General features: G+C 41.6%; 2 protein-coding genes and 2 long non-coding RNA genes across 9 annotated transcripts; 2 read left to right on the top strand and 2 right to left on the bottom strand.

The window, feature by feature from the left end:
- Positions 1 to 13,362: 13,362 nt before the first annotated feature.
- On the bottom strand, positions 13,363 to 62,944 carry LOC105480037 (uncharacterized). 3 transcript variants are annotated; one of them, XR_011608207.1, is made up of 4 exons: positions 62,795 to 62,944; positions 62,358 to 62,465; positions 57,997 to 58,298; positions 13,363 to 13,428 (listed from the first exon to the last, which is right to left on the bottom strand). It is a non-coding gene; the product is annotated as an uncharacterized lncRNA (long non-coding RNA). The 3 variants fall into 3 exon arrangements; XR_986251.2 differs by lacking the exon at positions 13,363 to 13,428 and adding an exon at positions 49,887 to 49,916; XR_986250.2 differs by lacking the exon at positions 13,363 to 13,428 and adding an exon at positions 50,233 to 53,905.
- A 421-nt stretch (positions 62,945 to 63,365) lies between these two features.
- LOC105480038 (phosphatidylinositol-5-phosphate 4-kinase type 2 alpha) lies at positions 63,366 to 240,527 on the top strand. Of its 3 annotated transcripts, none has more exons than XM_011738476.3 (10): positions 63,369 to 63,609; positions 168,513 to 168,610; positions 170,359 to 170,455; positions 186,697 to 186,849; positions 204,194 to 204,340; positions 210,096 to 210,134; positions 225,735 to 225,848; positions 234,045 to 234,288; positions 235,976 to 236,079; positions 238,330 to 240,527. In XM_011738476.3, exons 1-10 carry the CDS (start codon positions 63,466 to 63,468, stop codon positions 238,408 to 238,410), a joined length of 1,221 nt encoding a protein of 406 aa, XP_011736778.1. In that variant the 5' UTR covers positions 63,369 to 63,465; the 3' UTR covers positions 238,411 to 240,527. The 3 variants fall into 3 exon arrangements, with proteins under 3 accessions (XP_011736780.1, XP_011736778.1, XP_070926493.1); XM_071070392.1 differs by lacking the exon at positions 63,369 to 63,609 and adding an exon at positions 155,810 to 155,953; XM_011738478.2 differs by lacking the exon at positions 186,697 to 186,849 and having other exon boundaries at positions 63,366 to 63,609.
- LOC105480040 (uncharacterized) lies at positions 114,005 to 124,081 on the bottom strand. 2 transcript variants are annotated; one of them, XR_011608208.1, is made up of 4 exons: positions 120,940 to 124,081; positions 118,133 to 120,308; positions 117,026 to 117,149; positions 114,005 to 115,841 (listed from the first exon to the last, which is right to left on the bottom strand). It is a non-coding gene; the product is annotated as an uncharacterized lncRNA (long non-coding RNA). The 2 variants fall into 2 exon arrangements; XR_003017681.2 differs by having other exon boundaries at positions 118,133 to 124,081.
- LOC139356279 (uncharacterized) lies at positions 216,601 to 225,728 on the top strand. The gene is given in 4 exon segments (XM_071069780.1): positions 216,601 to 216,690; positions 220,655 to 220,750; positions 221,275 to 221,482; positions 221,485 to 225,728. Coding segments are annotated over 4 exon segments (885 nt in total). The 3' UTR covers positions 221,976 to 225,728.
- Positions 240,528 to 288,358: the final 47,831 nt, after the last annotated feature.

Raw genomic sequence — 288,358 nt, forward strand, 5'->3', positions numbered from 1 at the left:
TGATAGATATGCTGATTACCCTGATTTGATCATTACACAATGTATACATGTATCAAAATACCACACCATACCCCACAAATATGTATAATTATTATGTGTACACAATACCCTATAAATATGTACAATTATTATGTATCAATCACAAATGTTAAAAAAATTTCTGTTCCTCAAAATCATCCGGGTGTGGTGGCTCACACCAGTATTCCTAGCACTTTGGGAGGCCGAGGTAGGCTGATCACCTGAGGTCAGGATTTCAAGACCAGCTTGACCAGGATGGCAAAACCCCATCTCCATCAAAGATACAAAAATTAGCCGGGTATGTTGGCGCATGCTACATGTAATCCCAGCTACTCAGAAGGCTGAGGCGTGAGAATCGCTTGAACCTGGGAGACAGAGGTTACAGCGAGCTGAGATTAGGCTACTGCACTCCAGTCTGAGCAACAGAGAGAGACTCTGTCTAAAAAAAAAAAAAATACAGTTAAGAAAGTAAAAAGGCAAAACACAGATTAGAAAAAAAACTTGCAAAATATATATCTAAATAAAGGACTTATATCCAGAATTTGTAAAGAATATCAAGCTTCAATAATGAGGCACATTACTTGATTTTTTTAATTGGTAAAAGACTTGAATAGACATTTCCCCAAAGAAGATATACTAATGGCAAGAAAAGCACATCTAAAAAATACTCAACATTATTAATCAGTAGGGAAATGCAAATAAGGACACAACGGGCTACCGCTACACACCCTCTACAATGGCTAAAATTGTTTGAATTGGCAATATCAAATGTTGACAAGATTGTGAAGCACCTGGGACTCTCATACACTGCTAATAGGAATGCAAAATGGTCCAGCCACTTTGGAAAAGTGTGTCAGTTTCTTATGAAGTGAAATATGTATTTACCATATCATTCTGCAATTCTATTCCTAGATATTAACCCAAGAGAAACGAAAATGTATGTTCACTTGAAGACATAAATGTTCATAACAGCTTTCTTCATAATAATCCCAAACTGGAAGCCCATCAAAGGTCATCAGCAAGTGTATGGAAAAGCAAATTGTAGCACACCAGCTGGCAATATAAAGTAACAAACTGATACATGCAACAACATACCACAATACACCACAATACATTATATTTTGCTTGTTATTGTTTTTACTTCCCCTCCCACCACACTTCTACCATTGTAAACTCCTTGAAATCAGGAATCATTTCCTCTTTTCCATCATATTTCCAGTGCCTAGCACAGGACATGATACATAGTAGGGGCCCAGTAAATATTTGTTGCCCATGAAGTTCTTATTTATGCCAGGTCTGCCTGTATAGTCTCAGGCAATGGGTTCTTTTCTCATGCACTCTGTCTTGGGGAAGACAACTAATTCATTTTCCTATAAAAGTACACTAACTCGGGCTGGGCGCAGTGGCTCTCAGCTGTAATCCCAGCACTTTGGGAGGCCGAGGCAGGTGGATCACCTGAGGTCAGGAGTTTGAGACTAGCCAGACCAACATGGTGAAACCTATCTCTACTAAAAATACAAAAATTAGCCAGGCATAGCAGCAGACGCCTGTAATCCTAGCTACTCGGGAGGCTGAGTCAGAAGAATCACTTGGACCGGGAGGCAGAGGTTGCAGTGAGCAAAGACGGTACCATTAACTCCAGCCTGGGCGACAGAGTGAGACTCTGTCTCAAAAAAAAAAAAAAAAAAATACACTTTTTTTTTGATTACATTAACTCCTTGTTTGATTACATTAACGTGTGTGTGTGTGTGTGTAAATTAAAGCTCCAGAAGTGAACTCTTTTTTGTGGCACATTTCAGGGACTTCCAGCCTTCTGATTTCGGGATGACTGCTTGGCAGAGTGTGCAGGGATGGTAATCAAAGCCCCTGGACTCCCACTTCCTCCTCCTTTCCTCTTGATCCACAAGAGGTTTGAGCCAAGGTTCTCTTGGCCTTCCTTTTTAGGCTCAGGCTCTGTGCCAGCTCCAGCCCAGTCCTAGCGCTCAAATTATTTGCTCCTTTGCCCAAGCTTTGGGAGCCAACTTGCAATTTGGATTTTACAATATGTTCTTACTCTTTCGAGTGTGGTTGGACTCATCGATATTCATGAGCTTGCAAAGAAGAGGTTCTAGTCCCCAGGGAGGCTGGGTGGTGGTAGAAGGACCCTGTCCTCAGTCTCACTGTGGCACCGGCCAGGCTACCATCTGCACAGAGAATAGCTGTACAGATGCTTCTTGAAGAAATCCTTAGGCTTCTTCCAGATGGGACACCTTGAGTTTGGGTATTTTGGCCTCCAGAAATGAGTACTCAGAAGTCCATGTCACCGTAGAAGATACAATTTTTTATCTCTTGGGGACTCTGATGTGTTTTTCATTCAGTTTTTTAAAATGTGTTCCCAGGTCCCACATCCCACAGCAGCTAAGAAGATATGCCAGGGCAGAGAGCAGTGTCCTCAGTGACAGAGGCTGTTGCAGTTCAGCGGGCCGGCAGCCAAGGAGATTGCTTTTTTGTGGGGGGTGGAATAGATTACTATTTCTGCTTGTGTGGGATTTTATGTCTGGTTAGGTCATGAACTTCTGATGCACACATGTCTTTGCTTCTTTTAATTCAACTAATTCATTTTCCAATAGTATGCTAACTCCTTGTTTGATGACATTAACATGTGTGTGTGTGCACGTGTGAGTGTGTGTGTGTGTGTGTGTAAAAGCTCCAGAAGTGAGCCCTTTTGGTGGCACATTTCAGGGGCTTCCAGCATATGAGGGCCTCCTTCTAGCTACAGTAAGATTATAATGCTAGAATGATTCTTCACATTTTAGTACACACTGTGCTAGGCACTGCGTTAGATGTTTTGCCAGATTTATCTGCTTTAATCCTTACAACACCCATGTGTGGTAGACTAGTATAGACCCACTTCACAGACAAAGAAACTGAGGTTTATCAAGACAAATCAATTTGCCCAAAGTCACCTCCAGGAATGATGGAGCTGGCTTTCAACCTCAACGACCTGATGCCAGAACCATTCCTTTTTTCTCTATGTTTTGAGATTGATGATTCAGCTCTCGGAATAAGACTATCCAATAGAGAGGAAGGACAGCAGCCACCTCTAATTCCATGTTATTGGCTGCAGATGAGCCACACACTGCTCTAAGGTAAGGGTCAAAGTGTCTGGACTCTGACTTAGGGTATTGGTTAATTTTTTGCAGGAGTTACTGCTTTCTTTCTCAAACATCCTCTAACCTAGACCCACAGGAACTTGACAAAGGTTCCCATGATATGAAGTGCCTGTGTGGTTTTCTAGGAGCCTGTGAAGAACTGCAGCTCTGGTGGGAGGACAGCCCTCTGCCCTTCTGAAAAAGCACTGGCAAGAGCTATTCCTTCCTTGATTCATCAAATATGGTTAAGCAGCTGGGCATGGTGCCTCACACTTGTAATCCCAGCTACTCGGGAGGCTGAGACAGGAGGATCACTTAAGGCCAGGAGTTGGAGACCAGCCTGGGCAACATAGCAAGACCTTATCTCCACAGAAAAAGTATGATTAAATACCTCTTTCTGGGTGTGAGAAAGACAGCAACAGATCCTACTTTCGTATATCTTACAGTCTGGAAGAGAAAACAGACAATTAAATTAACAAATACTAGAGGGAACCATAAGAGTAATGCCAGGGGAACTGCTGGGTGCAAAAGGAGTGTAGCACCCTAGGAGGATGCTTCTGCTAAAGAGATGTAACAGACAACAGGGTAGGGGCAATGGAGAGTCATCTCCAGTACACAGGGGCAAACCCTAGGGTCTGCCCCAGCCATGAAAAGAAGCAGAGTAAGACCACTGGGGGCTGAGGAGGGCATTCTCTGGAGCTGTCTCAGGACATTTTAAATCACCATCAAAGACATTGTGTGAGCTCTCTTGGATACTGCAAGAGAAAAAGGCATCCGGGAGTTGCAGGATGCTGGTACTTCTGGCTGGTAGGCACCCAGAGCCCAACATTTTAAATTCTCATTGTGCTTGTCAACCACACTGCTAACTGGCTTTGATCTGTAGAAGCTTGATTACATCTAGCCATTGCTAAAAGAAGTTTCTTTTTCTAAATATAATTTTTTTCATATATGGGAACTGCTATCCTCCTAGGGAGAGTAATTCCTTTTCCAAGGTTGATTTTTCTTTTTTTTTCTTTTTCTTTCTTTTTTTTTTTTTTTTTTTGGACAGAATCTCGCTTTGTCACCCAGACTGGAATGCAGTGGCACCATCTCAGCTCATTGCAACCTCCGCCTTCCTGGTTCAAGTAATTCTCATGCCTCAGCCTCCTGAGAAGCTAGGATTACAGGCATGCACCACCACACCCAGCTAATTTTTGTATTTTTAGTTGAGACGGGGTTTCACCATGTTAGTCAGGCTGGTCTCAAACTCCTGACCTCAAGTGATCCACCTGCCTTGGCCTCCCAAAGTGCTGAGATTATAGGCGTGAACCGCCAGGCCTGGCTCCAAATTTGATTTTTCTGAGAAGTAAATTCTCACCGACTTTGAAAGACTAGCTGGAAGTGACTTGACAAGCCAGAGACTGCTGCAATAATTAAAGACCTCAGGGTTCTCCAGCTTTTCATCAAGTACCCCAACAACAGACGAGAGTAAAACTCTAGAAAGTTTGGAATATCGCTACAAGCTCTCAGAAATTTCTTTGAATTTCTTATTTTATTTAAAAATATTATGTAAATTTTGTGTTGATTGTGTAATATATCAGAGATTACTTTAAAGGAAAACAGTACATTGCCATAAAATCTCTGAGTAGTTAATGCTCCCATAAAATGAGCAGGCTGCATGCCCCAGGGCGAGAAAACCCTTTTCACTCTGTCATTATAATTTGCACTTTTTAACAGTGAAAACCATCACTAAGTATACGAAATGCAGAGTAAAATTTGAAAATATTCCACAATGCTTAACATTTTTTTCTTCTGGGAAAATGATCCCAAATCTAAATTAAAAACCTGGGGTTCATCCTAAATCTCTTTGAATTTCTGTTTTTGTTTCCCTCCTCCCACCCCCAACAATTAGATGTATTTCAGTGTAATTTAGACAAAGTGCAAAGAAAAACAATATCCTTCTAAATCAAGACAGAATTCTTTACAGAATTATCTGAAAGTCAAAATACTTAAAGTTTCAAATAGGTGATTAAGGTTCTGGAGATTTAACTTCTATTTTCAACTCCCCTGTTGACTTTAGGAAAGCATCCATACTTTTAGAAAAGCATGTATTCTGTAGTTTTTCTGACCAGTAGTTAGAAGAATAATCCTGACTTGTATGAAAATAGCAATAAAAATAACAGACGTTAGAATAATTTTTAACTTTTATTCTAAGTTAAACATTATTCTAATTCTAAAAATTCCAATTCTTTAAACATACATCAGTGACTACTCTGTATGCCATTCTTGACCGTACTTTAAACATACATCAGTGACTACTCCGTATGCCATTCTTGACCATGTTTTTCTAAGTGTATTTGAGAAGTTTGATAAGCACCTGATGTGGTTTCTCTCTGTGTCCCTACCCAAATCTCACGTTGAATTGTAAATCCAGTGTTGGAGGAGGGGCGTGGTGGGAGTTGATGGAATCATGGTGCACACTTTCCTCTTGTTGTTCTAGTGATAGATTTTCATGAGGTCTGGTTGCTTAAAAGTGTGTGGCACCTCCTCCTTCTTTTTCTCTCTCTCTCTCTCCCCTTCCCCCCTGCTGGCCATGTGAAGATATGCCTGCTTCCCCTTTGCATTCTGCCATGATTGTAAGTTTCCTGAGGCCTCCCCAGCCATGCCTCCTGTACAGCCTGCAGAACTGTGAGTCGACCTCTTTTCTTTATAAATTAGAAGGCTCTTTTCTTTACAAATTACCCAGTCTCAGGTAGTTCTTTATAGCAGTGTGAGACAGGACTAATATAGCACAATTCTGATGGGACAGGACTTCCTATTCTCCTGGGAACAGATGAAAAATGTAAGGGAAAGGGATGAGCAGTCCTGCCCAAGGTGACTTTGTAGCCACTGAACTGGCCAACATATGACTATTAATGTCTCTGATGTCCACTCATGGCAGACAACAGCACATCCAAAAAGTCAGCAAAAAGTTTGGCTGACAATTTCGAACATATGATCAAAGACTCCCTGAATTTCATCCTTTTAATTATTGCTCTAGAAGACTGACAAAATAAAAGGAAGGCTCGGTGCGATGGCTCATGCCTGTAATCCCAACTCTTTGGGAGGCCAAAGCGGGTGGATCCGTTGAGCCCAGGAGTTCGAGGCCAGCCTGGCTAACATGGAGAAACCCTGTCTCTACTAAAAATACAAAAATTCACTGGGCCTGGGGGCACATGCCTGTAATCCTAGCTACTTGGGACTGAGGCATGAGGATCACTTGAACCCGGGAAGCAGAGGTTGCAGTGAGCTGAGATTGTGCCAATGCACTCCTCAAATCTATAACTTATTTTTCTTCAATCACAATGCAGAAATTGGTATCAACAAATGAACTTTAAATAGAGGGTATTTGGTCATGTGCTATTAAAATAGATAAATATTATATTTTTAAAACAGCGCAAGAGCTAAAATAAGCCATGTAATGTAAATAAATGAATTCATTAGGAATATGAATAAATTCAACCTTCAAATCAAATTGTTTGCATAGTAAAATTGTCTTTTTTGTAAACACAACAAAAGAACTGTTAAATATTTAGTTATAGGTACTAAGAATTATTTTTATAGCCATATTCCTTTAAGTAAATTTGTTAACTTTAACTGTCTTAAATTTAGGAATCATTCAAAAGATTTCTTAGACAGTATTGAAGAAAATAAAACCCTATTACTCATGCAAAAAGTGTTCCCTCTTGCCTTCGTAAAAATAGTATAAAATATTACATAAATTATTATAGTACCCTGAAAGGTTATTATATTTCATTGATAAATATCATAGATAGAAATGGTACAGGAAACAAGCTAGATATACAAACTGACATTTTATTGTGCACATAAGATTCTCATTAGTCAGGTGTTAGATGTGTTTATATCATACGACATACCTATTGACATTTTCCTTAATCTCATTTATTTATTTATTGCCTTCATAATAACCCTGGTGCCCTGAAAGTAGAGTCTCACAAATTTAATCTTTTACTATTGGATTGCATTTTCATATTTACTGGGCTATTTAGTAAAAAGACCAGGGGAAATCTTTGTGCCAGATTGTCACATGAAATTAAATCTATGTCCTTAAAAATGAAATGGGACACTCAGCACATGGCTATGCTCGTACAGAATTAGATCTAGCATTGTTTCTGGTTTTCGATGTTGCTAAGAACTATTTCTTGCTGTCTGGAAAATTCCTGTCTGAAATTATCTATGCATTATTTCATTCAAATTGCAAGATGGAATAATCTTTTACATTTCGCTTCTAGAACTTCTATGTAAATAGGCCCATTAGCCTAAAGACAGAACACTAGCTTATATATGTAGTAAGAGACACAAATAGAAAAAGCACTATATTTCTGTTTAGCCGTCTACTGTTGATGCTAATCGTCAAGTGTAATCTTTTGCCTGATTTAAATTGTTAATGCTTGAAAATCTATTTCCTGAAATTGGCTCCTTGTCATGAATATCAAGGCATGTGAATTTCAAATAACCTGAAGGAAGCAGGATCATTTTAATTACCCAGCAGTTATAATAGGATTTTTTCATATATGTGTGTTTTTATGTCACGATTATTAATACTAACATAAAATAATGTTAATAACAATGAGGACATGAATTTCTTGAGTGCTTCTATGTGCCAGGTATTGTGCTCAGTAATTTACATGACTTATCTCCTTTAATCCTCACAAAACTCTGAAGTAAAAACTGCTATCCCCATTTTACAGATGAAACTGAGGCTTCACGACATTAAGTAACTTGCCCAATGTTGTACAGCCAGCAAGTAGTCAAACATGAATTTGGAGGGAGACATTTTGACTTCAGATCTCATGCTTTTAAACTAGTATTCTACCTCAGGAAGAATTTAAGGTAGCTTTAGAAGACACCTACAGTATATCAAAAGAACATTGATTAGGAGCACATGAGAAAAAGAACAAAGAATAGGAATATAAATGGCACCAGAATTAGCCCAGTACATGAAATTTACAGTACTTGCTTAGGCTGAACTACAAATGTACTCTAAGTTTTCTAACCGTCTTCACAAAGACCAAATAGAATATGGTGCCTACATTACAAAATCAAACCATTTGTCAACGGAAACACATCTATTATTTATATTAAGACTGTGAAGACAGTCTTCTAAGCATCCTCATAAACCGAATACTATGCAAGGTAATGAAGCCCCATTTTCAACAATATCCTTATGGTAAATATGATGACGAATTTCACTGGGCTATTTCTTACTGATCTGCTTAATTCAGTTAAATCACACCAAATAGCTTAATTCAGTTAAGTCACACCAAAGCACAATTCAGTTAAAGCAATTCTTCAGGAGGCCACTGCGACATATCCAGATATATACAAGGGCTGTAAGCAAGAATGACAGCATTAATGAAGCCAAGCAAACTGCTCTGAAAATAGAAAGCTAAACCACAATAATAACAATAATGATAATAATAAATTTACTATGTAGTTTTCCGTCATAAAGACAATGACAGATCTTTGTCTTTTTATCTTAGTAATAGATCTTTCGAAATTCTTGGTGTGGTTGTTGACCAAATTCACCCTGTAATTTCACATTTACTTGTTTTGTTTATATAATTTGTACTCATTTCTCAAATATGCTTTTTGATTTTTTCTCCATTTAAAAAAAAATTCCCTTTTATGATCGGTATCCGTGACGCCTCTATAAATTTTTCTCTCACTCTGCTCACCTAACAGAATCAATCAAGTCTTATGCTGTATTTCCATAGCACTTTGGAAAGAGTAATAAAAGCTAGAACGGATTGAGCATTTACTATGCACCAGGAACTTCCCTTTAATTTTTACAACTCAGTAAAGAAGATACTAGTACTATCCCCATTTTACAATTGAAGGAATTGAGGCATTGAAGGTGAAATAATTTGCCCAAAGTCACACAGAGAGTAAGCAGCAGATTCAGCTTTCAAAGCCAAGGCAGTCTGGCTCCAGAGCCTCCACAGGTAGCTGGTGCACCATCCTGCCTGTAATATATACCACCAGTTATCACTTGGCACATGGTACTTAGTGTTTCTGTTTTTACTTCTCTTCCTTCTTCTAGTTGCCCATTCTAGCTTTCTCCATTTCTTCATATCCTAATCATTCCTCTACCAGTTTGGATCTGGCCTCTGATTCCCCCACTCCTTTGAAACTATGTCCAGAAAATATTTGCAAACTATGCATCCAACAAAGGTCTAATATCCAGAAGCTATAAGGTACTTAAACAAATCAACAGGGAAAAAAAAAAAAAAAAACCTCATTAAAAAGTGGGCAAAGGACATGAAGAATTACTTCTGAAAAAGAAGACATGTAAGTGGCCAACAAGCATATGAAAAATGCTCATTATCACTAATAACCAGAGAAATGCAAATCAAAACCACAGCGAAATACCATCTCACACCAGTCAGAATGGCTATTATAAAAAGTCAAAAAATAACATGTTGGTAAGGCTGTGAAGAAAAGGGAAAGCTCATACACTGTTGGTGGATTGTAAGTTAGTTCAACCACTCTGGAAAGAAGTTTGGAGATTTCTCAAAAAACTAAAAATAGAATTATCATTCAATCCATTAATCCCATTACTGGGTATATATCCAAAAGAAAATAAATCATTCTACCAAAAAGATACATGCACTCGTATGTTCGTTGCATCACTATTCACAATAGCAAAGACATGGAATCAAACTGGGTCCCCATTAATGGTGGAATGGATTTTTTAAAATGTACATATACCCCATGGAATACTACACAGCCATAAAAAAGAATGAAATCATGTCCTTTGCAGCAACATGGATGGAGCTGGAGGCCATTATCCTAAGTGAATTCATGTGGAAACTGAAAACCAAATACCATGTGTTCTTACTTGTAAGTGGGAGCTGGCTGGGCAAGGTGGCTCACACTGCAATCTCAGCACCTTGGGAGGCCACGGCGAAGAGAATTGTTTGAGGCCAGGAGTTTGAGACTAGCTTGAGCAACACAGCAAGACAAATCTCCCTCCTCCCCGCAAAAAAAAAAAAAAAAAAAAAAAAAAAATTATCCAGGCATGGTGTTGAACGCCTGTGATCCCAGCTACTTGGGAGGCTAAGGCAGGAGGATTGCTTGTGCTCAGGAGGTTGCATTGAGCTATGATGGAGCCATCTTGCTCTAATCTGGGTGGCACAGTAAGATCCCGTCTCTAAAAGATAAAATAAAGCAAGTACGTGGGAGCTAAAGACTGGGTACAAAAGGACATAAAGATGGGAATGGTAGACATTGGAGACTCCAAAAGGGTAGCAGAACGGGTGAGGACAAGGGCTTAAAAGCTACCTGTTGGGTATTATGTTCACTATGTGATTGACGGGTTCATTTGAAGCCAAAACTTCACATTACACAATATGTCCACATAACAAATCTGCATATGTATTCCATGAATGTAAATTTTTTTTAATTTTTATTTTTAGTTCTGGGGCACATGTGGAGGATGGGCAGGTTTGTTACATAGACAGACCTGTGCCATAGTGATTTGCTGCACCTATTAACCTGTCAACTAGGTATTAAGCCCAATATGCATTATCTATTTTTTCTAATACTCTTCCTCCCCCCACCCCATCCCCCAACAGGCCCCAGTGTGTGTTGTTCCCCTCCCTGTGACCATGTGATCTTTTTGTTCAGCTCCATAAGTGAGAACGTGCAGTGTTTGGTTTTCTGTTCTTGCATAAGTTTGCTGAGGATAATGGCTTCCAGCTTTATCCATGTCCCCGCAAAGAACAAGATCTCATTCCTTTTTACGGCTGCATAGTATTCCATGGTGTATATTTACCACATTTTCTTTATCCAGTCTATCACTGATGGGCATTTGGGTTGATTCCATGTCCTTGTTATTGTGAATAGTGCTGCAATGAACATACACATGCATGTATCTTTGTAATAGAATGATTTATATTCCTTATATACCCAGTAATGGGATTGCTGGGTCAAACGGTATTTCTGGTTCTAGATCTTTGATGAATCACCACATCATTTTCCACAATGGCTTAACTAATTTACACTCCCACCAACAGTGTAAAAGCGTTCCTATTTCTACACAACCTTGCCAGCATCTGCTGTTTCTTGACTTTTTAATAATGGCCATTCTAACTGGGGTGAGATGGTATCTCATTGTGGTTTTGATTTTTATTTCTCTAATGATCAGTGATGTTGAGCTTTTTTTCATGTTTGTTGGCTGCATAAATGTCTTCTTTTGAGAAATGTCTGTTCATGTCCTTTGCCCACTTTTTCATGGGATTGTTTGTTTTTTTTTTTTTCTTGTAAATTTGTTTGAGTTCCTCGTAGTGAATCTAAATATTTTTAAAGGAAATTTTTAATAACTCCCCAACCCCCACCAAGAAAAAGAAACTATGTCTATATGGTCACCAAGGACATCGAGGTTCTCAATCAAACACTTCTCTGTCTTCATTTAATTTCTCAGTTGTGATAGAAATTTCTGACCCCTCTTTCCCTCTGAAAATCATTCTCTGCCTCGGCTTTCCTGTCCTGCTTTCTGTGTCTCTTTCTATACTGCAGGTTGCTTCCTCTCAGTCTCCTTGATTCTTCTTTTTCTGCCTACCCTTAAATTTTCCTTCTGCCCCACTCTCTGACTCCCAGTCCAATCCTTACCATTCTTTTCTTTTCTCTTTCTACAGTTTTCCCAGGGAGACTCATTCACCCACAATTATTGTTTTTCCAGCACAGATCTTTCTGTTGAGTTCAACATTCATATAATCATGTTCCCTGACAACCCCGGGTTTTAGATGTAGACCTGTATTATAGCACTTCTCTTTCATCTTTCTATTCTTAGCACTTGGCACAGAGTAAGTGCTCAATAAATATTTTTATAAGAGAATCTAGGTAAACCAGACTAGAGGATGTTTTGGCAAGTCAGGCCAAACAGATGATGCTATAAACTATAAAACCTTCTACAGATGGAACTGGACTAAAAAAACAGAATAGGTTAGCCTTGAAGACCGATAAGATACGGTTCTGGGAGCAAGACTCTAATATAACCCTTAGGCATCTGTCCCACGCCACTGGGTATCATGTGTGCAAAGAGAAAAGGCTGGCCTTTTCCTTTGGTTAATTTACCAGGTAATTGCCAATATTTTCTTTTCTTTTGTTTTGTGCTGCATGGAAACATTCTGCCATGCAAAATAGAACCAAGGGAGGAGGATGTTCTCCATATGCCATTATTTAACTCTGCCATTTTACCAGCCTATAAGATCCATGGGAACAGAAGCCCTGTTTCTTTTGTCCTAGTTCCTAGCCTATATCTTGGGCACACAACAAATAAGGATTATCTTTAATTGAATACCTTCTATATACCAAGTACTGTACCATATGCTTTGTGTATATTTTCTCCTTTAATACTCACCAAAAAAGAGGGTCATTTTAGGGCTGAGGATGCCAGTGCTTAGAAAGGTTAAGTGGCTTGCTCAAGTTTAGGGTGCAAATAGCTAAGTCAATAGTTAAACCTAGATTGCCCTGATCCAAAGACTTCCCTTTAATAAAACACCATATGATCTTCCTATATGTGGTTAAAATTTCCAGGAAAGGGGGCTGCTGTAGCACATGCCTGCGGTCCCAGCTACTCAGGAGACTGAGCTGGGAGGATTGCTTGGCTCAGGATTTCTAGGCTAGACTGGGCAACACAGCAAGACCCTATCTCTAATATATATATATATATATATATATATATATATACATATATATATATATTTTTAAATTCTGATGATAGAATGAAAGAACACAGTATTCACATTTGGGGATATATTTTGATGTGTTTCATTGAAAGGTTTTCTTCCTTCATGAACTGTTATATGTATAAGTATGACCATTGAAAATGAAATGCTTTTATGTCTAAGGTCTTTCAGCTCTTGATCAAATTCTTGAAGTGTTATTTGACATTTTTAAAAATACATAGATGGAGCAGATTCTCCATAATTTTGTGTGTGTTACTGTTTCCTATGGTTTGAATATTTTCCCCAAATTTCATGTGCTGGAAACTTAGTCCTCAAATTCATATGTTGGTGGTATTTGGAGGTAAGGCCTTTGGGAGATAATTAGGATTAGATAAGGTCACCATGAGTCCCTCATGATGGGATTGATGTCTTTATGAGGAGACGAAGAGAGACCTGAGCTAACATGCTTGCTCTGACTCACCATATGATGCCCTCTGCCACATTATGATGCAGCAGGAAGGCCCTCACCAGATGCAGCTGCTTGATCTTAGACTTCCCAGCCTCCAGAACTGTAAGAAATACATTAAAAAAAATAAATTACACAGTCTGTGGTATTCTATTACAGCAATGCAAAATGGACTAAGACACAATTGTTATTGTTACTGTTGCTTCTTAGGGAAAAGAGATTGTTAGTTATGAACAAAACTGCTACTTCCTTTCTTGGTGAGACTCTAAAAGTAAAAGTACTTTCTATATGTGTCCTAAATCAGGAGGCCTCAGAGTAGAGAAAATTTGGAGGGGCTTTCTGCAACTGAAGAGGAAAGAGAAATGAAGATAGGTACCCTGGTAGAAAATTTTAAAATTCTCAGAACACAAGAGGAGAAAGTTGAGGATAGGGAAGAAGAGGTGAGACCAAGAGATGCCATACAGCAAAAGTGTAGCTAGCTGTGACCGAGAAGGAGCTGAGAAGGGACTATTCATTCTCCAGGACCGTGTTCTCAGAAGCAGTGCTGCCTTCTTGGCAAACCTTAAGTTAATGAATTGTCTTGACAGTTAAGAATATAATGAGAAGGTATTAAAAGCTGAGGTGAAACAGCAAGCCTGACCATGAGAAGAGGGTCCAAAAGTTCAAACTCTTTGCATGCTTGTTTCTCTGTCAACCAATGGCCCAGATTCTGCTCCCAGTCCAAGGTGGACCAGCCCAGACTTGACTTCATCTTATACACATACACACAGCCCAAGGCATTGCTGAGTGAAACCCCAGCCACAGCAGCCACATCAGTCCCCCAGATAATGGCCAAGAAGCCAAGGGAAATATCCAGTGCCCTCCTATTGGCTCTTTATATTTCTTACATATGCTGAGAGACAAACTAGAAACATGAGAAGAATAATATCTAAGAATGAGGGCATGAGAGAAAAAAATTTTATCCTAATAGAGTGAAATTGGACAGCCTTCTAGGCTGTTTCCTTTTTAAACAATCTCCTCTTCTTTAAAAAAAAAAAAAGTTGTTTAATGTCCCAGAAAGCTTTTTGAGAAAAGCAGTTTGTCCCCTTTTTCTAAGCCAAAGGCCAAAAATAGGAACTATTTGGCGATCTCTTCTGAGGCAGATCTGGGTATGCCTAGCCTGAGAAAATCCTCCTTGACCATTAACTCAGGGAACTGTCATGAAGGAATTCTGGGAATCACGGTATGCATTTATACACAGAATGTCTAAATGGGAAACAAAGCTTGACCTGGTTTTCTCAGAGCCAGACCACTCTTCTTTTTTCTCTTTTCCCTTAATAGATGAGAGAGAGGAAACCGCTTCAAACCACCACTACCTTCCAAATTCCCCATCAACTTGGGTCACCAAAAGGAAGATGGCCAGGTACCTGATATAATCTGATTTTACAGTATTTTACCTCTGATAGAATAGAAACACCTTCCTTATCCCAATGACACATTAATTAATAATAGCTGACATTTACTGTCTGCTTCCAATGTGCCTGGCACATCTACTAAGCACTTTACATGCTATCTTCTTTATCTTCACAATAACTCTACAAGGAAGTACTATGATGATTCTCATTTTACGAATGGCTAAGTTGAGGTTTAGAAAAGTTGGATAATGTGGTTACAGTTAGTAGAAGAAAAAGCTCAATATTAAACCCAGGCAATGGGACTGGAGCCAACACTCTTGACCACCTGGCTCTAAAGTTACAACTCAGTTATGGAGACAGAACAGGAGCCTACAAATATTTAACAACACTTTAACTTTTCTCCCCTCTGTATGCAAATAAAAGTAATATTTAACAATACAATTAGCATATCCTTTATGCTGAATAAATGGAATGAACCACCACTTCTATGGAACACAGGAAAAGGATGCTTTCGCACAGCAGAGCCTAGGATGCAGGACCCAGGGAGCACTGGCTCTTCAAACAGCAGATTTTATTGGTATTTCCACCGTTGGCCTCTGCTGAAAAACAGCATGAAAAACATCTTTGGAAGATTAAAAAGGAAGTAACTTTTTACAAACACTTTAAGTTGTGATCTACTTGTAAAGCCAGCTATATCAACAAGCGATTGATCCCCAGAAACATATGCAAAGGAGCCCCTCAGTTTGTCTCTGATCCCCTTCCTTCCTACCCCCTAGAGGGACAGGTTCTTTGATTTTAAAGCAACTTCCACTGAGGCCAGGCGTTAGCTGCCTGGGCTGTCAGTTTCTAGCAAAGGGCAGCCCAGAATAAATTTGACTTTTTATGTATTCTACTCCGGAACAGAAAGAGGCAAAGGTCTCCCTGTCTCCTCCCAACTTCACACACACTTAAAATTGGCATGCCCCTTCTGCAGTTTTTAGCAGACCTTTCAGGAAATATTAAGTTAGACTGAAAATTCAGAGGTCCTTGTGACTGTCTGGGCTACTTTAAAATCCAGCATATTATGAATACAACCTAAAAAATGTTAAACATTAATTCTATTTATTTTAGCAAGATAGTGACTACCTAGAATCAGAATTGAGAATTATAAGCTTTTAAAAAATAATAAATTTTTACAGGACCTAAAATGTCTTACTCGATAGATATATTTAATAGCTACAAAACACCTCACTCCACACTCATATTGACTTCAAAGAAGGGTCAAAGTATTAAAATACGTTATTACCTCTTTCTTGGCCTCCCACACAGAACGTGGGACTTGCCTACAGCACTGTTGGCCAAGACAAAAAACTTCTGTACCACCTAACATGGCAACTGCAATGGTCTAGGCTGCAAATATGTTCTTCCTCTTTGGGTGCACATTTAGCCTGTCTTCAGAGGTCAGATTTGGAACAAAAGAAAAGGAAGTGAGAGAACAATTTCATCTTTAGATGTAGCAAACAGTGTGTAACCGAAATGGGAATTTCAGGGGAGGTCTCATTTGACACGATATATTGCCTTTTTCTTTTTTGGCCCTCAGTTACCTTCATGCAAATGTTCTAAGATGTCAGAATTGCAGATATTTTACATGTTAGGAGAATTCTCTCATACCTAAATTCCCATGCAGATTGTACAATTCTCCTTAATCTCATCACTGATGGTACTCTTTCCAAACCACTAAAGTGTGACAAAATGTGTACCTTACTGAAACAACATGTAAGCATTTCATGGATGAGTCCCAAAAATTGATGAACTATTTTCAGACACGGTATTTATGAAACTACCAAAAACTCATTAGTCTCGTCATTTCTTTTATAAGTTGAAAAGTAAGCACATGTTATTTATATCATTGCTCTAGAGACACTAGTAATTTTGGTCTGGAAGACATTTGCATTTAAGATACACCATGCAACTGGCATCAGTTTATTTTTTAATATTATATTTATACAGTAATCTATTACTAGCAATGGAAATATGGAAATTTATCACGTGTTTTGTTTTTTTTTTTTTTTTTTTTTTGAAACAATCTTAATCTGTTGCCCAGGCTGGAGTGCAGTGGCTCCATCTCTGCTCACTGCAACCTCTGCCTCCCAGGCTCAAGCGATTCTCCTGCCTCAGCCTCCCAAGTAGCTGGGATTATAGGCACACACCACCACACCTGGCTAATTTTTGTATTTTTAGTAGAGATGGGGTTTCACCACGTTGACCAGGCTGGTCTCGAACACCTGACCTCACGTGATCTGCCCACGTTGGCCTTCCAAAGCGGTGGGATTACAGGTGTGAGCCACTGCGCCCAGCCTCATGTCTTCATTTGATAAATACATTTGGAGAATCTTATGCTTTGAAGTGAGAGCAGCACGTCTAAGTGGACATTTATAATACATTAGTCTCTCCACTAAACTAAACCAAAAGGAAAACAGGACCTCAGAACAAAAATTACCCTGAATTCTTTCTCTTCTGTAAAAAGTATTGGACTTCCCTTTCCATGTGGAATAGATAGAGAACTTGTTAGAGCTGACATATACTGTACATGCCAAAGAGACAAAAGATGCCATGCATCAGTGACCCCTGGATGTGAGAACATCAATGCCTAGTATAAAGTGATGGACACATTTTATTTCCTAGCAGTGAACTTCAAATGAACACACTCTCACAGTATGTGTGTGTGCGCTTGTGTATGTGTATGTGTGTTACATGTACGCAGCTTGTCATTTACGGGGACTGTATAATGCTGGCTTCCTTCTCCATGGGACTACCACCAATTTCATGTCATACTTCAGAAGCTTTTGCCGGAGATGAAGTTTTGAAGCATCCTGAAGTCTTAACCACTGATAAGTGTGTAGCCATCTTCAACAGTCCTGGGTGAATTAGATAGTGTTTGGCAGGATTGTCAGATTTTTCCTGTCTTGGAAGCCTGAGTTTCTGTTCCTGGCACCCTAGTTGTTTTGCTTGATTCTTGATCCTTAAATCGGGCTCCTCCCTCCTGGATCATTGAACCCTTTCTCAGGCTTATTTATCTGTGTTGTTATTTTGATATACTCTGTGGGTCATTACTGGGAATAACAGAGCGAGTCATAAATGCCAAAACTTAATTAAACAAAGGACCCTAGGTCCTTTCCTTTCCCTGCCTATCACATCCAGTTTATCACCATGTCCTCTCAATTCTACCTCCTAAGTTCATCTTGCCCTCTGGGCTCCACCCACACCATCCCCTCACCTTAGGACCTAATGGCCTCTTCTGGGAATAGCTGCAATAGGGTCTTTTCTAGCCTTCTTCAAGTTTGCTTCCAAAATGGGAAACCCTCTTCCCAGATCGAGGGTATCACACTAAAACAAAACTATGATCATAGCTATCACACTGCATAGGGTATGGACCCCTTCTCTGGTTCCCCATGGCATTCAGAATGAAGTGAAGGCAGCTTGCTATGCACAAAAGGCCTTTCCCCAGTCAGCTTCTTCCCAGTGTCCCAGCACCACCCCAACCTGCCCCACTGCACAACTGCAGCACACCCCACCCCCAGTGCCATCCCACAGGAACCCTTCACTTCCTAGTCACCCCGCCCAATCATTTATGGAATTGTTAGTCTCCTTCAACGCTCATTCTTTTTCTTTTTCTTTTTTTTTTAATGGAGTCTCACTCTGTTGCCCAAGCTAGAGTGCAGTGGGGAGCTCTGGGCTCACTGCAACCTCTGCCTCCCAGGTTCAAGTGATTCTCCTGCCTCAGCCTCCCGAGTAGCTGGGATTACAGGTGTGCGCCACCTTGCCTGGCTAATTTTTGTATTTTTAATAGAGACAGGGTCTCACTATGTTGGCCAGGCTGGTCTTGAACTCCTGACCTCAAGCGATCCACCTGCCTCAGCCTCCCAAAGTGCTGGGATTATAGGTGTGAGCCACTGCCCGTGGCCAACACTCATTCTTTTTCTAAAATATATTTTTATTGAGACATAATAGTATGTATTTATGGGAGATGTGGTATTTTGATACAAGCATACAGTGTGTAATGATCAAATCAGGGTTATTGATCACCTCAAATTGATCACTGCATTTTCTCAATTCTACTTCCTAAGTGCATGTGCCATCTGCCCTCTGGGCTCCATCCTCATTATCTTCTTCCTCTTGGTGCCATGGGAAGCCAAATCACCTCAAACATTTATCATTTCTTTGTGTTTGGGAACGTTTCCAATCTCTTCTAGCTATTTTGAAATTTGCAATAAATACTAGTTAACTAGAGTCACCCTACTGTCTTACAGAATGCTGGAACTTACTCCTTCTGTCTAACTGTATTTTTGTACCCGTTAACCTCCCTGTGCCTTGGGACCCTCCTCCCCTTCATCCAGTTATGCTTCATCAGGGGAGCCCACCAGGCCTCCCCAGGATACAAACCCCAGAGCATGGACCACATTGTGAAACTATTGAAAACTGTACAAACTTGGGTTATGTGCATAGCTGATAAAACCATTAGAAATTCTGAGGTAAGCAAAGATATCACCATCAAAATCTAATCTGAAAGAGATGACATTATTTAAATCCAGTAAAACAATCTAAGGAAGACTTTTAAAGAACAAGAACTTTTTTTTTTTTTTTTTTTTTTTTTTTAAAGACACAGGGTCTTGCTCTGTTGCTCAGGCTGGAGTACAGTGGTACAATCATGGCTCACTGCAGCCTCCATTTCCTGGGCTCAAGTGATCCTCCCTTCCTCAGCCTCTTGAGTAGTTGGCACTACAGGTGTGCACCACCACACCCAGCTAACTTTTTCTTTTCTTTTCTTTCTTTTTATTTATTTATTTATTTTTTTTGAGATGGAGTCTCACTCTGTCACCAGGCTGGAGTGCAGTGGCACAATCTTGACTCACTGCAACCTTTGCCTCCCGAGTTCAAGCAATTCTCCTGCCTCAGCCTCCCAAGTAGCTGGGACTACAGGTGGACACCACCTACATCCAGCTAATTTTTGTATTTTTAGTAGAGATGGAGTTTCACCATGTTGGCCAGGATGGTCTCGATCTCTTGACCTCGTGATCCGCCCACCTCGGCCTCCCAAAGTGCTTGATTACAGGTGTGAGCCACCACGTCTGGCCCCAGATAATTTTTTAATTTTTTGTAGAGATAGGGTACTGCTATGTTGCTCAGACTTGTCTCAAGCTCCTGAGCTCAAGCAATCCTCCCACCTTGGCCTCCCAAAGCATTGGAATTACAAGCATGAGCCACTGCACTCAGTCAGACTTTTGACTGGAATTCTAGTCTCAAAAATACTTTTATGCTCAAGTGGATGGCTCCTATAATATCTTTCCAGCTGCTTCTTTTTCCCAAAAGCGTCTCTCTATTCCCCTAATGACCACAAGATAACTATGTGTAAGAATTTTTTTTTAATTTTGTCCTCAATTAAAACCTGGGTTTTATGTGCAGAGTTAGGCAACAATCACAGTGTTATGTGGCCAAAATGAATTCTGAATGGACAGCCCTGCTCCCTCAGATACCCACACAATCAATCAGATTAAAGGGCACAAGAAGAGAAAAAGTGTGAATTTCAGTTAGGAGGCGTTCTGAGGAAATGTGCGTTTGACAAGCATTGGATGGCATTTTGGTCTCTCCCCCTCCGAAGGGTGTGATTGCAATTCCTCCTCTGTTCTCATCTCTGTCTCTCTATTTAGAGAGAAACAATGAGGAAATGGAAAGATCAAACAAACAGATCTTTGTGAAACAACAAAGCGGTACAGTGGGGTCCTGGGGCTGATGGAGGGATGGAGACTGCCTCTGGTTTGCATTCCTGGCTCAGGGGGTGAAAGAGAGAGGGGACCAGATGTGGCAGCTCACAGGAGTTGGAGGGGGCTTGCCCACCTCCCCCTCTTCATCCCCTAACTCCAGCTGTGGTGGTGAGCTGCTCTTTGAACACAAGAGCGTTCCACTTAATGTATCTTCTGCTGATGTTGCAGTTGGTGCTGACATATGGGGAAGGAGGGAATGATAGGGAGATGAGTCACACAAAGATCTTGTCCTTTAGTTTTCTTTTACAGATTTGGGGTGAGGTCATGCTTGGTGGCTCGCATCTCTAATCCCGGGACTTTGGGAGGCCAAGGCAGGCAGATTGCTTGAGCTCAGGAGTTTGAGATCAGCCTGGGCAACATGGAGAAACCCCATCTGTAAAAAAATTACAAAAAATAGCTGGGTATGGTTGGGGCACAGCTGTAGCCCCCACTACTTGGGACGCTGAGATGGAAGGGTCAATTGAGCCCAGGAAGTCGAGGCTGCATTGAGCCGTGTTCACATCACTGCACTCAAGCTTAGGCAATAGAGTGAGACCCTGTCTCAAACAATAAAAAATGGGGGTGAGAGAGAGAGAGATACCAATGAAGAAATACTACCACAACCAAGGAAAAGATACCTCGATAAATGAGACACTAGAGCCCAACCCTTATCTGAGTCATTCATGCTAAACATCCCATGAGAAGTCACATTTAGAGGGATTAAGAACACACACTCTAAAGCCAGATGGCCCAGCATGGATCCTGACACTCACACCTACCAGCTTTATGATCCTGGGCAAGTTTCTTAACCTCCCTGCGCCTCAGTTTCGTTGTCTTTAGAGTGAGAGTGAAATCACACCAACCTCCCAGTATTGCTCTGAGGGTCATATGAGAAAAGATTAACATAAAGCAGTCAGAAGGTTAAGTCTCAATGCATGTTAGCTATTATTATGGTTAAACAAGTTGTAGAATTATTTTGTGCCTTGGTTTTTCTTTTCTCTCTCTTTTTTTTTTTTTTTTTTTGGAGATGGAGTCTCGCTGTGTTGCCCAGGCTGGAGTGCAGTGGCGCAATCTCGGTTCGCTGCAAGCTCCGCCTCCCGGGTTCACGCCATTCTCCTGCCTCAGCCTCCCAAGTAGCTGGGACTACAGGTCCCTGCCATTACACCTGGCTAATTTATTTGTATTTTTAGTAGAGACGGGGTTGCACTGTGTTAGCCAGGGTGGTCTCGATCTCCTGACCTCGTGATCCACCCGCCTTGGCCTCTCACAGTGCTGAGATTACAGGCTTGAGCCACCTACCCTGGCCGGTTTTTCAATCTACAACATTGAATTTGTTTTTTAAATCAACTCTACAGTCCTTAGAAAAATTAGGAGAGAATTATGGAAAAGCTTAGAAAATATGACTAGCATGTCAACTTGGAAGACTTACTTAGAAAGGCTTTGCTACTTAGTCACCAAAGTATGTAACAAACAAGAAAGAAAGAACCTTGTCAACACTTTCACGCTCTTCTTTTCAAATACATCCCCCTAGAGCTATCATTAATTCTAACTGCTCTACACATGAGTAGGCTGACAGAAAACAATCATCTGACTTGAGAAGATAAAAATGGTGTTTCCCTACCAACCTTCCAAGTTCCTATGAAAACCAAGTCCAGAAGAGGGGCTGGGTTTCTTTATGTTATTTGGGCATGCTGTCTGAATATTCAGAAGTTAGTAATCAGCTAGAACTTGTTAAGTACATACTATGTGTGCCAAATAATGTGTTAGATATTTTACATTCCTATTGGTAGGACTCTTAGGAGTAAGAACTATTATTATCCTATTTGACAGAAGAGAAGACTCAGGTATTAAAAGGTCAAGTAAGTGGTCAGGTCTGTCTGACTCCAGATCCTGTTAGTGCAATCACTGCATTATGCAGCTACTTTGGATGCTAAGTATACTGAATAATGTTTTTCACCATATACTTGCAACATTTGATGTTAATAATTTTTTTTTGTTTCAGACAGGGTCTCACTCTGTTACCCCAGCTGGAGTGCAGTGGTACCATCACCGCTCACTGCGGCCTCTACCTCCCAGGCTCAAGTGATCCTCCCACCTCAGCCTCTCGAGTAGCTGGGACTACAGGCACATGCCACCACGCCCACCTAGTCTTTTGTATTTTTTGGAGAGAGAAGATCTCGCCATGTTGCCCAGGCTGGTCATGAACTCCTGGGCTCAAGTGATTAGTCTGCCTTGGCCTCCCAAAGTCCTGGGACTGCAGGTATGAGCCACTGTGCCCAGCCCCAACATTAATAATTTTGAAATATTTTTTAATTGCCAAATCCATATTCTAAGAAACATTTCCAGATATACTAAATGTCCTTTCCTGGAAGACCTGTCATTGTGAAATGAAGTTTTCCTACTTTCGGGGATTAAAATGCCTTTCTGAAAAATGAAATAAAAGTGTTGGCAGATTATATATTTTCCCTCTTTTTTTTTTGAGACAGAGTTTTGCTCTTGTTGTCCAGGCTGGAGTGCAATGGCACGATCCCGGCTCACTGCAACCTCCGCCTCCTGGGTTCAAATGATCCTCCTGCCTCAGCCTCCTGAGTAGCTGGGATTAGAGGCATGTGCCACCATGCCTGGCTAATTTTGTATTTTTAGTAGAGGCAGGGTTTCTCCATGTTGGCCAGGCTGGTCTTGAACTCCCGACCTCAGGTGATCCGCCCCCCTCAGCCTCCCAAGGTGCTGGGATTACAGGCGTGAGCCACTGTACCCGGTCCTATAGTCCCTCTTTTTAAAGAACAAAACAAAACTAAAAAAAAAAAAAAAAAAAAAAAAAAGTATGGATCTTGCCAGTTTTTTCTTTTAATTGATGGACTATGAAATTCACACATCTAAGCACGTTACATCATACTTTGCATAATGGTTTAATGTTTGCAAACAGCCATTAGTTGTTGAGACTGGAGATCTCATCTCTGTATCATTGCTGTTTTCTGGAATCACAGGAACACAGTCAGTCATCTTATTAAAATACATGCTTATAATATGATGTGAAAAAACAGCATGAAGAAAAGGTATTTTGAAAGCAATTAGGGAAATTAATTATGGACTGACTCTTACATGATGCCAAGGAATTATTGTGAATTGATTAGGTATGATGATGGTATTGTTGTTACTTTTTAAAGCCCACATTTTTTAGAGATGGAAATTAAGTCAAAGTAAAATTATACATCTGGCACTTGCTTAAAAAATCTTCAGCAAACTGAAAAAAGTAAAAGAAAAGAGAGATGAAGCAAATGTGTCAGTCTTAATAATTTTTTAATCTGAGTGATGGGAAGAATGAATTACAGTCATCCCTCAGTATTCTCAGGGGATTGGTTCCAGGATCAACCCTTGCCGCCACCCCCTCCCCACGGCCCACTCCCCCATGCCAAAATTCACAGATTCTCAAGTCCCTAACATAAAATGGGATAGTATTTGTATATAACCTGAACATATCTTCCCATATAGTTTTAATCATGTGTAGATTACTTATAATACCTAGAACAATGTAAGTGCTATGTAAATAGTTATTATACTGTATTGTTGAGGGAACAGTGACAAGAAAAAAGTCTGTATGTGCTCAGTTCAGATGCAACCATCCTTTTAGTTTTCTCAAGTATCTTCAACCAGTGGTTGGTTGGATACAGAGGGCCAACTCTACCACATTTGAAATTATAGTACATGAAATTCTTCTTAATAAAGATATATATAATCATATGTAATATTCGAGTCTTGTCATCAACATTTTTTTCCATTATTAACTCTGTGGACTTGAGCAGTTTTCTCTTCTGTAAATGGGGTGAGGATATCTAATTTGCATATTGTTGGGAGATCATACGAGATGCCTGCCCCAAAAGGTGTTCAATCATTGTTGCTACCTTTCTCCCCAACTTTGCTTCTTTTCTCACATGTTGTAAACAAATTCAGAGTTACAAAATGATATTTAGGCAGTAGCTATTCACATTTTTCCAAATGAGTTACCATAGACTTTTTTTTTTTGAGATGGAGTCTCGCTCTGTCGCCCAGGCTGAAGTGCAGTGGCGAGATCTCGGCTCACTGCAAGCTCCGCCTCCCGGGTTCACGCCATTCTCCTGCCTCAGCCTCCTGAGTGGCTGGGATTACAGGTGCCCAACACCACGCCCGGCTAATTTTTTGTACTTTTAGTAGAGACAGGGTTTCGATGGTTAGCCAGGATGGTCTCGATCTCCTGACCTCGTGATCTGCCCGACTTGGCCCATAGACTCTTTAAAAGAACAAATTTCTCTAGTGCACCTAGATGATTCAGTTTATAACCATAAAACACAAAGGCAACTTTTCAGACACAGAATTTGTGTGAAGTGAGATGTAGTTGGAAGAGGAAATGATAGTCATCAGACACAGTGGTTATAAAAGTGTTGCATGGCAATTAAACTTTTAGAAAATTCTGCATCCTTTCAATGTTCTATTTTAAGTTTTCGATAAGAAGTATATTTCACTAATTACCATGTTTATGCAACTAGAATACAGCTTATATAGCATTAGCAAAGTCCTTCGATTTACATCACGATTCAATTGCTTACATTTCTCAACTTCATACAATTTTACAGAAATCTTTTGAAATTTTGATGCTGAAAAGTCAGCAACTTTTTGTTAGCCAACAAAAAAAATAGATTTCTCTATTAGTATAAATAATTATGTAGTAATTTTCATGGGCATATTCACTCTTTTTATTGGTATAATGTGGTACAGTTCTTAATGAATAAGAATGAATTATTTCTAAATTATGGAAAGAATCTTTGAAGAGTTTGATGAATCACAGCTGCAAAGAACACTTTTATAAAAATACTAGTCCAGAAGGCAGATTATTCTAGTTCATTCCTCAGATCACCCTAGTCTTGCTTATTGAGTATCAATGTGGTGCTACACAAGGCACTCATTTTTGAAACTTTTGCAGAAGAGCAAATGCATTCACTATGCTTTGCCACATGGTTGTTTCAAAATTTCAATTAAGAACAAACATTCATCATTTTCCCTAGCATGTTCCTATGCCCAGACCGTTTGAAAGGGCAGGAGAACAATTTAATAAGTTAAATTCTGTCAAAAATAACCTATCAAGCAGATGACAAAAGGAACCCTTGCTTTGAAGCTTGAAAAAAAAAATTGCATTTCACTATGAAAAATCACCTGTCTTTAGGATCTGTTTCATGTTTCTTCAAACGATTCATGTCAGCCTTCCCCCAGAGCAAGATTTGAGATGAAGTTGTGTAATTTATTGTCATGCTTTAAACATATTATATTTATTTGTCCCTTTGATACCCTTTTTTCTCTTAGGTCCTTGGAAGCAGTGAGATGACTGTGAATTGACTCTTCCTGTGGTTAATGGAAAAAGTGGCAGGATTTGCTGAAGGTGAGGAAGGTAATGAGTACAAAAGAGGAGATGGAATGAAGAAAAAAAAAGGTAATGTTGCAGAATGAAAGTTTTGTTAGTGTAAGAGTTGAAGGATTTTCATTCTGGACCTAAAAGTAGAAGATCAACCCATAGGTAAATATCACAAATACCAATGGGGTGGAGTCTTTGCGTCTAGTGTAACTTCACCACCAAGTCCAACATTCTGTATTGTGCAAGAGAAGGGAGGAGGTTGGGCAAGGTGGCTCACGCCTGTAATCCCAGCACTTTGGGAGGCTGAGGTGGGAGGATCACCTGAGGTCAAAAGTTTGAGACCAGCCTGGCCAACATGGCGAAACCCCGTCTCTACTAAAAATATAAAAATTAGCTGGGTGTGGTGCTGCACACCTGTAATCCCGGCTACTCAAGAGGCTGAGGCAGGAGAATTGCTTGAACCCAGGAGGCGGAGGTTGCAATGAGCCAAAATCATGCCACTGTACTCCAGCCTGGGCAACAGCAAGACTCTGTCAAAAAAAGAAAAAAAAAAGAGAGAGAGAGAGAAGGCAGGAGAAGTTCTTGGATGTCTCTGAGGTGCCATGAACTGCAGTGGGTAGGTCCTTTACATATTTATCTTGTGTCATCCTCATGACAGCTCCATGAAGTAGATGCCCTTTCCCAATATACAGATCAGGAAACTGAGACTCAATGAAATTACAAAATAGATTGCAAGTAACCTTTGCCACAGAGCTGAACTCTAGTCTGTTAATTCTAAAGCTCACAATTCTGCAACGGAAGTCATCATGTGTTAATATGAAAATCCTGTTCTGTCTGTGGCCAGCCTTTTACTCAGTTATGGTCCCAAATCCATCAACAGCGTATCATGGAATGTGATGTGAGAAGGTCCTGTCAATGGAAGTCTTTTAAGCCATAAATGAAAGAAAATCAATGAGGAAATGCATCCGAAATAGGACACAGACAAATATCAACAACTTCGGTGAGAGAGTTTAAATGACACATTGATCATCCAAATTAATGGTTCAAACTTTGTTTGAATTATGGGACCCTTAGAGCTTCTGATGACAGCTATGAGACTAAACATTTATACAACCTTTCAGAGGGCTGAAGAACCACCACTTCAGTTTATTCAAAAATAATATTATTTAAACTCAATATTATTCTTTTTTTTTTTTTTTTTTTTTTGAGACGGAGTCTCGCTCTCTCGCTCTCTCGCCCAGGCTGGAGTGCAGTGGCCGGATCTCAGCTCACTGCAAGCTCCACCTCCCAGGTTTACGCCATTCTCCTGCCTCAGCCTCCCAAGTAGCTGGGGCTACAGGTGCCCGCCACCTCGCCTGGCTAGTTTTTTGTATTTTTTAGCAGAGACGGGGTTTCACCGTATTAGCCAGGATAGTCTCGATCTTCTGACCTCGTGATCCGCCCGTCTCGGCCTCCCAAAGTGCTGGGACTACAGGCTTGAGCCACCGCGCCCGGCCTAAACTCAATATTATTCAAAGTGCGAAATGTATTTAAACATGAAAATGTTTAGGTAGGGTGGGCACCTGTAATCCCAGCACTTTGGGAGACCAAGGTGGGGAGATCACTTGAGGCCAGGAGTTTGAGACCAGCTTGAGTAACATAGTGAGATCCCATCTTTACAAAAATTACTGAAATTAGCCAGATGTGGTGGAGTTCCAACTACTCAGGAGGCTGAGGCAGGAGGATTTCTTGAGACCAGGAATTCAAGGTTACAGTGAGCTATGATCATACCACTGCACTTCAGCCTGGGTGACAGAGCAAGACACTGACTGTTTATTTTTAAAAACAAGTTATGCATATAAATGAGGACTTTTTAGATACCTTTATATACTCTGCAAACATAAATTATCTGAAGCTTGACCACTGTGATGACACAACTTTTTAAATTTTTATTTAATTCATAATGTTTTTAGAGATGAGGTCTTTCTACATTCCCCAGGCTGCCCTCAAGCTCCTGGGATCAAGCCATCCTCCACCTCAGCCTCCCAAGAACCTTAGTCTACAGGTATGCACCACCACACCTGGCTTATGATGACTTAACGTTTGAATGAACTGCTCAATGTCAAGGGTTACTACTAGGGGCCTTGGATCAGAAATCCATTAAACTTCAAGAAACCACATTAGAAGGGAATCATTTAAGAAGGATGATGCTGGCACGTAAAACCAATAGCAGTAGTCTACTCCTCACAGTTCTAGAGGAATAGAACTGAGCGTGAATGCTAATTCAGTCGTTAATTTCATTTTCACCCATTATATAAAGTTACATCCTATTATTTCATGTAAATTGGTGCATGATGGGGCAGGGCAGGCCCAAGGGCCAGAGCCTGAGAGACCCCACGGCCTGGATGCCCCAGCCAGCCTCCTCCTAAAGGGGAAGGAAGTTGTAAGAGGAATAGGATGGTCTCTCACCACCACTTCCCTTCCCCAAAAAAGTGAGAAGCATGGAGAAAGGCACAGGAGAAAAGTGAGGCAGCAGAGGGAGACAACAACACAGCCCGCACAAGAATGAAGGATGAAGGTGGTGGCGAAGCAGGTAAAGCACTTTAACCAGCTTCCCAAGCATGGCGCACTCTTAGGTTAGAAATGCTCTGCAAGACATAGCATGAAAACACACTCCGGGGAAAATGAAACTGATAAGTTACATTCCTTTACTTGCCTGCCTCCTTATTACTTAGTTTTCCACATTTTTATACAAAATGTTTATTAGTTAATGTTACAGACTCAGCAAGGGGTTTCTATGGTTGGCTCTGCTGCCAGTTTGCTCTGAAAACTCAAGAACTTCTCTCTGGCCCGTGGTTGAGTCCAGAGGAGTGGACTGATGAGACTCTTCCAGTTTTCCTAATGTTCTGAGAGTCTGTAATGCAAATACAGATGGAAAACTGTCTATTGGTACGACACAGGAAATAGGAAACTTCTGCACCCAGTTAAGACGAAGGGTATTCCTCGTCCTCCCTGCCTGAAGTAAAGGGATAAATAGAAGTTTGTCTTCCTGGGAAAAACAAACGGGACGTTTGAATGGATCATTTTTTCCCCTTCTAAACTAGAAACTAAAACCTTGAAACATGGTGAAATATAGACAATTTATCAAAGTAAGCGGTTTATGCCTTGCACTGCCCTAACTCTCTTGCTGCCCCTCTGTGCCAACTTGGGAGCCTCATGTGATATATCCTTTTCTCCAGTTCTCTCTGCCCCCCACAAAAGCGTGGCTACTACTTGGCAAAGCTCAGCATTCCTTGGCTTTTGAATTGCTTCACATCTCAAAATTCTTCCACAACCCAAGCAAACTTGGCAGCTTTTATTTCTTTTAGGTGCTTTAAGAAAAGCAACTTTATTGAGCCTTACACTAAGATACAAATGACTAATAATTCTTGAACATCCCAAAGACATTTGCACTTTTAATAACACCAACAGAGAGAGCGAGATTTTTAATTGGTAGGAAGTTGAGGAAAATAAAATGAAATTTTAAAAGAAAAAAAAATTCTTTTAGTTTGAGAGAGATCTGAATGCATGGACAGACCAGGTCTCCTGAAGTCAGATTCTTACACTGTTTTTGCACAATTTCTTTCCTTCCTCCTGTTCTGAATCCTGGGAAACTAAATGTTCCTTCCTGACCCCTTCCCACTGGCATGACAGCTTTTATGGAAATGACTGAGACTCTAGCAGTTGAGAGAAGGGATAAACATTTGTAATTGTATCGGTTATTTATAAGTCTGTTATTTATAAGTCAAGAATTGTTTATATTGATAAAATTTTTAAAATCCCACAACTAAAATGTGACAAATAAACTGCTTTCTCAAATATCAAGTGAATGTTTAAAAATCAAATCAGGAAATGGAAAACATCTTTCTTTGAACCATTTTGTTCTTACATTGTTTCTGATCTTCTGAAAAGGCCAAAGGGGGAGGGAAAGAAAATACAAAAAGTAAAAGAGACTCTTAATAGCCATTTACTTAAGAACTGACAAGCACATGATTTGGGAGATTACCACAAACTGCAATGTTTTCATGTTCCTTTGAGCTTTTTAAAATGTGATTTTGAAGAAACTAAAACAAGAACTGAAATTTTCCAAAAATTGCTCAATATTGGAGAAATATATATATACACACATATATATACATGCACATACATACACACATAAATATGGAAATTATGTGTATATGAATTTATGTATATACACATGTGTATATGCATGTATACATATGTCTATGTGTGTACATAGGTACACATGTACACATAGTTGGATTTTTTCTAAATTCATATAGTTTATCATCCAACTTACTCACTCATGATAATTGAGAAGATCATTTTGTAGTCCTTTGCATTAGAATATTAGCATTTTTATACTGCTGGTCACAGAAGATCAAAAACAGCAAATATGGTTAGCAATGGCCTGAAACTGAAAGTTACAGCTTTCATCCTGTACCATGCAGTTCTGTTAACACCAAAACTTTTAAACTATTGTATAAATAACTGCCAAAAGAAATAAAACATGCAATTACTCTCTCTCATGGCTGAATTTGAGATCTGGATTAACAAAGGTCATTTCTATCATACACCATGGCAACAATAACCAAAATACCAAACACGTATTCTTCCAAATATCTAAAATCATCCTAATCTAAACTATAGTTTAGATTAAAAGTTTAGATTAATAGTTTAGATTTAAAGACTCCTTTAGGGTCTTCCTTTACTGGCTCAGCAAAAGGTCACCTAGACAGGATACTGTTTAGGTGGTAGAGACTCCATCAAAGACTTGAAAGAAGACTATATAATCTTTCCTTAATAGTCCATTTTTCTTGCAGGGCCTCCTCCTCACTGTTGGAAGCTACCTTAAGGAGATTTAGGAAATTATTAATAGTAGGCAAAAATCAACAAAAGGGGAAAGGGAAATAGAAACATCCCAATGCTTCCCTTTGCCTAGGAAAAGCTATACTTCTCCAGTGATGTGACCTTCCCCCTGGCATTGGGCCAGATCACCATTTAGTGAATATGCAGTCTTTTCTCTAACAGAGTCATGTGCTCTGAAACTCTGTCTGTCAGTACCAAGAAGATGTATGTTTTCTCTGTACAATTCAGCCACAGGTTGAATCAAGGGAAGAAGGGTTGGGTAGTAGAAAGAGTCTGGAGTCAGATATCACTTCCAATCCTACTTTTGCCACTCATTAGGTGTGTGGCCAAGGGTACATTTCTGAGCCTCAGTTTTCTCATCTGTGTAATGGGAATAATAGAGCCTGTCTCATAGGTTGTTGGTGTGTTATTTATGTGATGCACCTAGCACGCAGCAGTAAGGGTGGCTGTGGACCTTACTGGCATGGCCGTAATATAATGACCTGAGAGCTCCAATCTACCCTAGCCTGCTCTTTATAATCTGGAAGGATTTTATGGTTTTGTGCATTAAGACTGTTCTTCTGGGTAACGTGTCATATGACAGAATAACTGAGATGCCTTTAATAGGCTCTTCAGACAAGTAGGATTCTAGAATAGAAATGGGACAATGTAATAATTGAGTTTGAACTTTTACCTAATAAGTTAACATTTTTAAACATTAGCAGAACGATTTGGTGGAAAGAGTATGGAATTTGTTCCCTCTTTATTGTCTCCCATTAAGAGCCCCCGGATTAAGCCCAGTTCCTCCACTTATTAACTACGTGGCCTTGACACAAGTTCACTTACATCTTGAAATTTCAGTTTCCTCATACGTAAAAATATCTTAGTCATCTCTCAGGGCTGTTGTGGGCATTAAAATAAGATAATGCACACAAAAGAGCTGTGTAAGCTCTACAGTTCTAGACAAATATGATCGTATTTGTTATGAAGATTAAAGTCATTCAGCAACAATATTCAAACCTTGCTATAGAATGACTAAACACAGTATTTAAGGCAGATCTTTCTCAGAGCTCAAAGATAATTTACATAATGAAATCTCTCACTGGCTTCACTTTAAGGGAACATGGATATGGATAAAGACTAAAGATTATTATATTATATTATATTATATTATATTATATTATATCAGAAGGCTCCAAGCTTTCATGTTTTCCATGCCTTGGGACAGAAGTCTTTTTCATATTTGTACTTTTAAAACAATTAATACAAGCCCAATAATGAACACACTGAATATGACTGTTAGTTAAAATGATTACCTTTTAAAAAATGCTTGCTTTCTTATTTCAAAAAACCTGCATTTATGTTATGTGTGTGACTCTCACTACGAACCTAAAATGTGAAAGTCCTTTTCATGAGTGACATGGTATTTTAGGTTACAACTTATCTTTTTAATATACTGTATATCAATTTATAGAGAAAAATATCAGCTACAGAACTTATAAGTGTTATCTAAACTATGTTTCATATCTTTTTCCTTCAATAATATGCCACAAATATTTCCATGTCTTCAAAATGACATTTTAAGAGCTTTCTAATATTCTGTTGAGGACATATCCTATTATTTATTCAACCTAGCCTTTATGTGAGATGGTTTTGTCTCCATTTCTTTCTGTTTTGAACAGACATGTCAAGAACATTTTTGCAGCTGTATCTTTCTACATATCCCTGATTATTTCCTTGAATAAACTGCTAAAAGGGAAATTACTCATTCAAGTGGTAAATGAAATAATAAGAATTCTGATAAGTATTGCTAAATTTCCCTTCATATGATGTGCCAACTGATGCTTACACCAGTATTTTGTTAGTACCTATTTCTTCCTATTATTATCTATTAAATATTTATCTAAGGATGCTTTAGAAACATAAACAAAAAAATTAAAGCCTCCATAATCTCACCATGTGATCAACCATTGTTAACATTTTGTTACGTTTTTCAGAATATTTATAAATATTTATTTTATAATGTGTATTTTTAAAAATTCTTTGGTGAATTATCTTATTACTTTGTAAAAGTACTTACATGAAACATATGTTGCAATTTTTTTTCCTTTTATTATCCTTTAATTTTTGTTCCTGGGATAATTTGGTGTATGTTATGTTTTTATGTTCATTACTCAAATCTATCCTTTTAAGATTTTTGAAGGGAGGGATAAAAGAGATTTGTTAATGGATACAAAATTGCAGCTAGACAGGAGGAATCAGTTCTTGTGGTCTTGCAGCACGTTAGGGTTACTGTAGTTAACAATAGCATATTGCAGTTTCAGAGAGCTAGAAGGACGTTGAATGGTCCCAGTGTAAAGAAATGATAAATATTTGAGATGATGGGTATGTGAATTACCCTGATGTGATCACTATACATTAGATGTAGTGAAATTTCACTGTGTATTCCATAGATATGTACAATGATTATCTGTCAATTAAAAAATAAAATTTTAAAAAGACCTTCACCTGTTGTGTCATGCATGAAAAGGCCTTTCACATTTAATAAAATTTTCATTTTTGCTAATCTCTTTTTACATTTAACTCCTTAATCTTTAGGGCAGTGTTATGATCAGACTGACATTTTAGAAAAAGCGCTCTGGCAGCTGTCTAAAGAATATATTGTGGCTGGGCATGGTAGCTATACTTCCAATACTTTTAGGGGCTGAGTTGGCAGGATCGCTGAGGTCAGGAGTTTGAGACCAGCCTGGGCAATATAGCAAACTCCCATCTCTACAAAAATAAAAAATAAAAAATTAGCCACATGTGATAGGACATATCTGTAGTCCCAGCTACTCAGGAGGCTAAGATGGAAGGAACTCTTGCCCCAAGAATTCTAGGTTGCAGTGAGCTATGATTGCAACACTATACTCCAGCTTGGGTGACAGAGCAAGATTCTGTCTCAAAGAAAAAAAAGTATTGGGGTAAAATAAAACTAGAAGCACAACAAATAAGCAAATGAGGAGACTTTAGAAATAAAATAAGAAAGCTATGATGAGGGAATGGGAGGTATCCAATGAGGTGCAATTGTTAAGATTTATTGCCTGTGGATTGGATATATAAACTGAAGAAGAGGTGATTCCTGAGTTTTGATGTATATCATTGTAAAGGAAAGCACAAAAAAGATTGTTTGGATGTATGCCAGAATTCCACTTAAATGAATGACATTCGATCAGGAGATTACAAAGACCAGCACCCATGTTTATTGTTTCTTTAGGATCAAATAACATGCAAAGAAAAGAGCAGTCTGACATTTTTATTTTTATTTTTTGAAATAGGGTCTTACTCTGTTGCCTAGGCTGGAGCTCAGTGGTTCAATCATGGCTAACTGCAGCTTGGATGTTCTGGGCTCAAGTGATCCTTCTGCCTCAGCCTCCCAAGTAGCTAGAACTACAGGTGTGCACCACCACGCTTGGCTAACTTACTTTTTTTTTTTTCCATAGAGACAGAGTCTCCCTATGTTTCCCAGGCTGGTCTCAAACTCCTAGGCTCAAGGGATCCTCCTGCCTCAGCTTCCCAAAGTGCTGGGATTACAAGCGTGAACCACCATACCCAGCCCAGACCACCATTTGTCAGAAAGAAGTGATGATGTATGTGCCTCACATTTGGAAATAATTGCTAGGAAGAAAAGAATCAAAATCTCAGTAACCATCTCTAAAGGCATTAGGGACTTTGAACCAATAACCTAAACCCTGGTGAGATTCTCTCTTGAAGATATTGCTTCTGAGCCTTTGGACTCCACATACACAGATGACACAAAAATGTATGTTTCCAATCAGACCTCTTCTCTAAGCTCCAGCCCTATCTAACCAACTGTTCATGTGGATATCTTCTTGGGAATCTCAAAGGTATCTCAATGTCAACACTTTTAAATCCAAACTTCTGATTACTCTCCCCAAACTTGATCTTCTTCCATTGTTCTCTAGCTCAATGCCTGGTATCATCCACAAAGAAAGAAACCCAACAGTGACCCTTGAAATTTCCCTTGAAACCTGTTGTTCCCAATATCCCATCAATCACAAAAAAATTGCAATCTTACTTCCTAACTATCTGTTGAATCTGTCCAATTCCCTCCACGCCCAGCAACCAAGGGATGCACCATATCACTCCCCAGATCAGCATTCTCATAAGTGATCACAGAGTGACCCTTATAGAGTTGGGCAAGGTTGTGATCCTGTCACCATCCCCATCCTAGTGACATGATTATTGTTTCTTGCCTGGCTACCGTGAGGGACCCTCAACACTCTCCTTGTTTCTCATCTGGCCCCATTGAATCTGTGCTTCATACTTCAAATGAATTTGCAAACCCAAATGTACCTGTACATGCTTCCTGACTGAGACCCTTGTGAGATATCCCATTGCCCTTAGAATAAAGACTCAAGTCTTTAACATGTTCCATAAAGACTCAAGTCTTTAACATGTTCCATCAGGCTCTGCAATGTCCTGTCCTTATCTACGTAGACCCAGTGCACATCATTTCCCCAAGATGTTTATGATCCATCTACAGGTGTCTTTTGTCAGTCCCAGAAACCTGCCATGCTCCCTGTTCACACAAAGATTCACACATGCAGACCTCTGTCCATAAAGTCTCTGTCTGGTTAATACCTACTCATTTGTATCAGTTACCTATTGCTACTAATAAACACTTCAAAACTCAGTCTCTTCAAACAACAGACACTGATGGTAGCTCACAGATCTGTGGGTCAACTAGATGGGTCAGTGGCTCTGGGCCAGGCTTGGCTGATAGCTGGGCTTGATCATGGGACTGTACTCACCTAGCAGGGCAGCTGCAGCCTGGCTTGTCTTGGATGGCCTGTCTCACATGTCTGGCAGTTAGGTAGCTGTTAGTGAAGATGTCAGGGGCAACTAGACCAACCATGTGTCTCTTTTTATCCAGCAGACTAGACCAGCTTATTCCCACGGATGGCAGTGTTGGGCTTTTTAAGGAGTGAATGGCCTCACACAAAGCTTCTTAAGGTCTACATTCAGAACTGACTGAACATCACTTCTCCTGCATTTTATTGGCTAAAGTAAGTCACGAAGTCAGCCCAAATGAAAAAGGTCATGAAAAAGATTCTCCTGATGGGAAGAGTTACAGACTCACCTTGTAAAGGGACAGAAAGAGTCAGGACAAGTTTTGCAATAAGTCTACCACATTATCTTTCAGATATTGGCTCAAGATAAGATTCCTCAGGGAAGCCTCTCACAAGCTACTTGCCTAGACTGCATTGCCTCATTATGCCCCTTATGGACTCACTCTATGAACCACTTCTTCATGGCACTTGGCACAGTTGGAATGTCATATGTGTTTCTGTGATTATTTGCTTAAGGTCAAATCCTACCTTCCATACACCTCTTCCCCTAAGACTTAGAGGTCAACTAAAGGCCAATGTCCTCTTTTCCAGTACCTGGTACAGAGTAGGTAGTAATCCACGAATATTTGTTAAAGAATGATTTCACTTCCCATTGTGTTATTTTGATAATATACTTTCTGTTCCCTGATACAATGCTTTAATTAAAAAAAAAAAAAAAAAAAAAAAAAAAAAAAAAAAAGACCTTTTGCTTTTTGGGAGGAGGCAGTGAGAGGATATTGAGTCCTGTGCACAGCAGAAACCCCAAGGGATGAAGTGATTATCATTGCCTCTTTGGGACCTATGGCAAGGGAAAAACTGCATGGGTTGGCCATTGGGGGCTAGAAAGTAGCTTTAGAACTTAAAATACAGAGACTCATGTGGGGTCTTTTCATGAATTGAGACCCATGAAAGCAAAAAAAAAAAAAAAAAAAAAAAAAAAAGCAGGTTATTGGAAAAAGATAATGGGTTTCACTGTAGATTTGTTGAGTTTGAGGAACATTCATGAATCTAACACTTGGAAAAGAGCTGGAGATTGGACAAGGTATTAGTCTGTTCTCACATTGCTATAAAGAAATACTTGAGACTGGGTAATTTATAAAGAAAAGAGACTTCATTAGTTCACAGTTCCTCAGGCTGTATAGGAAGCATGGTGGCATCTGCTTGGCTTCTGGGGAGGCTTCAGGAAACTTACAATCATGGGAGAAGGCAAAGGGGTAGTTGGCATGTCTCGTGGCTGGAGCAGGAGAAAGCGGGGTGGTGGGAGCTGCTACATAGTACACAACTAGATGTCATGAGAACTCACCCCGTGATCCAATCACTTTTCACCAGGTCGTACTTCCAACATTAGGGATCACAATTCGACATGAGATTTGGATGGCGACACAGATCCAAACCCTATGAAATATCTAGAGTTGGGAGTTCACAGTGTATATACTTAAGAGCAATCTCAACCGTAGAAGTAGATGAGAGTGGGCAGAGTAAGAAAAGAAGGCTAAGGACGGAACCTGAAAGAGAATCACATTTAAGAGGCAAGAGGAGCAAGTAGGTCAAGGGGGCAATGAGGAATACTCAGAGAAAAGAAAGCAGAAGTAAGAAAGAGCCAGTCTCAGAATTAGAGGAGGGAAGAATTTCAAGAAGGAGGAAGTGACCCCTAACACCAAAAGTAGCTAACAGATCAAAAGATAAGACACAAGAAACACTCAATTCAAAATGACATACGCTGTGAGTGTTATGAATTACTTTTCCTCAAAGGATTATTTGTAATGATGTGCATATCTTAAAATTCTTAAATTTAATATGGCGTAAGTTTCAGGAAGGCAATTTATAAGGCTAAAAATCCAGACACAGTGTCCATTTTGTATCTGAATTTCTACTTTGAACGATTTTTAAGCCCCATTCAGATTCCTATCCTCTTCCCACAATGCCATTTGGCCTCTCATTTCTATGCATATGTGGAATTAGTTATTTTGGTAATTTTTACTGCCACTAATATCAATAAAGAATACCAGTATAGATTAAGTCTAATTAATTCCCATATTCTACTTAACTTAAATGAAATGTTAACCCCAATTTTTTTAAAGGCTAGAATGCTAAATAAATGCTCACTATTGAGCTGATCAACTAAAACATGTTTAGAATTAGCTCTGGGTTCTGTCTTTCAGAGAATTATACGTAAAAGCAATCAAAAGGGAGGAAAAATTAAGCAAGAAAATACTGAATGTACCAAATGTTAAGGATGCCTTTATCTTCCTTTATAGTTTTTTTCTTTTTTTTTTTTTTTGTTTGTTTTTTGAGATAGAGTCTTGCTCTGTTGCCCAGGCTGGAGTGCAGTGGCACAATCCACTAGGCCATAGCCAGTTGCACTGTGAAGGAGTCAAAGGGAATACTCCCTTAGTTGAGGGAAGATGTTACTACATCTAGAGTTATGAAACTTTAGTTTTCATTGTTCTAAAATTACAATGGGAATATGGACATTTCTCCTTATGGATATTTTGAATATTTTAGAATCTATATATTCCATTTATCTTTTTATGGAGCTTAATTCTGAGAGACACGTGAAAACCTGAATGTTACTGATTTTCAGGGTTTTTTTTTTCCCTTTTTTTCTTTTTTATTATACTTTAAGTTCTAGGGTACATGTGTACAACATGCAGGTTTGTTACATATGTATACATGTGCCATGTTGTTGTGCTGCACCCATTAACTTGTCATTTTCATTAGGTATATCTCCTAATGCTATCCCTCCCCATTCCTCCCACCCCACAACAGGCCCCGGTGTGTGATGTTCCCTTTCCTGTGTCCAAGTGTTCTCATTGTTCAGTTTCCACACCATCATTCTTAGCAAACTGTCGCAAGAACAGAAAACCAAACACCTCAGATTTTCAGTTATTTTAAAGAAAATAAGCATTATCAAGAAAGTTTAAAATGTAAAGTAACAAGAATGTAATTGCAGGGTATCTATCTGTAGCAATCATACATTCTACTTTGAATGCTTTTGCATGTTGAACTCTCATCCTCATCCTCTATTGACCACTGAGGGCCATGCAACTGTTAAGTAACAATGCGAAATTCCTGGCTATCTCTGCAATTTAGTTGAACAATCATCTAATATTTATGCAGAATCATTAACTTAACTGGACAAGCAGGTTTCACAATGTTACACACTCCGAGTTGAAGAAAATTGTCCACCTTTGCAATCCTAAAACATTCAACATAGCAATGTATAAGTGTAGGCAAACAGCACTGGGTGAATATAAACTTTGAGGATGGACTAATTTTTTTCCCCATTGGGTACTATATTAACAAACAAGGTGCAATATAGTAGCCACTGAATGAGAAGTCAGATTTAGGGTGAGAGGTCACATTGTATTATGTGGGAGTGATTCCAGAAGTGCATGGAACTCAGAGAAAATGAAAACAAAGAGCAAATGCGTAGGTGTCCTGAGTCAGCCATGAGGGTGATTAATAGGGAGCTGCATTAGGAATAGTCCTCACAACCAAACTCCTTTCTTGTCCTCTTGTTTTGTTTAGCACTGGGCAACACTGTCTTTATTTTATTTATTTATTTATTTGAGATGGAGTCTCACTCTGTCACCCAGGCTGGAGTACAGTGGCACCATCTCAGCTCACTGCAACCTCTGCCTTCCGGGTTCAAGCGATTCTCCTCCCTCAGCCTCCCGAGTAGCTGAGATTACAGTTGCCCACCACCACTCCCAGCTAATTTTCCTATTTTTGGTAGAGACGGGGTTTCACCATGTTGGCCAGGCTGGTCTCAAACTCCTGACCTCAAGTTACCTGCCTGCCTCAGCCTCCCAAAGTGCTGGGATTACAGGAGTGAGCTACCATGCCTGGCCGCCTGGCCAACATTGTCTTTTTTTTTTTTTTTTTTTTTTTTTTTGAGACAGAGTCTCACTGTGTCACCCAGGTTGGAGTGCCGTGGTGCAATCTCGGCTCACTGCAACCTCTACCTCCTGGGTTCAAGCTATTCCTGCCTCAGCCTCCCAAGTAGCTGGGATTACAGGCATGTGCCACCACACCTGGCTAATTTTTGTATTTTTAGTAGAGATGGAGTTTCGCCATGTTGGCCAGGATGGTCTCTAACTCCTGACCTCAAGTGATGCACCAGCCTCGCTCTCCCAAAGTGCTGGGGTTACAGACATGAGTCACCGCACCTGGCCGCTTTGCAGATATTCTTATCACCCTCTTAGAGCATTTATGTAGGTGAAGAGGCCCAGGCTAGCCTCCTTTAAGATGAGAGACAATGTGGAGAGAGAAGCCCAGCTAAGAGTCGGCTCTAATAGCCAGACACATGGTGAGGTTCCAGTCAAGCTGCCATGTGACTGCACCTGAATGAGTGGTCCCAGCAGGACCAGTGGAAGAAACCCTCAGCTGGGCCCAGCCCAAAGAGCTGACTCACTGAAATATTATGCAATAATATGGTGGCTGTTTTAAGCCACTGGGGTTTGGAACAATTTCTTATGTAGCAGTATATAACTAGTGAATACAACTAAAGTACATTTGAATGGCAAACAGAAAACAAATCCAGTGTTGCTGTTTGCAAGAGTTCCAAAAAAAATAATAATACAGGTAATTTGAAAATAAAGGGACAACAACATGCTAGCCAGAAAGCAATATTAAAACAGAAAATAAATTGAAAAGGTAAACATTTCGAAAATAAAGAAAGATATTTTATATTGGTGAAATGTACATCTTACCAGAAAGGTACAAAAGTCATAGACCTTTATACACGTAATGATGTAGTTTCAAAACATGTTAAGTAAAAATTGTTTTAATATAGAAGGAAATATGATAAAACAACTTGGAAGTAAATAAATTTAAAAACAAGTAAAAAATATAGAGGGTTACAGTTACACAATTAATAAACCTAATTGGAGAGTTATGTTTTAAGAAAATCTGTGCCAAACATGTAGGAAAATGCATTAAGTATTCTTATTTATCTTCATTTTTATGTATTATTCCCAACATAAAAAATACGGAGAATCATATCACAACATATACCTGCCAATGAGATCTTTTTTAAAGGTTAACTTTTTTGCATGTTTATTTAGATCTTTTGGCTTTTAGAGAATAAAATGCTACAGATACAATAATCTCTACTATCACATTTACCTCTGTCACTCTCTGAAGGGCACAACTATTCTTATTAAAATGATGAATTTCCCACCCTGTTTTTATTTATTTTTTTACATATATGTGTTTCTGTAATTAATACATAGGTTGATTTTTGTTGTTGTTTTTTGGAGACAGGATCTCTGTCACCCAGGCTGGGGTATAGTGGTGTCATCTTCGCTGCAGCCTTGAGCTCCTGGGCTCAAGGGATCCTCCTGCTTCAGCCTCCCTAGTAGCTGGGACTAGAGGCCCTCACTCCCATGCCTGGCTAATTTTTAAATTTTTTGTAGAGACTGGGTCTCACTCTGTTTCCCACGCTGATCTCAAACTCCTGGCCTTGTGTGATCCTCATGCTTTGACCTCCCCAAGTACTGGGATTATAGGTATGGGCCATGATGCTTGGCCTTATTATGTGCATTTTTAGGATTTACATTGTGTAGGGGAAGGAGGAAAGAAACCTTTTTCTCTACCCTCTTAGTTTCAGCATCTGGGGCCCAGAAAATGAAACTAACATAGAGCATCTTAACAAAGAACAATAAATTTGTAGAGAAGTGAAAAGACAAAAGGAAAAAGGGTTTAGGTTCTTAGGAGTGGCAAGCTACAGGAAGATAAGTATATAGGGGAAATTAATGAAGGATGAGGACTGTTTTATAAGGTTTGTCATGCAGATTCCTGTCTGGGCTGATACTTAGAGTCTAGAGTCATCTCTGGTGACTAAGACTCCTGGGGATTAAGAGTGGTTCTCTTCCTGATAAGGGAGAGGGAGACACCTTAACAAATGGGAATTTATGTTCTGCTTTAAGTCAGATAGGGGAGGGCAGAGAGCTTTATTTTCTTATGTCTACTGTCTCTTCACTACCTTTGGCTCAAAATAATTCTTATGCCACAATGGCATATTTTCAGCTGGCATATCCTGATCCCCTACAACATAAAATTTTAAATTTACATAAATATGTATCTTTCTGCAATGTTTTTAAAATTCAAAATAAAATAGCCATGCTGTATTCACTTGCAAGCATATGATGAAGTTCATTCATTTTTTTAGCTGCTGTAAAGTATTTAATTCAGTGGTCCCATCTCCTACTACTGACGGCTTAGGTTGCTTCTAATTTTTTGCCATTATGTAAGTCTGCAGTGTGTACCTTTGTATACACTTTTGTGGATGTATGTAAAAGCATTCCCAGAAAACTGGAATTGCTAGGTCATAGGTAATACAAACCTTGAGCTTTGCTAGATATTGCCAAACTGTGCTAAGAAGTGGCACCAATGTTATCGCCCTACAATGTAATTACCAATGTATACTCCAATAGTGGCTGAGAGTTCTGATTTCCCTATATCATGACCACCACTTTGTATTGTTAAACTTTTTAAATCTGCGCCAATTTGTGGAAAGTGAAATGGTATGGTTTAGTTTAGAACTGGCCAGGTGAGTAGCTCATGCCTGTAATCCCAGCACTTCCAGAAGCCAAGGCAGAAAGATGGCTTGAGGCCAGGAGTTTGGGACCACCCTGAGTAGCAGTGAGACTCTCTGTAGAAAAACACTTTTTAAAATAAGCCAAGTGTGGTGGCATGCACCTGTAGTCCCAGCTACTTAGGAGGCTGAGGCGGGAGGATCACTTGAGCCCAGGAGTCTGAGACTGCGATGAGCCATGACTATGCTACTGCACTCCAGTCTGGGTGACAGAGTGAAATTCTCACTCAAAAATATAAATAAATACAATAATAGAAACCTAAGTAATAATGGCATTCCCATTGTCATCTGGCATCTAATATTGCAAATGATAAATACACTATCAGTTTACCTGTCATTCTTTTTTGGCACCTTATTATTCTGTTTTAATATTTTGTTTTTGTCTTTGTCATTGTGCAGCTTACAGTAACATCATTTTGTGTTTGTTGTTGTTGTTTTTGAGACAGGGTCTCCATCTGTCACCCAGTCTGGAGTGCAGGAGTGTGATCATAGCTCACTGTAGTCTTGAACTCCTGGTCTCAAGTGGTGTCCCGATTCAGCCTCCTGTGTAGCTGGGACTATAGTCATGTAACACCACACCCAGCTAACTCTTTAAAAAATTATTTTTGTAGAAACAAGGTCTTGTTATATTGTCCAGGTTAGTCTTGCACTCCTGGTCTCAAGCAGTCCTTCTATCTCAGCCTCCCAAAGTGCTGGGATTATAGGTGGTATTGGTTTTTAAATTAATTCTGTTGCAGACTAAGTATCCTTCCTAAATTATATTCTAAATCATTATCTTTTTAAATGCTGTCTCCTGACTTCTGTTTCCAGCAATTTGGTAAACTTGGTGTGCCCATTCAAGTATAGAACCATTTTTAAATGACAGATAAAAATAGGAAAAACATATATACTTCAAAAAATGTTTTGCAGCTTTCTGGAAAGTAAAGGAAAATAACTACAGGCTGAAAAGCACTAGAAATCATGATTTCATAAGCACTCAAGCCAGCATGTAACCTGAGGGCATCTGCAGATCCCTGATGGCCCAGCATCTGAGAGTCAAGTGGAGGAAAGGGTCAGAACGAGCTGCCCACAAAAGCCAGGATCTTCCACTGACAATGACATCAGAAGTAGGTGAATAGAAAAGATACCCACTGAAAAAGACTCTGCCCGTTTTGACCTTGGCTTTGGGTAAATGGAGAGGGGCAAAAAGTCTCTTAATCATTTGTAGCCACAAGTCTGCACTCACCCAGCTTGGGAGACAAATCCACAATATTTGTGAGGCACAAAAAGGCCCAAGCTAAAAATCCTCCCTAGAGGAACTTCCTTTAACCATAGGCCTCAAACAACTCCAACATATAACGTTCCAAAGAACATATTCTCACAATCAAAAATCTCTACACGCAGGAGGAAACAAGCCACAACGAATGAGAGTTATAAAGAAAGATAAAATGTAAATTCAGACACACAAGGAGTACAGAAATCAAATATAGTGCAGAGGAGAATCCTGAAGAGAAGGTAACATTTGGGTAAAGACATGAAGAAGGTGAGAGAGTGAGCCATCCAAGTATCTCAGAAGAGGTGACCTTAGTGGAGAAATCAGAATTCAAAGGGTCTGAAGCAGGAACATGACTGAATGTTCCAGAAACAGCAAGCAATTTGACCTACACTTCTAAAAATATCTTTCTGGATTCTATGTTGAGAATATAGAGGTGAAGGACAAGAGTAAAACCAGGTAAGCCAGATAGATTATGAATTCATGTGAGATATGATGGGTGAATTAGACCAAGGATGTAAGGGATAAAACTGAAATGTAGACAGATTCTTGAAGGTAGGGTAGACAGGATCCAATGATGGATTGAACGTGGTTGAGAAACAGAGAGAGAAATCAAAATCACTTTTCACCTACAATGGGAAAGAAGAAAGATGAAGCATGATTGGGAGAAGGGTAGGGGCTTTTTTTCTGAACAGGTTGTGCTCAGATCACTAAATTGGGAAGTTAAATAGACAGTTGGATATATGAATATGGACTTCAGAAGAGAGGACTTAACTGAAAGTTTCATTTAGGGGCTGACATAAAGATGAAGCTAATGAAAAAAAAATCTCACATTCAAGAAGACCAATGCATCTCTAGAAGAATTAAAAATAGGATCTGGGACATCAGGTTTCAGCTCCAGTACGTACATGGATTGGAACTCATCACTGCCATATACACAATAAGATAAAAAGGTGAAGAAATGGAAAATCAATGACTTTTTTTTTTTTTTTTAACTCTTCAGAGAATTGACGTTGCAGAGCAAATGGGCACCCTGAAATCCGGAGAGAAAGACAAAGACAAATAATCACAGCCAAGATCAGTTTGCTGGGTTTTTGAAAAGGTAAATAAGATTGACAAATCTTTAGCTAGACTAACTAAAAAAGAAAAAGAGAGAAGACTCAAATAAAAAAAATTACAAATGAAAGAGGAGACATTCCAACTAATATCACAAAAATACAAAGTATCATAAAGAAGAACCATAAACAGTTATACAGCAATAAATTGGATCACCTACAAAAAATGGATAAATTTCTAGACACATACAACTTACCAATCATGAAGAAATACAAAATTTGAACAGCCCGGGCGCGGTGGCTCACACCTGTAATCCCAGCACTTTCAGAGGCCAAGGTGGGCATATCACGAGGTCGGGAGGTCGAGACCATCCTAGCTAACACGGTGAAACCCCATCTCTACTAAAAATACAAAAAATTAGCCGGGCATGGTGGCGGGTGCCTGTAGTCCCAGCTACTCAGGAGGCTGAGGCAGGAGAAGGGCGTGAACCCGGAAGGCAGAGCTTGCAGTGAGCAGAGATTGTGCCACTGCACTCCAGCCAGCGTGCCTGGGTGACAGAACAACACTCCGTCTCACAAAACAAACAAACAAACAACAAAAAAAAACCTGAACAGACCAGTAATGAGTAAGGAGATTGAATCGGTGATTAAAAACCTTCCAACGAGTAAAAGCCCAGGAACCATTAGCTTCACTGGTTATTCTACCAAGCATTTACAGGATTAATGCCAATCCTTCTCAAATTCTTCCAAAAAATTCAAGAGGAGGTAATTCTTCCAAACACATTCCATGAGGTCAGCATTACCCTGATATCAAAGCCAGAAAAATACATGACCAAAAAAAAAACAAAACAAAACAGAGCAATATTCCTAAATGAACATAGATGCAAAAATCTTCAACAAAATACCAGCAAACCAAACTCAATAACACATTAAGAGGATCACACACCATGATCAAGTGGGATTTATCACTGAGATGAAAGGATGGCTCAAAATACATAAATCAATAAATGTGATAAACTGTATTAATAGAATGAAGGATAAAAATAATATCATCTCAATAGATGCAGAAAAAGCATTTGACAAAATTCAACATCATTTCATGATAAAAAAAAAAAAAGCTTTCAATAAATTAGGTGTAGAAAGAAGGAACCTCAATACCATAAAGGTAATATATATCAAGCCCACAGCTAACACCATATTTAATGATGAAAAGCTGAAAGCTTTTCTTCTAAGATCAAGAACAAGACAAGAGTACTTCTATTCAATGTAGTATTGGAAATCCTAGTCAGAGCAATTAGGCAAGAAAAAGATATAAAAAGCATCCCTATTGAAAAGGAAGAAGTATAATTATCTCTGTTTGCAGATGGCATGATCTTATATACAGAAACTGCTAAAGATTCTACCAAAAAGTTGTTAGAATAAGCCAATTCAGCAAAGTTGTAGGATAAAAAAATCAGCATACAAAAATCAATTGTTTCTGTATACTAACAAATAAATAAATAATAAAAAATAAAATAAATAAAAATAAAAAGAGATTTGTAGAGCTAATTAAAAAAAAAACCCAATTATACACTGCCTTCAAGAAACACAGTTAAGATAGAAAGACATAGATAGGTTAAAAGTAAAGCAAAGGAGAAGGATATTCCATGCTAACATTAAGCAAAGAATGTTGGAGCAGCTATATTAATTTCAGACAAAACAGATTGCAGAACAAGGAAAATTATTAGATAAATACATTCACATAATCTGAATAGGCCTATATCTATTAAAGGAATTGAATCAATAATTAACAACCTAGCATTAAAAAAAAAGCAACAGACTCAGATAGTTTCACTGGTGAGTTCTACCCAGCATTTAAGGAAGAAATGATACTAATTCTCTACAAGCTTTTCCAGATAATAGAAGAGAGGATACTTCTTAACTCATTCTATGAGACCAACTGTATCCTAATATCAAAATCATGTAAACACCACAAGAAAGAAAATTTATACACTAACATCTCTCATTAATATGGTTGCAAAATTCTCAAAAAATGTTAGAAAATTGAATTCAACAAAGCATAAAAATAATCATACACCATGACTAAGTGAGTTATTTCAGATATAGGATGGTTCAGCATTCAAAACTCAGTTAACCTAAAGCACCACATCATCAGGCTAAAGAAAAAAACCATACAATTGTATCAACTGATATAGCAAAAGCATTTGACAAAGTCCAACACCCTTTCACGTCAAAAACTCTCAACAAACTATGAATAGAGGGGAACTTCCTCAATTCCAAAGAAAGCATTTACCAAAAAACCTACAGCTAACATGATACTTACAGCAAAGAGTTTGCCTCTTATTACTCCCATTCAACATCATACTGGAAGTTGTGGCTGGTGCAATTAAAATAATAGTAATAAAAGGAAACACAAGACATATGATTAGGAAGGAAGAAACCAAACAATCTTTGTTCAAGGCTGGGATCTATTTAGGTAGAAAATTCCAAATACAGAACACTATTAATATGTATAAAAGATATTAATTTACAGGAGAATACAATGTAGAAATTTATATCAATAAAATATGAAAAAGTGGTTACTTTCCTAGAAAAATATATTATCAAAATTGACTCAAGAAGGTGGAAAACTGAACCAATAAATAACCATACCCAGACCCCTGAAATAGACACTATACCTTTAATGAACAGATGACTAATGTTTTATTTAAATAATTCCACAAAGAGAAAAAACATATGTTTTCCAACTTATCTGTTACCGAAACTGTGTAAGAGTTACTGATAAGAATATCACTATAAACCAGTCTCACTGGTGAACATAGCTACAATAAAATGCTAGCAATGAAACCCAGCAGATTCATAATATATTTTCTCATTGGAAGAAAAGACATAGTCTATTGACAAAAGTGGGAGGGAGAAGCAAAATACTTGAAACTTAACAAGAAATGTGTATTACCTATGTGAAGAGAACTATAAAGCTTTACTGAAGGTCATAAAAGGAAACTTTAAAAAAAAGACAAATGTATTATGTTCAGAGATAAAAAGTTTGAGTGTAGAAATATCTTAATTTAGTCTGTAAATCTAATGCAATCTCAATAAGACAAGTTCATTCTCATGTTCATAAGAACGGAAACATGCTTCTTAAGTACAATTTTAAAAATTTGAAAAAATTGTGCAGGAAATTTCACCAACCAGAGAGCAAAATATGAAAATACGGTGATTTTTGCATGAGGTATTAAAAAAAGAATAGGCCGGCTGTGGTGGCTCAGGCCTGTAATCCCAGCACTCTGGGAGGCCGAAGCGGGCAGATCACCTGAGGTCAGGAGTTTGAGACCAGTGTGGCCAACATAGTGAAATCCTATCTCTACTAAAAATACAAAAAAAAAACCAAAATTAGCTGGCTGTGGTGGCACATGCCTGTGATCCCAGCTACTCTGGAGGCTGAGGCAGGAGAATCGCTTGAACCCAGGAAGCAGAGGTTGCAGTGAGCCGAGATCGCCACTGCACTCTAGCCTGGAGGAAGAGCAAGACTCCGTCTCCAAAATAGATCACTGGAATTGGAGAGTCAATAAATATTCCATCTAAATTAAAATTTAAAGTATCTTAAGTATGATCTTTTACATCAGTCTATAGAGAATAGTCTATTAAATATATGGTGCTGTGATATTACCTCATACCAGGAACGAAAATTAACTCCAGAGCAATTAAAGAGCTACACATAAAAAAGATAAAAGCATAGAAATAGTCAAAGAAAGCAAAATATTTTTATAATCTTGGAAAAGGGAGATGGACAATTTTGACCATATAGTAACAGATCTTTAAAATAAATGACCCTTTAACAAAAAAGGCCAGCAGTAGACTGAGATACAACACAGTATATTTTGCAACATATATAACATACAAAGGATTAATATCCAGAACAAAGTCCCACTACATATCAATAAGGAAACAGAAAGACTATAAACAGGCAATTCACAAATTAATAAATACGGTCAATGTAATACATGCTGTGCTGTGCTCCAGTCCTGAAGGATTTATTCCCCCAGCTGCTGAGGGTGTCCATCCTCTCTGGGAATTGCCGTCAGTACAAGGGACTCACCTTGCCCAAAGGCATGCCTCCTAGGGCTGCCCTCATTCAATGACTGGGGATGCAGGGCTACGCTGGCCTCACCACCATGTTCTAAGTTGGACAACTGGAAAGCACCATTCTAGCTTCAAAGATCACCAAGAAGACAGCTGAGGCCTTAGTTGTGACCGAATGGAAGCCCAATTTCTTCCTCTGCCCAGTCCTGCTTCTTTCCCTCCCAACTTGAGTGTTAATCAAGAGAGCACTTCCTCATAACTTCCTGTACCCTAATTTCCATCTCTCTGCCCCCTTTCCGGGACCTGACCTGCAACAGTCAGTGGACATTAAAAGATACCTTGCTGGCCAGGGGTGGTGGCTCACACCTGTAATCCTAGCACTTTGGGAGGCCGAGGTGGGCGGATCACGAGGTCAGCAGTTCAAGACCAGCCTGGTCAACATAGTAAAACCCTATCTCTACTAAAAATACAAAAATTAGCCAGGTGTGGTGGCACACTCCTGTAGTCCCAGCTACTCGGGAGACTAAGGTAGGAGAATCGCTTGAACCTGGGAGGCAGAGGTTGTGGTGAGCCGAGATCATGCCACTGCACTTCAGCCTGGGCAACAGAGCCAGACTCCATTTCAAAAAAAAAAAAAAGATACTCTGCCCCAGTCCTAATAAAATCAAAGGTTCTATTTTGCTTATTAGATTGGCAACATTTTCAAAGGCTGATAATATCCACAGTTAGTGAGGGTGAGAGTAAATGATCATTTTCATACACGGTTAGAAAGTAAATTGGTAAATCATTTTGGAAAGCAATTTTCCATAGCCTCTCAGTTCCACCTTTCAGTACCTATCTACAAGAATTACTGATGCATCTGCATAAAAAGATATATATAAAGCAGTTCATTGAAACTTAATTTTTAATAGAGAAAAACTGCAAACAGTACGCGTGCTGTTTTATCATCTGCTCAACATTTCCTGCTTTGGGGAACCACCTCTTTCCATCTTATTATGAAACGGTGGGACTGTTCATCCCAATAGCTCCTTCCTCCATCTGGGTACAATGGTGAGCACAGAACCCAGCCCTGGCAAATCACAGCATCTCATTTCCCTGGACACAGTGATAGGGCCATGGGTGGGCACCTGATCCCAATAGGGCCAATCTTAGAACTGCTGTAGAACTGACAGACGGATACCGGTGCAGAGAAACTTCCTTTGCAGAGTGCATAGAAACTTCCTCCAAACTTCCTTCTGCAAACTTCTCCTTTGCAGAAGCCAGGGACTCTCAGTGACTGTCTTCCCTGGAATGTGAAGAAAACGTGTGTGTGATGTGGAAGCAATGCACACAGTGAGACTGATCAAGAGCTGGGAACATTGATCTTTAAAGCAATCGTCCAGTCTCTAGATCCAGCAATGTCTGACTCTTCCATTTCAATAAGCCAGCAATTTCCCCAATATTACAAAAACTAGTTTAAAACAAATTTCTAAACCTTGCAACCAAAAGAATATTAATGTGATTTGTTGAACATTAGGGGATTAGTTAAATAACTAATATTACCTGTATACTAGAAGTTGGCTTTTTTTTTTTTCTTCAAGAAAGAGCCAAAGAGTAGTTATTTTAGGGTTTGCAGATCATGTGGTCTATCTCAGCTACTCAGCTCTGCTGCTGAGGTGTGAAAGCAGCTATAGACAATACATAAATGAATGAACGTAACTGCGTTTCTATAAAACTTTATTTACAAAAGCAGACAGGATTTAACCCTCAGGAAATAGTTTGCTGACATGTCCTAGACAATGAAATCATGAAGAAGCTTAAACATCATGTTCTTTATAAATAAAAATGTAATGAAGTAATATTTTGCAACATAAACCCATGGTTTTTGTTTTGCTTTGTTTGAGAAAGGGTCTTGCTCTGTCACCCAGGTTGGAGTACAGTGGTGTTATCATGGCTCACTGCTCACTGCACAGCTCACTGCTCACTGCACAGCTCACTGCTCACTGCACGGCTCACTGCACAGGGTCATCAGGGCTCACTACAGCCTCAACTTCCTGGGCTCAAGTGATCCTTTTGAGTGGCTGGGGCTACAGGTATGTGCCACCATATCTGGCTAATTATTTTATTTTTTCTAGAAACAGGGTCTCTATATGTTGCCCAGGCTGGTCTTGAACTCTTGGCCTCAAGCAGTCTTCCCACCTCACCCTCCCAAAATGTTAGGATTACAGGTGTGAGCCACCAGACACAGTCAACCCATGGGTTTTCATTCTTAGTGACTCCTTTTAAGCTTTCTGCATCAGAACCTCTGCACTTACAGGTACTTTGCCTGGAATATTCTTCCCACAGGTATCTGCATGACCTGCTGCCTTCCAACTTCATGCCATTACCCAAATGTCTCCTCCTCAAGACTTTTACTGGTCGTGCTATCTAAACACCTTCCTTACTTTATGTTTCTCCGTATTTCCCCCATCAAATATACTACACATTTTTTTACTTTGAAAGTTCCATGAGGACAGGTATTTTAATCTGTTTTATTCACTATCACAGTCCTTAAAACAGAGCCTGGCACATAGCAGATGCTCAATAAACATTTGCTAAATGAATGAGTAAAAAGGGTTACATTTATTGGGCACTTACTATGTGCCAGGCACCATTGAAAGTGCTTTCTGTTAATCATAATCCTCACAACACCGTTTATAGCAGCTGCCACTATTATTTCTATTATTTGATGTGTCCCTAGGTAGTGACAATCCCAAGGCCTAATGCCACACAGAAAGGCCAAAGAGCAGAAAATATGAACCCAGAATCCTTGGCTTTTCCATCCAGAATGGGTTCTTGAAACTCACAGTGAAGATAATAGTCTTGGAAGACAAGGTTTTTCCTTGCAAGATCTGACCTTTTAAAAATAAAAATGAACAAAAGCTTTCTGATGAATACTTGCATGGTCAGTGGTGCCTTTTAGAAGGAGAGGTGGGGAACACTCTGGGTGCAGTGGGGAGAGTTTCTGAGAGTTGGACAGTGGCAGAACTGGCCCTGGTGTGGGCCAGGAGGTGTCCCACATCAGAGCAGACCTAGGCCTTGATTACTAGGTATGTCCCAGGAGGCTGAGCTCCGCTGAGAAGAACCAGAGCAGGACCAGAGCATGCAATGTTACTGGCTGATTGGGGTTCCAGAGGAAGGGCTGAGGGCAGCCCAAAGTCCTCATGATCTCTCAGGGAGGCAGAGGCGGCTGAGAGGGGAGGGTAGACCCACAGGGAACTGAAGTCAAGCTGAGAAGTTTCCAGAGCACAGGGACCTCGAGAGAAGAGACCATGGTGTGATGGAGGTTACCTGGGGGAATCTGAGGCAATCAACAGGCCAACGACACATCCACAAAGCCACAACACATAAGCCTCCTACCCGCATCTCAGATTGCTCCTAGTGAGAGGGGACTTGACTTTCATTAAGTATTTCCCTAATAGCGGCTTAGGAAAACTCAGAATTTGACCAAGTTTATCTAGAAGATAGTTGATCAAGTCCTCTACTGTTCAGCTAGCAACTGAGCTAATAGTGAAATGAAGTACAGGATGGATGAAGAAAATTATAATTTCGTATAGATGAGATTTGTGATAATGAGATTTGTCACTGATATGGAATATCTCGAAGGCACAGTGTTGAGTAAAAAGGCAGCAAGTTGTAGAACAATATGTATGGTATATTTCTGTTTATACAAAAAGCTAACATGGCGAGGGGTGATTCAGCCTGTCGTCCTTGCACCTTGGGAGGCTGAAGTGGGAGGATCCCTTGAGCCAGCCTGGACAAAATAGTGAAACGCTGTCTCTATAAAAAATGAAAATTAGCCAGATGTGGTGGTACATACCAGCTATTCAGGAGGCTGATGTGGGAGAATCACAACCCAGGGGAAAAAATAGTAAACAAAACAAAAAAAGTAAGCATATATTAGTGTACATATATGTGTAAATACATAGAAATGACGTGACCCACTCAGATATAAACAGAGGGGAAGGGACTGGAGGCAAAGTGAAGGGATCTGGGAAATGGAAAGCAGGAGTGGAGGAGAGGGAAGAGAGACTTTCCCTTTTTAGTCTATGATGCCATTCTGTGCTGTTTGAGCATTCTTTTCTTTCTTTTTTTTTTTTTTTTTAGACAGGGTCTTGCTCTGTCATATAGGCTGGAGTGGCAGTGGCGTGATCACAGCTAACAGCTCACTGCAGCCTCCAACTCCTGGCTCCAGTGATTCTCCCACCTCAGCCTCCTTAGTAGCTGGAACTATAGGCGCATGCCAGCACACCCAGCTAATTTTTAAATTTTTTTGTAGAGATGGGGTCTCATGATGTTGTCCAGGCTGGTCTCCAATTCTTGGCCATAAGTGATCTTCCAAACTCTACCTTTCAAAGTGTTGAGATTACAGGTGTGATCACCGCACCACATGCTACTCGTATGCTTCTTCCTCCCTCTAAGCACTTACAGCCCTATCTCTATTGTCTTGCTATAGAAGGTACCATATTGCATTAAAGATGGTTGGTTTATGGCTTTATCTTCGCTACTTAATTATGCACCCCTTGAGGGCAAGGGACGAGTCTTACTCATCTTTATGCTCAGAATCTTCTAGGACCTCAACACATATGTGATGAATGAATGAGCAAAAATGGTAATAAACTTACCTCTGATTTCAAGTTAGTCCCTGAGTTCTAGTTTATCAAATTTGTAAATACCAGTACTATGACCTACTTAAAATTTGAATTTGAACACTAAAACGGAAAAAGCCTGAGTTAGTAAAGGAAAAACAGGACTCTTCATTGAAAGTTAGTTGTGAAATCAACTCTCTAAGGAGAAGCCATCCCATAGTTAGGTGACAGCACAAACCAGGGGCATGAATATTGTGAATAATCAAGAGTCCCCTATCTTTAAAATTCAGACCTAGAATTTTATGTAACAAGGATTTCATCTGTAACTTCCTTTTATTGCAACACTCAAATGTTAGCTAGTGCTAAAAGTATGGAAGGGTGTTTTTTTGAAAAGGTGTTTTTCAGAGTCTAAAAATCCCTCAAGCCCAACTCCATCTCTTCTGAGATTTTATGAGACTTGCGAAACTGACTAGGGCCATGTCTGAGGGTGACAAGATGAGCATCAGATTATTAATTGAAAGTAACCGGCACTTTATATCAGGTACTCAAATCCAAAACTATGAGAACTCAGGAGGCTGAAGCAGGAGAATCGCTTGAATCCAGGAGGCAGAGGTTGCAGTAAGCCAAGATTGCACCATTGTACTCCAACCAGGGCGACAGAGCGAGACTGTCTCAAAAAAAAAAGAAAAAAGAAAACTCATGGGGTAGAATTTCATGATGTTTGCACAGGTGACAGGAGAGAGGGTTCCATGGGTTTGCAGACTTCTACGTAACTGGGGTAAAACTGGATAGGCTCCCCAAGTTTGGGAGCACGGGTGTGGGTGACAGATGGATCTAGGAATGCCTTTGCAGTGAGGACCTCCTGAGTGATTGTTCTGGGGCTGCTTCTGCAGGCTACAACCACAAATTTTAGGAACTGAGAATGGTGAGGAGGAAGTGGAAACAGCCTGGGTAGCACCAGGAATCTCTCTGGGACCTCTTGTTCCTCTCACCTACCTCAATTCTTCCTCCTGGGTTGACGAACAGGAACCCCACAGGGTTCACCAGCTCATACCCTCAGCGCTCTGGGAAAGCAAGGCCTTAGTCCCTGGCTAACTCTCAAAACTGTTGTTATGTGTCTTCCATTTGGTTCTCGAGGGCAGTGGAGACCCTGGGAACTGCCCCATCCCTGACCACTGGACACAGCAGCGTGAAGAAGACTGTGATCCTTTTCTTACGTTGATCTCCAGTTACATTTTTTTAGATGCTTTTCAAATATGCACATCAATTATTTTTCTAGGTTTTCTTCAGTGTAGCATCAGTACAGTGTATACTATATTTTAGAATTAAAAACTCCATGAAAGCAGACTTCAGGTGAGATTTCCCTCTAGGTGCCTTCCCATTAAGAGCAGTAGGCACATAAATCAAGAGTGCCCCTTGATTGCAGGAACGTGGAAAGCACAAATAAGGCCAGGTGCGGTGGCTCATCCCTGGAGCGCCAACACTTTGGGAGGCTGAGACAAGAGCATCGCTTGAACCCAGGAGTTCAAGGCTGCAGTGAGCTAAAAAAGGCATAAATGAAGGCATGGCTGAGATCTTCCACTATACACTGCTTTAGGCAGAGAAGCTAGTTTGCATTTTCTCCTTGCTTCCTGCTTCTGGACTTTTCCTTTGCCCAGGACAAAAGCCTCAAGCTAAAATCTTCTGATTCCATTGCTTCTTGGCCTTTTGGCTAAAATCAAGTGTAAAATCTTCGAATTCCTCTGGTCTTGGCATTCAGTGTTGGCTTCAGATCTGAAGGTCACACTAATTTGTCTGGACCTTGCTGATCAACAAAGAATAGAACCTTTCCTCGCCTTAGCCATTTAAAAAACTCTCCTATGGGCTGGGAATTCTTATATTTGGAGGCTGCAACCCTTCAGTGTATCAAACATATGAAAATGCATTCACAGTCCACATTTAATTAAACATTTTTGCTGTAAAATACATTAGAAAAGATTTTTATAATTTTGCTCTAAAAATGTTTAGCTGTGACTTTTTTTTTTTTATAGATTCAGAATCTTAATCCACCCAGACTAGAGTGCTACTGATCACAGTTCACTGCAGCCTCAATCTCCCAGGCTCAAGTGATCTTCCCACCTCAGCCTCTCAAGTAGTTGGGACCACAGGCACACACCACCATGCCTGGATTTTATATATATATACTATATATATATATATATATATATATAAAATATATATAATATAAATATATATCTTATATATATAATATAAATATATATAATATAAATATATATATATATATATATATTTTTTTTTTGTAGAGGCAGGGTCTCCCTATGTTGCCCAGGCTGGTCTCTAACTCCAAGGCTCAAGCAATCCTACCACCTCAGCCTCTTAAAGTGCGGGGATTACAGGCATGAGCCACCATGTCCAGCAAAACATTTAATTTTTGATTGACTGTATACTATCTTTTTTATCAATAATTATGCACACTTGTAACATAAGAAAAGCTAACTCACAAATTGTTTATATATGTAATGACTTTTTAAATACTAAATTCAAATTTAATAAACTTGGCAGTATTATGTTTTGGCAACATTTAGTCAAATGTTATTATTGCTATCACTTTGGTAGTTTTCTTTTGGAATCAAAACTTTTGTTTTCACATCTCAAATTTTTTCTAGGTCCCCGAAAAACTCATAGGGTCTATGCATTGGGAAGACGATGCCCAATAGATAAACAATTTGTAAACTTCCATTTGCATAAGGACTGTTTGTGAACACCGGAGGTTCCCTTTTACCTACATATAGGAAAATGGTCTGTTTACTATAGGCTTAGTTTGCCATTGCCTCAATCATACAGCGACTATTATAAATGGCAAGGAACAAGTGAAAATGCTTGTCTCTTATTGGAATTGGGTTAGTATGTTAAATGACATTATTGTGTTACTTATTTAACTAGGAAAGACAGTTGCATTAAAAACATTATTAAAAAAGTAACACATATGCATCTTACAACATTTGGAAAATGCAGAAATACATTTAAAAAATCGTCCATAACCCTAACTGCACCCCTGATATAGCACTGTCAAAAGTATGCTGTGTTTTCTTTCAGTGTTTTACATGCACACACATTTTATAATATAATTTTTACTTTTTCAAAATTTTTAATCTTTATTTTGTAAAGATAGGGCCTCACTATGTTGCCCAGGCTGGTCTTGAACTCCTGGCCTCAAGAGATCCTTCCACCATGGCCCCCTAAAGTGCGGAGATTATAGGTGTGAGCCACCGTGCCTGGCCTATTGTGTAATATTAAAACCATAGCATATATACAATGTGTATCCTATTTTTTCACTTATATTAATATCATGATTATTTTATGTCATTACACTTTCTGTGAAAATATGTTTATTGGATGCATTATATTCCACCATGTGCTCTCCCAATGTTGAAATTTCCATTTCTATAATAAAGAAACCTTTCATATATATGAAGGTATATATGATCAAGATATAATGTCCTTCACACAGCTTCCTGTCTTCCAGTGGGGGAGGCTAGCTCAAGTTCTCATGCTGCTGCTTGGGGAGTGGAGAAGGTGGGGTGGTCTGGGGAATGGTTAGTCTGTGCATTACCCACTTTTTACTCCATATTCTCCCAGTCCAATCTCCCCAAGTCTGGCTAACCAGATAGGTGCCAACTAACTGGTAGATTCCTGGAGTGGCTGCCACTGTGCAGGAAGTCCCAGCCAGCTACAGAAGCCAGAAGAATCATCATCAATATTTAAATTGGAGTGGAAAACCCCAACTGGCCGGCGCCAAACCACAGCCAGTCCAGGAAGGGTTTGGATAGGTTAGCCAGACCCCTGGAACTCCCAGACAGCAAGCTGTGCTGCATCATGTCAAAAACTTCTCCCCCCAAAAGTAACTCACATGTCACAGTTGAATTTTTGGAGCCCATTGATTGCATTTGTGGCTTACTTATTGCCTTTTGGTGAGATTTGACAGTTTATGCACTTTCAGAATGGTCTTTCAACATAATAATTTTGCAAGGCAAAGCTCAGGGTGACATTGTAGAAGACTGAATGGAATTGTCTCACATCTTGCTCTGATCTCTTCATGAAGCAAAGAAAGGCACAAAGCTTCCAAATAGCACTAAGTCAAAAAAGCTACCAGTTTCCTTTTCTCAAGGAAGAACTGGAATTGGAATTATTCAATCGATAGTATTTTTTTTTTTATTAAAAAGGGTAATATAAAAAAATCAGAGCATCTACCCTATTCAACCTCTACTTTTGGTCTTGTATAACTTAGACAACATAATATTTACACCATACAGTTTTATGATACTAAATAAGGTTGATTACAGTAAATGTAAGCAAAAACAAAACCACAACAGTAAAAAGCATAAACAAGTCAGTATTGGGGGCTGTGCACAGTGGTTCACGCCTGTAATCCCATCACTTTGGGAGGCCAAGGGCAGGGATCACTTGAGACCAAGAGTTCCAGACCAGCCTGGGCAACATAGCGAGACCTTGTCTCTACAAAAAATACAAACATTATCTGGGCATGTGGTGTGCACCTGTAGTTCCAGCTATTAGGGAGGCTGGAGGCAAGAGGATCGCTTGAGCCCAGGAGATTGAGGTTGCCACGAGCCATGATTATGCCACTGTACTCCAGCCTGGGGCACAGAGTGAGACCCTATCTCAAAAATAAATAAATAAATAAATAAATAAATAAATAAATAAATAAATAAATAATAAATCCAAGTCAGTATTGTGAACCTTTTAAATCCTCTTGATATGTCCTTCTTTCTTCTTAGTGAACTTGGCTGCCGGAGCCTTTCTTCCCTTTGTGATGGGTTTGCTGTCTGGATGAGTAACATCCCATCAGGCCAAATGCAAAAGGGTATGGCTGTTGAGGAGGGCATGGCATTCTTCTTGACTGACACAACCGCATGCTCTTCTTGAAGTCACACTCCCTTGATCTTCCTTCTCCAGCTATGCCTCTCTTCCAGACCTTTGGCAAATGTGGATGGTTTGGGTTCTTCAACCCTCGATAAGGTAAGCAGCTTGAACCAGGTGGGCTGAACCAAGAGCAAGCAGGACATAACTTTGTCTCATTAGCATGCAAACTCCAAAGGAAAACAGTGATTAAACTGCTAGGTGGCTAAATCTACATGTAGTATCTAGCCCTGGAGTTTAAATATTATGTCCAACCTAATTTCCTAACAAAGTATTTCTGAATGGAACCTTGCACAAAACATTTTCTGGCTATGCAAACTTTTCATGTAACTTTGTTATGAGAGATAAAAAATTCGGTTTTCTTTATTCACCAAAATTTCACCACAGGTGCTATGGGAAAGGGAGTATTCAGGGTTCACTGAGAGGCCCTAGAAGCAGGTACACCACGGTCCTTGCCTTCAAAGTTTCTTATTGCCCAAGAAATTACTTATTACATTTCTCTAGATCTCAATTGCCTATCTAATGCATACAATTTGAGAATTGGATTACACATTTTGAGGTCACTTCGTTCTTCTTTCTTTTTCTTTTTTATTTTTAGACAGTCTCACTCTGTTGCTCAGGCTGGAGTGCAGTGGCACAATCATAGCTCACTGTAACCTCAAACTCCTGGGCTCAAGCAATCCTCCTGCCTTGGCCTGCCAAAGCTCTGGGATGACAGGCATGACCTAAGGTCATTTCTGTGACTCTAGAACTCTTGCATCACACACACCCTCCACAGACCACAAAGCCAATGTGAAAGGTTATTGGCAAAATCATTTAATGAGGTAGGAGATGGCTTGAGGCCAGGAGTTCAAGGCTGCAATGAGCTGTGATCTTGCCACTGCACTCCAGCCTGGGTGTCAGAGTGAAACCCTGTCTCAAAAAATTAAATTAAATAAACAAACAAATAAATCATTTAATGATGTATTTGTGAATGGCATTGTGTTAGATGCCATTCAAAACATGTGAAATCACCAGAAATTCTGTCCTTTGAAAGGACAAGTCTCCTTATAACTATCTGCAAGTCTCCTCATAACTACCTAAAAATACCACACCACGCCGCTATCTGTCCCTCACACGGTGCTATTGGCCTCTGCACCCACCCACAGATTGCTGCTTTCCTAAGGAGGAGCCTCTCCTGACAACAGGTATCCATCTCTTCTTCCTCTAGGCTCATTCAGCACTCCGTCATCACTAAATTCAGTTTTTTGGCAGGTGCAGCAAGCCTGTTGTCTTGCATTATTAATATAAAATTAAGTATAATATAGCCATTATGAAACAAATAAATGCTATGGAAGCACTGAGGTGGAAGGATTAATTTGAATTAGGAGGATCAGGAAAGCATCAGGGAAGAGAGAATTTCTGAGTCTAATTGTTTTCAAGGGCAGGATCCAGTAAAGGAGTTTAGGTTGGGTGGTGGTGAAAAGCAATAATTGATGATGATGGCAAGCCTTCAAGCCTGGTCAATGAAAATTTGTTAAATAAAAGAACTTCCAGCTCGGGTAACTGAGTGATATGAATGCCATTTCCAACATAATACAAGAAATAAAGTAACTTGTGGGATGGGGAAAGATGTCAAACTTGGTTTTAAATTTTTTTTTTTTTTTGAGATAGGGTCTTGCTCTGTTGCCCAAGCTGGAGTGCAGTGGTGCAGTCACAGCTCACTGCAGCCTCAGTGATCCTCCTGCCTCAGCCTCCCAAGTAGCTGGAACCACAGGGTGCATACCACCACGTGCAGCTAATTTAAATTTTTTTTTTTTTTTGTAGAGATTAGATCTCACTATTATATCAAGGCTGCTCTTGAACTCCTAGGCTCAAGTGATTCTCCCACCTTGGTGTCCCAAAAGTGCTGGGATTACAGCCATCAGCCACCACGCCCAGATGGTTTTAGACACTTTTAAAAGATGCCTGTGGACAAATAATGTACAAATGTGCAACCAGGCACTTCTCTGAGGTCAGGGGAGAGTTTATGAGTTACTTGCAAGCACGCTACGTTTTCTATTGTGTTGTCTGGTTTACAAAGGGCTTTCATGGCCATTATCTACCGTTGGTTTTGATTCTAACAAACATCCTATAAAGTAGGTAGGGCAGGATTATATTACCAGGTTCAAAATAGTTCCTAAAGTGACATTTGTGTCTGATGATACCTATTGTTAACATAAAGAACCCGAGGCTGGGAGAGGGTAAGTGATGTGCTCAAGTAAGTGGGAGAGCTACAGCTCAGTCCCGTGTTGTCTCACTAAAAATTTAGGTTTTGGGTTTTTTTTTTAAACCACTAAGAGTAGTGATGGTTGATGCTGGAGAAGCAGATATCATTTTGGATGAAAGCAAGCAGGAAATTACTATGAGGGGACTTTGGGGGTAAACTTGTGTTTAAAAAACAGTCAAAGAAAGAATAGGAGCAAATGAAGGTGACTACATGACCTCCCCTTAACCCCTGAGGAGACTCAAGATTCTCAAGGGATAATGGCCTGTCATCCTTCATCTCCCTGATAGGACCAAGCAGTCTGCCAAGGGCACAGAAGGTATCTACTATATTTGAGTGGAGTGATAACGACAAGAGACAACATACAGCAGGTCCTCAAATAATGTCATTTTGTTCAACGTTGTTTTGTTATAATGTTGACGAGAAAAGAAATGGATTTCGGGCCAGGACCACTGTTTGTATTTACAGGTTCTCCCCGTGTCTGCAAGAGTTTTCTTTGGGTACCCTAGTTTCCTCTCACATCTTAAAGACATTCATGTTCAGTTCATAGGCTTGTCTACATGGTATCAGTAGTTTTCTTTCTTTCTTTCTTTCTTTCTTTTTTTAAGAGATGGGGTCTCCATCTATCACCCAAGCTAGAGTGTAGTGGCATGATCCCAGCTCACTACACCTCCACTGTAGGTGGACTGCCTGGACTCAAGCAATCCACCTACCTCAGCCTCCTGAATAGCTGAGACTACGAGTGTGTACCACCATGTCTGGTTAATTTTTGTATTTATGGTAGAGATGGGATTTCACCATATTGCTCAGGCTGGTCTCCAACTCCTGGGTTCAAGCAGTCCACCTGCCTCATGCCTCCCAAAGTGCTGGGACTACAGGCATGAACCACTGCCCCTTTCCTAAATGGTCCCAGTTTAAGTGAGAATAGGGGTATGTGTGTGGGGGTGGGTGTGTCTTGCAATAGAATGGCATTCTATCCAGGGATGGTTCCCACCTTTTGCCCACGCTGAGCTGCTGGGATAGGCTCCCAGTGTCTGTGACCTTGAACTGGAATAAATGAGTTGGAAAAATGAATAAATTCATGAAACAAATGACTCTAAAATAAAAATATGTAAGTGTACATTAATCATAAAAATTCATGACAATAAACAAGATAGGAGAGCACTCAGCTACCATATTTGTGATTGTTTTTGAATCTGATGGTAGCAGCAGGTCCTCCTGACAACTTTTGCTCTGCAAACACTTATTCCTTGATTTAACCCAGCACCACAGCAACCATCGCTCACTGACTCACCAGAAATTTGGCAAACCATTATCTTGTTTTTATCAATCTTTTAAAAATGTAGGTGGGCCGGGTGCAGTGGCTGGTGCCTGTATTCCCAGCACTTTAGGCTGAGGTGGGCAGATCCCTGAAGCCCAGGAGTTCAAGACCAGCCTGGGCAGCACAGTGAAAACCCATCTCTACCAAAAATACAAAGAGTTTATCCAGGCTCGGTGGTGCACACCTGTAGTCCCAACTACTGGGGAGTCTGAGGTGGCAGAATCACCTGAGTCCGGGGAAGTGGAGCCTGCAGTGAGCTGTGATTGCACCACTGCACCCCCAGCCTGGGTGACACAGCGAGACCCTATCTCAAGGGAAAAAATAAAAATAAAAAAGAGGTATAGCTCACATTTATTTTAATGTTTAATATTAGAAGTGTTTTGAGTCTTTACTTCGAAGTTCGGTGATGTTTTTGTGACCAGAAAGAAAGCTCTAGGAAGCTTTCTTTTTTATGTCAGCCTATGGCAAATTTGGTTTTGTTATATGGTGTTTTGCTTAAGGTGACAGTTTCCAAGAACCTATTCAGTGAGGACTGGAGGCCTGTGTCAGAGTAAATACATAGTACAGAATGACGACTGCAGGGACGATATGGGGGCAGCAGGGTTTTAGACATACTTGGAATGGCAGCTTCCTGAGGTAGGCCAGGTATTCTCAGCATAATAAGGGCTACATTTAGGTGTATCTGGAGGAAGGCGGTGAAGATTTCCATGGACGGTCAGTGCACTGGAAAACAGGCAGGGATGGCAAGGACCATAGTGATGGATCGGAAGAAGGTGCACTTTAGGGCATGATTCTCCTGGTTAAGCCAATGGCTCTCAATGAGGGTCCCAGGGTCCTGCCCCGGGCACGGAGTGGGTTGGCAGTGACAGCCCAGCCTATTAGGTGGGAGTCTCCCTCTTGAATGATTCCAGGAGGCCCATATCGAGGGTCTGAAAGGCCAGACCGTTAATGGCACAAAGGTATTAAGTTCATTTCAGGGACTGACCCAGCAACGTGCCCCGGTCCTTCCCCTCGGTGCTGGGAAGCCCTAGTCTCCCTGTAGCATTTCACACCTGGCTGGGTCTCCTGACTCGTGGCGTGGGTGAGCGCGTGAGCCTCCCTCCTTCAGCTGATCGACACCTGGGGGCTCCTCTGCCCAACCTCCTCACTCTGTCCACCCTGTCCTCTCCCTCCTCGGGGAGCGGCAGGGGACGCCCGGCCGGGGTCCCCTGGTTCCCCGCTCGTAACCCGCGGCCTCCTCCGCGGGCCGGGAGCGAACGCCCGGAGCTCGCCCGCGCACAGGCGGCGGTCCGGCTGCAGCGAAGCCGGGGCGGGAGGGCACAGCCTAACGGTCCAGCTGCCGCGCCCCGCGCCCCGCGCCCCGCACCCAGTGCCCCGCCCGCGGCGCCGCAGCCACCTCCCGCCCGCCCGCCCCCTGCGTCATGACGCCGGCGCCCAACGCGGAAGCCGCTCGCGGCGCGCCGGGTCCAGCCGCGGGCTGAGCGCGGAGCCGCGGCGGGCGCGGGATACGGGCCGGGGCGCGAGCTGAGCGCAGCCTGCCGGGCCGAGCGGGCGGAGCGAGCCGAGCGGGGCCGAGCGCGCCGGCAGCGGCGGCGGGCGGAGCGGAGCGCGGCGCGCCGGGGCCGCCGCCGGGGGGATGCGGCTGCCTCCCCGGGCCGGGGTGTAGAGAGGGCGGGTCCCCGGCCTCGGGAGCGCGGCGGTGGAGGGGACATAGGAGGCGGCCATGGCGACCCCTGGCAACCTAGGGTCCTCCGTCCTGGCGAGCAAGACCAAGACCAAGAAGAAGCACTTCGTAGCGCAGAAAGTGAAGCTGTTTCGGGCCAGCGACCCGCTGCTCAGCGTCCTGATGTGGGGAGTAAACCACTCGGTAAGGGCTCGGCTGCGGCGCGCGGTCCCCTTCCTCCTCCTCCTCCTCTTCCTCCTCGTTCCCCTCCTCCTCCGGCTGCAGCTGCTGCGGGGCGGGGAGCCGGAGCCAGCCCCGGCCCTCCGGCTGTTCGCCTGCCTCGGAGCCCCCAGCCCCGCGGCGTCTGCCCCCAGCCCTCCGGGCCGCCCAGGCACCACTTGCGTCCCCTTTAGATCTAGGGCCAGGTGCGGGACGGGGGTCCCGTGTGCATGTGGATCTCACGGTGGGTGCCAGTGCCGCCCCCAGTCCGCCCGCCTGCGGGTCGGTCCCCGCTGCCTGGGAGGTGGGAAGTTTGTGCGGGGCATGGCGACGCCTCGGCTGTCAGCCCGGGCGGGAGCTGCTGGGGGCCGGGTCCCGGCGACCGCTGCCCGGTGTGGGGGCGGCGCGGCGCCCGCGTCCTCCGCCGGCGGGCAGGTGTACCTGTCCCGGGCTGGGCGCGTGCGAACCTCCCACTGGGACACTGGGGCGAGGATACCGGAGCGCGAGCAGATTTGGGGCAGCAGCTTTAGTGCTTAGGTCCTTTCTTTTTCCTTTAAAGGCAATATTACTGGGCACAAGTCGGCCTTTTGGCAAAGCAGCAGCCGATGTAAATATGGCTCTGGCGTCGGGCGGCATCCCTGCGCTTCTCCCGCATCGCCCTGCCGCTGTGCGGGCTGGAGAGCCCTTGGCGGGGAGTCTTCCTCCCTTCGTCGCCTCCCCCCACTTTGAGGAGTCGGGCAGAAGTCGCCTACTGCAGAAGGGCGGCCGGGGCAGGGACAGCAGGCGGGGGTCCCGGAGGGCGCGGGCGGAGGGGGTCCCGAGTTGGGCGCAGCCGCTGTGGGGGGTGTGGGAAAGGCTAGAGAAGAACGCGTGGAAAGGTTAGCGTCACGCACAGTCGGGGTTGGAGGATGCGCCGCTGCGGGCTATGCGGACTGCGGTTTGAGGGTCTGAAATAGCCTCCTGCTGATCTGACAGCGAGAAACTCCTGCAGTTTTAATCCACTTAGATAGGATCAGGAAACATGATCGGAGCTGTTGGCTCAGCCAGGAAAGTTTAAATGAGCTGTGAATTTTGACCATGACCTTAGTCACTGCAGTCACTTAGCATCTGGGGAAAAGTGTAAGTCCGCTTTCCCTGCTTTTAATTTCGATGGATGTCTATATGTCCTTTTCAGCGTAGTGGAAATGACAGAAAACCATGCTGGCTTTTTGAAAAAAACACACTCTCAATGTAGTGAAGTTGTTTAAAATGCCTAAAAGCATCGTTTTTGTATTTTTCTTCCCCAAGCTGCGTAGGGGGAAGGGCGAAACAGTATCAGGATCGATCGTGTTTGCATGGTGTGAGTGTTTTTGAAGAAGTTGAGAAATGATTATTTTTATCCTGCTTAATGACTGATTCACTGAAGTTCATTGTAACTTCCTGACAACTTCTTTAGCTATTTGGGACTGTAAGTTGTTACAAGAGCATGCATTACTGCACCAAAAACTCCTCTCTCAAGTTTTATTACAGAAAATGAAATGCAGTTTTTCCTAGGTAATACGTTTACAATGTAGAGTTACGTATAATTTTGTTAAGCTTTTTTATTCTTTACGTTATTAGTTTTTGGGTCCCTTATTACTAGAATAGAAACTTATAATTTAAAAAAGGACGAATACTGTAGTGCTTACTCATATCATATTACTCATGTGCCTTTATCTCCTTTGGAGTTCTGGTGTTTTGGTCAGGAGAATGTTTCTGTCTCGGGGTTTAATTTAGTAAGGTGGTGTCAACAATATGCTGCCGAAAGAGAGTGTGCTTTCTGGGAACTCGTCTGAATTCCAGTTTGCCTTTAAAAATATTGTAATTGTGTATGTTTTACTGTAAAAACTTATGTTGCTACCTTACATTTATGAATTGCTACATTTGTTTTAGAGTTTCTTGCTAATTGGAAATATTTAACTAAAGTGCTTCGTAGTGTATGACTTGTAAATAGTACATTTGGTGTTATTTTTCTTTTGCTCTCAAGAGAAGTTAGCGATTCTAAGTATCCACAACCAGAGGAGTGAAGTTTCCATTTCATATAAATGTAAGCATGTTACTCACTCAACAGATACATATTGGGCACATACAGTGTTAGCTACTATGGGAAGGATTGCTAAAACACCTCTAATATTTTTGTCCAAATATCTTTATTTTGAGGGCTCTGAGTTGACATAAGAAAGGTCTGTTTCACAGCCTTCTTTTTCAAAATGTCTATTTTCTTTAGTATATTATTTTTGAAAAAAGAATGGAGGTGTAATATAAACATGAAATCTAAGCACTTAGATGCTGTGTATTTCTGGTTTGATTTCATTTTAGGTGACAGTGTCTGATATTAGGTAAATGTGTTACTAAGCTTTTATATGACCTTCTGTGCACCAAAGTTTATAGTATAATGTGAGAATAAATAACGTCAGCAGTCTTAAGAACAAACAAGCATGGTGTTGTATATGAGCATCTTCCGCGTCCTGTGGTAAAACGTTCATTGGATCTGCGCTTTAAATTTTTCTTAAACTCTAACTGTTGACCTTGGGCATGTTAAGGTCAGGTTTTGGCATCAGTGTTTGCACCTGTGAACTGAGATTGTTTGGATGATTTCCAAGTCTAACTCAAGAGTCTGTGTTTTCAGTCTACTAGGTGCACAGTGTTATACTAGGATTTGTAGAATACTATATATAAAAGTTGTCTTACTATTATAACCTTCCAAATGCAGCAGCATTCAGGGAATTTTCAAGACCTTGACTAGAGGAGAAGGAAATCTATGGTGATTTTTAAGAGACTGTGAACTAAGAGTTTGTTATATTGAATGTAGCTGAACTGCACTGCAGTCTATTAAGCCAAAGTCGATTTGATTGAAACATAACAACTTGCAATTAAGGTGAAAATGTTCAAGTCCATTGAGGTGGTAATGAAAATCTTGATTTGGGCAATGTTCATCGTCGGGAGTAAGCCTGCCATTGTGTGGTTAATTTGATATGTTACTGCTTTCTAACTTAAAATACCCATCAGTGAATGGATCAGTGCCAATTTTTAAGTATTTTAAGCAGAGAATATAACTGAATACATAAAGGAAAAGACTGAAGGCAGTTTTGTCTTGTTACATTTAGAATTAAACTAAAAATGATCAAGCAGTAAGCGTCTTAAGATGATATTTTAATAGTATGGGGAGCATGTTGAATGATATGAGCCAAGACTTATTTCAAATAGATATTCTAAAAGATTTTTATCCACAGTGAAATGTGAGCCTTTTAGAAATTAGTATTTTAAAACCTATTTAAATATCCAAAGGAAAACATTATCCATATAGAAAAATCTTAAAGCACATAAAACTTGTTTAAAATATATACTATTTAGAAGTAGCTAAGTATTGATGTTAGAGGCTTTTGGTTTAAAGCTGTAGAAGTTCAAATGAGCTTTGGCAAAAATGTCAGGTATTGAGGGGTTTGGGGGGCCTATCACAGTAGAAGGAAAGGCTGGTTATGGAACCATGTGAAGAGCTGGGTGCTTGAGTGTGTGGGTGTGTGAGTGCGTGGGACTTTTCTGTACCCTTTGGCTCAGTTCTCCTTCATAGCTGGCTGGTTCCTCCACAGAGCAGGGAATGAACGGTTCCTGTATTTCATATTTTGTCATTTCTGCTCTCCAAAAAGGGCTTCCTGTCTCTAATTCAGTTATAAAAATACCATGGAAGGATTCCATTTGGGATTGGTCTGGCTTTGGTCATTTGTGGCTATCCCTTGGACTAAACAGTTATAAAAACATGGCAGCGCTTGCCTGTTGGCGTTGGGGAAAGAACAGTCCCAGAGAGGGGAAAGGGCCTGCCAGGCAGTGTCAGGCAGGTCTCTGTCCTAGTAATAGAGCTGGATGGTTCTGGACATCCGTGGGTCCTTACTGTGGGGATCTGTGAGGGCCAGCCTGAGGAACACCGTGTGCTGTGTTGTGTGTGGACTGGAGAATGCATGGTGTCTTTGGTGGAGCATCAGTGGCTTTGATTGTATTCTCCGCAGGCTCCGGTTTTTGGAATAAAGACCATATTATTGGATGCATCATAATTTTTTTTTTTTTTTTAGGTTCATGGGTTTTTATTTGGGCACTGAAAGAAGATAAGGAAACTAAGTTTTAAAGTGATGTGAGTGACTGTGAAATGACTTTGACTGAATAGGACATAATAAGGCAATTACATTAAAATTAAAATTAGACATTAGATGAAATTCTTGAGTGGAACTCAGCTACCATTCATTCAAGAACTAGTCTCCTTAGACTATTTTTTTGTTCTTTTTAATCTTCAGAGGAAAGAAACACACCAAGCAGACATACAGAAAGTTTATTAGAGAAGTCATTTTATACTCCCTAAAACTTGGGATTATGACCAGAGAACAGAATACATTTTCCTCTCCATTTGTCAGATACTTTAGAGTGAACTCTAAGTATTTATAGTTAGTACTTAGTGTCACTTAGTACTTAGAGTTACTAAACTTCAGTACTCAGAATGATGCCCATGTCAGGTCAATAATTTCTATTTCCAGGGTATCCTGATCTGCTGTGCCTTTAGAAAGGTTGCCGGCAATAATTATAATAAACCACCAAAATCTTCTTTAAGTTGATTAGAAAATGCAGTCAACCAGAGTAATTAATTCTGCGAGCATAGCCTTCGAAATACAAATTTTGGAATTGAAGGGAATTGGTACAATTTGGCAAAAGTGGTTTGTGGTTGGACAGATGAGGTTCAAATGCTAACTTTGGCATTGATGGGCTTGAGCAGGTGATTTAGTCACTTGAGCCTCAATTTTTACATTCTTAAAATGGAGATAATGATTATGATTCACAGGGTTGAGGGTTAAATGAGATACTGTATTTAAGGCTTAGCACTGTAATTAGCACATCATAAGGATTCGGTAAATGATGCCTAAAAGTAATAAAGTTCAAATGCAGTTTGGATGGTGATATATTAAAAGAACCAGATCCCTGTTCCTCAAAATTTACGGTGCATATCAATCACTTGGGGACTTTAAAAAAAAAAAAAAGTCTGCTAAATTAGACTCTGCTGCTGGGCAAGTGGCTCATGCCTGTAATCCTAGCCGTGCATTGGGAGGCTGAGGCAGGAGGATCACTTGAGGCCAAGATTTTGAGACCAGCCTGGGCAGCATAGCAAGACCCTGTCTCTACAAAAAAATGTAAAAACTTAGATGGGCATGGTGGCACACACCTGTAGCCCGAATTCCTCAGGAGGCTGAGGTGGGAGGATCATCTGAGTCCAGGAGGTCCAGGCTGCAGGGAGCCATGTTTGTACAGTGTACTCTAGCTTGGGTGACAGATGGAGGCTCCAACTAAATAAACAATACAAATTAAAATGCAGAGTCTAATTCAGCAGATCCAGTGAGGGTGCTGCCTGAGACTGCATTTATCATACTCTCTGGTGGTGCCGATGCTGCAGGTCCATAGGCTACGTAGCAGTGGAAGGAAGAACTTTGCCACTAAGGATCCCTCCCCCCAGCCCCAACTGTATGTGATGAGCCCTTAGAAGAATGGTGGCCCCATGATAGATTAGAAAATTTGGGAGAAGAAATTGTAGGTTGGAAAGGGAGACAAGCAATTTAGATTCAAGAATGTGGAATTGCAGGTGGTGGTGGGTGGATCCTGACACTACCATGTGCGATGCTGGAAAGGTGTGATTGGAGCTTGGGAGCCACTAGGACTGGGATAGACCATTGAGACCTGCGTGTGCAGAATTGGTAAGTCACATCTCCACCAGAGGAGCGGGGACACTGGGGACACTTGGCTTTGAGGGAAGGACCGAGGAAGAAGAAACAGGAAGAGGAAACAGAGGTGGGCAGAATTAGATGCTCCCAAGTGCTTGAGAGTCATGGCTGTGCTTGTGCTAAAGTGATTGGGGTTGGGGGCGGGTGTGAAAGCTTAAAGACTTAAGGAGCGAATGAGTGGAAGTAGAGGCAACTCCTCTTTTTTGGAAAGTAAGTAGAAGGAAGGTGAAAGATGCCATTTTGTTAGGAATACCTGGGTAGTTTCCTTGACTCCTCTCTTCGTTTCCTTCTCACTTCTGTCACTCCTAACCAGATTTGTTTCCCTCTTTCCTCGACTGATATTGAAACCCCCTAGCTTATTTCCCTGTATCTGCCTTTATCCGTATTTCTTTTCGTTTTTGTACCAGGGACTCCTATGGCAGTCCAGTGAAGGCCATAGACTCCTTTTCAGAATGAGGCTTTTAAAGGAATAAATGAAAATACAAAGGATATGTCCTACCAAGTTCAAGGATCCCTTTAATTCTATCCATGGACCACTTGGGAGTTCATGGGACCCCATTAAGAACCCTTCCAAGAATAAGATGGGGATAGTGTGGGGTGAGAAAGTTGGGGGAGCACACAGCAGCCAGGAAGAATACTCTGGGGGGAACACGCATGGGCTGAATTGATTACCGCCTTGGTCGAGATTCCTAGTACTTGAGATTCACAGCTGTTCCCTTAGCCACTGAGCTGTGCTGCCTGGGCCAAGCTCAGGAGTCATTCATTGCTTTGAGTTCTTTTATTTTCTTAATTTTAAGAGCTGTTCTTGGATGGACAGAGTATTAGCTGTTAACACGGGAGAAAACTACTTGAAAAACTATATTTCCCTTTATAGAAAGAAACTCATTGTTAATGTTCAGAGCATGTAGGGTGAGAACCAATACATAAATTGTTTATGAAAAATGTTGTAGGGAGTTTTAAAACAGTAACTTACCTGCAGCTAAGCTTTGCAATTCTAAATGTTTATCGTTTTTCAGCTTCCTGGGCACAGTGATTAAGAGCTGTGGAGTCAGTGTTCGGTTGGCTATGTGACCTTGAACAAGTTATTTTGCCTCTCAGTTCCTTGTTTATAAAAGAAGGTAATAACAGTACCTACTTTGGAAGTTTGTTATATGGATTAAATAAATTTATACCTGTAAGATGCCTAAATAGTGCTGGCACATGGTAAGTTCTTAATATGCTAGCTGTCATTATTACTATTCTTTAAAATAGAGACAGGGTCTTGTTATGTTGGCCAGGCTGGTCTCAAACTTCTGGCCTCAAGCAATCCTCTCACCTCGGCCTCCCGAAGTGCTGGGATTAGAGGCTTGAGCTACCATGCCTATGCTATTTTTTTTTAATGTTTTAAATGCTAAGATGTAGCAAATTATCAGATTGTATGCTAAATCAGTGGTTACTTTATCCTGTTTCGTAGAACATCACCATTGTACTTGGCATCCTTGTGTATTTTTGAGTTATGAATTATCATTTTAGAGTTATCCTTGTGCCCTTGCTTTACTTTATCTATTTTGTTATGTTCTTTCTTGTATTTTTCACACTTCCACTAGCGATTAGGTTCTTTGAAGTGTCAGAAATCTAATTCACATTCATTAGTTGCAAGTTGTGTCAGCTATTGGCTTGATATTTCACCTTGTCTTTAAATATGGAGACACTGCAAGATGCTTCAGATGCAAAATGAATATATTGTGGACCTTGCCCTCAAATTGTGCATAACTACAGGGGACACAGACATAAAGTAAATATATGTATAAATAACTACAGTGTCTAGAATGCTGGGGGTGGAGGGTATTGAATAGACTGTGCCGAACATTGAGCAAAGGCATGAAGTTGGTGAAGGGTTTAGACAGGAGGCAATTTGGGAGAAGAGCATTTCAGGCAGAGGGGTCAGCTGGTGCAAAGGCCCTGAGGCTGGTGCTTGCTTGGCCTGTTACAGCAACTGCAGGAAAGCTGGCATGGCTGGAGCACAGCAAGAGGCGGGGATATAGTGGTTGGAGATGGGGCCAAGGTGCTAACCAGGACTGGATCATGATTACTTCTGCCTGGGGGACTTGGAGAAGCCTTGAGAGGAGGTAACAATGCGGAGGACCTTGAAGATTAAATAGAATCTCCCAGCTGCAGAAGATGGGTGATATGGTTCAGCTGTGTCCCCACTCAAATCTAATCTTGAATTGTACCCATAACCCCCAGGTGTTGTAGGTGGATCAGCTGGAGATAATTGAATCATGGGACCGGTTTTCCCCATCCTATTCTCGTGATAGTGAGTTCTCACGAGACCTGGTGGCTTTAAATAAGGGGCTTCCCCTTCTGCCATGATTGTAAGTTTCTTGAGGTCTCCCCAGCCCTGCAGAACTGAGTCAGTTAAATCTCTTTCCTTTGTAAAGTACCCAGTCTTAGGAATGTCTTCATAGCAGCGTGAGAACAGACTAATACAGTGGGGAAAGGCGTATGCAGCCGAGGGTCTGACAGCCGGCAAAACCAAGCAGCGTGGAGAATGTAAGTAGTTGGCTTTGGCTGTGGCCACAGTGGCAGTACCCAGGAACATGTTACAGATGCAGAGCTTGGGCCTCTGCAGACCTAGTGGAGCAGAATGTGCATTTTAACAAGACACAGTGATTGTCAGCATATTTAAGTCTGAGAAACACCCATCAGGGTTAATCTTTGGTTTCAAGCCCTGAGGTTCCTTAGATGTGCCTCAGGGGCTGGTGGGAGGGGACTGAGCAGGTGAAGGAATTTAGTCCTACCTCAGTTTCCTCCAGAACAGCCTTGTTTTTGTCCTCTCCTTTTTTTTTTTTTTTTTTTTTTTTTAACTGGGGCACAGAATATAATATGTAAAGGGGTTAAAAAAGGTCCTGCAGCCAAGAAAATTGAAAACCACAGAGGAACATAATGGGAATGTCAGGAGATGGTTGAAAGAGTAGTTTGTTTGAAGCCACCTTTGAAGGACCAAGTGGTTGATGTTTGCCAGAGAAAAGTCAGCAGTTCTGACCAGGGTTACTTTAAAATTTGCCACAAATCTCAAATGACACTCGACCCGGAAGAGTTACTGCCTCCTTTAATATGTTCTGTACTCTCTGAAGTCATTTCTTCCTTGTCCCCTCTCCTTCAACTTCCACCTAGTGTCCTGTCCACCCGTCCTCCCTTCAGCATATAACCTCATTTAGAAAGCATTGATTGAACAAATAGAAGCCATCAGCTTTTGCTCTTCCCACCATCCCATTTAAATTTTGGACAGCTGGGTCTGTCAGTCTACAGCCATGCTGGAGGGGCTGCCCTGCCTGGTTTGGTAGCTGCTAGCCACATATGGCAATTTAAATTTCAGCTAATAAAACTTAAAATTCAGTTTCTCATATCAAGTGCTCACTAGCCACATGTGGTTAGTAGTTGCTGGATTGAATAGTGCAGAGAGAGACGATTCCCACCATTGCAGTACCTTCCACTGACATGGCTCACCGCTCTGGGGCCTCCCATCTTGAAAGCAGAATAAACTACAAACAACAGAAGCTCTCCTTCACCCTTAGTCTCGCATTGTAGTGTCTTCTCAGGTTTTCTGTTCCTTTTTTTTTTTTTTCCTTGATGAGGTCTTGCTTTTTGGCCTGGGCTGGAGTGCATGGTGCGGTCACAGCTCACTGCTGCCTCAAACTCCTGGTCTCAAGCCGTCCTGCTTCAGATTACCTAAGTGCTGGGATTACAGGTGTTAGCAACCACACCTGCCCTGTTCCTTTTCATAGCAGGAGTGAAAGGCCTTGTGTACAGGTGAGGTCTCCTGTTTCTGTGCAGACACCCTACCCGCCAACCCTCAACTTACCTGCCATGGTCTCCTTAACTTACTCCAATCCAGCTTTCACCTGCAGCACACCAAGGAAACTGCTCAACTCAGCATCGCTGGCGGTGCTCACGTTTTTAAATGCAGGGGGCTCCTTTTTTCTGCTGCTTGTCGTCCTTCTGCTTCACTAGCCACTCCTTAGGCACAGGCTCCTCCTCTTTTGCTCTGTCTGGAAACGCTGGAATGCCCCAGGCCTCTGTCCAGGATCATCTTCTACAATTACATTTACTTTACCTACATGGCTTTTTTTTTTTTTTTTTTTTTTTTTTTTAACCGTTTTACAGTGATGATTGAGAAATGTTTAACTTCAGCTCTAACTTTCCTCTCGGGCTCTGTATTCAGTTTCTCACCGGGTATCTTCACATGAATACCTAATAGACATCTCAGATGTCCCAGGCAGGCCTCTTGATTTCCTCCCTGCACTCTGCCTCATCCCCCGTCATAACCTAAACTGGCCTCTTCCCATCTCAGAAAATGGACCACCAGGAGCTCCAGCTTAAACGTAGGGACTAACCTTGATTATGCTTTTTCTCCCCACTCCTTCCCCACATCCCATTTTCAAGTCCTGAATCTGCATGCTTGTGTCTGTTTGAATCCTCTTCTCAGGAGCACTGTGGTAGCCTCGTGTTTGGTCTCCTGGCATTCAGTTTTGCCGTTTCAGTCCGCCTTCTCTGCAGCAGTGGCAGAGGAATCTTGCTGAACTGTAGATAAGTTCATGTCATGTCCTTAGTTAAACCTTCCAAAGGCTTTACATTGCATTTAGAATAAAATCCAAACCTTTTCTGACCTGCATGATCTTACTGGCCTGGGCCCCATTTTCCTCCTTGCCCTCATCCCATGACACCCTCTTCATGATTCCTATGTTCCAGCCACCCTGCGCTTTTTCTGTTCCTAAAGGCAAGCTCAGAGCGGCCACAGTTCTTCAGTCTTCATTTTTCTCTTTGTTGGAATGTTTTTCCTTCTTTTATTTATTTTATTTTTTTGAGACAGGGTCTCGCTCTGTTACCCAGGCTGGAGTGCAGTGGCGCGGCCATAGCTCACTGCAGCCTTGAACTACTGGGCTCCAGCGATCCTCTTGCCTCAGCCTCCGGTATAGCTGGGACTACAGGTGTGCACCACCATGCCTGGATAATTTTTAAAAATTTTTCTAAGAGATGGGGGTCTCGCTATGTTGCCCAGACTGGTCCTGAACTCCTGGCCTCAAGTAATCCTCCTGCCTCAGCCTCCCAAGGTGCTGAGATTACAGGCATGAATCACCATGCCTAGCCTTCCCTCAGATCTTTGGAAGGTTAGCTACTATTAGTTATTTTAGTCTCTTAGCTAAGGGGCTGCCTTCTCAGGTGGCCTCTCTGACCTGAGCTAAGGGAGCCCCTCCACTATCATACTGTTATTTTCTCTGTGACACTTAACACTATTTGAAACTGAGTTGTGTACATTTTTATTGCTTATCTCCTTCAACTACAACAGGAAATTTCCTGGCAACTGAGACTTTTCTTATTTACTAGCTGTATCCCTACATCTGAAACAGTGTGTTTAGGTAGTAGGCGCTCAGTACATATTGTTGAATGAATGAGGGGGGCTGGGATTCTAAACCATAGACCATTAGTTCTCAGGTGGTGTACCACGAGGCCTCCCATATTCAATTTTCATCAACGTGTAGAGTACTTTTGTTATAATCAAGCGTAGAGCATTTTGCTGAGCGGGTTGTGCAATGCATTAGAGTGGGGGAAAACTTGCTGCAAATTGGTGATAAGAGGTATGGGGTAACTGCAAGCCAGTGCCAAAGAAAGAGGTTATGTTTACAGCAGCATGCAAGAACTGTGTCTTGTGAACATGACAGAGAAGGTTCAGAAAGTAAACAGCTCCTCTCAAACAGTGTCAGATGTTGAAGGGGCGCCAAGTGAATTGCGTGAAGACTATGAATGCATTTCTAAGTAATCTAAGATATTATTATGTAGAAGTGTGCTGCAGTGCTGTTACTGACTTGTTCTTTTAATGGCTTCAGACATGCTTCTCAAAATACTAGTATGCAGAAGTGTGCCATAAGTTAAAGATTCCATAAACATTGTAAGAATAGTGATAATGTCAATATCTCAGGCCTTTGTGGGTCTTTTTCTATTGTGTATTGTTTCTGCTGGTTCTTCTTCATGGTGCCTTGTTGCCGTTTATCTTTGGTTCATTTTGGCTCTTAGCTGCTCACTTCCCTTGGATAGTTATTCAGGGAGCATTCTTCAAGTCTTAGGATAAAGACGTATCCTTCCAGAGGAATAGTTTGTTTTTGCCACATGTCTAGGGGTACTGGAGACCAAGACCATTTGAAACTAAATTCACAGCTTGGAATTTTTTGGAACTCATGATGATATAAAATTGAGCTGCAGTCCCTGGGGTGGAATGATTTTATTTTTGGTAGACCCATTGTAGCCTTATGGAGAAAAGGTTTCCTATTAGACTTCATACCTTGGGTGGGCCCTAGGCTTTGTCTTCTGTTCCTGTCAACCCATGAGACCATCAAAGCCTTTAGAGCCAAAGTGGCTTCCATGACTAATTACTCTTCCTGCTTCCAGTTTTCACTAAGATCTTGGCAGGCCAACTTCTCTCCTCCCTCTTCCAACTCTTTGATGCCTTCAAGAAGATGTTTAAGAAAATGTTTTATTCAAGATGTTTACTTATTTTCAGTGCAGAGCTGACCTGAATAACCCTATCAGCAGAAATGCAAATCGACCTCAAAGTTTCAAAAGAGGGAAGCCAACAGTAAGTGAGACAGTGAGAAGCCAAAGCATGGTGGCGCTTCTGCGGCCTTCCAGGGATGGATCCGTGAAGGGAGTCAGTGGGACAGGAGGTGGGACTGCAAGAAGGAAGGATGCCATTGCTGTCTTCCAGAGGTGATGGGAACCTGAGCTTGGGCAGGGGTAACAGACAACCAATAGACATTGTTGCCTTTTTTGTTTCTAAGGATAACCAGGTATAGATGTGGTAGAAGCTGTGGTGTCTAAGTGGCCCATAGCCTAAAAGGTTTGAAGATACTGCTCTAAACAAGCAGACAAAGGATGTGCTTAGAGATATTTCAGGTAGAATCAGCTGGATTTGGTGACTGTGTTAGGTAACAGATAGGAAGGAATCGACAGTGACTCACGTAGGTCAGTTTCTTACCATTCACGCTCTCCATTACATTACTGTTATTTGGGGGCTGTTAGCTCCTGGCGAGGTACCCCGTCCCCCTTGCCACGACTGGGATTGTACACACAGATACTGTGAGACAGCAGAGGATTAATGAACTGCTCTGGGAGAGTTAGTGGTGGGTTCTTGAAATTCTTCAGGAATTGAGTTAGAGTTAGCGTGATGGATGGAGAAGCTGGAGAAAACACGTTACAGGCAGAGTAATGCATACGGAAGCGTAAAGGGTATGTGGCATTTCCAGGGGACTGCCAAACCCTTCTTCAGGTGCCACTGTACTTCTCTCCTTCTGATTTTATGGTTTTATTCGTGTCCATTCTTATGGAGGTGTTCTTATTTACCTTACTTTTGTTTGCGTTAGTTTCTCTAGGCTTGGTCATTTAGGCTTAGAAACATATTTGCAAGTTGCTAGACACACTAATTCAGAGCTTAGTTTATTTGTAGTTGTAATAAATAAGCCTTGCTTTTGTTTTTTCAACTTGGACTTTGAGGAAGGTGTTTGGTATTAGTCAACCCGAGAGTGACCTCTATAGCATTCCACATGACCTGCGCAAAGGCTGCAGGTGGTGGGAGCAGGTGGGGGCTGACATCAGTATTGCCACCTGCACACCATAGCAAGGGGCTGCATTAGCGGGAGACAGGCACCCTTTTTGTGAGCCGTCCGCAGAGGAGGCTCATTTTCTGATGTGCACAGAGGTGCCTGTGTGCTAGCAGCTGCCCCGCTTTGCCCTGCTTTTCTTGGATCATGCATCCAAAATTTCTCATGTCATATTCCCAAGCACTGGTGTCTTTGGAGGAGCTTTCAGGTGGTGTTGAGGCTGGACAGAAGACAAGACAGTGGGGTTTAAAAAGTCCCCTTACACATTTGAATCTGCTTTAGAAAATGTACCACTGTGCAGTCTTTGCTGCTGCTACATACGTGCTTCTATAATGCAGATTCACTTGTATGAGATTGGCGTATCGGGAATGTGGCATAGGATGTAGGAATTGGTCCATATGCAGTTTTCCTTGAGTACGCCACTGCCTCCAAGTATCAGCAGCTAGGTGCAAAGTACACTAATACAGTCCAAGGCAGCAAGCCAGACTGGGAAACAGGACTGTATACCTTGCTGTTGCATCCGTTTTCTTCCTCCTGACTCCAGCAGCCAGCTGCTCGATCTTGGAAGTACTCATTTCAGGGTTCTCTCCCATCTTTGGACATTTTCTCCTAGTCTGTGTGACTTAGAAGCCTGGTTACTCCTTATATTCCTTCCCTAGTGATCCTCACCTTTCTATTTCTAAAGTCCATTATATATCTATTAGAAATTACACTAAAATATTGTTTATTTTTCTATTTTTAGGATTTTTATTTTTAAGCATTCTGGTGATAGTTTCATAGTCTTTATGTGGTCTGCCTAAAATCTGGATTTTAGTGTGTATGCAGAACTTAGAAATTTTTCAGAAATACATATATTGCATTACAATAAAAGTGTTTGTATTTACAATGTATTTTGAACAACTATATGCCCAGGCTGGAAGTTCCCCAAAGAAAGGTGTAATCATTGTTGTTTTTTGGTTGGTTGGTTGTTTCCAAGGGTAACCAGGTATAGATATGGAAGAAGCTGTGTTGTCTAAGTGGCCCATAGCCTAAAAGTTTTGAAGATACTGCTCTAAACAAGCAGAACATTAATTTCTTTGTCGGCTCTTTGAGTTTTCTTACTAATCCTCCTCTGGCCTGACCATATGTCCCTCCTAAGTTGCGCACGTTCCCAGGTATCTAGTGTGTTAGGATGTCTCCCTGCGCTACTCAGCAGCTACCTTTTTCAGCATTGGCCTTAGCTTGCTTCTGTGTCCAGGAACAGGAACAGAAGTTTTCTTCTCAGCTGTCCCCTGTCTCTCTCAGACCAAGTCCACAGGCTCTTACTACATTAGGCCTTGGAGTACATTTCCTGTAGAATCAAAGGGCCAACTTACAAATGAATGTTTGGAACACAACCCATTCATAAATTAGGTTCTGCCTGCACCCAGATGGAAAGTTAAATGCTTTGGCATCAGAAGAACTGTTGGGAAACAGATATTGTTTCTGGAAGTATGATAAATCCATAAGGCACTTGCTTTTTTGGCACATTGCGCCAAAGTAGGAGGACAGGAGCAAATTTTAGGGACATTAAAAAAAAAATAGGTTAGGAGAAGCTAATCTTTTTGTCTAATTCACTTTCTCTTGCAGTTCTGGCATCAGATACTCACAAATTTAACACATGCCAATGAATATTTGAGCCAGGAAATAGCCAATAGTGAATATTTTTATTATGTGTTATATAAAGTTTCTTCTTATGCTTATTTAGGTGAATTCGAAATATGATTTCAGTGGAATTTAAGTTCTAATAAGTACAGATATATAGCATATTTTCTGAAAAACTTGAAACACACACACAAATATAAAAAATTACCATAGCCATTCTATGAAGAAGCAACCAGTGTTAATGTTTTAATGTGTTTCTTTCCAATATCTTTTAAAAAAATCTCATTGAGACTATTCTGTCTATATATTTCATCTTATTATGTATTCACAGTGATTTTAACTTTTTGATCACTGCTTAATAATTAGGTTGATACAAAAGTATGGTTCTTGCCATTACCACTTTCAGTGGCAAAAATTGCTATTACTTTTGCACCAACCTAAATAGTTTAATGAAGTTTAATAGTCCAAACATTGGTCCCAGTATTTTGCCACCATAAATAATGTTGCTGTCAGCATCTCCCTGTATGAAACTTTCTTATTTGGGATGATTTCCTTAGAACAGATTCTCTTTTTGGGGAATTTACTTGGTCAAAGGGTATGAATATTTTAAGGCTCTTAGTACGTGTTGCCAATTTGCTTTCAAAAAGGGTTATACCAGATTATAACCCTAGCAGTGTGGCTAAGAGCTGCTTTCCCACATCTTCTGCTTTCAGGCTTCTAAGTTGAACAGCAAAGATTAGAACAAAAAGATATCCTTTTTTTCCATATCCTTTTAACCCACTGAAATCTCTTTGTAGGGATTTTCAGCAGTTTGACCAAAGATGTACGCACACGGGCAGTGTGGGAGTATCAGGTCTGAGGTTGGAGGATGGCTCCCACATAGGCTGCCTGGCCCAAGTCTGCCCTCTCAAAAGAGCTGCTTTCAACTGACCCACTTCTCCCAGCTTTTCTTCATCGAACTCTAGGCAGAGAGTGCCTGGATCCCGGAAGCAGGTCACCGTCCACTGTCTATGGTTGGTTAATTTCTGCTGGCCACAGCCCACATGATTTATATTAAACCCAATCCAATAGCATTTAATGGCAGGCAGAGTTCTCCCCATGTGAGTAGACTAGTCAGGAATTTGCAGTTCGTTATTCAGTCTGCCTGCTTAACGTTAGACTCGACCTATGGATGATTCACATGAACCACTTCAGAAAATGTAATGTGACATCTTCTAGAGTTCATAATTACAGTATATGGACAGTATATGTGTGTGTGTTTTTAATTAAAAATTTTTTTGAGATGCAGTTTGCTCTGTTACCCAGGCTGGAGTACAGTGGTGTGAATCATAGCTCACTGCAACCTCGAACTCCTGCGTACAAGTGATTCTCCTGCCTCAGCCTCCTGGAATAGCTGGGACTATAGTTGTGTGCCACCGTGCCCAGCTAATTTTTAAAAACAAATTTTCGTAGAGGTGGGGGTCTTGCTGTGTTCCCTAGGATAGTCTCAAACTCCTGGGCTCAAGTGATCTTTCTGCCTTGGCCTCCCAAAGTGTTGGGATTTCAGGCATGAGCCACCACACCCAGCCTTGCTTTTTAAATGTTGGATGTTACCATCCCTCTACTGTGGTCCTGTAGTTTGGCTTGAAGCTTGATTCTGTGTGCTGACCACTCTGTCCAGCATTATGTAGTAGAAATAATGCCGGTCACTTGTGCTGACCTCACAAACATTCTGAAGCCTGGCAAGAAAGGTATGGAAGCTCAAAGCTTTGCTGCATAACTGTAAGTACTCAGGCTTCTTTCCGTTTAGATAGCAAGACACTCAGAAAGGAAAAGAAATGCAATTTTAATTTTTAACTCTTTTACTTAACATACAAAGTAGACTTTCTTTTTTTTTTTTTTTTTTAAGCTGAAGGAAATGAACTCCAGAGAACACTGAAGAAAAGTGAAGGAAAAAAGCAGGGCTCTTAGAAAGGAAAGGTCATGCTTATAAACTGTAGCCATCTAGATACACTGTTATTTCCACTTTATGTGGATGTATTTTATTGTGACAGTGCTAACTACAGTTGCCAATTTTCAGGAGGCCTAAATTACTGACTATTTTAGATGAATTCAGGCTTTAAAATTAGCCTTGGGATAATATATTTCTTTTAAAATGGAACCTTAATTGATCCTTATTTTTTAAAGCTTGAATTAAGTAGAAAATTAAGGGTCTTTTGTAAAAGATAATATATATTTAACTTGGATGATTACCTAATAGAGAATTATTCCTTGTTCTAGTATTTTAAAATATTAAATGTTTGACACAAAAACAGACCATTCTGAATAGGCTTTGGGAAGTAGGTGACTTTTCAGTATGAATAAACTATATGTAATTTTTCATTAACTTCAAAATAAGAACTTTACAAATTATGGATATAAATTTTTATGCCCTATTTTAAGAAACTACCCTTTTTTTCTTATGTGAAAAATGTCTGCAAGATTGAAAAAAGCTTCCATATAGAGGAATATATTGAATGAAATAAATTGTGTTCCACTTAACCAGAGTGGCCAAAGGCTATTTCAAAACAAATTTATTCCCATTTCTGAACCTTCAGAACAAGAGACCACTTAAGGATTCATTTCAATTTGGTAATTTATAAGAAGATAAGACTCTTCTGATGGCATGTAGAATGGTCCTAAAGTAATTGGCTCAGCTAGAAACACACTTATAACTGTTGGGCATGTCAGCTGAGGAGAGACCCTTATAACCTGTGTTTCATACAAAAATCAAACAAACAAACAAAAAAAAAACAGTTCTTTTGTGAAAGTAAAGAAGTTGATGGGCTAAATAAAATATGTTACCATATGTTGAAATATTCCCTAGTTGTTACATACGTTGGCTGAGATTGTTGTGCTGATCTGGCCACATGACTGATAATGTTGAGTGGGAACATAGCCAGTGTGCCTTTAAAATATTATGTCCCTCTGAGGAGGGATTACAGATGATTTTTTGCTTTCTACTTACACCTTTTTATAGGTTTCTTACAAAAATATTGAGCATGCAGTCTTCTTATAATTAGGGAAAAAACTCAAGACATGTTCTAAGGTGAGATGGGTGGTGGGAAGAAATCTGTATACAGTCAGCCCTCTATATCCAAGGCTTCTGAATCTTCAGATTCAACCAACCACAGGTCGAAAATATTAAAGGAAAAAAATAAAAAATATATAAGTAAAAGCACCAATACAGTAAAACAGCTACTTACTGTGACCATTACATTGTATTAGTACTTACACATGGACTAGAGATGATATAGAGTATATGGGAGGATGCATGCAGGTTTTACACAAATAATATTTTGTATTAGGGACTTGAGCATCTACGGAGTTGGTATCCTGGGGGGTCCTGGAACCAATACCCCAAAGATACCAAGAGAAGACTGTATATTCAGTGAGGCAGAAATGACTTGTACATTTTGGTTTGTGAAATAAAATATTCTCTTGATATAGGGGATTTTTTTTCCTCTGTGTAGCCATCCTAGGAAATCCCTTGATTAAAAGAAATATTGATTGTACTGGGAGAAACAAATAATAAATAATTCTAAAAGTTGTCACTTTTGTGAGTTTGGGAAAAACAAGGATAAACTGCAGTGATTACCACTAATTTACCTACAGGTATCCCAGTTTTTGCATCTTAGCAGTGAAAAAATCTGAGCATGTGCTCTCAATATACAAATTTTTTTTTTTATAAGTTTTCCTCTGTGTACTACTGAATTATTTTGTCTTATATGCAGAAATTTTAACAGGATGCACTGAAAGTAAATATTAATAACTAAAACTTGTTAAAAATTATTGGTGTCATTAAAAATTATCATTAGTGTGTAGTGGATTTTATTTTTTCAAATGAAGTTTGTGTGGATGAGTTTGTATCACTGGTTTTAAAAATGATGAATATTTTATGATAAAGCAGTTTGAAAGTCTGGTCCTATATTCATTCTGCTATTTGGTTTTAATAGCTCAAAAAATTACCTACAAAGGTATACTAATCCAGTGCATTGTTGGCTGTGCTTATTAACTGGTGATTCTCATTTTCACATTGTCCGCCAGTTAGATAAAAATTTTGATTAAAATTTTTCTGGCAAATTTCTATTTTTGTGGATAGCACTAAGTTCTCATAAAATGTGTTCCAGTTTATATTAAGGATAAAGAGGGTTGAAAATAAAAAACGTTTTACATTTATTGAAAATTTTAAAACAGATGAGAAGTATTTTCTAAGTTGTTTGTACAAAAGATACAAAAGCACATCTCTTTTCAAAATACTTTCTCTGTAGTCTGAGTTTCTCTTCAAAAAAGCGGTTATTTTCTAGCACTTCTTAAAACCTCATTTTTACCTTGAAGGGACTGATTAAGGTCATTGAAAAAACATCTGCCAGGTCTTACTGACAGCCACTTGCGATCAGAGTAGGTCAGGAAATTTGGAGCAAATTGTATTTATGTAAGGGAAAAATGTGTTAATCATTCTTAAAACAATTCTTCTATGTGTTTTGCCCACGAGAGAACTGTAACACCTCTGTATGTTACAAAACATTTTGGGGTCATGCCCCACCTCACTACTGAAAGGTTTTGTTTTTTATACTGCATAGATAGTATCCCTACGTGAATAAATTGAACAGATGACAGAGGGGCCCACTGCCACATCCTGAGTTATTTAAGTGGCATGTGACATCTAACCTATGGACCTAAATAAGGGCTGTCAGTGTTGGTAAAAGCTGCATTTCTTAGCTTTTAAGGTAAAATTAAGTGTAAGTAGACATTCTGACAGTTTCTTCTTGCACTCAGTGGATTGTCTTGCTTACCCCTCCCCCATACACATCACTTAGATTTTCAGGTACAGTAACCCTTCAGTATCCCTGGGGCATTGGTACTAGGATCCTGCAGACACCAAAATCCTCAGATTCTCAAGGCCTGCAGTCACCCCTGTGGCACCCGGGGATATGAAAAGGTAGTCCTCCGTATCCACGGGCTCTGCATCCAGCCAGTACTGTATTTTTGAATCGCCTTTGCTTGAATCCGAGGGCTCCGCATAATCAGATAAAGGGTGTAAATGAAGGAGAGAGTGACTCTGGACTTAACACCTTTTTTATCAGGCTCCCTTCATTTCTTGGCTTCCATTAAAAAAAAATCATAAAACATCAGAACCAGATGGTAGTTGTGATTTTTTTTTTTTCCCTAATCCGTTCATGTTGTAGATGAGAAAGCTGAGACAGTGAAAGAAACAGTGCTCAGTGATAGAGCGAGGACCAGAATTATGTCTCCCCACTCAGCACCAGGCTGGGTGTGTGTGTTAAGGTCATCTGTGGGTAGTGTGTTCATGACTAAGCTCCCCAGATGGGAACTAGTGGAGATCTGTTGATATCTAACTTCCTAAAAACTAATTTCTCTCTCAGATCTCTCGACTCTGTTCTTTTGTTTCCCAAACATATGGCCTTGAAATCATCTTCAGTTTTTGTCTTTTTGCTTTCTACTTCTAGACACATGCTTTGTCTAGCTATTACTGAAACGTGAAGAATACTCATAAATAGATTCTCATTTCCTGAGAAATTGCCTTCTAAGTGAATCAAGATGCCATGTAGAATCACTCTCGGACTGTTTTGTTTTTTTTTTTTTTTTTTGAGACGGAGTCTCGCTCTGTCGCCCAGGCTGGAGTGCAGTGGCCAGATCTCAGCTCACTGCAAGCTCCGCCTCCCGGGTTTACGCCATTCTCCTGCCTCAGCCTCCCGAGTAGCTGGGACTACAGGCGCCCGCCACCTCGCCCGGCTAGTTTTTTGTATTTTTAGTAGAGACGGGGTTTCACCATTTTAGCCAGGATGGTCTCGATCTCCTGACCTTGTGATCCGCCCGTCTCGGCCTCCCAAAGTGCTGGGATTACAGGCTTGAGCCACCGCACCCGGCCTCTCGGACTGTTTTTAGTGATGAAGGTGAAATCCTTGTATGTGTTACTCTCCAAAAGCCTTAAAAGTTTAAACAAGAATGCATAGGTAAAATAAAGCAAAATGCAGTCAGTTAAAAAAAATAATAATCAAGTTGTAAAGACGAGGAGAGAAAAACACATTTAACCATACAATTTTTCACGGTCCTGGTTAAGGAAACTGACATTGGAACTTGAAACTTAGGTCTGAATTTCTTAGTAACCATGACAAATCTGTGATCTAACTATCCTGGTCTAATGAGAGGACAAATACTGGTTTATTTTCACTCCCTGATTCTAAGGAAAACTTATGACCCCAATCAATTAAAATAGGACTAAAATTAATGGATATGCAGAACTATTTGTTATTGAGTCTCATGAAAGCCATGGCAAAATGGGACACACACCCAGAGTGAGGTAGCCCAGAGGTACGGCTTTCTCCCAGCCCGGCTGTAAACAGAGATCAGCCGTGAATAGATGATTCCTTCAAGAACATTTTCCAGTCCAACTCGGTGAAAAATTGAGATCTCTACTGAGTGCCTAAAGGACATGTTCTCTGCATTGTTGACTGAAAGCAGATTCGTATACCATGGTTACCTTTGCATGTAGGTAGTAAAGACCTTGTACCATAGGGTCAAATGAGAACCTGACTTGTGGTCTTGTAGGAAGGGTTGCTCCATCTCTAAGGGAAGGCCATAGGTGGGGCCTAGATATTTCTGAGAAAACATTTGATGGTAGTACTCTATTGAAGCCCTGAATTCTAAGCTACAGAGCAGAAAAGATGATGTCTAGGAAAAGAGACACCAAGTGCCTACCCCTTTCACGGAAGAATCTAGATGCAGCTACTGTAATATATTTATTTAGAATCACATCCCACCCTGCCCTGGTTCTCAAATAATCTAGTGTGGATTTTAGACAATGTTCTATTATCTAAGACAGGGATCCCCAACTCCTGCTCCACGGATGGACCATTAGTGGTCCGTGGCCTGTTAGGAACTGGGCCACACAGCAGGAGGTGAGCAGCGGGCAAAAAATCAAAGCTTCATCTGTATTTACAGCCGCTCCATTACTCACATTACCGCCTGAGCTCTGCCTCCTGTCAAATCAGTGGCAGCATTAGATTCTCATAGGAGCACAAACCCTATTGTGAACTGCATGCGAACGATCTAGGTTACTCACTCCTTATGAGAATCTAATACCTGATGATCTGTCACTGTCTCCCGTCACCCCCAGGTGGGACCATCTAGTTGCAGGAAAACAAGCTCAGGGCTCCCACTGATTCTATATATTATTGAGTTGTATAATTATCTCATTATATATTACAATGTAATAATAGAAATAAACTGCACAATAAGTGTAATAGTCTTGAATCGTCCCAAAACCATCCCCACACCACCCCAGTCCCTGGAAAAATTGTCTTCTACAAAACCAGTCCCTGGTGCCTGAAAGGTTGGAGACTGATGGTCTATAGGATGGTTTTCTATTACACAGTCCAGACTAACAATGTCAAGAAATTTAGAATCTCAACTATTGTTCTGTTTCCAGCAGTTCTTCCTATTCGGTAACGATGAGAAACATATTTTTAAGAAGGCTTATTTTTGGGAAGTTAGAACTGTGTTGTTTAAGGTGTGCTCCTGAGAGCTGTTTACTCAAACCCTCATGGGTCAAGCTTTACGCTGAGAGCAGGGTTTCCCTTGTAGTCAGGAGTTTATACCTGGAAACAGCAAATGACACAGTGGGAGAACCACCTCACTGTGGAATCGGGTAGGGTGTACATACAGAAATGAATTTTAAATGTTAAAGTATTTCTATTTTACACAAATGATTGTGTGAGGACTTAGATTTTTATGATAAAAAGTAAGGAATAAAATTTGAAAATGCTTAATAAGAACTTCTGGAAAACAAAAGCAAAAACAAGTCTCCTCTGGTATAAAGATGCATATGCAGTGGAAGGAAAGGTACTAGGGTGGCAGTCGAGCATCCTGGGAAGAGAAGGGGCAAGAGTCAGAATAAACATAGGGCTCTATCATGTGTAGGTCTGAAGAAAAGAGGGCTGGCATATGGATGAGCATTTCAGGCCTTTTAACTACAGAGCTGGAGGATAATGCAGGTTCCCAGGAGGTAGGATGACGAGGACAAAGGAGGGCAGGCCTGATCTCTTCAAGGGATGAGCTGTGGGCTGTTCTGAATCGCAGATGCCATCCTGAATTGCATTTGGATAAAATAGGCTGCAGTGGTTCATGCACACAGTTGCTTCCATTTGGCACACATTGTTTGAACCTCAGGCATTTCTTAAGACTACCAAAACCACTCAGTTTTCTTATGTGTAAAATCAGGATACCACCACCTCTTCTGTCTCCCTTAGGGTGTTACATGGGGGACCAAATCCTTTTTTCTACCCTGGAGCAAGTGCCGGGACAAGGGAGGTGGTAGAAATGTTTGCTCAGGTGCCCACAGCCAGTTGATGCCCCACTGCTCTTGTGTTTGTATTGAATCCCTTTGTTAATTTTTTTCTTGTTTTGAGGAAATACATAGGGTGATTTTGCAATCAATGCAGCATTGCATAATAATTAAAGGGCCAGCCTTGGGGCCAGACTATTTCAGATTCTAACCCTCCCATTTGCCTTGCATGATTACTTATCTCAAGCTCAGTTTTCTCCTCTGTAAAATGGTTATTTCTTGCCATGTTATTAAGAGGACAGAATGAGGTAAGCACTGCCCAAGTGTTCTGAGTTCACTCAGTGAATCTTAGGGTTTTTCCTCCTCTTGTTTGGTATTTGAGCTCTTTGAAGAAAAATCCTCTTGAAAGAGGAGATATGTTGGGTTTTTGTCACTCTCTCCCACAAGAGGAGATATAAAAACCTTTCAAAATTTTAGTATTTCAGCTTGTGGAAAACACATTAAGATGGCAAATAATCTTAAATTAGTGGAGTTAATGATTTCCAAGTAGGAGGAACCCTAATAATTTAAATATGCCCCGATGCTGTGTTAACTTACAGAGCGTAGCATAGTGCCTCAGATTTAGGAGCCTACTGACTGGACTCAGCACTTACTAGCTCTGTTACCTTGGGCAAGCACATTAATCTCTCTGTACCTCAGTTTCATTATTTATACAACAGGGCTAGTATTAGCACCTAGATTGTGGGATTGTTCCCCCAACCCCTACTCCAAAATAGAGTAGTTTTGAGATTTAAATGAGTTAATATACATTAACCCTTAGAACCATGCCTGGCTCTGTTTGCTGTTATTTATTATTGTTATGATGCTGCTGCTGTAGTGCGAATAAGGCCAAGAGTAATTTAAGTTTTGAGAAATATTTAATTATAATAAAATGTCTTTGGAAAAGCAGTTATAAGGACTTTTTTTTCCCCACCCCTTCAGGGCTCAAGTGTTTGAAAAGAGTAAGTACATTCCAGCCTTACTCAGTGATGTCCTCACAGGGATTCTGCTTTTGTGCATCAGGCTTTTGTGACATGAAAATGTTGCTAAAGAAAAACTTGAGCAGTTAGTAGAGACATCGCAAGGTGTTACAGCAACAACCATCAATTTGCAGTGATTATGCTATGGTTGGTTGTTCTCATATGCGTCCACTTTCTTTGCAGTAATACCTGTATGCATTATTTACAATTCCAAATTGAAGCCATCCATTCCTTTACTGCCATGCATCTTGAAATCTGTGTGCAGTCATCCCTCAGTATCTGTGAGGGATTGGTTTCAGGACCACTCCCCATACCAAAACCCTGAAGATGCTCAAGTCCCTGATACAAAATGGCATGATGTTTGCATTTAGATTGTGCACATCCTCCTGCATGCTTTGAATTCCGTCTCCAGATTACTTACAGTACTTAATACAATGTAAATGCTATGTACGTAGTTGCCGTACTGTATTGTTTAGGGAATAATCACATGAAAAAAGTCTGTCCGTGTTCAGTATAGCTGTAACCATCATAGGCCTAGTTACATTTTCCATCGGATGCGGAACCTGTGAATATGGAGGACCTACTGTATGGGCTTCATCTAGGGGATTAATGACATTTCAGAGCAGTGTTTTTCTGTTTTTTAAAAATATTTTTTGATGTACATGCCTTTATTGAGTGCTCAGGAGTAAGCTCAGTGTGTGTCACAAGCGTGGAGAAGGGGAATTGCTCCCAAGAAGAGACGGGGTGAGGGGCAGTGTGGGGAATGAGGAGGAGAGGAAGGACAGGGGCACCAGGGCTAGCCCCCCACCCCAGACACCCTAGCTCCTGAAGGGTTCCACCAGGCCACCCTTGTGCTCCTCGAAGAAAAATCTGCTAAGGAAGAAGAAAAAGATGGGTTAGTGTTTTTAATGTGACAGACAAATGAATCTTTAAGTGATTCCTTGCATGAATCTAATTCTTGATGATAGTCAATTATTTGAGATGTGTGCTAAATTATAACAAGCCCAGACCTTTTACCCTTGGCTGTGGGTATGCATATATGTAAGGAACTTAGTGGTAATAGGAACACCCCGTTATCCAGTCTACTAACAAACCACTAATTGTACCAGATAAAAAATACTATGAAATGAAGACCTAAGATTGAAATGTCACAACTTCTATGAGTAAAACATTTCAGCTGGGCACGGTGGCTCATGCCTATAATCTCAGCACTTTGGGAGGCTGAGGTAGCAGGATCACTTTAGCCCAGGAGTTCAAGACCAGCCTAGGCAACATAGCAAGACCCCCGTCTCTACAAAAAATAAAAAAATTAACCAGGCATGGTGGTGAGTGCCTGTAGTCTCAGCTACTCAGGAGGCTGAGGTGGGAGGATCACTTGAGCCCAGGAGGTCAAGGCTGCAGTGAGCCGAGATGGTATCAGTGTACTCCAGCCTGCAGAGCAAGACCCTGTCTTAAGCAGTTAATCAGTATTTCATGCTTGTAGATACTCTGTGGCTTTCCCACCAGATACTGTCACTACTACCAAAGAACCACATAAGCAAATTCTGTAAATCGTTCTTTGTGCCGGACACTTGAGAACGTGCACAGGTTTATTAGCTATAGTGCTTCATCTTGAGTCTGTATAGAATCCTGTCCTCTACTGATACTGTACATAAGTTACTCAGTGTTGCCAGTTTTCTTTTTTCTTCATGCTGCTTTCTTACTGTATTCAGAAAAATTTCTTCTTTAAAAACGTTTCAGATTATTGTCACTTTTGGCCCTTTACTCGTCTCTAGTAAAATGTGAACTGAATACATTTTCAAGTAAGATGTTTCAGTTCATGCTACGGGGTCTCCTGTCTGTGTGAAGATCTGACCTGTGGTGTACTTACTCTTCATTTTTTCCCGTATTTCTTTTTCTGAAATTATTTTTATTCTATATATGTGAGGTTTACAACATGATGCTTTGGGATTCACAGAGATAACAGTGACTATAGTGAAGCAAATTCACCTGTCAATGATCTCGCACAAAGTAGGCCCTTTGTATCTGCATGTTCTGCATTTGCAGATCCCACCAACCACAGATCGAAAATACTTGGGAGAAAAAACAAATAATATAACAATGAGAATAATACAGATTTTTAAAAAATGCAGTGTAACTATTCACATAGCGTTTACATTATATTTGGGATTACAGAAATGATTTAGAGTATCCAGAAGGATGTGTGCAGATTGTATGCAAAGCTGCGTCATTTTATATCCGGGCCTTGATCATTGTGGATTTTGGTATCCTGAGGGATTCCTGCAATCAGTTGCCCGCTGATCTCGAAGGACGACGGTAGTTAATTTGTGTGTGTGTTTGCATGTGTATGCGTTTGTGTGTGTGTGTCTGTGTTTGTAACAAGTAACTAAAACCTACTTATTTAACAAAAATTCCCAATACAGTTTTATGAACTCTAGCCCTCATGTTAATACATGAGGTCTACATTAGACCTCTAAACTTGTTCATCCTCTGTGTCTGCTATTTTGTATCTTTTGACCTCTGTCTCTTCATTTCGTCCGTCCTCCCTCCACCTCAGCCCTGATAACCATTGTTTGATTAAATGCATACCTGACCTTTTTTAAAAAAGAGTTCACATATAAAATCATGCAACATTTTTCTCTCTGTGCCTGGCATATTTCACTTAGCTTAATGTCCTCCAGGTCCCTTCATGTTGTGGCAAATGGCAGGATCTCAGGAACGGTTTCTCTTTCATCCGAGGTCGACATTTCCTTCATCCTTTTTTTTTTTTTTTTTTTTTTTTAAATTTGACTTATTCTTGCCTACTTGAATTGCAGATTAGTAGAGTGTCACATAGCATGCAGCATCAGGATATCAGAATATCACATTTAATGTATAAGAACTTAAACCAGTAAAACAAATAAGGTCTCATCTGCTATTTATGAGTGAGCATGTATGTGCTAAGTAACCGGCGCGGGAGACAGAATGCGTACATTCTTCAGCTGCGGAACACCGCTCATAACAGACGGCCCTAAATGCGCTTCTGGCGTCTCCAGACATGAAAAATTCAAATGGTCTAATTTAGCTGCGTCAACATGAGAAATTTAAAATGTTGAAATGTTACCTACTTTGTACCATACTCTGTTCCTAGATTAAAGAAAAAAATAGAGGCTGGGCACGGTGGCTCACACCCGTAATCCCATTCCTTTGGGAGACGGAGGTGGGAGGGTTGCTAGAAGCCAGGAGTTTGAGACCAGCCTGGGCAACAAAAAAGCAAGACATTGTTTCTACAAAAAATTTTTTAAAAAAATAATCAGTTGGTGTATGTCTGTGGTACCAGTACTCAGGAAGCTGAGGTGGAAGGATAACTTAAACCCAGGAGTTCAAGGCTACAGTGAGCTATGATTGCAACACTGCAATCCAGTTTGAGCGACAGAGTAAAACCCCATCTCTTAATTAAAAAATGAAAATCCAGTAAGAAGAAAATAGAACTTACTTTCTTCAGTTATTGAGTGACTCCTCAACCTAGTGTAACTAACGGGAAGAAAAGTCTTTTTGATGCCTACTGATGTCACTTATCAGAACCCTGAAAGGAATCCAGGGGTTTCAAGTCCCCTCTCTCAAATGATTTGTGGGGTTTAGTTAAGAGGTAATTTGTGGAATTTATTGGGAGATTAGATTTCCTTTAGGAGAGAAGAACAACTATCTAGGAGTTCAAGTTGTCCAAGGATTTAGCCAACTGCCTTTGGGAATAATGAGTTTCCTCTTCCTGAAATTATACGAAATGTGCCGGTTCAGCATGTTTCCAAGTTGTTTTCCACAGTGATAGACAAGATGGATGAACACTCACAAGCAGCGCAGACTCCCGTGGGCACTGTCAGAAGTTTGTAGCAATCTTGACACACCCTCTATTACTCTATCCCTGCCTCACTTACGGTGAATATTGGAATGAGAGGGAAAGGATGGCATGGCATTGAATCTACTCACATTTATATATAAAAAGTAAATTAGAGAACTGTAATTCTTATTAAATTACAAAGAACAAAATAGATAACTGAGTATTGCAATCACCAGTGTGAGTGACTGGAGGTGTTGTCTGCTGACCTCAGGGCCTGCCATTGCTGAGGGGTATGGCACCAGCCAAGTGATAGGACTAGGTAGCTCCCCCCGCCGCCCTCCGTTTCTTCTCTTCTGTTGTCTCTTCTTTTCTTCCTTTTTTTCTAAGACAGTGTCTGTCACCCAGGCTGGAATGCAGTGGTGGGATCATAGCTTACTGCAGCCTCAATCTCTTGGGCTGAAGGGATCCTCCTGCATCAGCCTCAGCCCTGCCGGGTAGCTGAGACTAAAGGCACATGCCACCACGCCCAGCGAATTTTTGAAGTTTTTTTTTTTTTTTTTTTTTTTACTGATGGGGTGTCGCTTTGTTGATCAAGCCTGTCTTGAACTCCTGGCATCAAGTGATCCTCCTGCCTCAGCCTCCTTAAGAGCTGGGATCACAGGTGCAAGCCACCATGCCTAACCCTTTTCACTTTCTTAACCCTGAGATTTTGATTCTGTCATGACCAAAATTTCATAAGGAAAATTTTCTTAATGATTTGCCTTCTGCAATTTATTAGTATTCTGGTTCATTAGTAGTATGACTTGATGCTAAACATCAAAAACATTGTTTAAGAAAAAGAAAATTAGTTGAAGAGTATACACTGGGACTGTTAAACTCTTAAAAATTATCTGGATACAATCTCATGCTGTGTAATTATAAGTTGTACTTTTTATCTCATAACTTTACCCTCCAATTCAAGCAGAACCATTTTCAGAATCAAAGTCCTGTTGAAAATGTAAACGTTAGACTTCTTGAAAAAATGTACACATGGCAGATCTGCTATGGTTGAAATTAAATAACGAGTGTCACCAGTAATGAGGTTTCTGTCATTGCACAGGTTCCACAGGTGTAAAAATAACCCTTACTAGCCCCCTGTTTTACTAGCTGGACACTTGCCGAAGTGGCCAAGAACACAAAAGTGAAGCGGCTGTGGATGGGACAGCTGTGGACAAGATGTCCATGAGCAGTGCCATAAGGACACACCAAAGCACAACTTCAGATGACTTGGCAGGGCGGTGACATGCTGGGAAGCAGCAGTCATTGGCTGGGCATTTTCCCAGAAGTATTCAAGGAACTCCTGGGTAATTTACAAATGGCCACTTTGCCATATGCCTGAGACATTGGAAAGATTTTTAGTGGGTGGCATCCTGTAGACCAGGGATCTATAGGAGCTTGAGCTGATACTGGACATTGGAGGGTGTGTTAGGCTTTCTGATAGACAAATTATGTTTCACTAATAAAATGTTTTGTTTGAGGTAGGGAATATTTTTAAGAGGACAAGGCAAGCCAATAGGTATATTTTTTAAAATTATGAACATATATTTATAAGAAACAGTATAATGAAACAAACAAGTGCATTACAAAGAATAATGGTAAAACACGTTGAGTGTTAGCTTTTGGCGGAAGGAATATAAGCTTAAAAGTTTTTTAAACAACTTTCTTTGGCAAAAGAAGTAGAGGGAGTAGCTATCAAAGGGAAAAATAAGGGATTGAGACAAAGCGTACCTAGTATTAACTGTTAGTACCACAGATACTAATGCTGGCTTTTAATTAAAAAGACCCAATCACTAACGTCTTTGAGATTGCTTAAATTTACATTTTGCTCTCAAGTATTTTTAAGTCATAAAACAGCAAACCAGTGGGGAAAATAAACTGAAAGATGGTTTGCCACAGGCCTGAAACTGAGAGTGAGGAAGTTGTCATACTAGATTGTAATACAAATAAATGTGAGGTAATGCATTTAAGGGAGAAAAAAAAAAGACTACATTATACACACAAAGTAATGGTCTGCAGACTTCTTGTGAGTATTTCAGATAGGAATCATTCAGTTTCTAATGGGTATTTGGCCGTTGTGGTGCTTATTGTAGCCAGGAACGTTCCGGGCAAGGAAGTGCTGGGCGGTTCCAGGAGAGATATAAAGAAAATATTTCAAGATCTTACTTTGAATCGTGTGTGTGTGTGTGTGTGTGTGTGTGTGTGTATGTGTGTGAACTGCTTGTTAGGAAAGCTACAAGAGAGACTGGGAAAAGCTAAGGGAGGGGCGACCAAAAGAGATACCAAACCATGAGAAGAAATTACAGTCACGAGGGACCCTTCTGTCTCGAAAGATGAAGCTGTGATTAAAAACCATAACAGACATGGGCTCAACAGACTTCTTTATCAAACCCTGCAGAACGGAACACAAGAGAGCAGTTGCTGCTTAAGGGGGAAAGTTAATGGAAGAAGAAAATAACTTACTTTCAACAGTGGAGAAGCAGTTTCACCTTTGTCATCTCACCTGACCTGTACCCAGCACTGAGGAGAAGGGTGGGGACAAGTCATTATTCACATTTGACAGATGAGCAAACACATCAGACTAAGTGACTCGGCCAAGCCCATATTGTCAGCTCTGCGGTCAGGATCAAACTTGGCTTGCGCTCAGGTCCGCTTGCGCTTGTCCCGCCTCTGGGTTGCGAAAACTTGGGGTCCATACCACAGCATGGAAGACTTAGGATCACTGTGAAAAACGGCAAGTGCAAATACTGGTAAAGTCTTAGAGAAAAGCCTTGACTCTGTGGCATGAGCAGAACTCGGGAGAGTTGAGTCAGGTGTCTTCAACTCAGAGAGCTGCCCTTGTTAGAGGCTGCTGGTTGAACAGTAATTTATCAATTTGATCCAACATCAAGTTTCTTCATTTTTATTTATACTGTACTATCATGTGTCAGCTGTTTTTTTTGTTGTTGTTCTTTTTTTTGGCTTCAGAGATGGCCTCAGCTACGCAAAAATAAAGAAGGATCTGAAAGATCAGTCTTGTTGTAAAGAAGATGGCAGGTGACATGGTAGATGGCCGCACATGGTTCATTCCCAAGGTCATGGGTAGTGCCAGGATTTTCAGACGCAAATGATGCGTGTGTAAAGATAACTGGACCATCTGTGTCTCTTCAGATGCCTGTTGAGATTACCAAGTGTTCCCAGCAAGGGTTAATGTGGTGTGTGAACCTGACTAACCTCGGGTTCTAGTTCTCCCTGCCTGAATAGAGAGTCTGGGAGCCAAGTTCAGACTGGCTCAGTCTGGAGGAATTCACAAGTGAGGCAGGTTTCATGGAAGAACAGATACTCTGAGGTTTTGGAGGTCCTGTGATGTGCTTGTCAACAGGTTCCTGCTTCTGCCACCCCCACCACCCAGCACCAACCATATGGTTTGTGCTTTGTGTACTTTGTTAGCTAAACTCTCGAATGTCAAATTGATGGCACTTTTTTTGAGGTTCATGGACAGTGTTATTGTCCAATAATTTGTTAGTCACCAATACTTTGTTTTATCAGTAAAATATAGCACTATATTAGCAATAGCATGATCAGAACAGGGTTGTTTCCTAATTTTTAGATTGCTGGCCTTTTCTAGAAAATAAAGGCAAGGTATGCATACTTGAGGTTTGAGGGCTACAGTTGCCTCCTGGCAGAGGAAATGAGTAGGCCCAACAGTTGCTAGGTTAAAAAGAAACAATAGTTGAAGTACTGAGAAAAGTTTAATGAAAAGTAACATTGGCTCTTAAGTAGAGCAGTTTGAGGACCTTGAAAAATTCAGTAGCTAAGGGTTGTATGCTGTCTTTACAGGGATGGTGTATGGATTTGTGGATAAGGTATGCAACAGAGTACTCCTCGTTGGGCATTTTTATATCTTGACTTAACTATAGTACAGGAGTTGGCAGACTATGGCTTGTGGGCCGGATCTGGCCCGCTGTTTGTTTTTGTGTGGCCAAAGGATAGTTTTTATGTATGTACAAAAAAATGGTTTTTAAAAAAAGTATTTTATAACGTGAAAATTCTATGAAATTCAAATTTCAGTGTCCGTAGATAAGTTTAATTGGAACACAGCCACACTCATTTGTTTGCCAGTTTATAGCTGCTTTTGCACAAACAGCAGAAGTGAGTTGTGCCAGAGACTGTGACCCACAAAGCCTAGAATAATTTACTGTGTAACCCTTTACAGGGAAAGTGTGTCAGTTCCTGCTACAGTAAAATATTACTGGTAGCTGAGATTAGGAGTTTTCACCCTTTTTCCTGTGGTTTTTTTTTTTTAATTTAATTTTTTTTTATTTTTAGAAATAGGGTCTTGGTCTGTCACCCACACTAGAGTGCAGTGGTGCCATCATGGCTCAATGCAGCCTCTACCCCCAGGCTCAAGGCATCCTCCTACCTCAGCCTCTTGAGTAGGTGGGACCACAGGTGCATGCCACCACTCCTGGCTAATTTTTAAAATTTTTTGAAGAGACAAGGTCTCACTATGTTGCCAAGGCTGTCTCAAACTCCTGAACTTAAGCAGTCCTCCTGCCTGGGCCTCTCAAGGTGGTGGGATTACAGGCATGAGCCACTGTGCCTGGCTGAGAAGCCAAGTCTTAAGAAGCCAGGTGGCCCAGAAGGCCTAGCTGACAGTGTAGGGGAGACAGAGCTCCCCTCTAAGCCCCCTTTAGCTCTTAGTGGGCTCTTCAGCTGGATCTAGAAGCCAAATTGACATCAGGCAGATTAACAAGAGAAAAGTATACAAATTTTCTTAGCATTACATGTACCTGGGAATCTCTAAAAGAAAGGGAAATCCGAAGGAATTGGCCAAAGCAAGACACTTTTATGCTGAGAGGAATACATTTGAGAAGAAATGACAAGACAAAATCTGTCTGGGGCAGTACATTTCTAAGGGAGTCACTGGGAGGATACGTGAGGAGTATAAAACAGGTGGAAGATAAGGGTTCCTTCCAAAAATTTCCTTATTCAGGTCAGTTGCAGCTTCTAAACCCCAGTCTCTGGGATAAGGGCTATTTTCTCAATTGAATAGGTAAGGGACCCCTCCCAAAGGAATCTTGGTGGCTTGCTACATGCAGGAAGAGCCAGGTCACCTGGCTTGTTGGGGTCAAGTTGGAATCTACAACTCCTTCAGTGTTTTCAGCTCACACTAATCAATATAAAAATCTGGCGTATTTTGGGATGGCATGTCCTTTACTCTTTCAACAGCATCACCACGACCTCAATACATGTGTAGGGTGACCTTGGATCACCAGCCCTCGCCGAGCTGTTGCAGGAACACAATGTTGAGCCTCCTTGAGTTCTTGACCCATGTCATTATGAGCCAATAAAATGTCAGTGGTTTTAAGCCATGAAGTTTTGGGGTGTTTTTTTACGCAGTGTTAACCTAACCGAAAAGGACTAGGGATGTATGCTAGCCTTTTTATTGTCATTCATGACAGAGGGAAAATATCCTCTTATCCAGGATGTTAGTAAAGACTGTAGTTAAATCCTTCTGCCACTGGATGCTTGAGTTCCTGGTACGTGTGGCTCATCTAAAACATTAAATAGCTGTTTTTATGATTGTAAAAACAATGCATGCCTATTGGAGAAGATTTAGAAAAGGATAGAAAATTCTAAAGCACAATATTTAAATTACTCATAATTCTATCTAAAGATAATCACGATTAGTACCAGCCTTTTCTTTAAAAATATATTCTTGTTTTATAAAATTTATTTATAGTTTTGTACTCTGCTTTATTCATGGAATAAGCAATTAAATGTATTTCAAAAACATAATTTTTAATGACCACAGCGGCCCTTTTAAGTGGATTTAAAAACCCACATAATTCAAAAGTAGTACATGGTCTTCATTTTCTGTTTCCAGGTTTGCTAGAGTATTTTTTTAAAGGAATCCTTTTTTAAGACAGCTGTATTGAGATGTAATTCACATATGATATAAAGTGTACAATTCAAATACCATTTAGAATATGCAATTCATTGCTTTTTAGTATATTTACTAAAATATACATTTTTATATACTATTTAAATATGGGGGTTGTATAACCATTCTCACAATCTAATCTTAGAACATTTTCATCCTCTCTAAAAGAAACCCAAACCTTATTTCTCCCCAACCCCTACCCCCAGCCCTAGGCAACCACTAATCTACTTCCTGTCTCTGTAGATTTGTATGTGGGCTTTTGTGACTGGCTTTGTTCACTTAGCATAAGGTTTCTAGGGTTCATCCACGTTGTATCTTGTAACAATACTTAATTCCTTTTTATGGGGGTCAAGTAATACATATTCTGTTGTGTGGATAGACCACATTGTGTTTATCTTTTCACCCATTAATGGACCTTTGGATTGTGTCCATGTTTTGGCTGTTACGAATAATGCTACTATGAACATTTGTGTAGAAGTTTTTGTGTGGATCCATGTTTTTATTTTTCCTGGGTACATACCTAGTAGTGAAATTGTTGTGTTATATGGTAACTCTGTGTTTAATTTTCTGAGGAACTGCCAAAGCAACTGTATAATTTTACATTCTTACTAGCAATGTATGAAGTTTCTAGTTTCACTACATCCATGTCAATACTTGATATTGTCTGTCCTTCTTACAGCCATCCTAGTAGGTATGAAAGAGTGGTATCTCATTGTGGTTTTGATTCACATGTTCCAAAGGACTGATGATACTGAGTATCTTTTCATATGCTTATTGGCCATTTTTATATCTTTTTTTGAGAAATAGCTGTTCAAATATTTTGCCCATTTTTAAATTAGGTTGTCTTTTTATTGAATTGTAAGAGTTCTTTATATATTTTGAATAAAAATTACTTGTCAGATTTGCAAATATTTTCTCTCATTTTATTAGTTTTCTTTTCACTTTGATAGTGTTTGTTTGCAGCATTAGGTGTAAAGTTTGATGTAGTTCAATTCCTCTGTTTTGTTGCTTCTGTCATTGGTGTCACATCCAAGAAATCATTGCCTAACACAAGTCACAAAGATTTTAGAGGATTTTTTAAAATATTACTTTATTCATTTATTGTACTCTTTATAGCTCATTCTGCCGTATTTTTAAAAGGCAGATCCTTCAAGGACAATACATATGGAACACATTCTTTTTCATAGGTGTCTAATACTCTAGGTATAAATAGACCTTAATGTATTCAACCATTTCCTATTGATGGACTTAACCTATTTCCAGTTTTTTGGGTTTTGCCGCAAATAAGACTGCAAAACTGTGTACATTTATTATGTTGTCTTTATTCCTACAGGATACATTACCTAGGGCGGAATGGGAAGCTTCCTTCAGAATCTAAGTATCAAGATTTATCTGACATTAGAACTTGAGCTCTCTAGTTAGCTGGCTAGGCAAAAAAGAATAGGAATCTGCTGGAGAAGAGTTTTCATCACAGCAAACTCATTTCATAAAGCTGGGTTGCCTTCACATTCTGTTGCTCTTTCAACAGCTTATTTTTATTTATTTATTTATTTTTATTTTTTACTGTCTTTAAGGAAGTAAAACAGACTTTTTTCCCATAGAACAACAAAGGAAAGAAATGCAGAAAGGTTTGGGAAATAGCTATTAAGAAAAGTATGCCAGTGTTCATTCTCAGTCTTGTATTTGGAGTGTGTGTGTGTGTGTGTGTATGTGTGTTCTTTTTATCATGCACTGCTAAGAAGAATTCAGGGACTACCTGAAGACACGCACCCGTGTGGAGCTGTATCTGCTGATGTATGAACCTAATGGGATCACTGAGAAAGTAGAACCCTGCTGGCTCTGCTCTGGTCCCTGGTATCTCATTTCTCTTGTTGAAAGGGGGATTGGCAGGGGTAACACCGAGAAGGCAATTGTGACAAAATAAAGATTTTTTTTTTTAAAGTCCAGCAGTTAAAATTGAACATAATTTTTATATCATTCATTCCTCATGGTTTAAAAGTGAAAAATGTACAGGAGCTTTAACTGATGTCTGCCCTGTAAAATCTGTGTTACTGTGATTAATGGTCAGCTATTCATTTAGAGGAGCCAAAGTAGCGGATGAGTGTTTTCGTATTTTTAGATTCTTTTTAAGAGCCCTTAGTGGCCTATGATATCGACTCTTCCTTAGACCACACGCAGCCTCCTTTTAGCAAACCTCTGAATTGTTACCGTCATTTAAACTTTGGCTAGAAGCCCACTTTAGGACCTTACTGACTGATTGCGATGCTAAATTATATTTTGGCTGCATCTTAGAAACATTTTCTGATGGTTTGAAGGATCTGTTATTGCTTGCCGTGAACTGAGTAAGCTAAGTGAGTAGTTTGTAGGAAACTGACAAGTAGAAGTGGTTTTGAGGACTTTTTTTTTTCTTTTACCTTTTTATTGAGGGAAACTTAAAACATTCCAAAAGTACAGGGAATATGCATGAACCCGTCACTCAACTTCCACATTCATCCTCTCAGAGCTCATTATATTTCATCATTCTGCAGGATCCCGCATGCAGCCACGAGCCACGAGCCACGAACCACGAACCACGTGTGGCTGCTGAATACTTGCCTTGTGGCTCTCTGAAGGGAGATGTGCCCCAGTGTAAAATGCAACCTGAGACCGTGTTCCCGCAGCCTACTCTCCCTCTGGGGGGCGCCTCATAACTAAACAGACTCTCGCCCCAGCCCTATCTCTGTGTAAGCCCCTCCTTTCCTTCCTTTAAAACACTTTTGTAACTTGTCACATTAAGTCTCAGTCTGATTCCCTGTGATAATACAGTCTCCAGGAGGGGTCAGGCCTGTTGTGGAATTGGTGCCCAGAGCCCACCCAGTGAATGAACACACCCCAGTAGGAATTCTCAACCCCAGCTGGACCCAACACCTCCTTTGCCATGTGATGCAAACATGTACATGCAAAACATGTACATTGTAACCTCCTTTAATATCTTGATGTGAAATTCACAGATGATAGCTTTTAAAAAATGAATAGAATGCCCTAGGTATAACTGGAAAGAGAAATATAAGGAAAGTAATTTGCAATAAAATCATGCTTTTTCATCTCCTATGTCTAGTATTGGTGGCATAGATAATGCCAGACTAACCTACCAGCAGGTAACAAATAGTTGTAAGCATCTTAGGCAAACAGCATCTCCCAGTATTCAGCTCTTCCCATCCCTCTGAACTAAACCTTTCTCCCCTGTAGCACTTAGTACCGAGCGACATTCTGTTTTTTAATTGTCAACTTCCTCCTCTGCTAAGAAGCTCCATGAGGGAAAGGAATGTTTTCTCTTTCATTCAGCACTGTATCTCTAGCACCCAGAACAGTGCCTGGACTATAGCAGTTGCCCAGTTAAACAAATGTAACTTTTATTTCTTGTTCTTTGATTCATCAGCAGGAAGAGCCTAGGAAAGGTCTCCCTTATCAGCCCATCACTGAGCCAGATGTTCCCCCTGGTTAGTCTCTTGCCCTTGTTCCTCTCTGCTGGATGAGATGATGTAACAGATGAAGACTCTCCACCTATAACTCTGTCGTGCCACATTCGGATTTTTAGAATGCCCCTCTTGATCTGGCCTCTACATTACATGCTGTTTTCTTCAAGTAGTGAGACAAAGCCGAGAGATGATAGGTTTAAAGATTGGTTACAAATTCTGATGAAGACTGGTCCTTGAAGTCTTCGCGCTGTTACATGGCCCTTTGGGAGCAATAGGTCATCACTGTGAACAGCTTCTGTAGGTACTGGTTTCCATCTGAAGGGAATACATTTTGATGACTTTAGATGAAGTCTTAACTTTATTTGCTGTTTAATGCAAGTCGGTCAAGGGTCTTATTGAGCAGAAGAAACTCAGGAAATGAAAGTACTGTTACTGGGACCACAGTTTTTGAGCCTCTGCTGTCAGTGGAAACAGACGCTTCAAAAACGCTCTCCACTGAGGCTGAGGAAGAGATGAAAAGACAGGAAAGAAGAGACAAAAGACAGGAAAAGGAGCTCCATGTGCCATTATGGAGCACGGGGACAAACAAGTGGCCAGGAAATGGCAACAGTGTGTGTGTTTCCCTGTTAATGGTTGGTGAGAAGTACTAGCCACAGTTTCCAAAGTATTTAAGGAATAGAAAATGTACAAAAAATTATTTGATTTTTTTGTAGATCGGTTTCCTTCTTCCAAGTCGGGAAATGTCAGAAACACTGTGTTGTTCAAGGATGACAGCCAGGAACTAGTCAGGCTTCAGCACCTCCTGGCGTTGCCCCTCTTCTCTGAGCGTTATGTAGAGTGGACATGAGGGCTCATTCATGGAACGTGTCGGGAGAATTATACTACACTGATCATTTAAGGGAACGATTCTGCTTGTTCAGGAGAGTCTTTTCATTACTTATAATGGCTTGTTTATTGACATTTCTTATTTACTGTTTCTCCTCAACAGTTTTTTTTTTGTTTTGTTTTGTTTTGTTTTCCTGAGACAGAGCCTTGTTCTGTCGCCCAGGCTGGAGTGCAGTGGTGCAATCCTGGCTCACTGTAACCTCCGCCTCCCAGGTTCAAGGGATTCTCCTGCCTCAGCCTCCTGAGTAGCTGGGATTACAGGCACGCACCACATGCTCGGCTAATTTTTGTATTTTTAGTAGAGATGGCGTTTCACCATGTTGGTCAGTCTGGTCTCGGACTCCTAACCTCGTGATCCACCTGCGTCAGCCTCCCAAAGTGCTGGGATTACAGGCGTGAGCCACCACGCCCGGATTCTCCTCAACAGTGTTCTAAGAGGTAAAGCAAAGGTATCAGGTAATACTTCATTGTAATGGTACCTAGGATAGAAGAATTTCATTTGCTTGCTGCTATCTCCACTCTTACGTGAATACAAATATTCCCAATTTTTAGTCAATGTAGTAATCAACATTGAATGAATCATATGTAAATTATAAGAATGAAGGGTCAGAAAGATGTCACATATCAGTGATGACCGTTCTGAGCTATGTTCTCTTAAAGCAATAAAGTAAGTTCTCTTTAATATTTACGTTGCGTATCTTTTAACTGCCCATGAAAAATATACTTGGACTTTTGTTTTTTTTAAGACAAGATCCTAGAGTCTTGTTTTGTTGCCCAAGCTGGAGTACAATGGCGTGATGATAGCTCAGTGCAGCCTCAAACTCCAGAGCTTAAGCGATCTTCCTGCCTCAGCCTGCTGAGTAGCTGCGATCGTAGGCACACCACCACTCCTGGCTGTTAATTTTTTTTTTGGTAGAGACTGAGTCTTGCAATGTTGCCCAGACTGGTCCTGAAATCTTGGCCTCAAGCATCCTCCCACGTTGGCCTCCCAAAGTGCTGGGATTACAGGCATGAATCACTGTGCCTGGCTGGAAATTTCTTAGTATGACAAAACTCGTTAGTGGTTCAAATATATTTTCGATGCTATAAAGAATATAAAATTCCATTTTCAGAAAACATTTCTACCTATTGTCAGCTAAAGCTAAGAGTTAAAGAACTACACCTAACATAGTGACTGGCATAAAGTAGACATACAATAAGTATTTGCTGAATGTGTAACTGGATGACTGAAATGAACTTGGAGTAGGAGAAACAGCTGGTCTGGTCTTCCGTTTTTTTTTTAATTCCGAAGTCTCTTCTTGCGTTTCTGTGATCACCACAGCATGGTTCTTAGGAGTCAAAGTGTCTGGTCTGTATGGAAACAGTGTTTTTGGAGGCAGAATTCACCAAAAGAAGATGATATAAGCCTGAAGGGGTTATTAGAGGAGAACAGTGTTGATATGAAGGCTAATTAATGCTTTGTGAATATCCGCCATGCACAAGACAGTGTCCGCTGGTTGCTGGAAGTCCAGGATGATCAGTCTGTGTCCCTGTGGCTAAACGTTTGGTTGTTAGTTTGCATGAAATAGATATGACACCAAATTAGAAATAGGAGAAAGCAGCAGAAGAAAAGCAAAGGTTCTGTGTATAACCAAAACAATGGGGTTAAAAAAAAGAAAAAACCTCACATTTCTGAAGAAAGTAAGTTAAGTAAGTTGAGCTTTCATTTGGCGAAATGACTTTTTATTTGGCTATAATATTCCTCTGGAATGACTCTGTGAATTCAGTAAAACAAAGCTAAAGAAAAACCTATTCTGTTTGAGGGACCGTATAATTACCCATAGAAATTAGTGCCATCCAGTATATTACCAAAGAAAAAGGATTAAATAGTGTTATGAATAAAAATAGTATCCCTTCTTATTCTCCCTGGGCTAAAATTATAAGGACTGTCAGTCATTTTGTTAGGGTCATATTATTGGCTGTGTTGGGAACAGTGCCTTCTATCTTCCTATTACGTAATAGTCCACAATTACATGAATCTTGGAATTTTTTTTTTCCCCTCTGGTGTTGAGGGGCTGCAGGAGGAGAACAGGGAAGTTATGGTTGTTTTGGAATTGTGTTTGGTGTATGTTTAAATTGTATTAGAATAATTTTTATTCCTTTTAAACTTTCTGGTTATCTCATGCTACTTTGAGTTTAATATACCCTCAGCTTGATGCAAGACCCCTGGGCCAGGGCCAGGGAACCTGGTTCTAGTTCTAGGTCTAGCTTTGACTGCTGTGGTCATTTTAATTAATTTGTGCATACATATTTATTGCATTTTCCTGCACTGAGTCCTGGGCATACAAAAATGAATAAAACCCAATTCCTTCCTGTAAGGAATCAGTTCGTTTAGTTGGAGGATCACAGAGATAAGCATAATTATAATAAAGCTTAGATAGAGATGTGTATGGAGTATTTTGTGACGTAAGGGAAGGAACCCAAACCATCCTTGGCGGGAAGTAATGGGAAAGACTTCCTGGAGGAGGTGATGTCTAAATTAGGTAGAAGTCATCACTGTGGGGATCGGGGCTTGGTAGGGCATTCTGGCTAGAGGCAATCAAATAGCAAGGCAGATAGACCCCAGGTGTGTTCAGATCACTCACCAGTTCAGGAGGCGGCCCTGGACAGGGAGACAGGAAATGAGGCTGCAGGAATGAGAGAGATCACTGGATCTCCGTTTCCTTAGCTGGAAGTGAAGCTCTGTTAATACTAGAAGGCTTCGCAGGAACTCATTTTCTGGAAAGCTTTCATATTGCTGCTTGTTGGAGAATGACATGTTAACCTGCTGCTCACCTTTTTAGGATGTTGAGGGCTGGGTGTTAACTGTCTTGAGTTTGGCAATATTTTGAATAAGGACATCCTAAATTAAGGTTGGTGTGACTTGCGTGAGTTATCAGATTTGTATCCGTTGGTCTTTTTCTTTGCATCTGTCTGGTTGTCTAGGCCTTTGTGCTTCTCTACCCCTTCTTAATAGGCCCTTCTGGAATTGATCTCCACATCCATCTCCTCTGGACGTAAATGTTCATTTCTGTTTTCTCTGACCCTTTCCCAGCTCCCATGCCCCTTGTGTGCAGATGCGTCACAGATGTGACTGGATTTTCCCTATCCCTGTATGTATTCACAGGTACACCTGTGACATTCAAGTATTGTAATTACAAAAATCGGCATTAGCAAGAAATATGCACATATCAGAAACTGAAGTGGGCGTGTTCTCCAGATTAAATCACTATAGACAAATTTCTTTATCCATTTTTGTAATTCTTTGGAAGTGGTTATGAAGGTGTGAATAGTTCACTGTTCAAGGACAGTGCATTGGATTCTGTTTTTTAATCTCGTCCACCCCCGACAACACCCTCCCCCCGCCCCTGTCCCCCGATTCAGAGCTGTCAGGGCAGCCAGGGGGAACCTTGTTTTCAGAATGCTGATGCTGATATATTATTCATGATGTAGCGGCATTAAATGTGTTAGATGACTGGCCTCGTTTTATTCCTTTAACAATAACTGCATATTGTACTTTGTAATTCTTATTCTATTACAGAAAAAGACCAAAGAGTCTTTGGAGGAAGAACAGTGCTTCAGATTGTGATATACCTTATATTGTTTTTGTAGTTAGAGGCTATATGTAAAATATAGCTGCATATTTTTCTAATAGCTTTGACTTACACTGAAACATTGGTTGCCAAAAACAAATTATTTCACATTAGCAGATATTATATTATTAGTTATTTTAATAATTTATTCCTCTCAGTGGGTGCTAGTCCAGACATTTTTTGTGTTTCTTGGTGGTGATGGGCCTGTCTGCTTCATGAAAGAACCACAAGCTAGAAAAATATTCTTGGAGGAGAGTCCTAGACCACCTGTGTGTGTGTGTGTGTGTGTGTGTGTGTGTGTGTTGTGTGTGCATGTGTGTGTATGTATGTATTTTCCAAGTAAATCAGAAAATTCAGGCAATTAATAGTGAAAACTGCCTTCTCAGTAACCTTTTCTTCAAGTCTTAACATAAATGACATTTCTTCGAGAGGACCCCCTAGATCTGGTTGTACCCCTCTGCCTCCCAGCATCCTGTGTCCTCTTACGATGCCCGTAATGATTCGCACAGCCTCGGAGCTCCATGTGGCCCATGTGGCAGGACCCAGGTGGGCAGTCTTGTTTATCACGGTGCCAGGCATCAGGCTGCTGCCTTCCAGCGGCCCACCCTAGGAGTGTGGTTCTGAGGATGCAGTGAGACGGTTTAGGCAAACTCCTCAGAGCAATGGCTGACCAGAGCAAGTCATTAATAAGTGCCAGCTCTTAGTAAAAATTCATCAGGTGTACTGTCTCCACCCAGAAGAGACTAGTAGTTAAGGTTTACCAGGTCTTTCTTCCCCCTTCTTTCTCTGCGTTGTTATTTACTCATATTTCTTTCTATAATGGTTTATTGCCAAAGGCATTCAATAGTATGTTGAATTAACCATTTCTATAATATTTTAGACTAATATTAGTGTGTGCGTATATATAAATATGTGTAAAGGTATATATATGTGTGCACATGGGTGTGTGAATTATATGTATATAATATATGTTTGCTTTCCCTGGCTTTGCACTAAGAAACATGAGGATTTACCACAGTGTCTCTTGGGTACTCAGTGAAGGGAAAGGCATTCACATCATAGCCAGTAGTTACTGGATGCCCGATGGGATGATGCCAATATGATGACTGCTTCTCTGCTCTGCTCTTCTCTGAGCCAATTTATTCCAGGAACTTTGTGCTCACTGCAGCTGTGACTATACTTGCAAGCAAATTATAGTTTCTAGTGTCACATTTATATTTGCTGTTTCTTAAAAAAAGCTAGAATTATGTTACTGTCCTTAGCAGGAATTTTTAGTGGAAGGAGATAATCAAGTGTTTGTATTGATTAATATCAATTGGTTGTAATACGTGAAAAGTCCACAGTATTTTTAAATATTTCTAGGGTGTGTGGTGAACTGTTTTTGAATACTATGGAGAAATATAAAAGTGAGTTTTTACTAAATTAGCTTTAAAATTATGTAAACAACATATTATGGAAAATGCAGAAGATATGGGTGAGAAAAAATTTTTGAAATTACTGTTAATTGCACTGTTAGTCCCTGGAATATATTTTGATACTCTGTACATATGCAATAAATAATTGCCGAGTAAGAGGACAAATAAATGAACCCATGTCTTTGTAGTGAACACCCCATAGAAGTAAGGTCACAGCTGTTTACATATGGAAGAAGTTTGTCAGTCAGGTAGACCTTAAAGAGTGTGTTTGCTGTCATACTGTTTTGTTTTTGTTTTTTGCCCAGGCTGGAGTACAGTGATGCCATAACAGCTCACTGCAGCCTCAACTTCCTGGCTCAAGCAATCCTCCTCCCTCAGCCTCGCGGATAGCTGGGACTACAGGGGTGCACCCCCACGCCTGACTAATTTTTTTAGTTTTTATAGAGATGGGATTTCACCATGTTGCCCAGGCAGGTCTCAAACTTCTGGGTTCAAGTGATCCTCCTGCATTGGCCTCCCAAAGTTCTGGGATTACAGGCTTGAGCCACAACACCTGGCCTGTCATACTTAGTTGTCAGAGTGAGTTGTAAATTACATGTGGTATGATTAAGACTGCAGTTAACGGAAGCAGTAAGAAACACAATAGGTCATGGTAGCCCGGGACTCTAATTTATGTATGGATCATGCTGAGGTCCCATAATGTCTAGATGAAGTGCTCTGCTTCTAGTGACTGGCCCAGCCTGGCTTTCTGTATTCATGGTCAGCTTGTGAACTGACAGGTCATAGTCATTCATTTTCACTGAGATTCTGCAAATAAACAAATATGCAGACTAGAAATCAGAAAGCCATTCATATTTTTTGCTAGCAAAAAATGTTTGATAAAAAAGTGATTGCACAAAGTCTTCCAAGCTCTACTGCCCCAGTGACTGCACGTGGAACTTGGCAAGTTGCAGACCATCTGTATCCTGCATCCATGGTGTCCTCTGAGTGTGCATGGCCTCTCCAGTGGGCACGTCCACAATAAACCCAGTGTCCATAGCCTCGACTGCTTTACCTACAGGGTTTGTTGTCTTGACTCAGTGGAGAGGACTTAGTGGGGACGAGTGCTGCTTTTCCTTCCTTCTTTCATAGCTTGGTTTTTGCTTCTGACAGTTGTGTTGTTTTTTTTGTGTGTGTGTGTGTGTTTGTTTTTGTTTTTGTTTTCATTTATACATAGTCATGTGTTGCTTAATGATAGGGATGTGTTCTGAGAAATGTGTTGTTAGGCGATTATGTCATTGCGTGAACATCACAGAGTATATTCACATGAACCTAGGTGGTGTTGCCTGCCACACACCTATAATCTTATCGCACCACTGTCGTGTGTAGGTGGTGTCCTTGACTGCAGTGTCGTTATGCGGCTCATAACTCTACATACCTTTCCTTCTTTCCTTTTTTGATCTTCAGTCTCTCCTAATTTCCTTTTTACTCATTCTCTTTGTGAGCCAAAAATCTCCCCTCATTATAGTTGCAAAGCATATGGCTAGTACTGTCACACTTCCCCATCAAAGGATTTCAGAGCCACATTATTTTTGAAGCAAAGTGAAACTTGAATGTAGTGTTCTTAGTCCCCAGAGCTCTTGAAAGCTCCACAGACATGTTCAAATTATCAACTAGCAACAAAGAGTGTTAAAACCAGGAGTGTTTTATTAAAAATGAAATGTATTAAAACAGAAAATTGAGCCAACAGAAGCAAAACATGAAGAAACATTCCCAAAGTTTACTGTTAAAATATCTTATTTGGTACTTTTTCTTTACAAAAACAGCCCAAACCGTGTTTTGCTTGAAGCATCAGGCTTCAAGAGAAGTTAATGTTTCTTACATGAATTCCCATTTGTGTTTAATGTCTACTGTTGCTAGTAGACTGTGTATTGCAAAGGAACTTATTTTCTAGTATTTTCTGCATTGATCCACATGCATAGTATTTCATTTACATGGTGGGTCATATAGAATTTTGCAGACTAGTTCAGAAAACCAACTTCTATTTATAGCATTGAATTTTCAGGAAAATGCATTCTGAGTTCCAAATAATGAGCTTAGAACTTCACTTTTGAAACACAGCCCAATTGTATGTTGGGAGCTGCCTACCCTGTAAGCCAATGAAGGGTTTTTACTTTGTATGGTATTTAAATATGATCCAGAAGCATCTAGTTCATCTAGCATACCATTAAAAACAAAAACAAAAAAACACTGTGCTACTTAGCCAAGAGAGGTCTTAGTTTTGCTTTGACTTCAGCCCATTGTCTATTTAGTTGGTGATAGTCTGTGATGAAAAGGCCTACTGGGAAACATTGAGAGAATCTTTTAAAATTTTAATGCAGGGAATTTTAAAGACCAATTTTAAAAATACTACTTAGGGTTGGGCGCGGTGGCTCACGCCTGTAATCCTAGCACTTTGGGAGGCCGAGGCAGGCGGATCACGAGGTCAGGAGTTCAAGACCAGCCTGGTCAACATAGTGAAACCCCGTCTCTACTAAAAATACAAAAATTAGCGGGAAGTGGTAGCATGCACCTGTTGTCCCAGCTACTTGGGAGGCTGAGGCAGGTGAATTGCTTGAACCTGGGAGGCGGAGGTTACAGTGAGCCAAGACCATGCCATTGCAGTCCAGCCTGGGTGACAGAGTGAGACTCTGTCTCTGTCTCCCTCTCTGTCTCCCTCTCCCTCTCTCCCCCTCCCTCTCTCTCCCTCCCTCTCACCCCCTCCCCCTCCGTCTCTCCCCCCTCCCCCTCCGTCTCTCCCCCCTCCCCCTCCCTCTCTCCCCCCTCTCTCCTTCCCTCTCCCTACACACACACACACACACACACACACACACACACAATTACTTAGAAGTTCACTGAAAACTTCAGGATTTTCTGTGGCTAAGAGTCATTTCAATCATGAAAGTATGATTTCTAAAAATTTTTGGAGGAGTTTTAAAATTGTTACAAAGTTTTTTTTCAAAATCCTCTTTTTACAAATATTAGTTTCTGGGAAAAGCTGGAAGACACATTTTCTAGTTAAAAAATAAAGGCGAAGGATTCATTTTCTAAGATAATTTTAATTTTATAACCTCCCAGATTACTGTCTTGGTGTATAAATGTGTATCTCACGGAATGTGACTTGAGAGGCACGTCATTTGTTAGGTGCTAAATTTGTTTTTAGGATTATCAATTTTATAAGTGATCTTCAGTTTGTTGAAGAATGAGTAAAACCACATAGATGTTACTTTCCCACTTTAATCTTTTGGATGAAAACAACACATTCAAAGCCAAAGGACTCAGAGTAAAATCTTAAGGTATTTGCTACCATAATTCTAATTTGGTATTCATAAAAATTATGTAATATTTCAAAACTAACATGCTCTGTTTGAATATACACATCAAAACTCTGTGGTTGCTTTCTTTTTTCCACTTGAGAAACTAAATTAATTTAAGGCTAGTTAGTGGAATGTAATCGAACACTAGTTATTTTAATTTCCTTGCGACTTGATCAAGGTCTTGCTCGTTTAAGCATCATGTGAAACCATTAGTGCCCACTTTCACCTGGCAAAATAAGGGGTTTTACATGATCATGGCAAATATTCTGAATCTGATGAAGAACTTCTGTGCCAGTCAACACATTATTATTTTTACAAAGTTATAGTCTGAGTTGGAAATGTGGGTATTTTTTTCTTTCCATGTTATTTGGTATAGTTATTAATATTAATTGGAAAGTAATTGTTATTAAGCAAGTAGTGAATAGATTCACCTGCCCTTTTTACATGCGCCTCATAGAATGACACTGTCAATGATTAACTTTCTTGCAGAGATGCGGATGTTGGTTGTTCTGATGCTGTATTGGCATATTATTCCTATCAGTATAGGACTATTAAAAACTTTCTACAAATGTAATGGATGGGAAAATGTACGTTTGGGGAGCAAAGGGGTAGTAGGGCTTATCAAATGCAAGTGACTACTTGGTGAACCCTGTTTCAGATGAGGCCTGCAGGGAAAAAAAAAAAAAATGTAGGTGCCGGAAACAGTGCAGGGAGAACTTAAGAAGAACGGCACTTGGGGTTTGTGCAGGCTGAAGAAAGCATTTGATGATAAGCCAGCTGCAGGATGTTGACACAGGGGCTGTGTTAGCCTGGGTGTTTGGAATTGCCTTCTGAGTAGAATTTTAGAGCTGTTCCTTGGTTCTACTTAAGGATTTGATAATATCTTTTGGGATTGATAATTTTTCAAAGCAGGCTTCCTAAATTAATGCCTTCCTGCTGCATAAAAAGCTGTTCCTTTGGGAAGTTGGGAAAAGAGCATTGAAAGGTCATGGTTTCTCCCGTGACTTTTATATGAAGGTATGTTTTTCTCCCCCTGTGGTTTAGATGGCCAACATAAAAACTGGTTGATAATCAGTAAGTTATACAATATATTTTAAAGTCATCATAACTCTCAACACTTCTCAGATCTTATTTTGAAATTCATGGTGGAAGAATTTGTGTAATGTATTCTTTTCTGTTTCCCTATGTAATATTGGTAAAAGTGTTTTTGGGAAATAAGGAGAGTAATGAAAGTAGCATCAAAACTTATTGGAGTTAGAGGAGAATAATCAAAATGTGTTGTATTAGATTTTTTTCCTCAAGATAGGTGGCAAGGCAACCTTTCCTTGGTCAAGTTTATTAGAAACCTATCTCAGACATTGTAGAAAATGTTTTATGTTTATATAGCATTCCTGGAAAGCCATCTGAAAATAGTAATCAAAATTAATATATATGGCCTTTGATCTACAGTCCCACTTCTGATAATCTATCCCATAGAACTAAAAGCACTGGTTGGTAAACTTGTGTGTGTGTACACGTATATATGTATATGTATGTGTCTGTGTGTGTGTGTATATATGTATATGTCTATGTATATAAATATATTTATAGCATCATTGTGTATTGCATCTAAACATTGGAAACAGGCCAGGTGCAGTGGTCTCACACCTGTAATCCCAGCACTTTGGGAGGCCGAGGTGGGAGGATTGCTTGAGCCCAGGAGTTTGAGACCAGTGTGGGTGACATAGTGAGACCCCATTACTTTGTTCTAAAAAAGAAAAAAAAGAGCCAGTGGTGGTGGTGCACCTCTGGAGTCTCAACTACTTGGGAGGCTGAGGCAGGAGGATCTCTTGAGCCCAGGAGGTTGAGGCTGCAGTGAGCCATGATGGTGCCACTGTACTCCAGCACAGGTGACAGAGTGAGACCGTGTCTCAAAAGAAACACTGGAAACAAAGTGAATGACAGTCAGTAGTGGAACAGCTGGATAAATTATAGTGCATTCACTCTCTGAAGTAATATAATTAAAAGCGAGCTAGACCAGTTGTGTAGGAGGGATCTGTATGACATAGTTTAGGAAAAGGCAAGTTCAGAGAAATACATGTAATGGGATTTCATATTTTTAAAATGCAAAGCATTTCTCTTGTTGCCTTGGTTGTCACACATACGAACCAAGCTGCCCACCTTGGCTTGCGAAAGTTTGAAAGTCACAGGATGGTTAGAGGGAAGAAAGTAAAGTGCTGAAGACAGATATCATAAAGCCAATTTTTCGTTTATGTAAAAATGTATGTGTGTGCGTGTATATGAATGTATTAAATATATGCATAAACATACGTATACAGAAATCAAAATATTGTGGTTATCTTGGGTATTGCTATTAAAATATGTTTTTTTCCTTATTTTTCTCTACTTGAATTTTTTTCAAGGACCGTATGTTTATGTAATGTAAAAGAAAAATAAAACTTTTCATGGAGTGGGGGACAAAAGAACAATGATGTCCAGTTTTCCATTTTGTGTTATTAGTATTCTAATATAAACCCCAAAGTTTTAATGAAATCTGCAAATTCACCCAAATAGAATTCTCACTTTCAAATGTAATATATTTTAAGACCTAGAAGATATTTGTGGCTCTGTGGTAGTACTTCATACCGAAACCATACAGCTAAATGTTTATTTTGTGTTGAAACTCTAAGACATTATTTATTAGCATTAAAAAACAAAAGTAAAACATTTTGAATTGTAGAATTTTTGTTTAAAAGCATGTACATACCAAATAGAAAACAAAGGGCTTAAAGACTAATAGATTTAACCACATAAGAGTGAAAACGTCTTTTATCAATGCTTATCATAAGTAAAATCAAAAGAAAAAATGGAGAAAAATTGGCAAGCATGAAGGCATACTATTGTGTGCGATCAACAAGAAAAAGTAATTCTGTAGAAAATGGAATTTAAAAAAACCATGAAGAGGAAAAACCACAGATAAAAAATATAAATAGCCAGGAAACATGAAAATATGTTCAGTCACAGTAGTAATCCATGTAAATTAAAACAACAGTTACACATTGCTGATGAGAATATAATTTAATAGTCTTTCTGAATAATAGCTTTGTGTGTGTGTGTGTGTGTGTATATATATATATATATAGAGAGAGAGAGAGAGAGAGAGAGAGAGAGAGAGAGCTTTAGGCATACCCCTGACCTTAGTAATTCTTCCTCTAGGAATTTATTTTGATTTAGCTAATCAGGAACATCATTTTAGAAGAATGTATATACAGTAATATTTATCATGCAACTCTGTTTATAATGGCCAAAATGAGGGGAAAATTGTAAATGCACAACAGTGAGATTAAATGGTGGTGTAGTTACACAGTTGAGTCCTATGTCATTACAAATCATGTGACTGTGTATTTATGTGGAACATAAATGAAGAATTAATTTGCAAAATTGTATAGTATACTTTCCACTTTTATAAAAAATATTTATAGAACATTGTAGAGAAAAATGTCTAGAAGAATATATATCAAAAACATTTATAGTCAGTGATTTTTATTTTTTTCTCTTCATATTCTTTTAGATTTCTGATATAAGCCCTAAACTTTTAATGAAATATGCTACCTACATACATTTCTCAGTTTACAAATATAATATATAATTTGTTCTTTCTACAATGAACATGTGTTACTTTTATAATTAGAAAAAAAGTTGAATTGGCTTTGTTCATTTATTAAGAAAAAGCCAAACAACCAACCATGTGGAAATTATACCCAAAAGATTTCTCCAAAGTTAGAGAGGAAGAGGAGGATCAAGGTAGTGAACGTTTATTTAGTCTCTAATTGTGTGCCAGTTCTTCGCTTACATTATTTCAACTAAGCCTTGATTTACCACCTTAGCAAATATATATCAGATACCTCTTCCTATGTTACAGTCACAACAAAGAGTCCTTCATGCAGAAAAAGAAATAGTCTCAGAGACGTGACCTTTGAGATCACACAGCTAGTTAAGTGGAAAGCCAAGAATTTAAATACAGCTGGAATTGTCAGGATCCTCTCAATTTACTGCTGACACTAAGCTCAAATGACTGATGTACCAGAGGTCACCATACTGTCACTAGGAGTGGCAGAACCCAAAAGAATGTGCATCTAATTCCAGATTTTTTGATTCATTAATTGCCGCCTCTCTCTCCTCACCCTGGGGCAGCGTAGGCCAGACCTTGCAGAGCTGCGTGGGGGCTGCGTTGCTGCATTACCCCATGTAGATGTGTGCTTATCTCTCTCAGCCCAGGCTTAGAGTTTGAGTTAGAGTTTTCTAACTTTCCTCTAGCTTGGCCAGGTGATCAGATTTTGTGGGAAGGGACAATTTATATCATAGTCTTTGGGTGTCTTCACCATTGTGGCGGGGGAGTTTTAATTCCTCGCCCCTGTGGTGTCTCTAAATAAACTGTGCTAGTATGATTTCTCCATTTTCAGGTGAGTGCCCGTGAGTTTTTTCAACCATTCAAGCGGTCATCGGGCTAAAGTTTTCTTTTATATTACTTGACTCAGCAAATAAGCTTTTAAGCTAGCTGAAGAGTATCTTTTTTCTCCCAGATAAACAGTGATGTACCCTGCATATTAAAGGGCAAAGCTGAACACTGAAGGCAAGAACCCTTAATTATGTGCAAAGTGTTTTTAATCGAATCTATTTGGCATACACATAAATACCAAATTTTGATGTTGTCCTTTGGAAACCTCACAGCACAACATTTCAGAAATCTTCAGCGTTCAGCAGAATCTCCCTGAAGTGTTACACCCAAACCAGAGAGAAAACTCTTGTAATCTTACAAAAGTTTCTTGATTCTATGAATTATATTTGGGATAAGGGAAAAGGAGTTGGAGTGTGGGAAGATAGGTGTAAGTGATGGAAGAATGCAGTCTGGTGGAAGAATGGGGATGCCTAGATTAAACAAATGACGTTTGTAAAAATGAAAATGAAGTGGAATAGGAGTGTACAGAATCTGGCAAATAGTAAGTGATGCAAAATCCTATATCAAAAATAAAGACAGCTTTTCCCCCTCTACTTCCTGCAGTATAAATGGTGGGTATATTTTTGTTTTCTTCTTGTCATTCATTCCTTGCACCCAACTTCTCAGAGTTGGATTTATAATAAATGATCAAGGGTGTTGTTTTGACTGTTAAGAAATTTTAATTTCACAAATTGTGAGATCCATTTTGGTATCCAACTAAATTTTACAGAATTCCTTTCATGTCACAGTCTTGTTCCTCATGTTTCACAGTGTTTGTCTTTGCCTTCCCTACTGAGACTTGTTTTCTAATTTTCAGCCTCTTCTCTCTGGTCCTTCATCCTAGAATTTGCATCCAGTGTTAGTAACTTCTGGCTCAGAAACTGTGAAAATAATATATTCATTTACTGATTGATTCATCCAAACAATAATTGGGTACTCACTACATACCAGGTATCAGGGGAATAAAGAGCAATGAAAAGCAAGTCCCTTGTCCTCAAGGAGCTTAGTTTAACTTAAAAGTGTTCTCCTATTTAAGGCGGGTGAGTGATTCACACCTGTAATCCCAGCACTTTAGGAGGCTGAGGCAGGAGAATCATTTGAGGCCAGGAATTTGAGACCAGCCTGGGCAACAAAGTGAGACAGTGTCTCTACAAAAAAAATTTTTTTTAAACTTAGCCTGGCACAGTGGTGCGTGCCTATAGTCCAGCTACCCAGAAGACTGAGGCAGGAGGATCGCTTGAGCCCAGGAGTTCGAGGCTACAGTGAGCTATGACTGTGCCACTGCACTCCAGCCCGAGCGACAGAACAAGACCTAATCTCTTTAAAAAAAAAAAAAAAAAAAAAAAAAAAAAAAAGCAGCATCCTCACAGATAGGTATAGACTAGTATATCCAAGTCTGAATTGAAAACAAGATGAATTTGGAGGATAAATGTTGCTTTCATGGGAAAACTCCATCTGATCAATTTTGAGGCACTTGGAGTTAAGTGATTTTTGTCACATTGTGCTTTGCGACTGCAAAGATGAATACATGGTCTAAGTTGAAACATTTGACTCTTTAACAATGTGGATTAACTGAAGGGGTGCTCACTTTTTAAAAATCAGCTTTATTTTTATAACCATTTTAATTTCACAGCAAAACTGAGTGGAAAATATGGAGAGGTTCTGTATAAACTCCCTGTCCCCACAAACACACAACTGCCCTCCTGTTGTCCCACACCAGAGTGACTTGTTTGTTACAATTGATGAACCTACATTGACATGTCGTTATCACCAAGCCTGTAAGTGACCTTAGGGTTTGCTCTTGGTGTTATATGTTCTGCGGGTTTTGACAAATGTTTAATGACAGGTATCCACCATTGTAGTTTCATACACACTTTTTTTTTTGCTTTAAAGTACTGTACATATTCTTGCGTTCTAGAAGTACAATGTATTTAATTGTTGATGTCATGAGTTAGGAGGCTGTACAGATTATTAAAGAAAAATGTAAGGAAAGGCTATATTTGAAGTTAAGGTTAGGTTCTTGGAAAATATTAGCAAGCTGAATCAAGGTATAAATCTCTCTTACCTTTCAGGAACACATCTCATCTTTTGTGCAAAGTGAGATAGGGCTGTGCTTGGTATTTGTTTAACGGGATCCTGTGAGTCATAAAGCACATGGATCACCTAGATTCTTGCATCTCCTTTCCTGCCTGCCTTTCAGGGAAAAAAAAAAAAAAATTAGGATTAAGTAAGCGTTTATTTATTTTTTATTTTTTTGAGATGGAGTCTTTGTCACCCAGGCTGGAGTTCAGTGGCATGACCTCAGCTCACTGCAACCTCTGCCTCCTGGGTTCAAGCAATTCTCCTGCCTCAGCCTCCCAAGTAGCTGGGATTACAGGTGCACACTGCCACACCTGGCTGATTTTTTATATTTTAGTAGAAACAGAGTTTGACCATGATGCCCAGGCTGGTCTCGAACTCCTGAGCTCAGGCAGTCCGCCCACCTTGGTCTCCCAAAGTGCTAGGATTACAGGTGTGAGCAACCATGTCCAGCCTCAGTAAGCATTTATAAACACTGACTATGCTCCAGGCACGGTAGCAAGGAGTAGGCGCTGGGGATATAGGGGCAAATGAGATGGTTTCCATGTCTGCCAGAGGCTCACATCTATCTAGCAAGGCAGAAAGTCCTGGAAACAATCATCAAAGTGTGTGGGGGAGGTTAAGGACACAATGTCTGTACCTTGCAGCCAGGAGGGACCCAGAGCTCTGCTTTGCAAGACAAGTGATAAATGATGTTTAAGCTAAATTAAAGGTAGCCAGCCCTGCCTCAGTCTGAAAACAGCCCTAGGAAGAGATCAGTAATAGACCTGCCCTTTAGGCTATTAAATCAAAGCATTTTTTTGTTTTGTTTTGTTTGTTTGTTTGTTTGTTTGTTTGGTGGGGAGGAGGCAGGGATGGATAGGGGATGGAGTCTTGCTCTGTCGCCCAGGTTAGAGTGCAGTGGCACAATCTTGGCTCACTGCAACTTCCACCTCCCAGGTTCAAGCGAGTCTCCTGCCTCAGCCTCCGGAGTAGCTGGCATTACAGGGGCCCACCACCATGCCCTGCTAATGTTTTTGTATTTTTAGTAGAGACGGGGTTTCGCCATATTGGCCAGGCTGGTCTCAAACTCCTGCTCAGGTGATCCACCCACCTTGGCCTCCCAAAGTGTTAGGATTACAGGCATGAGCCACTGCGCCCGGCCAAATCAAAGCCTTTTGTCTGTAGTCCTCATGGTGCTTGAATCCTTTTGTGGCCAAAAAGACATGTAGTGGTATGTGCTTAGGAAAAGAAAAAAATCACTGTAGACTGGGTAAAGCTAGTTTTTTCCTATGGAATCCAAATGTTAGCCAGAAGGAACCAGGGCTCATTCAGTCCAGCCTCTTCACATTAGGCAGAGGGACCTGAGGCCAGAGGAGTGGTGGTTTGACAAACCAAGGTTACCAGTCCCAGCCTCGGAGCCAAAGCAGACACAAGTTTCTTGGATTCTGGTGGGGGTACGTTCTGCAGCCTTGAGCTGCCCCAAGGGGCCTGGAGATTTGCTTAGGAACCTATGGAGCCCTTATCAGATGTGAAAAGCTCCAGGCTTTGTCATCTGATAGTCATGGAATTAAATATGACCTTGTGACCTCAGGGGAGTTATGTAACTTTTCTCAACTCAGTTTTTTCTTCTATAAAATGGAGACAAAAATTCATATCCACCAGTGGAATTGCTCTGCAGACTTTTTGAGGTCATATATGTAAAACGCCTGTGACATTCCTGGGCTTAGGATAGCTGCTGGAGAGAGGTTCTCATTCTCATTCCTATGGGATCTTTTGCTACATAACGACCATATGATCCCAGTGGATTGATGAAATAGATTCGATAAAGATCTAGTCTAAGAAGCTTTACATTTTTTAAAAAAGCAGGTATAGAATAGCTTCTGATTGCAGTTCTTGAATTCACTGTCACCCTGTATTTTGTATGTTTGGTAGTTAAGCCTGTTATCCTTCCCGCTTTACTTCTTAATTTATTTGTATCAGTTTAACAGGTAGTATTTTAAGTTCTCAGATTCTTAAAGGTATATAAAACATTAATATACCATGGTCCCTTTCTCCTCCAATACATGTACCTCAAGTGTTAGAGATGGTGGTATTTTGCAAAGTATTTCAATTCTTTCCGGTAATAGCCTTGCTTGTTATCCAAGTATTTCTTCCGTTTCAGTTTATGTCATATTCAACACTTTTACTCTCCTTTTGTAACTGTTAACATTTTCTAGTCAACGGTATTTTTCCAAAATGATTTGTATTGTATGACATTTTGATGCCACATATTCAAAGTAGAGCAAACCTTCAAATGTCTAATTCTGAGAAGATCAACAAAGGAAGTTTTTAGGAAACATTTTCCGTGTGGGGTGAGTAAAGTATTCTTGCATTTTATTCATAGCTGATTGCTTAGAAAAAAATTACACGTTTCTTTTCCTGTCTGTACTTCTGGCGCCACATATTTCTGTAGTAGTGATCTCAGTAGGGTTTCGAGCCTGAAAAAAATAGGTCCTACTTTCTGCATCAAGCTAAAAAATGATTTCACAATAGCATTAGTTTATATCCAGAAAAAGAACTACTAGATTTGAAATTTAGCAGTGGCACCCATATTAAAAATTGATGGGGTGTTTAATAACAATGTTCTTAACTACTGTCTCTCATTCCATGCCTGGGCAAAATGGGTTTTAGTTTTTCAAGTGGGCAGGCCAGCTATACTTCCTGCCTTTCCAAGTAGTCACATGGATAAGGACATATTTCCAAAATTCAAGCTATGACATCAAGTCTTTGTTTTATTTGGTGAAGTATGTTCTTTTAGAAGACATTTATATCAAGGCTAAAGACTCTTTGGATTACCATTGTAAAATCTAAATTGGTTTTAGCCTATTTTTTTTCTTGTCAAAGCAGTCTGTCTTTCTTTGCTTTGGAATAGGGAGTTGAAAGGCATCCTTTTGGAGATCCTTCAGGTGAAGAGAAAAATCCCAGATTGCTCTAGGAAGACCTGTTACTGACCCACAACAGTCAAAAATAAAATTGAAGTTCCTTGAAAAGACAAATATTAGTCCCTTGAATATGGAGTCCCTTTTGATAAGGGCTGATGGAAGACTGGTGTTTTGTTCCAAAACATCATTCATTGTCTTAAGTGCTTTGAGGTGATTCCCAGCTGTCTCCCGTGGATGTCTGGAGGTGAAGGCATCCCATTGCAGAGGGAGGAAGAAGTCCTGCATTGCCAACAGAGTTGTCTTCACCAGCTGTCTGGGGCGGTTGTTACTTCTGAGAATGTTTTGTTCCAATTGGAGGCCTGAGTTCTACAAAGTAAGACACAGATATTTGATGTGTCAATCACATTATTAGATGTTGGAGCAGATACAAAGCAAAATAAAATATGGCCCTAGAGCCAAAGTGTACATTAAATACTGAACACTGCTCTTGGCCCTGTTGGGAACCGGGAGAGGCTTCTTCAAGCTCAGGGAGTTTAGAATCTAATTGGCAAATCATTTAGGACTCTATTTTGAAAGTCAGTTTTGAAAGTGACATAGAATAACTCAAACTGACATGATCAGAAAGAGAACTTCAAGTATAAAAAAATCCAGGTGTAGTTCTACCTAGAGTCTCATATAGTTTACCATGGCCTGACTCTTTCTTTTTTCTTTGCTTTTGCTTTTTTTTTTGAGTTGGAGTCTGGCTCTTGTTACCCAGGCTGGAGTGCAGTGGCACGATCTGTGCTCACTGCAACCTCTGCCTCCCGGGTTTAAGCTATTCTCCTGCCTCAGCCTCCTGAGTAGCTGGGATTACAGGTACCCGCCACCACACCCAGCAAATTTGTTTACTTTTAGTAGAGATGGGGTTTTGCCATGTTGGCCTCGAACTCCTGACTTCAGGTGATCCACCCGCCTCAGCCTCCCAAAGTGCCGGGATTCCAGGTGTGACTCACCGCACCTTTATTTGCACCCTTGTAGCAGCAAGATGGTCTCGGCATCTCCAGCCTTATTGTGTTCACCACTGCGTCCAGCAAGACAGTGTCTCTTCCCTTAACAGTGGAATGAAAGTCTTAGGCCTGACTGTCCCTGCCCCAAATTGGGTCCTATGTCTGTCCCTGAAGCAGTTGCCATGTCCAGGGAAATGGAAAGTGCTTATTTTTTAGGCACAGTTCCCCTCTCCCACTTCTGGAGCTGGACTGGGAATTCGAGAGGGGCCGGTGCCCCAGGTGGGGACACAGGACCCTAACCAGAAGGAGCCGAGTAGATGCAGAGGAGCGGGAACAGCCAGTGTCCCTCACATGGAGACAGAACTCATCCACAAGGAAACAACATGAGATGAAACACTTAGGAGTAATTCTGTATTATTTCATTAAATGTGCCACAGGCGTTGAGAGGAGGATGGCAGCAAGGTCTGGGGTCTTTGAGGCCTTAATGCTCCATGGAGCAGATTGATAGGAACTTTCCCCTTAAGGGTTGGTGGATTCTTGGTTTGATTCCCCCGGGATGCTAATGGGGGAATGCCTGGAGTCAGAATTGATGCCCACTCCAGCGCTTTGCGCCCGTCCAGTGGAACGATGCAACACTACAGAACACACCCAGCTCTTAAGGCTGACACAGGAACCCAGAAACTCCATTCTTGCACAAATCACAGATGTACTAAAAAGCCAGGGTATGCTTCAGCAGCAGTCAATAAGTGAATAAGCAAGCGAATTGCGGTACAGATGCACGTCGGAATGTTTTCTAGCCATCCAGTCATATTTACACTTTAATAAATAGTCGTTGAACACCTACTGATTAAAATATTTGGAAGAAGTTTTAAATGAGAAAAGCTGAGCTGCAGAATTGTTTATAGGATGAGTTCAGCCATCTGCAAACAACTTAGAACACAAAAGCCTAGAAGGAAATACATCAAAAAGATATGTGGTTGTCTCTGTTCTTCATACTTACCTGTAATTTTAAGACAAATGAAAAAGACCACACAGCGGCGAACTGGCTAAATCAAGAGACAGCATTTGAAACATGGGGCGTCAGGCTTGTGCAGAGAAGAAACATAAATTATCATGGTTCTGGAAGGCAGGGCAGCAGTCACAAACAGACCTCCACCTCCTGCCGAGGGCTCCAGCTCTGAAGATCTCATCTCATGCACGGCTACATAGACTGGGATCAGTGCCTGTTACACTGGGCTAAGAGCTTCAGCTTTTCTTAAAAATCTTCAGACCTCTGCCTTAGAGATGGTATTTTACAAAGTGTTTCAGTTGAGTTAAATTGTTATTTTTCCACCCGGTGGTATCCCAGGGCTTCTATTAGTTTACTTTGTGTATGTCCTGTGTCCCCCCTCTTGAGGCACCATTTCCTTTTTACATTTTTGTTTTTAAATTTTAAATTTTCTTTTTTAGAGACAGAGTCTCACTTTGTTGCCCGGGCTGGTCTCAAACTCCTGGCCCCAAGTGGTCCTCCCTCCTTCGCCTTTGAAGGTAGGGATTACAGGTGTGAGCCATCCTCCTGGTGCACCGTTTTTTCAGTCCGCTCATTTCTGCCCCCTGCTTTTTCCTTGAGTAAAGCCCCAGGCCCACTTTTGCCATAGTCTTTTTTGATTTGCTTTAATTTGAACTTTCACAGGTAAAACCTTTCATAGGTTTCAAAGCAGTCTCACACATCTCATTTACTGCTTTGCAATTTAGCTGAATGATGCCATCATCCCTATTAAAATGTGTGAGGGGAGGGCTCAGAGGTGTTAACTGCCCAGAATTACACAACCCCAGTCTCGCGACTCCAGCTTGCAGGGCTTCCCCACCGTGGCCAGCAGCTGGACCAGACCCTTCCTTGGGAATGTACACTTGACTCCCCGTGAATCACTGTCAGACTCACCTGGCTCTGAAGACATTGTTTCTCAGAGACAGCTTCACTAGCACTGTTCGGTCTTGTTAACCCCTTTCCCTCCTGTTGCCCTTTTGATCCTGAAATCTTAGTCCATATGAAGAATGCCTTTCGCAGATGTCGTTGTTACTAAGATTCTCTGATTTTTAGCTTTGTGTACTTAAGATTTGGGTCATTTGCCCATTCTAAGTATCTATTTTTACACATCTTTTTTTTTCTCCATACATGGTAAATTCTTGGAAAGTGAGAGCCGTGTTTTCCATTTCCTTAATAGTGGATATTTCTGCTAGGGGGGAGTTTAATCTGAGTGAGTGTCCAGCCGACCTTGAGGAAATAAAATAATTCAACCTTGAACATTTTCATAGCATTTTTAAAAATTGAGATTAGGTTTTCCTAATCTCAAATTTTACGGAAACATCTGTTTTTCAAAATTAAGTTGGAAATATTAATGGCCTTGGGCATCTGTGGCCAGCAAAGTCATTTCCATTCCAGAACCCCTCACTGCAGGGTTTCCTTTTGTCCATTTATTAAATCTAAGCCCCATAGCGAGGAGAGACACTGCGGCACTCACCAAAAAACCACTGTTTATAAAACGCTCGGGCACTTCAGAGACAGCAGCTGTTTTCTCTCGGCATTAACACTGATCTGCAGATTGCCAGTTGTTGAGAATACAGACCTTTCCCAAATCTCCACTAACTTTATTTATTTATTTATTTTGAGATGGAGTCTCACTCTGTCGCCCAGGCTGGAGTGCAGTGGTGCAATCTCGGCTCACTGCAACCTCCGCCTTTTGGATTCCGGCGATTGTCCTGCTTCAGCCTCCAAGTAGTTGGGATTACAGTAGAGACAGGATTTTGCCTTGTCGGCCAGGCTGGTCTCGAACTCCTGGCCTCAAGTGATCTACCCACCTCAGCCTCCGGAAGTGCTGGTATTACAGGGGTGAGCCACCATGCCTAATCCCAAATCTCCACTAACTTTAGGCGTGTAGGATGGACTGAGCAATTATGGAAATCCCAAAGCACCAGGGCCTACCTCCTTTCTTCTGTCTGCTTCCCCGGTCTTCCCAGCATGCATCTGCTGAATTGAATCATTAAGAGAAAGATTAAGATGGGGGGAAGGTGAACCTTTTGTTGCTGACAGTTCACTTTCCCCAGTGAAACTGTCATGAAGACAAAGGGATGTTGAAGTTTTAGAGTAAGTGGCCCAGTGTCTTAGGGGATCCTGCAGTGTGACGCTGGGTAGAAAGAGGCGGAGGAGAAGGAAGGAAGTGGCCTGGCTTGGCTGTCATGCACTGACTTCCTTCATTTCCTTACCTCCCACGTACTGCCCTCTATCTGAGGCAAGAGGGGAGGAGTTTTCCCCTTTCCGTATATTCTTCTTTATTCTTTGAAACTATTCTTCTTAGAGTTGTCTTTGGTGGAGTGGCCCTTAACTTCACGTACAGTATGATTCATACTCCCGGGGATGATCCTTTCTCAAAACTTCTTTCTTTTTTTTTTGAGACATTCTGTTGCCCAGACTAGAGTGCACTGGCACCATCACAGCTCACTGCAACCTCAAACTTATGGGCTCGACCCATCCTCCCACCTCAGCCCCCTGCATAGCTGAGACTGAAGGTGTGTACCACCACTCCCCGCTTATTTTTGTGGTTTTGTAGATATGGGGGTCTCATTATGTTGCTCAGCCTGGTCTCAAACTACTGGGCTCAAGACATCCTCAAGCCTCAGCCTCCCAAAGCTCTGGGCTTATAGGCGTGAGCCACTGTGACAGATCCCTCATAAACATTTCAAGCAGCATTGAATCAGAACAAGGAGCAGCGTTTTCAATTGGGAATTCATTGTGTATTTTTCATTGAGAACATACCATTTTTTAACTTATATGTTTATGTAACCTGAGTTGCAAGATGAATTTATCACACAGTGACAGACTTTTAATTTTTGGTTTTAATACACATTTGCGTATTTTAAAAGCAAATGTACCTTCAGCCCGTGAAATAATACGCTAGATAATTACAGGTACTTAAACTTTGACTTCAGTTATGTCTTAGATTTATTATAACTACAGTGTTGATTACTTTGAAGACATTGCTTTGCAGACGGAGATGTCTCTCGAAATGTCACAGTTCAGTGGTTTATTATCAGACAGTTGCTAAAGTGGATAGTTAAAAATTGAGGCCTGACATGGTGGCACACACTTGTAATCCCTGCACTTTGGGAGGCTGAAGCAGGCAGATCACTTGAGGTCAGGAGTTCAAGACCAGCCTGGGCAACATAGTGAAACCCCATCTCTATTAAAAATACAAAAAAAAAAAAAAAAAAAAAAAAAAAAGGCATGGTGGTGTGCACCTGTAGTCCCAGCTACTCAGGAGACTGAGGCAGGAGAATCACTTGGCTTGAACCTAGAAGGCGGAGGTTGCAGTGAGCCAAGACCACGCCACTGCACTCCAGTCTGGGTGACAGAGCAAGTGTCTGTCTCAAAAAAAAAAAAAAAAAAAAAAAAATGTGCAGTATGTCAGTTATTTCATGACTATTAGTGGTTATTCAACACAAATTAAGCACTGTATCAGTTATAGGGTTCAGTTAGATAATACAGAATCTACAGGAGCTGATTTAGATAGCAAGGCATGTACTAGTGAGTATTAATAGTGGCTCAGTCTCTGCAAATGCTGAAAAAGCAGCTCTGGATAGTGCTAGCAGGTGGGGAATCATGATTTTATATCCAGATCACTAGTAGCAAGGAAATCTGAGAAATTAATTTTTAGTTCCCCAGACAAAGCAGTGCAGGAAGTCGTACAAGCAGTGAGCGGTGGCCCATGCATCTGCCCTTGGCACCCTGCAGCCACAACACAGACCTTAGTAGTTATGGCCCTGCTCTCACCGGTTCCACTGCCGGGGAGACAGATGTCAGATACATCATACAAATACCAGTGATGACAACTGCATGAGGCTAAAAGACAGGTCCACAATGCTTAGAAGTAAATAATAAGGGGACAGAGTCTAAACTGGAGGTGGGGTGGACGCCTAGGAAGTCTGGAGGAAGATGCATCTAAGCTGAGAGCTGGCCAGGAGAAGCAGAGTGAGGGAGTGAGAGAATTCCAGGCAGGAGAGCCGCGTGGGAGGCCCCAGGCTTGCTGGGAGAACAGAGCAAAGACCGGGCTGATCGGAGTGAAAGGCCACAGGGCATAGAGTTGGGGACAGGGTGGGTCAGGTAGGGCTTTGAGGTCACCAAAAGGATTTTTCCTAAGAATAATTGGAAGTCATCTTTTGAGGCTGGGAATAGTGGCAGATGAGTGCTTTTAAACAATCACAGCTGCTGCAATTTGGAGAAAGTCTTGGAGGAGGGACAGAGTGAAAGGCAGGAGACCAGTTAAGGGTCTGCTTGGTGGACAGACTTAGTGAGTCCAGATAGCTGGTGGGGCTTAGGAGGTGGAGAGAAACTAGATAGAGATCCACTCACCCAGACTCAGAGCATGGTTTTCTGGCATAATTAACTTTGTGGTAAGACTGCCTTTTTAGCCCTCTGAGTGGAGATGTTAAGAAAGCCATTGGTTGTGGAAGTCTGGAGCTCAGAGGGTGGGTAGGAGCTAGAGCTACAAATCTGGGAACTGTGACCTCCAGATGAGATTTAAAGCTGGGTGGTGAACCAGGTAGGCTTGAGAGAGGCTGTGGCCTGAGGTGGCTCAAGCCAGACCACTTGGACGTGTAGAAGCAGGCTAGAGCAGGAACAGCCAGCCAGTGAACGGTAGGCGGGAAAAAAAAAAAAAAAAAAAAAACCCAAAAAACAGTAGATTTCCAAAAAGAAGAAACTCTCCATCTAGTTTAGGAAGGAATCTTTTTATGTTTGGAGATAGACCATTTCTACAAAGTTTAGAAGTTGATTCAAGTATCCCATTCTGCTAGCAGCTAGGCTGTGCCTGGAGAAGTTAATTTAAAATGAATGAGTTTCTCTCTGTTGAGAACATTAACTGTCTTGCTATACCATGAATGACACCTAAATGAGACTATATATTGAAGCCAGAAGTCCAGCTTGTTTACAATATCACAGTAAAATTGAGCCCAAATATGTCCTCTTGTTTATAGAGTGCTATGTAGAGTGCTCTGATATTTCATGGTGAACTACATAGGGCAGATACTCCTGTTTCCATTTTATAGTTATGAAAACTGAGGCAGCCTGGGCAACATGGCAACAAAAATTAGCTGGGTGTGGTGGTGTGCCCCTGTAGTCCCAGCTACTCCGGAGGCTGAGGCTGGAGGATCCCTTGAGCCCGGGAAGTCGAGGTTGCTGTGAGCTGTGGCCATGCCACTGTATACTGCAGTCTGGGTGACAAAGTGAGACCCAGTCTCAGAAAAAAAGAAAACTGAGTCTAAAGAGTAAGTGATATGACTGTAAAACCTTCATACCTGCTTGTAAATACCTCTGATAGATCAGAGCCAGGTCACCTGGGAAGTCCCTAAGGGAGTGGCCCACAAGGGAGGCCACTTTTGAATCTGGAATAGCCTAGAAGATTTTTGGACACACACTTAGTTTTATTGGTCAAATGTTTGAGCCAAATCCCATGGATGGGTTCTGGGGAGATACACAGCCCCTGTCCCCAAGGAGTTGATGGACTAATGAGGAAGGCAGATAGAACCATGAACTCTGGGTGTTCCTGCCATTCTCTTGCAGGGATACAGGGGACCTTTTGTGACCCGGTGGGGCAGGAGGGTGATTGATATGAATAACCATAAAGGAAATACTGGTGGTGTCGTTTGCTGAAGAATGAATCTACTTATAAAGTATTTTTCCTGGGGCAGGTCCTTCCACCTGCGTGTGCTGTATAATTTAGTGAGGAGGCTGATGTGGGTATAGCCATCCCTCTTACCGAGTAAATCTGTCCCGTTATGTAGCTGTCCACCCCGTTCCTGGTCGTGCCCCTGAGGGAGCATGCCCTGCCTTGGAGGTGACCTAAGTCAGGATGTTCAGGTTAACCATGAGCCTGCGTTTGCTAATGCTTTCAGACTTCTTCCTTCCTTGTGTGTGCAATGTCACCCGCTAGTTACTTTATTAACTCCTGAAGGACAGGGAGCATGTTTTCTTATCCTGCTCTTGGCCCCTTGCACTGTGCCGGGTGCAACATGGCACTTAGGTGGAAAAGAAACAGCCATTTGACGCATGTTTTGGCTCAGGGGTTTTTCTCAAGTTCAACAGTAACTCTACTCACTCAGCCCTTTTATATGGAAGATGATTCATTTGACAGCCAAGTTAATATTTTAAAAGTGTGAACTTAAAACAATTAAGAAACTTTTTGGGAGCTGGAAAATCTATAGTCAAAGGAGAAAGAAACAGATATCATAGACCCATCTGATTGTGGAATACAGGAACATGTTAAATTATTCATAAGTTGCTTGATAACTGGTGAATAAATGTATGATGAAACATTTAGAATTTGGCAAAGCCTTCTAGAGAATCCATTAAATGCATGCAATAGCAAGAAGTTTTGGATACATTTTTATTTTTACAAAGTGGATGACATATAGCTAAACTCAAATTAGAACTATCAGTGAAAATATTCCAGTGCCCAGATTAGTAAATTATTTTTACTAGTGCTTTCTGGCTCTAAAAACTGGTATTTTATGGGAAATCAGAGGGTTAATTCTTGAAAGTATGATATTGATGTCCTAGAATTTGCTTTCTGCCCTCAAGCAAATGGTATGGCTTTGGGCTATGTTTTGATGATCACAAGTATCTCTGAATTGCTTTCTGTTTCAGGAATGTGTATCCTCTCTCGTCTTCATTGGCCAGATTGATCTCTCAAAGACATTGTGGTCTGGCAAAGCCGCTTCTTGCTCATTAAGCTTGGGAGTATGTTTTAAATAGTTACATTCAATTGTTTCCTTGAAGCGTGTGAAGGAAATGTGCCTGTTTCAGACCACAAGAGCCAGGGAATTTTTTGAATGTTTGATTGTGGTTAATCAGTTTTCTGTTCTTCCTGGAGATAAACTGCGTAAGAAAAGGTCACAAGTTTCAGGCCCCCTCCCGCAAAATCAGAGATAGTATAAAATGACAGGAAGAGTGTTTTCCAGTCTGAGGAAAATACTTGGAAAACGCAGAATGTTCATTATCTGTAACAAGTGTTTAAAGATTTCAAAGACACTCATAAAAATTGAAGAATAATAATGAAAAGAAGCTGTCCCATGGAAGAAATATTCTTCAGATTACTTTTCCTCGTCTTTGATACTGTAATAACTAGAGGGCTATTTAATGTCAGCTAATAAAGGATTCACAGAATAACTACTAAGCTGACTTAAGGAATTAACTCTCCCCACACCACCCTTAACTGAGTTTTTTCGTTGTCTGAATATTTTCTGTATATATTCTCACTTATTATTTGGCACTTTTTTTTTCTTTTTACTTAGTAGATTTTAAGATACAACCTTTGCAGGAAAGAAGAGAGAAAACTGTATATTTAAACAGACTGAATTGTGTGTTAACTCTGAAAAGACAGAGACTGGAAGGAAGGTAAGTCAGGGCTTGAATATTCCAGGAAGGCTTTGAGGAGGAAGGAAATAAAGTCTGAACAGCCTTGAAGAATGGGTAGACATATAGACATAGAAAGGATTCAGGAAGGTCTTTAGATAACAAAAGTAGAGATCCACTGCCTGAGATGTTGTCGATATTTTATTTTTACCTCCTTTTTTTGGAAGATCTTGTTTCTTTTCACACATTGTTTTTCTTTTATTTTCCCCAGCTGTCTGCTTCCAGGACTAATGGTGAGTTTTCCTGCAACTCACTGGAGATTTTGCTGTGTGAAATCCCAAAAGGTCGCTTGCATGTACTTGTTGCCAGTAGCCTGTTTTCATTGGGTCATTTACTGTGGTTTAATATGCCACTTCCTCAGTGGACCTGATGTGAAGAAAGTCCCCACAATCCCGTCTTCTGTGACCTTTCCGAGGCCTTTCCCTTGTTACTTGGAACAAAGATGTGATAGCTGATTGGGAGGAGGGTGTTCCCTGTCACCTATCACACCCATCACTTTGTTTTTCTATGTTGTTGAATGCAGATTGAGTTACTGTTGTGGCCTATGTTATTGTTTTCCACGTTGTGTAGATCCCGACTCTCCGATGGTGTTTGAGATGGGATGCCTCTGCTGTGAAATCCCAGGAGAGCTTGTTTTTCTCCACCTCGGTCCTTTCACTTTCTTATCTGCTTCCCTGCCTCCTCTGTCCCAAAAGCCTTTCACAAAATAGTAACACATGTGCTTTAAGACAAAGCTTGAAAACACACGCACGTGTGTGCGCGCGCGCACACACACACACACACAAAGTATTTAGAGACGATATTGAATTACCTGACAAGACTTAGAATTTGTTTCTTCTACCCTGTACCGTGCTACCAAAAATGGCACGTGGGCACACATATACACTTTTAATAGGCGACTTAGAGCCCATGAAATAATGAGCAGAGTAATAATAATAGTAGTTACGAAGCCTTGCATTTCCTATTCTGCTTTGGCCAGAGAGCAATAAAGCCTCATTTAAAAAGCAGCTTTTCATCTTTCTTTGAAAAAACTTTGTAGTAGAAGTAAACAATTCTTTTTTTTTCAATGAGAGAAAACACCCATGGGTCAGCCAGGTTGACAGCCTAGTCAGCTTGCATCCTGTTTTTGTTTTTGTTTTTGTTTTTGTTTTTTTGTCTTGCAGAGTTTTTGCTGAAGGAAGTCTTGGAGTTCTACTTAATATGCATACAATAGAAAGCAGTAATTAAGGAAAAAGATATATCAGGCAACCTATCTTAAGAAGGATCTAACTAAATAACCTTTGTCTTTAAGACAGTCCTAACTCTCAGACTCCACAGGTGGGTGCAAACAACAGTGCTCCCCACTGGAGCTCCTGGGGCCCACTTTGACTTGCCTTGGAAAAGGGAAGACAAAGTGTCCCTCCCAAGTTACAAATGCAGGTTGTGTACTGTGGCTTTTACTCTCTGATAACCAGGTTAGCCGCCTAAACAGCTGTTCTCAGCAGAAGTAAGGGTGGTCTTGATATTTTTTTTTTCCATTTGTACTAGTCTGCTTCCTGTCTCTCAGAGCACAAGGCTGTTTGTAAGAAAAATGTGTGAACTGAAAACCACCACTACCGCCTATTAGATGAGTACAAGATAACCAGAAACAAAATACAAAATGAGTCGTCAGAGCTGTTGATAAGCTCCTTGTATGAAAGGAAAGAATAAAAATGCAGCAAAAGGCCAGATAATTATTTTTAAAAGTAAAACTGTAGACAAAAGTCCAAGGAAATCTCAGTCTCCCTTTCTCTATTCCTCTTGTGTCATTCTCCAGCCAACTTTAGGGACAAGCAATGTCTTCATCGAGAGGCACACCTCGTCCCCCAAAGGTGGGTTCTTGGTGACCAAAGTACCTGCCTACAGAAAGCAGAGAAGCCTGTTTTCTTCCTTGTGTCTGTAGGAAAGTTGTCTTTCAGATATAGTCCTCTTTGTTCATCTGTTACTGTGCACTGCCAGGCTGACCCCTTTTCTCAGGCAGGTTGATCATGAAATTAAAAGTGGTTTACCTGAGTTAATTATATTATTAGGCCAGGCACGGTGGCACTCACCTATAATCCCAGCACTTTGGGAGGCCACAATCAGTGGATCTCTTGAGCTCAGGAGTTCCAGACCAGCCTGGGCAACATAGGGAGACCCCATCTCTACAAAAAAAAAAAAAAGAAAAAAAAGTTAGCCGGTGTGGTGGCTCATACCTGTAGTCCCAACTACTCAGGAGGCTGAGGTGGGAGGATCAACTGAGCCCAAGAGGTCCAGGCTGCAACGAGCCCTGAGGTGAGATCTCACCAGCTTGGAGTGCAGACCCTGTCTGAGTCCCTGAGTGAGACCCTGTCTCAGAAAAAGAAGAAAAAAGTACTATCTTCATTTTTTTTTCCAAGACATTTTCCACTTGTTGCTTAACAAAGTTTACAGTGTTCTACTTGTTTTCATTCCTTCAAAACTAATCTTTTTTTTCCTTTTTTATTTTTAATTTTTATTTTAAAGAAACAGAGTCTTTCTCTGTTACCCAGAAAAGGAGCACAATGGTGCAATCATATCTCATTGCAACCTGAAACTCCCAGACTCAAGTGATGCTTCCATCTCAGCCTCCCGAGTAGCAAGGACTACAGGTGCCACCACCATGCCTGGCTAATTTTTAAAATTTTTTGTAGAGGCAGGATCTCCCTATGTTGCTCAAGCTGGTCTTAAACTCCTGGGCTCAGGTAATCCCCTCACCTCTGCCTCCCAGAGTGCTGGGATTATGGGCGTGAGCCATCACGACTGGCCCTAATTCATTTTTAATAACTAACCAGATATACTACTGGTGTTATACATAAGCATTAATTTTTTTTGTTATCGTCACCCATTTAAAAAAAAATTATGTTTTCAAAATGAGTTGCTTCAACCTAGTGTGGATAATCAAAATTTTAAAAGATCAAAAGTTTGGTGTTTTAAATGTCAATTCTGACCAGTTATAGTGATTTGGTTCCACCTGATAGTTTAATATTTCTTTGCCCTCTTAGTAAGTCCCCAGGTGACCAAAGTACCTGCCTACAGAAAGCAGAGAAGCCTGTTTTCTTCCTTGTGTCTGTAGGGGGAAGGGGGTAGGTAGTAAGTCTTAGAAACCAGCGTCTTGTGACTTTACTGATTCTGATGGATTAGGAATTTCTCGGGATATCTGGAAATTAACCGAAGCAGTTCTTTTTTTTCTCCAGTTAAGGGAAGTTGCCATGAGATAAATAATGGTGACTTGGTTGGTTCATTGAATTCATTTATTTATTGAATATTTATGGCCTGCCCACTAATTATCTGGCACAAGTGTAGGTCCTAGAAGATACACACTAGGGAAAAAATAGACACACAGACTAGATCTCTACTCTCCTGTCTTACATTCTAGGAGGGGAGAGAAAATGTTAAAAATGAACACACTAAGTTGTCATGTCAGGTGCTACCAAGTGCTAGGGAAGGAGATTAGTGTGGTGGGTGTCATCTGGATAGGGTGGTCAGGGGAGCCCCGTCTGCTAAGGTGGCATTTGAGCAGAGACTTGAGGTAAGAGACTGGGAAGTGAGGTGGGGACTGAAACCTGACCAACTAGCCGTGGGCAGACCAGACAGGAGCTTAGCCAAGGTGAGGACTTACAGAAGAGTTGGGCAGGGATGTGAAATAATTAGATTGATGTTCTGCATAGGATGCCCTGGGCTGCAAGGTGTGGAACTGATAAGCCAAGACCTCCCAGGAGGCTTTGCCACCATCTGCAGAATCATGCTGATGGCTTTGAAGAGAGAGGCAGTGGTGGTGAGAAGTGGCTGATTTGGGGCATGTTTTGAATAAAGAACCCACAGATTTGCTGAAGACTTGACTGCAGGGTGAGAGGGGAGTGGAGGTCGACTCCGGGAGTTTGGGCCCAAGCTACTCTGTGCATGGAGGTGCTGCTCTGCGCATGGTGGTCCCACTGGCTGAGAGAGGGAGGGGTGAGCAGGAGCTGGCTGCAGGCCAGGGGAGAATAGGACTTCACATTTGGATGAGTTGTTTGGTTTTGGGGATGTTTGTTAGAGATCCAACTGGGGATGGTGATTAGCGGGAGTTTAGAATTCAGTGGAGAGATGAGGGCTAGAAATGTTTTAAAAAGTGAGAGCCATTGCACTGCACATGGTGGGGCAGGCTGGGTTCTGGGGGATGATAAACACTCCAAGGGAAGGGGAGGTGGCCAGGAGCCTTCCAAGAGGCAGAGGCATGGTGTAATATGATGGTAGGTGCTTCAGAGGGGATGACCACGTCAGGAAGGAGGAGGGAATTGGGGGTCTGGGATTGGTCAGGAGGAGCACAGGGCCCCTACCCCACCTCCTGGTTCTGTGGTTCCTACGCAGAAGAAAAAATACTTGAGGGGGGCTGCAAGGGAAATGTGGTCCTTGGGGACAATCAGAATTTGGCTGGCATGAAAAGATAAAGATTCAGCGAGAGGTTAATTTTTGCTAATGAGAAATTACGACTCCTGGAGAGCCCCATGGAGGGGTTTAGGGACCTGGGATGGCAAAGGTCCTGGGTCAGGTTAGGCCATCTTTGGAGAGGAATGGAGCTGGTGGCTGGGATTCTTGTAACATCTGAATTAAACAGGGATGGAAGGCCTGGTAGGATTAATCTGCCTTCCTAAGACAGATCTAAGAGTGAGCAAACTTTTTCTGCGAAAAACATAGTAAGTATTTTAAGCACTGTATTTAGGCCATACAGTTTCTGTCAGTGACTCAAACTTCCGTCACAGCACAACCACAGCCATAGATAACACAAAAATCAATGGGCCTGGCTCTGTTCCAATAAAACTTTGTTTACAAAAGCAGCCAGTGGCCAGATTTGCCCATAAGATGTAGTCTGGCAAACTGTAGGCAAGAGAGTTAGTAGTTGGTGAGAGAGGGATGAGGAGATGGGTGGGAAGAGGGGGCCCCAGACTTGGAGTTGGGAAAAGTGGAGCTCCAGGAGCCAAGTCCTCAGTCTGTCCCCATCCTGATGAGGTGTCCATCACCCACAGGGAGAACTAGGTGTTTCCACACCTCCTCCTTGGTGCTGGAACCTTTTGAAAATTGCTTAATGAAAGAGGCAGGTAATCCCAGGTCTCATATTTAGGAGCGTGATGAGCTTTTCCTCATCTCCACAACAGACAGACTAGAGGAAATAGACTTAAGATGTAATCGGAGGTGTTTACATTGACAAAAGAAAACTTCTTGGAAGGAATGAAAATACATGAATTACTATCTGGGAAGATCTGAAGATTTTTGTAGGTTAGAATGAACAAAACCAATTTCCTTCTCTTACCTGGACCACAGAGACTTTGTTGGTCTTTTCCAAGCTCTAGATCTTTTCATGTGAATGTGTCATTGTCTTAACTCTATGAGAGGCAGATCTGTTTTAAATACCGTTTTGATGTGCTATAAATATACCAATCTATTATATATCTGTTGTGTGTGTGTGTTTATAAATAGATCTGTGTGTGTATATATATACACACACACAGATCTGTTTATAAATACATGTATAAATATACAGACACACATAATCTGTTTATAAATATGCTGTTATAGATACTCCTAATTTAAGAATATATATTTAAAATTTCTCAATTTGCAAGTGGTAAAGTTGTTTCATTATTTATCTTAATAAATTGAATACCTATTAGTGACATTTTGAGTGACAAGGTTGATTTTGCCAGCCTATCCTAGTATTCTTCTTTGTTGGTATGATTTTATTTGCCAAAATAAATTGGTTTGCCTCAAACCACACACTAGGTATTAAATATATTCAAAGCAAAATTCAGTGAAACTTGAAAGTGCTATAGAACTGTGGTTGTAAGTGACAGAAACCCAATTCAGACTAAGCAGAAAGAGAGCTTTGTCTCCAGGATCCAAGGGTGCGTTCTGGAGGCCCGAGCTAGGATGTGGAGCAAGGGATGTGGCTGAGCCCACAGTGCAGCTGAAACCAAGGATGCAGATGCCGCCAGGACCTCTCTGTTTCTCACCTCTGCTTCCATCTGCATCTCTGCCTCCTCCAGGCCAAATTTTGGTGAACAGTGACTGTGTCCGTTCTTTTTATCTCGTCATTAAGTTGTAGGAAGAGGCCTGTGTGAAAGTCCCAAGGTCAGATCCTGGAAAGAAAACTCGTTGGCCTGCTTGGGCTTGGAGCCAGGCCTGGACAGCCCTGAACAGTTCTGGCTGCAGAGCAGGGAACCCTGTGTTGGCTAGAGAATAGGGTCACAGCCATATAGAATCATCACTCCTGTGGTAACGAGGTAGATTTGGGGTTCAGGGAAGGGTGAGATGTGGGTGGTGAGCTGGGCATTCAAAAGAGAAGGTAGGCCGGTCATGGTGGCTCATGGCCTATAGTCCTAGCACTTTGGGAGGCTGAGGTGGGAGGATCACGTGAGGCCCAGAGTTTGAGACCAGCCTGGGCTGATCTCAGACCCTGTCTCTACAAAAATTTTTAAAAACCTAGCTGAGTGTGGTTGCACATACCTGTAGTCCCAGCTACTTGGAACACTGAGGTGGGAGGATCACTTGAGCCCATGAGTTCAAGGCTGCAGTGAGCTTTGATTGTGCCACTGCACTCCAGCCTGGGTGACAGAGCAAGACCCCATCTTTAAAAAAAAAAAAAAAAAAAGAAAAGAAAAAAGAAAAAAGTCAGGTATACGTTAAATAAACATGAAATCTATATAAGAGAACAAAAATTCACTCATGTCAATGTCAGCCCGTTAATATAGATCCATTTACTGAGACAGACTTTGTAGTGGCAGAGAATGGCCTTGTTAAGCCAGGACCCTGTTGTGCAGGCTGTGGGTAGAAGCTAGGAAGTCCCTGGAGTTTCACCCGGCTTTTCCATGAATGACCTTGGCCTCAGTCTCTTCATTTATAAAATGAGGGGGTTAGATTAGGTGGTCTCCAGAGTACCCTCCGAGTCTAAAACTGCTCTGTCTGCGGCATCATATGTCATAGGATATAATAGACTTTACAATAAGATTTAAGATGACAAATTTTAAAAATACTGCTGCTACACAAGCATATATTGCTATTTGTTGAGTTGATAAGGCTTGATCATGTAATTGGAGGCATTAAATTTCTTTTCAAAATGGAATATGAATAAAATTTTATATTTCTCCCAAATCTTTCTCTCGGTTCTTAGAACTGTTTATTATTTTTTTGCCTGTTAATTTCCCACTAAGTCTCGTTGGGCTCCACATCCTTGCTCTATGTTTATGTAGAATATTAAACATCATTCCCTTTCATCTCACTGCAACTGCTTCTCTGTTTCATCTGCACTTTATTTCTACTTTGCATTAGGGAATACAAAACTGAGCCATGTTTAAGCAACGTAGTGTCAATCACCCAGTTTAGATTCCATTTTCCCAGGCGGAGGAGAAGGTAAATAAATTGGATCCAGTGAGAAGCCTGGATATTAGGATGTGCCCTTCATTGTCTCTTTCAGCAGAACTCCACACAGAGGATAGGCAATCCCCTAGGCTCTGCACGGGTCACTGGGCACACCACCCTGCTACACAGCATCAGCATAATCCACTCCCAGAGCCTTTTGTGGGGCAGTGGGTCTTGGCCAGCCTGTTTTCCCCACAGCTGCTGTCCTTAGACCCCTTCATGCTTCACATGCATTAAAAGGGCCTGGTGTTGATAAACAAGCTGAGGCCCCTGTGGGATGAATCTCCCAATTGGGAGGTGCTCTTCTGTGTGCAGAAAGAGCACCTGATTGTTGCCAAGGTTTCTTTTGGTACCAAAATAGTTCCTGGTGCTACCAAGGGAAATACTGTAGGAGTGAATTTCCCAGATGCAATACCCATCATCCTTCTTTGATGATTTATGAGTCCCTGTTAAGTCAAACATTTTCTTTCAATATTCTAAAATTAACAATTTCAAAAATCTAGTGAACTTCATGTAAAGGATTGTGTTTTAATAAAAGTGATCATTCAGAACACCTGTTTAACTCATGGCTTTCAATTCCAGTCAAAGCTCTGTTAATCCTTTGCTTGGGATGTCTTGATTTTTCTTTTTCTTTTTCCTTAAAAAAAAAAAAAAAAAAAGACAACGCATCCATGCATCCATTGGATTGATATTTGATTCTTGGTAAGACCGCCAGTTTTAATTAAGTTTGAAAATTGAAATCTGGCTGGAAATTGGATGAAATTCAGCATAGTAATTTCCTTCACGTGTTCTTCGTCTTCTGCAGCAGAGACTGTGAATTTATGTGGCTGAAGACGTTATGTGACTTTAATTACACCTGCTTTTGTGAATTAAATACAACTTTTCAGTTTTGATGGTGTTCATAAAAACCCTTCTATGCTTCTTGAAGGGAAGGGATCAGTAAAAGGATATTCAGTTTTAAGCTGTGGCAACTTCCTTTTATTCACTATAGCAAATAAGTTCACTTAGGGATTTTAGTTAGGAAAGCTTGAGGCATTTTGTGTTGTGAAACAAATGTGCTCTAATTTTAAAGAAATTTCAGGGTATTCTGTGAATTGTGCACACTCTATGTTCTGGACAATTTGTATTCTTGAGTGTATTACCCACTTTTTTTTCGCACTAATTTTTACTCTAGCCATCAATTCTTCCACTTTTTTTTCAAGATTTTTAGTTTCTTTGCGCTGGGTATGTAATTCCTCCTTTAGCTCTGAGAAGTTTGATGGACTGAAGCCTTCTTCTCTCATCTCGTCAAAGTCATTCTCCATCCAGCTTTGATCCATTGCTGGCGATGAGCTGCGTTCCTTTGCAGGGGAAGATGCGCTCTTATTTTTTGAATTTCCAGCTTTTCTGCCCTGCTTTTTCCCCATCTTTGTGGTTTTATCTGCCTCTGGTCTTTGATGATGGTGACGTACTGATGGGGTTTTGGTGTGGGTGTCCTTCCTGTTTGTTAGTTTTCCTTCTAACAGGACCCTCAGCTGTAGGCCTGTTGGAGATTGCTTGAGGTCCACTCCAGACCCTGTTTGCCTGGGTGTCAGCAGCAGAAGCTGCAGAAGATAGAATATTGCTGAACAGCGAGTGTACCTGTCTGATTCTTGCTTTGGAGGCTTCCTCTCAGGGAGGTACTCCACCCTGTGAGGTGTGGGGTGTTGGTCTGCCCCTAGTGGGGGATGTCTCCCAGTTAGGCTACTCAGGGGTCAGGGACCCACTTGAGCAGGCAGTCTGTCCCTTCTCAGATCTCAACCTCCATGTTGGGAGATCCACTGCTCTCTTCAAAGCTGTCAAACAGTCGTTTCCGCACTAATTTTTAAGTCAATTTGAACCTAAGAAAAGTTGGACATATTTAAAAAAAAAAAAAAAAAAAAAAAAAAACCTTAATCCTAACTCTCAAATGGAGAAGTTAGAGAACTACATTTGTTTTATGTCTCTAAGTTAATCAAAATGTTAATTCCTTTTTTTGTTTTTTTTAGCTTTTTTTGATTTCTCAAGTATAAAGGGAAATGGGTGTTTCTGGCAAGCTCAGCTGGTGTTTCTCTGAGCACTTTTGTTACATGCATGGTAAACATGCATGGTAAAGGTTGACAATTACCTAAATGTGCTTTTGGTATTCCTTCTTGGCTTCCTTGGATATGATTGGCTAATTGATGTGCTTTAAATGATTTTTCTGATGTCTTTGATTTGGTGGATGCTCTTTATTGAGGATTCTTTCTGCCCCATTTCCTAACCCCCACCACATCTTGACCATGAGTCATTGTTTTTCCTATCAGTATAATCGAATTAATTTGATTTTGTTGAAAGTATGGGCTAGGGCTTCTGGGTGGCCTTGAGAATATGCCTTCCAGTTTTGCTCTCGTGGCGCTGTTAGCCAAGCACATGCTCAGGGCAGTGCTAACAAAAACACTGTCAAAAGAAGACTTTAACCAAGTGCTATAAAGATTTTAACCAAGTAAGAATCGCCATTAAGATTGTTATATGGGCATAATACTTTTAATCTTACAGAAGAACTGTAATAGATATTCTAAGACACCGTGATTTTTGGACTTTGTCCTTCACTGAACTTCAAGGTCCCACATACTTCAAAAGGCAAAAAATATGTCAATGAATTTCTTTCCATCAAACACACAATAACAATAGAAAAGTGAGTTTTTCCCTCCCCCTTTAAAAGTTGATCTCTGTTCACTAAGAGAATAGAAATAATTTCCATTTAAGATACTTATTTTGAAAATTACTTAGATGGGATCCAGAGAAAGTAAGGGGAAAAAGAAGAAAGGTGAATGGTTCTGTTGGACTCTTCCTGCTCTTTCCTTTTGGTTACATATTTAGTTTGAATAGGAATACTGTAAGACATACTTAAAAAATAATTTAAGTCAGGAAGGCTAATTCTGGAAAGAGGAGAGGAGAATTATTGAGAGAGGCTGTAAATTGAGGTCAGATTAACCAAAGAGTATGGCTATACATGCAGAAACTTAATATGGAGACAGAAGAGATTGTTCAAAGAAAGGAGAGAGTGTGGCAGAGAAGAGTGGAGTTAATTTACTATGAAACACTTAATTTTTTATAGGGTATTCCTTTTAATCAAAACCCAATGCTTTCTATATTTATTTTCATTATAAATGTTATTCATTCATTCTTAGCAAGTACACTCAACCAGGATGATCAAATCTGTTTCAACATGCAAGTTATTATCCAAAATGCAACCTTCCTGGAGCCCCATTGGGGATCATTAGTGCAAATTCCACTGTGTTCTTTGGTCCCAGGGAACTGTTCAGGAGGTAGGTGATGCCAGAATTAGCCGATCAAATTGCAGCACTCAGGATCTCCAAAGATCAGATTTTTCAGAGATAGTATTCACTTATAGATCCATTACGGAACTGTGTTTATACTTATTTTCAGATAATCCATTCAGAATCATTCTGTGACTCAGAAAAGTCTGTTTCAGAGTATACTTGCTGAGATCCTTTTAAGTAAACAAGTACTTTTTACATTGTGCAGCTTGATGGGCATCAAGACTGTTGAATGAACACGTTTTGTGGGATTTTACACTCTTTGTGGCCGAGTTGCTTTGCTTTGGTGGCATGGGTCTGAGTTCTGGTTTCGTCTGGGCAGCATGTTTGCTGCAGTCTTTTGGCTGGTGCACTTTACGCTCCTTGTCTTGCTCTGTGCTGTTTGCCACCCGGATGATTCCATCCAGCCATTGAGCCTCACTGCACAAAGAAGAAAAGAACAAATAACCCGTGTGCGTTAGGGCATGCAAGAGGCCGGCTTTCTTGAGGACAGCAAATCTGTGTATAGTCTGGATAGGCTAAGTTACGCAGCATGAGTTGTAATGGCTGGGCAGGTTTGCATAGTCCAAGACACATCAGCTGAGCAGTAGCAGGTCTAGCTTCTGGTCTTGATGCTAAAAGTAATTTCTTGAGCTATTTTAGTAATAAGTCACTTATTTGGCTTCAGTTTATTAATCTTTTTGTCATCTTTAGGTCCTTTAAGCTCTTAAACTATGGAATCTGGATCTTAGATCATTATGGATGGGATCAACAGATGAGGATATAACGGTTTGAAAAGAGCCATACTGAGAAAGGTGCTTAGTGCCAGAGACCAACCTAGGTTTCAAATCATGGGGCCATTTTCACTCTTCTGTGGGTTTTAAAATATACACTTCCATTCCAAACCTAAAGCTTCCTTGACATTTGCTCTTCCTTGCCACCCTATGTAGACATATATTGCCTCCATCTTTAAAATGCTCTGTTGTACTGTCTATTGCTATTAATATATAAGTGGCCTAAAACAACAAGCCTTTATTTGCTGGGGATTCTGCAATTTGGGCTGGGTTCTGCTGGGCAGTTCTTCTGGTCTCACTCACGTGGCCACAGTCACCTGGGGAACACTGGGGCTGGGGGTGTTGTAACCACCTTCCAGAAGAACAAGCCCAGGGCTCAGTGCTTGTCAGACTTATGCTTATGGTCTTGTTTGCTGATTTCCCAGTGACCAAAGCCAGCTTCGCGGCCCGCACCAGAGTCACTGTGGGAAGGGGCTGCATAAAGGTGTGAACACCTAGAAGTGTGATTCACTGGAGACCGTTAATATGCAGTCGACCACATATTTACACTCTGAGCTTGTGTTTTGAAAGTCTGTACTACGGACTTGAAGGACATGTCCGTATTCCCTGTCCTAGGCTGTAAACTTTGAGAAAGTTTTGCTTGACAGTATCTACGCCCCTACAGCAAATGAGGTGAGTGCATAGCAAGTTTTGACTGGATGTGGCAGCTCATGCCTGTAATCCTGCCACTTTGGGGAGGCTGAGGCAGGAAGATCGCTTGAGGCCAGACGTTCAAGACCAGCCTAGAGAACATAGTGAGACCCTGTTCCTACAATTTTTTTTTTTTTTTTTTTTAATTAGCTAGGTGTGGTGGCACACACTTCCAGTCCCAGCTACTCAAGAGGCTGAGATGGGAGGATCCCTTGAGCCTGGGACATTGAGGCGGCAGTGAGCTGTGGTCATACCACTGCACTCCAGCCTGGGTGACAGAATGAGATGCTGTCTTTAAAAACTAAAAATAAATACATTTGAAAAAAAAGTCAGTTGCGATGACAGAGGTGGGTGTCTGTACTTCCCTGAGTATGGCCAGGAGAGAACATTTCCTGTTCCCTCTGGTTCTTCTTTCTCCAGTTCCTTTTAAAGACTCCATTTTAGAGTCCTCTTCCTGAAGATTTTCACCATGTTCTTTTTTCTTCTGAATCCCTTTGTGACATTATCAATTCCTATAGCTACACTCTTCCTAAAGCTTTAAATAAAATCTCTTTACCGATTACTTCTAAATGTTTTCAGCCTCAGAACCACATTTGAGGCTGCATGTTAAACATCTCCACATGAATAATCTGTGGACATACCAAATAATGCATCTTCTACGTACCCTAAATGGACTTCTCTTTCTGCGTTTCCTGTTTTAGGTAATGGCTTCACCACACTTCTAGTCTCAAAGACTTGAAACCTCTTAAGCTTTCTTAGCGCCCGTTGCTTGGTCCTGCATTGTGATTCTGGCCTCCAGTCCTCATCCTTGCTTCAAGTTATATTCCACACACTGAGCTCCTTAGAGGGTCCTCATCATAGAACCCCCCTGGCTCATAACTTTCCATGCTTCCTCGCTGCCCACAGAATTCAGCCTAGCACTGAAGATCCTCATCAGTTTGGGCCCTTGAAGTTCTTCACTGTCATTTTCTGTGGTTAGTGACATGCTCTCTTTGATAAGAATCCAAATCCAAGTGTTTTCCCTCCTTCAGGGTCTGGCTCCAACATTTCCTCCTCCTCAAACTCAGTGGTTAACAGTGTCTTCCCTCTCAATATTATCAAAGCCTTTCATGCTGTTAGCAACTTTTCTTTTTATTTATTGTAGACTTTATTTTTTTTACAGAAGTTTTAGGTTCACAACAAATTGAGAGAACTGCGCAGAGAGTTCCCACAAAGCCCTTCCAGACACACACATTCAGCCTCCCCACCATTGACATCTCAGTCAGTACCAGAGCAGGACGGTTGTTACATTTGATGAACCTGGCTTAACATATCATTGTCAACCACAGTTCACAGTTGACATTAGGGTTTTCTCTGTGTTGTACATGGTGTGGGTTTTGGCAAATATATAATGATACGTACCCACCATTATATTAATAGTACCATACAGAATAGTGTCACTGCCCCCCAAATCTGTCATGTTCCACCTGTGCCTCCCTCCCTCCCCCTAAGTCTGCTGCACTTCCCACACTAACCTCACTGTTTCTATTGCTCACCTATGACTCTCTCCACCCCATCGTAGTCTTCTGTTACTATATAGATCTCTAAAAGATGTAGATTACATCTTCAAAATCCCAGTTAAAGTGCAGTCATTATATCTTAAGGAAGACCCAGGTTTCACACAAATTGGAAATTTTGTTTGGGGACACAAGCCACTAAGGTTAGTGGTTACTTAAGATGAAACTTGACAGGGAAGACGTTTTACAGCCTAGTAAAGGTCAATAAGTATTTGGTGATATTAGGGATGATTTTTGCTTTATGTCATAGTTGTGTGTGCTCCCTCCTAAATGGTTTCTCTATAGATTTAAAAAATCTATGCCTCCTAAAACACTTTTCACCTCTGCTACAGAGAGGGAGAGAGAGAAAGAGAGAAGAATTGGACCTTGGACAGAAATACTTAAGTGGATCCTTTTTTAAGGCAGTCTCCATTTCTAATGTGAATAATCACCTCTTAATCGGTTTTCTAAATTTGGACTTTTAAGAGATTGTGTTGTAATAAACAAGCGAGTAAATGCCAAATAGGTTAACAGTAACATATGCAGAATATGGTATAATATTGCTGCAAAGAACTCAACCAAAACGGATACAGCATTCTAAAGTTGTTTGAACAGCCTTGTCAGCAAGTGTCTAAATGTTCCCTCAAATCTATAACATCTAAAGGAAACAAACTTGAAAATATAAACAAGAAGTACTGTAGGAAAGGAAGGTGATACACCAGAGCAAGACATTACAGTTTCCTATAGCAAAAGGTGTGACACATGGTAGTTTTAGATTTGCCAGTGATAATTAAATAAAACAGGCAAGGCCACTTCTGTTCTGTCCCATCCTCTTTGGCTGGGCTCTTTGGTCTGTGCTGTGATTTGTGGACATAGATTTCACAGGTGCTCAGGGTGGCATTGCTTCTCAGCTGCTCTTTGGAATATCAGCTGCAGGTTCTCTGTTGAGTTCATGTTCATAATGACTCTAAGTCACATAATCATATTTTGATTTAACCACATTTTGTTTCCAATAAAAGTCAGCAAAGATTTATTAAGCGTCTACTCTGGGGCAGCCCTCTGGGGACAGTGATGACAATGACGGTGAAGTGCCTGAGCCAGGCACTGTTGTGGACTCAGTTTGTCCTCACAGCAGCTCCACACTCCTAACACTGCATCTGAGATGCCTTGAGAAGCCGACACTCACTTTTCTACCTGTGAATTTGCTTGCTTGGCTTCCCCCTTGCTTATGCCCAGTTGCCTCCATACTGGGGCAAAGATCTGAGAAAACAAAACACATGAGTGTTTAGCATTTATTGTTTCCTTGGTGACCAGCTGTGTGAAGCATTTTTGGAACATACTGCAGACAGCTCTGGGTGTGGCAAGAAGGAATGAGGGTCCAGGTGAGAAGGACTCAGCACCCGCCATGTCTCCAATCCCTTTGACCTGGGTTTCTTGCCCCAAGGTCCCCTCCCCTGCCTGCACCCTTTGCTCCTGGCTCCAAGGAGCACCCCAAAGTTCCAGCCTATCCTGAATGATGAAGATAATTATATTTTTTCCCTCTCTTTACTGGTAGCTGGGACAAAGCTGGGATTTTTTTTTTCCATGAAGGTGTTTTTACTGTAGGTGAGTGGGTAAAATAAAAAAGCAGATGATCGCATAGATTTACAGAAAGTGAGTGTGTTCTACAGAGAGGCTGTGTGTTTGTTTAATCTAGCTCCCATCTACCCCGTAAGCAGCTTTCCCTCCGGCTACTTTAAGTAGTTGAGCAGGTTTTTCTTTTTCTTTTAAAAATTTATGTCCCTTTCATTTATGTATGTGTTTATAAAACAAGAGGCCTTCGAGAGCCATGGCCAAGAGCCCAGGTTCTGGAGCTGTGTTGCCCAGATCTGAATCCCCTGCGCCATGCAGAGGTCTCCATGACCTTCAGCCATCACTTAATTCAGCCCCTGTTTTCCTGCTGTAAAGAGGGGGCTGTGTAATAGTTGTGCCCATTTCACAGGGTTAAGATGATTACATGGGAGGCTGTTAAGGGGATTAGCAGATGCCCGATGTATACTAAGCCTTAAATAAATGTTAGCCTTAGTGATGTGTTGTTATGGGCCATTTTTTGAAATGATGAATGTTGAGAATGAAAAGGGGCCATACAAATAGAAAACCAAAGAATACAGAATAAAGTATAAAACTCAACTGCTTTCCACAAGTAAAACATTTTTTTTCTTTTGATTGGAAATTATCCATCAAATTTGATAATGTAAGACAGTCAAGAATATTTTATGTCCTATTTCCCCCTACCTTTTTTCCCCATAATTTTTCTTTCAAAATAACCTCTAGAGATTCTGAGCTGGTTCAGCAGGTCATGGAGTAAAATAAAAAAATAACAGTGAGGGGGCATTGAACTAGGTGCCAGGTATATGAGTGTACCTGGTGACCTCCACCGGAGGTCATGCTTCTTGCACATGGAATAGAGCAGATGACTTTGCTTTTACCAGTGGGGTGTGGGAGAAATATTCCAATTAATTGTATGTAAGATGCATTATGTGGCATAAAAACGACAAACTGAGCTAACACCAACTTGTCAACTTTAGTAAGGATGGTGCAGATTATTAGGGAGAGCAACAATGTTGTACATACTATACTAAAACTACCATTTTAATGTTTGTTTTTATTTTCATTTTGAAACAATTTTGGTCATATAAAAATGTTGCAAAAATAATACGAAGAACTCCCAAATGGCCTTCACCTGGATGTTAACATCTTATATAACAAATAGTACAGTTATGAATATGAGGAAACTAACACTGATACAAAATGACTGCATGATAATAGAAAGCTCTTATTTACATTTCCGCACTTGTTCCACTTTTGTTTTCTTTCTGGTCCAGGATCACATGATGCATTTGGTTGTCATGTCTCTTAGTCTCCTTTCTTCTGGACTATTTCCTGTCTTTGTCTATCATGACCTTTACACTTTTCATGAAGACTGGTTGTTTTGTAGAATGGCTCTCAATGAGAGCTTGCTTCCTAATGATTGCATTCATTATGCAGTTTTCACAAGAATACCAGAGCGTTAGTGTTGCGTCCATCTCAGTGCATGTATCAGAAGGCGCGTGATGCCCACTGATCTCATCACTGAAGCTGTTGACTCTGGTCAGTTGGTTATGGTGATGTCAATGTCAGCTCCCTCCACTGTTAAGTCACTGTTGTTTCCCTTTGTTTTTAAGTATGTTGTGGGAGATACTTAGATATTGTGTAAATATCCTGTTTCTCACCATACTTTTGCTCACCAAATTGAATATTTATTGCTGATTCTTAATGTGTAACAGTTATTACTGTGGTATTTGCAAATTGCTGACTTTTTATTTTCCTTATTCTTTCTACATAGTTGAAATTGTACTATAAGGAAGAGTTTCCTCTTCTTCCATAGAACATGAACTCATAGATTCTTATTCTATGGCTACTGTATTAGTCTGCTCAGACCCACTACCAAAATGCCATCAGTTGGATGGCTTAAATAACAGATACTTATTATCTCCCAGTTCTGGAAACTGGAAAGTTCAGGATCAGGGTTCTGGCAGGGTTCAGTTTCTGGTGAGGGGTCTCTTTCTGGCCTGCAGATGACTGCCTTCTGCCCCTGTCCTCACATGGTGGGCCTGGGCTGGGGATGGGGGCAGTGAGCTCTCTGGTGTCTGTACTTCAAAGGACATTAATTCCATCAGATCAGGGCCCACCCTGATGACCTGATTTAACCTTAAATACCTCCTAAGGGCCCCATCGCCAAACAGAGTCACACTCGAGGTTAGGGCTCCAACATAGGAATTTAGAGGAGACAAAAACATTGAGCCCATGACAATTATAATCTATTATTATCACTATTTACAAAAAGGTTATTAAAAAAATATTTGGAAGAGGGATTATTGCTAAAGCAAAGAAACTCTGTATTGACCATCAATACAAAGTAAAACTGAACGTCGTATCCTATGGTATGTTAGTGTACTGTGTGTGGCCTGTTGTGCTGCTTTCTGGTCAGGGTACGTGACTTGGCTCCTGATCTCGAGAAGCTGTCCTTTTAGTTCCTACCTACCGTCTTGTCCCTGTTTCCATGCTCCTGTCCATTAATATTTACTTTTGTAAGAAGAATAAGAGAGTTGATGTGTCAAACCTTGCCTGAGTCTGCTGACTTAATTAGGTTGGATGACAGTGGAAGGTGAGAGGACTCAGAACCCAAGTATGTTGTAGTAATTGATAGATGGTGAGTCATCCCTGTAATCTGCATATCCTGTCCCAGCTTTAGAGGACTGTTGGGGATTTTGAAACCAAAACTTAACAGAATATGAATTTAGCTGTTGCTGTTTTTGAGTTTGTTACCCTTTGTGGCTCATTCTCAAGTTTTGCTGATAATATATTTGCTAATGTCTAAAAACGGAACAGTTGGGTCACTGCTGTAACACAGATAAATACAGCAGTTCTAGAACCTGCTGACTTGGTGGATTCATATCTACAAGGGAAAGCAGTTTTCATTGTAATAATCCCCGTTTCGTATATAAGAAAGATGATTCCTTCTAGTCATATTTTTTAACAGTCATCTAGTAATTCTGTATTTTAACATCTAAGTGGCTGCTTATATTCTGAATAGCTACAAAGCAGAGCACTTGAAATAATCTTTAAAACATCACAATATATAAGAAACACGGTCAGAACTCTCACTTTTAGTGTTCTGTGCCATAGGGCTAGAGGAAAAAAAATGTAAACCACATGATTAAACTGTTAGGGTGATCATCAGGAACAGTGTAAGTCATTATTGAAATTAGGTGGAGGAAATGACATGGTATCATTACCAGCTTCATATCAAACAAAAGGCTGTTTGATACGAAACCCCAGCCTTCCAAATAACTGGGACTACAGGTCCATGCTACCAAATCTGGCTTTTTTTGTTTTTGTTTTTCCATGCCACCAAATCTGGCTTTTTTTTTTTTTTTTTTTTTGGTAATCATGAGGTCTCCCTATGTTGCACAGGCTGGTCTTAAAACTCCTGACCTTAAGCATCTTCCCTCCTTGGCCTTCCCAGCATGCTGGGATTATAAGCATGAGCTATTTCGCCTGGCCTTGGGTGTGCTTTTGGAGTCAGATGGAAACTGCTTAAGAAATACAGAGAGCATATTGTAGCTAGTCCAGTCAACTGAAGACATTTTTGGAGAACATCTAATACTGCTTCCTTTTGTCATCTAGTGAAAGTAAAATATTTTTTTTTCTTAATCTTGTTTTGAAAGGCATAGAAAGGAGGACTCCCCTGCTCACTCCCTCTTTGGAATTGAACACTTATTATCACATGTATGTACATGGGATAATAAAAACAAAAACTGTAGCAAAGACTGGGTAGTCTTTGGTTGGAATAGGAAATACATTTCCTCTAGAGTGTTGAAAAGGGTAAGAGAAAACTAGTGAAACTGATTTAGCTAGTCAACAAATCAGGAAAATGAGATTTCCTAAAGTTCTGATGGGGGGTTAGCCCTACCTCCTCAGTGGAAATAGTAAACCACCTGGAATTTTACTTTTAGTGTAGGTCATTATTTGTATTTTAAATTTATCTTCAGTCTTGTTTGTATATTACTTTAAAGTCACTCTTGTTTTTTAAATTATAATACAGAACTTTATTTTCTTTAAAAAGGACGACTTATTTTATAATTAGCATAGATTGCTTTCCTAGAAATAAAAATTGTCATTCCGTTCTGGCATCCTCTGCCAATTGCAGTGTGACTCGAGGTATGACTGCAGTTGTCTTAGAATAATCATAGGTCTAGTGAGAGCTTTAGGCTTCCACATTTTTGAAAAGAATGCAAGTATGGTGGACCTTTAACCACATATAAGTGAAATATTAAATGAAGCATGCTTTTAATAGCTATCCTGTCATTTTTAAGGTCTCAATAGTATGTTTAGAGGCAGTGAATTTAAAAGTATTTGTATATTAAAGTTTAATAATCCTTAAGCATTATTAAGTTTCTAGTAAATTGTTCTGTTTGATGGGCTGTCAACAAATCATATGGAAATAGGAGAGAAAATTGTTGTTTTGGATTTTTTTAGTATAGAGAGTTATGTAAACCAAAAACAAAATTCTAAGGTCCCCAAACCGTCTGAACGGACCCCTCCTGTAGGCCAAGGGCATTCCACAGTTAACCTGAAAAACGTGTTCAGGCCATGATGGAAGAGGGGGTTGGACATGCCTCATTCTACCATTTTCCCTTTTGGAATTCAGGAAAAGCCAACCAGCATTAACCTCAACACAGATTTTAAGTCTGATAAGAAGCATTTACAATCTATTCTTTCTGAAGCTTGCTACCTGAAGGCTTCATCTGCATGATGTAACCTTGGTTTCCAAAACCCCTTATCCTAACCCAGACATTCCTTTCTATGGAATAACTCTTTCAACCAATTGCCAATCAGAAAAGTTTTAAATCTACCTATGACCTGGAAGGCCTGCCCTCCCTTGCTTCAAGATGTCCTGCTCTACCAGATCAAACCAATGTGAATCTTAATGTCTCTGGTTGATGCCTCATGTCTCCCTAAAATGTGTGAAATTAGGCTGTGCCCCAACCGCCTTGGGCACATGTTCTTAAGATTTCCTGAAGGCTCTGTCATGAGCCATTGGTCACTCATATGTGTCTCACAATAAACTTCTTCAAATTACAGAGTTTGACTCTTTGTTGACAGTTACTATTTCCTGAGTATACAGCAACACTTTAAAGCATTTAGGGTACCATTTTTTCTGTGATTTTTGAGACTTTTTATAATGACCAAGATTCATGTTATAAAAAGGACTTAAATAATGGATATGAACATTTTTTAAGTTTGAAATGCTGTGCACATTTACAAAAACAACTTCTTCAAAAATTGTTCAGCTGGTGGGATTAGTCTGTGGAGAATATTTTATTGCATTTATTTTGTGCCAGTAAAATCATCTTTTAGTAAGTCATCTTGTGTTTAATTGGTCTGAACTTTGGTAACTTGGTAAACAGAAACTTAATCATTGGCATTGTAGCTTTTGGGTTTCTGAGAGATCAATATGAATATCAGGATTTTTCTTTGCTAGATATAATAGTAAAGTCACTTTAAAAGTTCATAAGCCAAGGAATGAGTTTAAAATTTGGTCAACAACTATTTCTTGTAGTTGGTTCCTGGGAATGGACCAAGTGTGGAAAAATGAATGTATCTAGTCCCCACCCTTAAGGTAGCTGTAATATTGTAGGGAATAATGACAGCCATAGGCCAACTTTTCTCTCATTGGGAAAAATTGTGTTTTATTCTGTTATGACAGCTAATGCTTATATTCTTAGATTCTCCCTAGACTGTCTTTACATGAGAAATTACTAGAGTCCTCAAATAATATCATGGGGATTCTTAAATTTGACAGTAAAAGGCCTTGCACACAGGCAAAGCCCTCGTATAGTGAGATGCCAGCAATGAAAGCACAACGTGTCATATATCCCAGCAGGTTTGTACAAAGCCACAGCAAGCAGCTTTCCTTATCTTTTTTTTTTTTTTTTAAACATACTAGCTTTTGGTTAAACAATGCAGGTGTATTTTCAGTATTTCTTAGATTTCGCATTCTTGATGAGCAGGGAAAGGCAGTGTATTAGAGTTTATGTAAAAGAGATATTTGTGAGAAAATATTAAAGAAACGAATATGCTATTTAAGATCTGCATTATTCACCTAATAACCTTTGAGAGACCTCTTAGGGCAATCTATGTTGTTCCTAGGAATATGTTTGTGATGATGGGTGGTTTGGTGGGAGAGACTGTGAGAGTTAAATACTCACAGTCTGCATTTTATCTTGATGAATACTATTAGCCTCAAATGATTCAGAAGAATTTTTAGAGGTTTCCAGGTTTAAAATGTAGTGAGAACTGCCTGGATTAAATCTGGGTAGATTGCATGCTTGATTCATGTTCATAGCATATGGAGAATGAAAATTAATGTTAATTGATCTAATTAGGAATTAGGATTCTCTGACATCTAATTCTCCGGTTTATTTTGTTCATCTATTTTTATAGTTGATGGAATACATAGAATGCGTGGGAGGAGATGGGGAGAAGAGAGAATTATTTATGCAAAACTCATGTGATGGCAAATGCCCTTTTTCCTAAAGTAATGAAAACAACTAGTAGCATTTTTGTTCTCTTGACAGTTTGTGAATAGGAGTATTTGTGGGTAGGAGATACATATTAATTGGCATGACATATTTTTGAAAATGAATCATGAAACTGTGACAGTTGTTTTTTACTAGGTTAAAAGATAGTACTTGTTATTTTTGTTATTTGTAGAGTTCTTAAGTATTTTTTGTGAGTATACATCTAAATATAGATGAAAATATCCTGTTTCCAGCTATGAAAAAGAAATTGAGCTAATGGTTGTTTTATAAACCACACCCTTATACTTTGCATTAAAATATGAAGTAAATTTATATCTATACTGGGAAGTGATTTTCTACACTTCAATGTGATGATGGAAGTATGGGTTTGCTAAAACCTAAAGTAAAAAATCTTTGTAGCAACTTGCTGTACTGGGTAGCTCGTCCTTATTCTCCTCAATTTTCAGAAACGTTTTGAGGCACAAAAGAAAATTATGTAAGAAATGTAGTGTGGTATGTCTTATAAACAATATCCTCTTGTTCTGAATACAATAGCTTTGAAATATTATTTGCTAAGCAATTATTTCTTTAGACAAAACTTGAGTTGCCTTTTGGCTTTTATTTTTTTAAAAACATGCATTTTTAGAAATAGTCTCTTAGGCTAAAGACTATAACTCACTAGGAAAACATGATTAATTCAGTATATGAGAAAAGCTCTGAACTCAAAAGCAAGTTACTCTTTTTTTTAAGCAGAATATATTTTAGAAATTTGGGTAGGAGACATTAACATAGAAGATTGGGATTTACATATAAAAAATGCTGAGTATCCCATGCAATCATCTGATTTATATTCCCAACTTCCATAGTTTTTGCAGGCTCCTGGAATGCAGCCTCCCACCAGGCCATGGAAAGAGAATCAGCGGGACCACGCAGGATGGCTATAATGTCATCTCTGTCCATGTGGCACCCACTTCAAGACTCTAGAGTCCAGCTAGAAAGGATTCTGGAGTCCAGCTAGAAAGGACTCTGGAGTCCAGTGTGTAGATGACATTGGTGTAAGCACAAGCCTTTATCAGAAGTCTGAATCTGACTTTTCTTCTTATAACCCAAGAGATAAGAAAGGGCATTTCCCCTCCCTGCTGAGTTATTTAACTTTATTTCTCTTCTGTTCAGTGAGAATAATCTTATTTCAGTATTGCGAAAACCACGTCTATGTGAAAGGTTTTTTGACAGTGTTTAAAACATGATGTTGCTGTGGCTAAGCGCGAATGCTGTGTCGTGGCCCTGCCTCCTGCCTCTGGCCAGCCTGAGTATAAGAGGGTCACTTTCTTTCTCAGCAGTGCCAACTAAATGCCAGGAGCATGTAGAAGAGGAGAGAATTGTATCACAAATATCTGGGGACTGTTTTGTTTTTTTAATGCCAAAGTCCACCGCCAAACATCCTGTTTCCCCATCCCTGGGGTAATAGATGCATAAAGATAGGTTATTTTGAAAACATCTCCCTTAGAACAATAGACTCCAGATTTTTTTGGATCACATAGCTGTGTGTATGTGAAATCAGGGCATACTAATAACATGTATTGTGATGTATACATTATATTCATATATAAGTATTAATGTTCTATACATTTTAATCCATATTTAAGAACTGAAAAAGGTAAGATTAAATATTTTCAGTAATTTTAACAGTACAAAAAATCTTTTGCTCTCCGTTAGAGATTAATTTTTTCATGAAAGCAGTAAAACTAATTTTTGAATTTTCTGAAAATGTTCTTTTAATTGTGATTTTTTTAAAGCCTAGCTCTAAGTTTAGCATATTTTGATTATCTGTTTTAATGGCTTTCATTTCTGAAAAATACACCCCACAAAGATTTGTAAATACAAATGGAAGAATTATATCACTGGCCATTTTTACTAAGTCATACGAAATTATTACCCTCCTTTTCTCAACACATCCCACCAGATACACAAAGGTTTTTAGTTGACTTTCAGATGGTAAAATTTTATTCTGAAACTTATTGGAAGGTTACTGTATTTTTAAATGCTTAACAAATAGATTCAAAAGCCATTAACAAATGGGTTTGAAACTCTCTGGCAAGATTTCTAATACACTAGAATATTCTATTTTCAAGTTCCTAAGTGTGCTGATATAAAAGTTTTCATAGGTGACACAGTTTCGTTGTTTTTGGCAAAAAGATAACAAAACAGTGGAAATATTTCCAAACATCTGTTTGTATAAAACTCTCAAGGCTTTGGTTTCTCTTGAAAAGCAGTTAATGTTGAGTCTCACCTTTACTTTGAAAGGAAGCGTAAAGTGTGCTGATTTTTTTCCCCCTGATAGGTAACATACTACTGAGAAGCACCTTTGACCCCTGCAAAGGTCCATGAATTTGGGACACATGTTTTGTAAGGGAAAAGTGCATGACTCATCTCCTAAATTCCACAACTTTTTTAAAGTGCTTATGTTATTCTTCCCTCTCAACCACACATAGTAGTTCTTTGAATACAGGAAATAAGTTAGCAAATACCCGAAGCAGAGAAATGTTAGAATCATCTTTACTTTGATGCAATTCTAAAGCAAACTTCGTAGGCTGTGTAATTTATTCTAATCCTGAGTCTTCAAATATTGACTGGTATTTCTGTGCCTCTGCCAACAGTATTTGCTGACAAAGGAATTCATTCAAATTTGATGCCATATTGGTTTTTACATGCTTTAAGCCATTTTTGCCTTGGTAGAAATAGCAAGTGCTTCTCCAGTAATATGTGGTTTTTAGTCTTTTGCTAGCAAAGGAACCCAGGAAGAAGCTTCTACATGTTAATCATTAAATTAGCAAAATTTTGCGAAGTACTCAATTTGTAGTGTAGTACTGCACAATGTTAAACATAGTGAAATAAACTAGAATTGTTTGTCTTCAGGTCCTGAGTGCTTAGATTTTACATGACTTGCCCATTTTGATAGCTCTGTAGTATCATTAGCTGGTGTCTCTAGGCACAGTGTACACTTAGGGAAGCTTTATCATGAACAAAAATGAATGGAAGTCCACATTTTAAATGAGGTCTTCCCAGTCATTTTAATTGTTATGAACTATTCTTGTCATATCTAATGAAATAATCGGTGCTTTGACCTCATCATGTGACTGATAGTGAGAACCCTGGGAGCTCAGGGCTCAGTCTTAGGCCTGCCACATGGCTTCTTGTTAATTGGTCCTTGTGTGTTTAACATTAGCTTCAGCCCATGTGGTTGTTTTTCAGGCATCCTTTTAAGCACTTGCCTGTTTTGTGAGGGTTGATTTCGCTTAGTTAAAGCCAGATGGTATGATCTGTAAATCCACTTACCTGGGCACATATAACCTACAGTCAGTTGCAGTGCATTTGACCTGAGCAGTGCATGGATGTCCCCTGCCAACTGCCAACCTCTAAGCTCCTACTGTTCCGCGGGGTACCTCCCTTCCAGTATACAGCTCATGACGCTCACATTGGACTGAGGAGGGCATTCATCAAACAAGCTTTGTAAAGGCAGCCTTTTAGTATACAGTACATAGAGAAGTTGTGCTGTCTTCTCCCTGGGGAGCACACTGCCCTTGTGGAAGACCCTTGCGACCCTTGCCTTAGAGCTGTGGTCTGCTCCTGAGTTAAATGCTTCGTGAGCACTTTGGTTTTTCTCTCCATCATTACCATGAAAATAACTTGTGATCCAGAATTTAAACAGTACAGAGGCTCACCATTACAGGTGAGCTTCACCCCTCACTGCAGACACCCAAACTCGATCTTTGTGCAAACACATGAATGTGTAACCTTTTTTTAAAAAAAAGTCAGTGGTAGCACATTAAACACATCTCTATCCTGCTTTTCTCACTCCGCACTATTTCTTAGAGAACGTTCCATGTTGGTTTACACAGCTATACATAATTATTTGCCCCGGTGTTTGCTAGGTAATATGCTTGTGCTATTGTTTATGAATTTGTCATGTTAGGCATTTTCTATTGAGCTTCTGCCATGGCAGATGATGCTGGCTGTCTCACACCACCTCTTTTCTCCCCTCATCCTTCTTTTTTTTGAAATAATGCATAGTTTTTTTGGTAAAATAATAGCATTACTTTACTATGACTAAGTTATTTTTAGTACTTTGTGAAGTACTAAATTTGGTGATTTAGTATTGCATGATGTTAAATAGCATTGAAAAAAATTATGGATTTGTTTTAGTCTCCTTCATGCTAAAGGCTTTCCTCCCATGTCCAGTCGTTTGTTGCTGTCCATTCAGGTTTTAGAACAAGGTGCTGGAAGACAGACGGCCTGTCCTGGGTATGTGGAGCGACGGTGCCTGTCCACTCATAGTGGGGAAGAGGACAGCCTTTGTGCTGCCGCCCACTGGTGGAATTATTAATATTTCTGGGGCCTTTCCACCAGAATGGGTATCCTCCAGTGTCCCCACGGGGAGTGACCCAGGCCACAGGTGTGATTGCAGCAGAGCAGGGGACAGCGGCAGAGGGCCCAGGCCTCAGAGCACAGATGGTCACTGGCTCCTCCCATGCTCCGTGACACCCAGCCCAGCCCTGTGTGAGATGGGTTTCCCATGCCCGAAGCCTCTTGGGCTGGGGTCTCTGAGGAGTCAGTCCTGTGCCTTCCATGCGATGGGATGGTGTGGTCAGCAACAGGGAGCGCACCATCCGTCTGCCACCTGAACCCCAGCTGTGGAGCCCCTCAGCATCTGGGAGCACACGGCATCAAGTGGCCACTGGCACAGAGGTAGCAACTTTCTCTCCTCTTCTGTCTGCTAACAATCCTCTACTTCTCTTCTGTCTTTCAAAAATTCTTTGACATTTCTCCTTTTCTATTGTCTGCTCTCCAGTGTTCTTGTCATGTTTGTTGGTGGTGGTTTTGTTTTTCCCCCAATCTCTAACTTCCTATACTGTCATCTTAGCAGAGCTTCTGGAAGGAAAAGAGATAAAAATGCATGGTCAGGTCATCTCTTAATATGGGAATCCGGGAAAGTAGTGTACACGGCAGCATTGTACCCTTCCTCTCATTGTTCCTTCAGGATGGATGCTGGGCACGAAAGCAGGCGGCCCCTCTGTTCTGGTCATGGAAAGAAAAACACAAGCTCTGGTCTAACAGAATTAGGATTTCATTGCTTCCTTCTGGAATCTTAACCTAGTTCGCAACCATGAAGTCTGCTGAACACATCTCAGTGTGAAATGCTGAACTGTACATGCCATCCCCTTCTCCATTGTCTTACAGGTTTTATTAATGATGTGTTTCAGTGATTGATTTTTCTAAATGCATGGCTGTCACTCATTGCTTACTTTTTCAGCAGATGTGGTTATCTGGGGCACCCAGGGACACCTGTATTACATACACGAACTCCTCCCCATCTTCTCCATGGCTAGCCAGACCCTGCTCCCAAAGGGGCATGAGATTTAGGGCTTCTTGCCAGCTTGGCATCGTCCAGCACCTTCTGGAAGCTTTGCCTTCACAGCTCACTTGGGGAACTCTAGTTTTAGAACATCCTTATCCCAGGATGAATGGGCAGAAAGATAACAGGAAGTATTAAATTGTTTTAGCATATTAAATATCTGACTAAAAGGAAAATGTTTATTTGAAACTTTCAAGATCAGTGTCTTCGAGTGCTGTGTAATTGCTAGTGGTCATGCCATTTGGATGAGTGAAGTTCTTATTTGACATTCATTAAGTATCTGAGTGTCTTCAATTGTAAGTGGCAGAAATTTACCTTCCACTAGCTTAGGGGATTGATTGGTTTCTGTCTCTGGAAAGGATGTGGGGTTAGGCTGGCCTCAAGATCTCCTGGGTCCAGAGATTTAAATGATGTCATCTGCATGTGGCTCTTGTCTGTCTTATCCCGTCTTTTCCGGGCATCAACGGTGATGCTTACTTTACATGGCTGAAGACATGGTTACAGGCAACTGCAGGCATATTAGCTTCATTTAGCATCTCTTCCCTGTCCCTGTGTCAGTTTCAAAGGAAGACCAGGAACCTGCAATGCCTTTGATTAGAATATTGGAGCTGTGGCTTCTTTTCCAACCTTTGTCCCTGCACTGCCACATCTACCTGAACAAAACATTTAAAGAGGTTGTCTGTGTCTTCCAGGAATTAAGTGGATCTCTGGAAAGTTGTTTTGTGATTCATCTGAATTTGTGGGAATGTCTCCCAAGTGCAGGCACCAGAGCCCTATGGTGGCTAAAGCCCTGGAATGGGCCAAGTCATCCAGGCAGGAGACTCCAGGGAGTGGCAGGAACTGTGCCCAACTAGAGGGTGCATCCCCATAGCTACTCAGCACCAGATGAATGATGACGGGCCGGGTGCCAGATCTTCCCATTTTTAAAAGAAGCCAGAAATCCAAATTTGAATGTAAATGTTCTCAAGTCTGAAAAGATTGGTAATTAATTCAAGCATTTTCTAAATCACTATCTGGGCCAAAGCACACATCACTTGTGATCTCTCCTCAAACTCGTTTTTTAAAGTATAAAGCAAGATCAAGAGTGCTGGGGCACTCTGCTCAAGGCCAGAGGGTGGTGACGTGGCTGACCAGGGCTCAGTCAGAGGTCTCCTGACTCCCTGAGCCTGGGGCCCTTTTGAATGGACCACGTTGTAAGCTCTTGTTTTCATTGGCAATGTCTTTGTTTGAATTTTTTTAAAAGCCGTATTACCTCTGTACTAGAATATAAATTTTTGGCCGGAACTCAGTAGTTTTATGTCAGATTCTATGGTTCATGGGAGGTAGAATTTTAACATGACTACATTCTTTTGTGTGAAGTTGACAGTGGGCCAGCCAGCAAGGATGTCCATAAGAGTCTGATTGAGCTTGCAGATACCAAGTTGACAGATGGGAGAGTTTGTGTCTATGTTATAAATTAAAGTAAGATTCTAAGCAAGAGTTTAAATATTTCTGATGACATTTTAATTTTAGTCAAGTAGCCATTAATCAAAAGATTGACTTAATGATTCTTGTTCAACAGAAAAATCTGCTGAAGTGAATTCATTTAGGCTTTTGAGTTTATGGACCCTGGAAAGGAGAACCTTTGTGCTTTTATTCTCATTCCTACTCAGCTTTCACATCAGAACAACTTTATTTGGCTTGTCAAAAAAAAAAACATTTATTTTGTAGATATTGGAAGGTAACTCAGATTTCAGAAGAAAGTTTTAATTAAAATATACTTGGACCTTTGATTTTTGTCTTATCTGGAGATAAAGAAACATCAACTTTTAAAAAATGGTCTTAGAAAATGAGTATTGGCTGGGCGTGTTGGCTCGTGCCTGTAATTCCAGCACTTTGTGAGGCCAAGGCGGGTGGATCACCTGAGGTCAGGAGTTCGAGAGCCTGACCAACATGGTGAAACCCCATCTCTACTAAAAATACAAAAACTAGCCGCACATGGTGGCACCCACCTGTAGTCCCAGCTACTCGGGAGGCTGAGACAGGAGAATTGCTTGAACCCAGGAGGGGGAGGTTACAGTGAGCTGAGATCGCACCATTGCACTCCAGCCTGGGCAACAGAGTGAGACTTTGTCTCAAAAAAAAAAAAAAAAAAGAAAAGTAAAAGAAAATGAATATTGATGAAGCAGCTGTAGAAAATTGACCTCTTGCCTCAAGACAAATAAAAGTACATTTCCCAGACATTTTCAGCTGCATGGTTTTTCCTACCTCTGTAACTGATTCTAATTTGCCCTGCCTGTCCCTCTGAAACCTCAGAGCTTTCAAATTGCTATTTGGTTTGCAGGGCAAGTTGTAATGAGAGCCACAGCATTCCAAGTGTGGGCTACATGCCTGAATCATATTAGAACTTCATTTTTTTAAAGTTCTTAATTGTTTCAACCTATATTCATTGTAATATTATAAAAATTATTTCCAAATGAGAGCTGGTGCTCAAGTTGGTGATTTTTTCCCCTAGTACAAAATTAACAACTACACATGAATATCCAATAGTGAAAATCAGATAAAAATGTTTAGGTAATCCCTCATCCTCCCAAGAAGACACTTAGAAAAAAGTAAGAAAAAATGATGCCTTCATGATGGTCTTTGTGCTAAGTATGTTCTGGTTGCTACCAATACACATCAAAAATACGAACTTTGGTGTGGTGTATAAATAGTGGTAGTTTCCCCATTTTTCAAACAAATTGGACGCAACTTCCAAGTATTCTGAAGGAGGGGTCATAGGTATTGCACCTAATGTGGGTAATTCTGTGCCAGCCAGGCAGCCTACTGCTGTGTTCATGAGCATGGTTCTAAAATCGAAGCTGTAATGTCTCTGCGTCTCAGCTCCCAACCAAGCCCTCTGCACCTCTCTAGAAATAAATTGTGCGCAGATAGCTCTGGAGAAGAGCATGGTGTGGAGGGGATTGTGCAACGTGATGGCCTTTTCTAGGTGACGTTATGGAAAATATTTTCTTAGCAGTGCACCTGAGGTCATTTTTTATACCTTTGTGGAGAACAAGCGAAAGTTCTAATCACAACTGCAGGGCCCTTCTGTTTGCCGGACAGGGACATAACAGTTAGAACTTCCAGCCATGAGTTACTTCAGTAGCTCTGGATACCCTCAACTCTTATCTCCTAATAGTCCTAATTTTAGTTCTCTGTTCATTCACTTCTTAAAGCGAATGAACCTCAGGGCAGAAATTGTTCAAAGTCATTTGTTTGGTGGAAGGAATCCTTATGTGCTTTATCAGCCACAGAGTCACAAAGGAATTTTGTTTGCTTAGGATGAGTCCGGTAAGTGGAAAGTATCTATTTTCAGATACTGATAGGAAGGGATGTGGGGAAAGAGAGGAGAGATTTTTATCTGTAGTGGTGAACTCGTATCACATTTTAGGTCATGAAGCTAGCGAGCATCCATTTGTAGAAGCCAGAAGCAATTGCAACACTTGCAAAGTCTAGGGAATCTGGTATGACATATTTATTGTTTGATTTCCCTATGAAATTAATTAAAGTTAAAATAGTATCCAGAATAATCATATCAAGTTATGCATTACACTTCTTACTGCTGGGCCCTCACTGATCTTGAACGCTTTGTGCTTACCTCGCTCTGGTTACTTTTATTATTGAATTATGTTTTAAAGTAGGCCCTCACATTTCAGTGGTAGAAACGTATTTTGGGAGATAAAGTGAGCCCTTTTTCAATCTGTGTCTTGAGATTTTTGAGAAGGGATGCACGGGCCTTTCAAGATAATTCCTACACCACTGAACATCTCCTGTCTCCCCCAGTGCTCATGCTGCCATGAAATAGTTCCCCCTCCAGGCCCCCTGCCACCTCTGCCAGCCTTTATACCCGACAGGGGCTCCACACGAGGGGTGCTTCCTGTTTCATCTCAATATGTCATAATTTGTAGGGAATTGTCTTCATTATAATCAGATTAAGTATCTCAGTGTCTCCTCTACATGTGAGAGGCTTTTTTGGTTCTTTTTGCGTATTCTTGGCTGAATGAAAACCAATTACTAATTATGTATTAGTCTGAGAACATAGTGTTTAGGGTGAATATATCTGAATTAATTAAGTGTCATTAATAATGCCTCTCAGAATTTATGAGCATATTCTTTGCTTGACTTAAAAATGATATAAATTAGTGAGGTTTATTTTTTAAATGTCACACTGTGAGATGGCTTTGTGGGGACACCTTTCTATGCCTTAATTTCAGAACCGCTATCAGCTGGGTCTCACTTATTTATTCCTTGTCCAGTAGCAATTTAGCATTCCCGTTTCTGCAGCTTAATTGCAACCTCTCTTTTCCTGCCAGCGTGAATTTAGCCTTACATCTGCAGGAGTGATGCTCATTGCAGTCAGCCAATCTCATGCAAAAAAACAAACCTGTGTTTCGCAGTGTTGGAGGGAACTTCCATGTGATGTAAATTTCAATGCCTTGCTCAGGAGAGGAATTGAGGTACCTTTTCTGAGTTGGGCTGTATGGTAATTTAAAAGGAAAGGCCCACATAAATGTTACTGTGTTTTGTGTTAATTTTATTTTTCATGAAGGAAACTGAGACAATTGGCTTTAATAAATAATTGCCTTAGAAATAGATTTTACATCCTTCAAGGATACAGTGTATGATTGATTAAGATTTAATGGAGCTTTGAGGAGTATTTTCCCTTTTTTAAAATGACAAGAAATGTTAGATGACAACTTTTCAGTTACACAGTTCTTTCCAGATTTCCACTGTGCTATTGAAACCACAGCTGTTATAATTGTAGTAGCCCATGGTACATATTTAGTTAACTGTGTATTTCATCATCTATCCTAAACATGTACTTAATTATTATTTTTTTTTTAAATAAGGAATCTTTTAGAAGTTTTTTTAACACAATGAAGACTTAAATTTCAGGCAGATATCTTATGAAGTTGCTGGGAATCTTATCTCACAGGCTGTTAGGAATTTGAAAGTATCTTGGGCTCAGCCAATCCAGCTCCCTAAATTTTATATTCCAGGTAACTCGTGTGAGTTATGTTGGCAGAAGAAGATTTAAGATTGGGCTGAGTTCCAGGTACAGCCCTACTGTTTAATAGCTTGGACCTTTTCCAATCGCACTAAGCCTCAATTTCCTTATCTGTATAATGGGCATGATAATAGCACCTCTACCCCCTTGGGTTGTAAAGATCAGGTAAGATACTGTGTCTGGAGTGCCTCACGTGGATCTTGGCACGTGTGCCCCTAGCATGAACCATAAGGTTAGTGCCAACTATGGCAGTGAGTTAGGGCAAAGCTGAGCCAAGACTGAGGAGCTCTCCTCGGCTTCCTCCCTCCCCTTGCCACATGCCAGCTCCCCCTCTGCCCTCACCCCTGCCCCCACTCTTGAGTCATACCATAATCAGGGACATTTTGGCGCTCTGCACCAGCCCTCTCCACCCCCTTTGACCCTGTTTCTATTGATGTGGACAACAAAGCTGCTTTATTTTTATGTCATCTGTGGAGCCCCAGCATGGGCAGCTTTGCTGCCCAAAGGCCGAGCAGCAAGGCAGTGCAGACCCACACCTGCGATTTGGGGGTGACTGGCACGGCATAAACAGGAACAAGAAGTCCCTCCCAGGACGCCTGGGGCCCCAGCCTCCAGCCGCTCTGTGTGGGGTGGGGAATTTCTAATACACTTGTTTTACAGGCCTGCAAGTGTGGCCGGCAGCACAAAGAACTATCCTGTGTTTGCCAAAGCGGATTGACAACCATTAAGTATTTCACAAGTATAAAGTGATATTGCTCTTTTGCTGTGAGAATTTTATTGAATATTTGCAACCTGAAGGAACCTTAAATGTGGCCTCTATGTGATAGTATAACGGGTGCTTTCACTTTGTTCAGCTAACCTAAGAAAATTTTAATAAACTCAAAAATCACTTTCATCTTCATGAATTAAAAACTGTTTGGATTTCACAGTGTATGCTTATTCCTATAAAGGGTGTATGATTCTTTCCTTCAAAATAGTAATGGTTAACACAAATCTTTTTGTTTCCTTTATGAATACTATGTAACATATAGAGAGAACTGTGTGTGTGTGTGTGTGTGTGTGTGTGTGTGTGTGTGTTCCCAATGTAAGTATCTTAGAAAAGTGTCAATTCTTTGTTTAAAAAATATTGATGAAAGGACAGATACGGTGGTTCATGCCTGTGATTCCAACACTGTGAGAGGCTGAGGCAAGAGGATCTGTTGAGCCCAGGAATTTGGGACCAGCCCAGGCAACATAGCAAGACCTTGTCACCACAAAAAAATTTTTTTAATTAGCCATGCATGGTGGTGTATGCCTGTAGTCCCAGCTCTCAGAGGACTGAGGCCGGAGGACCGTTTGAGCGTGGGAGCTCAAGACTGCAGTTGGCCATGATCTTGCCCCTGCACTCCAGCCTGGGCAACCCTATCTTTTAAAAAAATCCTGATAATAAGTGTAAAATAATGATGATAAACCACTGTTAGTTATCAATTTTAGGGTAGATCATATAGAATGGTTGGTCTAGGTAGAATGCCAAACTAATAATTTAAAGTTTTGTGAAACTGGAGACTTTAAAACCCAATAATCTTTATTTTAAAGTCTGAAAGTTTACAGCCCAGAGCCCTATATAAAATATTGAAGTTAACAAATAGGATTAACTCAGCCTTCTTCAAACTGAGAGCTCATTGCCATGACCTGCATTTGCACCAGAATTTGAATTTGAACTGGAGATAAGCAATATATTTTAGTTTGGGTAAGAGCAAAGTAACCAGCTAAAGGAGAGAGTTTTTCAGGAAGTTAAGTGTCTTTTCAGTTATTAAGCAGCTCTGCAAGTAATCCATTTCAGTAAAACTGATGAATGATCACTAAGCCTCATATACAACAAAGTAAAACGTGCTGTATAAAAAATAATATAGGTGCTTATGGGTACACTATTGAAAAACTAGTTTACTAATTAAAAGCTTCTCTTTTAAGTAGTAGATCCTCTGTTTTGTGAAGTGTTTGTTTACAAGTCATTAAATCTAGCTACCACCTACCTGACCAAGAAGTTTTTTGGGGGGAATCTGGAGGGGAAATAAGGCCAAAAGTAATGTTACGCAAGTGTAAAGAATGAAAGGCCACTTGGAAGAAAGATAAAGCAGCCATAAAGTAGCTGTCAGATCTAACTCAGTATCCTGCCCCACTACTCAATTATGAAGGTATAGATACTGCTCTGCCAGGACATACTACAATCTGCAAAATGAGAGGTTAGACTATATGATCTCCGAAATTCTCTTTTAATTTCAGCATCTTATGATTCCACGTAAACCAAGGTATAAGTGTAACTATCTTTGATTTTTCTTCTTGTCTCATTTCTTGTCTTCTTTGATAATGAGGACCAAATATTCTCTACCTCTTGGGGTAGTCTGGTTTTGGAAGATGGGGAATAGCTAAAGGTTTGTGTTTCTCTGACATTTAAATGACACAGTAGTCAGAACTCTCCGTCCCTCAAGGGCCATGTAGGGCTGCACTCCTTCCAAGAAGCCCATCACCCACACCTGTGAGCACAGGCTCCTGCTCTGTGCTTCTGTGGCACTTGTTGTCTGGGTTCAGCATTTCTTCTGTGCTGCTTGGTATTTTACTACATGGTGAAGGTCCTGCTCCATCGACTACAGTAGAAAACTCCTTACGATCAGCGATCTTGTTTTGTACTGACTTTCTGTTTCCAAGTGATCGTCCTGGAACTCCTTTCCCCTTTATGTCACACTCAACCAGCAAACACCTCCATCCAGAAGGACCCCTGTCATCCCCTGTCTCTGCACCGGCACCCTGGGGTCGAGCTCTGCCAGAATGAGGAATGTCACTCCACAAGTTCGCTCTGTTCCTGTATGTGAACCATCACAAACTGTGGATGATGCTCAGTTCTGCCTGGAAGCCCAGCCTGCTGTCTCTCTTTAAACTTGTCCATCCACATTCTTCAGTCCCTTTTTTAAGCTCCCTGTGTTCTCTTTAACCTTTGAAGTCCTCAGCCTGCCTCTCACTCTCAGCAGGTGTCCATGGCCCTACTTCCCAGAGAAAATAGGAGCCAGTGGATGGGAGCCCTGTGTCTTCCCTCTGTCAGTTCTGCCACCTCGCCATGACACCTGTCTCTTTTCCCTCCTGTAAATAGGAAAGTTGCTTCCCTCCTCAGAGCCTCTCCTTCCTGCATGCTTGGATCCCATCCCCTCCCACCTTCTTGAGAAGTGCTACTGAATGTCCCTTCTCTCTCAGGTCCTCCCTCTGTCCCCCATCCCTCTTCATCTCGCTCCTGTCCTTCCGTGTCAGGCTCCTTAGAAATAGCCATGTGCAGTGCCGGCATTTCCTTACCTCAGCTTAGCTCAGTCTGGGTTCCATTGCTACACTCCACCGAAACAATTCTGCCAGGGTTGCCAAGGACCTCCCGTGCTGTTCAATCTGGCTGACATTTCCCAGTCCCTGCCTTCTCAAAAGTGTCATATTCATCCCATAGCATGTTTGATCCCCCTTTTCCCTTCACTCCCATTGGGTGGCCCTGTGCTTTTTCACTTCCTGCCTCAGTAGCAGTTTTCCCCTTTCTCATCCTCTTCTCCAGGCTGTGAAACGTTCCTGTTCTTGAAGACTGCTTCTCCGCCCTCCTCCCTCTCATGCCGTCCCCTCCCCAGGTTACCTCATCCACTCCTCTGGGGAGCTAATGTCTGATGCACGGATACACACATTTTTATCTCCTGCCCCTGCTGCCCCTGGGAACTTCAGACCCACCTGTCCACGGCCTACCTGACATTGACACTTAGATGTCCCAAGAGCGCATGAAATTTAACAAGCTCAAAACTGAACTCTTCTCTTAAAATGCATTGTGCCAGTCAGTGGACTCACCAGCTACCCCGGCATGCATGCAGCACTCCCTCCATCTTTCCCTACATTTCTAGTCTGTCATCAAGCCCCGCAGATTTCAGCACTTGAGCATGCTGGAGTGTCTGCTTCCTTCATCTGTGCTGCCTCCGCCGCCCTCTGCTGAGCTGCTGTCCTCTGTGTGGTGCAATTCTACAGTAGCCACTTCCCGGTGCTCCTGAGCATGCTGTTCATCCCTTTCATGCCATGCGCCTTGTCTGTTTCTGCACTGTTTGCCCATTAACAGTGCCCCCTCGTCTCCAGGACTCGCCTTCTTCCTGGAAGCCCTGTCCACCTGCCCTCTCCTTTCTCCACGAGCCGTTGCTCCCTAGGGAAGCCTCGCATGCCTCCCCCACCTGGCCTGGGCCTTTTCCATACTTGCTTATGGTCCGATGTGCTTCTCCCTCCTGACTCTGTCATTGTTGGAGTTCTACACTTGGGGCAGTTCTTCAGTTAATGTGTCTGCCCCTCTGGACCATAAGCCCCAAGAGGGCAAAGACTGGTGTCCGAGCTGTGCCCAGCACTGAGTGGACTCTTAAAGGTTGTGCTGACGCGAGGATGGGTGGGGAAGGAAAATCAATAAGGAAAATTCTCAGTTTACTCATTCCATGTTGACTGAAGTTTTCGTCTTTTCTCCACAAAACATGTTCCAGAGCAGGTACCAAAAAGCAAAAGGATGCAGAAAGTTTCTGGTTTCCTGCTTCCTTTCTGAGAAGACTCTGTTAAGCGATACTGATTTAAGCAGCCTCAAGAGGCATCAAAGCTTTGGAGGATCCGCTGAATGCATCACGTGCATTTAAATAATCAGTGTCCGGTCCCACCTCCATGTTGGGTTTTGCTTTCTCTTGTTCCACAACATATCGAAGTGCTGATTGAGTTGGCATCCAGCTTCATTCGTATTGTGTTTGTTATCACAGGACTTGGATTTCCATTATGATTTTCTTTTTCTGTTATTTTTCAAACTTTGATATTCCTCTGATAGCATAAAGATATATAAACTTTAATTTTTCACAAATATACTCTGGAAATGACTTAGTATCATAAGATGCTTGGGGAAAGTGAACTGGAGAAGCTATATGATGTTAGATTCCTGTTTTCTTTCAGTGGGTTTGAGAAGCTAGCTGTCAGCTGTCACTATCATTCCTCTGTTGTGTTTGCCTTTGCTCTCTGGCCACCATTCCTTTCTTTTTGCATTTGGCCTTCTTTAGTTTAACTACAGCATATCTAGTTGTGCTTTGAATATTCTTACTTATATATTGCTTTGAATAGTCTGCTTTTTTTTGTTTTTTATTTAACAGACATGGCTCCACTCTGTCACCCAGGCTGGAGTGCAGTGGTACAATCACTGCTCACTGCAGCCTCGAAATCCTGGATTCAAGTGATCTTCCTTCCTCACCCCCGCAAGTAGCTGGGACTACAGTTGCACACCCCCACGCCCAGCTAATTTTTGTTATTTTTTTTATTTTTTAGAGACAAAGTCTGTTGCCTTAGCTGGTCTCAAAATCCTGGGCTCAAGCAGTCCGCCTGCCTCAGCCTCCCAAATTGTTGGGATTACATATATGAGTCACTGTGCCCAACTGTATCTACAGATTTATAACTGTCGTTAGTTGTGGAAAAATCTGAATCATCATTATGTTTTCAAATATAATCATCTTTTGTTCATCTTCTATTTCCGTATACATTTCTCACTTCTCATGGCTTAAAAAATTATCTATCTGATCATCTTAGTAACTAAAGTCTTGAGAATATTAATCAGTCGTTGCTATCTCTGTGAGCTCATGTTTGATTGATCTCCATCTGTGGGAAGCCTGGTGGCCTGGCAGGGGGCGCTCTCCTCCAGAGATCATTTGCATTTACTTCTGCCAGGTGTTGGGGCCACTTTCAAAGGCTTCCTTCAAGGATCTCAGGTTAATGTTGAAGCCTTTGGTTGAGCTCCCAGCTTTCCTTTGGCCCAAATAAGTGTTGAAACTGGCAGTTATCCTCAGGGAGTCCCTCCTTTCAGGCTTGCTTAATGGTCCCCACACTCCATGTGGGTTAAACTCACTTTAGGGGAAGAAAGATCTCTTGGAGATTCCCTCTACTGTCTGTGAACCCAGCAATGTGATTTCAAAAAACAAAAAAAACCTCTGCTCTATCAAGCAGCTCATTCTTTTGTTGTTTGCTTGTTTTTGTAACTGAGAATCCTTCAGCGTGCCTGCCTTCTATCCTACTGGAAGCATAAATCTTTGACATGGTTTTTATTGCTAGCAACAAGGAAAGTCAACATGCAAAAATAGTTAACCAAGAGAAAGTTAAGGTTTTTCAAAATCATGTGTCCAAAGCCATCCCTGTCATTCACTGGAACTTGATCTTACCCTTTGTCCTTTGGAAGCACATCTTTGCTTTTGTTCTTGACTCATGTCCAACCCACCTCCTTCTCTTGCAGTCCTGGGGCCACATGTCTTCCTCCTTCCCTGAATGGAGGTTCTTCTTTTGGTTAATTCATGCCCCACCCCAGTCTTTATTTTTAAACTTAGTTCCTGTAAGGGAAGTAAAGAGCACACAGATGAGTGTTGTTCTTGGAGTTCAATATATAAATCATGTCCATTAATCCAACAAATATTTACATGAAAAATTTAAAAGCTTTCTTTCTCAGATTACATTTTCTTTACAGAGGGAAGTTGTCCTGGACATGTGACCAAAGGGGCTTGGGGATGAGTTTCTGGAGGGAAGGTAGGGAGAGTGGATGGGCAAGAAGCAGGGACAGGCGGCATGAGGATTGAATCTCCTTCACCACTGCCATCCGATGGCCGCCATGGACCCAGCATCAGACAGACGCAAGAAGTGGGAATGAGGAAGGCAGGAAGAGAGATTATGATGGCAGAGGGAAGGAGGATGGGTGGGTGGGTGGGAAGAGATCTTCCTGTGTCCACCATGTTTTTTTTCCCCAAGGTACACATTCAAGTCAAGTCCTCCTCACCTGGATAGTAATAACCCGTGCTATTTATTTTATATTTTTCTAGATCAATGAACTGAGCCATGTTCAAATCCCTGTTATGTTGATGCCAGATGACTTCAAAGCCTATTCAAAAATAAAGGTGGACAATCACCTTTTTAACAAGTAAGTGCAAGTATGACCTTTCATAAGACTAGCATGGCTGCTAGGAGTACAAGTTTTGTGAATTTCTGTAATCACATAATTTTTCAATGGGTGGGAGTAAAGTTTTGCTGATGAAGTTAATCCTGTGATAAACATAACCATCTGTCATTTTTAGAGAAGCAACAGCAGGCTCTCTGGGATAATATCCTTTGCCATATGGCATATTGTTCTCTATGAATATCTTATACGTTGAAAGTGATATTCTCATTATAATTCAAATTTTTCAAGCTGTAAATTGCTTGGATTTTTTATCAGTTATGAACCTCTGCTCTTGTACACAGAACTTTGAAAATGATGATTTATGAACAGCAATGACTCCATCATAGAACAATAAAGACCGAAGGTACATTTTCATAAGGCACAATTAGATGCCATGTTGGGCATTGAGAACATTTCTCCTTCATTTGAATGTCGTTTTAGACATCATTATGAAGCACCTATTATATGTTAGGTGGTCCATTGAGAGCTGGAAATGCAATGATATAGAAGACCTGGCCCTGCCCTCAAGGGGCTCAGAGTACGAAAACTGACACATATACAAACTGCTATAGTTCAGTGTGCAAAGTATGATAAGGGAGGGGTGTGTGCATATGTATAATTTATATGCATGTCTGGTTCTGTGGGAACAAAAAGAGGGAAACAGTTCTGAATGATTAGGGTGAACCTCAAATCACTCCCATGTGAGGATCATTATGAAATTTTTTTTGAGACAGGATCTTGCTCTGTTGCTCAGGCTGGTGTGCAGTGGCGAAATTATATCTCACTGCAGTCTCAAATTCCTGGGCTCTCGCAGTCCTCCTTCCTGAGCCTTCTGAGTAGCTGGGACTACAGGTACAGGTTACCATGCCCAGCTGATTTTTTAAAAAACTTTTTGTGAAGACAGGGGTCTTCACTGCAGTCTCAAATTCCTGGGCTCAAGCAATCCTCCTTCCTGAGCCTTCCAAGTAGCTGGGACTACAGGTGCAGGTTACCATGCCCAGCTGATGTTTTAAAAAACTTTTTGTAAAGACAGGGGTCTCACTATGTTCCCCAAACTGGCCTCAAACTCCCGGTCTCAAGCAATCCTTCCACCTCAGTCTCCCAAAGTGCTGGGATTACAAATGAGCGGTGTAAGCCACCGTGCCAGGCTGATTACGAAATTTCTTCAGGGATCCATTGTCCTTATGTGAAGCTGATGTGTTAGTTTTTCTCATAACAGTGTTTAGAGGCTGACTTTGAGGGAATTTTCTGTATGCAAATTTAGAATGTGGCATTTATATAAAATAAGCCTTTTAGGGGGGTGAGGGAGTGGCCCTGCTTTCCTCGGCAGTAGCTGAGAGGGAACCTGGGGGCCGTGCTGGTGGCTTGCTCCGCTACCTCTTCCTAACTCACTGTCCTGCCACTGTGCTTTTCCTTCACTGCTCCTCCTGCCTGGCCCCTTCCTTCCCCACCTCTTGTTTTTTGAGGAATGGCTGCAGTGTGTGGCCAGGATTTAAAGAGGTCACATAGTCCAAGCGTGCCTGTGACAAAGGAGACAGACAGACAGCCGTCTAGCCCCCCATGTCTCCTGGATCTTCCTGCGGGTTGTACCTGGTTCTAGGAAACACATCTGTCCCTTTAGTAGACAGTGAACTCCGAACCTTTCTTTAGTTACATGTGGAACTCAGTGGTGACAGATGCAAGTCTGATTGACTGTCTCTGAGCTTTATTCCACGCTGTGACTGTTTCAGAGAAAACATGCCGAGCCATTTCAAGTTTAAGGAATACTGCCCGATGGTCTTCCGTAACCTGCGGGAGAGGTTTGGAATTGATGATCAAGATTTCCAGGTGAGTTGCTTTTGTAACATTTGCTTCCAGTAGGAAATGGGTTTTGCCATGGCTTTTGCTCTATAAATTAGGATCTATTATTTTTGTCAATAAAAGTAATTATATAATAGTAGTTTTCATTTTGTGTAATAAGTTGTTAATGTTCATGCTGAAGTAAAGTGTTCTTCTGATTGGGGACCTCTATACATATGATATTGGTATAAAAGTCAGTAGGAAAATATATTACTGTTCTTTGGAAGGAGACTGAGCATGTGAGGGTTTTATAGAATACTCTCATTTCCAGGTGGAAAGGTTCTGCTAGCAGAGCCGCCTGTTAATTTCTGCTGTCAGACATGTCAGTAGCCTGTGTGAGTGTGCATGTTTTCTATCTTTGTAGAGGCTACTTAGGACTCTCAGGAATCTTTATCTTGCTGATTTGCTGCTTTTCAAGTTGGTCAGACTCTTGCCACAGCATTTTTGTCAAAGGGCACCCTTTGTGCACTGCAGTGCTGGACTGTGGAATGACCATAGCACTGTGGTCAGCACCAGGAACCCAGCATCCTGGGCGTGTCCTGTGGTGCATCTTCCTCTTCATCTTGGTTCCCACCACGTAAAAATGTGTACTGCTGCTCTCCTCCCCACTCTGGCCTGATCCTTCATTCTAACTTTTGAACATCTGTTTTAACTCTTTAAATAACTGTTGAGCCGTGATCATTTTTTTCTGAGAAAGGATTTGACATTGGTTACCCAAGTTTCATATAGCGAGCCAGATTCGTAAATGGCTAAGGATTTTTTTTAAAAGCGGAAATCTAAGGGACAGGTTGAACATCCCCATCAGAAAATCTGAAATCCAAAATGCTTCAAAATTGGATATTTTCTGATCAACATGATGCCACAAGTGGAAAATTCCACAGTTAAGTGCTCAACACAGCATTCGTTTCATGTACACAATTATTTAAAATATTGTATAAAATTACCTTCAGGCTATGTGTATAAGGTGTATATGAAATAGATAAATTTTGTGTTTAGATTTGGGTCCCATCCCCTAGATATCTCATTATCTATGCAGATATTCTGAAATCTGAAAAAATCTGAAATACGACCGGCTCCAGGCATTTCAGATAAGGGATGCTCAACATGTACTGACTTAAGTCCCTTCAAATCTAGTCCTAATTTGCCCTCAGTTTAAGATCTGAATTCATCCTGCATTAAGTGACATATTGCCACCCTGGGTGACTACAAATTGGATACTGATACAGCTTACCCTGTGTTTTCCTCCGAAGAATAGGGTCCCTGAGGCAAACTGAGATAGTTAGCACACTTTCTTAAAGATCTGTGCTCCCACTGCCCTCTCTGTACCATTGCCGAAAATTTCCAGGAATTTCTCACATGTTAGCTGAGGCATGAGAGAGGCTGCCATGTTTGGAGAAAGCAGTGCTGACCAGGCTGCCAGTGACACTGTCTCACGATAGCCTGAGGTTGTGGTTTGCATGGAGGTCCAGACCCTGAGCTTGAGGCTCTGTGTACACAGAAGAGCTGAGGGCTGGCTAGTGGGACAGGAAGGATGTGGTTGCTCATTTGCTATTAAAACTGCATGGGAGCCAACACTCATGTTAGGGCATTTCCTTTCTTTTCTTGAGACAATGTCTTGCTCTGTCGCCTAGACTGGAGTACAGTTGTGTGATCATAACTCACTGCAGTCTCAAACTGCTGGGCTCAAGTGATCCTCCCACCTCAGCCTCCAGAGTAGCTAGGACTCCAGGTGTGCACCACCATGCCCAGCTAAATTTTTTTTTTTTTTTTTTTTTTGTAGAGATGGAGTCTCACTATGTTACCCAGGCTGCTCTCCAACTCCTGGCCTCAAGCCATCCTCACAGAGCATGAGCCAGTGCACCTGGCCTTGGGGCTTAATTTTTAAGAGAGAACTTAGATCACAATTATGGACTTGAAGTTTACTGCTGTAAAAATAATTAGCTTTTCACAGATAATTATTAGAATAGTAAAAAACATTTCTCTGAAATTAAAATTAATAATTCTGTATCATTTTAGAATCATTACTAAATTTAAAGAGGCCACATGAAAATGAACTAGGTGCTTTTTTTTTTTTTAAAGGAATTAACAGCAGATTATCCTTCAGTGTCTTAAGAAAATCTCCTCTGCCTTAAGAAAAGCTGAATACCAGTGTATTCCTCCTTCTGTCCACATCCTTTTTTTGTTTGGCTGGGTGTTGCTTTAATAAAACAATTTCACTGGCATTTCACAGAAACTGACTTTTGAGGGCCCATGCATCTTATCTTGTTAGATATCTCAAAGCATTATTGAAATGAAGTCTTTCTATTTCTTGTCATAATCAACTCTGTCAAATGAGATCCAAAATGAACCCATTATGTTCTGAGTTCTGCACTGCAGCAAAGAAAAGTCATTTTTAAAATTTCCTCAAATGACCAATTTAGTTGCTGAAATGCAAAGACATGAAGTGGTTTTTCTTCCCTTTTTTTCACCCTACAAAGAAAACTACGTAAGTTGATATTGAAGTCAGTGCAAATTGCTGAGTACAAACTTTGAAGGGAAATTAGGCAAGTGGAGGATGATTCACAAGTAACTAATTGGCAAGTCCGTTAAACTCTTCACATGAGAGCTCCCTGTTGGGGAGAGTGGTGTGAGTGTGATTAATCATTCCAACACTCCTCCTTTCCTTAGCTCTGCCTGCTGCTTTTGGCATTTAAATTGCTGCTTTCTCTTTGGCAACTGTATTTCTATTTTTAAAAAAACTGTATGCTCCCCTCTATAAAAAAAGAAGAAGAAGAAAAGTGTGTATTCAGTCACTTCAGTACTCCAGAGGTATACTTTTCTTCCCTCCTCAGTCCTGTATTTCTTTCCCAGTGTCTGTACCTCCTAAAATTCTTCAGCAGGGTCAGGGACCCTGAGTTCCAACTGAAAACAGGATCATAAATCTGGGGCTGTATCCCAGTCTATCGCTACTTGGCTTGGAAGAAAGGAGGGCAGTTGTGACAGCTCTGGCTCCAGGGTCACCTTGCAGGCCCCTGCGTACTGCAGGGATTCAGGCAGAAGACGGGCAGGGGCCAGGACCTGGGGCTCCAGCTGCCTTGGCACATTGTTACTGCCCAGACAGTTCAATCCTCATGCCCCGTCCAAGTAACAGGTATCATTTGGCACATGTGACACCAAATGACTAAAAACAACCTTGTTTTCCTCTCCCAGAACTTGCTAATGTGCCTTTGCTGAGTAGAGTCTCCCACCGGCCGCCTCTGTCACTCCTGGGTACTGGTTACTGAAGACTGCATACATCAGAGAAAACCAACTCTTTTTCTGAGCTTATCAGTGTGAGCTGCTTTTTGAGTACTCTTTCCCAACTGACTTGGAAAGTAGGATCAGTGACCTAGGCTCTCATGGTGTTTTGGAGGACACTGGATAGCAAAAGGAGACCAGGCATTGCCTGCTGTGTTTATTTTTCCAAACTGCTTGCATTTTGGACCAGCGACTCTAAATCAATGTGGTGATCAGGGGCTCTATCATCTGGTTTATTTCATATTCAGACCTTTCCATTCAGCCGAGTGGGTAAATGGTCCCGACTTGTCTTGTTTGTGTGACCACCTTTTTGCTACACCTGAAAAAAGTAGGTATTGGTCCACGGAGATCGCTCTGTTTGAAGTAGAACATAGTTAAGTAACCTATGCAATTGACCGCTACTGGTGAACTTAAACTTCTTAAAAAGTTTTTAAGATAAATGAAAAGGATAATGAAATGAAAAATGAAAACATTCCTGCTTTCTCAGTAAACATTTGTATCTTTCCTCTGGTTTTGATTTCTGGAATATCTTTAAAAATGAGTTTTCCTTGTTGTTAAAGACAAATTCAAAGAACAGTTCTAGAATATTCATTGTTAATAGCAGTACCATGTAACATATATATGTAAACCTCTCTGTGTGTGTGTGTGTGTGTGTGTGCTCATGCACGTGTGTAACCAGTGCTTCTAGATTCAGAACGTTTTCCAATTCATTAGGGCATTTTTAAATTGCATGATTGGTTTGTAATATGCTCAGGGTTGATTCAGTGTTGAATCAGGGTTCTGATCATTGTTTGACCAGCATGATATCCATCGTCATACTTTAAAGGTATGTTTCAGGATGAATGCTGCCTGGGAGGCCTCTTCTGTGACTATAGCTGCAGTTCTATGTCTACCATTACCTCTGCATCCTTAATCCCTGATCACCCTTAGGTCTGGGATTTCATGCATAATTATCAAATCAAAGTATTTATTTGTACCTACCACACGTCAGGCTCTGTGCTAGACGTTTTAGGGAATGCGGAGAGAAGAAAGAAAGGTGAAGCATCACTTTATTTAAAAACTATTATGTACCAGATTCTATATTAGATGCTAACGAGATTTGCAGAAACCCAGCATCTTGATTTGTAGTGTTCTTCATGAAAATCTGCACCCCTCTTTCCAGTCTCTTATGCTTATTTGATTGTCTCTTATGCTCAGACCCAGAGAGACTGGAAACAGAGGGTACAGATTTTCATGAAGAACATTAAACAGCCCTGGGAAGTCAAATAGAGGCTTCAGTTACATTTAGTAGCTGCCAGAGAGGGTTGCCTCCCAGAAACCAAAAAGTTATGCAGGAGGGAGCTGATGCTGTTAAACCTAAATAGGCCACACATTTGAAAGTGAGGCCTCTTGTTCACTGTGGAGGATAATATCAGGTTTACTTTTCCCCTACTGTGTCTCCTGAATTAGAATCCCTCATTATTCACCTCTGATGCCCTTTCTTCTTTGTGTTTGTAACAGAGAATTCTAATTTTAAAATAATTAATTTTAAGAGCTAACATTTTAAACTTTTGATGTTCTTATTTCAAGTTTAGAAATAAAATTCTAAAGTCTTAAGACCTTCAGTGTATACTAAACTTGAAGTGGGGTAGCAGGAATTCTGCCTTAATCTCTAGAATATCAAGTCTACCCTTTGAAACTTTCACTTGTAGATTTCTCACTTTGACTTTAAACTGCCTGAGGGCAGGAGCAGTATTTGTGTTTCCTGGCCGCCTGTCCCCGGTTTAGCACAATGCTCAGCTCAGCAGACACTTAAGAAATGTTTGCAGTCGGGGCAGCGGCCACACGTGTAATCCCAGCTACTCAGCTGGCCAATGCAGGAGGATCTCTTGAGCCCAGGAGTTCGAGACCAGCCTGGACAACATAGTGAGACACCATCTCTAAAAATATGAAAAATAAATAAGTAAATACTTCCACTTAGTTGTAGAAGAAAGTGAGTGAGGGCTAATGGAGACTTTGAAGAGAATTTAACCCTCTGGGCCCAAGCAGACGACAGGAGAGCCTATGAAATGTGAAGGTATTTGGATGGTAGCAGAATGGTGGGAAATAAAGATGTTAAAATAGCAAGAGACACAAAGACACCAGGGACACTGGGCCGATTCTGCTGCCAGTGAGCAGCCCTGTGGGTTTTGCTCGGGGGAATGGCGATGTCATGAAATCTGTGTTGTCTTTTCTTTTTTCTTTTTCTTTCTTCTTCTTTTTTTTTTTTTTTTTTTTTTTTTTTTTTTGAGACAGAGTTTCACTCTGTCGCCCGGGCTGGAGTACAGTGGCACAGTCTCGGCTTACTGCAGCCTCCCAACTCCTGGGCTCAATCGATCCTGCCACTTCAACCCCCTGAGTACCTGGGACTACAGGTAAGTGCCACTATGCCCAGCTAATTTTTGGGTTTTTTTTTTTTTGTTTTTTTTTTTTTTGGTAGACACAGGGTTTTGCCATTGTTGCCCAGGCTGGTCTCGAACTCCTGGGCTCAAGCGATCCACCCACCTTAGCCTCTCAAAGTACTGGGATTACAGGTGTGAGCCACTGCACCCAGCCAAGGTCTGTATTTTCTAAAGTTAACTACGTTGTAATTTATAGAATGCATAGAAGGGAGATAAGAAAATCAGGAGGCTGTGAAATCCCAGTGAGCCAAGCCTCTGTCACCCACGGTGTAAAGCATGGAGCAGCAGCAGACATTGAGAGAAGTCAACTCACAGGTTCGGTGGCCAGTGGCAAAGGACAAGAGCCACCGACGCATTGGGACCTGAGAGGCTGAGAGAGCAGGGATGCGGGTCCCGGAGGGAGGGAAGTTGGGGGTTGCAGGTGGATAGAAAGGAAGATACAGTTGAGTTTTTAACCTGTTGACTGGCCCTGGTGGTGGGATACCCGGTGAGGCTTGTGGCCTGCATTGGGCATCCTGGCTCACAACTCTGGATGAGGTCAGGAGCAGAGGTCCAGCTGTGGGAGGATTGGCACAGACGTGCTTGTGGGACTCCTCCTTGGTCCAACTCTTAACCCTCAAACTACGCCATCACCCCCGTGCTTGCTCCTTGAATGCCCAGGCACTCTCATTCCTTCGTCACCAGTTGTTGCCTGGTGGGTTTGCTCCGTTTGTCCTCACAGGTTGGCTGCCCTGGAAGGAAACTCCCACTCAAAGATGCACCGAGGCTGAGACCCAAGGGAGGCCCCTCTCTGATTGGACAACCTCTTGATAGACTGGGGGAAGCTCCCTCACAGCCCATCAGGGTCATCAGGCATTTCTTGCACTGTTTCAGGTCCTTTTTATGAGCTGCGCAAATGACTGTTCTACCACCACCTGCCCCCACCTGGGACCCCAGGCTTCCTGTTAGCCTGTGTTTCCTGCCTCAGACCTGCTTTGGGTTTTGCCTTGTGGCTTTTGACAGAGAGCTGACAGCCAGTCATCCTTGCCACTGGGTGCTTTTCTCCAGGTTAAACGCTGTGTTTACCGTGAGCCCTAGGGACAGGTCCCTGGTATTTTAATCACCGTCAAACAGCAACCTGAGGTTTTAAAAGATGATCTCATGGCACTCTGTGAAGTTTCTGCAACTCTGCTGCTTTCTCTGTTGGTCATTGCCTTTCATTTTTATATTCTTTTTTTCTGATAAGTTGTTTCATTATTAATAAGTGTTAAATTGCACTGTGTCTTGCTCCCTTCTATAGTGAAAGCTATTCTTCGCTTGAGATCACAGCTTAGACTTTCTTTGAAATTCCCCAAGAGCTTAACACAGGGCTTTGAACACAGTGGGCATTTAATAAATCCTTGATGATGATGTTCAAGTTCACACGTTGGTCTTTAGCTCTCTGGCGAGGTCTGAGGACCATCTGTGCTCGCTCACATATGTCAACCACAGACCCAGAAAGCAGCCTTCTCCAGGCAAGTTGCTCCTGTCTCCTGGGCTGTGTGATTCGAGGCATGTAATCGTAATCCTGAGCTGTCAGCAGGGCAGTGATTGGTTTCCAGGTTTCAAGTCCATGAAACAGGTAGCCAGGTTGAGGAAAAGAATATTTCCAGGAAGTTAGAAGACCTGGTTGAGTCTTGGATCTTCAGTGACTGATGCTGTGACCGTGAGACACTCACTCACCCCAGGTGGGTCTCAGTTTCCTCATCCGTAACATGAGGAGTGGGACACAGTGCTCTCTGAGGCGCCCTAGCTGTCAGGTCTCTGAATCTATTACTGTGCCACCATGAGGAGATGGCTATCATGTGAGTTCTTCTGCACGGCATTGACATGTTCCCATATACGAGGGTGGCTTTACACATTTGAGCATGGCAAAGTTTAAATGGCCCCTCCTTCAACTAAAAATAAAGACTTTTCATACGTAATTTTTAGCAGAATGTATACAAACGACTATCAAAATGGAAAAAAAAAACAAAAATTATACAAGACTTACATGATTAGTTCAAGAGAATTAAATATGCAAAATGCTTGGTTGTTGAAAAAATACAGGGAAAAGTAACTTATTAAATGAGGACACTTTTATGAGAGAGAGAAAAGATTGGCGGTAAGAATGAGCTAATTAAATTGGCATTTATGTTTCCTTCCCCCTTCTGGGGGCTCCACTAATCCTGGATCTCTGACTGCGGAAATAAACATCTGCAACGCAGACGTTTAGAGGAAGGGGGAAAGGACAGCATCATTAATCCTTTTCTTAAGGGAAAGGACAATAAATTTCCAGTTATAAATATAAAAAGGCATTAAAGAGGGAGCTTCATCTCTCATTACCTTCCTTTATTTGCTGTAGAGAGGACCGAGGTAGCACCAGAGCCTCAAACACAGCTTTTGAGGTTTGAGCTAGGATAGTGTAAGATAGGGAAAGGTATTTATTTGGCTATGGGAAAAGTACATTTATTCACCAAGTTGCACAATAGGCAAAAATGAAGTAAATTGTCATCCTCTTACCTGCCCTGCACCACACAGCTTTGCCATAGAACTTGAATGTTTGTCCAACTGTTCGTTTTTATCTAGCTCCCTGACTATGCTAGGAACAAACTTAGAAGCAACATTTATTGGCTGTGATGTGTCCACTGCAATTGTGTATGCGTGCTGGCCTGAGTAGAGAGTACTTGCCAGGTCACCTCACTCATCCAGAGACAGCCCAGGGGCTGCGGCTGGCGTAGTGCGTCACCTCAAGGTGGATGACTGTGTCTAGGGTGCTTGCAAGATCAGTGTTGGGACCAATCACAAATACCTGTGTACTGTATGGTTACATCCGTGTGAAATGTCCAGAATGGGCAGATATATAGACGCAAAGATCAGAGGCCTCTCTAGGCTGGGGGATAGGGGAAGGAATGGGAGTGATTGCAGATAGGTTCAGCGTTTGTTTTTGGAGTCATGAAAATACTCTAAAAATGATTGTGATCATGGTTGCATGATTTGGTGAAAACATTAAAAACTATTGAATTGTATACTTTAAATAGGTGAGTCGTATGGTATGTGAGCCATATCTCAACGAAGAAGAATGCTCAGAGTTTGAAACTAGCTTAATTTATTCAATAAGAGACATTTTTTCCCAAAAGGTTGAAACCAGTTTAATTTATTCAATAAGAGACAGGTTTTCCCAAAGTTGATTTTGGCTGTTCTTCTTTTGGGATGGGTTATGGTATCAGTATTTTTATTTAGAACAGGTGACTTTAAATCATTTCATAATTTATAATATGAAACTATCAAATGTATAGAAGAAAAGGAATAACCAGTGAAGAAAGTGAATTTTTGCAGTTTGTGCATGTTTATTAGATTTTTTCCCATAAACTAATAGTAAATCATCGTCCATTTCCTAAGTCTCTGCAAACTGACAGCAGAATAATAATTAGAAGAATGAGCAGGAAGCTTAGAGACCATTAAGTCCAGCTGTCTTTCTTTGCAGATAATCAGATAACAGAGTAAGGGATGTGGGAAGGGTGAGTTGGAGGGAGGACTCAAAGCCCTGACTTCAGCCCATTGCTGTTGAGATGGATCACCCTAACACTCTGAGGCTGCTTCCTGGGTCCATTCTGTTTTGCCGTCATCTATGTCCTTTGCCCACCTCTGGTTTGAGAGGTCACAGGGAAGTGAGCAGGGGCCAACAATAGAAGGAAGACCTTGTGGGCTGGGAATTTTCAATCTGAAACTTTCTTGTGAAATTTTAAATTCTCCTTTTAACATGTAAGTTACTATTGAAGCCTTTAGGAAATAACTTATTGTCACTTTTGTTAGTGACTGATAGGTGCAGAATCCCCAATTTTGTCTGTTTGTTTTTATTTTTTAACAGAGTCTCTATCAACTAGGCTGGAGTGCAGTGGTGCAGTCATGGCTCACTGCAGCCTTGAACTCCTCAGCTCAAGTGATCCTCCAACCTCAGCCTTCCTTGTAGCTAGAACAACAGGCACACACCACCATATCCGGCTAATTTTTTAATACTATGTAGACACAGAGACTTACTATGTTGCCCAGGCTGGTCCCAAACTCCTGGCCTCAAGTGATCCTCCCACCTCGGTCTCCCAAAGTGCTAGGATTACAGGCATAAGCCACTGTGCCCAGCCCCCAGTTTTGAATTTAAATAAATTGCAGACCATATAACTCTCCAAGTGTGTCCATGACAAGGAATTTGTTTTTTAATGAGAGGAGATCTCTCCAAAGCCTGGGTGGATTTCATTGGGTAATTTTATCTGGCTGCTTTCTCATGAAGACAGGTAGATAAGGGTAAATGTTCCAGAAAGTGAATATTTTACTTTGGAGATGAAGAGGACTAAACCAACCCTCTAAAGGGTGTTTTTAAGGCCTTAGATAGGATCAGCTTCATCTCAGATTTGTCCTTTTAAATTAGGTGATTGAGAGGACAAATAATTTTTCTAAATGGTGCCTTCTGTTAGGCCTTCTTTTTCCCATGTAGAGCTGGTCTTAACTTGTAAATTTCATCTTAATTTCTTTTTTTCCTGTTCTCTTTTTTTTTTTAATCCCCCCAGCTTAGTAATATTCAGAGTGCATATAGAGTATAAAGTAACCCAGAATTCAGCACTCCCAGTATAAAAGATTGCTCCTTTCAGCTTTGACATTGTTTTGTGAAAAAAATCCATGCAGTTTTAAGCAGAAAGAGTGGATGGGACATTTCTTATAAAGGCAGAAACCAGTGACAGGAGGAAAACAAGAACCTCCAACAATTCTCAGACCACATAAACTAATTTAAATAGACATGATGCAGTGTGCCACATGGTCAGAAATGTGAAGAATTCTTAGGGTTGACATCGTCACCAGTCAACAGGACTCATAGGAAATGCTAAGTGCCGGTCCTCCTTCAGCCCTGTGTTACACTGTGTGAGTGCCTGACTCTGGGTCCAGGGCTCAGCAGCACAGTCCTCCTGTCCCAAATGCTTATTCCACAGACTCATCTGTCTCAGCTCCTGCCTGGAGAGAAGACAGCTCCTACTCTTCCTACTCAGTTAATGTAAAGTAATGAACAGTCCTAGAATGAGTCCAGATAGCTTTGTACACTTGTTAATAAAAGTGTAAATAACAGACTCTGGACTGCATTAGCACTGTGGCTGTTATTGATGATATTTTCTACACACTTTACTTGGCAAAACCGAAACCCTAAAGACAGGTTTGGTTTTGTGCCAGCTGGCTCACACTCTAAATTGGCATTAGAAGGTGTTTGTCACTATGGAAAAATCAACTGTCCCTTCATAATGCCCACCATACTCTAGAGCCCAGGTGAAGAAACAGCATGGCAGGGGGAAATGGAGGCTCTGGGTGGGGCCCCTGCGGGGCCCTCCGTGCTCACCAGCCCACCTGATGTTGGAGAACTGAGTTGGGCAAGTCATTTCTGCTGTCTGGGTCTGTTTTATCTGTACATTGAGTGGTTTGGAGTCATCTCCAAGGTTGCTTCCAACTCTAATGCTCTTTGAGATTTATTTAAACATGGAGGGACCCCTTGAAGGCACCTGAAGGTCACTCCCAAGCTCTCTTTCATCAAGGGCCTCCCAGCTTGTCCAAGCATCCAACATCATGCTGTGATTCCTTTTTCGTTTGCGACAAAACAAAGCACACTGAGGAGTTTCTTACTCCGTGTCGGTAGATACAGTGTTCGAGGCAGCACAGTGACTGTGTTGAAGATATAAGGCCTCCTCCGCTGAGCTCATGTGCTCGTTCTCGCTGATGTTGTCCTGAATACATCTGGAATCTGTGAAGTGTTATTTTCACTGCATCTTCTCTTTCTTCTCGGCCTGAGTGTCCTAAACCATCATTAGGCCCCTGCCGAGGTGATGGTTGTACTGTCCTCTGATCGGACTCTTTCTTGGGACAGTTGTCCTGAGTCACCTTCTGAGGCCCATGTTTTACAGCAGTTCCTAGAGCGAGTCATGTCTTTGAGTAAACCTTTTTTTTTTTTTTTTTTTTGAGACGGAGTTTTGCTCTTGTTGCCTAGGCTGGAGTGCAATGGCAACATCTCGGCTCACCGCAGCCTCTGCCTCCCAGGTTCAAGTGATTCTCCTGCCTCAGCCTCCTGAGTAGCTGGGATTATAGGCATGCGCCACCATACCTGGATAATTTTGTAGTTTTAGTAGAGACGGGGTTTCGCCACGTTGGTCAGGCTAGTCTTGAACTCCATGTTGGTCAGGCGAGTCTCAAACTCCTGACCTCAGGTGATCTACCTGCCTTGGCCTCCCAAAGTGCTGGGATTACAGGTGTGAGCCACTACACCCGGCTGAGTAAATCCATTTTTAGAGTCATAAAAGATCCAAGGTAGAGATCTCATTCAGCCCATTCTCTCCCCGGGCTTATTCTCTATCACTTTATAGACCCGGAAACTGAGGCTCAAAGAGACTAAATGCTATCTACAAGAACTGATGAATGTTCTAGATCCCAAACCAGTGCCCTCACCATTACACAGTACTGCCTTTATTTTTTATTTTTATTTTTATTTTTTTGAGACAGAGGCTCACTGTGCCACTTAGGTTGGACTGCAGTGGTATGATCTCCGCTCACTGCAATCTCTGCCTCCCAGGTTCAAACAATTCTCATGCCTCAGCCTCCCGAGTAGCTGTAATTACAGGCATGCACCACCACCTCTGGCTGATGTTTGTATTTTTAGTGGAGACGGGGTTTCACCATATTGCCCAGGCTGGTCTTGAATTTGTGGTCTCAAGTGATCCACCCACCTCGGCCCCCAAAGTGCTGAGACTACAGGCATGAGCCACCGTGCCCTGCTTTTAAAAACACACATCTGCTTCATGCCTTGGAATAGGGCAAGAAAGTAAATAATAATAGTAAAAATACATAAACAATTTTACTTTATTATAAAGGCTACAAAAAGTCTATGGTTATAATGACAGAAGTACAGTCTTGTCTTTGTAAATCACCCTTTTTGGTTAGTTCAGAGAAAACTTTAGATAGGAATCTTAGGCATATTGCTTGGCTCCATTGCATACTAGTTTCTTTATCTTCAGGTGGGAAAAATGGACCTGGCTTTTCCTCTCTCACTGGAATATTGTGAAAATAAATGTGAAATAATGAGTTGGATTTTTCCAGGCCTTAGAATCATTCCAAGGATCAGGTGTTTTGTGTAGAATTGCATTAACTCTTTTGATTTCCTGCTTATCAGATAAGGCTTTTAATACATTTGATTTATGTATTTTTATATTCATGGTGATATGAAAGGTACATTCTGTGTTTTGATACAGTGTTCCTAACTTCATTGGTTATTTGATATTCATGAACCTTAAAAATAGATAGTGTGGGTTGGGGCTACTCATGTGATTATTAAAATGGTGATTTGAGACAGAATCAGGATTCGAATTTTTAAGGTTTTATATACCAGGATGAAGATATGGCTGATATCCTAATCCAATGTCTGCATATGTTATTATAACAATGCCTTTGAAACTGAAAGAAAGGCAAAAAACTGGGGAAGAGTAGTAGCTGAGCTAAGGAGTTCCTACATTATTTGCTTTTACATTTCCAGCCCTTTATAAACCCATACATTGGGCTGAGCATGGTGGCTCATCCCTGTAATCCCAGCTCTTTGGGAGGCCAAGGCAGGCAGATAGATCACTTGACGCCAGGAGTTCGAGATCACCCTCGCCAGCATGGCAAAACCCTGTCTCTACTAAAAATACAAAAATTAGCTGGGCGTGGTGTCACACGCCTATAATCCCAGCTACTCAGGAGGCAGAGGCATGAGAATCACTTGAGTCCAGGAGATCAAGGCTGCAGTGAGCCAAGATCGCACCACTGTACTCTGGCCTGGGCAACACAGTGAGACCCTGCCTCAAAAAATAAAAATAAAAAATCCCGTACATTGTATTGGTACTTGTACATAGTATTATTAAACCCTTCTTTAATTAATTAGTAAAGTAAATGCCATGGATTATTATTATGAACTAGAAAGTTTCCCATTTTAATCGAACTAGAGGTGTAGAGAATATAATGGGAAAGGCATGAGTGCCGGTAAGTCTGTAATTATAACGTACTTAATACACTAGACTGTACATGCTGCGTGCCGGCAAAACACAACATAAACACCATTCTGTAGACCTTGGTTCTCACGTGTGGTCTACAGACCCACTCAAGCAGCAGCATCTACTTCTGAAAATGCCCCACCCCTGACCTGCTGGATCAGAATCTGCATTTTCACACGATCCCTGGGTGATTCAGTTGCTTGTTGAGTTTGAGATGCACTGACTATGCAGCTTTCAATTTTATTTCACCCCATTGGCCCATGAGAGAATGTTATACTGTCCTATCTAATGTGCATAAGGAAACGATCTACGAAACTGAGGCTGCTGGAATTCCATCCTGTGCTGAATACAGTTCTCCTTTACTATTCCCCATCCCCCCAAAAGTTGTTTTACACATATTGTCAGTTTGACAGAGTTTAAGGTCTGTTCCATTTGGTCTGCTCCACCTGGCTTTCATAAACTTGATTGTTCCCACTTTGATTTTATGCCTGAAGATAATTTGCAATCTTACAGTTCCTAGAGTTCTTGTTTTATTTGGAAGAAATGCCCTTTTGCAAATTAGTGATTGCAAGAAAAAAGTAAGACCATTAACAAAGAGCAAGAATTGCTTTTTGGGGGCTAGCATTTAAAACCCCACCAGGGGAAATTCGCTTTGATTCTCTTCCTTTTTGTTCTAAGTGGGAAGTAGTATAAAGGAGATCTTGTTCATGTTTTAGGAAAAAAACACTGTAATTAAGAAGGGAACTCTTGTTAATATAGCCATTTTCATCCTGAAAGTCATTTTTATCATTCTCAGGCTATCTAATAAATTTCAGTTGTCTTAAGAATAATTGAACACTGCCAAGTCTTGCTATTTAAAGTCACTGGGGATTATGTAGATTTTTTTTCCTTCTCTCAAGTTTTCTAATAAGCTAAGGAAAGCAGATTCAGTTACTTGGTGGCCTTGACTCTGCATCTGGCAGGTGCGCCTGCTTGCCTTCAGGTCAAGGTGTGCGATTGCAGAATGTGTGATCCACTGCAGGGGATGCCAGGGTGGTGAGGTGAGAATCCTGGAAGGTGAAGATTTGCTCATGGGCCACTTTTCTCTTCAGGCCAGGTAGGGCCTGTGTGAACCTCTGCACTGCTGCAATCTAATTCTACCTCAAGTGGTTCAGTCCTGTTGATTTCATCTAGAAAGGAAGGAAAGGATAAAGAGACTGGAATATACTAGACAGAAAGGCACTCTTTCTTTTGCAAATCCATGGGCAGAGCTAGCTATCACCTGCCTCTGAAGATATCCATGTTCCCTTAACCTAACAGCATTTGGCCACTGAGGCCTTTGAATGCCCACTCTAGAGAGGAAGTTAAAAGGAGAAAGCATGTTTGCCTTTGAATCCCACACAGGCCATCCCTAGGCCCAGCCCGCACTGAGAGGCCTCCTTCACCATGGAGTATAAGAGCATGAAGTCCAGCATTGGACAATCCTGGGCTCAAATCCCTGCCCTGTCACTTACTAACCATGTGTGGGGTTTGCTAGACCCCATGGCCTGGACAGCCATTGTCAGGAGATTGGGACAAGGAGGAGGCTTCTTGGAGGATGTAAGAAAGAGGAGATCTGAACAGAAGTCACATGGGAGGAGAAGGGTAGACCTGCCTAGCCAGTGTCACTAGCATGAACCAGATCTTGGAGTGAATGATGTCAGAAGAGCCCCTACTCAGAGCCCCTCCATGTCCACCCTCCAGGATATCAGTAGTTCTCAAAAATGGCGGTAGGGAGTGGAGGATGGACCGAATTCAAATTGCCTAAGGAGGAGCTGTTTTAGAAGACACTCTCCCAGGCTCCTGCCCTCTCCTCCTGGGGCACACAGGTAGCATAGTCTGCAAGTTAAGTACTTTACTAGTTGAGTAGTTTACTAGTTGAGAGTTTGGGTTCTAAGCCAGCCACACTGGAGTCAGAATTCTAGCTCTTCCCTTGCTAGCTATGTGCCCTTTGCCCAGATACTAAGCCTCTCTTATCCCCATCTCCTCATCTGTAAAATAATGATGATAGCAATTGTAACAATTGCATGGGAATGTTATCAGAATTGGGGGAAATAATCTGTGCAAAATGCTTGGCATGATACCTGTCATGTAAGGAAATACTCAGTGACTGTAAAATTTTCTTTTATGACTGGAACCTAATTTTATTCAGGAGAAAACTTTGAGATCTTGTCCAACTCTGAAAAGAACTAAGTGATTAAAGTTACTTTGATTATAATTGTAGACATTAGTCTGCTTTAAGGATATTAGAATCATAGTACAATTCAAGCTGTTTTCATTTCATCTGAAAGGCTTGCAGTGTGAGTTATGATGCCTGTAAAAATGTCATCCTACTTATCAATTTATCCCAGACACAAATGTTTTTGAAAACTTCCAATGATGACAAATTCTCTGGGAATCAGAAAGCCACACCTTTAACTAGTTATCTTCCCCCCTTCCTTCCCCTCTTACCCGACCCGGGAAGAATTCCCTGACCAGGAGTGCACCCCTCCCCAACGACTCCCAGGCCCGCAGTGGAGCTCGTTTTCACACTTCCTACGACAAAAGATACATCATCAAGACCATTACCAGTGAAGACGTGGCCGAAATGCACAACATCCTGAAGAAATACCACCAGGTAATTTTTCTTGATATTTACTTGAAACTCCAAGAAGGTTAATATGCATAGCGATTTCTCACCAAGGCCAAAGATTTAAATATATAGTTAGAGAACAAGAAGAACACATTTCACATAAAAATCTCCTCTAACCCGGTGTTCTAAAATTACAGTGGCCAGATTCCTGGCAGTTAATGTTTAGGCATGCTTATGCTATAAAGGTCATTCATTATTTATATAACACTTTTAACCTAAATACTCTTGTATAATAGATTCAGTTATCACTGCTCTGATTTTGAAATCTTTCAGCTTAAGATTTGGCAACTTGGCAGAAGTTTTTGCCTGTGCCAGAGATTGGGTGTTGACCTCTGGGTTTGTATCCATTTACACCTCCAAATCCCATTTTGCTGTCAGTGGTTCTTCTGTCCTGGCCCCAGCAGGGCCCACCCCATTCCAATCTGCTACGTAGCAAGCTCTCTGATTTTAGAAGGTGAGTGTTGGTCTGCTTCTTGCCCGCTTTTCATCCCCGAGCATAATTCCATTGTAATCACTGGAGGTAAAATCGACCATCCTTGGAAGCAGCAATCTGTCTCTCATGGAGTAAATTCCAGCACAAGCTTCCCTGGTATAGCACATGTTCCCAAGGCCCAGCCCACACTGTAAGAGGCCTCCTTCACCATGGAGTATAAGAGCGTGAAGTCCAGCATTGGACAATCCTGGGCTCAAATCCCAGCCTTGTCACTTACTAACCATGTGACTTCTGGACTTGGTTGTTTTTTTAGAGACAGGGTCTTGCTCTGCTGCCAGGTTGAAGTGCAGTGGCGTGATCACAGCTCACTGCAGCCTCAACCTCCTGGGCTCAAGCAATCCTCCCACCCCGGCCTCCCAAGTAGCTGGGACCACAGGTATGCACCACCATGCCTGGCTAATTTTTTTAAATTGTGTTTTTATAGAGGTGGAGTTTTGCTATGTTGCCCAGTCTGGTCTTGAACTCTTGGGCTCAAGCATTTCTCCCATCTTGGCCTCCCAAAGTGCGAAGGTTACAGGTGTGAGTCTCCACACCCTGCCTGGATTTTGAAGCCACAGTTTCTTTGTTTATTTAGTCAGGATAATAATAACACCTAATATGGATTCTAAAGATTAAATAGGAAAATGCATGTCATGTACTTAGCACAGTGTCTGTCACACACTAGATACTCAATGTATGATGGTGGCCATAGCATCAATATTATCAAGATAACATCTATGGTATAAAAATGACATAACAACTAAGTCACTTTGAGAAATTGTAGTCATATGATATGAACATGTCTGCTGTTGCAACATCCCAGGAATCATCTTCAGAACTGGTGTTTAAAACACATACACACGTTGATGCTTTTAGGATCTTAGTCAGCTTGAGCTGTCATAAAAAAGCGTAGACTGGGTGGCTTAAATGACAGAAATTTATTTCTTACAGTTATGAAGATTGAAGTCTGAGATCAGAGTGCCAGTATGGTCGGGTTCTTCCTCATTTGCCGACGGCCAGCTTCTCACTGTATCCTCACCTGTGTTGGCAGGAGTAGGGTGATGGGGACAGGATCAAAAGCCCTCTTCTGTCACTTCTAATAAGGGCACTGATCCCATAATGAGGACTTTAACCTCGTGACCTAATTACCTCTCCAAGGCCCCACCTCCTAATACCATCACTTGGGGATTAGGGTTTCACCATGAGCATTTTGGGGGACACAAACTTTCCATTCATAGCAGAGTCACACTGTGTTTTTAATTTAAACAGTTCCCAATCCCCCAAAGGTAAAAATTGGCTGTCACAAAGGGTATTCAAAATAAAGTGCCACAGGCCCTGACTATATTAATAAAACGATTCTCAAGTGTAAACAATCACACTTACTAAGCATCTGCTTTGAAGGCAGCACTGGCCTGGACTTGTGAGTTCCTAGATGTCTGTTTAAACATCCCTTCCAAAGCATTACTTTGGGGTCATGCATGATGCTCTAATATCATGGATTCTTTCTTGGCAGTTGCTTATTCTTCCAATCTTTGCAAGTATGATCAATTACATTTTGCTTGCAGTGAAGTCTATAAAGATCTTTGAGCTATATTCTGTTTTTGAAATGTGGTACTGCCTCTAGTTTGTCTTCTAAAATCAGTCAGTCTCTAAATTCATTTCGTATCTAATAAATCTTTTATAATATCTATTCCTTTTGAAATTTGTTCTACACTGCTTATGTTACTGCCTCTTATTCTAAAGGAAATTTTAAAGTGTCAGGACGGTACCTGTGAGGGGGAAGACATTGAGGCTCTGTTATCTAAATGAATTGAATTACAGGTTGCAGCTTTTAACTCTTCACCTTTTAAACAGTCTACTTTTTCATTTTTTCTCCTCTGGAAATTGATGTTGTACTTATGCATTCTTTTTATACTTTCTTTCAGTTGTCTCAGAACATTCAAAGCAAAGTGATATCTCATGACTGATGAGAACATATTGTTCTGATAGATGGCTGGGATACCATGCTAATAAAATGTGACACACAATTGAAGTATCAACTTCTTGATGACAACTTTGAGTTTAGCATCCTTTGACTTTACAAAAATCACAATTTGTAATGTTTTCTCTGGGGTAGTTATTGTAACCTAACATAGGGATTTGACACATCCCCAGTGTTAAAATAAGTGTGGGATCAAAATAAGTCTATTGACACCTCCCAGGGGCTTTAACAGTGTAAAGACTTCCTTTTGTTCCACTGCTACAAAATTGTTATCTTCTTGGTGTGTTCTTTATTCAGAAAAGTCTCCTTTATCCAACATCTATATTTTTTCTTTTTATAAACAGAATATTTTAAATATAATTTGTAGGGTCTTAATGATTGAGAATCACATTATTAATGTAAATTATTTAGAAGGCACTAAGTTGAAGTCAGGAGACGTAGATCCTCACCTGTTAGGAACTGCCTCTTGGGTGATCTCTGAACTCAGCTTCTGCACCTGCATTTCATTCATTCATTCATTCATTTATTCATGTATTCACTCTTGACCTTATTCTAGAAAGGATTTAAGGTGGCCTTCAAAGAAGTTGGAAATACAGGCTAGAATAAATGAAAAAAAGAAAAGGAGGAGGCAGAAAGATAAAGGCACAAAATGGAGCCTGGAATAAGCACACACATTCACGCCAAGATGACCAGCATGCTTGACACTTTGAGTCTGTTGCCAGGGAGAAATGTAAGTGGTCTTGGTACTACGATCCAGCAGGGTTGACTCTAAGGAGTTCCCCACAGAGCAGACACAAGACACCTGACCTGATAAAACAACATCCTTGCCACAGGCTGAGAAACAAACAAGAATATCAGAGAACTTAAAAAAAAAAAAAAAGGTCCATATAGGCTGCTAATTATCAATATAGGCCATGTGTAAATATAGCCACGGTTGCAGCACCATTTGTTTTTGTTTCTGGTTTTGCTAATTTGTCCACTTTTAAATTCCATTTAAACAAAAACAAATTAAAGACAAGGAAATGTGTGGGTGACACAAATGTTGACCATTGAAGATGAACATGCCACTTGTATACATCTCAGCAAAATCTCACGTAGAAGAGGTTTTTAAAACTACAGCAGCAGTGAAGAGTAACAGTGTTAATTCCGTAATCAGAGAATGCCACAGAAACCTCATAAAACGTTCATCATTCACACAGTTTATTTGATGCTGATCTATTCAGGGTAACCCCTGCTAGGCTCACTGAGGGCAGGGCTGGGACCCTGCTCAGGTTGGCAGGTGTTCATGAAGGAAGATCCGGTCTGCCGAGTCAAACATCACACCCGCAGCAGTTAGCAGAGGCCACACCAACGTGTGGTTTACATTTAGTAAATGCTGTTCTACAGAGAAAGGCCACAATGCACACCGGCTGCCTAGCCCTCTCCCAGTCTGGCTTCTATTTGAATGTTTTTCAGGCTGTTCTTGTATGCCACTTCCAAACAAGATTTTGATGAATATTACTGGGTGTGGGCTCAGCCTGGCATACCCTCGTGTGATTCCATGTGACCGGGCACAGGCCTCTCACTGGTAAACCCAGAGAGGCCTGTCAAGCTTTGCATTTCTCTCCCTGTGGTTTGAGATGCTCAGAGGTATTTGAGGTATATGTCAGGCCTTCATTCCTACTTTATGTGGGCCTAGAGTACTTTTAGGGTTTGTATCTAAGAAACTTTCTGTCTCCTGCTTCAGTAGTGGTCGTCAGTTCTTCTGTTTCTTCTTGCTTGTTGTTGCTCTTACCTTGGAATTCTCTGGGCTTCTGAACCTTCCAAATCTAGACAAGGAATGCAGATTGTTCAATTGCATATCAGTTGATGAGAGGCTCTCATAGAGGGTTTCTCCCGTGGAGTGAATTGCGTGGACTTTCTGACAACTTTGGTTACCCAAGAGCCTTTTTTTTTTCTTTTCCTTTGTTGTTTTCTGTTTTAATGAAATGTAGCCACAGTTGCAATTATATTCTGGAGGGTTAAAATTGCCCCAAGGCCAGCCTCTGGAGAAGTAGAACATTGCTAGTTATTTGAATGTTTGAGTAAATTCTTCCTGGGATTAATTTTCTGACACACTGACCTTCCCAGCTATCTGGTGTGGCAGGTGGTTCAAGAGCAAGGACTTGGAGCCAGCCAGCCACCTTCCGGTCCCAGCCATGCCCCTGGCCAATGGCATGACCTTGGGCAAGTTACCTACACTCTTGATACCTCTTGGTCTATAATATTTGGATAATAGTACCCCCTTCATTTGGGTGTTGTGCTAATTAGGTGAATTCATATTTATAACATGCTCAGAGCAGTGTCTGTTGTATAAGAAGTGCTAAATGGGCTGGGCGTGGTGGCTCACATCTGTAATCCCAGCATTTTGGGAGGCCGAGGTGGGTGAATCACCTGAGGTCAGGAGTTCAAGACCAGCCTGACCAACATGGTAAAACCTCATCTCTACTAAAAATACAAAAACATTAGCCAGGTGTGGTGGCGCGTGCCTGTTGTCCTAGCTACTCCGGAGGCTGAGGCATGAGAATCACTTGAACTCAGGAGGTGGAGGTTGCAGTGAGCTAAGATTGCGCCAGTGTACTCCAGCCTGGGCAACAGAGTGAGACTCCGTTTCAAAAAAAAAAAAAAAAGAAAGAAAGAAAAAGAAGTACTAAATGAGTGACTGAATAAGATTTTTAATTAAATACCGTTCTTGTATTTAATTTCCTACACCTCCGTGTTGAAATCATTCTAATGTGGCATTCGGTCCTTAACAGTTTTAATCCACTAGGGGGCCTGGTTTCTGGTAGGCTATGGCACTGATGCAGAATTATGAAGATTTCAACCGTAAGGAGTTAGATTTTTCCCCCAAGTTCCAGTATCTTGCTCTATTCTTCATTTCCTGCCCAAATTGTACCGTAATTTTCACTCTGTGCAAAGAAAGGAAAGCATCATCTCTCAGACCAATGGAGAATTCACGTTAAGCACAGCAAACTTTCATAAATTTCATTTACTTCATTTTATTTTCTCTTACTTGTAGTTGGGAAAGTAATGTTTCGCTGTAAATATCCTTTTCACATTTCTGTTAGGCTATAAGAAACTCAGGTCCTATAAATGATGATTATCAGCTGATTAGCTAAACAATGTTAGAGCATTCAAAAAGGAAAAAAAAAAAGGCAAAGAACCCACTTGAATATCTTTTTTTCTTAAATTGACTGACTTTTCCCCCCCACTGATCTGAATTCATTGGGAGCTTTGGTATCATGTAGCTTCAACTTGAATTAAAATTTCAAAGTATTGACTGGACACAGTGGCTCATGCCTGTAACCCCAGTGCTTTGGGAGGCTGAGGTGGATAGATCACTTGAGGCCAGAAGTTCAAGACCAGCCTAACCAACACACTGAAATCCGGTCTCTACTAAAACTACAAAAAATTACCTGGGGTTGGTGGTGTATGCCTCTAGTCCCAGCTGCTCAGGAGGCTGAGGCATGAGAATCCCTTGAACTTGGGAGGCAGAGGTTGCAGTGAGCCAAGGTGGCATCACTGCATTCCGGCCTGGGTGAGATTCTGTCTCAAAAAAAAAAAAAATTGAGAGGCATTGTCGGTAACATACCTCCCAGAAGTTGTATAGAACTTACAGTGTAACCCAAGGGAAGTTGCAGTGTAGGTGATCAAGAAATACCTTATCAAATTATTATTGAGTGTTTTAATAGCTTTTGAAATGGAGCATTTTAATTTACTTTTTTATTTCAAAGTGACTGAATCGATAAATGGGTGAAATTGTTAAAAATGACTTAAATTCCTTTCTTATCCTTTTATTTGGGGAAACAATTAATACCTTTAGTTGAATCCAGAAGGTTTGCCTCCAAATCTGAATTCCCTGTTAAATAGGCTAATTAGCACCTCAAATTTCAAGGATCTGAGGGTGAGCATGTGACTTCCTTGAAATCTCCTGATAGTACATCTGCTTATCCTTTCCCGAAGGTCAGGGACGTTGGTGTTACTATTCAAAGGATGAGGCTTCAGTAGAACAAAACTGAGAAAATAGGGACCATAAAAGCTAAAAGCAAAAAAGAGTGGAGAGGGTTGTAGCACCAAAAGAGAAAAGGTTCTACATTGCATTAGTGCTTCTTAGACTTTCATCAGGGCTCTGACTGGATGGGTCTGGAGGGGCCTCCTTGGATATCCAATATCTACTTGGATATTCTCAGTGCTGTGTAAGTATCAGATTATGAGACTAAACACAAGCTCCCAGTAGACCCTCTGCTGCCATTGGAAGCTGCGGACACGTCTTGCTTCTGTTTTAGAAACAGGTGAAAGTATTTGTCATCTTGGGAGTTCCTGTGGCCCAACGAGTGCCCCGAAGCTTGCTGACAGGGGCGTTTGTAGCCCTCTGTTCCCAACGTCCTCAGCCATTTGCTCCTAGTTTCACAGGGAGCTGCCCAGCTCACTCCCCAGCAAGCTTTTCCTGCGGCACTTCTTCCCCAGGGCCTGGAAGTTCCGCGGTCCTTTCCTCTTTCAGCCTCACCTCTCTCCTTCTGTTTCTCCAACAAGTATATCTTTAATGTGCTCATTCTGGCTTCCCCATCTTTAACTTTTCTTTCCCATTTTCCATCTCCAAACATCTCTGCCCAATTCTGGGTAAATTCTTCAAAGTATATCATCCAGTCCTAAGTCTCTCATCAACTGTTCTAATCCTTTTTTTTTTTTTTTTTTAATTTCAACAATTATCTTTTTTATTCTAGAAGTTTTCCAGAAGATTTTTCAAAATCTGACAGTTCATTCCTGATAGTTTATTGTTTTATGCTCATCTGTGAAATTGCATCCTTTGTTTCTTTAGATGTTTTGCGCATAACTGTTCAAAACTTACTCCTGAGAGTCCCCACCTCTGTAATTCCTGGGGGCCTGAATTTGTCTCAGTCTGCCAACTGTCACACACAGTGACTTGCCCAACCAGATGCTGACACAGTTTGGGGTCAAGATGTTGATCAGAATCAAAACCTATGTAGGGAAGAGGAAAGAAGTGAGATTGGGCAGAGGGAGAAGTCAGACTGCCTTGCTGGCCCAGTCAAGCCTCGGCTAACCTCGTGGGGCACTAGAGGCTCCTATGTTGGGCCAAAATGACAGGCTGCCCTCGGAAGGCAGACCTAGAAGGAGCTGCCCTTGCAGGCCTTCTGCGGACCGCACACCTTCAGCTGGGCAGCACGGCCTTCCCTGGAGGGAATCTGGGCATCCCATCTCTGTGGCTACACTTGCTTTTTAGTGTCCGAGAGTCTTGCTGAACTCATAGCTTCATCTTCACCTCTGCAATGCTTGGGAAGGCCTCTGCCCCTAATTTAGGGAGGCTCTTTTTCAGAGAGTTTTGTTTCTGCAAAAGAGGAGGGTAGGGATTCCCAGCCCTGGACTCTGTCTGCACCCTTCAAGGGTTTTGCTAGGAGTGGGAGCCCCTGGGCCCACTCCCCCACCATGCTGGTGTCCTCAGTGTCCCTGCACCCATGTGCTCCTGACAGGCTCTGTCTGGCACCTCCAACACTTTGGCTTGGATTCCAGCTCCTCACATGCTCCCTGGACACACCTGCTCTCGGGTACACCTGCTCAAATGCTCAGTACCCCCAGCCCCAGGCATAGGCCGCTCAGGCCCCAGCTCCCAATTGTGTGTGGGGTACAGGGGCCATTCTGGAACCTTCCTGCGTTTGATACCAGCTAAGCTTCCTGTCTGGGATGGGGCTGTCCAGGAGGCCTTGGGCTTGTCAGAGGTCCCTGCCAGCGGTCATGTGTGGAGCAGCCATTCTGTGCTTTTTGTAACAAATGGCATATGTACATATAATAACGCACTTTATTGTATTTTTTACAAAGTTATTTCATTTTTAATGATGATGTTATTTATGGGTCTTTATTATGGTGTGTCACTAATTGAATTAGGCACATCCATGTGTGCACTTAGGCATTTCTGCATATCTCAGTACGAAGAATTTGTGTAAATACTACAGAAGAATGCTTGTTCCTTTTAAGCTTAATTTTTATCAAGCTTAATTAAGAAAAGCAGTAAAGTTTTATTTGTTATATTATTTGTTACATTTGCTTAAATGTAGTCCTTGGTTTTTTTTTTTTTTTTTTCAAGACGATTTGAAATCAAAATAAATTATATTAACTGACGCTTACAGACCATTATCCCCGAATATACCAAGACATCCACTCAAAGTTGTGTCATTTGTTTACTTATTTGGCCATTGTACACCAGAGCAATCCATAATTTCAGGCTGCCTGGACTTCTTTCTTTTCTTCCCTTCCCTTCATTTTCCTTCTCTTCCTTTCCCTTTCCTTTTCTTTCATGTGAAATATGTTGTAGGAATAATCTATAAACATAGCCTGTGGTACAATAAGGATTACAGATAATTTAACCTTTCAAAAACATTAAATGAAACAAGACTTTACATTGAAGTACTAATTGGATGCTATATTAAATTGTCACTTCAAGCTTTTTTAAAAAAATGAGTGAAACACGATAATAACAGCAATTCCCGAAAGCCAGAGCCCAGGTTCACACTATCATGCGGAGTTATAAATATTTATCTGTTGCAGTACATCACTTAGAACCCTCTCTGCTGCAACCTTCAGTCAACTGTGAATCTCTTAATGGCATTTCATTCTCCATGAGAAGAGCAACAGATCGGGGCTTCATAACCCTTGTTATTCTCGGTGAGTGCCTAAGAGCAAAGGAAACCTAGGTCTGGTGGCTGTTAACATTTTATGTTTTTGAAAGCCTAATTCCACGACTCTAATTTATCATTGCATTACGTTTCTAACAAGCCCACAGTAGTACAGGAAAAAGTTCTGAGGGAGAATTAGGAAGGGAGAAACTTGACCTTTGTTGATGACATCATTTATAAGTAGATTTTTTTTTTTTTTTTTTTTTGAGACAGGGTCTCGCTCTGTAGCCCAAGCTGGAGTACAGTGGTGCAAACACGGTTCCCTGCACCCTCAGCCTCCCAGCCTCAAGTGATCCTCCTGCCTCAGCCTCCCAAGTAGCTGGGAATACAGGCATGTGCCACCACACCTGGCTCATTTCTTTTGTTTTTTTTGTAGAGATGGGGTTTTGCCATGTTGCCTAGGCTGGTCTCAAACTCCTGGACTCAAGCGATCCTCCTGCCTCGACCTCCCAAAGTGCTGGGATTACAAGCATGAGCCACCATGCCCAGCTGTAAGCAAATTGTTTTTTAAAAAAAGACAGAAAAAAGTGAAAACTGTTAGTGTTGGAAATGCATGTTATAGATGAAAAAATTAAAAAATAAAGCCATCATATAGGAAAGTTTCTGAGAGCACTCTTAGAATTAGCAGAAGCTATTATGAGGTAAGTAATGAAGGGAAGTGACAAGAGGTGCCCAGCTATGACAGTGCAGAAGTGAACAGTACTTAATAAAAGGAGTATTTCAATTTTTTTTTTTTTAAGAGATAGATCTCCCTGTGTTGCCCTGGCTCGTCTTGAACTCCTGAGCTGAAGCACCCCTCCTGCCTCAGCCTCCCAAGTAGCTAGGCAAAAACAATATTGTAAAATGCAAGCATAGGTAACGTAGTGAATTTAACACTGAGAATAGGAAAGCTGACCCCAAGAATAAGTGTGATTGACTTAGCTACATATGGCAAGTGTAAGAAGAATTGTTGATAATCAGGTTCACTTTTATAAAGTTTGAGAGCAGATTTTCAGCACCTATGCATATGGAAGCTCAGTGCCATGGCTGCATCGCAGACATCTAGAAACCTCCGCTTCAGGTGCCAGGCAGAGCTGCTGTTTGATGTGAGCAGAGGGCTTAGCTACAGGCGACCTGCAGAGTCAGACAGGTGGAAATGACAGGTGAGCATTGTGCCACCAGGAGGAATGCCTCAGGGGAAAAGCCCTATTCGAGGAACTGCTGAAAGGAACACTCTTCGGTATTGTGTACATGCTGCCTGTGCTCTCCCAGGAGAATAAGCCCACTTATCTGGTGTGTGCTCTTAATTTCTGAGCCACACAGGGACGGCCAGCGTTGTTCAGTGTTTGGTCCATTTGCGGCCTCATCTGCCTTGGGACTTCAAAGTGGCTACAGACAGGAGTTGGCACTCATCCATTCTACAGAGGAGCCTTCCGGGCCATTAGAGCACTGCACCTGTCGAGTCTGTAAAGCGAGACATTACCATCACAGAAAGGGACAACTGTGTTGATGATGTCCTTTTGCCAGTGGGGAAGGATTGCCTTGTAGCCACATCTAGACCGTGGGTGCTCGTGGAAGTCTCCCTCCTTCACCCCTTCCTGCCTCTGCCCTCTCCACCCCTCACCCCTTCCTGCCTCTGCCCTCCACCCCTCACCCCTTCCTGCCTCTGCCCTCTCCACCCTCACCCCAGGGCCTTAGCTGCATCTTGGCCCTGCTTGAGTCATCAGCAGGTCCTGTTTTCCTTATCTCCACATTCATCAGAATGGGATGTCTTTTTTTTTTTCTTTTTTCTTTTTTTTTCTCAGGCAGTCTCATTCTGTTATCTAGGCTGGAGTGCAGTGGCGCAGTCTGGGCTCACTGCAGCCTCTCCCTCCTGGGTTCAAGTGATTCTCCTGCCTCAGCCTCCTGAGTAGCTAGGATTACAGGCACCTGCTACCATGCCTGTCTAATTTTTATATTTTTAGTAAAGACGGGATTTCACCATGTTGGCCAGGCCGGTCTCGAACTCCTGACCTCAAGTGATCCACTTGCCCCTGCCTCCCAAAGTGCTGGGATTACATGCATGAGCCACCATGCCCGGCCAGAATGGGGCATCTTAAAGGCAGCAAGCTCCTCTGTTGTTGGTATGGGAGCATCACGTCTAAGCCGTGTTATGCCCAAAGATCCCCTCCCCTCCAAGGGTGAGAATAGAGAGGAGCTGGAGGGGAAGGAGGCAGACGTCCTCTAATTGCTGTGCATGTGATTCTGTGGTTTAAAGAGGACACCATTTATCAACTTCATCAGTGCAAACAAACTTTGGGAAGTTAAGATAATTTTAAGTGTGAATTCTGTATAAATCATCGGATGTGATTCTTTACTCTTATTCAGTGACAGATTGATATCAGTAGGGTTATGATTCTGTTCTACCCCCTTCCTCAAAGTTCTATTTCTCCCATGATGCTAGAGAATGAGGATACATCGCGTCGTACAGTTTGCATGTGCAGTAAGAGCCCTAGAACGGATAAACCGTGACCATTTCTGAATTCTCCCCCAAGTTAACCATGTGACTGCCTTTTTTTTTTTAAGATTAGCATCCTTAAACAGTTACTTTGTAGTACCCTCTTTTCATCCTTTCATGCCCGACATATGCCTGCTTTTTTCCTACTTCTTGTGTAAAGTTCTTCACTTGTCATGGCCATCATGAGAAAAATCTAGGGCTTCCCTTTCATCATAAATGACAGGTTTTTTTCTGCCTTCAAAATCTAGAATTTTCATATTTACAGCACCTGGAGGTAAGGGTCATGGTGTTAATTATAGAGAGCAGAGAGAGTAGGCATCTGTAGGAAACACCTTGGGTTTTTAAAATTATTTGCTGCATTTATTTATTCAACAGTTGTATATGAAATGTTTTTTACACATGAGGTCCTGCTAAGGGCAGTGCTTGCCATCTTCGTGGAGCTTACATTCGTGGAGCAGAAAGCCATATTACATGAATCCTATATGGATGTGCAACTCAAAAGAAAGATCATGGACTGGGAATCATAAGTTTGGGAGTTACCGAGACACAGATAGAAGTGAAAACAAAAGGTGTGGATCAGGTAGCCTGTACACAGTGAAGAAGAGAAGACGAGAGGACATCTAGGTCAGGGCCCTGACAGTTTGCATGTAGAGGAGGAAGAATTGGCCAAAGAGCAGGAAAGGTGGGACAGAGTAGGAAAAGGACTGCCAGGAAAACATAGCGTCTCAGAAGCCAAGGGAGGAAGCCCTGGACAAGAGCGCTGTTTGCTCATCGGATTCAAGAGAGAGAAAGGCGGAGAAGCATCTGTCGAATTTAACCACTCAAGGGTCATTGAGATCTCAGGGGGAGCAGTTGCTCTGAAGGGATAGGAAAGTAAAATCCAGAGCAGGATGAGCTGCAGAATGGATGGGAGTTACAGAGCAATAGAGAATAAGCATAGACAACTCTGCCAAGAAGCCAGTCAGGAGAGAGACCAGAGATGGAGAAAGACATGCAGTCAAAGAATGGTTTGTGTTTCTTTTTACTTTTTATTGTAAAAATGTTCAAACAGACAGAAAATTGGTAGCATATACCCATCACTTGGATTGAACAATTATTAACATTTTATTTTGCATCATTTTATTTTTGCAGAAGTGTTTCAAAAGTAAATCACAGACACATTTCCTCTGTAAATACTTTGATATGCTTCTCTGAAACATAAGGACTTCTCGGTATAAGATAATTGCTGAGAAATTCCTTACTATCACCAAATACCTAGTTAGTGGCATAATCACGTGTCCCCAGTTGCCCTCAAAGTGTGCGTTCAAGCCAGGATCCAGGCAGTGCCAGACCATGCATCTCTGCAATTGAGGGGGTGTTTTGTGTTTTGTTTTTGTTGCTTTCCTGAGAGAAACTTTAGCACATTTAAGCGCTGTTGAGAAGCTGCTAGTGGAGGGAGAGAGGTTGAGGATCCTGGACTGAGGGGGAGGATGCCCAGGAACCTGACAAGACTGCTCCCAGTGTGACTGGAGAGACTGCTCTTCCAAGGGGATCCGCCGTGCAAGCACTGAGTGTCTTCACCTGTTTGTGTTGCTGTGAGGAATACCTGAGGCTGGGTGATATATAAGGAAAAGAGGTTTATTTGGCTTGCAATTCTGCAGGCTGTACAAGAAGCATAGCGTCAGCATCTGTCTCGAGTGAGACCCTCAGGAAGCTTCTACTCATGTTGGAAGGCAGTGGGGAGCTGGCATGGCTTGGTGAGAGGTGGGGAAGGAGACTGGAAAGCCCTTTTCTGTAAGCAGTTCTCCCCATGGCACCAAACCCTTCATGAGGGACCCACCCCCATGACCCAGTCACCTCCCACCAGGCCCCACCTCCAACATTGGGGATCACATCGCAGCGTGAGGTTTGGAGGGGACGTATATTCAAACTATCACTGGGAGATGGGGCTACCGGAAGACAAGCCATTCCCCTCCCATGGCACCCTTTTCCACCTGAAGTAGGATAACTTGCACACAGACAAGAACCAGGCCTCTCCACTCCGCAATGCAAAGTCACCACCCTCATGGTACCAGGCATGTGATGGATGCTCAATACGTATTTTAAGTGAATATATGAATACATCTTTTTTTTTTTTTTTTTGAGACAGGAGTTTGCTCTGTCACCCAGGCTGGAGTGCAGTGGTGTGATCTCGGCTCACTACAGCCTCTGCCTCCCAAGTTCAAAAGATCCTTCTGCCTCACCCAGCCTCCTGCATAACTGGGACTACAGGCATGCACCACCACACCTGGCTAATTTTTGTATTTTTAGCAGAGACAAGGTTTCGCTGTGTTGGCCAGGCTGGTCTCAAACTCCTGACTTCAAACTATCTGCCCACCTTGGCCTCCCAAGGTGCTGGGATTACAGGTGTGAGCCACCATATTCGACCTCTATGAATGAATACTGAGAGTGATGAGGGGGTTTTGAGGTTTGATGAAAATGGAAAAGGTTTATAAGGTAGATAGCACTTTATACTACTTTTTATGTGCCAGACTCTGTTCTAAAAACTTTATAATTAACTCATTTAATCATTAAGTACTATTATTACCTCCCAGTTTCCAAATGCAGACCAAGAGGTTGAATAACTATCCCAAGGTCACACAGGTAAGGAACACGGAGCTGGATCGGGGGGCTCCTAGCTGTGCAGCGTGACTGAGGCTCGTGAGACCCCGGCTAACGCTGTCGCTGTGAATCCACAGTCTCCCTGGTTCAGGGCTGCCCTCCAGCAGCTGCTGTGTGTAGGAATCCTTGGAGTTAGGCCCACTGGTGTTATGAATTTGTGCTCAGCTTTCTCTGGGTCAACTGGGAGAATCCACCAGGATTCTCATTCAGGCCTCTTTGTTTCAACATCTGCCTACAACAGCGCATCGTGCTAGAGAACAGAGGTCCATAGCCCAGGCATTCACAGACCCAGTGAAATGTTCCTCCACTGAAAATGCAACAGTGTGCCCCTTTCCCAGTGCTTCCCCCCAGAAATTGAGTTAATGGGTATAATTTTCTCTGCTGCAAAATTTTAACCCATTAATGCTTTCTAAACCTTTGATACCACCTGCAGCTTGGCAATACTGCAATCTAATAAACTTTGGTATGACTTGTGGGTTGGTACATATTTATATCCTCAGGAGTTTTAGGTATTCATCAAGGAGCCCCATAGGTGAGCCGTACGTTTGAGAACAACTGCGTGTAGACTTGGTGATAAAGTAAACAGACTTTTTTTTTTTTTTTTTTTTTTTAAAGATGGAGTCTCACTCTGTCACCCAGGCTGGAGTACAGTGGCACGATCTCGGCTCCACCTCCTGGGTTCAAGTGATTCTTCTGCCTCAGCCTCCCGAGTAGCTGGGATTACAGGTGTGCACCACACCTGGCTAATTGTTGTATTTTTAGTAGAGATGGGGTTTCACCATCTTGGCCAGGCTGATTTTGAACTCCTGACCTCGTGATCCACCCACCTTAGCCTCTGAAAGTGCTGGGATTACAGGCGTAAGCCACCGCACCTGGCAAAGTAGACAGATTTGATCTTTTTTCAGTGTAGTAATTTAGCTAATCTTTAAGGTAGGGAAAGTATAGAATGTAATCTGTATGGGTGTTTTTTCCTAAGAGGGGGCAACTAGTCAATGATTTGCTGTATAATATTCAAAAGATTTATTTACCATATTTGTAGCATTGGTTCTTTTCCACTATGAGACATAGCCGTCTGTGGCTCTGTACAGCAGCTTGAATCAGAGAGACATGGCAGGATTCTGTAAATGTAGTCCATCATGAGAGCGCAGCGAGGGGTTGAGCATCCAAACCAAAACCGGTGTGTGCCCCGGGGCAGGGACTGTCTTGTGGGCCTCAAAAATAACTGCCTCAGAGTAGACCCCACCCAGTACATGTCTGTATGTCAGTTTGGAGCACAAAACAGGTGTAACATTAAAATTTCTTAACAGTTTTGAATGAAAATAATCATTATCATCTTCAGTATAGTGTAGTACACAGCATCGTGTGAAGTATTTTGACATACTCTTTTTCTGTAACCCTCAAAACAACCTTCAAGGTAGGAATTAGGCTCTTTTTTTGGAAAATGAAGCTAAAATGTGGAGTGATTTGGTAACTTGCCCAAGATCTCACAGCTCATAAATGGAGGCACCAGGACACACACACACGCCTTTCTGGCTCACAAGCCTACGTTCTGTCTACTGCACATGGAGACTGGACTTCCTCAGTCTGCATGTTTGAAGGCCCATCCAGCCACCTTTCTACAGAGGCCAAGAACTCCTTTTTATTTCTCTAGATCAGATGTGAGAAATTTTCTTTTCATGCAATGGCTGTTTACTACCTGTTTTGCATTAGCAAAACTCAATTTACTATATTTTGAAAGGAAAGAGAAAATGTTTCACTCATCTAATTTCAAATAACAAGGTGACACTCTCCTCAGGAATTACGTGAGATTAAAATATATAGCTCAGTTATTGTCAACAAGAAAAAAGAAAGGGAAGACGCAGCTTTAAAACTTGCCAAAACTCTAGATGGCAAAAATCAGAGTCAGGTACCAATGCTGTTTATCTTTAATGATCAAAACTGAAGACTTTCATTCTTAAGGTGGTTTAAGTATTATCAGAATTGATTATTAACAGTATTTACAACTAAAATGTTTGAAAGGACATTCTAATTACTTTTGTATTTTTTATAAAATTCTCATTTAAAAAAAAAAGAAAATGAAAAATTCAAGCAGTATAGAAAAAAAGATCAGAATTCCCTCCAACTGCATCATCAGCATCTCTGAATATGCCCAACATGTATGGTGCTTACAATAATGGAATCTCACCATTTACGCTGTTTATTATCCTGGAGATTTCACACATGTGTCAATGGACATAGAGCTTTTTTGAAATATTCCTTCCCCATGATTTTAAAGGAAGGAAAACCTAAGCCTCCTTTGGGAAGTGCAGAGGGACCCCTGTTTTGTGAAAATCTGCTCTCGGGGAGCAGTGGCTCCATCTTGTGGCCCTCTAGAATGTGGTCATGAGAAACAGCCAAGGTCGTGTTGTGTTTTTGCAACTCTCCTCGGAAATGGTGTCAACCCTGGGCTTGTCCAGTTAACTTGGTGGAAACCAGCGGGAACCAGGCAGTCCCCATCTGCCGGCAGAGCAGGAGTGAGGGTGCTGTGGTCACAGGGGTTGCCCCTTCTGCCCTGCTCTCATGGGAAGCTTAGCTCAACCCTCCCAGCTTCTAACACTGGGGTCTCCACAATTTCCTCTTTAATCTCGACTTCAACAATGTTAGAGAAGCTGATTTTAGCGGCCAGGTCGCTCTGCCTCAGTCCTGTAGTCAGGGCTTTGGGGTAGAAGGCAAAGGTGCTAAGTGGAGTGTAATATCCCTTGAAAGGAATTTGAGAAAGACAGTCACATGTCCTCTTGCCTTACACTATCATATCCAAGGTTTGACCTTACAAATTCCATTTGGAATGTTGGAAAAAAATTGTTTGGAGATAAAATTGAATTTTCTTTTCTGTGTAGATATGGTGAAGAGAGATGTGATTGGTAAGCAGTACAAATGTGGCCATTTTCCGTAAATAGGACCCTAATGACTGGAGGTTTTCACTTTGTATAAACACCATAGGTGTATGTATTTTACATCTAAGGAAGCAATCTTTTGATTGGATTTTTTTTCCTTTTTTTTTCTCTCCTATGCAGTACATAGTGGAATGTCATGGGATCACCCTTCTTCCCCAATTCTTGGGCATGTACCGGCTTAATGTTGATGGAGTTGAAATATATGTGATAGTTACAAGAAATGTGTTCAGCCACCGTTTGTCTGTATATAGGAAATACGACTTAAAGGTGAGATTGATTTTATGAATTTTTGTGAGGTAACTCAAGCTTACTCTTCTACATTGTAAATGTTGTCATTGATCATCAAAAATGCTTTGGAGCCACTCAGCACTTAAAGCTACCAGACAAGTAGCAGTGTATTCCTTCCTCTGAGGCAATAAGTGCTTGCCGGCCTCACCAAAAAACACTGTCACATGTTAAAGATATCGCATCTACTTAAATATTCAAGTACATACCAGGCATTGTTCTAGGTGCTGGAAATAACGGTATGAATAAACCAAACTTGCACTCAGGGAGCTGACATTCTGGTGGCTAAAGACAGGTGGTAAGTAAAAGTAATAAGGTAGTCATAGAGCATACCCAGAAGTGGTAAGTGCTATAGACAGAATTGAAAGAAGGGGGGAGTTTTAAATAGGACTGTCAGGGAAGGTTCCCCTGAGAAAGATGACATTGGAGCAGACTTGAAGGAGATGAGGAAATGAGCTGAGGAAGAATGTTGCTGGTAGAGGGAACTGTAGGTATAGAGACCATTTCAAAGGCTTGGAGAGAAAGGGGGTCCCCTGGAAATTCTGAGAGTAGAGCGACATAATCTGGCTTCTGGTATCACCAACTCAGGGGAGAATGTTCAAATTAGGGGCTGAAAAACTGACTTGCCTGAATGCCAAATCCTACTTGAAGGACTCTTTTTTTTTTTTTTTTTTTTTTTTTTTGAGACAGAGTCTTCCTCTGTTGCCCAGTCTGGAGTGCAGTGGCACAATCTTGGCTCATGGCAACCTCTGCCCCACTGACTCAAGCAATTCTCCCACCTCAGCCTCCCAAGTAACTGGGACCACAGGCATGCACCACCATGCTCAGCTAATTTTTTGTATTTTTGGGTGGAGACAGGATTTTACCATGTTGCCCAGGCTGGTCTTAAACTCCTGAACTCAAGCAGTCCACCCACCTTGGCCTCCCAAAGTGCTGGGATTATAGGCATGAGCCACGGCGCCTGGCTGGGCCAATTTTATAAATACATTTTTATTGGAATACCGCCATGCCCATTGTTTCTGTGTTGTCTGTTGCTACTTTTGTACTGTAATGGCAGAGTTGGGTAGTTACCACGGAGACCATTTGGGACCACAAAGCCTAAAACATTTACCCTCTGACTCTTTGCAGAAAAAGTTTGCCAAACTCTGGTCTCTGACATTTGGTTCTCAAGTTTTTTGGTCTCAACGCTTTCACACTCTTAAAAGAGGACCCTCAAAAGCTTTTGCAGATGTGAGTTGTGTCTGTGGATATTTACAGTATTAAAAATTAATATAAGAAATATTAGAATATTTAGTTTATTTTAAAATGAGCAAACCATTACATGTTAACATTTTTATGAAAAATAACTATTTTCCAAAAGCAAAAACATTAATGAGACAAGTAGCATTATTTTACATTTTTGCAAATCTCCATAATATCTTGACTTAATGTGAGACAGTTGGAATGTCATATCTGATTCCACTGTCAGTCTGTGCGGTGTTATGCCGCTGAAGTATGTGAAGAAAATCTGAACTCACACAATAATGAAGTTTGGAAAGTTGTTAAAGCATGTTTAACAACTTTTTTGGATAATTGTAGATATTCTTCGTTGATACTATACCATAGCTTGACAAGAGGTAATTTCTCAAAGCTTAGTTACATTATGAAATCTGAAATCACATCAATGAACTTTCTGAACTCTTCATCAAAATCCATTGGTCTGTTTGCATGCATTGTTCTGAATGTGTGACTTTGTCAAGGCATGCACTTGCCATTTGGAACATATTGGTTCACTGAGTTATGTGCCTCTTCCAAATATTGACACATTTCATTATGCAGTATCAAGCAGTCATAACACTGTCACCACCAATGTCATCAGAAAAGTCTTTTACATATTGGGAAGCTGTCAGACCCAGGGTGGGGGATATAAGTTTTTTAAAAATGGGTTTTTTACTTGGAATCTCACATTTTGTCACTGGCCACAAGCCCTGTCAGTTTTCTGTGAAATGACCGCATGTGGCAAGCACCCCAGCATACAGGCGAGCCTAGCAGCTTCATTCATTTTGTAGCAAACATCAGTCACATGCCCAGATCTGAATAAACATAGACTGTCATTGTTTTTTCAAGTAAAAGTGTTGTTTCATGAAAAAGATGGGCCGGGCGCGGTGGCTCACGCCTGTAATCCCAGCACTTTGGGAGGCCGAGGCGGGCGGATCACAAGGTCAGGAGATCGAGACCACGGTGAAACCCCGTCTCTACTAAAAATATAAAAAATTAGCCGGGCGCGGTTGTGGGCGCCTGTAGTCCCAGCTACTCGGGAGGCTGAGGCAGGAGAATGGCGGGAACCCGGGAGGCGGAGCTTGCAGTGAGCCGAGATCGCGCCACTGCACTCCAGCCTGGGCTGGGCGACAGAGCGAGACTCCGTCTCAAAAAAAAAAAAAAAAAAAAAAAAGAAAAAGAAAAAGGTGGCTAGTTCAGCTCATAACTCAAACCATCACGAAAACAGTTAAGAAACCATTCCTTCTTTATAAACAGAAGTGCTTTATGTATACTTCCCGCACAGAATACTGGAAAGACGTGTATTCCTGGGTCTAGATTTGATACATTTAATTTTATGCTTTCATGTGTTTACTAGATGCCTGCTTGTAGGAGACACCATCTTAGCCAGAGGTTCAGCAACTCGTACACAGCTCACAAGTCGTAAAACCAGGATGTGTGGCTTCAGTGGTTTCTGAAATGACGCTGGGTTTCTTTGGTGATGATGGTTTTTTTTCATTGGTGTGTTTTTTTAAATCACAGACGCTACTAATACCCATTGGTGCCACTGTTTGACTTATGCTAAACTGCTAGCAGTTCTTCCCACCATTGTTTTTGCAGTATTTATACACATATCAAGATGGTGAAAAAGGCAAATAATGTCTCAGTACTATTATAAAAATAGTTTTGACTTTGTGTAGTTTTGGTTTCAGGACCCCAGGGTCTGAACCATACTTTCAGAAATGCTAGTCTAAGTGAAGGAAATGGTCTAGTTTCCTAACCTCTTGTCCTGGTCTTGTCTCCTAACCTCTGAAGTCCCCACACACTGGATCTACTTCCCAAATACACCCTTGTCCTGTCCTGCCTCAAAGTCTTAGCCCAAACAAGCCATTTTGTGCCCCCGGAATTCCCCCTGGGGAAGTCCCAGCCGCCCTCCAGGGCCCTCGCCAGCACCAGCTCTTTCCTGAAGCCTTGGTGGTGCTACTCAGGGCGCACAGGACTCTGTCTGACTTTCCCGGAGAAGAAAGCCAGAGTGACCTCTAAAGTCACATGTTATTCTTTTATGACTTGTTGACCTTGTGTAAGTTGCTGAACCTCTATGACCCTCTGTCTCTTCATCTATTAAAACAGGGATAATTTTACCTACATTTGCAGGGATGTTTTGAGGATTACATAAGATACATATGTGTCGTGTCCAGCATGAGGCATGGCATATGGGAGGTAATGAATCTTGGTTGCCTCATTCATTCTCCTGATGTGTAAGTGCCTCAAGGGCAAGTGTTTTATTCTACTTAACTGTGTGTTTTTGTTTTTGTTTTTGTTTTTGTTTTTGTTTTTTAATCCCCCTGCAATGCCTAAGAGAGCGCCTCGGACAAGTAGGCATCTGGTAAACATATCTTGGAGTAAATTATACTTGGAGATTGAATCTTCTAATTTTAATTTGCCTTGCTTTTCACAATTTCGTCTCCCTTTCTGGCTTGTGGCATAGATAAACTCTGTTCTTGCCAGTGCTCTCAGTTGTGATGGAACCTGTACATCTGGCATCATTTCATGGCTTAAACTCTTGGCCTTCCTTTTCTATTTTTGTTATCATTTTTTTATTGTGAATTAATTTAAACTTGGATGAGTTTTGTGTTTTGTTGTTCCCAAGCTAATGATCAACATTTACATACAGATGAAGCTTCCCTGAGAATCAGAAGCAGGGTGGATGCTATTGTAGGAGGGAGTACACACACACACACACCCCCCCAACAACTTGGTTAAGAATTCAAAGCAGAATAGTTTCTTCCTGTACCCAGCAGCATAGGCAGTGCTCAAGTATTACAAATGTCCCAATGTTAAAAAAGTATTTGGGAACACTCTTTGTTAAAAATCAGTGTGTAAAGGTAGCTACTTGTGATCCATATTCAGGAATCCCTAAAGGAAGGAAAGTAGACCATGGCGAGTAACAGTTGCTGGGCATGGCTGTGCAGAGGGGCTCGCGCTGTGGTCATAGAATGGGTTCTCAGGTTTGCCTTCATGAATGGTTCACATTATCCATCTCCATCTGATGGGTTAGCTTTGGGCTGCTCTGACTCGCCCCAAGAAACATTAACATTTTCCTGGGCCAGCAGCAGCGTCCCTTGGATCTTCCAGTCCTGAGGACACTGAGCACCAGGGGGATGGAAGATCGGCCCTGGGGAGACCCCCCAGCCTGGTCTTGGCTCTCTTCCCCAATGTGAGGAGTCTCTTCCGTTCAAGTTTCCGTATCTGTGAATTGCAGGAAGCACACATCCTAGTCAGTGCCTGAGCTGCTCGATGAAAGCCAGTAATCAAAACTTTTGATTTCTTTGCAGGTGGCCAATCTAAAAGCCACTTTCACTTTTCCAAAGTCAACTGTAAGTTCATTTAATGAATGGCTAACCCAGGTAACCCAGAGCAATAGATGTCTATTCATCAGGTGGGCGAGAAGCAAGTGCCTTAGCTGACCTCATGGTAGTTAGGGGTGTCCAGTGCAGGAGGGGAAGGGAGCCCAGGAAACTGGCCTGTGATTCATCTCCAGCCATTTATGCAGTAAACACAGGACATCTGCTGTGTACGAGACACTGTGGTTGTCATCCATACTTAGGAATTCACCGGACCATTTGTTTCCCACCTTTTCTTTTGAATTAAAATCTTCCACAAGCCATGGGAAGTTTCTCTGCTTGGACTCTACCCCTAAAAGCCTCCCCGTCAGCCTCTGAGGTGGACTCAGGTCATCCTACACAACCCAGAGTTCTAAGGCAGAGTTTTGAACACCACTACAGTAGAGCACAAACTGCTGAGATCAAGGGCCATGTTTTCCTCCACTTTGTACCTCTGCACTCAGCATAGGGCCTGGCACAAAAGAGGTACAAATAACTGTGTGTCTTTGAAGGAAGCTCCAAAGTAAATGGGGTCAGAGAGTGGCTGCGGAGGACTCATGTATAGCACGTAAGGAAAGAGTGTTCATCAGTAACTCTTAAGACGGGAGAAAACAATGAGTGTTGCAGAAAAACGTCAGCAGGCGAGGATGTGCCCACATCTGGAAGACGTAATGCAGGGAAAGAGGCACTTAACGCCCTGAGGTCCCACCACAGCCAGCTAGTGGGACTCTTCTTTAAGATAACAAGACTATTTCTGGCAGTTGATACAAGGAAGAAAGTGTGGGGCTGATCCAGTGTTGAGTAAATTATTGCTCAAGTAAGTGGTAGTCAGGTTTTCTAACTTCTAGCAGCTGGACAAGAACCACAGACACACAGGTGAGCATGATAGAGTCAGGGCTGGAGACGCGGCCAGTGGCCAAGAATACCTGCAGAGAGGGGGCATAGGCCGGACAGAGAGCCACGGTCAGGGAGGGGTGAGAAGCCCATTCCAGGTGGGCTGCGAAGCAGAGCAGGTGCTGAGCTGGCTCTTTGCTCCGCCCAGAGCCATTTTCATATTTTCCACGTGTGAAACCCAGTGCCTCCCATGTGCATGTTTTTATTATTTCTTTGTGTTTCAGGGCTCTACAGTGGCTAGAGAAGCTAGTGACAAAGAAAAGGTAAGTACCTTGCTGTATGTCTCCCCGAGTCCTGGGGGCATGATCACACACTCCCAAGTACCTTTACTCTTTCCTTCTAGTCTCCTACCCCTGCCATTGCGATTCTTCCTGTTCCCTTCTGCTGCCACCAGCGAGAAACACTTTATTGACCCAATGAGAGTTCTACTTCATTTCTCTTCATCAAATTGTTGAATAGTGAAATAGTTATTTGTTGCAAGCATGATTGGAAGGAACATTCCACATGGAACTTGCTCTTGAAAAACACAGCCACCATTGCAGTAAACTTACAATCTAAAATGGCACTGACAGCTGAGAGCGCGTTCCTGTGGGTCAGGGAACCAGGACCTAACACCGTTTCACGAATATCAAACCGAATGTGACCCTGAATATGCTTCTTTGCATCTCTGAGTCTGCTTTCTCACCTGTAGAATGTTGGCTTGGATGAGCCTTAAACTCCTTTCCAACTATTAAGACATGATTCAAGTATTTTTTGCCTAAAAAAATAAGGATAAGAAGACTGCATCTCTTTTTCTCTTTTCCTTTTTCTCTTTTCCTGGCTTATTGGACCTTAGGTAGTATTTGAGCCACATTTAGTTTACTATGCAAGATTATAGACAGAGTCAACTTGAAGGATTGGTTTGAGTAGGAATTTAGAAAGTAGCTTCCTGGATGTAAACCTAAACTAACCCAAGTCAACACATGCTTATGTAAAGGTTACATGTGTATTCTTAGTTATGCCTGCCTGTCACCTTGGGAAATGCCTTTTTCTTAACTATTCCATTTGAAAACAGAGCTCAAGGTTATTGTTTCTTTTAGAATGATAGCAGTTTTGAGTTAAATTTTACAGATTTGCAAATCTGCTTTTGTTTATTCATTCAGAGGTGTCTGAATATTTTTGTGGCTACTATCCTAGCTTCAGGAGCTAAAATAACAAGACACACAGATCTAGCAGGGGATGCAGACCTTAAATAGGAAATGATGTTATCATGGGGTGAACACTCGGATGGGACACTCAGAGAGCTGCAGAGCACGTAGCAGGGGCCCCTGGCTCAGGCTGGGCAGGGTCAAGGAAGCGCTTCCTGGACCAGGTGATGTCCGGAAACCTGAAGGATCAATAGGAGTTAGTCAGAGGAAGGGCAGCAGGTGCGAGGGCGTGAGAGTCAGGGTGGGGAGCATTTGGTGCATTTGCTGCAGGGAGAGAGGAGGCCGCGGAGGGAAGGAAGCCAGACCTGTCAGAGAGACTGATGAAGTAGCCCGGAGAAGATGGCTGGCCTGAGCTGGGATGTGGTGGAAGGGGATGAATTACAGGGAAGACGAATATACAGAACTGAGGGACTGAGTGCCAGAGGTGCCAGGGAGTGTGCATAGAGGAAAGGGGGTTAAGGAAGACCCCTTAGTTACTGGTTTAGGCAGTTAGGTAGGCAGGTGTTCATTCCACTCCTTAAAATAGCAAACAAGAGCAGGAGGAGGAGTTTGAAATGTCAGTGTGGCGTCAGAACAGATATCCAGTCGGCACAAGAGGCTGCACAGGGGCTTTCAGCTGAAAAAAGAGTGTGGGAATCCTCCCTGGAAGGACGGTCGCAGAGACAGGGAAGTGGGTGAGGTCACCCAGGAGGAATGTGTGGAGAAGAGAAGCATGTCTAGAACAAGCCCAGCAGAGCCAGGAGACACTGGGTCACTCACTCAGATATTGAATGTCTGTGACGAGCACACACTCTGCCAAGCATTTTAAGAAATGCCTCGTGGAACAAGGCTGTTGTAGTCCCCATCCTCGTGAAACTTTCACTCTAGTCATCTCCCAGGAACCAGAGGAAATGAACTTCCCAGCATTAGATGCTTTCGCGAGGCCAGGTAGGGATAAGAATAGAGAGTTGTCCAGGGACGTATCCACAGGGAAATCACTGGGGACCTGGTCAGTGAGGGTGGGTGGGGACCAAAGCCAGATTGCAGCAGGTGAGGAGAGAAGGAAATGGTGGAGGCTTCTTTGGCCATTTGCCCTTTTACTGTACATCAGTAAATGCACATTTTGAGATTTCAACGTTCGTGTAAACCCCTTCTAAGGCACCGGCTTTGGCCAGAAGAGGCAGAAACAGTGACTGTCGACTTCCATGCTGCCGTGAGTGAATGTTTCTTCCAGGTACTGAAGACTGAGCAGGTATTTCAGTTTTAGCCCATGAGAAGCTCAGAGGCTAAATCTGATTGAGGTTTCCTCCTTGGAGGAAATACCAGAGGTGTACAGAGCCACACATGCTCTTCAGCATCGTACGACAGGCCAGCCCCTGAGTCACATGATGCCGCATGTTGGTGGCTCTATTTTTACTTTCTTCCAAAGTTCCTTGGGACTGCCACTAGCAGGATTTTTTCCTTCATTCATTTTGATTTCTTCAGGTTCAGTCAGCAAGGGCTTGGTCTGCTCTGACGTAAACACTGCCAACAAGGACAGTTACAGCTAATGGTGTGGTTGCTGCTGAAGCCTAAATCATAAAACAAGGGCACACAGAAAGGAAAGAAAACCGCATGTGTTTGACTTCCTATAGTTGTAACGGTCCTTGCGAAGCAGGACATTCACTTCCTATCTTCCTTTCCACTGTTCCACCTATAGGACTTAACACGCTTTCCAGAAACCCATGGCATGAACCAGAGCTCACTGCCCTCCTCACCAAAAAATGGTTAGCCCCTTTATTGGTGTAGCTTTCTATGAAAAGAGAATAATAGAATTTGTTTGAACGAGAACTCATCTTTCCAGGACTCTGCTAGCATGTTTTTATCCTGTATCTAATATGAACATGTAACCATCATTCCTTGAAACATCTCCCTAGGAGGTAGGCTTAGAGACAGTCACAACTGGCACTGGTTGAGTATAGACTATATGCCAGACCACTTTAAATTGTACATGAATTATGTCATGTCATCCTTACAGTCACCGGATGAGATTGGTGCTGTCATTACTTCCTTTGAGTGGATGAAGTTGCGTAACTGACAGGTTTAGTAACTTCATCCAGGGTCCTACAGTTAGGAAGTGACAGTGCCAGGGTTTGAGCTTGGGGTCACCGGCACCAGAGCACGTATTTCTAACCACTATGCCACACTGCCTTGTAAATGTTTAGGAGTTCATGTCTCTCCTTTCCTTTAACGGCATATCAAAAAGTCATGTTAATCCCATTAATTGTGAAAATGAGGAAAAAGTTACTGCGTTGACAAAAACATTGTTTCAGAGTTAAATATGGCGCTGAAACAGTTGATTCTAAAACTTGATTTTTTTTCTAAAGTAGTAAAATAAATTATTTGGTTTCATACTATGTTAGCAAAACAATTTGTATTTCCTCTATTTGAAGAGCTTGAGCATTTGTGCTCATACTTTCAGATGTACATATTTGTAAAACTTGTACATGCAATGCAGTCTTTATCACTGTGTCTTACACTGTGCAAACATGAGAATTGTCTGCACAGTTGCCCTGAGGAAGAATCAATGCCCTAGCCTTCTTTTTGGGGTTGAGGTGTCTAATAACTCTTATTCCGGAAGACAGAGGCTGCATAAAGCCACCCCACCCACCTTTCTGTATTAGAAATGCTCACTTGGGAAGGGAGAGAGGAAATAGCTTGAAGATGTGGAATGTCATTGGTAAATGATGGAGAGTGTACCTGCCTTGACAGCAGGGTGGAGATCAAAATGTACCTTCATTCACACACAGTAAAAGGGCAAATGGCCAAAGAAACAGCCACCATTTCCTTTTCTTCTCCTCACTTCATCACCTGCTGAAATCTGGCTCCCACCCACCCTCACCGACCACGTCCCCAGCGATTTCCCTGGGGATACATCCCCCAGACAAGGGAGGGAGGAGGCATTTGAAATGTCAGCGTGGCGTCAGAACAGAGAGATCCACTAGGCACAAGAGGCTGCACAGGGGGTCTCAGCTGAAAACAAAGGGCTTGGGAATCCTCCCTGGAAGGACGGTCAGCAGAGACAGGGAAGTGGGTGAGGTCACCCAGGAGCAGCGTGTGGAAAAGAGAAGCGTGTCTAGAACGAGCCCAGGGGAAAGTCGTCATTCGTGACTTGGTAGAGATCATGCCTCTCTCTGATACGGCAGTGTTTTGTATAATCTAGAAACGTTTATTAAACTGAAATAGATCAAATAAAACGTATTAATAGAGCCAAACTCTTAAAAACATTTTTAACTTTAAAAAACGTCTTTGCTTTCCCTTTTCTGCCAACTTTTGGGTTTTTTCCATGATCAGTTCAGAGTTTTCACTCTTCCACAAGGCATACCATTCATTGCGTTCACAAATCATAAAAATGCTCCTTTTTATGATCAGACGTTGGGGGAAAAAATGCTATCAAAACAATCTACTGGTTCCTCTGGTTTGAAATATTTGGGGAAGGCTAAAAATACTTATTTTCTACATTTTAGCCTTTTATAAATGAAATGATTTGCAAGAATATTATTTTCATTGCTATTATATATAACTATATTCCTTTCCAAATGACCGTTATGGTACAAAGAACAATCTTTCTAGAGGACTGGACCTGCTGGCTCACACCTATAATCCCAACACTTTGGGAGACTGAGGCTAGAGGGATAGCCTGAGCTCAGGAGTTCAAGACCACCCTGGGAAACATAGCGAGACCCCCAACTCTACAAACAATACAAAAATTAGCTGGATATGGTGGTGCACACTTGTGGCCCCAGCTACGTGGGAGGATTGCTTGAACTCAGGATGTCGATCACGGCTGCAGTGAGCCGTGTTCACACCACTGCATTCCAGCCTGAGTGACAGCAAGACCCTGTCTCAAAAAAAAAATCTGCAGAGAGAATCTCTGGTGACATAGCTTAATTAGTAATCTCAATTCTTATTCTTCCCAGGTTTCCTTTCATGAGTCATTATAACTGTTTTAATTTTCCATACTTTTAACTTGTTGATGACAAGTTTTGAAACTGTCATTTCAAATATTTAGCGATATAGGTGCAGACAAGTCCCATCCCTTAGATTTTAGCTTGACATGTAATTAGTGTGATTTGTATTAGCATAATCATGAAGATGGAACTGAAGGAAATAAGTTATATTCTAACAATGGAATCACTTTCATGGCAACAAGTCTCAGAACATGCATGTACAGATGTCTTGAGGTTTTTTTTTTAAGAGCAGAACAGTGCTTTAAAAAAAATAACCATTGTCAAATTCTGACAGCTGCTATGACTTGTTTTATTCTTTAATTCTTTCCTTTTTAATGGAAGGGCATCTCCCATTCATGGCTCCAGCAGTTTCGCCTCCTCTAAATGAGACAGAGAAATGCGAACCTCCCTGGTGGTCGATCTTTTCACAGCTGCGCTGCAATTCCAGTGTGACATCAAATTAGTAATTATAGCCGAGCAGGCTGCTTTTTACAAATGACAGTCTTAGCATGCTGCCTGCTAGCGAGCGACTCAGCAGGGGACCTAGGGAAGTAAAAGAAAACATAACTGGACTCACTTGATTTCTGGGGGGTTTGACCTGACTCTTTAAAAAGCCATGTTCTTGAGAGAGAGAGTCCTGGGGATTTACACAAATATGCGTTTTGTTCATCATCCTGCACAGTTCTTCTCAAAAGTCATGTCTGATTTTATTAGGTAAAGTAAAGCGTGTGTAACGGAGCCGTAGGGTCACAATAAGAAGATTCCTTTTAACATACAGCCTTCTTTCTGAAACCCATTTGAAAGAAAACAGCTGCCCTGCAATTGGCATTTGTGTAACTATATTGGCAATAATCATTGTTGACACTTTGATAATGGGCTACAAAAAGCCGCCTTGTCGATTCTCAGGCACTGTGAATTGCACCAGCAATTAAGTGACTGTCACCGTCTCCGACATTTTACCTATTACCAACTGAGGGTTTGAGAGGATTAATCATTAATACCCTTACATCTAAAAATGCTTTTCGAAACCAGTGTTCAGCATTTCTTTTGTGGTCTTTAAATTGTAACAGATTATAATTAATTACTACCTCTATCTGGTCATCTGGGCTGCCGTTGAAGCGAGGTGGCCAGGGTGGCGGGCTCCCCAAACGTGACACAAAAGCACAGCAGTGTATCCTTCTGGAAATCTTTATTTGCCGCTCAGCTAAGAAGTGCCTCCTTTTCCACTGTGGGCGGATCATCGGTTAAAGGGGGGTTGTCAAGCTTTTTAGGCCCTCAATTCAGCTAATGCTTTAACCGCCTTCTGTAAAATTCCTTTTCTTCCGAGATGGAAGGGAATCATTCCCCTTTGCCAGCCAGTGTTAGTTATGGACACCAATCCTACTACCCAAAGTGCAGGGGAAAGTTGCCCATTAGGGCAGAAGCAGGGCTTCTTTCTCAGACCTTAAAGGCAGCACCACTAACATCCACCTTCTGGACCAGAGACAGTTTATAAAAGGGAGATTCGGGTGAAGGACTCCAAACAGAGGGTTAGGGGAGCTGAGTCCCAGCCCTGGGGGCACAGGACTGCATTAATGGGGTTTGAGTATAGGTCATCTGACTTTGTCCTCATTTGTAAAATTAAAGGATTTGCCTGCATCATTGGTCCTCATGCTTTAGTGTTGGTGAGAATCTCTTGTTTCAAATGAAGCTTTCCTGGATCTTCCTTCAGAGATGTGGTTCAGCAGTTGGCCCCACTTGGAGAAGTCCTGGCCTGACCATGACTAACATCATCTCTGTTGCAGATATATGTAGATTAAGGTGATTGCTATGATTGATAGGGAAAAAAATGTTCTGTTCAGCAGATATAGATAAGAACCCCCCATGTAAACCGTGAGGGGTGTTCTGGGAATGAAGTTTTAAAGCTTCATTTAGAATTTTTCTTAACTGGTAAGAATGGCACGTGACAAAAAGAGGATCACATGCAGTGACTCTTGTGAACACTTTCCAGATTTTCACTCAGATGACAGCATTAAAGTCCTCAGGGCTTTATGACTTATGGCTTATGGTGCTGTATCAGCTCTCATTTGCCTCAGATTAATTTTTATGTCACTGGAATGAAATCAACTCAGAGTATCCCAAGCACACGTGGAGCAGTGCTGTTAGATATGGGAATGTTTTTAAGCTAACAACTCTTAGTTGGTTCTAGAAAAAGTTGGGGTGGAGAGAAGACTTCTAAAATTTAGCATGTGGTCTGAATTTAAGCCAGGCTGCTACAGATGTATAATTCTTAATTAAATAGTGATCTTTAATATGTTAGTTTAACATATTAGAATTAAACCAGAAATCTAGAGGAGTCAGCAAACTCCTTGAGTGTTCAGCCTTTGACATTTCTTAGATTATCACCATAGACATCTGCGCACCAGAATCTTCTGTTAAAACTGGAACAAACCCATCCTGTAGGTCCTATTTGGTAGGTCTTGTATGCAGTTCAGCTGTCATATCCCAGTTTGCAGAGGAAGACCAAACCGTCACCTTTGACATCACCACATAGAGTTGTGGTCATAAAATATGACAGTATTAAAAAAGGAATAAATTTCACCTTTTACATATTAGCCTGAGGGAAAATTGCCAACAGCTAGGTTTTGCCAGCCCTCACAGTTGTAACTTACAAAATTACAATAGCGCTTCTCCAGTTTTGCGCGGCTTGCTTACAGCACTGTTTCACAAGTATGTTGAGGTATATTTTCTTTCCACATTCATACATAAACAGATTCAAAATAAAAATTATAAAATGTTCACATCTGGATATTAGTCACAGATGTGCACATTCTCACTGTTTTCACTGTGAAAATTAGAAGTTATTAATGACCTCTTAGATCATTTCTCAAACCATGAACTTGTATAGACATTCTACTTATGTAGTTAAAGAAGGTTGGTATATGTACTATTTGTGCAAAACCACCCTTTTTCTATGCTACTTCTGTATGAACTTTCTCCGTATCCACTAATTTGCCTTTTCATGTATCAAATTTGTGGCTTCGATGTTCCAAGAAGCAGAACTGATTTTATTATAAATTCCTAGCATCTCTTATTACCCCAAAATTGATACCACATATGATGTTATTCCATCAAATTATTTTTATCCTAGCTCTAACATAAGGATTACCTAAAATTCCTCCCCTTATAGAAATACTTGTGCATTATGTTTTCAGTTCCACAGATTCTGATTTTTATGAAGATTTTTGCAAGCACAGCGAAAGGGGTTTTATTTTTTGCAAGTTTATTTTCATTTGGGTGAGCTTGGAATAACAAGTAAATCAGGAACACAAGCAGTTCTAATATAAAACAATAATTGCTACGTATTTTTTATGTTGAGCATTCAGCTCTGAGTGTCACAGTAACAGCGCATCAAAAGGACACCCGGCAGCAGTCTTTGACATTGAGGCTTACAATTAGACTTAAAAAATAAATAAATAGGTTGTCAAATGAGCATATCGAACAAAAAATTCATTTCATTCTGAAATACGAGTCCTTTAATCACAGAGTACTATGGTATGTATTATCCCTTGCATTAAAACCTAGTGCCAAAATCCTGTTTGCATTAGACACTCAAGTGTGACTGGCTGCATTTCTTCTTCCCAGTAAGGTTTCCATCCAGACTGAAATGAAAATTTGGCTCTATATTATAAAGATTCTTGCTCTGTGCGTTTTAGGTTCATGTATTTTCTATTTCCAGTTATTAATGGCCATTTACCCCGTACAGTTCTCTCTTCTTGTATAATTAAAGTTTAGAATGATCATTCAAAATCCAATGATACTTTAGTTTGAAACATAACTTTAAACAGAACTCAAATTATAGTTTGAAATCTGTGATTTTTAAAAATTTTTGTCATCTAAAAGATAGTTTTTTAAAAAATCTCACTAAAATAAAATTTCATATAACTTCTGGCTTTACTAAACCTTAAAATACCCAATATTGCTAAACTCCGTATGAATGACAGCATTTATACATGAAATCACGGAACCTAATGAAATAAGCACATATATACATACACAAATGAGTTAATTCCCACTCGAAACAAATAAGCATTTAAATCCTTTTGGTAAACACATTGTTTTGGTTTTGGTTTTGGAGATTCTGCAAATGTTCTTAGTCATTTGGAATTTTTAAGCATAGAAGTAGTAAATAAGTAATATTAAGCAGGAATTTTTTAGGTGTTGCTTTTTAGCTCCTTTTTAGCAGTTCTGGGAAGCAAACAGTGCTGCATCTCCTTTGCTCTCGTGGAATTCTGTAATTTCTATACCACAGGTCTCTGCTAAAAGGCGGCCTGTGTTTAGAAATTCTAAAAATGAGGGCTCTAAACTTGATAACTGTCCTGATACGTTTTCCCTTTTTTAATCCCAACCCTGTGGCCAAATCTGTCCTTAGAGATCATTTATATCTTTTATTGAACCCTAGGGAACAAGTAATTCTGTCGAGAGGCTTTTATACACTGAAAGCCTTACGCATGTGTTGGTTATCTTCAGGCTGTGACTCAGCCAAGTGTGCATCTCACTTCTCACCTTCATGTTGTGTCTTAATGACACACAAACTATTTTTGACCATGACCTGTATTATCACACAGTGTGTTTCTTACTGTTGACTTACAGTAGACTTGCTGAGGCCTGTGATGCTGTGCTTTAAAAGCCAAAAACTTTTCAAAATGAGGAAGAAATGTCTGTAATAAATGTATTATATATACACAAATGTTTATAATAAATTTTCTTTTTACAACTCATAGCAAGCTAAATGTTCCCAGTGAGTTCACTGCTCCCTAGGAGTGAGTTCACTGTTCCCTAGTATTTTGGTTATATTTTCTGGCTACTAAGATTTCAGCTTGTGGATTTTTGCTTTAGGTCAGCAAAAGAGCATGCACTAAATTACCCACTATTATAATGTGCTCACTAAGAAAAACTAACCCATGGAAAATTAAGGTAAGACAAAAGTCAGCAAATTGTTGTCTTTGGCCAGATATGTAAAATCATTACATCTTATTTCATATATTGAATAAATATCATCAATTGCAGATTATTTCTTCAGGAATTTAACCAGTCCAATTTTTATTGTAAGATAGGATCATTTTACTCTCATTTGGGTTTCAGTTTTAAAAAAGGTCTTTTCAGTGAGGTTTCTTACTAGGAATAGCTTTTGCAGGTGATCACAGAGGTTTTTCTAGCCAGGAGAATTCACAATTGAGGTTTGCAAAGCAGAGTAGGGAACTAGAGCCACCAAGGCAGGGAGGTCAGCCTCGGGCCGTGTCACCTTTGATGCATCCTGTCTCATGTACCCTGTGTGTTCCGCGTGTGTCCTGTGTAGTGAAATGAAATATTAACCTTGCACTCATGTATGGTATGTTTGTCTGCAGTGCGCAGTAACGAAAGTGTCTTCCAAATTTGAAGGCAGTATGTAGATAATTCATGTGACATGTTTGTAACTAGCAGATAAAACCTAAAAACCAAGGAAATTTTAAATATCGTTTAAATCAAGCTTATCCAACCTGCAGCTCACGGGCTGCGTGGGACCAGGACAGCTTTGAATGCGGCCCAATACAAATCCGTAAACTTTCTTAAAACGTGAGTTTTTTTGTGATTTTTTTTTTTTTTTAGGCTCATCAGCTCTCATTAGTGTTCATTGATTTTATGTGTGGCCCAAGACGATTCTTCCAGTGTGGCCCAGGGAAGCCAAAAGATTGGACACCCCAGGTTTAGATTACTGACATCATAAATTGGTTTTTTTTTAATCATCCGGGTATCAACTAGAAGATATCCTAAGTTTAAAGACCCTATTTTATTAGAAAGTTGGGAAAGAAGAAACAAACATAGCAAGTTGTTGTTGCCAGGCACTATGTGCTTTGTGTCATTTGATTTACACACTAACCCTATTACGTAGGTGCAGTATTATTAATTTCCCGTTATATAATTAAGGAAACTGAGGTTTGGGCAGATAAAGCAACTGGCCCAGAACATCACAGCTAGTATTAAAATGTTAAATATGCCAATATAGTTTTTAAAAAAAAAATCTTGCTCTGGATTGATCAGCGATGAGCTTTTTCTAGATCCATAAGCCTTACTTGAGAACGTGACTAGCATGTAACAACGTTTGTGTATAACACACTGTGGCAGGCACCATTTTGGCCTTTTTACATGTGTGAACTCATGCAATCCTCACAACCCTATGTTTGCAGATCCCCTTTTAAAGATGGAAAACCAAACCACAGAGAGGTTAGGTAACTTGCCAGAGTCACATAGCTAATAATTGGAGTTGCAGAGCTACAACCCAGGCAGCCTGGATCCAGTGTGTTCTCATAACCACGGGCTTCATTCTTTCTCCTACATGGAAACCTGAGCCATGCCAAATCGACCTGGGGTCGGGCATCACCCCACATGACAGCGAAGGGCTCATTTTATCCGAACGGGAAGCAGGACAGCCAGGCTGCAGGGGAACAGTGTCCCTCTGCTGATGCCTGTGGCTGTGTTTGTGCATTTACACATCACATTAGCGGAGATGAATGCCAGTTGGAATCCAACCCACCACAGCAGATTACCTCATGCAAGAGAGAAAACAGTCCTGCCTATGCTAGCCTGGCTCTGCGCTGGCCTGTATTGACTCACGGGGCCTCAGCTGGCCAGGGCCTTGGGGCAGCTCTGGGGCCCCCCACTCGGGCAGGAGTCCCAGCTCAGGACTGGACACACGGAGGAGGATGGGGTGGGGAAGAGTAGTTCCCTCCCATACCCTCGACCCCTCCCAGCAAGTACAGAGAGTCGTACAGCAATCGCCCCGCCTTACTTAGAGGCTCTGATCTCCACAAAACTGGCCAGGGCTGAATTCAGAACAAATAAAGACTCGGCCTGCCGCCACTTCAGAAAGGTTGCTGACCGCTGGCTGGAAGCCGGCCTGGGAGAGTCCACAGCTAAGAAGCATTTCTGAGCTGTCTTTAGTTAACCCTGGGGGTTTCCTCCACCCTCTGGCTGTTTCTGCACTGAACTAGAAAAGATATCAAAGACACTCATTAAAGAACCAGACCCAGTGACTACAAGCTTGGAAAACTCGAAGTGCAAATAATCCAGTGTTTAAAAGCAAAGGGTAGAATCTGTTGCTACATTAAGCTGTCGCTGCCCACAGTTAATTTTCTGCTGCTCTGCAGACGTCATCTTTGTAGGCAGTTTTACACCAAGAGTTTATTAAGTTCATTAAATCATAGTATAGTTTTCCACATTTTAAAAAAAAGATGTTTCTAATATGAGCACTGCTCATTATCAGAGGGATATATTGAAATTTTAAAAAGCTAAGCAGTAAGATTTTCTTGAGAGTGAATCATTGTCAGGTGACTTAACCTTTGTTATCTTTTTGTAGTTGTTGTTTGTTTTTGTTTTTGAGATAGAGTCTTCCTATGTCACCCAGGCCAGAGTGCAGTGGCGCAATCATGGCTCTCTGCAACCTTGACCTCCCAGACTCAGGCGATTCTCCTACCTCAGCCTCCCAAGTAGCTGGGATGACAGGCACACGCCACCATGCCTGTCTCATATGTTTCATTACTTTTTTGTAGAGATGGAGTCTCACTATGTTAGCCAGACTGGTCTTGAACTTCTGGACTCCAGTGAACCTCCTGTCTCAGACTCCCAGCATGCTGAGATTGCAGGTGCGAGCTGCCATGCCTAGCCTATCTTGTTCTTAATAAAAACAGTTAAACTTTTGTTAAAGAAAAAAAAAAAAAAAAGCCTTTCACCCTGTAATAGCCATTTTAAATCCGTGCGCTTTGTTACATGCCCACAGTGATGGTGATGGGGGTGGTGACGGTGATTACAAGCACCACTCACTATTTGAATCTGTCACATGGTTTCTGGTTGAGTTCTCAGCACAACTCTACCTCAGCAGAATGGCTGAAGTTCCCATCTCAGCTCATCACTCCGCAAACTGGGAGACCTTAGTTAAATTGCATAATCTCAGTTTCCTTGAACGTAAAACGCGAATAAGAATAATAGTTAAGGTTGTTGCAAAGACTAAAGGTAGATGACAGATGTGAATAAAATGGCACACACGAAGTGCTAAGCAGGGTGCCTAAGACGGCTGCAAGTGGCAGCGGCGCTGTTTTCCCCCTTCTGCATCTATGGAAACAGGCTGGAGAGGTCCGGGAACCTGGCCCCTGGCCCCTGGCAAGCAAGGGGTGGAACCAGGATTGCAACCTCAGGATTCATGACCCCAAAACCTTCATGCCCCGAGCACTCTGTCTTGCAGCAAGCATTTGGAAGGTTGATATCTATAGACTAGTGTTAGATTCCATGCTGGCAGCTGCCCTGCCGGGACCCGCCTTTGCCTCTTGATCCTTTCAATAAGCCCTTAAGTCTTTTAGCCAATCTGGGTGCCCTTTTTTGAACTTGATCCAATCTAAATACGTCCCTAGTGCCTGTGAAATTCACAAGTCAGCTTAGTCACAGAGTACAGGGTGTCCAGAGTTTTATGAGGCAGGATTATACTTTCCCTGTCACATGAGGTAATTCTGCTGGGGTGAACCTGAAGTGGCATTCATCTTCATTAATGTGACTTGTGTTACAAACACACATCCAGCGTGTAATTTACTGCCTTGTCTGGGGTCTGTCATCTCTGCCTTCAGATTTCTCACATTTATACAAGACCAGAAAAAACACCCTCTACCCTTCTTTTCTTACACATATAAAATGAGTTGTGGAATTGAGGCAGATAATCCTTAACACCCCCACCCACACACCTCCCATCGCCAACACATAATGACACAGAAAAATACCCAAGGTGTCTGCTTGGAAAATTACGATCCTTCTCCATCTCCTGTTTTTGTGTGTAGGTCTGGCTTCAACCCTTTTTTCTAACGTGCTTACAATTTTCTATTTTGGGCAGTGTTTGTCTTCTCATTGCCCTCTGAGTTTTGTTAAACCTCAGAACCTTGCATTTCATTCTTGGTGAAACTTCATTATGTTTACAGTTCTAATAGGAGAGAAACCTTGTAATCTAGTGTGATGAGCTCAAACATTTAATATTGCGCAGTCTTCACATTCGAGGTTTGTGGGAGTGAGGGGTGCGTGTATTGCCTTATTTTAAAATTATTAATGACAGACTTAGGGGGTTAGTCTAGCAGGCGCATCGTAAAATTTTGTGAAGAATGGCATTGCGTTTTCATGTCTTAAAAGACTCAACTCAGCATAAAAGTGTTTGAAATTATATTATCCTCCCCCGGAATGTTAGTATTTATCTTTACATCTCACGTACACATCCTGCTTTATTTTCTACCTACTCGCTTTCATATCATTCTCCCATATGAGATTACAAACTCCTTTACAGCAGAAATTGTGGCCATTCATGTTTGTGTCTTTGTACTTGACTCACTCAGTAACTGCTTATTGAATCTAATCTTGACATTTCTGGGCCTTGCTGTACCTGCTTTGTAAGGATAATTCTATTTGGCTTATAAAGATTGTGGTTTTATCTAATTCAAAGTTGCAAAACTGTTAAAACTTTCTCAAAGTTAGTAGCCAAAGTGACTCATTTAGAAATGCATAGTTTATTTACATATGTGTGGGTGTAAATAGGTGTGACTATGTTTACATGCATGTCTATACTTTATAAATAAGAGGGGAAGTGAGCAGTTCGAGCATGTGAAAGGTTCAGGAGATGGACCCAGGGAGCGTTCTTTCGTTGCTCTGAATAAGGAGGGAGGAGGAACAGTGCCGGAGCCAGGAAGGAAAGCATGTTGTTTCCTTGGATTATTTTGTTTTCATTTGGTTCACACCTACGGAAAAGAGGACCCTTCCAGATTCATCAACATACAGGGAAAGGCAGTGCATGACATTGGATTCTTTCTGCTGAAATAAACAAGCTATGGTTAGCTGAAAGGGGTGGGAGATTTGGAGCTCGTACTGAATGCAGGTTGTACAAAGTTAAATAGAATAATCCACAGTTTTGAAACTATATGCCTATATTCTGTTTGCTGCAATACAAGCTACAGTGTTTTCTGCTCATGACCCATGTTTTAATAGTCGCCCATTGCTTTGTGTTGGTTGGTATAAGTGCAGTTTACTTGTTAGCTCACCCTTTTGTTCATTTGTAAAAGGTAGAACTCTCATCTTAATACGTTTATGTTAAGAGAAGACCTTTTTTCTTTGATACTGTCCAAATGAGAAGAGAATTTCCTTCTTGGAGTGGTGAACAGGAAGGCTGGGAAGGGCAGATGGCTAACCTCGGACCACATGTTCTCTGTGGTGCAGAAAGTAGATATGATTATGGATGGGGCTGTTCTGAGACAAGATATGTTATTTGTAATGTGAGCCAAGCAACGGCTACCCAAAGGTGGGAGGAGGGATGGAGTTGTTCCTGGGAAAATATTCCAAGAATACAAATTCTATACCTAGAAGACTTCTTGTAAGAAAGTGAATCTAAGAAAGCAGTCAGGTTCGTTCCTCTGAAAAACATGAAATGTGTTACAAAAAGCCTTATAATATGGAGTCTGCCTGACCCCCACCCCACTGCTCCGGGGAATGCGTCCAGAGGTTGCAGCTCACTGGCGCCCCCCGGTGGTAATCAGGTTTTCTCCTATTTTATTGTTTGGTTAAGACCCCTGTGGTGGTGAACGAGGCAAACCTCAATGTCCAGGGTTGGAAGGTGTTTGTGGTTTTTTTAGGTTTTATTCAAGCTTCTTTGTCATTCTTTTTCTCATAGGCCAAAGAACTGCCAACTCTGAAAGATAATGATTTCATTAATGAAGGCCAAAAGATTTATATTGATGACAACAACAAGAAGGTCTTCCTGGAAAAACTAAAGAAGGATGTTGAGGTAAGAACAGTCAGTGTAGAGGCCATACTAATTGTATAAATATCAGCCCTGTTGGTTTTTAGAAGCTTTTTAAACCATCTATTTAAATCTGCAATCAAGGCAAAAACCTATATACTCTAAAGTCAGACACCAAAGTGTCTCGTGTTACATGATCTGGTTTAAAGCAAACACATGCCAGTTCAGCAGCCCTCTCATTTAGGCACCAAACACAAGCAAGCACCTGCTGTCATGTGCTGGGAATCCCCGGCCCCAGGCCCCTGTATTCTGTATTGGAATGGCCCATGAAGACTGACCTGCCCACACCAGCCAGTTTGGGAGGGGCCAGGGGAGTACTAGACTCTGTGTCAACCAGCAGAGCATCTCAAAAACAAATGTTCAGTCACTATTAGAGTCTTGGCACTTTCCCCTCTAAAACACATGTCAGTGCTGGTAAACATAGCCTGGATCACTTAATGCTTTCTTATCTCCACCAGTCACCACGAACCATGTCATGAGGCCCCAGTGAGGCCCCTTACACATCGTGGGACTAGCACAGAGGCAGCTTGGGACAGTAGGTCATAGGGGACAGTGGAGAGACATAAAACAGTGTCCAAGGGGCTTTAGTCCATAATGATGGAGTTTTGCTTTAAAACACTGTTCTAAACATTTAAAATGTACCTTTTCCTGTCATTTAGTTTATGATAAAGGCATTGCAGCTTTTCCATTGGATTTGCTCATTTAAGTCTTTTATAAATAAATCCAGGGAAAAAGATTATTTTCTTGGACTTCGTTGAGTTACAAAACAATGCAGTGGGAATTAGAATTTAGGCAGCTACTAAACTAAGGTTTTCTTAGCTCTTGCTTTCATTCATTTATGTACACTTCCCGGCACACCAGTACAGGGCTGCTACTTAGAGGCTTTGTGGGAAGATTGTCTTTTTCATGTCATTAAACAAAAAAAAGAAAAGAAAAGAAAGAAAATGACTAAAGCCAAAGAGAATGACTGTCATACATTTGTATTTCCCATGAAGGCAGAAGCAGTATAATTTCTTTTTACTCTTCTAACAGTTCTTTTTATTACAAGAAACTCAGACTAAGTTATTAATACTTAATATTTTTAGACCATAAATAAGTTTAATAAATTTTTTTTCATTATTTTAACCTTTATGGTATACACACTTGGATTAGAACCTATATGTTCGTTATTTGTGAAGGGTATAAGCATCTACTTTTTTGTTGCCATTGTTTTTAGAGACAAGGTCTTGCTGTGTTGGCCAGGCTAGAGTGCAGTGGCATGAGCATAGCTCACTGCAGCCTTGAACTCCCAGCTCAGGCAATCCTCCCACCTCAGCCGCCATAGTAACTGGGACTCCAGGCGTGCACCACAGTGCCTGGCTAATTTTTGAATTTTTTTTTTTTGGTAGAAACAGGGTCTCGCTATGTTGCACAGGCTGGTCTTGAACTCCTGGCCTCAAGCAATCCTCTCACCTCAGCCTCCCAAAGTGCTGGGATTACAGGCATGAGCCACTGTGCTTAGCCTATAAGCATCTACTTCAAACAGAGATACAAGTGTTTGGTTTTCTCTTGTAACATTTTCCTCCAGTCTTTCATTAAGGAATGTTTTGTTTTCCTCAGTTGTCAGTGGTTATTAATAAAATGTATTAGTTAAGCATTTCCCCCTTGCTTTGGGATCTATTTGATCCAACTGATAAGTGTCCTTAGTAAATATACTCTTTTGGGTTTTTATTGATTAATCAGCAAATCTTTGATACTGACAAGAATATTGTTTTAGCGATTATGGTAAGTAGCCATTAGGCTTATCTGTGACCTATCAAACATTTTTTTTTCCGTTGGCAGTATATCACTATGATATTTAGACTCCAGAAATAATGTAACTCAAGCAGTTTAAATTTATAGTTGAATTACAGAAGGATCCTCTTAGCTCTTTTGTTGTCTCTAATAATACCATTGATTAGAGGACTCATAGCCTAATCCCATACATGGCTCAAGCACTTAGCTGTTTCATTGAAATGGAGGCAGGTATAAAACATTCTTTCATTTAAAAATATTCTCAATAGCTGATAAGTGCCTTTAGTTTTGAAATTAATGCAGAACCATCATTAAATTTTTAAGCAGGTAATTATGGTGAAGTAGCTTGACATCTGATCTTGATAATGAGGCTAGAATTTAATTGAGTTTCCTTTTTCCTTCAGTTCCATGCTTTCTAATTTAGCTAACTGACCCGCTGGAGTTTCATTACAGTTTTGTTGTTGTTGTTACTCTTTTTCCTTAATGCCTCAAGTAGGAGATCTGAGTGTATTACAGCTCAAAAAATCTAGATTTTAGGAAAACTAGTTTTCATATGAGATTCTAGTTGCTGTTTTTCTATCATTGAAGCCCGTTCTGTTCCTGTGCCATGCTGGGTACTTGCATCCACATAGCTTTGCACGTAACTAAACACATGTGAGTCTTTGCGCGCATGCGTACACACACACAAATTGGTGTATGAGGAGTGACAAGCACTTTTTCCTTCTGCCTTGTGTTTTGTCAACTCTGATCACGGCCCTCAAGAATCAGCCCTGGTCTCTCCTCTCATTGACTCACATGATGCAAAACTGCTGTCCCTCTGTGGCATCCAGGAGTACCCATCGCAGGGCACTTCAGCTGTCCGAGGTTTATAGCCCCCCATCCATGGAGATGGGTAAGAGGGGATAGGGTGGTGGGAGTAGTGGGATGGGCGGCACCATTTATGGAGCACATCAAGCCCAAGTCCTTCCCATGCAGTCAGTGTTACTTGTCATTCTCAAAACAGCCCCTTGACAGTGGTCCTGCCCCTACCCTAGTTTGATGAATGAGAAAGCCGAGCCCAGAGACGGTATGTAATTTGCTCAAAGGCACAAAGCTTCTAAATTCAGACTGGGGCATCAGGCCCTCAGAAGGCACAGTACTTAACTACTTTGACATAAACACAAGTTAAAAATACTTGTGAGAGCACAGTGGAGGCTTTGTTTTCTGATAATGGCTCCAAAGGAGTATTATAATTTTTAACAAGTGGTAAGATACAACTGTTAAACAGGGTTGACTGGCATTTTAATTCTACTTCACAGATATGTTGGGAGATGGTGATGTGGTAGAACACAGTGTGTTAGTATAAATAAATCAACTGGAAACCATTGTGAGGATAATCTTAGACTCGCAAAGATCTTGAGGAAGATTCTAGCTCAAAGATTTGTCACAGCAAGGAATCAATTATTAAGGAATTAGATGAGAAGGGATATTCTGGAGGGAAAAAAGAGGCAGATCTGAGGTCTAGCAGGTGGTTTGTGAGAAGCTGGAAAGGAAGAAAAGCAGGGGACCTAAAGACTGAAAAATCTTCACACTTTGAAATCTTCTGTTCTTAAAAAATAAAGAACAAATATATTGTGTTCTTGCAGTGAGCCGGAAGCTGACCCCACAGTGAAGCCCGCACTCCCTTTCTGTCTTCTCTCTCCATCCGCACGCTTCCAGCCCACAGCTTTCTCTAACAAAAATCTCGGATTTATTGCCACACTTCATTCACTGTACCTCAGATCAGATTTAAAATAAAATTTGAGGCCAGGTGTGGTTGCTCATGCCTGTAATCCCAGCACTTTGGGAGGCTGAGGCAGGAGGATCGATTAAGCCCAGGAGTTTGAGACCAGCCTGGGCAACAGGCTTTTTGTAGAGACCCCATGTCTACAAACAGTTGTAAAAATTAGCCAGATATGGTGGTTCATGCTTGTGGTCCTAGCTACTAGGGAAGCTGAAGCAGGAGGATCCCTTGAGTCCAAGAGTTTGAGGCTTCAGTGAGCCATGATCACACCACTGCACTCCAGCCTGGGTGACAGAACCAGACCCTGTCTCAAAAAGAAATTTAAGATGTGAAGATCAGAGCTCATGAATTAACGGACTTTTCCATATGGTTCTTTTTCCCCCGGTCCACAAACTGAAACCTGTTTAAATTTGAAATCTTGATATTAAGAAGACTTCTACCATAATCAAAACAACATTGACAGTTATAAATCACAGCTTCCGTTATTTTGTGCAAGGCACCATATTCTTTCTCTCAGCTTCATTATCTTAATTCTTCCCCACCCCTGTGAGGTGAGTGGCATTGTCCCATTTTAAAGTCAGAATGACTGAAGATCCAGGAGGCAAACTCGTCAAGCGTGGAGCTAGCGAGAGGCCGAATCAGACTTGCTCTTTGCTTCTTGAATGGGCCTCCCTTGTCAGCATGGCCTGTCCTTTTCACCACTGTGCCATACTTGGTTTTTCCCATTTCCACCTCAGTCTCAGAGATTTGAAAACATGAATAATAATCCCAGCACTTTGGAAGGCCAAGGCAGGGGAATCACTTGAGGCCAGGTGTTCAGACCATCCTGGACAACATAGCAAGATTCTGTCTCCCCCACACCCACAAAAAAATTAACTGGGCATGGTGGTGCACCTCTGTAATCCAGCTCCTCAGGAGTCTGAGGCGGGAGGATCCCTTGAGCCCAGGAGTTCAAGGCTACAGTGATCTGTGATCACACCACTGTACTCCAGCCTGGGCAACAGAGCAAGATCCCATCTCTTAAACAAAAAGAAAACATGTGCAATACCCATTGCGACTGCAATTTCCTCAGTCTTCTTGGGTGCCTTAGAACAGCTTCTTACCTAAAGATACAGTTTTCATCACTGAGCTTCTTACCTAGAGATACATTTTTCATCACTGATGGTTTTTGGGTTGTGCTAGGAGTTGACTGCACCTTTATTTCTTCCTCACTGGAAGATGAGAATAAGCAGTCTGACCACAGGCCTGAGGCCCAGGAAAATTACTCTGGGCTGCCCAGTGTGGCGAGGAGCCCAGATGGGGTGCCAGGGGAGGCTGAGCCCTGAAGGCTCACCATGGTGAGTGCGGCTGGTCAATCCCAGTTGTCCCCTTCCCTCCCTGCCCTTTGGCAAATTAATCGCAGACAGCCCCGACTTCTGTAACTAAAACACACTTGAAGGTCAGCCCGTAGACCTTCCTCTTAAGGGAAGCGTATTAAATGGTCGCCTTGCGCTTCCTTCCGAGAGATGTTGCCTCATGCAGCCTCAGAAAGGTTTTCTGTTGTTGCTTTGTTGTTTGTATTTGCCTTTAGTAGTTATTTCCTGGTGGAAGCAGGTTGGGGACAGTTAGGGAGAGCTGGGGGGACAGATAGGGATAAAGTAGCAGGCAGCCTATTCTCTTGTCCAACAAGTGCCGCATACTTTCCTGAGCCCTCTGCCTGCTGGGAGTCGGGAATGCAGTGAAAGCCAAAACTTTAGAGCCCCTTTTGAGAGGCTGCCTTGCTTGGGAAAGAGAGAAGTTTTCAAATACTCCAGCAAAATGAATGTGCAACGAGGCCATGTGCCACTGGGGAGGGAGTGTACGGTGCCCTAAACACCCAGACTCCGGGGCTGTGCTGCTCTGTGTGGTGCCCTGCCGCTAGGCCTGAAGGCACAGGAGGAAGTACCTGCCCACAGGGAAGAAGCCCAGGAAGCGGGCAGAGCAGGGCTCAAGTGGGCTCCAGATGTGGATGGGGCCAAGCTATCCAGGCCTCCTGGACCATGTGAGTTTTGTTTGTGCCCCGTGAGAAACGTGGCACTATGGAAATGTCTTAAGCAGAACAGGATGTGATCAGGTTCACATTTTGAAAACTTGTGCCCTTTGCAGAGGACTGGAGGGGAGGTTGAGGCACCAGTCAGCCTTTGCCACTTCACAGGGACCTTCCAAGCACCCAGAGGGAGCAGGGATGGGCAGGAGGGGGGGCCTCTTCCCTGTCACTGCTCAAGCTGAGCAAGGCCTGGCCTGGCTCCAGAGAGGCTTCCAGGTGTAGGGAGGGAGGCCAGGGAAGCCGTAGATCCAGGGAGCAGAGCCAGGCACCATGCTAGGCTTGGGAGGGGCAGCGGAGGTGGCGAAGGAGACCCTGGCCTAGTCCTCCAGGAGCCCAGAGGCCTTGGAACAACAGGGCAGGGAGAAGTGGGCCCACCATGAGTGCCCCCCCCACACACCCCTCAAGCGTTGGAGAAGACTGGGTACTTACGCTGCAGTATTTTCCAAATAGGCTTCTGAAACCCCAGGCCCACAGGGCATTCTGACGGGGACGGGGAAGCAGGTTCCATGATCACAGCGGTGCCAGGCGTGCTGCTGCTGACCACCTAACCGGTTGTCCAGAGACCCACAGCGCCGAGTCACGTGTGGAGGGCCTCCTCCGATGCCAGCTGATTTTAACTCATTACCTTCCTCCTAGGGTTGCGAAAGGAGAGGGGAAAGCTGCTTTCAGGCAGCCTCCAGAAGTAGCTGATACAGAGCAGAGAGTGCGGGCTCAGAACGGGCCCTGAATTCACCCCTCCTTGGATTTGAATCCTTGCACTCTCGTCCAGCTGCTGAATCTGGCTGCTGTCTCACACGGAGAGCCTGCCCCCTGCCTTGGATCTTGTCACCTGTCTCTATACCCTGGAGTGCCCAGTTCTCTTCCAATCCACAGGCCCATATACAGCGGAGCTGTACCCGAGACCCAGCTCCCTGGCTGGCTTCACCGCGCTGGTGGAGGACTCAAGTGAGCCTTCCACCACTGCAGATTTCTCCCCACAGCCTGGCAGCTGCCGAGATTCTAGAGCAGGATGCTGGAAAGGAATCTGGCAGAGGGAGGTGCAAGTGGAAAGTTGGTTCTCATGTTTACTGTAATGGGGGAGTTTGGGGAAAGGCCAGGGGGATGAGCGGTGGCTTCCTCTCCTCTCTGGGACCCAGAAAGCTGAACGCAGGAGCCCCATGCTGTTTCCACGAGGGGTTTGCCTCTCTTTTTAAACAAACAGGTCTCTCCCACTTTGCTTAAATATTTGAGTGTAAGATTTGTGTAATTTCTATTTTCTGAGCTCGGAACAAATGGGGAAGATGTAGCTGGCCCCGGGGGGATTCCTGGTGGGAAGGCTGCAAAGTGGGAGCTCTGGCCAGTTTGCGGGGCTGAGCGTGATGCTGGCTGATGGAGAATTGCAGGCACTGGGAACCAGCTGGAGAGTGGGACAGACCTGTGCCCAGGGGTCCTCTCCTCATCTATAAGGAATCAGGGCTTCTCATTCAGTTTCGAGACAAAACTCCTTCCCAGCAGGCTGAGGAGAAATGGCTCTGCGGGGCTCAACAAATTGATTTCATTTTTAGCCAGAACTTCAAGACCTGTGATTTTCTCTGCTTGCCCTTTGCATGAGGACATTTGCTTCCTAAATTCTATCAGCGTAGCCCAGAGGCTGCTCAGCCACTCTGCATTCCCTAGTGAGGTGGCGCTGAGTCCTTCCAGAGCCAGGACCGTGAACCTTCTTGGACCCCGAGCCCAAGGTCACAGTGGAACAGGACCCTGTGCAGAGCCAGCCAGCCACGGGGCCAGGGGAGCCAGTTGGGTCCAGCCCACAGACGGGCTGCCACTGTTTTCAGTCAGCATAACCGTCCACATTTTATGGCATTATTGGAACGTTGTGCTGAAGGTCTCAAATCAGAAAAGGGAAACAAAAAGAAATCGTGATCTGAAAAGTCAAAAAAGAACTGGGCAGACAGGAGTAGCCAAACACACGAGCTGGGTCTTGCCCCCACATTATGTTGTAGCCGCGGCTGGAGGAGGAGAGGGAGGACAGGAATCCTGGGTGTGTGGGGCCTGGTGGAAAGCACCTTGTAGACCCGGACAGGACTGCATTGCTCACTAGAGGTGGACACAGTGCCTTTGCTTTTACTTATTTGCAACAGCGTAATGATCGCTTCCGCAGCCGCAGAGCGTGCTGAATTCCAAGGTGCTTTCCCGAACCACAGCAAGAGACTCCGCTGGAAGCTACTTGGGAGGTGCCTGGGTTTCCCCCTTAGCCTGTCTTAATTGTTGGAAGGAACTTGCTCTCCCTCCCAGTCTCTCTCTGCATCTCTCACTGGTCATGCTTCCTGCTCTCTGGTGAAACCCAGCCACCCTGTGATAGATCCATGCCTCTCCGCCTCCAGTGTGGCATTCCAGGGAAAATGGCCCGAGCTCTGAGCCAGCCTGAAGTGTGAGGCTCCACTCCGGAGTGTAAGAACATCCATAAAGGAGGCACCGGGCGCCTCTGCTGCCCCACCCTGCAGCCTTCCCTCTGGGTGTCACCCGAGCTTGTCTCCTTTTTTTAAACGTTGACTTTTATGTTTAAGGTGTGGCTGACTGACCCTGTCTCCTCTGTCCCCAGTTTCTGGCCCAGCTGAAGCTCATGGACTATAGTCTGCTGGTGGGAATTCACGATGTGGAGAGAGCTGAACAGGAGGAAGTGGAGTGTGAGGAGAACGACGGGGAGGAGGAGGGTGAGAGCGACGGCACCCACCCGGTGGGGACCCCCCCAGATAGCCCCGGGAATACACTGAACAGCTCACCACCCCTGGCTCCCGGGGAGTTCGATCCGAACATCGACGTCTATGGAATTAAGTGCCATGAAAGTAAGTTTGATTACTGTGGACCCTTTTTCATGTGAAGTGGTTTGACTTTGGCCTTGTCATCTACCAGGAATCACTACCCCAGTTATGAGGGTGCTGTCCGGCAGCACTCATCCTCCAAACTCCAAAGAAATGGATTTGAGGACAAGAATATGTTAAAGGTAACCGTGATCTCAGTGATGAAACATAAGGCAATTGGACCTTTGAATTCTGTGATGTTGAGGGAAACAGCAAAACCACAAACTATACTATACATATACAACACACCTGTACATATGCACATACACACTGGCATACAACACATGTTCATATGCACCCATACACAAACACCAGAAATGCTTTAAAATACTAATACATTTTTGCTTAGTTATCTTTTTTATCTAAGTCAAAAGCATCATGAATCTAAGGAACACACATGTGGTCCTCTGTGACCCTTAGGTTGTCCTCTTGTCATCACCACCAGCGCGCTCCCTCTCAGGGATGTGAAGGGTGTGTGAAGCTGGGCCGTGTGTGTGGGGTGGGAATCTGATTTGCTGCCTAGACTGGCTCTGCTGTCCTCCCCAGTTGGCAGGCCTGTGGCCTCTTCCCTAGAGTCAGATAAATCTTAATCCACCGTATCCAGGTGATTGGGTGCACCAGTTATTTGAATATTACATCCTACCTTAGCAACTTATCCATGACAAAACCAAAATATTTTCGTGATAGGATAAAAACAGTTTCTTGTTTTTTGAATAATAAAAACTGTGGCTCATCGGTTTTTTGTTTTTTATCTCAAATGGCATATCAGCTGAGGATGTGAGTTCTGTTTTGTTCTGTTTCTGTTTTGCTCACCAAAATGTTTTCTTCAACACAGAAAATTAGTCAAATGTACTTTTCTTACTGTTCATATTTTTGGAAATGGATAGAAAATAGACATTGTAGCTGGGCGCAGTGACTCACACCTGTAATCCCAGCACTCTGGGAGGCCACGGCAGGCAGATCACCTGTGGTCAGGAGTTTGAGACCAGCCTGACCTACATGGAGAAACCTCGTCTCTACTAAAAATACAAAATTAGCCGGACATAGTGGTGCATGCCTGTAATCCCAGCTACTCGGGAGGCTGAGGCAGGAGAATCACTTGAACTCAGGAGGCAGAGGTTGCTGTGAGCCGAGATCGTGCCATTGCACTCCAGCCTGGGCAACAAGAGCAAAACTCGGTCTCAAAAAAAGAAAAAAGAAAATAGACATTGGAGTAGATGTATGCCTTTATCCAGTTCTGATACTATATTCAATGAGAATTATGAACAGTACATCAAATGGTAGAAAAGCATTAATGCACATAATTAGTTCTTCTTGTTTTATAGGGTATTTTTAAATAGCATATTTCTTCACACCAAAGCAATACACAATCATTAAAGAAAATGCAAATTAATAATAAAAAAAGACTCCGTTCCACCGTTGGCTCTCCACTGTTGCTATGATGTTTTTAGTTGTTATTGTTTTTAAATTGGAGGGGGACTGGGTCAGAGAGGCAAGCTGTCTGTTTAGTCAGGATATGCAGGAGTGGTATGGAGTTTGTCTGTGGACTCCTTCCATCCGCCTTCCGCTGAATCCCCTCCTTCCAGCCTCACTTCTCCTTCCCTCCCTCAGCAGCGATGCTGGCCCTGGTGGTGTCACATGTCCCACAGTCATTGCTCTCCTGTCTCTGCAGACTCGCCTAGGAAGGAGGTGTACTTCATGGCAATTATTGACATCCTTACTCATTATGATGCAAAAAAGAAAGCTGCCCATGCTGCAAAAACTGTTAAACATGGCGTGAGTATCTCCATTTTGTTTCCTCGTCTCCCTCTCCTGACTCCTCTGTGTGGCCTGTAACTCAGGGATCACTCCTTTCTGCCACTGAGCTGCTTTCTACTGAGCCATTCAAAGCCCTTTAGTGACACTTGTTCCCTGGGGGCAAGTCATGTTCTGAGCATAAGACGCAGAATCCGCAAATGCTCACTGCTCACCCCTGGTCTTACCACAGCTCCCTGTGGCTTGCAGCGAGTCACTTAAACACGAACATCTCTTCTTTTTACACGTGGGGGACACTGACAGGCATGCGCATCACTAGGATGTCATACAAATTATTTTTGTTTGAAAAATGTTCCAGAGACAAAAGTGCGCAAGAATATAATGCAGTGTTTTAATATGAAATGTTCAAACCTGAAGCATGATTGTCTGCTTAAGACACTTCCAAAGTATACAGGATTCTATTTTTCTCACAGTGAGTTGTATTTTTCCACTACAGAAATCTTTTGAGTGCAAGATCAAAGTTGCATAATATTAATTACTCACCTTTAATGTGCTTGATGGGAATTTTCACTGCTCTAGCCATATGTTAAGCTATTGAATCCCCCATGAGAAGCCTATGAAAGAGATACTAGTGTACCTGCTTTTGTTAGTTGGAGAAACTGAGGAAGACAGCTTCAGGAGTAACTTGCCAGGGCCTCATACTAGGAAATGGTAGGGATGGGATTCCTCCCGAGGACCAGCCCCCGCTGCTCTGTGTTCATGCTCATCCCCTTACCTTGCCTGCAGACCCCTCCTGCCTGGCCGAACTTTACAGCTCGCCGAGTTCTTGCTTGTATTGCAGGATGCCATCTTTGTTTTGCAGAGGTCCTGAAAGCCATAGAGCCCACCCCACACAGATGAATGTATGCCCTGGTTTGTTGGCCCTGGAAGGAGAGGTGCTTCCCACAGACTGTGTAGAGCTAACCAAGATTCGCCAGAACCAAAAACTCACTTGAAACCTCTTCTTTTCTATTTTAAAACAGAAATCAGCCTAACACCGTATTCTATTTGCCAAAGAAGTATTTCAGTCACCTTGTCAATAGCTATGGTATTCCTGCTGTATGCAGAGCACGTCAGTAAGCAAGGGTGCCTGGTGGCTTCCACCCAACAGAAACTTTTGAGTGCCCTTTTTAAACAAATGTCTGTACCAGGTGCACTACCCCATTCCCTCATTCTGAGGCCAGTTCAGGAGGCTGAGGGAAGGGTCTTCAGAAGGTGGAGTGTATCCTAGCCAATATGGTTCCACATTCATCCCCCTATAAGCCACCAGTTTGCCTCCATAGTGTGACACATGGCATAAAATCACAGGTAGTTTACAAGAAGAAAATATTACTCTCAGCAAAGGAACGCTGTGTTAAGCTGCTGTTGGGGACCATTCCCTGCCTTGGAGCCTGGGCTCCTCCATGCAGCCCAGGCCTGGAAATATTACAAGTTCCCCCGTGAACATGGGTGTCTGAAAACAGCACCTGCTCACTTAGCAAAACTCTGATCTTGCCCTTTGCAGCCCAGGAAACTGGCCAGTGGCTCCCTTGAGTGTGCTGGCCTGCACCTTGCATCTCATAATGGAAAAATCCCCCACTGGGCTTCTGCAAGGGGCCAGGCTTGCTGGCTCTCTGCAGGGGGAGCAGTGGCACCCCGTGTGCTGCTGCAGAGGGAAGCCATCACCTGGTTATGGTGCAGGGAATGGGCTGGGGGCGGCTGTCCCGGAACCTGTGGCTGCTGCGGTTGCCCCTCATGTCTGAGCACTGAGCTGGACGCCTCTGTCCGAAACCAAGGGGGTCCTGGAGAAATAATGTGGCTTTAAGTCATTGTCATTAAGGTTTCCCTTTCGCCAAATGTTGATGTCATTCTCAAGGTGGCTCCCGTCTGCCTTCCTGAAACGTATAATGTATCGTTTCCGTGGCTTCTGAACAGTTCCACTGTTTGACAGTAGCATCCCGAACGTGGCCCATTTGATTTTTTTGTGAGTTGCAACAGCCCCGGTGTGTGTGGTAGCATCTGGTGCTCCTGTCGCCCTTTGTCTCATTTGCTAACACAGATTCCTAAGAACCTTGATTATTCAACCACAAGCGCCAAGATATTTTGAGTGATGTTTTTCAGAGCAGAGACTGCATGGGTTTGAAACTTACTTGCTGTATATTCAGCTGCCGTTGGAAATAGCTGTAGATATTGAGTAATAATTTGGGGAAATCAAATATTATATCAGTATTTCCTTTCTTAAAAACTGCCCAGGCTGGCGCGGAGATCTCCACCGTGAACCCAGAACAGTATTCAAAGCGCTTTTTGGACTTTATTGGCCACATCTTGACGTAACCTCCTGCGCTGCCTCGGACGGACATGAACATGAGATGGACAGAGGTGGCTTCAGTGTAAGAAAAATGAAAACCAAACTCAGTGAAGTACTCATCTTGCAGGAAGCAAACCTCCTTGTTTACATCTTCAGGCCAAGATGACTGATTTGGGGGCTACTCGCTTTACAGCTACCTGATTTTCCCAGCATCGTTCTAGCTATTTCTGACTTTGTGTATATGTGTGGGGGGTGTGAGTGTGTGCGCATTTTAAAAGTCATAAATTAAAACAGATCCACTTTGGTCAGAATGAGTGAACAAGTGAACACACGTGTTGGGGAGGGGAGAAGGAAGTGCATGTCAGGCACCCGTGTTGGCATCACGCGACAAACTGTGGATCAGTTTTGGTTTTTTTTTTGTTTTTTTTTTTTTTTTGAGTTGAAAGATGTGAGACAGTATTCAGAATAATGAAGATAATAATGATTATTATAATAATGATGATTCCAAGGAAAAAACCTACAGCGAATGTTCCACTTCTACCCCGCACGCAAACACTCCCTAACACTGGTAACCTGAGCCCCCAGCACTGGACGGAAGAATGCTGGCGTCTCCGTGTGTACTGGTTCAGGGTTCTGGCCCCAGCCTTGTCAGGACCCCCTGGTGTTCAGAGCCCCCACCCCTCCAACAAGCAGCTGATGCCCCAGTGATTCTCTATACATTTTTCACCTCGGCCAATATGTCCAGGAAAACTGCTTACTTCTCTTTTCTTGCCTGGAGCATTCATTGTTACACCCTTACTTTGCAATATAGGAATTAATGCTACAAAATAAAGTAAAGCTTACCTGAAAAGTGCATAGTTTGGGGCAATGGTATCTACATCTCCCACTGTGGGAAACCAGCAAAGCATCAAAACTCCGAATTCTCCGTTACCGAATGCAGATCTGAATTATAAGATGTTTATGTTTGACTATTGTTTCAACAGTGGGATTTTGTTATGAATTATCCCTTTAACTGAAACCCTCAGTTTTACTGTTTACATTATTAGGAAAACAGGGATATCTTTTGAATCTAAAAATTTGATGTACAGCGTGTGATTTTTGAAGTTTACATGTAAAGTCACTTAACAGTGTAGGTGAAATAATGTTTGTCATATTTTGAGACATCCTGAAGTCATGTTTTTATGTGAGTGTTTTATTCAAAGTACACGGTAGACAGTCTTTCACAATAAAAGGAAAAGGTTTTTTTTTTCCTCCAAATGTACATTTATCAACCTAATGATTTTTTTAAAAAGAGATTTCACCCCAGTCTGGTTTATGTAAGTTCATTGCCCTAAACTGTGCTGTTTTTAATCAAGTTATAGATTTCCAACCTAGATCATGTATCTACCAACTCTCCTGCATTTTCCAAAAGGCGTTGAGCTTAAATATTAATCTTGCTTAGAGTAGGTTATCCACTTATATGCTGCGCTACGGCCGTGCCTTTGAAACTCCTTGTTTAAAACATGATATGATTTTTGTGGGCAGTTTCAGAAAAGAAAAAAAAAATCTACCCTTTAATTCTTACTTGCAACTCAACACATCTCCCTGCCGTACTGCCTTTTCCAGGAACTTTACTTCAGGGCTCTCCCGATTGCAGCTGTGCCCAGTGTATGTGGATCTCGTTCAGTCTTTGGAAGCTAGCGGTCATGCCCTCCCCGTACTGTCTACTGATTCTACATAGATTTGTTATCCTCAGCAGACAATGTTAACACCACTGTAACAGTGTACAAATTCGTATTTTATGTATTTAAAGTAATCCATACTGTGATTTGGTTTTTCCCTGCACTGTTCATTCTGGCATCAGATGAGTTTTTGTGTTCTGAAGTCCTGTTGTGGTTGACCCGAGACTACAGCCGTGAGACCCTGAAGTAAAGATAAGGTACACATACATTATTGGAGTAACTATTTCCTTGGGGCCAATCTGTATATGCTTTTAGAAGTTTACAGAATGCTTTTATTTTTGTCTATAACAGTCTGTCATTTATTTCTGTTGATAAACTATTTGGACAGAGTGAGGACGTTTGCCCTGTTATCTCCTAGTGCTAACAATACACTCTAGTCATGAACCGGGCTTTACAAATAAAGCACTTTTGATGACTCACAAGATGAATCCTTTGTTCCTCTGTCCCAATTGTGTCTGTCTGTTCCAAACACATTTTAAATACTCGGTCCTGACAGTGTCTTTAGCTAATCCTTGAGGAAATAAAAATGGAATTGTATCTTTTTAGTTTCTAGAGCCTTGCCTTCCGTTTGGGAATTGCCAGTAATAACAGAGTTTCACAACACAATCGACTTTGTTGCAAGATGAACAAGTAGAGGAAAAGAATCTCTTCCATGATATCCTATAAAGTCATATGTTTTGTTTTTAGGTTTCATACACCTTAGTTCTATGTGTGTCAGCATTTTTTTGAAACTTCCTTGGGATACCATTGATGGATAGGAGACTTACGGCATTCCACTTGGTGCCAGGTTCACACAGACAGTTTGTCTACAGCACTTGCTTTGATAACTCATTTTTCTTCTAATGCAACTGATGCCAACCCCCGGGCCATGGACTGGTACCGGTCCATGGCCTGTTAGAAACCTGGCTGCACAGCAGGAGGTGAAGCTGGCCCGCATTACCGCCTGTGTTCCACCTCTTTCAGATTAGCAGCAGCATTAGATTCTCATAGGAGCGCTGAACCCTATAGTGAACAGCACATGCGAGGAATCTAGGTTGAGCACTCCTTATGTGAATCTAACTAATGTCTGATGACCTGAGGTGGAACAGTTTCTTTCCAAAACCATCCCCCCCAGCCCCCTGCCAGTCCATGGAAAAACTGTCTTCCACAAAACCAGCCCCTAGCGCCAAAAAGATTGGGGAACACTGTATTGGAGAATAATTTGAGCATAATGCACTTTTCACATTGCTTGTGTGCCCTTTGGTCTGCAAGGAACATTAGGTGAACTGAACTGAGCTGTGTAGGGAAACACAACACACCCACACTTCAGATTATCTCCAGCACCTCACTTCACTGCACGTGATTTGTTACACTCATTCGTATCTGGAGTTACACATTTCCACCTGACATCAGATCACCTGTCTCCTCTTTACAATAACCCAAGAGCCACCATCCTTCTGATGCCCACAGCCACAGGTATGCCTTACATCCTTTTCAAGGTAACTTGCCCTATTTTAGTATTTTATATATTTCCTGACCAGTTAGCGTTTTTATAATTGTGCTACTGTTTTTATTAGATTTCTTTCTCTTTTCAGTGTGTGACTCATTACATTTTGGGATGTTGTGGCCCTAGTCTCATTTTTCCCAGAAGTTCTGTGATTTCCATTGTGCAGCTTTGCCTAACCGTGATTTCTAGGAACATACATGTGGCATTATTGTAGAATTGACTGGTCAGCAGGGAGCTTTAATTCAATGTTCTTTGTGGACTGTTTGCATGTGGACATTGATTTTCCCTTCATTTTGGTTAAGTTCCAGATTAGAATCCACAATAGTTCCAGAAGGTTATTTCTAATTCATAGAAGGGCAAAAGTTGGTATGAAGCATTAATCCTGAGTGCAACACTTTTAAAAACAGTGGTTAAGAGTTAAGTGCAAGAGATTACAAACTATATGTTGTGAAATGGTGATGTATGTAGTGTGCAAATGCACTCAGGCCGAGAGGCTGAACACAGACTCAGGACCGCTGTGCACAACCTTTCTTGGAATTTTTAAATAGCACAAAGTCAGCGATTGTAGTGACTATTGTACATGTGCATCTTTCCTTGAGTTCTGAAAATAACTGTCCCCCATTCCTTCCTATAATATAGATATATTAAAAGCATAAAAATAAAAATTAATATAGATTGCTGTATTAAAAACAGAGAAGTCCTTCTTCCTAAAGGGCAGAAACTCTGCCTTGTCTTTTGAATTCCTATGCTAGGCTGGGCACACTGGCTCACACCTGTCGGGGGAATCACTTGAGGCCAGGAGTTTGAGACCAACCTGGGCAACCTAGAGAGACCCTGTTGCTAAAAAAAAAATAAGAATTAAAACTTTAAAAAATTAGCCAGGTGTGGTGGTGCATACCTGTAGTTCCAGCTACTCAGGAGGCTGAGGCAGGAGGATCTAATTGAGCCTGGGAGTTTGAGGCTGCAGTGAGCTATTATCACACCACTGCACTCCAGCCTGGGCGAACTTGTCTCAAAAAATAGATAGATAGATAGATAGATAGATAGATAGATAGATAGATAGATAGATAGATAGATAGATAGATAGATAGATAGATAGATAGATAGATAAGATAGATAATAGATTGATAGATAAGATAGATAGATAGGAATTCTCTATCTTATCTATCTAATAGAGTCACCTGCATCGCCTCACAGAGCCTCTGGCCAGCCTGCCTTCACTCCATGTTTTCATTATTCTGAGCTGGTATCTTTATAAACAGTTAGCAAATTGAAGGGGCACTCATAGTAAAGTAGCCCAGAAGATCAATGAAGTGACCTGGGAAAATTACAGTTGTTAATTTAATCTAGAGTGGTCACTGAAAATTATTTCATAGGCCGGGCTTGGTGGCTCACGCCTGTAATCCCAGCACTTTGGGAGCCAAGGTGGGTGGATCACGTGAGGTCAGGAGTTTGAGACCAGCCTGGCCAACATGGCGAAACCCTGTCTCTACTAAAAAATACAAAAATTAGCTGGGCACGGTGGCAGGCGCCTGTAATCCCAGCTATTCGGGAGGCTGAGGCAGGAGAATAGCTTGAACCTGGGAGACAGAGGTTGCAGTGAGCCGAGATTGCGCCATTGTACTCCAGCCTGGGAAACAGAGCAAGACACTGTCTCAGAAAAAGAAAAGAAAAAGAAAATTATTTCATAAAAGAAATTCCTGAGGAGTAAAGTACCTCTTTTTCTCAACTGAATGCCCTTCAGAATTTTGTCCTAGTTCTGCTTTTGCAGTTCTGTGAAAATCCTGCCAAAGGGCAATTAAATGCCCTAATCTGTGATTGTCTCACTCTTAAACACTGTTTAATTTCATAAGAGAGGGGACAAAAGATTACAATTTTCCAGAATCTACTGCAATAGATCTTTGTTTTTTATAGAATGTTTTGTAGAACTTGTTGCTGGAAGAGATGTTACAGATGAGGAAACCTTGGCCCAGAGAAGCTAAGTGACTTCCTTCAAGGTCAGACAGTGGTCAGTGACAAAGCCAAGCTTAGAACTCAGCTCTCTGCCCCAGCTTTCAAGAGTGGAAGTTGAATACATGTGCTATGGACCTGGGACCTCACCATTTCCCTAATGATGATTAATCTGTATTATCCCATTTTTCCTAATTCTTTCTCTTACTCCAACAGTTTTTTGGGTTTTCAACTGTCTCTTGATTTTTTAAATCAAGGAGTCTCACTGGAGAATATAAAATATTTGTAGGCCTATTGAATGGCAGTCTGTGGACATGGAACTTGAAAATCTGTCATGAATAGACTTCCTGGGTGCTTCCAAATGGCCAGATTTAGAAAACCACTGTCTTAAGTAGTGAAGCTCTCCCAATGATGACTAAGGGTTTTTTTTGTTTTGTTTTGTTTTGAGATGGGCATTTGCTCTTGCCCAGGCTGGAGTGCAGTGGCCTGAACATCGTGGCCTGCATCCTTGAACTCCTGGGCTCAAGTGATCCTCCCTCCTCAGCCTTTGGAGTAGCTAGGACTACAGGAGCATGCCACCATGCCCAGCTAAGTTTTTAAAATTTTTTTGTAGATATGGAGTCTCGCTACATCCCCCGTCCCTGTCTCCCTCCCACTCTGTCTCCCCCTTTTTCTATAGTCTCTCCTAATATATGAACAAGTTAACTTCTCATTGATTAGAGCAGTAGTTAGAAAATTATAGTCATATGGCCAAATCTAACCCAGAACATGATTTTTGTCGTAAATAAGGTTTTATTGAAGCACAGCCACACCCATTGATTTAATGTTTTCTATGGCTGCTTTCAAGCCACAGTGACAGACATCATGGCCCACAAAACATTTACCATCCAGCCCTTTACAGCAAAGGATTACTGACCCCTGAAACAGCCTCATTTTAGTATTACAGTCTAATTTCTGCAAATCCATGGGCTTGAGCTACAGTTCCTTCACGTTTTTCCTTAGCTGTGATATAAAACAAAGTTTGAGAAACATTTCAAGATGTGCCAACAAAATCGAATATTAAAAACTTGGTAGGATCTGGCAAGATGGCCAAATAGGAACAGCTCCGACCTGCAGCTCCTAGCAAGACCAATGCAGAAGGCAATGATTTCTGCATTTGCAACTGAGGTACCCAGTTCATCTCATTGAGACTGGTGAGGCAATGGGTGCAGCCCACGGAGGGTGAACAGAAGCAGTGTGAGGCATTGCCTCACCCAGGAAGTGCAAGGAGCTGGGAGAACTCCCTCCTCCAGCCAAAAAAAGCCGTGAGGGACTGTGCTACCCAGCCTGGATACTATGCTTTTCCCATGGTGTTTGCAATCTGCAGATCAGGAGGTTCCCTCATGTGCCTACACCAACAGGGCCCTGAGCTTCAAGCACAAAACTGGGCAGCTCTTTGGGTAGACACCAAGCTAGCTGCAGGAGTTTTTTTTTTTTTCATACCCCAGTGGCGCTTGGAACCCTCATGAGACAGAACCGTTTGCTGCCCTGGAAAGGGGGCTGAAGACAGGGAGCCAAGTGGTCTCACTCAGTGGGTCCCATTGCCATGGAACCCAGCAAGCTAAGAACCACTGGCTTGAAATTCTCACCGCCAGCACAGCAGTCTGAAGTCAGCCTGGGACAGTCGAGCTTGGTGCAGGGAGGGGTGTCCACCATTACTGAGGCTTGAGTAGGCAACTTTCCCCTGACAGTGCTAAGGAAGCAAGGCAGTTTGGACTGGGCAGAATTCACCACAGCATGGCAAAGCGGCTACAGCCAGACTGCCTCTCTAGCTTCCTCCTCACTGGGCAGAGCATCTCTGAAAGAAAGGCAGTAGCCACAGTCAGGGGCTTACAGAGGAAACTCCGATCTCCCTGAGACAGAGCACCTTGGGGAAGGGGCAGCTATGCGCACACTTTCAGCAGACCTAAACGTTCCTGCCTGCTGGCTCTGAAGAGAGCAGCAGATCTCCCAACACAGCTCTAGAGCTCTGCTAAGGGACAGACTGCCTCCTCAAATGGGTCCCTGACGCCTATGCCTGCTGACTGGGAAAGACCTCCCAACAGTGGTCAACAGACACCTCATACAGGAGAGCTCTGGCTGGCATCAGGCCAGTGCCCTTTTGGGACTAAGCTTCCAGAGGAAGGAGCAGGCAGCAATCTTTGCTGTTTTGTAGCCACAACTGGAGATACCCAGGTAAACAGGGTCTGGAGTGGACCTCCAGCAAAATGTGCAACTTGAAGAAGAGGGGCCTGACTTTTAGAAGAAAAACTAACAGAAAGCAACAGCATCAACAAAAGTCCCACACACAAAAATCCCATCCAAAGGTCATCAGCCTCAAAGATCAAAGGTAGATAAATCCATGAAGGTGAGGAAAAACCAGCACATAAATGCTGAAAATTCCAAAACCAGAATGCCTCTTCTCCAAATGACTGTAACTCCTCTCCAGCAAGGGCACAAAACTGGATGGAGAATGAGATTGACAAATTGACAGAAGTAGGCTTCCGAAGGTGAGTAATAACAAACTCCTCTGAGCTAAAGGAGCAAATTGGATAAAGAGTCAAGACCCGTTGGTGTGCTGTATTCAGAAGACCCATCTCACGTGCAAAGACACACATAGGCTCAAAATAAAGGGATGGAGGAATATTTACCAAAAAACGGAAAGCAAAATAAAGCAGGGGTTGCAATCCTAGTCTCTTATAAAAAAGACTTGCAATCCTTGTTTCTTATAAAACAGACTTTAAACCGACAAAGATCAAAAAAGACAAAGAGCAAGATGGCCGAATAGGAACAGCTCCAGTCTCCAGCTCCCAGCGCGAGCAACACAGAAGACAGGTGATTTCTGCATTTTCAACTGAGGTACTGGGTTCATCTCACTAAGGAGTGCCAGACAATCAGTGCTGGTCAGCTGCTGCAGCCCGACCAGCAAGAGCTGAAGCAGGGCGAGGCATCGCCTCACCTGGGAAGCGCAAGGGGGAAGGGAATCCCTTTTCCTAGCCAGGGGAACTGAGACACACAACACCTGGAAAATCGGGTAACTCCCACCCCAATACCGTGCTTTACCAAGGGTCTTAGCAAATGGGCACACCAGGAGATTATATCCCACACCTGGCTAGGAGGGTCCCACGCCCACGGAGCCTCCCTCATTACTAGCACAGCAGTCAGATCTAACGGCAAGGCAGCAGCCAGGCTGGGGGAGGGCTGCCCGCCATTGCTGAGGCTTAAGTAGGTTAACAAAGCTGCTGGGAAGCTCGAACTGGGTGGAGCTCACAGCAGCTCAATGAGGCCTGCCTGTCTCTGTAGACTCCACCTCTGGTGACAGGGCACAGCTAAACAACAACAAAAAAAAAACAACAAAAAAGCACCAGACACCTCTGCAGACGCAAACGACTCTGTCTGACAGCTTTGAAGAGAGCAGTGGATCTCCCAACATGGAGGCTGAGATCTGAGAACGGACAGACTGCCTGCTCAAGTGGGTCCCTGACCCCTGAGTAACCTAACTGGGAGACATTCCCTACTAGGGGCAGACCAACACCCCACACCTCACAGGGTGGAGTACACCCCTGAGAGGAAGCTTCCAAAGCAAGAATCAGACAGGTACACTCGCTGTTCAGCAATATTCTATCTTCTGCAGCCTCTGCTGCTGATACCCAGGCAAACAGGGTCTGGAGTGGACCTCAAGCAATCTCCAACAGACCTACAGCTGAGGGTCCTGACTGTTAGAAGGAAAACTAACAAACAGGAAGGACACCCACACCAAAACCCCATCAGTACGTCACCATCATCAAAGACCAGAGACAGATAAACCCACAAAGATGGGAAAAAGCAGGGCAGAAAAGCTGGAAATTCAAAAAATAAGAGCGCATCTCTCCCACCAAAGGAACGTAGCTCATCGCCAGCAATGGATCAAAGCTGGACGGAGAATGACTTTGACGAGATGAGAGAAGAAGGCTTCAGTCCATCAAATTTCTCATAGCTAAAGGAGGAATTACGTACCCAGCGCAAAGAAACTAAAAAGCTTGAAAAAAGAGTGGAAGAATTGATAACTAGAATAATTAATGCAGAGAAGGCCATAAACGAACTGACAGAGATGAAAACCGTGACACAAGAAACACGTGACAAATACACAAGCTTCAGTAACTGACTCAATCAACTGGAAGAAAGAGAATCAGCGATTGAGGATCAAATGAATGAAATGAAGCGAGAAGAGAAATCTAAAGAAAAAAGAAGAAAAAGAAATGAACAAAGCCTGCAAGAAGTATGGGATTATGTAAAAAGACCAAATCTACGTCTGATTGGGATTTCTGAAAGTGAGGGGAAAAATGGAACCAAGTTGGAAAACACTCTTCAGGATATCATCCAGGAGAACTTCCCCAACCTAGTAGGGCAGGCCAACATTCAAATCCAGGAAATACAGAGAACGCCACAAAGATACTCCTCGAGAAGAGCAACCCCAAGACACATAATTGCCAGATTCACCAAAGTTGAAATGAAAGAAAAAATCTTAAGGGCAGCCAGAGAGAAAGGTCGAGTTACCCACAAAGGGAAGCCCATCAGACTAACAGCAGATCTCTCAGCAGAAACTCTACAAGCCAGAAGAGAGTGGGGGCCAATATTCAACATTCTTAAAGAAAAGAATTTTCAACCCAGAATTTCATATCCAGCCAAACTAAGTTTCATAAGTGAAGGAGAAATAAAATCCTTTACAGATAAGCAAATGCTTAGAGATTTTGTCACCACCAGGCCTGCCTTACAAGAGATCCTGAAGGAAGCACTAAACATGGAAAGGAACAACCGGTACCAGCCATTGCAAAAACATGCCAAAATGTAAAGACCATCAAGGCTAGGAAGAAACTGTACCAACTAACAAGCAAAATAACCAGTTAATATCATAATGGCAGGATCAAGTTCACACATAACAATATTAACCTTAAATGTAAATGGACTAAATGGTCCAATTAAAAGACACAGACTGGCAAACTGGATAAAGTGTCAAGACCCATCAGTTTGCTGTATTCAGGAGATCCATCTCACATGCAAAGACATACATAGGCTCAAAATAAAGGGATGGAGGAAGATCTACAAAGCAAATGGAGAACAAAAAAAAGCAGGGGTTGCAATACTAGTCTCTGATAAAACTGACTTTAAACCATCAAAGATCAAAAGAGACAAAGAAGGCCATTACATAATAGTAAAGGGATCAATTCAACAGGAAGAGCTAACTATCCTAAATATATATGCACCCAATACAGGAGCACCCAGATTCATAAAGCAAGTCCTTAGAGACTTACAAAGAGACTTAGACTCCCATACAATAATGGGAGACTTCAACACCCCACTGTCAACATTAGACAGATCAACAAGACAGAAAGTTAACAAGGATATCCAGGAATTGAACTCATCTCTGCAGCAAGCACACCTAATAGACATCTACAGAACTCTCCACCCCAAATCAACAGAATATACATTCTTCTCAGCACATCACACTTATTCCAAAATTGACCACATAATTGGAAGTAAAGCACTCCTCAGCAAATGTACAAGAACAGAAATTATAACAAACTGTCTCTCAGACCACAGTGCAATCAAACTAGAACTCAGGACTAAGAAACTCAATCAAAACCACTCAACTACGTGGAAACTGAATAACCTGCTCCTGAATGACTACTGGGTACATAACGAAATGAAGGCAGAAATAAAGATGTTCCTTGAAACCAATGAGAACAAAGATACAACATACCAGAATATCTGGGACACATTTAAAGCAGTGTGTAGAGGGAAATTTATAGCACTAAATGCCCACAAGAGAAAGCAAGAAAGATCTAAAATTGACACTCTAACATCATAATTAAAAGAACTACAGAAGCAAGAGCAAACACATTCAAAAGCTAGCAGAAGGCAAGAAATAACTAAGATCAGAGCAGAACTGAAGGAGATAGAGACACAAAAAACCCTCCAAAAAAATCAATGAATCCAGGAGTTGGCTTTTTGAAAAGATCAACAAAATTGATAGACCGCTAGCAAGACAAAAAAGAAAAGAGAGAAGAATCAAATAGACGCAATAAAAAATGACAAAGGGGATATCACCAGCGACCCCACAGAAATACAAACTACCATCAGAGAATACTATAAACACCTCTATGCAAATAAACTAGAAAATCTAGAAGAAATGGATAATTTCCTGGACACTTACACTCTCCCAAAACTAAACCAGGAAGAAACTGAATCCCTGAATAGACCAATAGCAGGCTCTGAAATTGAGGCAATAATTAATAGCCTACCAACCAAAAAAAGTCCAGGACCAGATGGATTCACAGCTCAATTCTACCAGAGGTACAAGGAGGAGCTGGTACTATTCCTTCTGAAACTATTGCAATCAATAGAAAAAGAGGGAATCCTCCCTAACTCATTTTATGAGGCCAACATCATCCTGATACCAAAGCCTGGCAGAGACACAACAAAAAAAGAGAATTTTAGACCAATATCCCTGATGAACATTGATGCAAAAATCCTCAATAAAATACTGGCAAACCGGATCCAGCAGCACATCAAAAAGCTTATCCACCATGATCAAGTGGGCTTCATCTCTGGGATGCAAGGCTGGTTCAACATACGCAAATCAATAAACGTAATCCAGCATATAAACAGAACCAAAGACAAAAAACCACATGATTATCTCAATAGATGCAGAAAAGGCCTTTGACAAAATTCAACAGCCCTTCATGCTAAAAACACTCAATAAATTCGGTATTGTTGGAACGTATCTCAAAATAATAAGAGCTATTTATGACAAACCCACAGCCAATATCATACTGAATGGGCAAAAACTGGAAAAATTGTCTTTGAAAACTGGCACAAGACAGGGATGCCCTCTCTCACCACTCCTATTCAACATAGTGTTGGAAGTTCTGGCTAGGGCAATCAGGCAAGAGAAAAAATCAAGGGTATTCAGTTAGGAAAAGAAGAAGTCAAATTGTCCCTGTTTGCAGATGACATGATTGTATATTTAGAAAACCCCATTGTCTCAGCCCAAAATCTCCTTAAGCTGATAAGAAACTTCAGCAAAGTCTCAGGATACAAAATTAATGTGCAAAAATCACAAGCATTCTTATACACCAGTAACAGACAAACAGAGAGCCAAATCATGAATGAACTTCCATTCACAATTGCTTCAAAGAGAATAAAATACCTAGGAATCCAACTTACAAGAGATGTAAAGGACCTCTTCAAGGAGAACCACAAACCACTGCTCAGTGAAATAAAAGAGGACACAAACAAATGGAAGAATATACCATGCTCATGGATAGGAAGAATCAATATCATGAAAATGGCCATACTGCCCAAGGTAATTTATAGATTCAATGCCATCCCCATCAAGCTACCAATGACTTTCTTCACAGAATTGGAAAAAACTGTTTTAAAGTTCATATGGAACCAAAAAAGAACCCGCATTGCCAAGACAATCCTAAGTCAAAAAGAACACAGCTGGAGGCATCACACTACCTGACTTCAAACTATACTACAAGGCTACGGTAACCAAAACAGCATGGTACTGGTACCAAAACAGAGATATAGACCAATGGAACAGAACAGAGTCCTCAGAAATAATACCACACATCTACAGCCATCTGATCTTTGACAAACCTGAGAAAAACAAGAAATGGGGAAAGGATTCCCTGTTTAATAAATGGTGCTGGGAAAATTGGCTAGCCATAAGTACAAAGCTGAAACTGGATCCTTTCCTTACTCCTTATACGAAAATTAATTCAAGATGGATTAGAGACTTAAATGTTAGACCTAATACCATAAAAACCCTAGAAGAAAACCTAGGTAATACCATTCAGGACATAGGCATGGGCAAGGACTTCATGTCTAAAACACCAAAAGCAACGGCAACAAAAGCCAAAATTGACAAATGGGATCTAATTAAACTAAAGAGCTTCTGCACAGCAAAAGAAACTACCATCAGAGTGAACAGGCAACCTACAGAATGGGAGAAAATGTTTGCAATCTACTCATCAGACAAAGGGCTAATATCCAGAACCTACAAAGAACTCAAACAAATTTACAAGAAAAAAACGAACAACCCCATCAAAAAGTGGGCAAAGGATATGAACAGACATTTCTCAAAAGAAGACATTCATACAGCCAACAGACACATGAAAAAATGCTCATCATCACTGGCCATCAGAGAAATGCAAATCAAAACCACAATGAGATACCATCTCACACCAGTTAGAATGGCAATCATTAAAAAGTCAGGAAACAACAGGTGCTGGAGAGGATGTGGAAAAATAGGAACACTTTTACACTGTTGGTGGGATTGTAAACTAGTTCAACCATTATGGAAAACAGTATGGCGATTCCTCAAGGATCTAGAGCTAGAAGTACCATATGACCCAGCCATCCCATCACTGGATATATACCCAAAGGGTTATAAATCATGCTGCTATAAAGACACACGCATACATATGTTTATTGTGGCACTATTCACAATAGCAAAGACTTGGAATCAACTCAAATGTCCATCAGTGACAGACTGGATTAAGAAAATGTGGCACATATACACCATGGAATACTATACAGCCATAAAAAAGGATGAGTTTGTGTCCTTTGTAGGGACATGGATGCAGCTGGACACCATCATTCTCAGCAAACTATCACAAGAACAGAAAACCAAACACCACATGTTCTCACTCATAGGTGGGAATTGAACAATGAGATCACTTGGACTCGGGAAGGGGAGCATCACACACTGGAGCCTATCATGGGGAGGGGGAGGGGGGAGGGATTGCATTGGGAGTTATACTTGATGTAAATGACGAGTTGATGGGTGCAGCACACCAACATGGCACAAGTATACAAACCTGCACGTTATGCACATGTACCCTAGAACTTAAAGTATAATAATAATAATAATAATAATTTAAAAAGACAAAGAAGGACATTACATAATGGTAAAGGGATCAATGCAACAAAAGCTAACTATCCTAAATATATATGTACCCCCTCCCAATACAGGAGCACCCAGATTCATAAAACAAGTTCACCTATGGGTTGTGTTTTTCTGGTGGAGTCTTGACTAAAACAGCCTCTCAGATGTTCCAGATTATTTCTAATAACAAGAGGAAGAAGAATCTCTAGAAGGATGGAGTAAAGGCCTCTAAGCTCTTCCTCAGGAGGCTTAAATGCTGCTGCTCCTGCCACCATCCTGTCTCTAGTGCCCTCTGAAATGTTCCAGCACATTTTTTAAGTACTCAACACTGATGGGCAATGGAAAATAGCTTTTGCCATCATTCCCATTAAGGTTGAAGGGTGAAGATATGCTCTTGTATTACAGACAATTAGTAGAAACTGTCCTTGAGAAAGCCTAGATTTTGGACTTACTAAATAACAACTTTAAATCAGCCATTATAAATACATTCAAAGAACTAGGAAACTATGCCTAAAGAGTTAAAGGGGCCAGACACTGTGGCTCACGCCTGTAATCCCTATACTTTGAGAGGCCAAGGCAGGCAGATCACTTGAGGTCAGGGGTTCAAGGCCAACATGGTGAAACCTTGTCTCTCTAAAATTAAAAAAAAAAAAATAGCTGGGCGTGGTGGTGGGTGCCCATATTCCCAGGTACGCGAGATGCTGAGGGAGGAGAATTGCTTGAACCCGGAAGATGGCGGTTGCAGTGAGCCGAGATCGCGCCACTGCATACCAGCCTGGGCAATAGAGTGAACTCCATCTCAAAAAAAATAAACAGTTAAATGAAAGTAGGAAAATTATATAAGAAATGGAGAATTTCAATACAGAAATAAAAGATTATTTAAAAGAATCCATAGAAATTCAGGAGGTGAAAAGTATAATAACTGGAGTGAAAAAATTACTACAAGGGTACAACGGCAAATATGAACTGGCAGAAGAAAGCAAGCAAACTTAAAGGTCCACTGAGATTATCCAGTCTAAGGAAAAAAAGAAAAAAAATGAAGAAAAAAGGGCAGTCTTAGAGACTGATGGGATATCAAACATGCCACTGTATAAATAACGAGAGTTCCAGAGGAAGAGGGGAGAGAGAAAGGAACAGAAGAAATATGTGAAGAAATAATGGCCAAGGAAATTTTAAGAAATTTACAGGTAGAAATTAAACAACATTTCCTGAAAAACCAGTGGGTTAAAGAAGAAATCACAAGGGAAATTCTAAGATACTTTGAAGTGAATGAAAACAAAAACACACATGCCAAAACTTCTTGGATGCAGCCAAAATCATGCCTACAGGAAAATTTTTTCAACTCTAAGTAACTATATTGAAAACTAAAAAAATCTCAAAGCCTTTATTCATAAACAGCCTGATGATCTTAATAGATGCAGGAAAAGCATCGGACAAAATCCTTTCATAAAACATTCAACAAATTACGAATAAATGGCAACTCCCTTAACCTCCATGGACATCTATGAAAAACTCACAGCCAGCATTGCACTTAATCCTGAAAGACTGAATATTTTCCTCCTGAGATCAGGAACAAAACAAGGATACCCACTCTTGCCACCTCTGCTCAGCATTCGTCTTAATTAGTTTGGACTGCTATAACAAATTACCATAGACTGGTGGCTTAAACAACAAACATTTATTTCTCACATTTCTGGAGACAGGAAGTCTGAGATTGGGTGCCAGCATGGTCAAGATCTTGATGGGTGCCCTTTCCTGTAGAGAAAGTAAGACTTTCTCTAGTTGCAGATGACATGATCTTGCATATAAAAAATCTTAAGGAATCCACCAGAAGAAACTAATAGGGCTAACAAGTTCAGTAAGATTGCAGGGTACAAGATCAATAAACAAAAAGGAATTTTATTTCTATGCTAGCAATGAATGATCTGAAAATTAAATAAAGACAATTCTATTTATAATAACATGGATAAAGTTTTTAAATCTGGAAATAAACCCAGCCAAAAAATGCAGAACTTGTAGACTGAAAGCAATAAAACATCATTAAAAGAAATTAAAGAAGACCTATTAAGTTGAAAGATATCCCATATTTATGGAAAGCATAAGATCATTAAGAAGCAATACTCCTGATTTAATCCAGTTTCTATCTAAATCCCTGCAGGCTGCTTTGCAGAAATTAACAACGTGATCCAAAAATTGTATGGAAACACAAGGGACCCAGAATAGCCAAAACAATCTTGAAAAGTGCAAAGTTGAAGGATTCACACTTTTAGATTTCAAAGTTACAGAAATATAGCAATCAAAAGTGTGGACAGAATATACATATAGATCAGAGAAATAGAATACAGATTTCAGAAACAAAACCTTACATTTATGGTCAATTGATTTTTTTCATGAGGGTGCCAAGACAATTCAGTGGGTGAAAGAATAGTCTTTTCCACAAATGATGCTAGGACAACTATATATCCACATGCAAAAGAATGAAATAGGACCCCTACCTCACATCATATATGAAAAGTTAATTCATAGTACTTCAAAGACTTAAATGAAAGAACTAAAACTACAATTCAGAAGAAAACATAGGCATAGGCTATGGCTGGGATGACTATAATGAAAAAGCAAGTGTTGAAGATGTGGAGGAACTTAGAACCTTCATATACTGCCTGTGAGTGTAAAAAATGGCACACCTACTTTGGAAAACAGTCTGAGAGTTCCTTGAATGGTTAAATATAGGTTACCATATGACTTGGGAATTTCAGCTCTAGGAGCATACCCAAGAGAAGGGCTGCATTCTTTCTGGAAGCACTGGTGGGGAATTTGTTCTCTTTCCTTTTCCAGGTACAGATTGTCTGCATTGTTTGGGTATTTGGTTTCATTCTTTGTCTTCAAAGCCAGCAATATAGCATCTTTCTCTGGCTCTGCTTCCATCATATGTCCTTGATTAAATTAGCTACTGGACTATCTAGTTAGTATGTTTTTTCTAGTTTGTATGGCTCTGAAAGAAAGGCAGAAACTATCTAGTTAGTATGTTTTTTCTAGTTTGTATGGCTCTGAAAGAAAGCCCCAGTCAGGGGCTTACAGATGAAACTCCCATCTCCCTGGCACAGAGCACCTGAGGGAAGGAGTGGCTGTGAGCCCAGCATCAACAGTCTTAAAATTTCCTGCCTGCTGACTCTGATGAGAGCAGATCTCCCAGCACAGCTCTTGAGTTCGGCTAACAGACAGACTACCTCTTCAAGTGGGTCCCTGACCCATATGCCTGCTGACTGAGAGAGACCTCCCAACAGGGGTCAACAGATACCTCATACAGGAGAGCTCTGGCTGGCATCAGGCCAGTGCCCCTCTGCAACTAAGCTTCCAGAGGAAGGAGCAGGCAGTGATCTTTGCAGCCTCCACTGGTGATACCCAGGTGAAGAGGGTCTGGAGTGAACCTCCAGCAAAATGCAGCAACTTGCAGAAGAGGGGCCTGACTTTTAGAAGGAACACTAAGAGAAAGCAACAACATCAACAAAAGAGCCACACAAAACCCCATCCAAAAGTCATAAGCCTCAAAGATTAAAGGTAGATAAATGCACGAAGATGAGGAAAAACCAGCACATAAATGCTGAAAATTGCAAAAACAAGAATGCCTCTTCTCCTCCAAATGATCACAACTCCTCTCCAGCAAGGGCACAAATCTGGACAGAGAATGAGATTGATAAACTGACAGAAGTAGGCTTCAAAAGGTGAGTAATAACAAACTCCTCTGAGCTAAAGGAGCATGTTCTAACCCATTGCAAAGAAGCTAAGAACCTTGATAACATGTTACTGGAACTGCTAAGTAGAAAAACCAGTTTAGGGAAGAACATAAATGACCTGATGGAGCTGAAAAACACAGCACAAGAACTTCATGAAGCATACACAAGTATCAATAGCCGAATACAGTGGAAAAAAGTATATTGGAGATTGAAGATCAACTTACTGAAATAAGGCATGAAGACAAGATTAGAGAAAAAAGATTGGAAAGGAATGAACAAAACCTCCAAGAAATATGGGACTATGTGAAAAGACCAAACCTACAATCAATTGGTGTACCCAAAAGTGATAGGGAGAATGGAACCAAGTTGGAAAACACACTTCAGGATATCCAGGAGAACTTCTCCAACATAGGAAGACAGGCCAACATTCAAATTCAGGGAATACAGAGAACACCCCTAAGATACTCTTCGAGAAGAGCAAGCCCAAGACACATGATCATCAGATTCTCCAAGGTTGAAATGAAGGAAAAATGTTAAGGGCAGCCAGAGAGAAAGCTCAAGTTACCTACAAAGGGAAGCCCATCACACTAACAGCAGATCTCTCTGCAGAAACCCAGCAAGCCAGAAGAGGGTGGGGGCCAATATTCAACCTTCTTAAAGAAAAGAATTTTCAACCCAGAATTTCATATCCAGCCAAACCGAGCTTCATAAGTGAAGGAAAAATAAAATCCTCTCCAGACAAGACAAGCAAATGCTGAGGGATCTTTGTCACCACGAGGCCTGTCTTACAAGAGCTCCTGAAGGAAGCACTAAGTATGGAAAGGAAATACTGGTACCAGCCTCTGCAAAAACATGCCAAATTTTAAAGACCATAGAAGCTATGAAGAAACTGCATCAACTAATGTGCAAAAAACCAGCTAGCATCATGATGACAGGATCAAATTCAAACATAACAATATTAACTTTAAATGTAAATGAGCTAAATGCCCCAATTAAAAGACAGATTGGCAAATTGAATAAAGAGTCAAGACCCAGGCCGGGCGCGGTGGCTCACGCCTGTAATCCCAGCACTTTGGGAGGCCGAGGCGGGCGGATCACAAGGTCAGGAGATCGAGACCACGGTGAAACCCCGTCTCTACTAAAAATACAAAAAATTAGCCGGGCACGGTGGCGGGCGCCTGTAGTCCCAGCTACTCAGGAGGCTGAGGCAGGAGAATGGCGTAAACCCAGGAGGCGGAGCTTGCAGTGAGCCAAGATCGCGCCACTGCACTCCAGCCTGGGCGACAGAGCGAGACTCCGTCTCAAAAAACAAAACAAAAAAACAAAAAAACAAAAAAACAAACAAAAAAAAAGAGTCAAGACCCATCTGTGTGCTGTATTCAGGAGACCCATCTCACATGCAGACACACACATAGGCTCAAAATAAAGGGATGGAGGAATATTCACCAAGCAAATGGAAAGAAAATCAGAACAAAACACAACAAAATAGGCGTTTTAATCCTTATTTCTTATAAAACAGACTTTAAACCAACAAAAATCAAAAAAGACAAAGAAGGACATTATATAATGGTAAAGGGATCAATGCAACAAAAGCTAACTATCCTAAATATATATGCACCCAATACAGGAGCACCCAGATTCATAAAACAAGTTATTCGAGACCTACAAAGATATTTAGACTCTCACACAATAATAGTGGGAGATATTTACACCCCACTGTCAATATTAGACAGATCAACGAGACAGAAAATTAACAAGGATATTCAGGACTTGAACTCAGCTCTGGACCAAGTGGACCTAACATACATCTACAGAACTGTCCACCCCAAATCAACAGAATGTACATTCTTCTCAGAGCCACATAGCACTTATTCTAAAATCGACCACATAATTGGAAGTAAAACACTCCTCTGCAAATGCAAAAGAACAGAAATCATAACAAACTGTCTCTCAGACCACAGTGCAACCAAATTAGAACTCAGGATTAAGAAACGCACTCAAAAGCACACAACTACCTGGAAATTGAACAACCAGCTCCTGAATGACTACTGGGTACATAACGAAATTAAGGCAGAAATAAAATTCTTTGAAACCAATGAGAACAAAGAGACAATGTACCAGAACCTCTGGAACACAGATAAAGCAGTGTTAAGAGGGAAATTTATAGCACTAAATGCCCACATCAGAAAGCTGGAAAGACCTAAAATTGACACCCTAACATCACAATTAAAAGAACTAGAGAAGCAAGAGCAAACAAATTCAAAAGCTAGCAGAAGACGAGAAATAACTAAGATCAGAGCAGAACTGAAGGAGATAGACACACAAAAAAAAACCCTTCAAAAAAAGCAATGAACCAGGAGCTGGTTTTTTGAAAAGGTTAACAAAATAGATAGACCACTAGGCAGACTAATAAAGAAGAAGAGAGAAAAGAATGAAATAGATGCAATAAAAAATGATAAAGGGGATATCACCACTGAGCCCGCAGAAATACAAACTACCTTCAGGGAATACTATAAACACCTCTGCGCAAATAAACTAGAAAATCTAGAAGAAATGGATATTTTCCTGGACACATATACCCTCCGAAGACTAAACCAGGAAGAAGTCAAATCCCTGAATAGACCAATAACAGGTTCTGAAATTGAGGCAGTAATTAATAGCCTACCAACCAAAAACAGTCCAGGACCAGATGGATTCACAGCCGAATTCTACCAGGGGTACAAAGAGGAGCTGGTACCATTCCTTCTGAAACTATTCCAAACAATAGAAAAAGAGGGAATCCTCCCTAACTCATTTTATGAGGCCAACATCATCCTGATACCAAAGCCTGGCAGAGACACAACAAAAAAAGAGAATTTTAGACCAATATCCCTGATGAACATTGATGCAAAAATCCTCAATAAAATACTGGCAAACCGGATCCAGCAGCACATCAAAAAGCTTATCCACCATGATCAAGTGGGCTTCATCCCTGGGATGCAAGGCTGGCTCAACGTACACAAATCAATAAATGTAATCCATCACATAAACAGAACCAATGACAAAAACCACATGATTATCTCAACAGACACAGAAAAGGCCTCCAATAAAATTTAACATCCATTTATAACATGTAAGGAAAGGGTCCAGTGTCTGTTTTCTGTTTCCCTTATACATCCCTTCATGCTAAAAACTCAATAAACTAGGTATTGATAGAACATATTTCAAAATAATAAATTCTTATTTATGATGAACCCACAGCCAATACCATACTGAACTGGCAAAAGCTGGTAGCATTCCCTTTAAAAACTGGCACAAGACAAGGGTGCTCTCTCTCACCACTCCTATTCAACATAGTATTGGAAGTTCTGGCCAAGGCAATCAGGCAAGAGAAAGAAATAAAGGGTATTCAGGTAGGAAGAGAAGAAGTCAAATTGTCTTTGTGTGCAGACGACGTGATTGTATATTTAGAAAACCCCATCATCTCAGCCCCAGAACTCCTTAAGCTGATAAGCAACTTCAGCAACATGTCAGGATACAAAATCAATGTGTAAAAATCACAAGCATTCCTATACACCAATAGACAAGCAGAGCCAAATCATGAGTGAACTCCCATTCACAATTGCTACAAAGAGAATAAAATACCTAGGAATATAACTTACAAGGGATGCAAAGGACCTCTTCAAGGAGAACCACAAACCACTGCTCAAGGAAATAAGAGAGGACACAAACAAATGGAAAAACATTCTATGCTCATGGATAGGAAGACCCAATATCATGAAAATGGCCATTCTGCCCAAAGTAATTTATAGATTCAATGCTATTTCCATCAAGCCACCATTGTCTTTCTTTGCAGTTAGAAAAAACTACTTTAAACTTTATATGGAGCCAAAAAGGAACCTGTATAGACAAGACAATCCTAAGCAAAAAGAACAAACCCAGAAGCATCACACTATCTGGCTTCAAACTATACTACAAGGCTACAGTAACCAAAATAGCATGGTACTGGTACCAAAACACCACACATCTACAACCATCTGATCTTTGATAAACCTGACAAAAACAAGCAATGGGGAAAGGATTCCCTATTTAATAAATGGTTCTGGGAAAACTGGCTAGCCATATGCAGAAAACTAAAACTGGACCCCTTCCTTACACCTTATACAAAAATTAACTTAAGATGGATTTAAAGTTTAAACTTAACATCCAAAACCATAAAAACCATAGAAGAAAACCTAGGCAATGCCATTCAGGACAGGCATGGGCAAAGACCTCATGACTAAAACACCCAAAGCAATTGCAACAAAAGCCAAAACTGACAAATGGGATCTAATCAAGTTAAAGAGCTTCTGCTCAGCAAAATAAACTATCATCTGAGTGAACTGGCAACCTACAGAATGGGAGAAAATCTATGCAAGTTACCGATCTGATGAAGGTCTAATATCCAGAATCTACAAGGAACTTAAACAAATTTACAAGAAAAAAAAAAACAACTCCATCAAAAAGTGGACAAAGGATATGAACAGATACTTCTCAAAAGAAGACATTTATGTGGCCAACAAACATATGAAAAAAATCTCATCATCACTGGTCATTAGAGAGATGCAAATAAAAACCACAATGAGATACCATCTCATGCCAGTCAAAATGGTGATTATTAAAAAGTCAGGAAACAATAGATGCTGTTGAGGCTGTGGGAAAATAGAAAAGCTTTTACACTGTTGGTGGGAGTGTAAATTAGTTCAACCATTGTGGAAGACAGTGTGGTGATTCCTCAAGGATCTAGAACCAGAAATACCATTTGACCCAGCAATCCCATTACTGGGTATATACCCAAAGGCTTATAAATTATTCTATTATAAAGACACATGCACATGTATGTTTATTGCAGCACTGTTTACAATAGCAAAGAATTGGAACCAACCCAAATGCCCATCAGTGATAGACTAGATAGAGAAAATGTCTTATATACATTATGGAATACTATGCAGCCATAAAAAAGAATGAGTTCATGTCCTTTGCAGGGACATGGATGAAGCTGGAAGCCATCATTTTCAGTAAAGTAACACAGGAACAGAAAACCAAACACTACATGTTCTCACTCATAAGTGGGAGTTGAACATTGAGAACACATGGACACAAGAGGGGAACATCTCACACCAGGGCCTGTCAGGGGCAGTGGGAGGCAAGGAGAGGGAGAGCATTAGGAAAAATACCTAATGCATGTGGGGCTTAAAACCTAGATGATGCAGCAAACAACCATGGCACATGTATACCTATGTAACAAACCTGCACGTTCAGCAAATGTCCCAGAACTTTTAAAAAATATCCTAGATGGCATATTCTTTTAATAGAAATAAGACTGTTTCATATACATTGAAAATTGTTGTTTAGCCAGGTAAAGTTGCTGAAGCCTGTAATTTCAGCACTTTGGGAAGCCAAGGCGGAAGGATCACTTGAGCCCAGGAGTTTGAGACCAGCCTGTGCAACATAATGAGATCCCACCTCTACAAATATTTTTTAAGTTAGCCAAGTGTGTTAGTGCATGCCTATGGTCCTAGCTACTCAGGAGGCTGAGGTGAGCGGATTGCTTGAGCCCAGGAGCTTGAGGCTGCTATGAACTGTGATCGCATCACTACACTCCAGCCTGGGCAACAGAGCAAGACCCCGTTTCCTCCCATCGTGCCCCTGACCCCACAGCCATCCCCACACCACCCCCCCCCCCAACAAAAAAAAGAAAAGAAAATATGTCACCACCTTCCTCAGTTATCTTGGCTAGATCTCTGGTAACTCACTGCAGCTTCTCCATCAGCATTGTTGCCTCACCTTGCACTTTTGTGTTTTGGAGATAGCTGCTTCCCTTAAACCTCATGAATCAATCCCTACTAGCTTCCAACTTTTCTTCTGCAGCTTCCTCACCTCTGTCAGCCTTCATAGAGTTGAAGAGAGTTCGAACCTTGCTCTAGATTAGGCTTTGGCTTGAGGGAATTTTGTGTCTGGTTTGATCTAACAAGATAGAGAGAAGGAGAGAGAGAGAGAGAAAGGAGGAGGAGGAGGGGAAGGAAGGAAGGAAGGAAGGGAGGGAGGGAGGGAGGGAGGGAGGAGAGGGGAGGGGAGGAGAGGAGAGGGAGGGAGGAAAGGAGAGGAGAGGGAGATGGACAGGGAGGGAGAGGGAGAGGGCGGAAGAGGGAGGGAGGAATGGCTAGTTGGAACAGTTAGAACACGCACAACATTTTCTTAAGCTCATCATTTTACATGGGTGGTTTGTGATGCCCCCAAACAATTACAATAGTAATATCAAAGATCACTGATCACAGATCACCACAACAAATCTATTAATAATTTAAAAGTTTGAAATATTTCAAGAATTCCCAAAATATGACACGGAGACATGAAGTAAGCACATGCTGTTGGGAAAATGGTGCTGATAGACTTGCTCAACTCAGGCTTACACATCTTTCAATTTGTAAAAAAATGCAGTATCTGCAAAGCTCAATCAAGTGAAGCACAATCAAATGAGATATGCCCGCATTTCCCTTTTAACCCAAGAGCTGTCTAATAGGAGGGGTTTTTTTAAAATTTTAAATATCCAGGTAGAAGTGCCTTTTTGGTTTTTAATATCTAGCTTTACTGTGTTGTGTTTAGAAACTGAGTAATATTTCAACTTTTTGGAACTTACCGATATTCTCTTTGTGTCCTCACATATGAGCACTTTTCAGGAATGTTCATGTATACTTTAAAAAGAAGGTATATTCTCTATCATCACAGAGTGATGCTCAATACATATCACAAAAGATAAGAGGGGGAAATTAAGGATCCTGCAGAAAAAAAGTGACAATGCCTCTTATATCAATATCTTATTGATTATGCTGTAGATCTTTTGTATCTTTACTTAATTTTGCCCATCTGAACTGTCCCAACAGGACCTATATTGTACTGAGAATGGTTTCTTGTTCTCTTGTTGTTTCTGTTTCTCCTTGAATCTCCTATAGTTTGTTTTACATAGGTAATTGGTGTGTGACTTGTTGCATATATATTCATAATTGCTACATCATCATCTTAAAATGTGACTTTTAGTGTTATAAAATTCTTTTGTCTCATGTAATGGTTTTTCACTTAAAAATTCTACTTTATCCGCTAACAGAATCTCAATCTTCTTTATTTTTTCCCTTTGCCTGGTAAATCTTCCACCTTTATTTTCTGATTTTTGAATAACTACATCTTAGATGAGTCTCTTGTATACACCATAGAGTTGTGCACATTTGAACAGACAAATTAAATCCATTCATTTATTTTTGTGCCTGATAAGTGTGGTCTTAATCCTCTTATATGCTTTGTTACACTTTCTATGTGTGATGTGTTATATTTATTGTGTTTCTTTCTACATTAGATGTGTTCTCTTTGCCTACATTTTCTTGGAGTATTTAGGAAGGTTTGCATTTTTATTCTTTTGGTTACCTTAATGTCAGTATTTTTGTAATGTCCTAATTCTCTCTTTTTATCACTTAATCTCTTACTATCTTCTAATAGGTATCCTTTGACAACCATTATGTCTATAGCAATCAATAATCATATGCTACTTTCCCCTGTCTCTCCCTCCTCTTCCCATTGAGTCTTATTCTACTTTTCTGGAACATCAAAATAAGCCTACTAGACAAGGAACTGATTTCATTAACAACTATGGATTTTTATATCCATAATCCCATCCTTATTTTAGCTTTGGCACTACAATTAAATATAGGGAATGCTCACCCTGAGTCCTTTTGCCAAAGTTTTCTCAATCATCTTTTATTTGGATGCAGCTCATCCACTAGTACAGGAGTGGGCAAGCTTTTTCAATAGCTGAACTGATAGTAAATATTTCAGGCTTTGCGGAAATCTTTTGAAATTTCTTAGCTCTGCTACTGTAGTGCGAAAACAGACGTAGACATTACATCAATGAATTGGTGTGGATATGTGCCATTGAAATTTTATTTACATAAATAGGCATCAGGCCAGTTTGAGGACCACTATTCTACTAGGTTTCTTAGGAAGAGCACTTGTCTCCTGTATTACCCAAGTTCTCGCACATTTAGAACTGTTTTTCTATAGCCTTGATACTTGAAGGAAAACTGGCTGAATAATTTTTCTAGTTTATATTTTCTTTCCTTAAGTTTCTTGAGAATCCTATTGCACTGTTACATTAAAAATTATCTCGTGTTTTTGCTTGCAGGCCCTGAAGATGTCTTCTTTATCTTTAAAGTCTAATTATGTTATTGGGTCTGGTATGCAGGTTCCAGTGAGCCCATCCTCCTGATATTCATGCCTTTGTTTAATTATCTTTCCTCAAGTGTGGGCTGCAGCATTGACTCACTTCTAAAAAAATAGAATATGACAAAAATGAGATGTCACTTCCAAAATTAGGTTACAAAAACACTCTGGCTTCCCTAGTCTTCACCCTCGCTTGCTCTCTTGCTTGAACACTTTGATGACATCCATTTGTTATGCTGTGAGCTAACATATATTGAAGCCTACTAGACAAGGAACTGATAACATTCACAAGAGGAGTTTTGAAGCAACAATATAAAGTCCTCCCTCAATTGAGCCTTCAAGTGAGGCCACAGCCCTGACTGATAAGTTAGCTGCAGCTTCACAAGAGACCTTTAGGCAGAGGCACCTAGCTAAGCGCTCCTGGATTCTTTACCCATAGAAACTGAGTTGATAACTGTTTGCTATTTTAAGCTGCTAAATTTGGGGGTAATTTGTTACATGGTTGTATCTACACAATGATAGATAACACAATCATTATCTACACAGTTGTAGATAACAATTATACAAGGATTCTCAAAGTTGATCATCCCAGGTTAATTTTGAGGGTACCCAATTGGTCCTTTCTTTCTGGTGGTAAAATACATATAACAGAAAATTTACCACCTCAACCCTCTTTAATTGTACAGCTCAGTCGTGTTACAAACATTCACACTGTTGCACAACCAGTCTCCAGAACCCTTTTCTTCTTGCAAACATGAAATTCAGTACTCATTAAACAACTCCCATTTTTCCCCTTCCCCCAAGAACCTGGCAACCACCATTTTACTTGCTGTCTCTACGAAATTAGCTACTCTTAAGTATTTCATATAAGTGGAATCATACAGTATTTGTCTTTTTGTGACTGGCTAATTTCACTTAACATAATGTCATCAGGCTTCATCCATGTTATAGCATGTGTCAGAATTTCATTTTTTAAGGCTGAAAAATATTTCATTATATGTAGACACCACATTTTGTTTAGACATTCACCTATCTTTAGCTATTGTAAATAATACTATTACAAACCAATTGGCCTTTCTTCCTTCTTTTCTTCTCTCCTATCCTCTCTTTTCTATTTTGAGCCTGTCTGGAGTGCAGTGATCCCATCATAGCTTACTGCAGCCTCAAACTCCTGAAGTGATCCTCCCACCTCAGCCTCATAAGTAGTTAGGACTAGAGAAAACACCACTGTGCCTGGTTAATTTTTTTTTTTTAATTTTTCTGTAGAGATGGGGTCTTGCTATGTTGCCCTGGATGTTCTCAAACCCCTGGCCTCAAGGGATCTTCCCACCTCAGACTCCCAAAGTGCTGGGATTGAAGGCATGAGACACCTCATCCAGCCTGATTGGTCTTTTTAATTGGTACATGCCAGGAGGCAGTGGGGGTGTCTTTCTTTACCTCATTTTCTGTCTCTTGGGTTTTTTCCTGGTTTTTAATATCTTTTATTGAAATTTAATTTGAATTTATTCTTCCTTGGGCACCTTGCAATTGAATCTTTGTTTCTAATATGATTTTACAGTTTTATTTTTTTTCCTGAGTTTAATATTCCCTTGAATATTGAGTGAAAAGAGATATTATCATTTTTTTTCTGCAGGATCCTTTATTTCGCCCCCCTTTACTGCCACATCTCCAAGAAGTACTTTCCCTATCCTATATTGCTGAGACTTCCCCAGAAGCAGTATTTCCTTCCTGCACACTTTCAAGCCACTTTCCTCTAGCCAGTACTATGAATTAGTAAGCCTTGACTTCGATTCAGTATTTTGCATTGGACTTTCTCTTTCTGGAGGTGACATTTTTCTGTTCTCTGCATCCCTCTACTCTTTTTTATTGGGTCTCTTAAGTTTCCTCTCTCCTGCTTTCCTACTCACAGGCTTGCAGTGGAGGATGGACAGCAGGAGTTTTTTTGGGGTTTTTTGTTTTGTTTTGTTTTGTTTTGTTTTTGTGGGACAGAGTCTGGCTCAGTCGCCCAGACTGGAGTGCACTGGTGCGATCTCAGCTCACTGCAAGCTCCGCCTCCCAGGTTTATGCCATTCTCCTGCCTCAGCCTCCCAAGTAGCTGGGACTACAGGCACCCACCACTACGCCCGGCTAAATTTTTTGTATTTTTAGTAGAGAGGGGGTTTCACCGTGTTAGCCAGGATGGTCTCGATCTCCTGACCTCGTGATCTGCCCGTCTCGGCCTCCCAAAGTGCCAGGATTACAAGTGTGAGTCACCATGCCTGGCCAAGATTTGTTGTTGTTGTTGTTGTTGTTGTGAGACAGGGTCTCTCTGTGTCACCCAGGCTAGGCTGCAGTGGCATCATCATAGCTCACTGGAGCCTCGACTCCCTGGGCTCCAGTTATCCTCCCACCTCAGTCTCCTGAGTAGCTGGGGCTATAGGAATACACTACCATGCCTGGCTAATTTTTTAATTATTTGTGGAGATGAGGTCTTGCTATGTTTCCCAGGCTGGTCTTGAGCTCCTGGGCTCAAGTGATCTTCCTGCCTCTGCCTCCCAAAGTTCTGGGATTACAGGTGTGAGCCACTGCACCCAGCCAGGAGCTCTGTTGAAATTTGGTTTTCTTTTTTCTTCAAAGAGACAAAGTCTCACTCTGTCCCCCAGGCTGGGGTACTGTGGTGCTGTCATAGCTCACTGCAGCCTTGAACTCCTCTCCAGTTTTCAACTAAGCATCAACTCCTATTTGTAAATCTCCTGCCCATCTCCCTCCTCAAAGGCCCCTATGTTTAGCCAACTGGCTATTCCACCTCTTTACTTGGATGTTTCAAAGGCCGTTACTCCCAAAACTCTGCATTCCCAAGCTAATTCATGCTATTATCTCTCCCAAATCTTGGATTCTTCCAGTTTTTCCTACTTTATCCCATTCATTTAGGTATATAAGCGAAAATCGTGGGAGCCATTCCTCTCCAACCTCAATTACATCATGCTTCCCCAAAGTTCAAGATTCTCACATCCCCCTAATTCTCCTCCTAAAGAGCCCTCAAATCCACCACTTGCCCTGTGTCCACTGCCTTGTTTAAGCAACTGGAGTACATTCAGTTACTCAAGCCAGAAACTGGGGAATATTTATTACCCATTTCTTTCCCTCACTATCACATTCAACCTATCATCAAGTCCTGCTGGCTCGTCTTTCAAAATATCTCATTCTATCAACTTCTATTTCCACTACTACCAGGCTGGCCCAGACCACCGTTATCTCCCCGAGTGTCCTCTTGCTTAAAGGTATATTCTGCTCTTCTGACAAGGTAAATCAAACACACCAGTCACATCTTTAAAGACCCTTCCATGGCTTCCCATAGTACGAGGATAAAATCCACACTCCCCACATGACTTGCCTGGCCTTGCTTAAATCATCTTGCCCCTGCCTATTTCTTAGATTTTATCTTCCCCTCACCTAGTAGCGCCCTCGGTGCTCCAACTATACCTGATTTACTGCTATTTCTCAAACAAGCCTAGTTCTTTCCAAACTAGGATGTTTCTCTTTGCTCTTCTCAAATATGGGAATCTCCTTCTTGGAAGTTTTTATGTCACTCATTCCTTCTCATACTGAACAGCCTGTGAAACGGAGGTTGTTCCATTATTCTTTATCATAATACTCTCTTTATTTCCATTATGATCCATCTCATGGTCTGTAATGTTTTTCATGTGTGTTGGTTTGCTTACTTATTTTTTGTTTTCTGCAAATTCCCTGCTATCAGGTGGAAGTGTAGGTGCTACGGGAAGCGTAGGTGCTACATCTAGGCAAGGTATTTATGCCACTTCTTGAGGAGACAGAAAGCTGCCAAGAGGAAGTGGTGCTATTTTGCCTGAGATCTAACGGATCCTATTCCGGAAAAGGGTGTGGAGTGCCTCATAAAAAGGGACTTTTTGGGAAGACAGAACAGTAGACAGAGTTTTGAGAAAGCACAGCACTTTCACAAGGTTTCCTGTGACTGACATGTAAATTTGAAGGCCGGGCACAGTGGCTCATGCACATAATCTCAGCACTTTGGGAGGCCAAGGTGGGAGAATTGCTTAAGCCCAGGAGTTTGAGACCAGCCTGGGCAACATAGCAAGACTCTGTCTCTATAAAAAAATTTAAATATTTTTTTAAAAGGGGATTTCCGGCAAGATGTCTGAACAGGAAGAGCTCCGGTCTGCAGCTCCCAGCTGATCGATGCAGAAGATGGGGGATTTCTGCATTTCCAACTGAGGTGCCTGGTTCATCTCATTGGGACTGGTTGGACAGTGGGTGCAGCCCGTGGAGGGTGAGCTGAAGCAGGGCAGGGCATCACCTCACCTGGGAAGCACAAGGGGTCGGGGGATTTCCCCTTCCTAGCCAAAGGAAGCTGTGTGAGACTGTACCGAGAGGAACGGTACACTCCGGCCCAGATACTGCACTTTTCCCATGGTCTTCGCAAATGGCAGACCAGGAGATTCCCTCCGGTGTCTGGCTTGGTGGGTCCCATGCCCACAGAGCCCAGCAAGCTAAGATCCATTGGCTTGAAATTCTCGCTGCTAGCGCAGCAGTCTGAGATCGACCTGGGACGCTGGAACTTGGTGGGGGGAGGGGCGTCCACCATTGCTGAGGCTTGAGAAGGTGATCTTATGCTCACAATGTAAACAAAGCCACAGGGAAGTTCGAACTGGGCAGAGTCCACCACAGCTCAGCAAGGACAACTCCCTCTCTACATTCCACCTCTGTGGGCAGGGCACCTCTGAACAAAAGGCAGCAGCCCCAGTTACAGACTTATAGATCAATCCCCTATCTCCCTGGGACAGAGCACCTGGGGGAAGGGGCAGCTGTGGGCACAGCTTCAGACTTAAACGTCCATGCCTGACAGCTCTGAAGAGAGTAATGGTTCTCCCAGCACAGCACTCGAGCTCTGACAATGGATAGACTACCTCCTCAAGTGGGTCCCTGACCCCCGTGTAGCCTGACCGGGAGACACCTCCCAGTAGGGGCTGCCAGACACCTCATACAGGAGAATTCTAGCTGGTATCTGGCAGGTGCCCCTCTGGGACAAAGCTTCCAGAGGAAGGATCAGGCAGCAATATTTGCTGTTCTGCTGCCTCCACTGGTGATACCCAGGCAAACCTGGGTCTGGAGTGGACCTCCAGCAAACTCCAACAGACCTGCAGCTGAGGGGCCTGTTAGAAGGAAAACTAACAAAGAGAAAGGAATAGCATCAACAAAAAGGATGTCCACACCAAAACCCCATCCGTAGGTCACCAACATCAAAGACCAACGGTAGATAAAACCACAGAGATGGGGAAAAACCAGCACAGAAAGGCTGAAAATTCCAAAAACCAGAACGCCTCTTCTCCTCCAAAGGATCACAACTCCTCGCCAGCAAGGGAACAAAACTGGACAGAGAATGAGTTTGACTAATTGACAGAAGTAGGCTTCAGAAGGTGGGTGAGAACAAACTCTTCCGAGCTAAAGGAGCATGTTCTAATCCAATGCAAGGAAGCTAAGAACCTTGAAAAAAGGTTAGACTAATTGCTAACTAGAATAACCAGTGTAGACGAGAACATAAATGACCTGATGGAGCTGAAAAATGCAGCATGAGAACTTCGTGAAGCATACACAAGCTTCAATAGCCAAATCAATCAAGTGGAAAAAAGGATATCAGTGATTGAAGATCAACTTAATGAAATAAAGCAAGAAAACAAGATTAGAGAAAAAAGAGTGAAAAGAAACAAACAAAGCCTCCAAGAAATATGGGACTATGTGAAAAGAACAAATCTACATTTGATTGGTGCACCTGAAAGTGACAGGAGAATGGGACCACGTTGGAAAACACTCCTCAGAATATTATCCAGGAAAACTTCCCCAACATAGCAAGGCAGGCTAACATTCAAATTCAGGAAATACAGAGAACACCAATAAGATATTCCTTGAAAAGAGCAACCCAAAGACACATAATCATCAGATTCACCAAGGTTCAAATGAAGGAAAAAATGCTAAGGGCAGCCAGAGAGAAAGGTCGGGTTACCCACAAAGGGAAGCCCATCAGACTAACAGCGGATCTCTCGGCAGAAACCCTACAAGCCAGAACAGAGTAGGGGCCAATATTCAACATTCTTAAAGAATTTTCAACCCAGAATTTCCTATCCTGCCAAACTAAGCTTCATAAGTGAAGGGGAAATAAAATCCTTTACAGACAAGCAAATGCTGAGAGATTTTATCACCATCAGGCACGCTTTACAAGAGCTCCTGAAGGAAGCGCTAAACATGGAAAGGAACAACTGGTACAAGCCACTGCAAAAACATGCCAAATTGTAAAGACCATCAACACTATAAAGAAACTGCATCAACTAACGGGCAAAATAACCAGCTAACATCATAATGACAGGATCAAATTCCCATGTAACAATATTAACCTTAAATGTAAATGGGCTAAGTACCCCAAATTAAAAGACACAGACTGGCAAATTGGATAGAGTCAAGACCCATTGGTGTGCTGTATTCAGGAGACCCATCTCATGTGCAAAGACACACATAGGCTCAAAATAAAGGGATGGAGGAAGATCTACCAAGCAAATGGAAAACAAAAAAAAAAAGCAGGGGTTGCAATCCTAGTCTCTGATAAAGAAGACTTTAAACCAACAAAGATCAAAAGAGACAAAGAAGGGCATTGCAAAATGGTAAAGGGATCAATGCAACAAGAAGCACTAACTATCCTAAATATATATGCACCCAACTGAGGAGCACCCAGATTTGTAAAGCAAGTTCTTAGAGACCTACAGAGAGACTTAGACTCCCACACAATAATAGTGGGAGACTTTAACACCCCACTGTCAATATTAGACAGATCAACAAGACAGAAAATAAACAAGTATAACCAGGACTTGAACTCAGCTCTGGACCAAGCAGACCTAATAGACATCTATAGAACTCTCCACACCAAATCAACAGAATATACATTCTTTGCAGTACCACATCACACTTATTCTAAAATTGGCCACATAATTGGAAGTAAAACACTCCTCAGCAAATGTAAAAGAACAGAAATCACAACCAACTGTCTCTCAGACGACAGTGCAATCAAATTAGAACTCAGGATTAAGAAACTCACTCAAAACTGCACAGCTACATGGAAACCTACTCCTGAATGAACAGCCTACTCCTGAATGACTACTGGGTAAATAACAAAATGAAGGCAGAAGTAAAGATGTTCTTTAAAACCAATGAGAAAAAGGACACAACATACCAGAATCTCTGGGACACGTTTAAATCAGTGTGTAGAGGGAAATTTATAGCACTAAATGCCCACAAGAGAAAGCAGAAAACATCTAAAATTGACACCCTAACATCACAAAGAACTAGAGAAGCAAGAGCAAACAAATTCAAAAGCTAGCAGAAGACAAGAAATAACTAAGATCAGAGTAGACCTGAAGCAGATAGAGACACAAAAAACCCTGCAAAAAATCAGTGAATCCAGGAGCTGGTTTTTTGAAAAGATTAACAAAATAGATGAACCGCTAGCAAGACTAATAAAGATGAAAAGAGAGAAGAATCAAATAGATGCAATAAAAATGATAAAGGGGATATCACCACTGAGCCCACAGAAATACAAACTACCATCAGAAAACACTATAAACACCTCTACACAAATAAACTAGAAAATCTAGAAGAAATGGATAAATTCCTGGACACAGATACCCTCCCAAGACTAAACCAGGAAGAAGTCGAATCTCTGAATAGACCAATAGTAGGTTCTGAAATTGAAGCAATAATTAATAGCCTACCAACCAAAAAAAGCCCAGGACCAGATGGATTCACAGCCGAATTCTACCAGGGGTACAAAGACGAGCTAGTGCCATTCCTTCCGAAACTATTCCAAACAATAGAAAAAGAAGGACTCCTCCCTAACTCATTTTATGAGTTCAGCATCATCCTGACTCCAAAACCTGGCAGACACACAACATAAAAAGAAAATTTTAGGTCAATATCTCTGATGAACATCGATGTGAAAATCCTCAGTAAAATACTGGCAAACTGAATCCAGCAGCACATCAAAAAGCTTATCCACCATGATCAAGTCAGCTTCATCCCTGGGATGCAAGGCTGGTTCAACATACACAAATCAATAAACATAATCCATCACATAAACTGAACCAATGACAAAAACCACATTATCTCAATAGATGCAGAAAAGGCCTTTGACAAAATTCAACAGCCCTTCATGCTAAAAGCTCTCAATAAACTAGGTAGTGATGGAACATATCTCAAAATAATAAGAGCTATTTATGACAAATCCACAGCCAATATCATACTGAATGGGCAAAAACTGGAAGCATTCCCTTCAAAAATGGGCACAAGACAAGGATGCACTCTCTCACCACTCCTATTCAACATAGTATTGGAATTTCTGGCCAGGGCAGTCAGGCAAGAGAAAGAAATAAAGAATATTCAATTAGGAAAAGAGGAAGTCAAATCGTCTCTGTTTGCAGATGACATGATTGTATATTTAGAAAACCCCACCGTCTCAGCCCCAAATCTCCTTAAGCTGATAAACAACTTCAACAAAGTCTCAGGATAAAAAATCAATGTGCAAAAATCACAAGCATTCTATACACCAATAACAGACAGAGAGCCAAATCATGAGTGAACTCCCATTCACAACTGCTACAAAGAGAATAAAATACCTAGGAATACAATTCACAAGGGATGTGAAGGACCTCTTCATGGAAAACTACAAACCACTGCTCAAGGAAATAAAAGAGGACACAAACAAATGCAAGAACATTCCATGCTCATGGATAGGAAGAATCAATATTGTGAAAATGGTCATACGGCCCAAAGTAATTTATAGATTCAATGCTATCCCCATCAAGGTACCACAGACTTTCTTCACAGAATTGGAAAAAATTATTTTAAATTTCATATAGAACCAAAAAAGAGCTTACATAGTCAAGACAATCCTAAGCATAAAGAACAAAGCTGGAGGTTTCATGCTACCTGACTTGAAACTGTACTACAAGGCTACAGTAACCAAAACAGCATGGTACTGGTAGCAAAACAGAGATATAGACCAATGGAACAGAACAGAGGCCTCAGAAATAACACCACACATCTACAACCATCTGATCTTTGACAAACCTGACAAAAACAAGCAATGGGGAAAGGATTCCCTATTTAATAAATGGTGCTGGGAAAACTGGCTAGCCATATGCAGAAAGCTGAAAGATCCCTTCTTTACACCTTATACAAAAATTAACTCAAGATGGATTAAAGACTTAAATGTAAAACCCAAAACCACAAACACCCTAGAAAAAATCCTAGGCAATACCATTCAGGACATAGGCATGGGCAAGGTCTTCATGACTAAAACAGCAATAGCAATGGCAACAAAAGCCAAAATAGACAAATGGTATCTAATTAAACTAAAGAGCTTCTGCACAGCAAAAGAAACTATCAGAGTAAACAGGCAACCTACAGAATCGGAGAAAAGTTTTGCAATCTACCCATCTGACAAAGGGCTAATATCCAGAATCTACAAAGAACTTAAACAAATTTACAAGGAAAAAACAACCCCATCAAAAAGTGGGTGAAGGATATGAACAGACACTTCTCAAAAGAAGACATTTATGCAGCCAACAAACTTATGAAAAAATGTTCATCATCACTGGTCATTAGAGAAATGCAAATCAAAACCACAATGAGACACCATCTCACACCAGTTAGAATGGCGATCATTAAAAAGTCAGGGAAACAACAGGTGCTGGAGAGGATGTGGAGAAGCAGGAATGCTTTTACACTGTTTGTATGAGTGTAAATTAGTTCAACCATTGTGGATGACAGTGTAGCAACTCCTCAAGGATCTAGAACTAGAAATATCATTTGACCCAGCAATCCTGTTACTGAGTATATACCCAAAGGATTATAAATCATTCTACTATAAAGACACATGTACATGCATGTTTATTGCAGCACTGTTCACAATAGCAAATTCTTGGAACCCACCCAAATGCCCAACAATGATAGACTGGATAAAGAAAATGTGGCACATATACACCACGGAATACTATGCAGCCATAAAAAAGGATGAGTTGGCCGGGCGCGGTGGCTCAAGCCTGTAATCCCAGCACTTTGGGAGGCTGACACGGGCGGATCACGAGGTCAGGAGATCGAGACCATCCTGGCTAACACAGTGAAACCCCGTCTCTACTAAAAAATACAAAAAACTAGCCGGGCGCGGTGGCGGGCGCCTGTAGTCCCAACTACTCGGGAGGCTGAGGCAGGAGAATGGCGGGAACCCGGGAGGCGGAGCTTGCAGTGAGCTGAGATCCGGCCACTGCACTCCAGCCTGGGCGGCAGAGCGAGACTCCGCCTCAAAAAAAAAAAAAGGATGAGTTCATGGCCTTTGCAGGGACATGGATGAAAATGGAAACCATCAATTTCAGCAAAGTAACACAGGAACAGAAAACCAAACACTACATGTTTTCACTCATAAGTGAGAGTTGAACAATGAGAACACATAGACACAGGGAGGGGACCATCACACACTGGGGCCTGTCGGGGGTGGGGGGTTGGGGGACGGATAGAATTAGGAGAAATACCTAATGTAAATGACAAGTTGATGGGTGTAACAAACCTGCATGTTGTGCACATGTACCCCAGAACTTAAAGTATAATAAAAAATAAAAATAAAATAAATAAAATAAAAATTAAAAAATTAGCCAGGAGGCTGAGGCAGGATACTCACTGGAGCCCAGGAGGTTGAGGCTGCAGTGAGCCCTGTGCCACTGCACTCCAGCCTGGACAACCGAGCAGGATCCTGTATAATTAAAAAAAAAAAAAAATGTTGAAGGCCAAGAGTATTAGAAGGCTGAACATGATGAAGCAGCATACACTGGATCATGTCTGCAAATGATGGTACTCAGTTTACTCCCTTGACATGGCAATTCCTCTGATAGGAATATATCTGACATACACACTCAAACACATGTGAAATAATGTCTGCACATTCACTGAAGCACTGTTTGTAATAGTAAATGTGGAAAGCAACTTCCATGTCTGGTAGAAGAGGACTGTTAAATAAATGAGATGTTATCCAAGAAAGGGACAACCACACAGTCCTTAAAAAGAATGGGGATGGGCCGGGTGCACTGGCTCACGCCTGTAATCCCAGCACTTTGGAAGGCTGAGGCGGGCAGATTGCTTGAGGTCAGGAGTTCATGACCAACCTAGCTAACATGGTGAAACCCCATCTCTACTAAAAATGCCAAAAATTAGCCAAGTATCGTGGCACATGCCCGTAGACCCAGCTACTCAGGAGGCTAAGGCAGGAGAATCACTTGAACCCAGAAGGCAGAGGTTGCAGTGAGCCGAGATTGCACCACTGCACTCAAGCCTGGGCCTCAAAACAAGACTCCGTATTGGACAATAAAAAAAAGAAAAAAAAATGTGAGGATGCAAATTTTAGTGTTACATGTTAGAATGATGTATCCAAAATTAACCAAAAAGTGAGGGTAAAAAAAAAAAAAAAAAACCATGGTGCCAAAGTGTATAGAGGACAAGTCCATGTGTGCTTCAGACATATACATAGACATACAGACTGTAGATACAGAGAGTATCTGGGGGAGAAAACACAGGAAACCAGTTTCAGTGATTGCCCCCGGGGAGGGGAAGGAAACAGGTGGGAAGGAGACTTCCTCTCCACTATGTATCCTTTTGTACCTTTTGCATGTTATTTACCTAGTTCAGAATACAAATTAAATCACAACTCTTTAAAAAAGTGATGATATTGAAATCACGGGAAAGACCTTTGACTTTTAAAATGTTATTTGTCATCACTTGGAGCACTCACTATCTCCTTTGTTCTGGGAATTTCTTTCCATCAAAATAAGGAAGACAGTGAGGTTCAATGGTCCAGGGAGCCTGGAAGTTTCCTGGACTGCCCATCTCTAGAGGCTGCATTCCCTCCAAGGTGTGATTTCTCGGAGCCTGCTCTGTGATGGGGGAAATGGCCAACTGTTGATGCTTCGAAGGACTCTCAAAAAGAAGAGAGGACAGGAAGATGTCCACAAAGCAGGCCAAACCCGTGATTAACTCTCGTTCCTTCTGGTGGTTTTGCTCCTGGAAATCTCTGCCTGTGTGTTAAGCAGAGAGAACAATGAGTTAATTCTCACTCCCACCTTCTCAGCACCCTGAAGCAGATCCCATAAATCTGGCAACACCCGGGTGATGATTGGTTGATTGGCTGGACATTCCCATGGCTGAATTGAATCATGAGCGTCAGTGATGGTACCAGATGTCGACTCACCTCCTCATTATTCTTTGAGCAAATGTCCACTCAGCACTTACAACTTTACTTGCACAAAAGAGGATGTTGAATCTCCCCCACTTGACTCTTCTTTCTCATTTTTATTTTCTCACTTATTTTCATTTATTTGTTATTCCCCAACCATAATTCTCACAGGGGCATAAACAATCGAGACGTGTGAATCAGATGTCAACAGCAGCCCCGATGTTAGTGCTGGGAGCAGCTCTAACAGACAGCAGAGGAAGCGAGCGGGCTGCGTGGGCAGGCTGGGTTGGGCCATCAGAGTAGGTGTCCCAGACGCCCATAAACCAGGGCTGCCACAGAGTCAATGCTGCCAAGAAACAAGATCTCTAGATGAACAGACGGGGCAGACTTCCAAGACTTGATTATATAGAATTTATGTCATAATCTCATTGAGCAAACTTTTATTGGGTTCCTACTATGGGTTAAGCCTTGTGAGAGCCGCTGCCATTGTAAAAAGTCAACGAACTATGGCAGTTTACAGGCTAGCTTGGAAGACAACTGCAACACCATGCCAGCACGGGAGGACTGGGGGCACCCTCTCACTAAGGGTCTGGGCCTCTGGCCTCTGCTTGCTGCCTATAGATAGATATGTGTCTTCCCAACATACTCCAGATTCCAAGTGCAAAGCCTCATGTCTGTCCGTGTATATCCCATAGTAAGGAAAGCACAGACTTTAAACTCCTTTAAACCTGAAGTTGAATCCCAGCCCTTGCAGCATGACCCTGGGAAGGCTTCAGAGATTCAGTTTCCACATTACATGGTTGTTTAGTGATTACCTGAGATAGCTTATATTATGCACTAGTTTTAGGACGTAGCACATCCATTCAGGACTGTGGGTATTCATAAGGTTTTCCTATTAGACGGAATAATGGAATCCATGTTCATACAACCAACTGCCTTATAGATGGGTATGATATCACAGATGCTATAGAGTTATAGATACATCAGTGCTCTGTCTTTATGCCTCATTTTTGTTCCTTCCTATTTATGAACCATATTTTCAGAACATTGTCCTTCCCTCTCATTCTTTCTTTTAAACTTCCTTTCTTCTATCTCATATGATGTTTCAGAGCAAGGTCAGCCATTTCTACTCTAATGTCAGCCCAAGGTCAATGTTTGGATATTATGATTTGATTTGTATGTAAGACAAAGTTAGGTTCCAAGGTTCGTCACTAAGTAGAATCCGATCGTACCATAGAGGGAGTAATGTCTTTTCAGCAGTAACAGAAAGCAACATACTGACGAGAAGATTATAACTTTATGGAACCAATGGAATTCCTCAGGAAGCCTGGGCTCTGACAAAAAGGAAGAGAAAACAGGGCAGGCAAGGCATTCTAGCTGACTGTTCAGCCTCCCGCCAGCTTTCCAACAGGAGTTTCTCCCAGGCAGATCGTGTTAGAGACTCTCACCTCCAGTGACAGAAAAACAGCTTCCCAGGACCTGATGTACACATTGCTGATGGGTTTTCTGTCAGAATGAGAGTTTTATCTGAAGCTGTCTTAACAACACCCAAGATATGGTTTTCTTCATTCTCATGTTGCCTCATCATCTAACATCTAGCCGCTTGCTCAATATCTTCCTAAAACTTTTTCTGGGTATTGGCTTCCACTCTGATTTTTCTCTAAAGGTAAAATGTGTGCAGATCCTCTGTTGGAGTGTTCTTTTGAAGACCTATTATACAACTCAGGAAAAATAAACTGTGTTCAAATAGGAATTCAAGGAAACCATGTTGATGGGCCTGCTCTATCTTAGGGAGAAACAGACATGAGGGGTAGGAAGAATTCTTGTGTGAACATCCAGCTTCTTGGATGTTGTGAATAAATTATCCTTAGATATTTCACTAAATTATAAAAGTCAAATAATACAAATTTCCTGGTCATGATGTAGCACACCTGTAGTCCCAGCGACTTGGGAGGCTGATGCAGGAGGATCCCTTGAGCTCAGGAGTTTTGAGTCCAGCCTGGGCAACATAGTGAGATCCCATCTCTAAAAAACCAACCAACCAAAAAAAAAAAAAACTTCCTAAAAATATTTTTGAGAAGCAATGAAGAAGTTTAAAAGGCATAAGAAAAAAGGATGTTTATCCCATTAAACTATAAAGCAAAAGTTACAAAGAAAAAACTCAAAACACAAATTCCAAAACCTCCATTTTATTGTTTGTGGCTTAAATCTTCTCACTTACAGAAGGTCCCTTTCCCACAGAGCCCTGGCAGACCCCCAAGGAGAATCCCACTTAGCAAAGGCCAAACCCATCCACAAAGGTCGACGCCGGTGTCCACGCCCGCAACATGCAAAATAGTCTTGCCAAAATTTCAAGTATAAAGAACAGCATGTTTCATCATCTAAAAATAAAAATTAAAATGTAAATAAAAGAAATTACTAGTCCTCCAGAATCAAAGTTTTCTGAAAACAAGAGTTCGCAGAATACTTTTGCTAAGCTGCGTGGTGATAAATGACACCCAGGCACTGCAGTGTCCTCAGGGCTTTATGACTCACCAAAGAGCCACATAAATCATGGTTGGCTTGGTCTGTGTGGTGTGAATGTTATTAAGGCCTTTGAACACTTTTTTTTGACATTAAGTAGTTCGTTTAGGGCATATTAATCAACTTAATCAGAAGTCCCCACTTCCCAATCATGGGGGAAGAGAAGAGAATCTACAAGAAAAAGCAGTGACTGACCTTTCTTTGAGGCCACAAAACCTTTCACTCTGTCTGTCCAGTCATCCATCTATGCAGCAAATCTTTCTTAGTGTCTGCCCTAGGTACTGGGAGCTCTGAGATACTTGCAATTCCTCTATTCATCCAACACCTCCCCTGACCCATCCATCCTTTGCTTCTCCTCTGTTTAGAATCACCTTCTTGTCTGGTTATTTGTGACCAAAACCATGAAATAAAGGCAGGCCCTGTTTCCCCAAACTTCTCACAGGTGTGCAAATTTACTGTTAAATGCTTAGGTGTGCAAATTTACTATTAAATGCTTAAGACAAGACATTTGCTCAAATGCCCAACTTCCCATGAGTAATATTAGAGGTTTTAATGAAACAGAGTATTCCTTTATGCCCTGCTTCTAAAAAGTCAGATTTTTATGGTGATGTTATGCTCTAAACCAAAAGTAGACATCACCTCATTTGACTGTCACGTGGGTTTCACATATTCACCCTGCAAGACGGAATTCTCAATCCGGTGCTAAGACCCTCTTCCTGACCAGAGCTGCTTAGAAGTTCCAACATCTATCAAGTGTTCTTTCAAAAATAAATGTACCAGAGAATCTCATTTTCCCTTCATAATTCCTCAAATTAGGAAAAAAGATTTATTATGCATGAAATCTGAAATAATAGGATTACTTCCTAAGCAATTACATCCTTAATCATTTTAACCCAAAGGATGGGAAACCCAGCCACAAATGCCTCTTTTACATAGAAGGATATTTTAGCAAAGAGATATCTTAACTTCTTTTGATGGGACACTTCAGGTGAGCTTGAAAACGGCAGTTTATCTGCAGACCATGGGGGCGCACTGCGCAAACGCTCACACAGCTGCAGACCTTGTCTTTACTTTTGTTTGTTTTGTTTTTTGACTTAAAGTGTCCCAACCCTCCTCTAACAGTGGCCAGTGCTTTCTTCCTTTCAATGACATCACTACTTTTAATTTGCTTCTTTTGAAATCCCAGACTCCTAAAAAGTGTACCCCATTTATCTGTGCTCACTTTGCCAGTGACTCCGAGTTACTTGTCAGTACACACTAACTTGCCTTTTTGTCTTTAAGGTTAGTCTTTTTCTCCCTGCCTCTTAATATATTTTGCCTTGGAAAAACTGATCAGGTTACTTTAGGGGCATTTTTAAAATGTAAAGTGTTATCATGGGGCAAATAAATAACTAAGATGAGGCCAGGCATGGTGGCTCACACCTGTAACCCCAGCACTTTGGGAGACCAAGGCGGGCAGATCATCTAAGGTCAGGAGTTCAAGACCCAGCTTGGCCAACATGGTGAAAGACCACCTCTACTAAGAAATACAAAACAAACAAACAAACAAACAAAAAATTAGCCAGGCATGGTGGTGGGTGCCTGTAATCCCAGCTATTCAGGAGGCCGAGGCAGGAGAATCACTTGAACCCAGGAGGCAGAGGTTGCAATGAGCCAAGATCTCACCAGTGCACTCCAGCCTGGGCAACAGAGTGAGGCTCCATCTCCAAATAATTAAATAACCAAGATTGGAGTCTGAAAAGAGCACTTAAATGATACTTAGACTCATTGTTAAAGGCCTCATGATGCCGGCTTACCGGATGGCTAGGGATAGTAGTAGTTTGCTTGGCAAGGCAACACCATCCCATCAGGGAAATTACCTTCTTGTGCTTTCTCTATTTAGTTGCAACAGGACCATCTTGCCAATAAGCAGTAACTGTTGACTTCATCAATAATGATTTTTACTGACATGCTTTTCTCTGAATCTGGCCTCCTCCATGGCAGTGGGGCTTAAAGTAATCCAAATATTGTTCTGTAGGAATCAGTCTCTTCCAGCTTTTTTGGGAAACCCTTAATAAAGGCTCATAATGCTCCTGGGAGAGGTGGTTTCCCTCTCCAAACAGAGCAAATGAGACACACAAAGGTAACGCATTTCTCCAACGTCACACTAGGATCCTCTAGCTACGGTGAAGGCAAGAATTGTACCTAATTCTCAGTTTTTAAATCTTGCTAGGAGAACATGTTCCCTCCCTTTAGGCCAGTAAGTCGTATTAACCCAAGAATTGATGTTGCTATTCCAATCTAATAATAAAGGTCACTTCCAGTAATGGGAAAAGGACACATTTGCATATATCACTCACAGCCCATTGTCCTGAGAACAGAGCCTGGAGCCAAACAAAGCCTTCCTCACTCAGTAGAATCACGGGAGCCTTCAAAATTCTTATCTATCTCGATGGTCCTGAATATGTAGCCCATGTCACAATATAAAAATATGACTGTCAGCTCTAGACAGGCTGGTTTTAGTCTAAATGCCACAGGAAGGATGTGTGTGTGTGTGTGTACATGTGTGTTTCACCAAAGCTATTTACTACAGACAGTCATTTTTTTCGTATAGTCCTCTCTGTAATTCCGAATTTTAAGAGGGAGAGAGGAAACGAGATGACTTGTGTTGGCATAAATATGTGTGAAAAGTGCCAAGGTACATACTGATTATTGTGAGCTGCAGGGTTGCATGTGGTTTTGTTTTTTAACAGCTTATCCCTGTTGACAGAAAGAAACTCCTGACAGATGAGCAGATAAATGTCACTGAAAAACACCACAAACTTCTGTCTCCCTTCAGCTCTCGCAGTAATGAATTGAAGCATCTGCATCCTTTGCCCTGAAGCCTGGGAACACTGGACACTGAATTCATTCATCTTCCCTCCCCGCTTCCCTCACTCTGCATCTTTTGTAACATCTATTTCCTAACAGTTTCCAGGCCCGGTGTTAAACTTCAGATCTGGGAAAAAACTGGATTGGCTTCTGGCACTGGAAACTTTTCTCCATGAAGCCTTTTTATATGGTTTTGGCAGGCACATATAATACCAGTGGAGAGAGAAATCCCGCTGGTGAGAGAAAATAAAAACCTTAACATAACTGTAATGGCCCTGAGTGGTGGTTTACATGTTATGCTTGCTCAAGATTTATGTTAAAGTCAACCTTGCAAAAGAGGCTTTTTAAAAAGTCTATCAAGCTGCCAAAGTTTAAACAGCTCTTTCTTTACTATCCAGTGACAGTCGATTTTAACAACTTAAATGACCTGGGACAAACGCATTTCTCAGCATTCAATCTCACCCTGTAGTCTTTCAGTTACTTCACCAATGTCTGAGAACTTTTATCCCTCTCTCCCCTCTTTTCTCTCTTCTTTTTCTATATTTCTCTCTCCAAAATGTGAGAGAGATATAAGGGAAATGAAACTAATTAATCCAAAGTCACTGAAGTCAGTATTTTTTAAAGATATGGAGTCTCACTCTGTCACCCAGGTGACAGTGGTGCAATCATAGCTCACTGCAGCCTCAGACTCCTGGGTTCAAGCAATCCTCCTGCCTCAGCCTCCCAATGAAATTAATGTTTTAATTTGTGTATCTTTTTAATTAGAGATAGGGTCTTATTCTGTCACCCAGACTGGAGTACAGTGGAGTGATCAAAGCTCACTGCACCTCAAACTCCTGGGCTCAAATGATCCTCCTGCCTCAGCCTCCAGAGTAACTGGGACTATAGATGCACGCCACCATACCTGGCTAAATTTTTTTTTTAATTTGTAGAGATGGGATCTTGCTATATTGCCCAGGCTGGTCTTGAACTCCTGGCCTCAAGTGATCCTCCCAGCTGGGCCTCCCAAAGAGCTGGGATTACAGGTGTGAGCCACGGCGCCTGGCAGAAATTGATACTTAATTTGAGGATTACATTCAGAATTATTCTTTCATGGCCCCAAAGTTTTTCCCAGACATCTGTGCCAGACCTGACTGTTGTCACTGATCACTGTGGCACCACTAAGTGCCAGGTGGTTTCTTCCTGAGCTTGCTGGTTGTCACTATTCCACACACATGCCTCCCCAAGTCAGCTCCCACAGCCAGGCCAGTGTGCCCCTAGGGGCAGGGTCTCTGCCCAACAGCCCTTGGCACCCCCGGCTCCCTCCATGGAACCTACTCCCCCACGCAGGACTTCTTCCATGTGGAAAGAGGAAATGCCTCTGCATATGTGTAACTAAGCAAAATGGAAACACCATCTGCCTGTAACTAAGCGATACTGATGTCTCCCCGAGCTGGCTGATCAATTCCCCTGGCAGCTTACAGTTTTTCAATCACTGCCTCTGACAATTCCTGACAAAAAGATGTTTCCATTCATGAGCTCCTTTGTGTGGCTTAAATATACATGGCTGAAATGAGGATTGTGTCTCTAATAAGAAGCCAGTCTAACAACACACAAGAAGTGTTTTTTTTCTTTTTTTTCCTTTTTTCTTTTTCCTTTTAAACATATTCAACCTGTAGAGGCCACCTGCCTCCAAGAAGGAGCTGAGGCAGCGGAACCAGGTGGGCAGGTAATGAGTTTTCATGCTGATGTGGTACCTCAGATGCCCAGTAAGTGACAAGAGGCAAAGCCTGTGGGTGGAAATGAGAAAGGGCAGAGTTCAAAAACCACCTTCAAGGAGGAAGGAGGTTGGCCAGCTGTTTTCCATTCCAAGTAAAGACAGGAGAGAAAAATAGGCTGGGGCAGTGAAGCGGAGAGGGAGAAGAAAGACTTTCTAGTCCATTCGAGTCCTGGTCTGAGGCTGCACCCCCGCCCTTGAGAACCTCACCAGGACATTAAACAGTCCCCACCGCAAGGACCAGACAGAGGCCCCTCTGGCCAAGGATTCTGTGTAGGGACTCTGGAGCCATGTATAGCCTATGAATCCTTTCAAGTTTATTTGAATTTATAGTGTTTTATATTGGCTCTAATAGTTTAAACGCAAAGGGCAATGCTGGGAATGCCCATCAAAATTTTAAAAACTCAGCGCTGCCCCGGTCACAGCTGCAGGCTGTGTCCACTGTCTAAGCCTGCAGCAAAGCCCACCTGGCCTTTGTGGGGGTCTTTGCAGAATGTTCTGCATACAGGACCCTCAGGTAGGGTGTTTCTACTGTGAGATGTGAAGTGACTCTTCCCTGGGAATATGGCCAGTTCTGAAAGGCAGTTTGTGTCTTTTGAAAATAGATAAAAATGCAAAAGTTGGCCAGCCACAGTGGCTCATACCTGTAATCCCAGCCCTTTGGGAGGCCAAGGTGGGAGGATTTCTTGAGGACAGGAGTTTGAAAACAGCTTGGGCAACGTAGCAAGATCCTGTTTCTATGAAAATAAAAAAAATTAGCCAGGCGTGGTGGCACATGCCTGTAGCCCAGCTACTTGGGAGGCTGAGGCAGGAGGACAGCTTGAGCTCTGGTGTTCTAGACTAGAGTGAGCCATGACCATGCCACTACACTCCAGCTATGATCATGCCACTGCACTCCAGCCTGGGCAACAGAGTGGACCCTGTCTCAAAAAAAAATTAAAAAAAAAAAAAAAAAAAGGCAATGGTGTAGAAGGCACGACTTGTCTTTTCCATTAAAATGACCCACTTTCACCCCATTCAGCCCCCATGCCAAGTCCCAGGGGGCTTGTACCACTTCTACCAAAAGAAGCTGTGAACCACTAAGTAGAACTTTGCACAAATTATCCCCTCAAGGGTCCGCTGACCTGCATACATACAGTAGTCTTGGATGGTCATACTCATAATTTTACAAGATGCCTAGTGACAGTCATGGTTCCCAGGTACCTAGGAACTGCCAGATATCTAGCAAATTCTAAATCATATGCCAGTGTTCATTTTTCTTATCTGATGGATATCGAGTATGGTGAAATAAAACTAGACTTGCCACACCATAGCTTTGCTCCATCGGTGGTGGGGCCAGGGTAGAAAGAAAGCCACCCAACCTGAGAGGCCGCATGGCAGCTGTGAGCATCCTGAGGAAACATTCTTGTAGAGTGATGAACAGGACAGTTGCTAAAGGTGTGACCCATTTCTGGGGGGTCTAGGGGCACAGATAGCTGACACTGGCTAGCTCAGATGTCTAAGATGGCTTCTGAGCTGGCTCAGGCTCCCTGCCCTTTCTCCCATTTAGTTATGGACATCTTTTTCTAAAATATTGAGCTCATCATTAAAAATAGGTGAATGGCTCTGCCCCCACCTGCCCCCCAGCCCCCCTGGCCTGTAAGGCAGAATTCAGTGTCCTCCCTCAAACATTCTAGAGCCTCCCCAAGTTGGTCACAGGCCCCTCTAATAAACGTGCCACAGTTCTCCAACAGGGACCCTCTGCTGTAACCATGCTCTCGCCTAAATTAGTGATTAACATCACCTTTCAGTTCCATGAGCATGAACTCTGCCACCAGGAAAATCTTTCCCCCATCTCTCCATCCATGCAGCTGCTGCCATTCCTTCAGCATCCTCTCCAATCACACCTCCTCCCTACAGCTTTTACTGATCATTTTCCCCTCATTCCCCCTTCCCTGGAGTCTTCCACAGACCCTCGGAACCTCGGCAGAGCATTCGCACACAGTGAGTGATATCCACCTTAAATGAGCAAAGGGCTTTGGTGGATGCAGAGTGCATAAAGCCAAAACTTCAGTCCTGCTAAGGCCTGCTCAGTGTTGCTGGTTCCTAGTCTGCGGCTGGATGGATCATCGGCTTTTCTGCAAATGAAGGCCGGAGCATCCATGGAGAGATCTGCACACATCCATTATTTGAAGAATGGTGGAGTGCACATTTTAATAGGAAATGAGTCCCATCAATTAGAAGACACCTTAAAGTTGTGAGATTCATGTGTTTTTCTTTTTTTTTTTTTTTTTTTGAGACAGGGTCTCACTCTGTCACCCAGGTTAGAGTGCAGTGGTGCAATCTCAGCTCACTGCAGCCTTGACCTCCTGGGCTCAAGCAGTCCTCCCACCTCAGCCTCCCAAGTAGCTGGGACCACAGGTGTGCACCACTACACTTGGCTAGTTTTGTTTAGTTTTTGTAGAGATGTGGTACTGGGATTCAAATACGTGGAAACTTCCTGCCTCTCCCCACTCCTGCCACTGAACTTGGAGTTGAGAGGTGAAGACAGGCAAAGACAGCAACAGCCACACTATAAGCATGGGTGTGCACAGTACTGCTGGTGCCCGCTCTAGGGTGCCAGTGCAGCTTGAGAAGGGCAGGGGCCTCACACAGGAAGGCTGGTGACTTGAAAGTGAGCACTCACCCGTGAGACTGGAGAGGAGGGGCCACCTGAAGAAAAGGGCAATACGCTTACAGGTGGGCTTCAGGGCCTCGTGTAATTCACCAGAGTGGCTAAAATTAAAAGATGGACCATACCAGCTGTTGATGAGGATATGAAACAACCAGAACTCTCGAGCACTAGTGGAGGGACTGTACAATGCTGCAGTCACCATGGAAACCAGTTTGCAACAGTCTTCTAAAGTTAAACATATACTTCTATACAATACAGGAATGGTGTTTACCTGAGGGGAATTAAAACACGTGCTTACTGCTGGGCTCAGTGGCTCACGCCTGTAATCCCACCACTTTGGGAGGCTAAGGCCAGAGGATCGCTTGAGACCAACAGTTTGAGACCAGCCTGGAAAACATAGTAAGACCTCATCTCTACAAAAATATTTAAAAATTAGCTGGACGTGATGGCCTATGCCTGTAGTCTCAGCCACTTGGGAGGCTGAGGTAAGGGGATCGCTCGAGCCCGGATGTTCCAGGCTGCAATGAGCTATAATCAGGCCACTGCATTCCAGTTTGGACAACAGAATGAGGCCCTGCCTCTTTAAAAAAAAAAAAAAAAAAAAAATGCTCACAGAGACAAGTACATGAATGTTCCTGGCAGCTTTATTCAGAATATGAAAAACTGGAAAATAACACAAATGTCCAGCAACTGGTGAAAGGATAGACTAATTGTGATTATGTCCCCACAATGAAATACTCATCAGCCAAAAAAATAAACAAAAAAAGAACAAACATCTGATATACACATCATGAATAAATATCAAAAGCTTTATAGATGAGAAGAAGCCAGACTACTACATACTCTATGATTCATTTATGTGAAATTCTAAAACAAAAAAAAATTTTTAATGACAAAAGTACAGCAACAGTAAGTAGACCAATACTTTCCAGGGGCTGGAAAAAAGGGGAGGGGACGGAAATGAAAGGGTGTGAGCAAATTGTTCTAGATCCTGATCACGGTGGCAGAGGCTCCACGGATAAATCCATTTGTCAACATTCACTGAACTATACTTGGGACATCAGTGCATTTTATTGTGTGTAAATTGTACCTCAATAAAGTTGATTACAAAAAGGAAAAAAAAAAGGCTTGTGCATCTGCTAAGGGGATGGACTTTATCCAGAAGGTGCAGGGAGTCAACGCAGTCAACCTCAGCAGGGGAGTGACAAAGGGAGATTTGTGCTTTAGAAAGATGCTCTGGCAGTGGCAGAGGATGGCTTAGAGACTGCCCCACAGAAGGCAGTTAGGATCACGCTGCCCTTCCTTTAACTGAGATACTGTCTGACCTCCAAGGGCACAGTGGGAGAATTTGCATGCATGGCCTCCCCGAAACTGAATGCTGCTGCCTGACAGCTCCTCTGCCTGCTGGCCTTCTGGGGAACACACCTGGAGACAATGACAAAGGTGTATCCCAACTTCCGAGCATCTGGGGTGCTGGCAACCGATGCATTGTGGGGACACATTCATTAATTTTTATGCTCCTCACCTGTTATCAGGGAAAAGCATTCTATGCCCATGCCCAAGCACAGAAGCTTGAGGGCACGGTCTGCTTGGAGATCATTTCTGAAAGCCAGAGGGGGTTTAGAGGGGACACGATGTGGCTGGTATCTCCTCCTTCATCACCTCCTTGCAATCTCCAAGAAGGGCAAATGGATTCAGCTACACACAAATCCTTGTTTTTAGCCATGGGGATACTATGTTTCAGAAACTCTCTCCAAGCTTTGGAATAGGATGCAACTGAAACACACACACACACAGACACACACACACGTGCCTTTACCTAGGGAAGGGAAAATACCAGCA

The sequence above is a fragment of the Macaca nemestrina genome, chromosome 9, assembly GCF_043159975.1.
Source record: "Macaca nemestrina isolate mMacNem1 chromosome 9, mMacNem.hap1, whole genome shotgun sequence".
Classification (NCBI taxonomy): Eukaryota; Metazoa; Chordata; class Mammalia; order Primates; family Cercopithecidae; genus Macaca; species Macaca nemestrina.

What these genes read in the sequence shown, in the direction of transcription:
- LOC105480038 (XM_011738476.3), top strand. Translation starts at nt 63,466, where the DNA reads ATGGCGACCCCTGGCAACCTAGGGTCCTCCGTCCTGGCGAGCAAGACC. An exon ending in TTGATGATCAAGATTTCCAG is followed by an intron (nt 170,456 to 186,696) that starts GTGAGTTGCTTT and finishes CGACCCGGGAAG; the next exon opens with AATTCCCTGACCAGGAGTGC. An exon ending in AAGCTAGTGACAAAGAAAAG is followed by an intron (nt 210,135 to 225,734) that starts GTAAGTACCTTG and finishes TTTTTCTCATAG; the next exon opens with GCCAAAGAACTGCCAACTCT.